At 46.9% G+C, this 278,365-nt stretch overlaps 3 protein-coding genes across 12 annotated transcripts; 1 reads left to right on the top strand and 2 right to left on the bottom strand.

The window, feature by feature from the left end:
• The first annotated feature begins 6,906 nt into the window (after positions 1 to 6,906).
• MAP6 (microtubule associated protein 6) lies at positions 6,907 to 42,571 on the top strand. 2 transcript variants are annotated; one of them, XM_084512299.1, is made up of 4 exons: positions 6,907 to 7,753; positions 28,075 to 28,288; positions 29,446 to 29,642; positions 42,321 to 42,571. In XM_084512299.1, the coding sequence occupies exons 1-4, from the start codon at positions 6,996 to 6,998 to the stop codon at positions 42,388 to 42,390; spliced, it is 1,239 nt and encodes a 412-aa protein (XP_084368425.1). In that variant the 5' UTR covers positions 6,907 to 6,995; the 3' UTR covers positions 42,391 to 42,571. The 2 variants fall into 2 exon arrangements, with proteins under 2 accessions (XP_084368425.1, XP_084368426.1); XM_084512300.1 differs by lacking the exon at positions 42,321 to 42,571 and adding an exon at positions 33,692 to 36,650.
• A 37,081-nt stretch (positions 42,572 to 79,652) lies between these two features.
• Positions 79,653 to 90,190, bottom strand: KLHL35 (kelch like family member 35; the record flags this gene model as incomplete). The annotated part of the gene is made up of 7 exons (XM_084498242.1): positions 79,653 to 83,016; positions 83,814 to 84,002; positions 84,537 to 84,725; positions 85,186 to 85,304; positions 85,897 to 86,081; positions 87,577 to 88,467; positions 89,949 to 90,190. 7 exons carry the CDS (start codon positions 90,188 to 90,190, stop codon positions 82,828 to 82,830), a joined length of 2,004 nt encoding a protein of 667 aa, XP_084354368.1. The 3' UTR covers positions 79,653 to 82,827.
• A 3,703-nt stretch (positions 90,191 to 93,893) lies between these two features.
• Positions 93,894 to 257,020, bottom strand: GDPD5 (glycerophosphodiester phosphodiesterase domain containing 5). 9 transcript variants are annotated; one of them, XM_084494783.1, is made up of 17 exons: positions 255,784 to 256,021; positions 198,187 to 198,361; positions 143,222 to 143,325; positions 136,264 to 136,357; positions 135,726 to 135,785; positions 132,639 to 132,737; positions 131,475 to 131,568; positions 127,681 to 127,826; positions 115,942 to 116,024; positions 113,040 to 113,190; positions 111,276 to 111,494; positions 109,692 to 109,849; positions 107,619 to 107,766; positions 104,575 to 104,657; positions 101,965 to 101,979; positions 97,943 to 98,055; positions 93,894 to 96,634 (listed from the first exon to the last, which is right to left on the bottom strand). In XM_084494783.1, exons 2-17 carry the CDS (start codon positions 198,301 to 198,303, stop codon positions 96,519 to 96,521), a joined length of 1,800 nt encoding a protein of 599 aa, XP_084350909.1. In that variant the 5' UTR covers positions 198,304 to 198,361; positions 255,784 to 256,021; the 3' UTR covers positions 93,894 to 96,518. The 9 variants fall into 9 exon arrangements, with proteins under 9 accessions (XP_084350909.1, XP_084350910.1, XP_084350914.1 ...); XM_084494784.1 differs by lacking the exon at positions 255,784 to 256,021 and adding an exon at positions 251,725 to 251,868; XM_084494788.1 differs by lacking the exons at positions 101,965 to 101,979; positions 255,784 to 256,021 and adding an exon at positions 256,906 to 257,020.
• Between the last annotated feature and the right edge of the window lie 21,345 nt (positions 257,021 to 278,365).

The raw sequence follows: 278,365 nt of genomic DNA, 5'->3' as shown, positions 1-278,365 counted from the left end.
CCTTGAAGCACTCTCCCAACATATAGGAATCATAAACAAAGTTGACAAGGAGAACAAGAACTCCCCCGGCAGATCCTCATTCACAGCAGTTGTGTGTGATTAGAAAATGATTTAAGAAGTGAGACGCCACCAAAAAGTCCTCTGTAAGTGGCCACCTGCTGTGCTGTCATATTCCCTTGTCCCTGGTGGCACTTGCTGGGGACAGGAGCAATTCAGAAGTGTCACTGCTGCAGAGACAGAGGCTGCAAAGCTGTTTGGGTGCCTAGGACAGCCCTGCTGTGGCAGGGACACAGAGGCAGCAGAGCCATAGGGCACAAATAGGGGTAAAGGGAGCTTGCTGCATCTCACTAGGGCAGTGTGGAGCTGAATGCTCTTCTCCGGGGGGGTCGAGGTGTGGTCCAGGTCTAACCTCAGAGCTGGGGTCTCACCAGCTTCAGCCAGCAAAGCTGATGTCTGGGGTCCCTCTGTAAGAGCAAAGAAAGACTCCTAAGGAAGTCTTTTTACAGCCCTGCCTTGTTCTGGTGTTTAATTATTTATTTATTTTCCCATTTTCACTTCTTGACACCTCTTATTGTAGATCTCCTGTGAGCAATGGGCTGAGCTGCCATCTCCTTCCTGGAGATGCTGGTGAGGAGGTCGGTGATCCCCAGGTGCCTTCCTTTGAGATGGTTACTGCTGCTTTTTCATTTTATTTTATTTTATTTTATTTTATTTTATTTTATTTTATTTTATTTTATTTTATTTTATTTTATTTTATTTTATTTTAATTTTATTTTTTATAAAACCATCTACCCCTCCTATAAGGTCTTGCACTAAGCTTTGTTGCCCTGCTCCTACAATGCCATATCATTACTTCTTGGAATTATTGGGGGATATGCGTGTGCATGGGGAGGAAACATGCACAGACAGCATGTGATGAGATGTCAGCCAGTGATCTGAGACAAGAAGCCGAGCCCTCTTCACCGTCAGTTCCAACAGGGAAAAAATTGAAATCTGGGTGAGTTTTCTGACAGCAGAAGCAGCTTCAGACCTGCCCCAGGCTGGACACCAGTAGCTGGAATTCGACTGAAAGTCATCCTGGCTTCATCTGAGGAGAGGATTCACCAAGTCCCCCATTAATCAGCTCCCAAACCATGCCCAGCAGCACTGCATGGGGGTGTCTGGAGCTGTTCCTTACCTCTGCACCAGGAAATGCCAGCACAGACAGGACCCAGGACCACTGCCTGATTTTGGGTGCTACAAAATTTGGGGTTATCTCCATTTTTCACCCCTCCATGGCACCCTTAGTGTCATGCACAGTTTGCTACAGCCCAATGCAGAGTGATGGCCGTGCCCTTGGCCATCCCCAAGCCCTACGTCCCACCACGCAGCAGCACATTTGGCTGTGGCTGTTTCCCAGAAGAGGCTGGGGACGGGGAAAGCTGTCCCTGCTCTCTGCCATGGTGGCTGTGATTTAAATGCAGAGACATTTTTATTTATTTTACTTCCATGCTCTCTGAGAGAGGTTTGTAGCCAGCAACTCAATCGGGCTGATTAGAGCTAATGGATTTTACTTGACGTAAGCGATTAAATTATTTCCATGGCTGATTCCTGAAAGTGAATGAGCAGCCATGCTCCGGGATTTATATATAACTGTATAGTTCACTTCAGGAGACACCAAGCATTTTTTTTTTTCGTTCTGCAGTTCCTTGCTTCATGCAGGTCTGCCTGGTATCTGCAGAGCCTCCTGACGCTGCAAAACCTCCCAGAGCAGCTCTGCCCATGTCTCAGCTTACGAAAAGAAGGAGATGGGTGGTGCATGACTGAGCATTTTCATGTGAGGCGAGCCCAGAAAGAGGTTCAAAATCACCCCAGATGCTGTGCACATGCAAATCCCCAGGTCCCAAAGGGATGCGAGGCGTTGTGCAGAACCCCAGTGAGCAGGCGTGCTGGATGCAGGGCTGGGAACACTGCAGCTGCAAAACAGGAGTTTGTGTGGGCTTGCAGCCACCAGAAGCACACTAATGCATCACCTTGGGCACGGAGCTGCTGCCACATTGGTGCAACTCCTCGAGCTGAGCCAAGCTGGGTTTGGTGCTGCAAATATAGGCATAGACCTGCCTGAAGGCAGACACTGCCCCCAGAGCTGGCAGGGTGAGACTGGGGTGGGAATGGGTCTTAAAAATATTTCTTCCTGCTCCATGATACACTAAAGGCCATTAAGTACACTGATAACCCGTAGTGCAACAAACCCAGCACAGCAGCGTGGATGGAGTTCAGGATGCTTTCCGCAGAGTGTGTTCGCTGCGGGTATCAGATCTCAGCCCAAGATGCATTTTACACCCTAATAAATCACCACGGCAGGCTTCAGGTAAATGGAATTAAAAAGAACGTTTAAAAATAAGCTCATCTTTGAGGTTCAGCAGCCGACAAGCTCGATCCCTTTGCAATCTTGACGACCTTGGGTGGGTTTTCCCATCATAGGGCGATGCTTTTCTACTTTGCCTTGCTGCTGTTCCAATCTATTTCTTTAAAACTACACTGCATCAGCTGCAAAAAGCCTTTTGGCATCGTCCTCTGCAGAAAGCAGTAGGTAAAAAAAAGAGAAAAAAAGCAGGACTTGGGCCAGGCAGTCCAATGCCAGCAGTTTCGGGATAAATCTCCCATCACTGCTGCATGGCCTGGACGAGCCGATGGCTTCATCTTGTGCAAAAGGAAAATGCAGCATAGGGAAAGCTGCTTGCAAAGGTGTCATGGCTCCCTCCTGGGCTTGCCTTTATCATAGTGGGTTTAAGAGGAAAAATCAGACTAAACTGTGATTAGCATTTCTGTTGTGGGTACAAAGGAGCACATACCATGCTTATTATAAATGCAATACACGGGGCATTAAAAAAAAAAATGTGATTCCAACCCGAATGCTGAAGAGCTGCCTAAATATTTAATGACGATCACCTCTTCTAATTGCACCGGTTGCAAAAGCAAGGACGATATAACCCTGGTGGTTAAAGCAATGCTTGTGCATAGACAACTCTATCTGTAAATAATACTGCATTTTTTTTTCAAGGGCAGCTCCTCCATTCAGCCAGCCCTAACAGTGAGGGTTCCGATGCCATCTGTAAAGCAGGTGATCTCTATTTACCTACAGGCAAGAATGAAATTAAGCAAATCACAGCAAAGATGGGAAAATAATAGTAATACTAAAAACAAACCCTCAGGGCCTGAATCAGTAAGGGTTTGCAAAGCGTTGAAGTAAAGAAACAATCCCAGCACGAGTAATCCTGCCTTTCACTGCGCTCCCAGCAGCTGCAGGTGCTGTCTGCTGGGGATCAGCTTTCTGACTGCAATGCACTATTCAGATGTGAGGGTATCAGAGGGGTACGGGGTGGGATTTGGGGTTTTGAGTCCATGCCGGGAATTTGGAGGAGCCATTGGTTGGCCTTGCAGCAAACGTGGTTTTGGAAGGGGTGTTTTGCTTTGGTTTTGCAGCTGTAACACTGCAATGAAACATGGAAAAGTTGTCAGGCAAAAGAAAGTAATTATGTGTGTGTGCATTCATGTGTCTCTGCATACATGTGTGTGTGTGTGTGTGTGTGTGTGTTCAGCTTTATCCATAAAAAAATGACAGGGAGGGGAAATTGGTTCAGCAACCTGCCAATGCAGCTCGTTAAAGATTTGTGCACTTGTGTGCATCTGTATGCACTTATTTGCACGCATGTCTGCACGTGTGTCTTTGAGCACACGTGTATGTGCACATCTGTGTGTGTGCAAGTACCTCCATGTATGTGTGTGTATTTATGTAGGCATGAATGTGCATGTAAGGCATGTGTGCATGCCTACACACGTGTGTGCATGCAAGTATCTGTGTGTGTGTGCATGCGTGTCCATCTATGTGCAAGTAAGTGTGTGCATGTGTCTGTATGTGAGCATGTGTGTATGTCTGAATCCAAATCTGTGTGCAAGCACGTGTGCATGCATCTCTGTGTGCATGCACATGTCTCTGTATGTATGTATTGCATATGTGTTTATCTGTGCCAGTGTGTACGTGACTATCACAGAATCACAGAATCACAGAATTTTCTAGGTTGGAAGAGACCTCAAGGTCATCGAGTCCAACCTCCAACCTAACGCTAACAGCCCTCCACTAAACCATATCCCTAAGCTGTACATCTAAGCGTCTTTTGAAGACTTCCAGGGATGGTGACTCCACCACTTCCCTGGGCAGCCTGTTCCAATGCCTCACAACCCTTTCTGTAAAGAAGTTCTTCCTAACATCTAACCTAAAACTCCCCTGGCTCAACTTAAGCCCATTCCCCCTCGTCCTGTCACCATGCACGTGGGAGAACAGGCCAACCCCCACCTCTCTACAGCCTCCTTTAAGGTATCTGTAAAGAGCAATAAGGTCACCCCTGAGCCTCCTCTTCTCCAGGCTGAACAAGCCCAGCTCCCTCAGCCGCTCCTCGTAGGACTTGTTCTCCAGGCCCCTCACCAGCTTCGTCGCCCTTCTCTGCACCCGCTCAAGCACCTCGATGTCCTTCTTGTAGCGAGGGGCCCAAAACTGAACACAGTACTCGAGGTGCGGCCTCACCAGAGCTGAGTACAGGGGGACGATCACCTCCTTAGCCCTGCTGGTCACGCTGTTCCTAATACAAGCCAGGATGCCGTTGGCCTTCTTGGCCACCTGAGCACACTGCTGGCTCATATTCAGCCGACTGTCCACCATCACTCCCAGGTCCTTCTCTGCCTACTTCTGTGTTCATTCCACCTAAAGTGATATGACAGAAGAGCAGGGTGTGTTTCTGCAGGGAATAAAAGAGATCTCACTGAGAGCAGAAGCACCTTTAGATCTGAGCTAAGTCTTTTTGAATTTTCTTAGACCAAAGACATATACATGGCCTTGCAATAAAGCATGGTTTTGAATAACAAAATGGTTTGGAAACAAAAGATGCGTGTGGATGCATGTGCATATGCTCCTGTTTTCCTGTGTGAGTGCATAAGTGTGCACCTGTGCCTGTCTGTGTGCATATATTATTATGTCTGTGCATATGCATGTGTGCACATATGTGTGCATGCATATGTACATGCGTGTACAAGTGTGTGCCCACATGTGTGTGTATGTGCACATGTGGGTGTGTGCCTGACTGTGCGTGTCGGTGCGTATGTGTGGCTGTATGCGTGTGCAAATGTGTTCATGTTTGCATCCCTGTGTATGTGGGTGCATGTGATTGTGCACTTGAATGAACGTCTTGCATGTGTCTGTGTGCACATGTATCCAAATAAAAGTGTGCATGCATGTGCATGTGTGTATGTAGGTGTGTGTGATTGTGTGCACATTTGTATCCATGTGTTTGCACAAGTATGCGTGCATCTGGTTGATCTGTATACATGTGTGCATACATGTGTGTGCTTCCATATGCAAGTTTGTGTACGCGTGTGCACATATGTGCATGCATGTGGGTGCACAGGTGTATGAACACATGTGTAAGTGTGCACAGGTGTGTTTATGCATGTGTGTACAGACATGAGTGCTGCTGTATATGCATATAGACAGACATGTGCAGTTGTGTGTGCATGCATATATGTGTGCATATGTTTGTAAACACGTGTCTGTGCACGTGTGCATGCATCTGTGTACATGCATGTGCTTGCACATGTGCACGTGTGTACATATGCATTCATTTGCATCCATCTTGCACATGCATGTCTGCATGTGAATATATATGCAAGATTTTGCATATTCCTATCTGTGCCTGTGTTTGTGTGACTGCCCATATGTGCAAATATGAGTGTGTGTGTGCATGAACACAAGAGAGTGCGGGTGTGTGCATGTATGTGTGTGCAATAAGCCTGTGTGTGTGGATGTCTTCCACATATGTATGTCTTTCACGTATGTGTGCAAGTGTGTGTGCCTGCATGTGTGTGTATATGCATGTGGGTATGCATTCATGCACGTGCACATATGGTTGTGCAAATGTGCACACAGGTGTAAGAAGCATACGTGTGCACATTGCATTTGTTTGCATTTTTTGTGTGTGCACATGTTTGCACGTGTATGGGTGCAGGTGTGTGTGCATGTATGTGAGTGTGCATGTGCAAATATATGCATGCACGTCTGTCTTGTCACGCGTCTTGTTCACACGTGTGCCTCTTTGTTGCCTATATGTGTGCATGCATGTGCACAGGAATGAGTGTTCACTTGTATGTGCACATGCGCAGAGCCATGTGCAGGTATCTGTGCATGTGTGAGTGTGCATATGTGTGTAGGGATGTGCATGCACGCATGTGTGCATTTGTGTATGTGTCCTCGTGTGTGTATGTGTTCATGTGTGTGAAAGGGTGTGTGAATGTGTGCGTGTATGTTATGTGTGCACGTGTGTGCATTTGTGTGCACGTGCTTGTGTGTGAAAGTGTGTGCATGTGCGTTAATGCCTGTGCACGTGTGTTCATGTGTGTACATGTCTTTGTGTGTGCACACGTGTGCAAGGGTGCAGGTGTGTTCATGTGCATGAATGTGTTGCATGTCTTCCTTGTGTGATCGTGTGTGTTCGCGTGTGTGCATGTGTGCACGTTTGTTTCTGTGTGCCCGTGTTTGTGCATGCGTTGCATGTGTGTGCACGTGTTCATGCGTGTGCACGTGTGTTCACGCGTGCACACGCGTGTTCCCGTGCACGCACACGTGCATTTCCATGCACACACACCCGCCCATCTCCCTGCACACCCTTACACCCCTCTCCCCCCCACGCTCTCCATTTCTCCCCCCCTCTTGCACACCCGGCCGTGCACGCGCCCCCTCCAGGTGCACGCGAGCAGGTACACCCCTCCCCCTCCCCAAAACCCCTCCCCCTCCCCAAACAGACCCCTCCCTCCCCCCCTTTCCCCCCCCCCTCCCCGCGGGCGGGGCGCGTTGCGCTGCGCTGCGCTGCGCGGTGCCTGCGCTGCGCTGCGCCTCCCCGGGCGCGTCCCCCCTTTTCCTCGTCCCCTCTCCCGGTCCCTTGTCCCCGTCCCCTCCTGCGGCCACCATGGCGTGGCCCTGCATCACCCGCGCCTGCTGCATCGCCCGTTTCTGGAACCAGCTGGACAAGGCGGACATCGCCGTGCCCTTGGTCTTCACCAAATACTCGGAGGCCACCGAGCAGCAGCAGCATCCTCAGCATCCCCAGCACCCCCAGCAGCAGCAGCAGCAGCCCCAGCCCGTGGTCCCCGCTCCCCCCCAGCGCCCCTCGGTCCCCATCGCCACCCAGCCCGGTGCTGATGCTGCTGCTGCTGCGGGAGGAGGAGGTGGGGAAGCGGCTCCCGGCTCGGCACGGCCCGGCCCGGCCCCGCACGCTTCTCCCCCCGCCGATTCGGTGATGCGGCACGACTACAAACCCTGGAAGGTGCAGCGGCCGGAGCCCAGCTGCAAGCCCAAGAGCGAGTATCAGCCTTCGGATGCGCCCTTCGAGAAGGAGACGCAGTACCAGAAGGATTTCCGCGCTTGGCCCATCCCCAAAAGAGGGGATCACCCCTGGATCCCCAAAGCCGGACCCTCGCCGGTCCTCGGTCCGGAGCGAGCATCCCCGGAGAAACCGGCTCTGGAGAAGAGGAGGAAGAAGGAGGAAGACCCCGAAGCCGAGGAAGAGCATCCCAAAGCCGGGGCCGGGAGGGAGAAGGGCCGGCAGAAGGGCGAGGAGCCCGGGGGGCAGCAGGCGGAGGCGGGCAGGGGCAGGGCGGCTGCCGATGCCCTCAACAGGCAGATCAAGGAGGAGGTGGTGGCGGCGGGGGTCAGCTCGTCCTACAGGTGAGACCCCCCCCTTGCCATCCCTGCCCACCCGGTGGGATGGGGGAATGACGCCACGAAGCTTTGCGGGGCCGGATTTTGGGGGTGCCGATGGGGTACGGGTGGGTGCTGTGCAGGGCGGGGGAATGTGCGGGGTCTTTGGGGAGGGGAGGTTCACAGCTCCGGGTGGGGTTGCAGCCCCAATTTGCCACCCTGAAATTCTTAATTCCCGAAATTCCCACTCCTGAAATTCCCATCCCAAATTTCCCACTCCTGAAATTCCCACCCTAAAATTCCCACCCCAAAAAATTCCCACCCACAAAATTCCCACCCCCAAACTCGCCCCCTGCCACCAGCTCGGCTATCACGGGGAGCTTTGGGCCTTTTCACCCCAGCACCCAAATCTCTGCTCGTCCTTCCCCGTGCCCAGAAACCCGCTGTGACCCCACCAGCACCGATCCCACTCCCGATGGGACCGGTGGCATCCCCGAGACAAAGCATCCCAGGGACGCGGCGGGATGCGGGTGACGCGCGTCCTTGGGTGGGGCAGCCTTCGGATGCTGCCATATTTAACGTGCCGTGGGGTGGCACAGCCTCTTATCCCCCCTTTAATCCCCTCCCTGGGTCCGGGTGCCCAGATTTCACCCTAGGAAGGGACCCCCTTTTGGGATCCTCGGCGCCAAACCCCTCTCCGCTTGCGTTTCTGGATGCGTCGGGAATGTAAAACAAAAAGTGGCGGGGCGGCTGCTGCCCTGCCACGGATCTTTGCAACGGCGTTTTGTGTTTTCCAGAGCTTTCTTTGGCAGAGCCCACCGCCGCCGAGAGTGGGGTGGCGATGGCAGAGAGCGGGGCTGGGGGGGGCTGGCTGGGAGCGAAGCCTCACCGCGGTCCTGTCACTTCTCCCCGCGCCTACGTGCGTGCCGTGGTGGGGATGGTGTTAGGAGAAAGCTCGCTTTTCTTCCCTGGGGAGGGTTAGGGAGCAGGCTGTGCATCAAACAGGTAGTAAATCCATGCGGATTTCAAACTCCCTGGCCAGGAAATGGCTCAAACACTGAGATTTGGATTATTTTTGGGGCTGTAGGCTGGGGCCAGGCCTGGCTCTCCCCAGGGATGCTGTGGGCGCAGGTGCATCCAGCTGCTGGCGGTCCTCTGAGACACTAGGGATTTTGGGGTTCTCTGTTTTTGCTAAGGCTAAACCCTTTTGTGGGGAAAAGGGTTTTCCAAGCACGACACGCAGTCCTTTAACCCTGTGATGTTCGACTCGGGGCGTTTTTGTCTGCTCGTCTTACAGGGTGTAGGTTTTTTTCGTGCTGGAAGCTATCCAGGAGCTGGAGAGCTGCTGTGCCGCTCTCTTCCACTGGTGCAAAGGGTAATTAGGGTTATTTCCCCTAAATCTTTGGATGCTGATTTTCCTTCCCCTCCACGCAGCCACTGTCACAGCAGGACAGGCTAGGCTGCATATCCTCCCCTAAAAAAAAGGCTCAGGGCAGTGCAGGTGTTGGACCCAAGGGAATCCTGAAGGCTTCAGCCTTCCCTTTGTTGCTCCTCAGCTTTCAAGACACCCCCAGGGCTTCTCCTTCCCCCCGGCTTCCCCTTTTTTTTCCTTCCTTGCAGCTCATTGCAGGAGGAGTTGTTTGCTCTGCCACTCAGCCCTGGGCCGTAAGCGCCTCTTCATCAATGCATTAGCGATGTTGTGGCTAATTGGTCTCATTTTCTGCTCAATTTAGGCATCTTTTAAGTGTTGCTTATTGGCTGGGTTCTCCTTAAAAGCCAAATTCCCCAAATCCTTGTTACTATTGAGAGCCTTGCTGCTCCCAGGAGCCCCTACGGGGTGAGCCTTGAACCTCTCTAAGGATGGAGACTCCCCAAACCTATTTGGGCAACCTTTTGGGCCACCCGGCAGCCAAAACCATCCCCTAATGACCAGGGAGCAGCAAGGATGGCTAACACGGGGCTTGTCCTCTGTGCCCTTTGCCGTGCTCGTGCGATCACCAGCACGGGGAGCAGGTGGAGATTTCCTTACAGCCCTTTGCCACCGCTGCAGATCAGCGTCATGGGATGCTGGGAAGCAGCTCAGGGGTGGTGAAGCCAAGGAGTGTTTTTCTGATGGTTTTAAAACCACGTCGAAAACACAAATTCCCCATGTTTTTTAGTGTGTGAGCCCAGGAGATTTCAGCAAGGATGGAGCTGCTGTGGTAGGGCTGCACGCATCTGCAGGAGCCTCCACGTGCCCCAGGGATCCTACAGAACAGCAAGGGAAATGCTGGGAGGATGGGCTCAATCCTAAAGGTTTCCATGTGTGGAGTGACTCTTAGGGCAACGAATGGGCTGGAGCCCTTGGGATCAAGGTTTGGAGGTGGTCGAGTTGTGCACGATGGCATCTGCTGGCCAGTTGGTGCCTTATGGCTGCTCCTCTTCTGCAGTGCCCCTGTTTGGTGTCCTGTTTTGTTCCTGAGGTGCTGGAAGCCACCGCTGTGGCCAGTTGTGCCTTGGTGTGATGTGGGTTCCAGCACCGAGGTGCTTCTTGCCCCCAGTTTCCATCCCCAAAACATTGGCCATCCAAGCAATGCTACGGGGACAGTTTGTGTCTCCCTTCACCACCCTCTTCTCTGCTCCTTGTGGTGGCCTGTGGACCTTGAGGGACCACATAAGGACCAGGGCATCCTTCAGCAGCTGGGACAACTAGGGTTAGGTGGCTGATAGGATTTTTAGGTGGACAGATGGGAGCCAGGACCTGGCCTGAGGACAGCTCCTGGAAAGGGGCCCATCCTTGCTGCTGGATCAAGCCCTTTCTTGTTCAGCTGTCTGGTGTCTAGGAGGATCTGGTGGCATAATGATGGGGTTTCATCTGCATTGGGTATAAAGTGGCCCTGGTGACTGCAGTGCTTGAGCTTGGGAGTGGGCTTTGTCCTCTGAGCTCTTCTGGGTGGAGCAAAGCAGGGATGGAGGTGATGGGGATGGAGATGATGGGGATGGAGACAATGGGGTTGGAGATGATGGGGATGAAGACGATGGATATAGAGACGGGGATGGAGACGATGGGGATGGAGATGATGGGGATGAAGATGATGGATATGGATATGATTGGGATGAAGACGATGGGGATGAAGACGATGGGGATGAAGACAACGGGAATGAAGACGATGGGGATGGAGACGATGGGGATGGAGGTGACGGGGAAGAAGACGATGGGAATGAAGATGATTGGGATGGAAATGATGGGGATGGAGATGATGGGGATGAAGATGATGGATATGGAGATGATTGGGATGGAGACGATGGGGATGGAGGTGATGGGGATGAAGACAATGGGAATGAAGACGATTGGGATGGAGACAATTGGGATGGAGATGATTGGGATGGAGACAATGGGGATGGAGACGATGGGGATGGAGGTGATGGGGATGAAGGTGATGGAGATGAATGAACTCCCAGGCTGGAGCTGGCCCTGGGGTTCTGGGAACAGGGCCAGGAGGTGACCAGATGTGCAGACAGTGGTGTTTGCTGGGGAGAGTGCAACGCTTTGAAGTGTGTTTGGCAAAAAAAAAAAGCACAAAGGAATGAAGGTTTCCCATTTTTGTTTGCAAAACGATGGAAAAATGTTAAAGCTAGATGTATTCTGTTTTGTTTTGTTTTCTTCCATCTTGCTTTCTTCTCTTAACTTCTTATTTTCATGAAAAAAAAGAAAAAGATGTAATAGGTAAAGGGAAAATATCACCCCTTTTGCAGAAATGAGAAATATTGCTCCCTTTGTGTTGAAACGAGTAATAAGGCAATGAATTTTCCCCAGAGAAGTGATATTGAGAAACCTCGTTTTCAAGTTCTTCACCAGAAAGATCTCTTTTTTTTTTTTTTTGACCAAAGCAATTATTTTTTTTTTCCTCCAATTTCTTTTCCTATCAGAGGAAATAAAACAAGAGAGACTTCAACGGCCAAATTGGAACTGCCTCTGGTATTAATGAATTGCCTGTTGCTAATGTGCTGCCATTCATCTCAAGCCCTGGAGGTGCTAAGGATGTGGAGCAAAGGGGAGACTGCAGAAGCTGTGGAGATGAATGACTCAGTCCTGGGCACCTGCTGGGTCTTTTTCTGAGAAAGGGGAGATAATTCGGAGAGGGATGGCCACACGGGAGGGCTGGAGCAGGCTGTGTGGGGATGGGGAATCCATTAAGGTAGTAGAAATGTGGAAGGACCTCCCAAGACCATGTTGTCCAAATCCCAGTCTTGAGGAAGGAGATGATGTTTCTAGACCACGCCAGGCTGATTTTTATCCCATCTTTTCTTGAATATCTCCCTTGGAGAACATGCCCTACCTTGGTGAGCTGCTCAGCAATGCTGCTCACACAAGTTTGGTTGGAAATTCACCTTTGTCTTCTGAGATTTCTGATCAGATCCATGGGCTATGTCTACATTAATAAATTAAACAGTGCCAAAACACGTTCCTGGACACAGGGACGTGATCACCCTTCTCCCGTGTGTGTTTCCTAGGCTTAGTGTGGGATGGGGTACGAGCCAAAAACTGCTTCCAACACACAGCTTGGGTGCAACCACCTTGTTTTGGGGGGTTAAAAAGTTTAATCATGTAAAGGCTGTCCCAGTTTTTCCCATTTTTCTGAGCAGTATTTCCCCTGTTTCTGCTCTGTTACATCACCTCTGCAGGGACCTCTCGGCACGTAGGACTGGTTGGGATGCTCTGGACCAGTAAATCAAATCATATGCATGATGTTCGGTCTTTTTCAGTAACACAGGGTGCCACTCTCAGAAATTAGGGGTTTTTACTTGCACGACTCCAGCTTGAACGGTGTGCCAAGCCCCCAGCCTGGTGGTTCGCAGGCATCATCTCATTTCCAGTCTGAGGATGGTGATGGCCATGGTTATGGTTTGTTTTTCTGTTACCACTGGGTTATTTAGTGCTTTTCTTCTCTCTGGGGGTCCCTGCCCAGTGTCCCTTAGTCCATCAGGTTGCTTGGATCTGCAGCTAGCAAGCCAAAGCCTTTTAGATTCTGCTATATTCCCTGAACCAGCCCTTCCCCTCAAACTCTTTCTGAATTAAATCAGCATTTTTAGGTGCAGATGCAGGGTGTTGTTCATGGGTTTGGAGAGGAGATCCCCATCTCCACCTCAACGTTTGTGCTATCAGTCACCACAAGAGAAGCACCTCTTATCACCAGGACATCCACATCATTCTTTTAGGCAGTCCCAGCCACAGAGCTGCCATCCCATAGCAAGAAATCCTGGTGTTTAGTACTATTACCACCTCTTCACCCCATTTCGAACACGGCAGTCAAGGTCAATCCCTTTCTTCCTCCGTGATATCCCCATCCTCCTCCACGTTGGCGCTGCCTACAGCGTTGTGTCATCAGGAGGTCTCATCACTATTGCCCTACTTTTTTTTTTTTCTTTTTTTTTTTTTTGTGCTGAAGTCAACCTTAAAAATGTTAAACACTGCTAACCTCCTTCCAGGCTGCAGCTCAGCCTCCCAGCACTTCGCATTTCCCTCTCCCACTTTCCCTTTCTTTCTGATGTTCACGTTCACGGGCTTAATTAAGAATTTCCCACGTGGCCCAGGATCGAAGCCTTCGGATAGATTTCCACATTCCCTTTGTCTGCTAGGTCGGTTCTTGCAGCAGAGGATGTGCCAGGCACCCCTGCTGCCCTCCCAGCCGTGGCTGTGTCTGATCAGACCACCAGCCTCTCCCGCAGATGCTGCAGGACAGACCCCAATTTCACTCGGCAGCCTCAAGCTGCTGCTGTGAAATAAACAATAAATAAAGCTAAGAGGAGAGGGATCATCTAATTCAGACAGCAGGACTATCCCCGTCCTTCGTTTGCCAGATAAATCACAGAGAGCTGCTGTAAATTTGTCTTCTCTCACATTTAGAGCACGACCTCTGCTTTTCCTGTCTCCTAAAACCTTCGCTTTCTGAGTGCTCCTGCACTCCATCCTACATCAATCTTGCTTTTCTTTGCCCTTAGCTGAACACATTCGTGACTCTCCCTGGTGCTGATAGCTCCAGGTGAGCCTTGTGCGGTGCTGGGCTGAGTTCGGATGGGTTCGGGAAACCCTCAGAGGCTGGAAGTTGGATTTCTGTTGATTTATAACTCAGCGTCCTGAATATCCTTCAGATGTCCTCTTTCTCTGGATGTATTTATACACACACACGTACAGGAGTGTTCAGCAAGGTGCTGCTTTCACCTCTACCTGCTCTCCCCTCCCCGCGTCCAACACTGCAGGTGCTGGGTAGCAAACATGTTTTGCTTTTAATTAATAGCTCCTTTTTTTAAATTAATAGCATCCTTTTGGATGCAGCCCACCTCCTGCACAGCACCATCCCTCCCCATGTCCATCAGCATTCACACGTTTTTCCCCCCAGCCCTGCCAGGTGATATTTGGGGAGCAAATGCAAATTTCAGGCTGGGATGCTCCCTGAGGTCGCTGGCACCATGCTGATGTTGGGCTGCTGCTTTGCTTTTCTGGCTCTTTCATAGGGCTGTGCAGGTGCTTTTCTGCTTATCTTGCTCAAAAGGGGAAAAAAATGAAGGTGTTTAAGGAAGACAGTGGCATTTTGGCGAAGAGCTATATATTAATTGCAAACAGCAGGGCTTCTACTCCTAGAAATCAATAGGGCTCTTCCCCAGAGCATCAGGTTTGCTGCTGGGTCTTAGCTCAGCCCAAAGCCCGGATCAGGCCCCCTTGCTCTCCCCAGAGCCCTGCAGGACCAGCGTGTCCTCTTGCAGATCCCCTCTGCCTGCAGGTTTGGCAGGGAATTCAATCCTCGTGCCCTTGAATTGATGGCTCAGATTTCCTTCTCCACCCTCATCCCAACCCTGCCGCATTTACAAATGATATTCTTCTTGTGGGGGTGCTTTGTGCAAAGGGCTAGCTGTCAATTAAATGATGTTCATATGCAATTAGTCATTAGATGGGCTTTTTCTTCCACTTTGTCCTTTTTCTCCTAATTCCTTCTCATAAATCCAGCTGGGGGGGGTACTGTAGCTGCACAAGTGGAGGGGAAGATGGGCTGAGAGCTCATTTCCCAAATAAAGGGATCGAGCATATTTCTCCTAAGACAAGCAGACACCTTAAGAAGAATGCATTTATGGGAGACAGAACAGTTTGGGTTTAGGCAGAAATCCAGTTAAACCATCTAAAACTTGGCCTTGAAAAGATTGGAGCTGGCCAGGCCAGGATGTTGCAGTGAAAAAATGTCAAATTTAGGGTTATTCCGATATGGGGTGAGGAAGCCCTTTGGGACCAGCCCTGATTGATGAACCTCAGGCTTTTTTTTTGCCTTTTATCATGAAAGTGGCCATGTTTCTGCTCTGGGACAAGCAGCTGTGCCTAAAAAAAATCTGTGCATCATGCTCAGGTGGGCTGGAAACACAGGCAGGGCCCCAAATCCCGACATGTCCCAGTCCCAGATTTGGGAAGCGGTGGGACCCAAGGTTGGTTCATTGCAGAGGCGTTGAAGGAGAAGCTGCAGGTGCCAATTCCCAGCAAAGCGGGGGTCCTTTCCCCAGCCCACGTCCCCTGGTGGGCTGTGGAGCTCCAGCAAGCCAGAGCCTTGGGTGGGAGGTTGCAAAGATGCTCAGTGCCTTGCAGGCTTTTTTTGCAGCTTGAGCAATGCTTTGCTGCCAGTGCAACAGAGCAAGCTCTGTATTAGTGGAGTTATTTCATCTAAGGGGGTGATTAGATGCAAAAGTCTGATTTTTTATTTATTTTTTTCCCATTTCTTGCTGTGTTTGTGGATTTTTGAGCTCTTCCCCAGACCTGTTTGCCACGATTCTCCTTCATGTTTGTCCTGGGTTTGCTAACTAACCTGCTGATGCTTGTCAATGGAGGAAAAGCAGATTTCTCATCTCTGGCCAGCTGTGATTTGCCTCTCCCTGATCACTGCAAGGGCTGGAAACCCACAGAAACCACAGGCACCTCTGGTCTTCCAGTGTCTTTTCAGACACACCTAGCAGCCTTTCAGGGGTGCCATACACATCACCATCTTGTTCACAGCCTGCTGGGGATGTTGTTCCCATGCAGGATCTGGAAATCAGGCTTTTGGCTATGTCACGCTGATGTTTGAAGGTTGGGAAGTCAAACGGGATGATCAGTGAAACCCTAAGGGAGTGATGATGTGGTGCTTCTGCACAGTGCTTCTGGCGTGATGCAAAATAGGAGAAAACATCTGGTTTATATTGTTTTTATGCCATGGAAAGGGCTAGCATGTCTAGAAGTGGTCTGCTTCTGCACAGGCTGCTTTCATATCCTCTTTGCTCCAGGCACTGAAATGCATAGAGGATGCATTTTATTTTAAGTGCTCAACATGCAGGCAAACAGTTCTGGTTGTTTTAACTTGATCCTAGATTTGGATTTCAGCAGAAGGTGAAACGAGGGGAATCACTCTGGCCTTGGTTGTTATGTTCTTCCTCCCTATGGTGTGTTTGGAGACATGGAGACACCCCTCGGGAGGGTGGAGAGGTGCTGCAGGTGTGCCCAGAGCTCATGCAGGAGCAAATGAGCACCCTATGTGGCAAAATCATGCTCAGAAAATGTGAAAGAATGGGAAAATAGTGCATAATTCTCAGCGTAAGACCACATGGAAAGGGAAGATATTTATTTACATCACTGATGTGCAGCACATAGGATAAGGGACACCCGCCACTGAGTCCTTATTTCGCCTCTTGTTTTCCCCTGGCTGGCAACAGCAAACTCATTTTTGGACAGATCTTTGATATTGTTTAGATGATAACAGTTGCTGTGTGTGGGCCTTTGCTATAGTCTGTCATTACCAGTGGGCTAACAGAAAAAAGGCTGGCATGTGTAATGTGCTGCAACCCTGATGCTCTCCTCCTGCTGCGGGAGCGCAGACCTTCTGGGTCGGCTCGCGGCATGGTGAAGGGAAGGGGCTGCTTCATCCCTTCTGAACAGGGTGTAACCAGCCTTAAATAACCCCCAAGCAGCTTAAATTTGCAGTACTGCCTCCCTCCTGCCTTTGTAATCGATTCCTTCTTGCAGTCAGGAGATTCATCCATGTGCTCTTGAGCTGAGGCCATCGCTTGTGCTTGGTGAAATCATTTTGTGTGCTGGAATCGGAGTTCAAAGAGGTCTTGGTGTACTGGAGACAGAGCCTGAAATCAATAGGAGAGGAGAGGGTATGACATAAAGGCAGAAACCAGCAGTAATACTGGTACAGGTGGGAGGAGCTGGTGCCGGAGCAATCCTGCAGGGAATCACAAATTAGATGTCAGTAATGTTATCGCGTTGAAAAATAGCACGCCTAGAAAACAGTAGTAATGATAAAAAAGACTCTTCTTGCAAATAATGTACTGGGCTGTGGATAGAGGAACGTGACGTGTAAGATATAATATCTCCATGTGGGGAAAGTCTTACACAGATTTCAGCTCCGTATTTTGGCAGAGGACACCCATCATATTGGTCAGGAGGGCAGAAAGCATGGAGACTGCAGAAAGCAGGAAAGTCCTGAATTATTTTGGGTAGAAAACAGAGCACCAGAGCAGCAGGTTACTGCCTTTGAGTATACAAAATACAGCCATCTGTTGGGGTGCTTGGACCTGCTGTAATCAGCATCCAGAGGAGCAGGGCTTAAATGCTGAATGCTAAAAACATACTAAGAGATTTGCTGGAGCAAGCCCAAGGTCTGAGAGGTGTTGCACATCTCTGGAGAAGCCAGCAGGACATCTCCACAGTCCATCTCTTGACTCCAGGAAAAAAAAAAAAAAAAGTCATTACCATTCATTCCCTGCATTGATTTTCTGTCTGCAGTGACCTTGGTGCTGCTTGCTTTTTTTTTTATGCTCCCCAGGGCACGGGTTGGATTGAGCAATTATAGTTTTAATAAAAGGTGCCTGGGTGTACACATGATGATATTTGATTCGTATTATCTTGAGGGCTTCTGCTGCTCCTCCACCACTTCCCCACTACCCTCTGTCCTCCCTGCCTTGCTCCTGCTCCTTTACCCCAGGCTGGTGTACAGCTCTTGGAGTCTTGTCCCATGCTGGACCTTGTGTTTCCACAACTAAATAGCCAATAACCCATTAGTGGGCTTGAAACGTGTTGGGTTACATAGCTGGGGATCTGAAGTGAAAAACATTATTGCTCAATGGCAGGGGTTAATACGGGACCATTGCCTCTAGCTGAAAACCGCTGCATGGGGAGAGCCTGCATGGAAAACCACACAATTTCTGCACATGAGAGCATGCCCATGCTAAGCTCCTGGAGATCAATGGAAAAAGCCCTGTAGTTGGGGCAGGATCAGGGTTTGGTCCAACAGAGCGGAAGGAGCATCAATTGTAGGCAGGAATTGGCCTTTTTAACCCAACGTGACAGCTTCTGGGCAGTCATTTTTCCCCACCCTCCTTCGGGCTGATTTTTCTCCTGGCTGGAACGTAAGTTATATGCAATATTTAATTATTAGTTAATATAAACATTTTATGAACTGTTACAAACGGTGAATTATTTATGGGAGGGGAAGGAGTGCTTTTCCCGAGCCTTTCTGCTCTGTCGGATGCAATAAATATCAATCTAGGAGTGTGTTTAAAACGTGCATGCCCTGCCTGCGAGACAAGAGCGGTGCCTTTGTCTCATCTCTCAATTAAGTACCTGCTTAATACGCTTGTCCCTAGCATGTTTTATTTCTCGATTAAGCTTGGAACATCTCCAAAAGAAGAAGTATTTGCAGATCATCTCATTTCCAAACGGGTGTTATTTACCCAATGGATACAAATGGCTCCGAGAGGCTGTAAACATTTGCTGTGTGCACCAGAGTGCTTAGTAATAACCAGTCCCCCTTCCAGTTCTTTGCAGATGAGCTGTAAAACTTGGGCTTTTAATTTATGTTATTCCCCAAATTTACTGCCTGGGAGGGTTTTATTTTTGTATTTGCTTTAGGAGGGGAATTACAGTGCCCGCATCCATGTGCTAGCAGCCAGGTGTCTGGCAGGTAGGGCTGGGATTGCTGATGCTTGCAGACAGCATCTTGTGGGCATGCATGTTTATTCAGTTCCACATTCACAACATCCTTTTTGGCAAGCAGATTTACAGAGGTATTTTTAAGGCTATTCTAGTGGAGCAGGCATAAGGCTGAGCTGCTCTGGGCGCTCTGGACACACAAGCATCAGCCCAGCACCGTGTCAAAGCCCTATTTGCAACCTCCACCAAATGCTCCAGGGAGGTACCAAGAGACCCCAAGACATCAGCACCTTGGGTGATAACATCCCATGGTCTTCCAAAACCATGTCAACACAAAATGCTCATGAAATTGAGAACAGAATCTAAGTCTTCCATTTTCTGGGGGCGTTTCTTTCCAGCCTGTGCATCTCATGGGGCTTTGTTTTCAGCGCACAGCAATCCTAAATGCCCTCCTCTGGCACACGCAGCCGTGTCGTGTTTCATGGTGGAGACGCACACGCCCTGGGATTTTCTTTCATCTCTTCTTGGTTTTAGCTCCCTGGTGTGTGTTGCATCTGGAGATTGAAATTCACGTTTGTGCTTGGCTTTCTCCTCCAAAGGGAGTAAATCCCACACCTCGCCTGCTGCTCCTTGCTGCATGCTGTGCCTCCAGCATGCAGGCACTCTGATTTTGTGGGTCTGTGATGGCAGTGGTGCATTTACACCAGTATTTTGGCATTTACCCCAAAAGTAGTGCTGGCAGTGATGCTTTTCATCTGTCACTGCATGTAAGTGCCTTCGAAGGGAAGACACGACCCATTTTGTCTACACTTTGCCTTCACAGCTTTCTACTCCTTGTGCTGCAAGCACTGGAGAAAGCCTTGAAAGCAAACAATTAATTATAAAATAACCTTTTTCCAGAGCCTGCTTCCTCATCTGAAGCTTTCCCAGCCCTCCTTCCACTCTTTTATTTCATGACAGCTTTTGCCGTACCAGCAATGACCAGTAATTACTTCGTGCACTTACATCGGTCCGTGTTTTAGTTAATTAGGAGGAGATTTTGCAAGGCAGCCATCTGCTCCTCTGCCCTGTGCTGTCTCTTTTCCAGACTCCCCCGAGATGGCTCTGATGGTCCCAGCACTTACGAGTTTGGTGCCACGGGACTCGTGCAGTTGTTTGGGCGCCCGAGCCGTCCCTGCTCCATCATTAGTGACGCCCAAGTGATGCTGATGGTTTCCCAGGCTTGCAGAGGGGTGGTGGGGAAGCAGAGAGCATTTTCTATGCTCATTTTCTACAATTCACCTACTTCTGTGCCACCTGCGAGCAGGGTTAGCTCCTAAGGAAAGATGGGTTGACTTTAAGCAGCGTGGACTGAGTACTGCAAAGTTAAATGTGATGTGCTTTAATGGTACAATATCTCCAGAAATAGGCACCTAATTCTGGTCTCTGTTACACCTGTGCAGCCCCAGGGACTTGTGATGCTGGTTTTGTCATTTTCTACATGGGAATATTGAGCCTTGTCCTCTTCTACTCTTTCCAAATAAACCCACAGCGTCCTAAACCCAGACTAGTCTTTCCATGGTCCTCTTAAAGTCTCTTTTAATTCCCTCATGTACTGGAGTGGGAGCTCTGTACCTTACCATCCAGAGCGTGAAGCACATATACATCAACATTTTGCAGCCCCTGAAGTGAGACTGTATTAAGGGTCAAGATGGGGGAAAATCTGACTCAGCCCTTAACTGCCTTTTTTTTTATCAGCTTAATAATGTTAAAGTCAAGATCCTTTATCAAGACTCAGCTCTCTTCTTTCATCCGTGCCCTTTGCACTCATCTCTATTATGCTTCTGCCAAAATAATAGTTTTAATTTTAACTAAAGTAGCACTCAAAGGGTGCATTGCATGGGAAGGCATAAAATAGAAAGCAGAATTCAGCCCTCTGTCAAAGCCAGCAACTCTCAGGTCACTATGCATGCCAAAAAAAAAAAAAAAAATAATCTTGTAAAGAAATATCACAAACTCAAATACATGAACGAACATTTTCACAGCAAAAATGAGTGACCGGACCCAATGTAGGTTAATCTTGCATTCGTCTGCTCCATGTGTTGCATTGGTGGTAGCTGTGTAGTTGTCACCCAGCACATCACATACAATGTGCTTTCCATGCCTGGCTTTGCCTGCTGGTGTTGTGTGCTTGGGACATGGTGGAAATGCAGCTTATTGAGCTGCAGAACAATTGAGCCTGGCACAAACATCATATTGTACCTCTTCGGGTACAAACATGACTGCTGGATGGAGGAGGTATGGCGTGTCATGGGTTTGAATTCCCTTTCATGTTCTGAGAATATGGTATCATGCATCAAAACCTATATACGTATTTGGTTTATTTATTATTTCTTGTATTTTACTTTGTAGACTAAAATAGGATAAAATCAGTCAATTTTGGAGCCCAAGCATGCGTGCGTGCTTTGCTCTCGCAGATGATATTTTAGCTTGGAGGATCTGAGCTGTGGCAGTAGATCACTTAGGAGGTACCTGGTTGTTCTTACACCCAGGTTTCAGTGCTCTAACAGAAAACAAGAGGCCATTCACGTTGTAGCTTGGCCTCTAAGTTGGGCTGCAGGCTCCTCTGTCTGTTCGGTATCAATGAGACAGATCCATCAGTGTGAGTGGCAATTTGGGCTCTGACCTTCCATCAAGATCTCCATCTGCTCTGCTGGAGTATCAGAGGTAGAGGGGATGGTGTCAGGAGATGCTGGGGTTAGCCTGTGCCCTCAGCTGCCATGGGCAGCAAGGAAGAAATGCATAATATTCAGGATTTTCTTTGCTTTGGACTTTTGGCAGCATGCTACTGCTCTAGCACAGTGCAAGGAAAAACTTCGATGCTGCTTGTTCTTGGCTTGAAATTTGCCATGGAGCTCGGTTCATGGCTCTTCTACTTCTCTAGGGATGTTCAAGGAGACCCCGACCTGAGCTCCTCTTTCCTGGCATGGCCACCCCACAGCTGATTTTGCCCTGTTGCCTCTTAAACATTTTGAAACCAGATGGCTATGTCTTATATGAAAGCCTACACCAGCACTTATAATAACTGACTAACTAGTTCCATAATTTTTCATGTTTTTTTCATCAAGTCCTAGAACACCTGGTGCCCAAACGGCATGTGAAGGGTGTGCAGATAGAGCCGTGTAGTGGCTGCTGCAGCGAGGAGCGCAGAGCAATGCCCCAGCTCGGCAGTGCCGTGGCCAAACAATAGCTGCTATTAAAGCTTCCCCCTGTTCCTCCTTTACCCCCTTCGCCACTGGATTTATTCCTGCTCCCATGTCAGGATGAGCAATTACCCTGTCACGCAGGCTAAAAACGAAATCAGAAAGCAACGCTAATTTTGAGCTGCATTAGAAACGCAGAAAGAAGGGAAGTAATGATTCCCTAAAGGGAGGAGAAGCACAGCCAGATGAATAACATCACCGCAGCAGAAAGCTGGTGCTTCTATTTCATGTCAAACAGCCATTTCCTGACCTTCCTTTGGAGAAACCCATCCTTCCGCATCTGTGGTTCGGATGATAATTTGATAAAAAATCAGACAAAACCTTACCTGTCATCCCCGGCACCACCCGTCTCCATCTTTTGCCTCAAGGGCAAGCCCTGCAGTTCCAATGCAGCTGAACTGCAGCATTGCTAACGCATCCCCAGGCTGGAGAAGGGCCAGGATCTCGGGAATGGGAGCTGGCAAGGAGCTCAAGTAGCTTCACACCAGAGTTTCCAGGAAAAGTCAGGACAAGGGGGCATTTTCCCCATCAGTTGGGGGACCACACGTGGAAAAGGTCTTTGTGAAAACTCCCTCAGAGAACGGGGCTACTTCAGCAACGTGTGTAGAGCACCTGGGAGCAGAGCTGGTGTCAGCAATGCTGATGGGTGATCTCCCCTTTGCCTTGTTCCTATAAGTCCCCGGCCCCTCGGTGATGCCTTTGTATTCTTGCTGCTGGGTTGGGCTGGTTGTGCTACGAGTCTGTGAAATACAATTGCTTCACTTGACCTAAAAAGCTTGGTTTTCCTCAACCTTAGCACATCTTGCTGTGCCAGATTCCCCTCTTAAAAATCACGTTGTTGATTCACTTGCAGCTTTTGCAATGTGGTCTGCCAGGCTCTGATTCAGGAAGTCATTTATGCCCGTATTTGCGTGTAAGGAGCAGCTAAGAGCCATTGTGCATATATTGGAGGGTTTTGCTGAACTGAACCATTTTTAATTCATCCAATTTGTCTTCAGACACTTGAAGTAAGGTGCTGAAAATATCTCTGCACAAGGAGCCTCACTGATACACGTGTCCATGCCTTGGTGGTAGCTGGGACCTTGTGCACATTGTCTTGCGAGGGAGGCACTGCTCTGTTTTTTGCAGCCCCTTCACATCTCCCTGTGGCAGCACTTTTCCCAAACCCCATCTTGCTACAGTCTTGTGTCAAAGCATCCCTGCCACGAGCCGGTTGGTTTGTTTGACCTTGTGGCAAGTTGTACAGTCAGCTGCCCATGTGGAGGGATGAGACACTGCACGAAGGAAGACAACAAAGCCGTATTTTAGACCCTTGGCAAAGTCACTTGTAGCCAAGTGAATGCTGGAGTTGTGCTGAGTTTGGTTACAAACCAGCTTATTAGAAACCCGGTATCATTTTCATATTTTCCTCCTTTTTTTTTTCCATCCTCAGCAGGATGCATGAGCTTGTATAACATCAAGAGAAATTTAGAGAGGCACAAACTGGCAAATCCCCCTAGGGATGCGATTCGCACCAGGAGGGTTCAGGTCTCACTGCTGCTGGGTTTTGCCTCTCTCCAGACCTCTAGGTGGACCTTTCCCTGTTTTTCTTGGCATTTCAGCTCTGGGATGGCCCGTTGTTACCTTCCCTGGAGTCCCCACTCTTTGTTTTGGTGAGCATTTACCCACCAGGAGGTAGAGCTGTAGCTGATGCTGATGGATGTCCTCTAGCTGGCTCGGACTCTGCGTTTTCCATGTCTGCCTTACAACAAGGATTTGGGGGAATGCTGCATGCCTACAACTGGAGTGAAAGTGGGAGTTCACCCATTTTTAGCATACCCAGATCTCTCCACACTGCTCTGTATCCCAGGTGCCGACTGTTCCTCTCATATCTCTCTATCCCGAGGCACGAGAATCCTCTGGGCTGTTAGCACTGGGGCTGGCCTTCAAAATATCTGTTGTTCTCTGAGCTCCTTGGCTCTCTGCAATGTTCGCTGTCGCCTTCAGCCATATATCTATGAGGTTTCAAACATGAGCAATAATCCTGCATCCTTGGAAGGCTGAGCTGCGTGGCCCTTGGGCAATGCAATACCCATGATTTGTAGGCTGCTGATTCAAGCAGCTTTCATAAATGGATTGTAGCACGCTTCTCTTCTGCCAAAAGACTTGACTTCATCCCTTTCAGTACATTAATCATCTCTTGCTTGTAGCCTGCTTCAGTCCGTGCTGAAGCTGCCCTGTTGAAGGCTCAGCGCTTTCCTCTTCTACACCAGGTCTAAACAGGGATGTCCACGGACAACGGTCCCTCCCCAGCCTGCTCACACTCACTCCATTGTGCATTGTCAAAGCTTCAAATTTGTATGTTAATATATTGCATTGTTTTAGCCTTTGTGCACAGCTCATTAGCTACTGGTTTGTCCAGACTGGTTTGCTCTGTGTGTGTATATGAGCATGTGCGTGCATGCATGCATTAGAGGTTGATTATTATTGTTTGAGAAAAAAATAATCTCGGGCACCAGGAGTTTCGTTACACCATTCACAGTCCCAGCGCAGCCTTACAGTAAATTATTGTGTACAAAATAATAGCATGGGCTTTAGAGGATAAAGCTGTCTTTAAGAATCCACAGAAGAGTTGGAGACAGGGCACTTGATGCAGCAGGCAAGGAGTGGGTGTTTCTTGCACTTGCGATGGCAAACTTTGTACATCGGCAAGAGCATTGGGATAGGAGTTGGCTGGAACTGTCCTCATCACCAAAGGTGGGTGGGATGGGAGGTGGGGTGAAATGGCTGAGGTCAGTGTCTTGGGGTGCAGGGGACACACAACATGTCAGAAAGTCAGGAGCAGCAAGAAGTCATCCAGGTCCAGGAATTCGGATTTATTTCTCTAGGAGGCATGAACGTGTTGTGCAGTTTGCTATTGCACCCAGGATCTCAGCACAGAGCAGTAGTCCTTTATTCCTGAAAATGTCTTAGGAGTTGGTCGTGTTTTGGCTCTTGCAACCACTGAACAGACTTATCAGTAAATTGTGGTTGTAGGAGGATACTCAGCCTGGTTATATTGAGTCTGAATGGAATTTTTCCATTCACGTTAAAAAAGTGAACAGCTTTAGGGTCAAAACATGCATGTACTCTTCATACGAGCAATTCTTTGAGAGCAGAATAGGGAAGTCCAATATTTTCTGGCTGATCATGGCCAGAACCAAACAACTGGAGGGAGGCAGGATGTTCCTGCAGTGTGGAATACCTCCTGCATTGGCCCATGGGTTGTAGAGAACAGCTAACTGACTGCTGAAGAGTGGTGGTAGCTATTATCTCAAAAATGTGTTGCTGAAATTTCCATTGGTAAGACTAAATATTCTCATTGTCCATCTAAACAGACACAACTTAATTAAATCTCATTATATGCTGCACTTCAGTGACTGGCAGTGAGTTGCAGACCCTGACCAGGCATTCCCATTGATTTTAGGTTTCCCATTCTTTCATTCCACTTAATATCTCTTTCCCTATGTTAGGAGAAAGAAAGGAGATGGAAAATATATGGGAGTGAATAACAAAATTCTCAAAACCTGCAGTTCCAGAAAGGCAAAATTATTTGAAAATCCCAGAAAAATTCACTACTTAGTTTGGCTAAAATACATATATATATTTCAATTTAGTGGAATATTAATGAGGAATGTGATTTTCTGAAATATTCCTTCTGAAGCAGTTTCAGTTTGCCATTTTGCTTCATAATGGTAGTCAGAGTGTTGTCCTGGACAGAATTAGAAAAAACAGGAAAGAAAACAATTACAGAAATTGAAGAAGAAAGTTAACTTTTGATTTTAGAATGAATGAAACATTTGAGACCAATCATACCATAAAAGATTTTTTTTTTTTTTTTTTTTTTTTTTCCAATGAAAGATCTGTTTTTCTGTGGGGGGAGTTGAATCACGGTTTTCCAGATGAAACTAGAAATGTCCCCTCTGCAGAGAACTCCACCATGAAGTTCCCAGCCTCCCTTTTCTGTGCCCTTCATTATTTCACACGTGCACATCAGGGTGAGGGAATCAGGCTGGGTTTGGTGCCGGTAAAACTGCTCTCAGCAGAACCCATTTAGCATCCTGTGCTGGTTCTGAACAAACATAGCCTCCCCTTGAAGTCCTTTAAAAGCTTTGATGTGGTTAAACCTGGCCCCATCTCCCCCTTCATCCTCCCTTCAGCTCTGCTCTGGCTGCAAGAGATGCAGGCAATGAGTTCCTACATGGCTTTTGGTGAGCATCTCCAGAGAGCTTGGAGCTCACATCAACCTCATGGTTTGCTGCCTATTAATTTGCAAGACTTCCCATCCCATGCATCTTCTGGTCATGTCTGTGGGGTTAAACTCCCATTATCTTCCCTGGGAGTTTTTCCTGCTGAGCTGGGCTTGGAAAGGTCATCTAATGTCTCACAAAGTCTTTTTTTTGTTGTTGAGTTTCATTTCCATTTCCATTTGAGGTCAACGCTGAGTTCCTGATTGATTCTGGTTATAATTTTTAAGGCTGGGACCAGAGCTGGGCAGAAAATCAGGAGACTTGTAGTCTCTATTTCAGCTCAGCTCCTCCATGTCATGCCCAGAGAGCAAGTCTTAAAATCTTCCTCAGGGAAATGAAGAGCCCTGAAAATCTTAAGCTTGGTCACAGCTGGTCCAAGATGGCTCTGGTGGGACTCTACAGGAGCATGGCCCAAGGGATCGGAGTGACAGATAGACGTGGACAAAGAGAATTATTGTACTATGCTGTAGCCTTTAGAAAGCAGTTGAAAATGTACTTATGGGACAATAGTGGATCCTAGGAAGAAGCTTCCTATCTTCTGTGGAGTTTGGGATGGAAATTATCAGTGAGGTTTTCACATCTTTAATCCAGTTCTGTAAAGATGTTTCCTTTTGTCAAGCCTTCCTATGGGAAAGGTATTCCAACAGTGGGCTGCAGAGGGCTGTCTGTGGAGGAACGGGTGACGTGGTGAACACCAGCCAAGGGAATATTTGTGTATTTCCTTCAGTGCACTGCAGTTTTGCAAAGAACAGCATCCTTCAGACAGGCAGTATCCGTGCAAGTATCCGACAAGAGCTTTATTCCTCAAGGAAAAATCACCCGTTTGCAGAGGGCTCCTGTCACCACTTTTAGGATACCTCCTGGAGCTTGTCTTGGAGTCTTAAGGATCTTAACACACTGCCTGGAACCATGTCTGAGCACAAAGTTAGCAACACACGGGGGGTTTTCCATCTCCATTCTTGGATGAATGGCAGTTTTTAGAAAGAAAATGAAATGGGTTGCTTAAAAATCAGAGACGTGTTGGTGCTGTGTTGGGACAACTAAGAAACATGTTGATGCTATGTTGGGAAGAATTAAAAATGCAAGAGAAGGATGGGAACCAGAGTGTGATCCCAGCAGATGCTAAAAATCTTTGAAACATGTTGTTGTTGTTGTTTCAAGCAGTTGCAGCTCTGTCCAAAATAAATGAAGGACTTACTTTTTTTAGTAACTCTGGAATTTGTCTTCATCTCATCCAGAAGAAACCACAGCCCACAATATCTGCTAACCAGTCCATTTCCTCATGTGCTAGGATTTACATCTGAGACAGCTTTATTTTTTATTGCTCTTTTATAGAATTAACAAAAGCTGTTGAGCATAATTTGGTGAAATGTAGATGAAATGGTGTAGATGTGATGTAATTCATTACTTACACTCATGAGGGGTGGCTGTAGGAAGTTTTGTCTCCCTACACTTGTACCTTGCCTAGGGGGAAGCTTGGTGAGAAGTGTGTCCAGGGTTGAGTTACCAACATGCAGCAGAACATGAATTTTGAGGTTGTTTTCTCAGTATTTACTTCCACACTAATGACAAGAATAAGGAACTGTTTACAGGTAGCTTCAGGGCAGAGGTGATGCCAGAAAATCATCAATGGTTTCATCCACGGAAGTAGCTATGGGTTGTCCAGTGCCTGCGACTGGCTGACTTTAACAGATCAGATAGATCAAATTTAATTTGAAGTTTTCCTGATGTATTGATGTGTATAGGATGAGGTTGAAAATGAGCTGTGAGATCCTTTTTTTTTTTTTTGTAAACCTGACTGGATGAGGGCAGAAGCCCTCCCAGTTAGAGCAGTGGGGAGGTTGTTCTCACGTCACCACTATTTTACTTGTTTTAATTCCTGAACCTTTTTCTTTTTTTCATCTTCAGAAATGAGTTCAGACCATGGATAGACGTCAAGCCTGTGAAAGCTATAAAAGCTAAGGCCCAGTACAAGCCGCCGGAGGAGAAAATGACCCACGAAACCAGTTACAGCGCTCAATTCAAGGGGGAAACCAGTAAGCCTGCTCCAGCCGATAACAAATTCCTGGAGCGCAGAAGGATACGCACTCTCTACAGCGAACCTTACAAAGAACCTCCAAAGGTGAGAAACACAGTAGAAGGGTCCCAGGACTATCAATGCTCCTGGTGGGACATGGTCAACGCAGTAAGGCTTGGGCTGAACCTGCCTGTGCTCATTCCCCTTGCGTGGCATCTTCATTTCGGACCAGCGGGTGCATATAGGGTTCCACCTCGCAGTTAGGGTCTAGTGGAAGTTGATGCACTTTGGAGTCAAAATTTCCCTGTGCCAAGCTGTAAAGACGTGAGGCCCAAATGAAGTAGTTTTGCTTTGTCATTTCCCAGGTCTTTAATCTGGTTGGCTTTCTCTTTTCCCCTCTAAAGCTATAGACACACCACATTACAGGAACAACCTGGTAAGATCCAGATCTAGATCTGCAATTAATTCAGAGAGCTCCTCAGGTTTTGACAGCCAGCACTGTTGGCTTTGGTTAGATGGAGGATGTGTCAAGAAGGGCTTGGACTAAAGTCTCATCCAGCCTTTGTGTTCTAGCAGCAACTGAGGATTTGCATATAAATGGAGTCAGTCCATGCAGTATTAAACCTAGGACCATTTGTCATTTTCAGAGCTTGTAACTGCTTAGATTTGTGAGGTCTCAGAGGAATAGCATGGAGGAGCTGAAGGCTTCTGTTCCTCCTTAATTTTGAAGCTGTTCTCCTTACTTTTGGGGCTGTAGAAATGGGGGGGTGCAAGACACCGGTGTAGGGTTTGCTCAGATGCCACTAAGTGCCCTGCACTGAGATGGAGGAATCATGCCCTGCAAGAAAGGCAAAGATTTGTACCTCTCTTCATTCTGAGCATCTTTTCTTGCCTTTGAATCCAGAGAGACAATCCCTCCTAGGCTTGCAAAGCCCCTCCTGAACTCAGAGACAGATGGAGAAATTGATAAAATGTCTGGTAGCATTCACCCCACTCTTTACCCTACTATGCCCCAATTCGGATGCAATGGGCATGGTTCTGCTGGCTTCAGGGACACTGTGACTTGGGGACATCAACACCACGAAAGGAGCTGGCCATTTGCAACTCAGCATGCGCCCAGCTCCTTCGTGGCAGGGCATAGCTGAGTAGATAAGTGATGTTCGTAATATTTCTCATCTAAACTTTGTTTTCCACCTGTCCTTGTGTCTCTCTCCCTCTCTCTCTATGTCTCTGTGTTGTTTTGCGTGTCACCCTCCGTGCAGGTGGAAAAGCCCAGCGTAAAGCCTTCCAAACCAAAAAAGACCACAACAAGCCATAAACCCCTGAAAAAGGCCAAAGACAAGCAGATTGCATCGGGCCGGGCCGCCAAGAAAAAGAGCGCCGAGACCTCCAACACAGCAAAGCCAGAGGACAAGGAGAAAAGTAAAGAGATGAACAATAAACTGGCTGAGGCAAAAGAGTAAATGTCACTGCACTTTCCTTTCTTTCTCTTTTTTCTTTTCCTCCTTTCTTTCTTTTTTTTTTTTTCTTTTTTTTCTTTCCTTTGATTAAATAAAGGCCACAAAATTAATTAGAGGCTTCTAATCTGCTTTTTGTTCTGATTGTATTAGAAGCTTTTCTGTTTTATTTCCGAGGAGGATTAGCGAATCCTTGTTTCTGAGGTCAGGTTGTTCTGCTTTGCCTGCACAACACGGCTCTGCACAGAGTGAGGGCGAGCGCAGGAGGGATGTGGGAATGCACAAGCGGGGTCGTAGGAGATGAAGGGTATGGATCAACTGTGAGTACGTCCAGCAGCCTGTCCCTTTCCTTGGGCTTGGTCCTTCAGTGCTTTGACAGCATGGAAGTGCCCGTCGAGGGGCTGTGCTTGCATCCCACGAGGTCCTTTTTGGGGTAGGTCGTTGTTCAGTCACCTCCCACTGGTGTCAGCAGGCAAAAGCCCTTGGAGAGGATCAGAGGTTCATTTGTGGTGCCGTGGATTTGCCATAAATCTGCTAGAATTGGTGATGTGGCTGAGAGCCATTTCTCCTGGTGAAACCGGTGGGAGTTTTGCTCCAGAAAGCAACGGGGAAGGAGATCCCATTGCAAATAAAGGGCCCGATCCTCCCCCAGCCTAGCTGTGGTTGCACCGGGGCAGCTTCACCCCTCAACACGACTTGAAGGCCTTGATTCAAATTAAGAGGGAGAGAAGGTGCAGAGAGCAGCGAAGACTTCCCAAGAGTGTGGCAGGCCAGACTAGGTTATCAGCAGGTTGTTCTTCCCCGTTGTTTCCCCTAGGATATGCATCTTTTTAGTTGTTCCTGGTTTGTTTTGTATCTTGGTCCGTTTTCTTCACTTCTGGGGTGCCAGTAGACAGCGCTAAATTCCAGAAAAAGGTTTAGTTTGCAGGTGTGGCCTTCCAAGGAGTAGAAAGAAATGAGTCACCAAGGTTGTTTTTGTCAAGGTTGGAGGCTGTTAGCCTCTGTTGTTTTGACTCTACTAGTTGTTGGAGCTCACATTGGCTTGTAAGCATCCTAAGAGGGCCATAACCCAGTTGCTGGGATCCCCAGACTCCCTTCAAGCAAGATCTCGGGTTTTTAATCTTACTGTGCCCAGCAAGACCTATTTGGAAGCTGCAAGAAGAGGGGGACCATTTGTCAGCAAGTATGGACTAGCCCAGCAACTTCACGTTGATGGGACTGGGTGGATTTCCACAAGCTGGAGGGCCAGACTGGCACTAAATACCCCAAAATTAAGGTCATTGAGTCAGAGGGAGCTAGGAGAGGTATGGCCCCAACCCAAATTTACGTGCCTAATTCCTGGGTTGGGTCCTAAATACATCAGGATTAACCCTGATCTGACCAAACAGAGCTGTTAAACTCTGCTGTCACAGTTGTGCAGAATAGATGGAAGTGAAGATGCAGGGTCCTTCTTTGTTTTTGCAGCTCAATATTTCCATCCTAACACACAGTCCAGCTTGAAACTTCGAGAGAGCAGACAATTGGGAAGAACGAAGAGAGAGAAGTAGGGCAGGGAGGCGGTGTAAGAGAAGGGTTTCAACTGTGTTGCTGTGAAGATGTTTGAGTGAGGAAAGTCTCGCTGTTGGGATATTTGAGAGAAGTGAAACTACCTAATAGGAAAAGGGATGGGCTGGGAAGGTGCAGAGTCCCGTTTTTGGAAGCTCACCCCGTTAGGATGGGATCTCTTGGAAACAGGCGTGAGTGGTGGGCTACAAGGCTGAGAGACAGTTTCCAAAGAGGAGGGAAGCTCTGTGGTATACAGATAGTGACATTTGCTGGCCTTAGTGATGAATAAATGCCAAGTTCAGTGTATTGTGTGATGTGTCCTGTTTGCCTTGCGCTAACAGCCTAAAGCTTTGAGTATAAGTAAGTGTAGTGTTCTGAATTCAGTGGTGTATTTCCAAGCTTAGCTGTGTTAGAACTGTGTGCTATGAGCTAGTCAGGTTGTGTATGTGGAAAATATATATTCATATATAGAAATATATATATTTAAACCTCCAATGTTTAGGAGGAAACCAGGGAAATCCTCCAGGAAGTAAAACTGTGGAAATCTTTGCGAATGTAACGCATTTTCGATGTGCATGCTCCATGGAGACGCTGACCTGTCCATAGTGACCATTGCTTTTTCTGAGTGCTCAGAAGCCCCTGCAGCACTGCTCGAGTGCAAAGCTCAGCTCTGTCTCCAGAGCAGCTCGGCGAAAGGCTTGCGCTGAACTCGCGGAGGGGAACGCAGCTCCCAGCTCTTCCCACCCCATCGCACAGGGGGCAGCTGGCCAGAGGAGCCCCAGCTTCCGAGACTCTCTGTGGTTTCTTGGCATTTAGGTGCTTCATCCATCTTCACACTCTTCAATAACGTCCCTTCTTATCTCAGGATATAGCAACAGCCGTGAAGATGACGTGTGGCAGCAGGCAGAAAATGTCAGGAAGGCACGTAGACAGTTGACAACAGCCCAGCACGCTGAGCTCACTGCATACATAGAAAGACCATGCAAAGCCACGCTCCCAGTTATTTTTTGCCCTAAGTTTCACATTCCAAGTGACAGCGCAGTTGCCACCATTTCACCTTGAATTCGGTGGTAATTTAGTCCTTGAATTCAATGGGAACCAAATTTTGGCCAAGGGATGTCAGTAAGAGCCATGCTCCGACCACCTAACCCAAGCGTATCCACAGCCACTCAACATCCCGGTCCTCAGGGTTGCTTCTTCTCCATGAAGAGCACCCATCATGGTGTATAAATTAAATAAGAACAGTGAGTGGTCAGAATGTGGCCTTATATTTCCTTAATACACAAAGATTTTAGAGGTTTCTGACTGCAAAGCTAGACATGAAGGGCTTGCTGGTGGTCAAAGCGCCTTCTTTAGTGGAGTCACCTTCCAAGGGCCATTTATCTGCCTGGTTTGGACGCCTCTCTTTGGGAGGGATGAAGGATCCTTGGAAGGTTTCAATTTTTGCAGAAAGAGCCTGGGAAACCATCAGGGCCTCAACCTTAGAGAGCCACCGAGTAGGGGTGTGAATCCTTCCTTTGCTCCATTGCAGCAGGTCCTCAGCATACATTCGAGCACGTGGTTTAGCATCACATTTAGTGCCGGGAACCGCAGTAGAGTCAGGACTCAGGGTGAAATCCTGCATTGCTCAACCTCCCACAGACTTTCCGCCCATCCGGCCCACTCAGGTTTATCAGAAAGGAGACAAAATCTCTGCCGTTTCAAGTTCACTTTGGACTCTGAGCTTGTCGATCCCACTGGGAAAGAGTGCTCTGCTGTTCTGTGTTTCCAGCTACCACAATGCTGACTCTGTTTCACCGCTAACATGTACTATGTTTTTGCTTTCCTTGTAAAAAGAAAAAAAAAAAGAAAAAAGTAATGTTTTGCTTTCTGCCCTGTGAAAGTTCCTATGCTGTCAGTTGCTTGCTTTCTCATTTTCACTGTATTGTACTGTTTCTCCTTTCTGCAAAATGGTGCTAATTGCTTCCCGAGCTCCTGTTTTCTGACTGCTTTGCACACCGATCACCTGCTTCTTCATTTGCAACGCGTCTGGTGTAAAAACACGGCTCCCATGAATTCCACAAACTCTTGCCTCTTGGAGGCAGATAGGAAGTGTCTAATTAATATTTTGTGGCCTGGGTTTGGTTGCATATCACAAATTGTCTCTTGTAATGTGTTAAGCACACCTCCTCGTGGTGCTTTTTCATTCTTGCTGTTCGTATGAGAATGACACAGACACACACACAGACACACAGACACACACACACAAATTAATGTATAGCCAATTGATTGTGACGTGCTTGTGATCTTTGCTTGCTCAAAGGGTTTTTTCTTTTTCTTTTTCTTTTTTTTTTTTTTTCCAATGATAAATAAATGCTAAAGACAAATACCACCTCCTTGATCTTGTTTTCTCGATAAGAAGCACAGCTAAGTGAAATACACTCCCAACCGTAATCAGGTTTGGATGCCCGCCCTCTATGCCTGCCGTAGGGACACAACTGAGCTGTTGCAGTCTGACTCCCTTTAGGTGCCTGCTGCCCTCAGACTAGCCTGACGCAAGAGCTAAGCGTTTGCAAAAGGTGAAGATGGACAGTGAAGTCATGTGGACGGAGCAGGTAGTTGGCTTTTATTTTATATACGCATACCACGTGTTGAGCAGAGCTTCCCTGCGGTGAGTGCCCGGCACGCCGGCTGCTGCTGCACCTCGCTCGCGTGCACGCTGCAGCGGAGCAGGGAGCAGACACCGGGCTCCTCCGGGAGCTGGAGGGAGGGGAGATGCTGTGACCCCAAGTGATTTATTTACACGCCCTTTCCCAACTGCCTACAGCTCTTGCTTGTGCCCCGAATCTCCTGAAGGACCCACGAGGGGTCCGAGGGCTATAAATCCGTGCCAAAAGGAGGTGGCAGATGCTTGGGTTGAGCACTTCCAATGCGCAGCAAGCCTGGCCAGCTTTGAACAGGCACTTGGCGCTGTGGAAGTGCAAAGCACTGACTCGTGTATCGGTGGGAGTGCTGGCTGTCTGGGAAAATAGTGGTTCAGAACAAAGCAGGGCTGAGGGCACAGCTCGGTTTCAAAACGGTGAACCCTACTCTTAGTTTCATCTCTTTTTTTTTTTTTTTCTTTTACCTGGCCTGTAAGCTCCTACCTGCAATTTTTTATTTTTAACCATGTTTTCTCTTTTAATGGATATTCCAATAACATCCCCACCTACCTGGGAAAAATTGCCCGCTTTGGGGCTGTATCCTGAAATCCCTCCTCCAGCATTGTGCTGCTGCCCTCCATGGAGCACTGACCCTTTTCTGCATTGCCGTTGCTGGGTGGTATTTTTCATCCCTGCCTCGTTTACAGCTCACTTTCTGAACTTATTCCATCTGTGACTACATGCTAACAGCAACGCTGCTTTCTGATGTCCTGCCATATCACTCTGCCTTCCCTCTCCCTTCCCCACCAGCCTCATCCATTCATCCATCACACATAACTACAGGAGTTCTGAAGTGTTTCGGCTGGGCTGTAGCTCCTGGAATTTATCATTTCACCCCTCCACAGCTCATCCTGGAGAAAATGTTCACTCTTAAGAGGCTGGTCATTGATGGGGCTTATCTGTGACAGTCCATGTTGGCTCTCAAAATGTCTCAGAGTGTCCTTCCCCTGCTGCAGCATGGATGTGTGGTCTGGTCCCACCCAGGCAACCACACACAGTGCTGGAAAAAAATCCCCTTGCTGCCCTATTGCTCTCTGAACTTGCTCAACATTGCAAAGCCTGCACACTTGGAGGGGCTTTGATGGTTTTCTAGGAGAAAGTACCTCCTAGATGCTTTTCTAGGAGACAGCAGGGCCAACTGGGCTGAGACCAAGCATTTGGGACCTGGGCTCCCTTTTCTTCAGCCATCACTGTCTGAATCCACTGTTACTGACTAACTCATTAATCTTTGCCAGGTCATTAGTAACAGGCACTGCCCACCCATTCCCAAGGGCCGTTGTGAGAGCGATGTCTCCACAAAGTGTTGGAGCTGAGTTATTAAAAATTAAATGCTTTGTCTTAGAAGGACATTTAGCATAGCTGTGCTGGCTGGGTGTAATCCGGTGATTTCAGATGCATCGTGTGCTCACACACCTGGAAAACTTGTGCAGGGGAGGATGAAGAGGTTGGGGATGAAGAGGTTGGTGCCTGATGCTCTCCATCCCTCCCTTTGTGGGACACTGCCATTCCCAGCATCAGATGGGAGCTTGTGTGGCTTGGGCACGGGATTGAGGTTGAATTCTTGCTGTTCCCAAATCTCTGAGCTTCCTTTGAACACCTCACTGACCATTACCTTACACCCCTGACTGGTAAACCCAGGTCCAAGGATGAACAGTGGTATTACATCAGCTGACATATCAGCCCTTGCACAAATGCAACCTCTTGCTTCTCAGGATCCTTTGGACCTGGGGTTTGTTGTCCTGAGGTGTGCCAGCGCAGGAGAGAAAGGGACCCTTTAGGAAGATGTCCTTGCCATAGCTGGCAGCTCCTGGCATCCAGGGAATAACCATAATTCCCAACAGCAACGCCAATGTGAGCTGAAGAAGAAGAGCTGTGCAGGAAGAAGTGTGAAGACATGACCATGTTCAGCACCACAGACAGAATCTCATGTGCTGTTGCAAAATATCATGATGTGCAGACACCGACTTCATCTCTCCCCATTTCCAGCAGTGTCTCGGTAAGTTTGATCCAGTTGGGGATTTCACAGCCTGCCTCCATTTGCCCTTATCCCCACAAGGTTTCTGGGCTGGGAGTGATTCCAGTAACGCAGCTGAGCCTATTCACAACTCAGATGTCTGCAGTGAGGGATGGCACGGCTCTGAGTACTTCAGGACTGGCTGTTTATTGTGACCTGTGGAGATTGCTTGTAACCAGATTTATTTTCTGTTTCAGGGCGCCTTGGAAACAGCTGCCTGCTGAGGACTGTCATGAGGAGGAGACGTGAGCCCAAGGATGAAAGAAAAGCCTGCTAAAGGATGCAAGGCACCTTTGTGCTGTCTGAAACGCCAGCTTTCCCTGCAGGGAGCCTGCTCCACGGAAATCAGTCGCCAGAAAATGATGGATGAGGAGTAGTGACAGATCCCAGGGATGTGTGAGGGCACTGGGGCATCATAACCATAACCCCCTCCTTCGCTGTCTGCAATTCACTGGTGTGAGAGATGGAAAGGGGGGAAGCTTCTGAACCTCTCCTTGTTGTCATCTCCCCACCTCCCACCCCACCCTAGCCAGAGCCATGTTGCAATCCCCAGCCCTTGAAAAAAAAAAAGAGCTGATTCTTTCCATATATCTGTGAGGAGCATCCTGGCTTGTGTCAGGAGCAGTGGGGCCAGCAGGGCCAGGGAGGTGCTCATCCCCCTGGGCTCTGCTCTGCTGAGGCCGCCCCTCAAGTGCTGGGTTCAGCTTTGGGCCCCTCACTCCCAGAAAGGACATCGAGGCCCTGGAGCGTGGCCAGAGAAGGGCTCCGAAGCTGGGGAAGGGCCTGGGACACAAGTCCTGTGAGGAGCGGCTGAGGGACCTGGGGGGGTTTGGGGTGGGGAAGAGGAGGCTCAGGGCAGAGCTTATTGCTCTCTGCAACTGCCTGAAAGGAAGGGGTGGGGAGCTGGGGGGTGACCTCTGCTCACAGGGAACCAGGGCCAGGAGCAGAGGGAACGGCCTCGAGTTGTGCCAGGGGAGGCTCAGGTTGGCAATGAGGAGACATTTCTGCTCAGCAAGAGCAGTCAGGCCTTGGGACGGGTTGCCCAGGGAGGTGGGGGAGTCCCCGTCCCTGGGGGTGTTCAAGGAGAGGTTGGACGTGGTGCTTGGGGACAGGGCTTGGTGGTGACATTGGTGGTAGGGGAACGGTTGGAGCAGGTGATCCTGGAGGGTTTTTCCCCAGCTCCTTCCCATGCAGTTTCAATGCCCTCAGCACCCCACCAGACCCCGTCCACCCTCCACAACATCTTCCTTCTTACCTTCAAACCCATTTTCCCTCCATCCTCCCTGCCAGCTTCTGTCCCACAGCTGCTTCCCCAAACTTTCACTTTCTCCCACTTCCAGCACCTCCAGTGCATCCCAAATACCCAGCTCTACCAAGGATCTTCCCCTTCCCCTCCCTGAGTTACTGTCTGGTGTCTGGTCTCGTCTCTTGGACTGTAAGCTTTTTTCTTTGCCTGTACTGTGTGGTAGCATTCACTGCTTGGAATAAACAATACCTCACCCTCCGACGGCCCTTTTCTCTCTCTCATTTCTTGGTGTGGCTTCAGTGGCTGTGTCTGCAAGTGCCCGGTGTGTCTGTCCTCGTGGCCAGTCCTGCAGTCGGTCCTGCTACCACAGCTCTGTCTGTAGGCTTTTGGGATGGCTCTGCTCGTCTTTCTGTTCCGTGGTGCCTCTCTTTCTTTTTTTTACAGCCACAGGGGCAAGATTTGTTGTCTAAGTGGGAGCCTGGAGTTTTCAGGCGTTGTCTAAGTGGGAGCCTGGAGTTTTCAGGCGTGGCCGTCTGTCTTTTGCAATTTTGATGTATCTGAGAAGAGCTTGGCCTTTCTCCAGAAATGTCCTGAGATGACAGGTGGTTCAACAAATACATCAACCGAGGAGAACAAGGGAGAAGTCTTGTAGCCCAGGGCAGAAGAAGCTGATGTTAAAAGAAATATATTTCCTACATGTCAGAAGAAGCCAACGTGGAAGAAATTACGTTTCTCGGCGCAATACAGAAAGCAGTGGGCAGAAGTGCATCGCTGGAAAGCCAAGCAGATGCACCTCTCAGGGAGAGACGCAGAAGCTGGCTTAGCAGCAGGGCATGTTTCAGAGATGGATACACAGGAGGCTTCTGGAGGTTCAGAAGATGTCCTGAACATCTTCTTCTTCCATTCCAGGCTTGGACTAAACCTGCCCATGGTCCCTTCTCCCCGTGAGTACAGCAGGGACCCAACTGTGACAAAGTCCCTGGTGGCCCCTTGCTCCCTCCTAGCTCACTGCCAGCCTTCCTTGTCCTAATTTATTGCCTGACAGTGCTGTTTGGTCCATGCTGGCTGGAGGTTTCAGTGCATGTCACCTTGCCAGAAAGCAAAGGAGACTCTTCAAGCTGAGCAGACAGCCAGGCTCACAGTGTGGCCATCAGTCTTTGTTTCATGGGCCAAGACCTAAGTCAAGGCCAAATTGAAGCTGGTTGGGCATGGATGGGAGAAGGATCAAGCAGTGCTTGGTCCCCTGGGCTTCATTCTGTGATGTTCTGCCTGACCTTGGCTGTGCAAGAGCACACAGAAGAGACAAAATGTATGTGGAGGACCAGTCCTCTCTTTGAGAAGCCTGGAGATGCCATCAAGGACAAGTAAGACCTGCAGCTGGGTTGTGCTTGACTTCTCCAGGCTCTAGGGATTTCGGTGGAGATCCTGGGGAGATGCAGTGGGAAAAGGAGATCACTTGGTGTGAGCAATACCTCCCATGTCTGTTCCCTCCTGTTGTGCTTTCATTATGCCTCCTCTTCCTCCAAACTCATACTCTAGGTTCCAAAAGTGAAGAAGTTCTAGAAGAATGTAAAATAGCAGCCAAAATCTCATCTGTCCAATGTTAAGGATTAGATGTTTTTAAAGACCAGATGCGTGAGTGACACTGGCATGTCTAAATTAGATCTAGACCCAGGCTGAAGCAGTTCATTTTCCTGCTGTACCTTGCAGGTTTAGCTCCCACTGCTTGGTGCTGTTGCTTTTTCCAAGGGAAGTGACGGAGACCAGATGCTGAGTACAGCACTAAGGCTTTTTGCCAGGACAAAGAAGACTTGTATTTCGGTCACTGCTATACTGAAAGCAAACTTGGTGCACAAAGTACAATAAAGCATTCAGGAGAAGTGACTGGCCACGTTTTCTAACCTCATTGTTAAAGTGTGTGCCCAGGAATTGATGAGTTTATGTCTTCCAAGAAACATGAACCTGTCACTGCTCTCCTGGGCAAGCCCCAAAACCAAGAGGTTAGTTCCTCCCCAGAGGACAGCCGTCTCCTCACCTGAGTTATCTGGGAAAGAAGAGACAGATTTCTCATGATTCTTTGCAAAAAATATCCCTTTGGTGTCAGACTTCACAGATACATGTGCCTGGAGCTATGTTGCTGTTCCTGAGCCACCACGAGAGGATTCCTTCTACTTCTAGTTGCTCTTGAAAGCATCGTCTGATTTTCCACATGCCTGGAGTTGACTCTGCTTTATGACTCCCAAATAGTTAAACTGCTTTGGATGAAGATAATTTTGCAGAAGAGGATGAACATCACCAGCTCTCTTTTGAAGTGAGGCCACCAAAACTCTCGGAGAAGCAGGGGTGAGCCATGGGCAGGTCCCCCACATCTGTGAAAAATGGGAGGTCTCTACCAGGACCCATCATCGATGGAAGCAAGTCTGGACCCCAAGGCACAAGAGCACAGTCCTTGCACGGGATGTTGCCCATCAGAAGTATCTGGAGGTCCTGGTGTGCTCCCTGCTTTTACACCAGGGCCAGAGAAGAGGAGACCATGCAATATTTGTCTGCGGTGGTCATCCACTGGCTCTTTCCAGACACCAGGTGCTGCCTCTGGGAAATGAACCCCTGCTGAATTTTCTGCATTTCTGTCTCTTGGCCGTAACCTGAGTAATGATCTGTCACCTCCAATCCATCCGTTCTCCATTTCTCACCTTGTCACACCACGTAATTAACCTCTCCGACACAAATGGGTTGCGCCAGGCAATGGCTGGCTGCCGACAGCCCTCATGCGTGCAAAGATCTCCAGCCTATTTGGCTGAGACAAAGACCATTTCTAAATGTTTCTGCCTGTGTGTTAGGACTTGTTATGGTTCAGGATCTGGCTTTTTTTCCTACCCTCTGATTTTCACCCTCCCAGCACGCTCTTCCCAAGGCTGGTACCCAGGGCTGGACCCCATTGTGCAGCCCCACAGAGAGCAGCTGGGGCTTGTGAGAGGCTGTGCAATGCTGCATTGTCCCTGGGTGCCAACGCCTGGGGAAAATAATGCAGTTACCTCCCCCTCTATACTCCTCCCAGCTTAAAACAGGTTCTGAATGAGCTTTACTGGGAAGGACAATTGCACGATTATATGAATTCGATGCAAACAAAGAGGAAGCCAGGGGATGGGGATGGGACGCAGCCTTTTCCTCCTGCAGGAGGCTGGCTCCGAGCCAGCCTGTGCTAAAGAATCACAGAATCACATCTACATGGCTGAAGGAAGCACACACTCATGAGGAAAGGGCCAAGAAATTAAAACAAAGCAGTAGCCACCCTGCAGACATGCACGCTATGCACCAGCCTTCCAGGATGCCTCAACAGAGGCACCGCAGTGAGGCTGCTGGAAAGGGTGAGTTCCCCTGAAAACTCCAGCAGAGTTGGACTCCAAACCCAGGGAAGAGCTGGGATTAGCTTGGCATTGCCCTGCTGCAACCTGGAGCACCACACAGCAGAGAAGACCTGAGCTCAGGCTCTATAGGTGCTGCATCGCCCCATAGCAGATCAGGAACAGATACCTGGTCACTTCCTTGGCTCCTGGAGTACCTGTGGGCAGCTTTCCACCTTCCCAGTGGTGTGTAGGTGTCCTCGGACCTGCTGCCTGCTGGCAAGGACGTGCTGACCTCTCCAGCCTTCTCCAGAGACCAGCAAACAGGTCCTGCCCCAGCAGATGTCCATGCATTGGCATCACGGGGCTGGTTGGACCTGACATGGACAGCTTCCCAAAGAGCTGCCCTGAATTACCCCTCATCCTTTTATTTAGGGTGCTGGGCTCACCCCATTCCCAGTTAGGCAACCAGTAGGTTGGGCGGACTCCTGCACAAGCAGCCCCAAACAGTGAGCACTGGGGACACTGGGGAAAGGCTTTGCCAGCCTCTGCCAACAGCTTCTGGTAATAAATGTAAGCACGAAGGGCAGGACAAGGGTGAGTATTTAAGCAAGAGCTGTCCTCCCGTGGCTCTAAGCATGGTGTTGCCCCACTAACCTCTTGCACAGGGCAGGTTTGTCTCAAGTGTCTTGTTTTCTTCTCCTGTCATTGACCAAGGAGATGGTTATACCGGCTCTTCTCCTGGCCCCGGTGCCAGCCTCGCCTTCCTCTCACGAAGATCCAGGCTGGGGTTTTTCCCTACACAAAGCCAAGGGCAGGCTGGAGGGGACACGGGGGGTCTCCTTAACACGACCACCACACAAAGATCCATTTTAAAGCTGAACACGTTTCTCCTGCTTCTCCATTTTCTTTCTGCAGCCTCACAGATCCCTCTCCATCCATCACACGTCTCGCCTCAGCCCTGGAGATCCTTCTTCTCCTTCCTAATGAAGATGAATTCCCCCATTTCCTACACTTTCCTTCCCCTTGCACCCCCTCCACTCTCTTCCTCCAACAAGCCCTATCCTTCCCTCCAACATCCATCCAGAGACTGTCCCCACAGCATCTACCCTACCTCCAGAGCCTTGTTCCCACCTGCTCCATCCAAGACCACCCCAAACCTACCCTACAGGAGCTGTAGTTTCCTCACGGCATGTGCTGCATAATGCAAACCTGGTGCTCACGTTGATGCTTCTCTGCTGTTTTACCCCAGGGACAGGGCTGGCCCCAGGGATCCTATAACAGATCCTACAATAGATCCTACACCTCGGTGTCACCAGCACCTCCTGGTGTCTCCAGGGGTCACGGAGGTGCTCTTGGATGGGGTTTAGCACATGTTAGCTGGGCTTTCTTTCCTTTTTTTTTTATTTTTTATTTTATTTTTATTTTTTTTTAATGGGCACTGGGCACTTTCTCAGCAGCTCAAGAGCTCCCCTGTGCTATAGGGCTTTCCCCACCTGCCTTGAGGGAAACAAACTGCTTCTTTGTAAGACAATTTTACAGCGAGGTGCTCTTTCGATGCAGGTTATAATCAATTGGCAAGCATTTTTCATAGCTGACCCATGGTTCTGGTCCCAGCTAAGTCAAGGGCTCCAGCCCTACTGATTTTATGGGCATCCATGGGTTTTGGAGCAGCTCCTTGCAGGGACCAGGACCAGGCTCACCAACCATCCCCAGAACATACCAAACACGTGCGGGCTGCATGGGGAGTGCTCTGCAGAGCCAATTCCAGCTCGGGGAGGACATTTCGTCGTGGTGCACCACCCTGTTGCTCTGCCAGCATTGCAATGATGCTCTTTCTCTGCTTGCAGGACCCCTGAAAAAAATCCTGGTGCTACAGACCAAGAACCAAGTACCTTAGTGCAGGACCAATGCACATGAAGCTGAGCACTTTCTTCCGAGCAACGGTTGGAGCAAACGTATAGTCTGCATGAAATGTGTATCGTCTGGCTGGCATATAATAAAGCTGATGATCAGAGTTGAATGATAATTTCTCTTGTCTCCCAAGTACTGAGAAGTTACCAGGATCTGTATAATGCAGTTAGCATGACTGTGCCTTGATTTATTTTCAGTAAAGTCGGAAAAAGAAAATGGGTCCCGTTCTCCCTTTATTCAGTGCTGTGGAATGGCGCTGGTTTCATCGGTCTCTCTCCTTTACACAGGCAACAGGGAATTCAGATTCATGGATGGAAGAACCATACCGGGTTTCAGAGATTATCCTGGAAGCCTAGTTGGCAGGCTCAGCAGGTCTTTTCAAAATCCTTGGAAGCTTTTTAATGCACTGTAAATTCTCAGCCACAGTCAGGAACCCACATTTGGATGCTACCAGGTCAAAAATGTCTTGTGTAGCATCTGGAAGAGCATCTGATCTCCCTACTATTGCATTGTAGCCAAGAACATCTCAGGCCTTTTTTTTTTTTTTTTTTTCTGAGGCTTTTAACATCCAATTTGTTCAATTTGTCATTTATGGCAGATCCTGTACAAGACACCTTGATGGAATTAGAAATCAGAGTTTTTGCTGAAAAACTGTAAAGTACAAACTAGAAATGTAGGATGAATGTTCCTGTTTCATGGGATTAGTAGGTGTGTTGTGCTATAGCTCCTTCTTTTCTGGGTGAGGCTGCCTATGTCCGTATGATTTATGCAGCACATAATGAGAGATGTAGTCCAGCCCAACAGCCCTGCAGATGGCCAAGAGTACGAATCATCCAAACTTTAATAATTACCTCTAGGTTTAGCCTGAGGTGTTGTGACACTTGGAGCAGGGATTTGTTTCACCTTGCCCAAGCACTAGCTTTAAGCAGAAGGATGTTTTCCCTCCCTGAATTGATTACTCAAGGCAGCAGAGGAGGGGAGAGATGGGCAGCTTTCATGGAGCATGGCAGCTCCAAAACCAGAGTTTGGTTTGCGGGGTCCAGTTCATAAGGAAACTGCCGTGGGCTTGGAAAAGTTGTCCAAGTGTTTCAAATTGTAAACACAAGCACCTAGACTTGATACACCTTCTTCTCGTATAGATGTGCTCCTCATATACAGACTCCTGCTGTGCAGGAGTAAATCAAGAGTAATCCCAGCCATGGCTGGATCAGCTGTAGAAGGAGGTATGACTTGTAAATCCAATCAATCTTCTTCACCTGCAGAGCCCCTTTGTCCCTACTGCTGGTCCTTATTCATCTTGTGCCACTGCTGGGACACCCCATGACGGCCAAAATCCCAAGGGTGCCAAAAGCTGCACAGGCATGGGACAAAAAAGCTGGGAGCCACCCAAAAGACCTCAAAAAGTAGTAATAAAAATGCCTCGAGCTCCTGATGATTGTGTTGTGAGTTCTCTTTGGCAACAGGAGGTTGGAAAGATTCCCCTCTTCTCGCTAAAGGGATAAAATACAGAGAAGTATTTGTAGCAACAGGGCTTGTACAAGCCAGGAAGAAACCAGAGTAAATCCAATCACTGAACCATTGCAAAGCACCTCTGAGAAGATGTGAATAGCAACTAATGAAATATTCAGCACAAAGGGAAGTGGATTACATGCCTGTGAATAATTGCACTGAGCGTGTGCCTCGCTTACTAGCTGAAGGGGCCTTGTAACACATGATTAAGTAATTAACTTTTTTTTTGTGTGTGTGTGTATAATTACCATGATTGCACAATTATTAGAGAGGAGCCTGGTCCAAAGCTCCAGCGCCAGACGTCGGTGGCCTGCAGGAAGTTTTGCTCCAGATTCCTGCTGCTGGTGTCCCGGGACAGTGGGACTTCATGGGCATCTGGCTGCTCCTCTCTGATGTCCGAACACTTATTTCTGATTCAGATTCTGAGAAAAAAAAAAAAAAAAAAGAAAAAAAAAATGTCAGCTGAGGATCTTATCTATATGCCATCATTCGCAGTAATCCAGATATCCATGGTGGAAATCAGAATAAGCTTTTTCCCCTGAAGGTATCTGATCATCAGGGAGCAGAGAATTGCAGGGGCAGGAAACCCAACCCCAACATTCACCAAAATGCCCACTTTTTCTGCCTCTTCAGCTCCCTGAAGTGGTTTAGCACATAGTGAGGGCAAGAACACACAGGCACCAAATTTCATTTCTCAAGTGAATGCTGTGAGGAAATGTTTCTGAAGGAGGAAGGTGAGATTTCATGGAAATAGGTTTTGAAATGGCAGCGTTGATTTAAACACTGACCCAAATCAAGGCAGATGTCCACTTTAAAAACATTTATGTAACTCATAAATAACCTTGTTTGTGTGTGTGTGTGTGTGTGTGTGTTTTTCCCAACAAAACTAGGCACAATATTTCAGGCTGACCAAATACAAAGATTTAGGTTTCATCTCATATACAAATGCAATGCAGTGATTTAGCTCGACTGCCCCCCCTCACATCCCAAATTTTTCATTTTGCCACAAGCTGGAATATTAAGAAATGATAACAATTTCTATATTCTGACAGATTCTGTTTTCCATCGCTGATATTTCCCTCCTCTTCCTCCAGGTGACAACTGCTACCCTCAGACTCTTGCTTCCTTTTGCCTCTCTTTCCAACTCACTTTGCATCCCACACATTTCTCCCACTCCACTTCCTCTCCCACTCAAAAATAATCATCATATTGCCCACTTGGTTTATTGTACACCATTTCTTATTGTGCTCCTCTTTTTAGTTGGTGAAGTGTTCAGTGCTGGGAGTTTTCCTCATTTTGGGCTATTCACCACTCTACTCGTCTTTCACTTATCCTGAGGTGTTACTGTAATAGACGTGATTAATAGGAATTATCCTCCCACCAGCAAGACTAATTTTGCATGACTGCTTTCATCCCTGGCGTGCTTGGTACATCCATACAGCCTTGGCTGTGCTTTGTATCAGCAGTGCTGCAGATGTGTAAGGCTGGTGGAGGGGAGGGAAGCCCTCAGGCGAGCAAAGCCAAGGCTAACATAAGAGCAATGCAGGAGACCAGAAATGAGAGCAAGGAAAGGAAAGAAATATTTCCAGATCAGAAATGAAATGAAGTGGAGGGAGATAGAGGCAGGAGGCAAAGTTTTTTGACCCCCAGGACCTGGGTAATAAAACCGAACCATAAAGGACATGACCCCAAGAGAGAAAAAGAAGATAAAAGTGCTCACAAGCGTGCTCCAAACTTGATTTCACCCTTTGCAGGTCTCAGGACGCACAGCTTGGAGGACTTGCACAACATTTCAGAGAAAAGCACGCCCAGGGCTGAGGAGACATACAGAGTTCACAGAAGGCACTGAGGGCATTAACGTGGATTAATGATGCAAAACTCCTAATCTGAAGGGTTATTTCCATGTAATGAAGCGTGGCTGAAGGAGCTGGGAGGTTGGGGGGAGCTGTCAGGCAGATCCATCAAGTACCAGGGCAGAAGCAAGCAGGGATTCAATTGGGATTTCGGGCCAACAGCATCTGTGGTGCAGAGGCTGAAACTATTGGAGCTGCACCTCCTGGATTTGCCCTTCTGATTTATGGGCCAATTCCTCAGGAGGGTGTAAATATCCTCAAATTGACTGTCTGTTTGCTGATTTACACCAGTCAGGGCCTGGCTGAACGTCTAAATCCAACAGCTCTTTCTAATGCTGCAAATAGCATCTTTTACTATAATATTTTGCAACGATTCATAGGTGACACGCTCCCTTGTTTCTTCAAGGCTCTTAAAAATCCTGACCTGAATTATTTAACCTCCATTCACTCTCCCTTTCCTCCATTGTCTTCTCTCTTTTGTTTCCTTTGCCTTGATGTGTTTATCTCCCACTCTGTCATTCCAGTCATTTCATTTCTTCTCCCACCCTCATACATCTTTCATAATTTCCCCCTTTTTGCTCCAGCAAAGGGCAGGTTTTCCTATGTGGTGGCAATCAGCTTTTGTGACATATCTAGGTTACTGTCAGGCCTCCTTCTCTGTGTAAAATGCCTTTCATTTTTTATGAATCTGCTTTAATAATTTATCCCCTATCAATGATGTATAATGAAATCACCATCCTGAAATGGCTTTTCTGTGTTGGGGTAATGGAAGAGGGAGGGGTGGGAGGTGCAATCCCCGGATGGTATTTTGGTGCAAGATAAGCCACAAGTTTCAGTGGAAGAAGAAAGATGAATTAGCTGAGAAAACCCAATAGTTTGGGGTCTTATCACCCTCACCACAGCACGAATTGATGTTGCTGCTACAGATAACTGTGAAGCAAGGCTGGCAGGAGGTGTGTTATTTTTATTAGAAGAGGGAAGTGGATTTCACATTGAATGTCAAGGCTGGTGGCTCCTTCAAACCAAATAATACTGTGGTGTCAGACAAAACTGGAGATGTCTGAATCCAGATAAATGAACCACTGCCCTTTAAAAAGGACAAGGACACGAGTCTGTGATCACAACATGGATTATCTCAGGAGGTGTGTATGAGTTGGAATTGTCTTTTCTGGACCAAAGTCCTATGAACAAAGTTAAAATCTCTGTTGGTCTTCGAAGTACAAATCCCACTCCTTTTGGAGGAGTGTAACTTTAAAGTAAGTTTTAAAATGGTCTTTTTTGAGTGCTTATATGGTGGTTTCCCATTTACAGGGTTTAACTACCTTCACAAGCTGCCCAGTACAACAATAACATGTGTGCAAAGCTCATCCCAGTATTAGACATGAGACATCTTATCCCAAGAAACGCTTTTGGTAATGCTACCTGCAGAAATGCACAGTTGTCCTCCCTCCTGAAAGCAACCAGGCAGTTCAGAAGGGGTGACTAATGGATTTGCTGCTTCTGTTTAGATACACACATATTATTCATAATTACCTCAGTGACATCTTCATTTGTCTTAATTTGTGTGGCATTATGGAAATGATGTGCTGGATTTCCTAGTGAAAAGTGTGAGGAAAAGTTTAAACTGAAGCTGTGCCTCAAAGCATCACCACAAGACTTGGGAAAACCTTGGTGCTCCTTATGCAGCCCCACTCTCCATGTTGCCCATCACTTTTCCCAAGCAGGGTTTGGGTTCAAAGCACTAGAAAGCTTCACAAATGTATAGATATGAAAATATATGCTCTAACTTCAATTAGGATAGCCTTTCGGTTTTGAAGATTGGGTTCAAAGGTTTTGGGGATGGAAGATGGAAAGCCACTTCCCTTCATGATAGGATATTTGTTATATGTTTCTTCGTTCACCCAATTTTCTCTGAAATGGCAGACATCTATCACTAAGGGAGCTATAATGGACAAGAAGGGCGATGCATCTCTTCCAGCCTATATAATCCAGTTGTTCGATGCTGGATTTCTAGCTGCCTGAAATATATCATACCCTTTACTGAAAAACAAAAGAAAAAAAAAAATATATATATATATATAAATTATATATATATCTAAATATGCAATGCTAGCTTTCCAGTGTGGGGAGGGAAAGAAATTTAAAAATCCACCTTTTGTTTATATGCATATGAATTCCCTTACATTCAGTGCATCTAGCTGAATTTTTGATCGAAATGGTGAGTGATGATGGTCCTCATCCACACTCCCCTGAGTGCAGAGCATCTCTCATCTACAACATCCGAGCATCCCACTTTGCATGCTTCAGATGTTGAAGTCACTTCATATTATACATGGTAGAAGTCTCCCCAGCTTTCTCCTGCAGCAAGATAATTTCAGATATACACATGAAGCAAACAACATTGTTGGAGAAAAATCTGTTTCCAAACTTGCCAGATTGGGAAAATTTGTCACAAAGCACCTTTTGATACATTAAGCTGAAAAATGAGGTTTATTATAGCCTGTCTCCAGCAGGACCCATGGTTCTGTTGCTTTCTGATCAGATTCCTGCTGCAGGACATGCTGGCTGGAAGAGCAGGGAAGTGCCAATTTATTATGGACAAACACCCTATCTTAAGGACAGACTGAGCCTGGCCTTAGGACGACACAAAATGAAGCAGGGTTTGATATATTTATCCTCTGAAAGAGAATCCAGACCTTGCACTAGTCCATATTGTCCTGGTTATTCCATTGTCAGGTTATTTTTCAAGTGTTTTTGCTACCTGTCCTCTGATCCAGCTAGAGCTGGCCCTAATAACTCCAGTATACTGGAGAGATGACCAGTTGAATCCAATAGAGAAACTCCATGACTGCCACTGTCCCTAAGGGGACATTGAGGTGGTGTTGCTCCATACTCAAGCTGGTAACCCAGCTTAATTCAAGAGCAATGGTCACAACAGCAAAGCTGTGCTATAGTTTGTCTCCATGAGGGGATTTCCCCTCCAAACAACCTTGGAGCATTTTTTTGTCATTCTGGTCATCCAGAAGACCCCAGTCCTGCAGGTCCTGATGCCCAGCTGGGATCTGCATGGCCCATATGCCTATGTAAATGAATCATAGAATCATTAAGGTTGGAAAAGAGTTCAAAGATCGTCTGGTCCAACCATCCCCCTACCACCAATGTCCCCACCAAGCCCTGTCCCCAAGCACCACGTCCAACCTCTCCTTGAACACCCCCAGGGACGGGGACTCCCCCACCTCCCTGGGCAACCCGTCCCAAGGCCTGACCGCTCTTGCTGAGCAGAAATGTCTCCTCATTTCCCACCTGAACCTCCCCTGGCACAACTCGAGGCCGTTCCCTCTAGTCCTATTACTAGTTGGATGCCACCACCCAGCCTTTGTGTGATTGTTGTGTCCCAGACCAACCATTAAACACAGCAAAAAAAATAGATCTTTGTTTCTTCAAATTGAATTAATGCCAGTTTAATTCCCCAGCTCACCTGTCTGGGCTAGCAGCAGTAAAGGTTCTCCACGCTGCCTGTTCTGTAGTACGAGGCCCATCTGGCAGAAGACGAGGCTGCCTTCGCTTTGTGCAACCAGGCTCAGATTTTGGAACAGTTGCATAAGGAAGAAATGCGACGTGTGGGCGAGAGCACTCGTGGTTTGGCTTTCCAGTCAAGTAAAAATAGGTTAGTGGGTCTGCAGGAGCAGGGAGCTTGGCCACACTTGTCCTGATGATCCCTTTCTGGGCAGGTTCAGAGGCCAAGGTGTTTCAACCCTTCCCAGTTATCCCCTGAAGAGAGCTCAGCATTAATTAACCTGTCTCATCCTGGAGGGCGTCTCATCTTCATCTGATGCACTGGGTGCTGGACAAGTTACCACATACCTCACAGGGCTCTTCTCCATGATGCTTAAAAATGCATTGCTTTATATGTCTGCTAATAAATAGCCCCAATGAATATCTATGTGCTCCTCTTGATGGCAGTGCTTTCCCCTTTCAAAGGATAACACCAGCCCTTTTTCCCCAGAAGATCACAAAACTTGACTGCCCCTGGTGACCTCAAAACCTATTCAGATCCCCTCTTCCCAGGAAATCTCAGGCCACGACTTCCTGCATTTTCCCAGCTTCTGACGTAGCTCCTGGCTTTATTAACACATTTTGGCTGCACGGCCCCAGGCGAGCCAGACTGCTCTGTGTGACTCATCATATTTTTTTGCAGGCTGTCTTTGTGTTGTCTGCGAGTGATTTGATATTTATTTGCAGATCATGGAGGAAAATGTTGAACAGTGTCAAGCCTTGTTGCAGGCGCTGTGGGTCTCTGCAGCCACCAATTTCCAGCCAGGCAGGTCACCCAGTTGGTACCTCCTGGCTGAACTATTGCTACTCAAATTATTGACTATTAATTAACCTCCTTTTGTTGTTGATTACCCAGAGCTATTTGGTCACTGTCACGTCGTGGAAATACAGCATCCAACATATATTCTAAGAGTCTTGATATCTTTATTCAGTGATGGCTCTAACCCCTTGCTAGCATTCCTTCATTCCCATTGAAGCTCCCCTGTGCTATCCCTTCCAGTCATTACATATTTTTCCATGAATCCTTCAGCTTCTATTTTTCATTTTCTGCCCTTCTTTGCCATAGTAGAAGGTGCCCACCATCCTTTTTGGCATTGTTTTTTTGCATTTCTAATTAGGACCACTGAACAGAGAAGGTTTTGACTCTGGGCACTTCTCTTCCATGTTACAAACCAAAACATTTTAGACATCTTACTAGCTCTGGATGGAAAGGTCCTAAATACCAGCCATATTTCCCCAGGCAGAATTTTTCCTCTCTGTTCATCTCATTTACCCTAATTCTCTGTGCAGAGAAAGGCAACATTTCAAACAATTTATTACTAAGCCAAGGCAAATTTTTAGAAATCAGCAGGGTAAATGTGGTGTACTTAATGTGCTTAAAAACACAAGTCACAATCTATAACTCTATAATCTACAGGATCACCCAACAGGGTGTGGTTTGGATTTTGTTTAGTGCTGATGTTAAGCAAGCCAAGGGGATGTTTGTACAGACAGGACTTCATTTTCAGAGGAGCTGATGGCCTCCTGAGATGTTTTCAGCTGACAGCTCTGAGGACCTCATGGGGACATGGGCACATCTGAAACATCAGGCAGCTGAATGAAGGCTGAGCGCTTCAGAAAAAATCACCCTGCCACATTTAATCATGAAAAACAAACACAGGACCAGGGGGTACCAGCTGGTGCCGTCTCCAGTGCTTTCAAGGAGCTCTGTAAAAAGTGCTCTTGGAAATGTACCTTTGCCTTGGGCAGTATATTAAATAGGCAACAGCCCCACTTATGCACAGAGGCTTCCATTTGGAAGTGTGGGACCTAATAATGATGTAAACCACAAGAAATGATGTGTGGTCTCTCTGCCTCTTCCTTCTCTGTGGTTTAGATTATGAGCAGAGATGGGGGCAAGGCTGGTGAAGGAAGAAAGGGAAAAGAGGCTTTTACTGGTGGTCATGGTTTTGGTGGAGGGAAAGGAATATGGTGGCATTGGAACTGATGCCAAGGAATGGCACTGACACCCTTGTCCCCTCCAATTCAGGAAACTTGGGCATTTAAACAAATACCTTGTGTGACAAGAAATGCCAGTGAAGTCTTCCTCCCTCTGTTCACTACCTCGTTATCGACCAGGCACTCATTTTTGTCCTTTCTAAAATTGTCTCAATTAAGGAACAGGAAATGTGGCTTTGACATTTTGTCTTAAAATGTCAGCTGTCTCTTTTGATAATAATTTGGCTTCTTTTCCAAAATCTTCTCTGATCTCAGTCTCTGAGGGTGGCAGCTGATTCCTGAAAGTGCTGGCACAAGCTGAGCCCACCTGGGATGTTTTCAGCACTCCCAGCCTTGAGTCAAGCCAGAAATGCAGAAAAAGGTCCCTTCCTCTGGTTTCTCTGCATTTCCCACTTCCTTTCCAGCACAGTATTTATTTTTGCAGTTCTGTTCTTCCCATTTTAATATATATTTTTTTAAACTCTGAAGAAACACCAATGTCATAAATATGATGCAAAGTATGACCTGGGAGCCAAAACCACCATTACTCTGTTCCTCAGTCTGCCATTCATTTCATACCTGGTCTCAGCCATATTATTTGATGTTTTCATTTGTTTCAGTAGTGATATGAGTAATGATAAATACAGAGCAGACCTAATTCCTTTTTTTTTTTTTCTCTCTCTCTATTGTGCGATGTTGTTATGAGGATTTGTCAATGTTTAAGACTGATAATTATTATGAGTTATTCATGAGAAAACCACAGCATCAGGCTGCCTGAAATCTGTGACAAGATTTCATTTAACATTACAAAAATCAACAACAACAAAAAAATGGATGCAGCTGCAGCAATTAGCATATTAGCAAGTAGCATCAGCTCCCATCAGACTGCTGACAAACAGCCCCTGTTCCATGGGCTTTACCCTTCATGGATGAATCCTACACCCTCTCCCAAAATAAATGGGTTACCACAGGAGAGACCAAGCTGGAACTGATTTTTAAGACTTGGTCCTAGAACACAAAGTCCTTGGAGGCAATGCTGCCCCTGTTCCTTGACTCCTCTGGTTCACAGTCCAGCCTGTGTCAGGTTTAACAAAGGGGTGGACCTCTGAGCCAAGAGGTGAAAGAAGGAAGCCCTCAAACCAATATTGGCCAAATACCTGGGCCATATAAATGCACAGCCCTGGGAGATTCAAGTTGACCCTTGGAGCAGCCCATATTTCTCCACAGAGCCTACAAAATGTAGGCTGTTGCATACCTGAGATACCCCAAATCCAGGAGGACCATTCCCAGTTCAGGATACAAGGCCTAGGTTTTTGGCACCGGCCTGTAGACGAGTCATTCATAGAATCACCAAATCACAGAGGAGGGCCAGGACCTCTGGAGATCTAGTCCAAGCTCCCTGCTCCAAGCAGAGACACCTGAGCTCTTCAGATGAGAGATTTCCCAGTCCCTGAGGCATCTTTGTGGCCCTTAGCTGGCTCAGTCCAGTATCTCCACATCCTTTTGTGCCTCTGGTGCCCCAGACTGGACCCAGCGCTCCAGGGGTGCCCCTCCAGTGATAAGCAGAGGGGAAGGATCCCCTCCCTCAGCCCGCTGGCAGAGCTCTGCCTGATGTCCACAAGGTTCCTCTGCCCACCTCTCCAGCTTGGCCAGACCCCCATGGATGGCAGCAGGTCCATCAACTCTATCACCCACTCCTCCCAGGTTTGCACCACCTGCAGGCTTGCTCTTCCCACCACCCAGGTAATTAGGGCAAAAATTAGGCAGCACTGGTCCCAGTATCGACCCCCAGGGTCAGCTCTAGTGACCGGTTTGGGGCTGGGCACTTAGTTGCTGATACAACCCTTTTTCCCCTTATCCAGTCTGCAATTCACCAGTTTGCCTATAATATTGGAGATTATGGGAGACTGCATCAAAAGCCTTGCTGAAATTGAGATTACCAACGTTCACTGCCTTCTGCTCCTTCAAGTCAGTCATCTCGTCAAAGAAGGCTATCAGTTGGCTAAGCAAGACTTGTAATTCCATGCTAATTACTCCCCATCACCTTCTTGTACTTTATATGCTTTGGAAAGGTTTAGGATTATTCAATCCACCAAGCTGTGCTCCAGAAAGACCAGCCAGCCTGTAGTTCCTCCTTCCTGCCCTTCCTGAAGATTGGAGTGACATTTTCTTTCTTCCAAACCTCAGGAACTTTCCACAGTCACCATGACCTTTCAAAGACAGTCAAGAGTAGCCTTGCTATGATATCAGTCATGCATCCTTTCTTTAGATAACCCTTTGCAACTGAAGCCACTTGCATCTGCCCCTCTCTGCTCCTTTTCCTCCAGTGGGTTCTCCCACTGTGCTCTCACACTGCTCAGCTGGATGGCAAAATGCTTTGCAGCAGCAGAAGTAGGCGAGTTCTTGGTATTAATACTTCAGATGTTTGGTCAGGCCAAAGTAAGGAAAATTGCTGTTATTTCTTTAGCATGCTTGGGCTGATCCCAAGCCACATTACTCATTCTAAACATCATAGCAACTTTTTCTGCATACTTTATTCTGTTCTGACCAAGGTGTGTACACATAGATGTGAAGAAGGCAGAAGTAATTTTCATTTTAGAAATTAAGCTTTACAAAATGTGATTGAGAGATGTCATATTGATTTTTTTTTTCTATGCAGTTAGAGTGTTTCATTTTGAAAACATCAAAACAATGATTTTCCCCTTCTAAAAACCCAACAAACGAAAGCACACACCTTTTGCTTGGCAAAAAGGTGAAAAGTCTCCTTTTTGAGAAAGTCTCCTGCAGTTTTTAATCTGGCTCTGAGAAATCTTGAAAATTGCTGTTTTGTAAGTAAATTTTCTGGCTGAAAAAGTATCACTCAGTGCTCTATGTGATTCAGATGTATTAACATCAGGGTGAAATGTTTTTTTTACTGCTAATATTGACATAAAAAGACACAGCAGGTATTCAGTCATGCATAAGCAGCATGGTGGTAAGCTAAATTAGACCTTCCTCACATATTTGAAGTCTTTTTTTTTTTTTTTAAATTGATCTTACACCTTGTCCACCATCAAAAGAGGTGTTAGGAAGGTGTCCAATAGGGCCCAGTTAGTAGTTAGCTGGGATGATGGAGTCGAACCTTTTTTAGTACAGGTCAAAGGAGCCACAGGCAGAAATGGCAATTTTGGAGGCTGAGGTGGGATATTTGTAATCAGTTTACACCAAGGAGGTGGTGCAGCTCTGGAAAAGGTCGTAAAGGAAGATGATGTCCACCCAGCAATTCCTGGGATTCGGATAGACAGAGACACATCCACCCTGGCCCAGTGTTGGACATGATCCTGCTCCAGGTAGGTGCTGGGCTGGACATGGTCAGAGGTCCCTTGGCCCAGCATCCCCAGTAGCCCTTCATGAGGCTTGGCCCTGCTTTAGGAAACTAGGTCTCCAAATGTCACCTCTGTAAAAGATGAGACAGATACGGCCTGTGCAATTATTGATCAAAATTAAAGCGTGGCGAGAACACTAGAGACAGCCCAGCTCGTCTGTGAAGCGGAACGGGCTGCTCAGCCTTCATCTGTGGCAGATGAGAGCTTCTCTGGCTGCCAGGAGTGAGAGGCAGGATCTGCTGATGCACAGCAGGCAGCTGATTTACTGCAGAAAGCTCCCGGCCCTTAACTCTTCCCTGCCCTCCATGTCCCGTCTTGGGAGCATGGGGCAGGCCAGGGCGCTTGACACAAGGGGCTGCAGGGCTGGACCATGGCTGGTTGACCTGGGCAGGATGGGTGGGTGGGCAGAAGCCAGTGGGATGAGGTACAACATGGCCAAATGCCGGGGCCTGCATTGCTGATTGATGATCTCCTGAACATGAGCCAGCAGGTGGCCAAGAAGGCCAACAGCATCCTGGCTTGTGGCAGGAGCAGTGAGGCCAGCAGGGCCAGGGAGGTGCTCATCGCCCTGGGCTCTGCTCTGCTGAGGCCGCCCCTCGAGTGCTGGGTTCAGCTTTGGGCCCCTCACTCCCAGAAGGACATCGAGGCCCTGGAGCGTGGCCAGAGAAGGGCTCCGAAGCTGGGGAAGGGCCTGGAGTGATGGGCCAGGACTAGGTAGGTTGAAAACTGCACCTCCACAGCTCCTCTGGCTTTGGGGTCACACAGACTCCTACCATTCAGGAGCAGGATCCACCCCAGCATCTAATTTCTCAACTTTTCTACCCAAAACAGGCTCCAGAGGAAGGCTCCCACCCCTAAAGCCAAAGCACTTTTGCAGAGCCCAGCAGCACATCCAGGGCCACACAGCTTTGCAGCCTCAGACCCGTGCAGATGGGTAGGATTCATTCCTGGGGCAGGTTGCTGAAACCAGCAGAAAGCTGAACCAAGCATTTTGGGTATGTCCCCTGTCTAGGCAAAACACAGGAAGAGCTGATCTTCTCTTTCTCCTTTTTTTCCCCTCATTGAAAAATTTCAGTGTGTTTCATTTCTGTTTTGCAGAAGAATTTTCTTTCCATTTGGAGAGCTGGTGTTTATTATTCAAAGCCATCAAATATCCTCTAAAATCACAGCACTCACAAAATGAAAAAGAAGCTATGAGATCATCCAGTCTATTCATTTATGAGATTTATTAACCTCTGGTAGAGACATCTATCACTCATCCCTTTAGGACAAATCTTGAGTTTGTCTTCCCAAATGGATGTTTTCATCTCTCTGGCCTTAATTTGCATCAGCCTTTGGTGCTGACACATTTGCAAACCTGCTACGTGCTCCAGACATGGATGTTTGCACAGAAGGCTGCTCATGTTTTGCTGTTTGTGGTTCCTGCTGAAAGCTGGGGGATGCTGAGGGGCTGAAATAGACACGTCCATGCAATATCTGAGGGATGTCTACATCTGAAAAGCCCCTCTACCCCCTCGTCTCTCCCAGCCACTCAGGGGACCCTAAACTCCCTAAATGAGACCTTCACGTGCACAGCCCCATGCTTTCCTCCTTCCAGGTCACTGCACCATGGTGGTTTAATTGCAGCTGAGCTGCTCTTGTTTTTCTGAGCTCAGTGCAATAACTGTGGGCACTTTGGATGAGGGACAGAAGCCTGCTAGAAGTCAGCTCCTCTAGGGCACAGCGTGCATGCTTTCATCCACACCAAGGGCATCAGGATGGGTGGGAAGAGCACAAAAGCCACCTATTCAGCAGGGGCATGCACAGAGTTACTATTGCACCTGCAGTAGGCACCCTGGCTGCGAAATAATGAAGCAGATCCTCAGGACAGCACACTTATCCTCACTCCATTGGATAATATATTAGACCAACGTCTCCCCGTTATGGCTGGATGCCATTGAGAGTATTTCTACAGCATTTATGTGCTGACACAGAAGGCTGACATGATGAAGAAAAAGAAAGAAAGAAAGAAAGAAAGAAAGAAAGAAAGAAAGAAAGAAAGAAAGAAAGAAAGAAAGAAAGAAAGAAAGAAAGAAAGAAAGAAAGAAAGAAAGAAAGAGAGAAAGAGAGAGAGAAAGAGAGAAAGAGAGAGAGAAAGAGAGAAAGAGAGAGAGAAAGAAAGAGAGAGAGAGAGAAAGAAAGAAAGAAAGAAAGAAAGAAAGAAAGAAAGAAAGAAAGAAAGAAAGAAAGAAAGAAAGAAAGAAAGAAAGAAAGAAAGAAAAAGAAAGAAAGAAAAAAAGAAATGATGATATTCTTCTCAACCTTTCTGTGGTTCTGTGGACATTTCTCACCTGTGACACTTTGAGATGGTGTTAGGGCATCTTGTGCTTTCTGGCTTTTGGAGGAGAATCTTTGGATGCCTCCTAAGATGGGCTGCCCATCAGCATGAACTCAGCTGTGCGCCCTTGCTGTGCAGTTTGTCTTGCGTTTCCACATCAGTGAAGACCTTGAGCTAAATTCAATCACAAGGAAGGCACAGATACAAGGAGCTAAAAAAATGAGCTAATTCAGATTTCTTTTGAAAATTGAATTTCAAAATTTCATGAGATTTCTTTCGCAGAATGGTGGCAGAAAGTTGGTCTTACAGCTGGAGCGAAGAGCAGAGCATTACTGGGGTTTTGCTGAGATTTTTTTATGGCCACAAGGTCACCTATTCTTTCTATGCCTGAACTTGTCCATTTAAGCAGGGCATGCCTCGGGCTGTTCCTGTATCTAAAAATGCAGCAGGACTCATTAATCCTATGTCATGTTCCTAAAAAACACCTTATAAGGATGTGAAAGGGTCTGTAGTTGTTAAATTTGGACCAACACTTGGCTCCCGTGACCACTTTCAGCAATGAGTTCCCTGATGAATTATATCTTCGTTAAAATGCTTCTCTTTTATGCATTTAATGCAGATATCCCAGCCCTTCTGTGAAGAGAGGTGGAAGCCACTTTGTCAGGAGCTCAGGTTCCTTGAACTTGATTTCTGGTTATTCATTTTCCCTATTGGATTCTACAGCGCAAAATCAGCCCCCCTTGTCTGACCACTTCTGATTCCAGCATCCAGCCTCTGGAAATTTATTTCTCTTTTTTTTTTTTTTTTTTTTTTTTTTTCCCTGAAAAGCTGATTTCTGCAGCCAGAAATTCCAGCCAATGCCTTTAGCCCGGTCCCTTCCCGAAAATCTCCCAAACCTGCTGCTTCTCTGCTCAACCAGCCAGCCTGGAGGTTCACTGCGCATGCTGGCTAATTACCTCCCTTCCTGGCTCCCGCGATTGTTTTTCCATGCTAATTAGCCTTCATAAAAGCCATTTCCAGAGCAGTGCACGAAGGCGGTCAGGGAGACCGCATTCGTGGAGTGCAGTTTCCATGGGACCAGCCTGGGGCTGCAGCAGAGGGACTGGACTGGGGTATTTATAATCCCAGCAGTAAACTTTCCCCTACATGCTGGGGAATGTGACAGGCATCCCATTCTCTGTCTCAATCACCACCCAGCACAAGGAAAGGCTCAGAAAAAATCATCTTTAACCTTATTGGGGTGAGCAGCTTGTGCCTCTCAAAGTGATGCACCTTCCCCCTGGATGTTAATGGGGTGAGGAGGGGAGATTTTAAGCCAAGCCCAGTTCTTGGGGCATCACAGCTCTGTGGAGATGCTCAGAACAGCCTTTATTTAGTATTCTTCTGCAGGAGAGAAGAGAAGCAGTGCAGGAGGAGCTATCCTGAAGGGCACACCATGGTCAGCAAGTGAGGAGGATGGATGGCTTCATCACACTGAATTCCCCCACCCTCTGGGGAGGTGATGGAGGAAGGAAACCCCACTGTGCCCTGCAGACCTACAGCCCCCACCTTTGGGCACAGGATCAGCTTGATGCTAAATAGGGATGCTGAAAAATGGGGGGGAGTCTTGATTAGGAACCAGAAAGGAAGTAGGGGTGCCAGGACACTTGGCCAGCTGACCAGGGACTGCAGGAGTCCTAGGCCAAAATTTGCCCCAGCAGACCACAGAACCTATGTGTAAAGTCTAAGAAATTGCTTAGAGGCTAATAAATTTCTTAAACACCAAGCAATCAATGAGGCCTCCTTTCTTTACAACTGCACCAAGGAGGGAAGGGGTTTGTAGGGTCTGGGTTTATCTCACAGCCTGGTGAGGTTGCAGCCTGCTACAGCTGGATGAGAAGAATCACAGCAAGGGTCTGCTCTTAGGACAGGACCCCACGTGTGCCCAGAGCTGTCTAGGAAGGTCCTTATCTCCAGGAAATGTCTTTGTATTCATGGAAAGGGCTTGGGATGAAGAGTCTGAGGTCATCCCAGAGACCCTCCGTATGTCACATGCCTCCAGAGCCTCTTTGAACCAGCTGCAAGAAAAACATCTGGAACCCAGGGCACTCAAGGGGTGCTTAGGACCAGCCCTAAGAGAAGGAAGCAAAAACATGTGTTGTATGGCCATGAGCTGGCTCCTGTGCATTTCTGAAACCATTCACAACAACAAGCTCAATGATAGTCTTATTTGTCCCATTGATTAAAACAGACACTTTGGGGAAAAAAAAAGAAAAAAAGAAAAAAAAAAGTAAAAAAAGACAAAATTTATAAGCCCAGGATTCGGTCCTTGAGCATTCTGATTAAAACATGTTCTGGGTAGACTGTTTCTTAGGGCATTAGGGTTGTGACTCATTTCCTTATTATTGCTCTGATTCACTAATGAATATTTGCGTTCTAATATCTGCCTGGGTTTGTGCTCAGGTTTCCTCTTTGTTTCTCTGCATTGCTGTTTTCAATCCGACTCCAGCTCAGCAGAAAAATCAAATCTGAAATGCTAGCAAACGTCCTCAACTCAATTAAAACTTTGATTTATACGGTGCTTCTGCTTCTTCAAGAAAGGCCATATATTTTCCTGATATTAGGGGGAAATTACTTTGAGCCTATGAGAAAGCCAAGTTCAAGTTATGGTTATTGCATATTTCCATTAGCAAGGCTCACTGCTGCCATGAGATTTTTATTCTGCTCTGCTTGAAGGAAATGTTGAATGAAACCCTGGGATGTTTGGAGACCAAGATGTGCAAAGTTTCGTCCTACCTGACCCCACTATGCTTTTGTGCCTTGGCGCAGCAAGAAACATACATTGTTCCCCTTCAAGGACTTTGTGTATTGCATTTAAACTCTTAGCTGAGATTTCCAGGCCTTCAATCTTTTTTATTTTTCTGTGAGAGTTTCAGCTTGAGCGGTTCACCCATTTCTGAGGATGGGGGCAAGGAGAAGGACATCATCTTACAACACCAACCTCCCTCTCCTGAGCTGCTCCCCTCTCCTTTCCTCCCATGCCAAGCTTTGAAGGTGCAGCTAAAATCTTGGTGCCATTCTCTGCTCATCTCAGGGGAAAAAAAAAAAAAAAAAAAAAAAACTGTCTAATTTTACATGCTTGGGTCAAAACTACAAGTCTTAGTTCAGACTTTTTGCTCAGTGGGAAAATGTAGCTGCTGCTTTCTCCCAAGGTGCCATTTGTGAAGGACATGTCCCACTGACCCCCTGCACAACTCATTCACCTCTGGCCATCACAACCACATCCCTTGGGTATTTCACAGCTCCGATCACTTCCCAGCCACTTTCCAACCCAAAAAGTGTCCAAGCAATTAGGAAATGAACTACACTTTGTATGGAGTTATGAAGGGGGAATAACCAGAATATTCTCCTTTACCAGGAAGCTTATTGCTCTAGAAAAGCACAGCTTTATGGTGATGACTACAAACCAAACAAAACCAAGAAATTAAATTAAGCATAAAGATAATTAAAACAATTCCATGTCAGCTTGCAGGTACTGCTGGCAGCCAGGGCCAGCCCTTGATGATGTCTCTAGACTTGAAAATGGAGCTGTATTTGTGCATGTGCCCTGGGTTTCTGCTCCATGAAACACATTTTCATGGCTTTAAAGCTCATTAGTGGTCCATGAACTCTGGGTCAACATTGGATCAGCACAGCGGAGCCCGTGCTTTACCACCTGAGCCACTTCTGGTCAGATCTGCTCATTTCTGAGGCTAATTTCTTTGCTGATGCCTCAGAACAGAGCCATAAATCACATCCAGAAGCTGTTAAACACAGCTGACGCCTTCACCAGGCCTTCTGCTGACCACAGGCAGCTCTAATGGCCAGGCTGGGGAAGGTTTTTACAGCCAGGATTCTTCCCCCAATTGAAGGACAGACACATTCGGGCTGTGAGCTGCTTCTGGCATGGCAGCAGAAGGAATATAGGAAACCTCCACCCAGCAGAGACTTGGGAGAAAACAAAACCCAGTGCCCAAGCCTTTTCAGAGGAAGCATGTTTCTTACAAAGCAAATAACTGCAGGGTTTGCCCACAACAGCACAGCAGGGATAGCCCGAAGCGAGCTCGATCCTCTGGGAAACTCCAGGTTGGTGGGAGCTGATGGTGTCCTGAGCGTACAGAAAATGAAAAGAGAATGCCAATGTATGCCCTGCAAATAGCCAGCAGTTAGAAAAGTGGGATAAATCTGTCTGAGCAGCTCCCCAGAGGGCCTGTATTTGCAAGGTTTTTCCCTTTACAGGCGCAGCCATGAGAATCCCTGCCCATTCAGGGTGGAAATTCACATAACGAGTCCGCTGTTTTGATTGCGGACCATATGGACCTTTGCAGCTCCATTCCCTAATACAAATCTGTTCGGATTGTCTCAGCTGCTCAAGTATTTGGTCATTTGTGCTGGCACAACTGCCTAATTGTCCTTCTTTGTCACGGCTCTTCTGGATGGGATTGGGTCTCGCCAGCAGCAGCGAGCGAATTTATAAATCAGAGCATCTGCCAGAGGCACGGCCAGATGTTTTCTCATCCCTAACCCAATGGCTGGCTGCGAAATTAAGTCGCAATTCATTCCCATTACAGCATCCCAGCTCCATCTGAGCAGAAGTATGGGGATTTGAATCGAAAGCCCTGGCCCCTAATAAATCCTGCCGTGCGTTGTCAGTCACTTTGCCTCGGTGGCTTCGGCAATTAAACACGCAAATATTGTAGAGCTATTGGACAGGTATTGGAGAGCTATTGGAGAGCTATTGGAGTGCATCTGCAGGCTGCCAAAAGTGAGGTGGGCACGGGGCATGTCCTGGGAGAGGCACCCAGCCCCAGCACCTCTAGTTTGGGCTGCAGGTAAACCACATGTCTGTTATGGAATAGGGCAAGGGCTTAGGTGTGAGTCCTCTTCTTCTTCTTTCTTTATCTTTTCATTGACCTTTTGATTTCCTGGTATTCACACTAAAGCCTTTTCCTTCCTTCAATAATTTTCTATAGTACAAGATACAACTTCTGTCATCTCCTCTTCATCCTTGTTTATGGCTATTTTATACCAGCTTTTCCTTTTCCTTTTCCTTTTCCTTTTCCTTTTCCTTTTCCTTTTCCTTTTCCTTTTCCTTTTCCTTTTCCTTTTCCTTTTCCTTTTCCTTTTCCTTTTCCTTTTCCTTTTCCTTTTCCTTTTCCTTTTCCTTCTTTCCTTTTTCTTTTTCCTTTTCTTTTTCCTTTTTTCTTCATCTTTTTCCTTTTCTCTTTCTTCTTTTTCTTCATCTTTTTCTTCATATTTTCTTCATCTTTTTCTTCATCTTTTTCCTTTTCTTTTTTTTTCTTTATTCTTCATCTTTTCTTTTTTCTTCTTTATCTTTGTATTCATACTTTTCTTCATCTTCTTTTCTTCACCATTTTCTTTTTATTTTTTTTTCCTTTTATTTTTCTCTTATAGTTTTCATCTTTCCTTTTTCAAATGAGGAGAGGTTTTAACCAAGAATTATTTCTTATTTCTTGAATGTGCAAGCTTTTATCATCTTCAGAAATTTTCTCAAAGAGACAGCTCTTTCCTACAATATTCCACACACTTAACTGAAACAATAATATTTCTCTGAAAATCAGCCCTGCATAAACAGTGGCTGCAGATACAGGCACACAAAGGTGAAGCCCCCATGCAGTCCGATGCCAGCTGTGACTTCCCTCAATTTACCCAAATTAAATGTAAGCAAGTTAACATCCCTTGTCCCTGAACTGTCATCAGCTTCCGATCAGTAATTCATCTTCCCCCTCTGTTCCTGTGGCTGAGAGCACAAAGCCTTTTGTGTAAAAAAAGAGCATTGACTCTGATTTCATGAGCTCTACCGATGGCTTCTTACCAGCTCTGTGAGCTAGCCAGCATATGTCTTCCATACTGAAGTCTCTTCTAATATATATATTTTTCTACATACATCATAGAGAAGAGCCTTAAAAAAACTTATTCTGAGCCGCACCTTGATCCAGCAGCCAGCACAGCTTGTAATCCTGATGCTGAGCTTTCCGTACCTCTGAAAAAATCATTATAATTATATGTAATGCACATAATTACTTATATCAGAACTATATATAATTAACTAAGTATATCTCTAATGCTGAATGCCACCACACCACTTCCCTTTGCTCACTGCCACCATCCTGGGAAGGGGATTTGTGTCCTGCTTGTGTCAGTCAGCTCAGCAGGATTCAGGAGGGTGATCAGATCCAAATTAACAGCTGGACCTGATGATCTTAGAGGTCTTTTCCTACCTAAATTATTGAATAATCTGTGATTCTATGAAATTTTCGTCAATTCTTCCAGCTTGCTACCTTGTTTTCTTCTTTCACACATAGGATTGAGAGGATTTAAGAGCTCACTTGGACTCTGTGACTGTAAGCTCCCTTGCAGGAGGTATCATTGCCAGGTGAGAGCTCTTCATTTTTATGTAGTGTAGTTTTGCTCCAAAAGTATTTCCCCAACATCCCAGCCTTGTCTTCTGTGTTGACCTCCTTGCCCAGCCTTGTCAGTATGATTATTCACCTCTGTAGGATGGTGAATCTCTGTTCTTCCTTGGCTTTGCACTACAAAGACATCCCCCAGACACGATTTTTGGCACAGCAAATTTTAACGCGTGTCAGCAACTTTTAATGAATGGCGTTTTAATGTACGGTGTTTTAATGCATTTTTAAATGCTGGTGTGCAATGGGGAAAAGAGCAGCAATCACGGAAATCAAGCTTGGAAGATGCACCACCTGGCCAAGCACATGGAGGTAACCAAATTGGAGAATTCTTCTCCTTCCACTCCAGACTGCTGGCAGAGAATGAACCCACGTCTGCAGAGGTCCTCTCCTTCTCCAGAATGAACCCACTAGCAACAGAAAGGTAAAGCAGATGAAGTAAAAGCAAACAGCTTTGAAAGCATGCTGTCAGCAGTCTGTGTTCCCATCTGTCAATCCATCTGCCCTTCCTCAGAAGCACCCTGCCACCAAACAGCTGCTCCACCAACATCTCTTCCTCAGCAGGGTGCTCTAGGATTCCTGAGTGGATCTGAAACTGCACTGGCCCAGATGTTTATCTGGGATAAAGCTGAGGCTGGATGCTCTGCCCAGGTGTATTTTATTTTAGTGACCTGCAGATCACTAAAATTGAGAGCAATTTGTACCCGGGATGTGGCTTAAATATTTAGGAACCTGCAGGTTAAATCAGTGGTTGGGGGCCGTGGTCTGTTCCCTATTTGCTCCCTAAGCTTTTTGTGCCCTGGTGGAATTCAGATACCTTATGCAAGCTCCAAAATATGTCACAAAATCACAATGAAGGGATCTGGCAATTAAAAAACCTCTGGAGGTCTCTGCGTGGACATGGTCCCAAAATCACCCACATGCCCATCGTGCAAGAAGAAGGCAGTATGTTCTCATCCTGCCCATTCCCAAAACATGCCTCCAATTTATCTAGGCCATGTGGGTGTTCTCAGCCATAGCCAGGGTGTGTATGGTCCATCATCTAACCATCAGGCCGTGCTATAATCTTCTTCTCTCTCGGCCCATATTTAACACACCACAAAAATCCATACACAGGAAAAGGTAAGAGGCTTGGGGGAAATAAAGAGAGAGGAGAACCCAAGAAATGAGAGGACAAAAATTAATAAATCACCGCACCATGAAGGAGGTGGTGATCTGGGCAGCAGAAGAGGCAATGCCTTAGGAAGAGACTGATTAAAGGAATACAAATGAAAACAAAGAAAAGCCAGCCAAGGTTGGGAGAAGGACTGCAGAGAGGCATCTGAGCTGGCTTACATGTGAGAATAAGTCACTGCAGAGCTTTCACGTGAGGTTTCCCTCAGCTGTGCAGGGCAGGATGGTGTGGGGGGCACGGCAGCATCCCAGGGGAATGAGAAAAGTACAGAAGTAAGTATCCCTATTTACAAGCTAACAGGCATTTTCTGCTGGGGAGAAAGATTCAGAAAGAGTGAAAAGATTTGGTTGCCTAAGAAATAGAATTGCTTTCATTTTTAGTTTTATTTTTAGTTTTATTTTTTCTGAAAAGAGAAAACAAGGAGGGGTAGGTGGGGAGAAGAAAATAATTACTGGATTGTAGGTTTCTTCTCTTTGAAGTAACTGCCAATGCTTTCAGGGAATTTCTTCTTCAGGTCCTGAGAAGAAAACCCTTGGAACAAGGGGAGCAGATGCACAACCTCTGCACACACCGTGCAAAATCCCTCTGTGTACTCCATCCTCTCTTACTGCTCCCCCATGCTGCAGTCCCACTTTACTCCACCTCTTCAGCCAGCACAGGTGCAAACACTAATTTGTGTCCTTTATTTCCTCCAGGGATCACTTTTTGGGTACAAGGATCCACTGCAAACACATCCTTTCCTAAAATCTCAAAACTCAGAGAGGTGAGACAACAAAAACCCCAAACACCTTCCGCCTGGATCCCTCTGTAGCATCCTCAGTTGGCACAAATGGGTGTTTGCGGAGGAGGTATCCTCCCACTCCCCACCTCCACGGATTTTTTGCAGCCCCCTGCTTTTCAGGGCTAGGAAATCAGCACGCACAGGGCTAATTAGAAAGCAGAGCTGTTATTATGCAGTGTGCTCAGCACGGCGAGCCGTGCTGATGGAGATGGATGGGTGCCGGTGGCTGGGAGGAGAGCCGAGAGCCCTTTGTCAGGAGCAGATGGCAAGGGGAGGGGAGGACGGGGGAGAGGGGTCTCTCGGGGGAGTAAATCCAGCTCAGGAAAATGTTCATTTTACATGCTGGCCCTCTGTGCAATCGGCCTCTCGCCCCTTAATGACGTGCTTTTGAAAGAGAAGAGTCAATCAGTCGAGGCGTAATAGAGGGATGACTGATGGAAAAAGCTAATGCGGGCGCATTTGTAGCATCCCGGCAAAATAATTTGAGGCTGGAGCAACTCATTTCCTTCCTGGCCACTTGCAGAGGACACCAGAACCCACCCAGTGACACCAGTGAGGGCAACAGCCCCTGGGACAGGGAGGATCCAGGCCAGGCTCCCAAGGGACCGGCACTTGCTTTCCTTTCCAGCCCCACCACAACCCAACAGGGCAACTAAGTGAGCAGAGGGGGACTTGGCTGCTGCCCTATAATTGTGGTTTGGGGGCTGCTGAGCTTTTTTGTAGATGGGGAGGTGAATTGATGTGCCAAATTTGTAGATCTGGGTCTTTGTGAGCCTTATAGCTGGCATTTATTTGATCCCGGTGCTGCTCAGATGTGGTCCTCTGAGCAGGAACCAACACAGGAGGATAAAAGCATTGCAAAGCTTCCTCCCCCATCCAAAAGGAATCCCAATTGTGTTTTTCCCCATGCAATAACACGGTCCTGCTCTTCCCCCAACACAGCAACATGGTTTAGTGCCCAGCCACAGCTCCATCATCACCGTGGATGGAACAGAGGACCAGGGAAAATGTGTCCCCTTGTGACAACAGGCACAGGGACAAAGGCTCAGCATCAGCATCCCCATAAATCATCGTTAGAAAATCCCAGAGGTCAGAGCTGACAATTGATCTTACAGAATGAGACGGGGGGAGGGAGGAAAAAAAATAGCAAGTCAGGGAGATTCATGGGTTTAAGGCTCCTGGACATGGCTGGGCTGGCGTTCTGCTGGAGTGCCGTGATGGGATGTGTGAAGAGCCCCATCAATTTGCTGGTGGATGAGGGCCAGCTCGTAGGTGGTGGTCAGGAGGAAGCAATAAAAGCTAATAGGGAAGTGAGAGAGTTTCTTTCAGTAGTATTCGAAGGCATGAAGGAGAACCAGGTTCCCTTTCATGCTGGGGGCAGCAGGGAGAGTTAGTGCAGTCTAGGGCACCAGGGGGGCACCCTCCTTTAAGGGGTCACAGCCAAGCCATGGTGGCAAAGACATGTTCAAAGCAAAACCCTTAGCACAGTGGTGATTTTGGATTGCTTGAGGTACAGGAATGTGCTGGGAGGGCTTTGCAGAGTGCTCATGGTCTGTTGGGGCTGGCCTTGCCAGCAATGGGTGGTTGGGAGTGATGATGCCATATTCAGCACCCTGATCCCAGCCCTTTTCTTCCAGGAAAAAGGAGAGAGGGAGGAGCTGCAGATGTGTTTGGAGCTTTCACATCATCTCTTCCTTACAAACAGCAACCCAGCAGACACACACGGTGCTGCCCAGCAAAATTTGGCCATGTTTTCTTTCCAAACCTACCCACCAAGGGCTGTGCATGAACACTGCGGTGCAACACACTGCTTAACCCCCTGCTGATGGCTCTGGCTCAGCTGTTTCCATGGCAAGAGACAGTAGGATGCTATTAGGGTCTTTTCCTTCCTAAGCTGATGGGATGCTGATGAAAATAAAGTGGGAAGCAGTGGCAAGGTCCTGAGACAGCTCCCTGCATCAGCCCATCCCATCTCAACCCACAGGGGATTTATTTTACTGTTTTGTTGGGCAATGAATAGTCATTTCTTTTCTAGGTGTTGGAAGCTGCTGTGGCAGTCCCCATTTTGCACTTGGGGACCTGTCTACAGTGAGGCTGAGGGATTTGGCCAGGATGAGGTGGATGGTTTCTTGTGGAGCTGGATGCTGAGGCTCAGCCTGGAAAACCCATGAAGGAGGATGTGCAGAGCCATTTCCACTACCTGGTAATCTGGCTTAAAACACCCTCCAGTGTTTTGGTCCTTGCACAGGCTCTGCTCCAGATCAAGGTTTGCCTAAAAACCCCACCTGTGCTGAAATAAAATGCCCCAAACATATTATTTTCCCCAGCACCCCATCCCAGTCTTCTGTTGTCGATACTGTGGGTTTTCAAGAGAAGAGGGGTAAAGCCAGAACAGTTGCAAATATAAAGATGGATGTGGCAGCAGGGAGAAGGGGACAACACCCTTGCCAGGCAGAGAAAACCCTCCTGGAAAGCCCAGCAGGTGAAGAATTCCCTGACTGGAGCTCCCCAACCCAGGGAATGGTGGTTTTCAGGTGACACCCACTGGTGAGGAGCAGGACTAGCATGCAGACTGAGGTTTCTTGGCCATGCTGCATTGAAGCACCCCTGGAGGTTTCCATTTCAGCAAAATATCCTCAGGAGAGAGCAGATTTAACCAATACATCAAGAGGAATATGCCAAGGAGTGGTTGCACATTTAACTGCAGCCTATGGCTGATCTGGGACCCCCTGTCCCTGCTTTAGAGATGCCCAGAAAGGTTTCACAGTGATTATTTTTTGTATCAGCAGAGCATTTAAAAGATTGGGTCGTGGACAAGGGTCCTGGCACTGTCCAGGTGTGGAAGGTGGTCATATAACACCTCCATATGCAGGGCATAAATCTGGGAAGCCTGCCCCAGAAAACTTATAACCAAACAAAATTTAGAAAGAAAAAGAAAGGAGTGAAAAATGATGTGAAAAAGCATCAGTGGGACGTTTCCAGCAGGAGCATCTGCAGTATGTGAGCATGGGGAAGATTTTATGTGCACTGGAGCCTTGGCTTTCAAAGGTGGTTCCCAGATCAGGTGTAAAGCTGGAGGCAGCTCAGGAGCTTTGCATGGCAGGTTTATAGGGGCTGGCACGATCCTTGGAGAAGGATCCTTGGCTGGTTGGCCAAGGACCAAGGCTTGGGGAGAAGCTTCCTGCATTACCAAGTCCCCATTTCTTCCAGGAGACAGGAAACACCTTCTCCTTCCCCATTTTTTTTTTCCAAACCAGATATTGTTTGAGAAAATCTTCGAGTTTTAGGGTGGAGGAGAGCTAATCTTGCAGCAGATGGCGCTTCTGCCTAGGAGATGGAGCCAGGAATAAAGTACTTGGTCCTCGGAGAGAGGCGGTGGCTCCCAAGCTTTCATCATGTTCATCACCATCAGAGAGGGCAGGTGTAGCCTGAAAACACCCCAAATTCAGCCTTGCTGCCCTAACTTCTCTGTGTATTTGAGAAGGACTTCATGGTTCTCTTTTACCACCTCTTGATGCATTGGAAATACATCGCTCACCCCAAGGAAGAATATTTGCACAAGCAAACCAACCCCTGCTTTGAGATGCTCTTTATGTATATTTATGATGGCTTTTAGGGAAAATAATTAAAATAAATAATAAAATATAAAATAAAATAAAATAAAATAAAATAAAATAAAATAAAATAAAATAAAATAAAATAAAATAAAATAAAATAAAATAATAAAATAAAATAAAATAAAATAAAATAAACACACAAAAAGAACCAAATATCTTCAAACACTTTCTTCATAATGAAATTTTGTGTGGAGAGGAGAGGAGAGGAGAGGAGAGGAGAGGAGAGGAGAGGAGAGGAGAGGAGAGGAGAGGAGAGGAGAGGAGAGGAGAGGAGAGGAGAGGAGAGGAGAGGAGAGGAGAGGAGAGGAGAGGAGAGGAGAGGAGAGGAGAGGAGAGGAGAGGAGAGGAGAGGAGAAGGAAAAAAAAAAACACAGAAGGAAAGCTTTCAATGAAATCAGATATCACATTTGGCTATCTATATCTGGAAGCAGTGTTTTCAGTATTTTAGCCAAATTACTTTATATTGATCCTGTTGTTCTTGATTGTTGTGCGAACAATACAGGAAAATATTTCTGTCAGTCTAAAAATATAAATGGTCTTTCATAGAAAGGTTATGCTTTTATTGGTCTTTTTATTGATTCAATAAAATGGAGGACAAATCTTTCAATTCAAAAGTTCAGCTCTGTTTGCAATTTTTATTTTCATAGAATCATTTAGGTTGGAAAAGACCTCCAAGATCATCTGGTCCAACTGTCCCTCAACCACCAGTATTACCCACTAAATTTTATATCAACTCAGCCCAGAAACATCAAACAACCCCAAAATTTACTCATATTTATACACATACATGCACCTGCTCTCCATCCATGCCAGCTAAGATTTGTAACCTTGCAAGTTTTATCCAACTTCTTGACCTTTTCTTTTTCTTTTTTCTTTTTTTTTTTTTTTCAAAAATCACCATTTTAAGGAGCTGAATGATGCATCAGATAATAGGGATTCGAAGCTGAGATAAAATTAATAAATCAGTTCCATTCCAGCTGTGAGCCTAAGCGCACAGTGAAATAATGAACTGAGAACCTGTCAGATGGCAAGCTCGTTACTTGAGTTATCCGAGTGATCATAATTGCTTGGAGAGAGGGAAAAATAAGGTTTGGGTTTTTTTTGAAGGAGAAGAAGGAAAGGTCAGTCACAAGGTGGAGTTTGCCCCCAACCACATACACATCTGCTTGCACAGCAGGCACTGAAACCAAGCCAAAACCCATCCCTAGCAGCAGATCAGGCTGGGTGTGAATGGCCATGGCCATGCTAATAACCTGCTCCTGTCCACTGCTCCTGCCCCACTGGTGACACATGAAAATTGCAATTTTTGACCTTTTTGCTCTTCCTTGAACACATCTGTATTATAATCACTTTTTTTCCCCTCCTGTAATTGCTGTTCTTTAAAGGTGCAGGCTTGAGAGAGGCAAGATTTATATTAACAGCAAGGTTTTTCTCTTTTCCTGCTTGAACACAGGTTTCTGAATTACTCTGCGTGCCTTTGATCAAAAACACAATCAAATATTTATACAGGGGGAGATCCATCTGTTCAGATGAATTCCCAGCAGGGTAGCTCCATTCCTGCCTTATTACTCACTTCATTTTCCTCACTCGCTCCATTTTTCCTGGAATAAATTGGTTAAAGACTGAGACAGCTGAGGGAGTAAATATTTCTTATTCCTTCTCATGTGCACGCATAGGAGATGAGGTGTTCTCGTTTCATTTGCATATGAATTTATTTAGCGGTGGGTCTGGGGACTGGTCTGAGCACAAAGAGGGGTCCCCAGGCTGGTTTGGCTGTCCCCTCTGGCCGGGCAATGCTCAGCCCCATCAACCCCTTTTTCTGACACTTTCCATGTGTATCAGCTGGAGGAGAAATAAATGTCACGCTGAGATTTCTGCATTTCCATTTTGACCCTACTGACCTTAATGGGAGCAACATTTCTTTCTAATATCTGTGCAATTATGGGGGGGGGGGGGGGGGGGGGGAGGTAGATATGGGATTGGTACCAAGCCTGCGTGCTCCTGGGGGTGGAGAGGATTAACCAACCCTTCGAAGAAAGCCTTTTCAAAGGAGAAAAAACTGCAGCTCCATTGGCGCGGAACGTGTTTAGCCAGTGTGACTAATAAGATTGAAACAAAGGCTGTAAAATGAGGACGGGGCTTCGTATGCATTTGAGAGCTTTTCAGTCCTATGCTACACCTGCAGGTCGGCGCTTTGTCCCCAACACCCTGATGGGCTCTGCTGGGTGCTCCAGGATGGAGCTTGCACATCCTCTTTGGGCGATCCCTTCCATCAATTCTCTCCCAAATTCTTCTCCTCTGAGGCAAAAGCATCCTCTGGCCCCTGCCGGTGTCTCCACAGACAGGCTGAGGTCTCTTGAAAGAGCTGCTTGTCCCCAAATAGACCTTTCCTTAAGGTGCTGTGCTGGTCATACAACTGCTAATAACATAACCAGGTTTAGGCAAATCCATCTGAACACACTTAAAGCAAAAACAAGCCAAGACCCGTGGTAGAGCCTTCCCCAGGAGGTTTCCCCCACCATGGTCTGGTGGAGGGGACAGTCCTGGTGGGACCAGAAATATTGCTGGTGTCAGAGATGAAATAGGGGATGAGGAAGAAGAGCAGGAAAAGAGCCTTCACAATCAATCTTATCTACTGTTAGAGGGATTGACTTTGCAGCCAAAGCCAGCAGCTTTTGGTTGGAAAGCAAATTGTCACCAGGCAAGCAAAGGACAAACTCTTGCCATTTCAGAGCTGGAAAAGCTTCTGACCTGCTCTCAAAAGCTCTTCTGCAGCCAAAACAAACCCAGCCCTGTCCTCTGCCCCAGCAAGCCCCGACGCCTGGATTTATAGGCATAGCTGCCACGACACTAATGAGCTCTGGAGAGCGTCTGCTGCCAGCTTCATTACAGATGGGTGGAAAAAAAGTCATTCTGGGGAATCCCCCAGCTGGACATAAATATTTAGCATGCGATCAGCTGCTCAGTATTCCCCTGACCTGAATAAATCCGTGTTATTTCCACTGCATCCAAATAAAAGGCCCATCATCAGGATCATTCCTCCCTCTTAATCTTTTTTTCAGGGGCTGCTTTATACCCATCTTTGCAGCAGCCACATCCCTCAGTCTCTGGCTGTTTAAGGCCAAACCATCTCTCCAAGGTGAATTCAGCTCAGCCCAACAGGATTTTACAATAATTCATATTGCACGCAACGTAAAGGCTGGGGATGCTCAGCAGCTCACAAGGAGCCTGCTCCTGGGTTTGCGGCAGGGGTTACATGTGCCCTTGGTAATCTCAGCCTTTAAGACCCCACAAACAGATGTTTTGGTTCAGGATAAACATTTCCCTAATCCAGGGTTTCAAGAGCAGTCGGGGATCCAAGCAGATACTGATGCTTTCAGTGTATATTCCCCCAGTATTTTGTAGCTCATGGTTTTCTTGAGCTAGAAATGGTATTGGCATGTTAATTCACCCTATTGTATTTATTTTTCAACAAGCTTTGTCTATTTGCTCTCCTGAGCACGTGCAAATTTTTGGCATCAAAAGCTTCTTGTGGCAATGAGTTCCACCAGATGACAATGTACAAGCATCATCTTCAGCGTGGTGTTAGCTTCCCATCACTAAACACCCTCTAGTTTGTACACTATGAGCATGACCAACTATTCCTTATTTTCTGCCTTTTAACCACTTGTGGCATCTGTTATATTCCTCTTTTCAGGGTTAAAATGTCTTTGCTCATGTAGTGGTGCCTTTCCAGGCTCCCCCAGCCAGTCCGTGGTTTTGCATTGGAGTCATGCAAAGCCTGCTTCAATTCTTTTTGGCCAAGGCATTGCAGACAATGTGAGGGATTGTAACCAGGCAAGCTCGTGTTTGCATGCCAGCAGCAGACTGCAGGAGCTGAAAGACTTGAGGCTGCAAAAGCCCTGGCACGGGCTATGGGAGATGTACATTGAAATCCATGTTCTGCCACTGACTTGCTGGGCAAACAGTGCAGAACAACAGCTCCTGTGATGGAGCCATTAATGGATGATGGATGAGGTGCAGAGGGGCAAAAGCATCCTCAGGGGCTCACCACACTGCCCTCATCATCCTCACTGGACTTCATATGCATCTTTGCAGCACATAAGACCTGCTGCATGTGTATAAAGACAGCTTGTCCCTTCCCTTCCCTTCCCTTCCCTTCCCTTCCCTTCCCTTCCCTTCCCTTCCCTTCCCTTCCCTTCCCTTCCCTTCCCTTCCCTTCCCTTCCCTTCCCTTCCCTTCCCTTCCCTTCCCTTCCCTTCCCTTCCCTTCCCTTCCCTTCCCTTCCCTTCCCTTCCCTTCCCTTCCCTTCCCTTCCCTTCCCTTCCCTTCCCTTCCCTTCCCTTCCCTTCCCTTCCCTTTTTCCTTCCCTTTTTCCTTCCCTTCTCCTTTCCCTTTCCCTGACTCATTATGAAAATAGCATTGATTCAGAGCCATTCTGCAATTTTAGATGCAGGTTTTGATGATACCATATGCATCTTGTTCACAGGAGGGGCTGAAAGAGAGCCTGGCCATGAGGCTGCTGTAGTCAGTAAATCATTATCTCTCCCCAGCATGCTGAATCAGGCCCTAAGAGGAAAAAATTGGAAAGAGGTGAGTCAGTATGGAGAGCTTTGGTACTGTCACTAACACCTCCTGTAATAACTCCTGGAATGTCTTAATTAAAGGAAAAGAGAGAGGGTGCTGTCTCTCAAAAGCACAAATTTTCTCCACTGGTTGTAATCTCTTCTTGAAATGAGAGCTCTAGGAGTATACAGCTTGGGTGAAGGGGGAAAAAATTCTGCTTTGGAGAAAATAGGCTTTGTTGTGCTTATTGGTACGTCGTCTTAAGAGGAGCTTGGTTCAACCTGGGCTGCTTGGTTAAGATGCTCTTAGTCATTGGCTTCTTAAAAGGGAGGAAAGGGAGTGAGACTAGGGAAGAGGTGGGCTTGCTTTCTCTCTATTTATGTTTTAAACCGGATTTGAATGTGATTGCAGCCTGGTTTGCTTCAACACATGCCATAAGCTTTAGATGAGACCCAGATCTCTTACTGCAAAGTGATGTTCTTCCAGGGCCAGAGGGATGGTCCCAAAGTGTATGGCCTCCCACTTCAGAACATCTCTAGCCAACATGAGTACTTGTGCTAAAAGTGGTCCTGCTGCTGAAGAGAAACAGTCATTAGGACCAGGATGCATGGCCAAATGCAGTAATGCTAAGCATCAGATTTGGAATAATTAATTCAATATTTGACTTTTCTTTTTCTTCCTCTAACAAGTTTCCAAAGCTTCACCCCAATAAAGCCCACTCCACCATGAGCTCAGACCTCCCCAGCAAACATCATGTCAAGATCTGACCTCTTCCAGCAAAATGTTGCAAAATCAAATAGGGGATCTCAGAGATCTGGCTGCCAATCTCAGCACCAGAAACTATGAGCTGAAAGAACAAATCAAAGACCTGCAAATCCCAAACAGCTGTTTCAAGACATTGGTGGAAGAGTTGCAGAAGGGAATGAAGAACATCCAAGACACATTGCAACAAAGGGAAGGGAGGCTCAAACTACTAGAACATACAAACAAAACCCCAAAGAATGCCAATAAACGTCTCACCCTGCAAATCAGTGATACAGCCAACTCACTGGCTGTATATGAAGGCTATCAAGCTGTAACAGAGATGCTAAGAAAGAGAAGTGAAGCTCAAAAAATCAAAAATTGTGCTCAGTACCTCAAAGACATATTGGAAAGTGTCCTGCAGCAATATAAGAAAGAGAAGCACCAGACCTCCCAGCTACAGGAGGCACTGGGAGAGCTCTCCAAGATATGGGAGAGCCAGAGAAATGATGGAAAGCAGCTGAAAGGGGAGCTGGAGACAGCAGAGAAGTGCACTTTTCTCTGGAGAAATGACCACACATGCTGGCTCCCTGTGGGCTTACAGTGGCAGGTTAGAGATGGGAACAAGATGATGGGAAGTTCCTTGGAGCCAGCTGGGAAGAGATTATGGCATCAGTTCAAGGACCTCACAAATGTTTTATCTCCTATCCCCTAAATGTTTTCCCTATCCACTAAATGTATTCCCTATCATGGAATTGGCTGCCCAGGGAAGTGGTTGAGTCACCATCCCTGGAGGTCTTCAAGAAATGTGTAGATGTAGAACTTAGAGACATGGTTTAGTGGTGGACTTTAGTACTAGGTTAAAGGTTGGACTAGATGATCTTAGAGATCTTTCCCAACCTGAATGATTCTATGGCTTGGGTTGCATAATTTTGTCAAAGATTGTTCCACTGCTGATAGTTTTCTGCTCATTCTAAGTGACCGCAACATCTGTGTGATTACCTGGAAAAGGTAGTGGTCTCTTGCCAAACTAAATTTGCTGTAGTCCCCTTATTGAGGGGCTAATCCTACCGAGCTTTGTAGTGTAAGCGTTCATCTTAGTTCTACATCTTGCATTTCCTATATTTATTTAAATTTAAAATACAAATAGTTTTAACAAAGCAATCACAATAGACTGCCGAGTAGTTGTCCTTTCAGTTATTTGTTAATGAAACTGCTTGACGAATTTTTGTAGACATCGGAGGGATGATTCTTCTATTTAAAACCATGTTTGATTTTATCTTTGCACATCACCCATCTATTCCAGGAGAAGGTTGTCATTCAGTACTTCTCCAGACCTCTTCCAAAACTGTGAAGAATTCAATTTGATCCAACTGCAGCTTTTTCTTCAGGAAGAAACAAGTTTGATGTGACAGATTTCAGCAGTGTGACTTCAGAGATGGCTAAAGGTGCATCAAGAGAAGGGATATTAAAGTGCTCTACTAGGGTTCAAGACTAAAAGTAGTCACACGCTTGCACCAGCCCATGGCCAGGCTCAGATGACTCTCCCCTGGCTTTAGATAGTCAGCAGAGGAATCTAAAAGCATCACCCAACCTGATATTGACTCCCCTTATATTGAGTTCACCCATGCCTTAAACAGGTGAGGGACTTGAGGGGTGACATTGGTGGTAGGGTGATGGTTGGACCAAGTGATCTTGAAGGCCACTTCCAACCTTGATAATTCTAGGATTTAGGGGCACCTGGTGGCTGTGCAGTGCTGGATCTTCACGTCTCCTGTACCTCCACTACTCAGCCATCACATTTCCCCACCTCACAAGAGTGCTAAAAGCTGCAAATCACTCTGGTATTTCAACACCAGGAGTTATGTGTGGCGAGCCTGATGGACCTACTTAATTCCCGAAGCAACCCCAGCTTGGCTCTTACATACTTTTATCGTACTTTAATAGCCACCTCCATTTCACCCCACATCCTTTCCCCTCCTCATCAGCTTTTGCACCCAGCAGAGCCACCCAAGGAGCTTGCATGGGTAGAACAGGGGCCAGCAGCAGACCACGGGTCCTGCTGCCGATGGGGCTCGCTGCACAGAGGCTCTCAGTCTCCCTTTCGGTGTCTCGGGGGTTCATTGAAAACAGGCTGCGGCCCCAAAGCAGTGATCACAAAGGCAGCTGGCCCCAGCCCAGGCACGCTCTGAATCCCTTTTCTGCAGAGATTAATGGGAACTAACACCGGAGACCCAGCACAGATTGTCAACGGCCAGCGCTTTGCCAAGCCCAGGCTGGATGGGGGCCCAGGTAACCTTCCCATGCAGAGCACTGGGGTACCCTGGGCAAGCTCCAGGGGACCAGTACCACCTTCCTCAGAGATTTACGTGCAGTAATTCCTGACAATGGGTGTCCCTGGGTACAGCCCCAACTCTATTCAGCCCTTCTGTGGAGTTTTGGGGCATGATGCTCATGCCAAGATCACTAAGATGCACATTCCCATCTCTCTCTCTGTAAATGAGCGGTGGGACAATGCTTGCTCCAACCCTGGAATTTGGCTGATGAAGGTTTCCTTCATGTCAACTGCTCTCATTTGTGCTCCAGCTCTTGTGGATGCATTTTTGGGTGCCCTTCTTCCAGCAATACTTTGCTTCATGAATTAACTGACTGCTTTGTGGAAAAACACCAAGTCCCTCACCCTCCTTCCAGGGGAAGTTGCCCTCTTTTTTGTTTCATTTATTCGGGTATAGTCTTAAGATTTTAATCAATTCTTAAATGTCCACAATTGCTAAATCAGTATTTTTCATTTTTTCTCATTAATCCAATACACACACAATGCCAGGGTGTGTAAAACCACCACACAGGGAGGAAATACTTGGAGACCACAAAACTTAGAGAGGATTTAGGTTCTCAGTGCAACACTGTCTTTCTCACAAATAAATATTCAGTTCAGTTTGAAATGTTTAAAACTTTTATGTCATCCAGTTTTGTCTGGCGTTTGCTTGCCTAGGAATATATTTCTTTCCTCTGCTTTGCAATGGTTCTCAGTCTATCTTCTAGTGAAACACAGGGTAAAAAACAACTTACAACCCATAAAATTGCTGCTGCTGCTCAGTACTGAATGCAAGGGTGAGGAAATCCTCTGTCTGCATTCAGACACAAGCTCCCAGGTAAGCCTTTACACCACACGTGTGATGCAGAAGCAGGTAGGAACTAACACATTAAGTCCACAGCTGGACAAGCCCTGCTGTGCCTACTTGCAAAACCCAGCGCTGGCACCCATGAACAGCCGTGGTGAGTCCTAAAAGTAGGGTTCAATTCTTGCCACTGCAATCTGATAAATATCTTATTCCACATGATTTGGGACTCAAAGCCAGGCGCTGGGTCTGAATGATCCTGCTGATGCTACTACCATTATTCACGTTTAATAGGAAACAGATCTGGTTACATCAATAATCTTGCGATAAATGGGATACAGTTCCCCTCCTCCCCTTCTGCCTTGTAGGAATATTTAAAGCTAGAGACACGGCCCCTGAAACTGCTATTATCTCTGCCCACCATTCCCAGCTGCCTATTGTGGCCCTTAATCTGAGTTAATCAGCACTAGCTCATCCTTTCAGATGGGGCTTGCACCCCTGAGCGCTGCTCTCCTGCCCGCAGTGCTATCACCTCCTGCCAGCTGGGCAGCGAAACGCAAAAAAAGGCAGCTTCGGCAGCTCCAGGGGCCGGACCATGGTGATGTCCTGCCACCTTCGTGCTGGGGAGGTGTTTTTGCAGCCCTGTGCATTCACAACAACAATTAGCATATGTGCAAATAAACTAGATTCATTAGGGAGAGCACATGAATAGAACCTGAAGGAGACAAGGAGGAATGGGAGTGAGCAAAACAGCCCAGGCCAGGGGGATGTCATGGGGTGAGGGATACACCTCTGAAAGCCCAGCCTGTGCAAGACAAGCCAAGACTAGGGAAGGAAAGTTTGGGTTAGAGAAAGGTGAAAGGAGGGAGAGAGGAGGACTTCATGGGACAGCAAGCTCAAACTGTCTTTGAGACAAGTGCTATAGTTACTTATATCTGTATAAGTATCTGTATAGTTACTTATACCTGTTCCTCCTTTCTGCTAAATATCCCACACTAAGCCCTCTGTGACTCTCATCCCATTCCTGAATAATTTGGATGGCTCTTCTGCTCCTCGGGATTGTCATGGGCTCCACCAAGTGCAAACTCTGGTTCTTCTCCCACCATCCTTTCTCCATCGCAGTGATGCCCTCCGTGTCATCCTTCTGCTCACAGAAGATGTCATCCTTCTGCTCACATTGCAGTACCACGTCTCTGCTCGTGGTATCACACTGGAAATTATTTCAGCTGCTTGTCCACCCTGCTCACCAAATCCCTCTCTGAAGGCTGCTCCCCAGGATCCTTCTCTAGGTCTGAGTGGTATTTCTGTCTTGCCCAGTTGCATCATGTCTCATTTGCCTTCATGAAGAAAGTATTTTTGGGCTGTGTAACCAAGGCTACCAAGCAGTTCAGCCTCTGTCTTCCAGGTTATTTGTTATTCTTCTGTCCATGTGTGTCACAGACAAATGTTATCAAGCCCCACAGATCTTGCTGTCTACATCCTCCATGTGATTTGTTCACAAAAGCTTTTTCTTCCCTCTGGATCCCCTCCAAAATGCAAACACCCAAAATAACACAACTGCTGAGACAAGCAGCAGGAAAATCAAAAGGATAGGATGAGCTTCCAAGTACTACTTAAAATGATTGAGAGTTGCTGGTTTGGAGTGCAAAAAGTCTTTCTTCATTATCTAAAAGCTTAATTACAGAAAGCTTACAATACTGCATATGCTCTGCAGATGATCGTCTTCTACTTCTTTCCTTTAGAAAGCTCCAACAGTCAGTCTGTGTCTTATTGTAAACACAAGCAAGGCAGTGATTTACACGTGGGTTGGAAAAAGTCTTTTCAGAAGCCGGAGCAGATTGTAGTGGCAGCCAGCTCCATATTTCACACTCTTCTGCCACAGCAAGGAAGAACAAAAATTGGGCAAGACAGCCCATTTTCCAAATTCTCTGAGAATACACTTTCTGTTATGCCAAAATATCAGGGCTTCCCCATCCTTCAGCTGATTTTGAATGATCCTGGCACCTTCTCTACACTGCCTTGGCCATGACCTTAGAGTAATACTTGACCTAGTACTTAGATATTATCCCCTGCAGACCAATATATTGTAATACGTTGAAATTCCTCCCTGCATAGTGAGAATCCAGGCAGAGGCTGGGACACCTCAAGGATAGTGCTCCCAAAGCTCCTCTGATGCTCCATCAACAACGTATTTTTGGAAAACCATGATAAAACATGCACAAATGAAATTCCTGCAGCAAAAGCATTTTGGTGTCAAGGAAAACATTTATTTCTAAGAATAACAAGTTAAATTCCTCCCCCTCCCCTCCCCTGCACGCCCACAGCCCTTACAAAATACAAACACGTTTCAGTGTTACAATGAATATCAGGATCAAGAACAAGGCGAATGTTTTAGTACCTATGCCACAACTTCCACCGCCATGTTACACCTATTGCAACGTATCACACACGTCAAAAGCACATGGGAAAGGTGACCAGAACATCTACTCTTTGGAGTTGCTTATGTCTACGGGACTAAAAGTGTGAAGTATAGCAAGAGACTCCTGGAGGAATTAGGAAAATCAGGAAAGATAGTGGAAAGAGAAGTTGTAAGGAGAGCAACAATTCCGTGGTGCAGCAATGTTGGAGCTTTCCTCACTCATCTTTATTTGCCATTGGAATGAAACCACAAGTTTCTGAACATTGCCCCTCCACTCCCACCCCCACCCCAAAAAAGAAACCCAAACCACACTATCCAGCATGCCAAATCTTCTTCAGTGCAGCTCTCTTGCCAGATGGTTAAAGAAAAAGCCCAATCTTAAGACAAGGAAAATCCAGGTCCATAAGTTTAAGACCCAATATTAGGTCCCCCAAAACAGGGTTACAAAACACAAGCATCAACACGCCTCAGCAAGGCTCTCTCAGGGGTGTTTCAGCCAGGTGTAAAAGTAGGGATGTTTACCCAAAAACTGTAACTAGAAAACTCACTTTCCTATCAAGGCTATTGTTATGTCCAAATACATTACAGTGCTCCTTCCAAGAATGAGCACAAAGATCTGCCAGCAGCCAAACAACCTATTTAGGTTGTGTTTACAACCCTATAAAATAAATACATTGGGCAAGGTATATATTTGTCACTGGGATCAACCCTTCAATAAGGCTGATTCCTTGCACTGCTCAGCATCCTCAGCCTTTGCTCAATAGTGTCCTTGCAAGCTTGGGGTGCAATCCTTTTCTTGAAACACCAGCAGTGGTTTCCAAAGTGCAACTCAAGAGGTGGCCAGTCTGTGGAGAACTATGAATGTCCTTGGCCAGATGAGTGAGGTGGAGACAGAGGGTCCCAATCCATACACTTTGAAGGGCCCCTATACCAAAGCAGTGAATTGCTCAAGGCACAGGGAGCAGTAAGAGAGGCAGAATTGCTGTGGGGAGATGCTCCTGAGGAAATCAGGCTATAGGAAGATAAAGGTCTCCCCATGGGTTGATATGCTTGTGCTTTCTTCTGTGCTAATTTAACTAAATCAATGAAAGGTGGCAGTTCCCAGTGAAATAACCATTCCTATTGAAGGCCCATCTGGGATTTGATTACAAATAAAATTGCCTTTTACCAGCGTGCTTTTCCTTTTCTCTTCTCAGAGGAATAATCTATAACAGCATTGAATCACCTTTATGTTGCTTGAAGGACATATCCTATATATAAAACATCTAACCTATGTGCACAGGCCTTGAGGAGAATTTGAGGCTGAGAACAGATAAATAGTGTACCTTGATGAACAAAACAGCTACCATAGCCCTGAGACTTTTCAGAGGTGACTATGAGGAGGGTAAGGTACATTTTGTGCAATGAAACACCCTGCTCTTCATTTGGACAATGGAAAAAAGTACATTTCCTAATGAAAAGAGGAAATGAGCGTGCTCAGGTTCTAGCCAGTTTGGGTTCTTCAGCAGGAACTTTTTTGCCATGTTTAACAGGTGATCCTGATATCATCATGAAGAAGAGGTGAACCTTCTCAGAACTCAGAGAAGACAGAAGTACTAAAGAGCACCAGAAAAAAAAAAATAATAATAAAAAAATCCAGACTTAAAGGGGAACAAAGCAATTACAGGAGGTTTAAGATCATTAGAAGGCCCTGAAAAGAGGAGTATCTGGGCCAACAGCCATGGCAGTCTCCTCTGCTTCAGGAAGAAGTCATCAGTGGGGTAAGGAAAACAAGGTGCAGAGAGAACAGCAGCCAGCCAGCAGCCTGCTGTAGAGGGGTGCACCCTACAACATACAAGTCACGGGAGTTTTTAAGAGATCCCACTCTACATCTGGCAGCACCTACATCCCTATTGGAACAACGTGGACACCTACGTGGACCCATCAGAAATTGCCAGGTCCAGTTATGGACTAAAGACACCAAAAGTTACGGCTATTCTAACAAATTGAACGTGCTCAAGATCATTTTTAGACCTGAGGCCTACTGGCCTGGTGCTGCACAGTCTGTGCTGTTGAACGCTTGCCCCCCAGGCAGGCTGCACATTTGGGTTCCCAGGGGCCCTGTGTCCAACCTGTTAAATATTGAGTTTATTTTCCTACTTACCAGCGTATTTCAGAGCCAAAAGGAGACAGATACAATTCTGTGGCTACCGTGCTTCAGAACTTCTTGCCTAATTCCTACACATTAGCCTACCTCTGCTCTCTGAAGAAGAAACTCTTGGCTACACAATTCACTGGACAGTCCAACTATGCAACATGAATAAAGAAATACAGCACTCTGTGCTTTCAGGGGATGGACCCTCATACACCATGTGCAGGTTGGAGTCAGAGCTCACCCTATTTAACCAGGCTTTTAGGGATTTAGCAGAGAGATTTTCTTGGGGTATCAACTATGAGGTCTCAGCTCTCCGCTGTAGTAGGGCTGTTCGTGGATGTCAGCGGCCATTTAGGCCAGCACCATGGTTTGACACTTGGCTCTAGAGAGCTAAACGCACAAATATCTGATAGCTTTAGCGAAAGAATTAGATCCTATAATTGTAATTGTGACTGCAACAGCCTCAGGCATCAGAGAGCAGCAACAATACATGTCCTTGCAGGACAGAGAGCCTCTGTTGGCAACATTACAGAAAACCATAATCTACATCCAAGGAAACCTAAAAAAAGAGAAAAATCCAGTAGCTCCAGGGGCTGTAGCGATATTTGAATCCTCCTGTGCAAGGTCTGCAATGCAGCTTTCACACAGCCCTTCACCCTTTCATCCTCTCACCTAGATCAGCAACAAAATCACTGGCATCACCAGGCCTGAAAAAACAAAACAGTGCTCAGGGCCTGGCTGGAGCACATCTTCAGCAGCTTGTATTGCCCTTCCCCGCAGAGAGCTGGGCTGTCTGTCCACACACTGGTGGCCACTGTCTCAAGGGGAGGCTCTGGGTGGGAGAAGGATGCTGCCAAAGCCCCATGGTCATCTGTTCATGCGCTGCAGGATGGTCACGCAGCCGTGATAACTGGTGCAACGCTGCAGTGGTGGCTGCTGCTCCACGCTGCCCGTTGCAGGGTCGAAAGTGAACGCTTTGTCTGTGCCTTCCCCATTCTCATCTCGACCGCCCAGGATGTAAATCTTCCCTCCACACACTGTCAGGCCACAGCTCTCCTGGAAAGCAGAAGGAAAGACTAAGAGTTGAGAAACAGCCCTCCAGCTTTGTGCACCATTTCAATGTGCTCAGCTGCTACCTGCTCTGAAGAAAGGATTGTAAGTCTGTAGGACAAGTGGGGTCTGGCTCCTGCGGTCTTAGGGTTTTAGGCATTTGAAATAACTTGAGCTGGTGACGGGAGCTTTGCTGTTCCTGGCAGCTCCCCAGACTCACAAGGATGATGAAAGTCCAGAGTCACCCACCACGTCTGTGCCAGAGCCACTTGTACAGACACGCCAACAGTGGCATTTTAACTCATATTGAGGTGAGCTGTCCCTCATCATTCCTCTCCACTCGCTGTGTCACGGCTCACATTGCAGTGTGGCCTTGGAGCACAAAAACACTAAACCAGGTGTGATGACGTTAAACCAAGATGCACACCCACAGCTAGTGCGTGTTCAGTCCACACACCAGGTTAGAGCCAGCATAACCCTTCACCCTGTAGCATGCAGTGTGGAGAAAAGATCCTCAACACCCACCTTTTCATCCCATAAATCCTCCCACAGAGCTTTAACAGCTAGTATGGACCCAGCCTCAGCAAAAAAAATTGGGATTTATCTTGGAAACACATCTTCCAAGCAGTCATTGATGGTAAGTACATAATTTGACTTGAAATACAGAGGTCAGTGGGTATGTTCTCATGCTCAATGCCAACCCCCCATTGTATTTTACCTTCAGTCTCAGCAAAGCACAGATGAGTACTTTTGTTCTAGAGAGAAGGAAGGCTCAGGGTTTCTTTCTTAAATCTTTTCCTTACCAGAGGCCCAGGGAGTGTGGCCACTTCTTGCCAGCTGTCTTCCCTTGGATCATAGCTGAAGATTTTACTGAGGAGTCCACCTACGACATAAATGATGTTGTCCAAGCAGACAGCACTGATGCACCTCTGGTAAAAAGGAGTGGGAGACAAAAGCGTCCATTTGTTCTCCTCTGGATCATAGCACTGGACCTGGGAGGAAAAACGCAGCTGTGGGAACACAAATTTACCCCATCTCCCTGCTTGGATAAATCTGATACCCACTAGAAATAAAAGAAAATAGACCCAGAAACACAGAAGTGAGCTTCAACACCCAAAGACCTGTGCAATGATCAAAGGGATGAGGGTTTCTAGTATTCCTTTTTCAGCTGGCTGGGACCTCAGGCAGTGTCTCTGTGGGCCTATGTGTTCAACTCCCAGACAAATTACAAGCCTTTAGGGTGGCTGGTCTTAACCCAAACATTAAACATTCAGGGATTGAGCTGAGTGCCTTTAAAACTCTCAGCTCAGCTCAGGTGTCAACATTCCCTCATGAACCATGATTTTTAGGTCTCTGGCCATCCTTGATGCTCCTTGCAGGCTTTTTTTTCAATCCTCTCTCTCAAAGCACCATGCCTGAAACCAGACAGAAGCTGACCTGAAACCTCCCATGCTTTAGCTTTCCAAAGGCTTATTTTGCACCTCGCAGCCCTGCTTCTACTTCACAGTCATCCTCACCAGCGATACCTTGTCGGTGTTAGCAGTGTCGTCCACAGCGCCGCCCAGCACGTAGAGCTTGTTCAGGCAGGAGACCACAGCCGCCGAGCTCACGGCCTGAGGCAGCGGGGCCAAGGTTGACCAGCTGTTGGAGAAGGTGTCATAGCACTCCACGCTGGAGAGGCGGTAAAAACCATCAAAGCCTCCCACAGCGTAGATCTGCCACAAAAGGAGCAAAGCAAGCTGATTAGAAACTCCCGGAGTCACCTAATGGGCTGCGCTGTCATGGTGTGCACGAGCCGAGGCTAACGCTAGGCCAGAAGGGCAGAGATCCGGCCCTGGCAAAACCTTCTCCTTGAATCCAGTGTCATCACACAGATTGACCAGTTTGAAATACCCAACCCTGCATGGTTTTCACCCAAAAACTCAACACAACCATCTTCAGAAGTCTTCCACCATCCTGTGGTAGATCTTATTGCTGTGGCCTCATTGCTGGCTACCTCAGGTGGCAACACAGCCAAAGACTAATGACACCTTAGTATGTCCTAGTTTTCTCTCATCAAAATCAGCTCCAAATGAGCCAGAAGACAACCAAATACTGACAGTTTCTCATTGTACTTGACAGTGGGAGAAGCGGGGGACTGCGATCTGTAAGGGTTGTTCCCAAATTCAGGCCTACCTTGCCCTGAAGCGTTGCCATTTTGTGCCTCCATCGGCCTTTCTGCAGACACGCGACCTTGATCCAGACGTTCAGCTGGGAGCTCAGCACCCAAACATCATTACTGCTGATGTGTCCCCCTGAAAAACAGGGGTGGAGAGCTGGTGCAATCCCAAAGACAATCCCATCATCTTGTTAAACCACTGCACTATATAGCTCCTCCATGCAATGGAACAATCAAGGCCAAAATATGGCTGTTGGGATATACCCATGTAAACTCAGCATCCCAAGGAAGATACCCTATGCACTTTAAGGCACTTATTACACTACTCCATCCCTTCTACAGAACTCTTCTGATAGGCATTTTATTTTAAATGAAGGACAGGCAGGAGCCCCTGATGTTATAGGTAGTCCTGACAATACGCACCAAAAGCTGCTCATTCCACAGCTGGACACTTTGGGCAGATGCCCCAGTAAGCACGAAAAAAAAAAAAAAAAAAAAAAAAAAAAAAAAAAAAAAAAAGCTTTTTAATAGTGCCATCCTCTCCCAGAGCTGAAATCGGCTCCTTGGGACACCAAAATGCAAACCACCTAAGAGTAAACTTCACTCAGAAGAAATGACTTTGCTATGGAGTCAAAACATGAATGAGTCCCACAAAACAGACATGGAGAGTGGCTGCCCCAGCTGCTTATTGTAAGCAGGAAGGAAGGATCCATTCCAGGGCATCTCACCTGATATGTACACGTCGTTCTTCAGTGTGCAGGCAGCAAATTCTGACTTGGTGTAACCAGGCACGCTGGAGAGGGCTGTCCACTGCCTACTCTTTGGGTGGTAGAGGTCTGTGAAGGGCAGCTTCAGAAGACCTTTCTTGTCGCAGCCGCCAATGATGACAATGACTTCTGCCAGCTCCATGAACCTAGAACATGAAAGACAAGGGTAAGTCCCCTAACCCATTTAGGCTATTTCCTTCATCAGCCACTGATTTTTCTAGGCAAATCATTCTCCTCCCTGCACCTTCCCTCTTACGGGCATGCACAAATTAAAGACATCTCTCAGCTTGGATCCAAAGGGTCCAAATCATGGCATTGCCCCCTGCCCCTCACCCTCTCCCTTCATTACTTCCAAGCTTAATCCTCAACGCACAGCCACAGACGTGCAAAGCTGTTCCTGGCAGCCGGCCCGCCACACGCTCTCTGCCTGGAGAGAGAAGTGTTTCCAGGAAATCTCACTCTCTCCAGCCCCAATAGCAGTGAGCAGACATGAGAGACAGCAGGGGAAGGAAAATCCTGCCAGCTGGTAGGTGGCAAGAGAGGAACAGCTCTGCAGGAGGGGAAGGAGAGGAGGGAGGAGGGTGGAAGGGGATTTGAAGGACTTGGTCCAATCCCCAGCCCTGCCATGGTTTGCACAGCCTGAGACAACTCACTTAAGGCCAAAGCTGTAGAAGGAGGTGAATTAAAATGTAGATGCTGGGGGTGGGATTTATTCCCAGTGAATTTTAATGGTCTGCGTCCTTGAGGAGGTCAGCACAGACTCTGCTATTGAGCAGTCCTTTAGATAACAACCTGTTGTGTCATTCAGCACAAAGAGCCAGCTTCAAGTCTCACACCAGTTTGAAAGGGTTCAAACTAGCTCTTCCACCTGACAGAAACCCTAAATTCCAGGCTGGACCTTCTGAAAGGCGTTGGTTCAAATTGCATCCTTTTGCTCAGGCTTCTCCACTGAGCAGCAAAAAAAACAGCTGGGCTCCTTGAGCCAAAGGGCAGGAGAGCTCAAGAACTTGGTCTCTTCTAGAGAAGAATGGGGAGCCTTGCAAACCACCTGGTTTGATATGGCTACCCACCCCAGAGCAGAGGTCTCCATCGGTGCTCTTACCAAGCACAAGCAGAGGGACCTCTGTGACCACGAAAAAACAGCAGAGGCCTCCTAAATATCTGACCAAATCTAGCAAATCCAAATGCCAAAGTGACAGAAAGGTGCAGATTTCCACACACATCCATCCCAAGGAACTGTTTTTCCTTTTCATCCTCCACTTTACACTGTCAGTTGCCTAGGCCAGGAGTTCTTTATCTTCTTGTTGATCAAAAAATCAAAGGCACGAAAGACAGAATCTGAGGGTACGTAGGTAGCTACCTGGACAGTATATTTTTAAATTTATTTTTTTTATATTGTTTTTGGTTCTGTTTTTGTTTGTTTGTTTGTTTGTTTGTTTTCCAATGGACATTAACTACTGACCTAGCAGCAATGCCTTTGAGCTAGGAGCCATGATGATGCCCAAGAGGCTAGAAGTAATTGGAGGGAAAAAAATAAAATAATAGAAAATAAATCAAAAAATCAGAGAATCCCACCCCACCAGCTTTAAGATCCATGAACTTAGGCCACTCAGGTCTAGGAAACACAACTCTGGGTTTTACCTTCTGGGCCTTGATCTCAAGGAGCTGACCTCATTCCCAAGGATGTAGTACTTGCGGGCTTCGTGCAGTAGAGGAATGCACTCCTTTGAGTCCTGGATGAGTCCGTCCATTTCCACCTTCTCCAGGAAATATGTGGGATCAAGCAGTGGCAGTCGCACATGCTCTAGGAGGTCCTTCAAGGCTCCCTTCCTGGCAGGGACATCATGCCGTACCCAGCGCATGACTGCTTCAAAGACCACTTCCTCCTTGGGCACCACCAGCTGCTCATCAGACAAGTACTCAACCAGCTCCTTCACACCCATCTCTAGGAACTCTTCATGACACGACACCTCCACAAAACACTCCAGCATGAACCTCTTGCTCTTTTCGGTCAGGGAAGTGATGGAGAATGAGTCGGCAAACTTCATGATGCCCAAACAATTGCACGGGTGGAGCTGGCCTTCAAGGAAGGTGATACAAGCATCTCTGAGCTTGGAGATCTGCAGCAAGTCAGACAGTTCCAAGATGCCTTCAACATTGTCTTCCTGAATGACGATGTTCCCCCCATACATGTAGTCAAGAAGGAGAGACATGGTAGAGGCAGAAATCTTCTGGATGTTAATGATATTCTGGTGGCCTTCCTTGAGATTGCCACCAAACATAGCCCGAAAATACGTGCTGTTGGCTGACAACGTAGCACGGTGACAGGGGAATTCTTGCCCATCGATTAATAGCACCACGTCTGTGAAGATGCCGCTCTGCCGGTAGGAGTTTAGCGTCTGGAGGATTTGTTCAGCATGGCAGGACCCACTGCAGAGCTTCATGTGCAGCTTTTCTTTGCTTGGGTCACGCGTTGCATTCTCCAGGCTGCTCGTCCTGTAACTGGACTCTTCCTTCATCATTCGATGCATCCTGATTGGGAAGCAGTGAAGGAAGCAAGAGAATAGCGTGTTCATTAAAACATCTTCCCATGATGTCCAACAACATTGTGGTTTCTGCAGCTTTCTCAGCATCATGGGGAAGTGTAGATTCCATCCAAAAATCTAGAGGGACTACACCCCTTTACCCACATCCATAGCTCATCCTCAGTAACCATTTCCTCCAAAGCACAACACAGAAGTGGGCACTAGGCTATTTCCAACCCAACACCATCCCAGTAGAACAAACTTTCTGTTTTTAGGAGATTTTTTTTTTTCTAAGGCAGTTACTAACAGCTCGGAAAGGGGAGGCTCAGGCTGGGTGTTAGGAACCCAAAAGGAGGTCAGGCACTGGGACAGGCTGCCCAGGGACATGGTCACAGCACTGAGCTGCAAGAGCTCAAGGAGCCAACGTTCTCAGATATAGGGTCTGTTTTTTGGGTGGTCTTGTGTGGAGCCAGGAGTTGGACTCGATGGTCTTTGTGGGTCTCCTCCAACTTAGGATATTTTGTGATTCTATGATTCACCTCTTGAGCTGGGTGCCAGCGAGGGCAGCCAGCTCAGCACTCTTTATCATGGCTTCTATCACGGCCATGCAGGTTTTAGATTGGTTTTCTGAGGCTCTGTAACAGCAAAAAGCACATTTGGGGGGCTCAGACTCTGCTCATAAGTGTTTGGCCCCTTGAACCAGACTCTGGAGCATCTCACCAAGTGCCTCTGGCAGAAGCACAGGTCCCCAGACGGGGTCACAAACTGGCAGACATCAGCTGCTCTGTGGCATCCACCCAGTCCTCAGCAGGACATCTGCACCTCACCTGCACTGAGTGGCCACGTGTAGGACAACCCATCCTCATCCTGAGGATTCCTGCCCCACTACCTTGGTAAAATGTCAACATATCCTCCATGCTTGCGAAAACACACACAAAAACATCTCTACTCCCACCATGGGGTGTTGCAGAGCCCCAAAGAGCAGTGAAGCAGCGTGACGAGCCCTATGTAAATATCTAAGAAACCCTGGGGGAGACAGCGAAGGCTCCAAACATCCCAAATGGCACCGATGGGTGCTCAGGGCTACGCACAGAAGGGAAATGCTGTTAGTTAGTTCAAAGTGATTTAGAGAAGTTACAACAAAGGCAGCTTTCTGGACAGCACAGCGAGCTCCGTGTTCTGCTGGCACTCCAGCCAAGAAGGATAAATAGATTTATCTCCCTGCCTCCCTCCCTAATTCCAAGTTTCCAAGCCCTTGGGATCGCTCACAGCTTACAAAGAGACGTGTCCCCACCCTGGATTAATCCAAATTCCTTTCCCCAGCTCACAGCCCTCCTGTCTACCCAAAATACAAATCCAGCTCCAAGGAGGGACTGAGTTCCCCTACTGCCCACGCGCACTCCTCTCCACATCGCTCTCCATCCGAGCACAGCCCAGCAGCAAGCACTGGGTATTTTGGGGCAAGCTCCCCAGGAAGCCCAACGTTACCTGGCCCACAGGTTGTGTCCTCCAGGTGGGACCTCGTGAAGCCTCAGCGTTCCTCTCGGAGAGCTCCCATCCACGCCGTGGCTCGGCGCGGAGACGGATTCCCTCCGCAAAGCGTGCTCAGCCCTTCTCCAGCAATGCTGGGGGAAGCACAAAAGCCCTGCTTTTATCCTCACTGCTAAAGAGGAGGGGGATAAATCTGCTTTTGTTTCTCCCAAATGACACGCCGGAGAGCTACAGGGCATTAGCCGTGCAGCTGTCAATAACAGGCAGCCAGGGAGGAGCCAAAACCCAGGGAAAGCCCATGGAGGCTCGGGGAAAATATATCACACCAGGGCTGCTTCGGAGGGCCCAGCCATCTGGAGAGCAAATTGGGGTCCAGGTGGAACGATTCATTTGGAGGAGACTCCATCCCGCTGGAAGCCACAATAAAGCTGATAAATAAAATACGGCTCTGCGAGCAAAAAAAAGGCACCCGTAGCAGGAACGGATTGGGGGAGTTAGGAGCGGCAGTGCCCCTCGTTAATGTGGGATAATTAGGTCCATAAGGATGCTGAGGACAGAAGGGGAGGCTTGTCCCAAGAGGCTTTCAGCACGCTCCCCCTCCACCTTAATCCTAGTTGTTGGCTGAATTTGTAAATACTCTCAGCAGGGAGCAAAGCAGCCCTGGGGAGGCCAATATTTGCACCATGAAGTAACCAGCAGCCTGCAGGCTGCCTTCCCTCCCGTGCCCAGCATCACTTTGAACAAGTTGCATTATTTCATAGTAAACAGAAAGGAAATATTAATAACCACCACTCCCTGCACGTTGTTATCCCAGTAAAATCACCTTTCCCTGGAGCACCACCACCACGTGTGCTGGATGGATCCTTTCTGCTCCTCTCCCTTTGCTGGGATGCAAGCTGGCATCCTGCTCGCTCCCAGCATTTGCATATAAATTAGCAGCAACCTGGAAAGGATTGTGGTTTCCCAGCCTGTGCTGTGGGATAAGAAGGTTGGGGAATTTTTGCTCTTGGGACCTTCCACCATGATCAAGTTGGCTGTGCTGGGCCACATCCAGGCACGGATGAAGCTAAAGATGGTTGGGATCTGGGTCATCAGGATGCACAGGCTCTGACCCTGTCCTGTGGGGCACCAAAAACAGATCTCTTGGGGTTTGGATACCCTTCAGTGCGGTTATAAAGCTGCCCATGTCATGCAGCCATACAGCATAAGGATAGCACCCTGTAGCCTGAAAGTGCAGGGGCTGTGAGCTGAGTCCTGCTCCGCCGTAAAGCCACTTCTTCACATTAAAAACACTCAACCCATGGCATGTGGCCCACAGAAGCCATTAGGCACAAAGCTGTGAGCATTAAAAATAAAATAAGTGTTTGTAGGATCAGGAATTTCGCGAAAAGCTCCATGTGAATGCGGAGTGAAAGCTTCCTGCAGGAGGAGCAGAGCGACTGTGTCGGGAGAAGAAAGAAATAGGAAGGAGGAGGGATGCAGCTAAGCTAAGAAGAAAACAAGTAGAAAAGAGTGGGAAAGGCAAGTGGAAAAGTAGGAGACAATTTTGGATAAATCAAGTGAGATGTCTCGATGGAGACAGTCACTTAGGACCTGGTCACACCATGGTCTGTACCTTCCCATTGCACGCCCCAGGGATGAAACGAATCCTACCCAGGACAGCTGTCTGTGTGCTCCAGCTTGCCATGGAGAGAGTCAGAACCCTCCCTTCCTGCTCACAGCTAGTTAGCAGAGGTGAAGGGCAGTCACCAGCATCCAGGAGAAGAGAAAAAGCAGGAGGGAGCCATGCAGGTGAGGGGGGTAGAGCAGTAAGTGAAGAGGAAAGAGGGCTCAGGAGGAAGAGAGGGAGAAAAAAAAAAGTAACTTAAGGGAAGAAAAAAAGAAAGGGAAAGGGAAAGGGAAAGGGAAAGGGAAAGGGAAAGGGAAAGGGAAAGGGAAAGGGAAAGGGAAAGGGAAAGGGAAAGGGAAAGGGAAAGGGAAAGGGAAAGGGAAAGGGAAAGGGAAAGGGAAAGGGAAAGGGAAAGGGAAAGGGAAAGGGAAAGGGAGAAAGAAGAAGAAAGAAGAAGAAAGAAGAAGAAAAAAGAAGGAAGAAGAAGGAAGAAGAAGGAAGAAGAAGGAAGAAGAAGGAAGAAGAAGAAAGAAGAAAAGGGGAAGAAAAAAGAAAGAAGAAAAAGGGAAGAAAAAAGGGGAGGAAAGAGGAAAGAGGAAAGAGGAAAGAGGAAAGAGGAAAGAGGAAAGAAGAGAAAAGAAAAGAAAGAAGAAAGAAGAAAGAAGAAAGAAGAAAGAAGAAAGAAGAAAGAAGAAAGAAGAAAGAAGAAAGAAGAAGAAAGAAGAAAAGAAGAAAGAAGAAAGAAGAAAGGAGAAAGAAGAAAGAAGAAAGAAGAAAGAAGAAAGAAGAAAGAAGAAAGAAGAAAGAAGAAAGAAGAAAAGAAAAGGGGAAGAAAAAAAAAAAGAAGAAAAAGGGAAGAAAAGAAAAAAGAAAGAAGAAGAAAGAAAGAGGAAAGAGGAAAGAGGAAAGAAGGAAGAAGGAAGAAGGAAGAAGGAAGAAGGAAGAAGGAAGAAGAAAGAAGAAAGAAGAAAGAAGACCCTGTGCCACTGCAGCTGCTCACATCACAGCTGGGCTTTTTGTACCCAGTTTGAACCTCACAAACTCTGAGCCACTGCATCCCATGAAGGTTTTAACAGAGATAGAAGAGGTCCTTCTGATTGCAGATACCCATGCAGACCTAGGGCATGGTCACAAGGGTATCGCCTCCCAGACCCCGGGGCTGCAGCTCTACCAGCAAATGTGAAGTGCTGGAATGGTTCCCAGATGCTCTGAGAACTATCCCAGCTGTACCCCTAAGCTCTTACAAACGAGGGCAGTTTTAGGAAGAAAGAGTTAAATAGCACAATGTTGGCTGTCCCAAGCCATTCGGGCTTAGAGCCAGCGCCCAATCCTCAGCTCTTTTGTTTGAATAACAGAGTCCACGACTCTCATTTTTCTTCCTCCAAGGTTTCAGTATCTCTCCGCAGGGTACAGCAGTGACAGCCCCCCATTTTGGATTATTCCATAATGTGGATATCAGTTGTCCACCTGATATATATACCCTGGATACGCCCTGTCCCCTGGGGCTAGTTCATTTTTAACACTCAAATGGTATTCCCCGAGCCAGTCAAATCCTCGACACAGTACTGCCTACCCATCACCAACCAATGAGATAGTGCTGTATTTACTTTAATCCCTTTCATCTATCCCTTAAATGCAGCTATTCATGGCCTGGAGAAAACAGCTGCTTAACAAAGAACAATCCCAGGCTGGCCCAGACGAGATCCCCTCCTAACCCAAAGCACCCTCCGCCGTTTGCAGCTGGGAGCAGATCCGGGGGTTAGGAATAAGAAGGAGAGCAAGCACAAAGCAAGCCTTTCCCTTAACATACGCATTTAGCAAACGACTGCTCAGGGTCTTCTCAAGCTGGATCTTGCATCCGGACTGCTGTGTTTAATAAGTGCTAATGGATGTACGAGCCATTTACTCCTCTTTGAACGTGCTCTTGGTTTTTGGCCTCCACAGCACCCTGGGGCGATGACTTGCATAAAGTTTGTTAGAAATAAATTGCTTCCCGTTCGTTTGGCTGACAACTGCGGCCAGAGCTCTTATATGGGCGCATCATTGTCCCCACACAGCCACAAGCACCAAGCAATTATTCCAGTTATCATTCAAGATTCAGGCCTGCAGAGTCACTTCTTCTCCACTTGCCTGCTTATCAGCTGCTGTCTCATAAAATCTGGATGGGAGAGAGGATGCAGCACAGTTGATCTCAAGAAGGATGGGTCTCCAACCCTCCCCCTGCTCAGACCACAAGGTTCCCCCCACAATGCATAAAAATGCAGAGCCACGGAGATCAACGCAAGAAGAGCAAGGCACCACCATTTTGCAGAACACACGACAGCACTACAGACTGGCAGGGGAATACTGACAGTTTATTTCACAGAGGATCGCAGAGTTCATTTTGGTCTAGCTCTATTTTCATCAAAAAAGTATCATCCTTTAAAAAAAAAAAAAAAAAAAGTAGCAAATCTTCAGGACGATAACGGTAACAGTCAGTGCATCACGCGTAAAGTTCGGGTCTCATCATTAAAAAAATGAATTGTGGAAACAACAACTCTTTGCTGGATTGCTTTTTAACACTTCCAAGCTTTTTAAGCACTTCACCTTTCAATAAAGTCATCTCCAAGGATAAAAACAGAACATGCAGGTGATTATCGACAGGTGCCGAGATTTAACATCTCTCACTTGGCAATGACAATCCACCAGGAATGTTTCAATACAACAACCGCATTAAAGGGAGAAGCAACGTTGTTCTCAAAAGCCTTCAAATCCACCAAAATTTGCAATTCTGGAGGAAAAAAAAAAAAACAAAAAAAACACAACTATGTTTCACAGACTCGAGAGAGTACCATATAGGAGAACAGCATTTGGGGAAGGTAAGAGGGCGCATGGACCATGGGCTTGTTCCACCTACATTCATAAAAAACAGGGTAAATGCAAATAAATTAAACTCAGTTTGTGATGCTTTAGTAGGCATCTCCTAAGCAGCGCAATTCAGATTTTACTTGCATTATAGGAGTATTTTCTTACATTACTTTGACACGCCTTCTTTTCTACAACTAAGATTGCCACTTTCATCCCCATTTCTTACACACTGAACCCAAAACTTTGGTGCTTCAGAACACTACTTCTATAAACTAAAAAAAAAAAAAGTAGTTCAGTACTGCCAAAACAAGAACAAACTGCTCAAAGCTGTTTATTGAGGCTTTTTTTTCCGGCTTTTCTCTTGGCTTTAGGTGTTGAACGTGACGTACATCAGCATCCCCAAACCTCCCTTCTTTTTCTGCAAGGGGACTTCTCCCAGCCGCTGAAGGGCTTTGCAGCCCAGCTCAGCCAGAGCCCAAAGACTGAGCTTTGGCTCCTGTCCCCTCCACGGGAAACGACTTTCATGGTCCTGGCATTTTCAGGGCTTCAAAGGAAGCTCGTGCTCAATGGGATTTCCCACTTTGCACGTTGTGTCGACCGAGATCCAGCGAGGCAGGGAGCGACCCAGCAGCAGAAGGCTGCGGGGACGGAGCCAAGCCCCATTCACATCACCAGCAGCCTTCGGGATGGCTTCAGCTGCCTTGGGAACCAGCTCTGTGTGAACAGCAGTGACCCAAAACCAGGCTCCTCTAGCGAGCTGAGCCTGCCCTTGGGCTGGCTGCGGGCTGTTTCAGGGAGGGGATGAAATGTAACTGCCATCTACTTGGTTTCTGAGCTTTTATTTGCTTAAATCTCTCATCTAGGATTTTGGTTTAAAGCCTTTTCTATTGGAAACACACTGCTGAGAGCTCTCTGTTGTCAGCTTGTCAGCATCTGCTGCTGCAAAAAAAAAAAAACATCACTCCGTTGGAGGACACCAACACGCAGCTTTAGAGATCCTGCTTTTGAAGCAAGGAGGAAAAGTCTCCTTGCAGGAATAAATTACTCTCCTGGGCTGCTTCGCCTTCCAGACTATTTACAACTCCTTCATGCACGGGCATCTGCTTGGCACGGAGGGGCTGACACTGCACCATCACCACCCCTTCTTCCTGTATGGCGAAGCAAGGAGCATCTGCAGACACCACTTGGAGTGGCAGGCACTTTAGCCAGACGTGAGGGGTGATGGTGCCCGTGGCGTTGCTTTTTGCAAGCCATCTGGGCTGCCAACAGAGCCCAACTCATGAAGATAGAAAGAGCAAGGACAAAATCCAAGCATTGCTGCCAGCAGAGGCCAAGCTTCAGCTGCCACACAGGGTTTGCCTTCAGACTACAGCAGAACATCTCAAGGCCATTCTTCGTGAACATCCAGGGTTTTGGGAAGGGGGACAGGATGGGGAGAAGGTGCCCAAGTGACTGAGCCAGTGCAGCTCCTTCCCCAGCTCTGAGCTTCTGCAGGGAAGAGCAGTCTCCTCTCCTAGGAAAGCTTCTCTCCTCCAAACAGTTAAATTAGAGCTAAAACTTCATTGCCCAGGAAGGTGGAGAGGAAAGGGAACAAACAAAAAAAAAAAAAAAAAAAGAAAGAAAGAAAAACAAGGAAAACAGAACAAAAGTGACATTTCACAAGAACTTCACAACATACGGTTTAAACAATTCAGCTACACCGTCGCTGCACCGAGGGAAGGAATGGAGCAGGGTGGGGAGAGCTGTCCCAGCGCCCCCCTGGGACTCAGGCTGTCACATCAAAATTCAAATAACTTCAGCCATAAGGGTAGAGGATTTAATGAACGTGGTATTTCCACTCATGCCCTGGAAAAATTACACCAAAAAAAGACAAAATTCGGATTTTTTTTTTTTTTTTTTTTTTTTTTTTTTTACATATTTACAAAAAACAAAAGCCCCCCCAACCTCGCAACCAGGGAGGTGGAGCAGCCACTGATGGTGGAATGGGAAGGGGCGAGCTGCCCAGCCAGCAGTTCCTTCAAAGTCCCGTCCCATGGCCAGCAGGAGAGTACGGCTCTCGTTGCCGGAGCGAACGTGGGGTTGGCCACCCGTGGGCTTGGGCTGGAAGCCCCTCAGTTCATCCGCAGCTTGGTGTCCCGGTGATCCGTGGGGGTGACCATCTCGTTGGCGTAGCCATTCTCGGAGCAGAGGGACAGCTCGTCCGTGGTCTCCACGCCGTTGTTGATCTCTGGGGAGGGTAAAGAAGGAGAGGGCATCGTCACAGGGGTGCAAAGACCCAGGAGAAAGCTCGTGGTTGAGGGAACAGGCATCGAGCAGCCAGCACATGAGGTCTGTCTGATCCTACAGGGATTTAATCCCTGGCTTTAGTGACATTGCCACCATTTTAAACCAGTTGTGAATACGATCTGCCCCCAAATTTTGGCTCACCTCTAAATTTCAGACCCTGAGTGTCCTGTCAATATCAGAAGCAAAACTGGAACCCCCCATATAAGTGATGCTATGCCACAGACTGAATTACTTGCCTTTGGAGATGAGGATGCAAGATACTCAAACTTAATCCCTACCCCAGCCACTCTTCTAGAACTGGGGAGACTCCAGTAGTCACTGGTTTCACTGGGAAAACCATGCCCCCATCAATGTTCTAATAGTTAAACTCCAACCCTAAGCAAAACCATTTGTTTCAGAGGCACAAATCCTTAACAAGATCCCCTACCTCACAGGGTGGTTTGTATCGAAGACAGTTTACGTCTAGAAAATAGTGGAAATAGTTAATTTTGCTATGACCCACTGCTTTCTCACTCTGGTTTCCCTGGATTTATTCCCCATTTTGACTGTTTCTGGAGGGCAGAATCAGGCTTGCCGTGCCCACAATAAGTTCTTTGAAGCAAGAGTTGTCTTTTTGGCTGTGTGTGTGTACATCCAGGACAATAAACCCTGATCCCTGTTGGAGGTCTCTAGCCCCTGATACGAGGAATGAACACCAACAACAGAGCTCCAGGGGCAATTTATATTCACATCCCTCCTAATGTGAGCTCTCCAGCTTCATGTGCCAACTTTAATCTTTTAAAGCTAAACATTTCTTTCTTTGTACACATTTTTGAGATCTTTCTTGGAGGCTGGATCATTGAGAGGAAGCCAGCATACACTAACACAGAAAGGCTGGGAGGATGACAGGGATCCAGGTCTACCTCAAACTCGTCAACATTATCTGCAGCAACTCACAGCACTGCTTTAATTTACAGTTTTGACACTGTTGGCAATTAAGAGAGGAGATGTGAGACAGCGTAAGACAGCTGCATAGCACAGCTTGGGAAGTTAAAAGCAGGATTTATGAGCAAATCGGTGCTCAGGCCTGGAACATTTTGGGATGGGTGAGGCAGGACCATGTCCCACAAGTGGTTCAGTGCAGCTGGATCGGTCCAGCTGCCCTGTCCCAGCTGTGGGAGATGACACCCATATCAAAACCATCTCTCCTCCAACAGGTAGCAGCTGTAGGATGGAGCAAATAGCTTCGTGCGACCGGCCCCATTCATACCCGAGAAGATCAGCTTCTCCTTCATGATCTTGACATCCCGGCTGGACCGGCGGACAGCAGCACTGAGCATGATCTGCTCCGGGTTGTAGGTCCTGATGCTTCCTAAACGCCACCTGCAAGAGAAGGGGTTATCAGGGGCTGGAGTCCTCAGCCCCAGGAGCGTCCTCTCCAAGCAAGTGGCCACCAACACTGGGGAGACCAAGTCCCAAAGACCCTCATGCCTTCCTGCCCTGGTGCCTACACAACCCCGCATGATAGGAAGATGTTTGGAGATGAGTGTGTTATCTCAGGGAGGGTACAGACATAAAAACTGGTCATCTCTAACCACCTTGAGCATCCTAATTGCATTAATTTCACCGAGGACCACATCAGATACCCAACTGCCCTGTAGGGGTGAACTATTTTGATTCTTAGGGTTGGAAATAGGGAACAGAGACCAAGCCAAGTAAAGAAACCAGAACCTTTTCCTCACTATGTGGCACCCTCACGCTTGTAGGAGAAGAGAGCTCAAAGTCAAATAAACGTCTCAAGCCTGAGACATCACCACAAGATGCTCTGAAGGGAACTCAAAGCAGTCTCAACACAGGTAGCTGTCACAAACAATGCCTCTGATCATAATTTCTCCCACTTGCCTTCCCAAACGCCAGGTCTTTGCTTACAGGCTTTTACCCAAAACGCAGACTTCTTATAAAAACAAAACTTCATGAATACAATGAGGCTGATGGGAACCTGGCTCCCCATTAAAGTCAGCCAGGCTTTTATTCTAATTACTGAATGCATATAAATAAACTGACTGATGCTAGTAATAAGCGATTGCAGCAAGGCCGAGTCATAGGATTTTCCTTTTAAACCTCTTTTTCATCCTGGGAGCTTCCCTGGATCACAGAACCTCAGCTGCAGAGCTGCTGGCATTAAGAGAGAAAGGCAGGCTACTGCAAACAGGGGAAAAGCAGGGCTTGGTGGGCTTTCGTGGCCCCAAACCCACCAATTCTCCCTATCTCCTGCCCAGAGAGGAAGGCTTTCAGTTATTCCCATTCTCCCTGCCAGAACCAGGGATGTAACAAAACTATTTGATGGAAAAACAGCAGAGATTTACGGTGGTTTATGGGGTTTCTGATCTTCTGGCACCATCTAGTGGCTTACCCACTCAGGAGAATGTGATTTTTCTGGTTTGGGGTGACGGCTGCCTTCTCTTAAATGCATAACCTCCTCCCCATTCCGGGGGCAGAAAACCTGAGGAGCACCCCCCAAATCTCAGCCTGACAAAGCAACACCCACAGATGAGGTTCTGCAGCTCTTCCAAACCTAGCTGGTGCTCATTCCCTCTGTTTTCCCTCTTTTTCCCAAATCTCAGCAGGTGACTGTCAGGCTATAACTGAGGTACAGATGAAGGTGGCTGCTGGGATGGCAACACTGCACCACGCACGGGCCCATGGACAGAAGCAACATAGAAGCACGCAGTGGAGAAGACATTAAAGCATTACAAAACTTAAAACATTTTTCTTTTTCATCTAAGCTGAGCTGCTCTTACTTAGAAGATGATCATTTCTGCCCTTAATGTCCCACATAGGCAGATCCTAAAATCAATACGTGCACAGGATCTCACAGGATAAGACATTCCACAATCAAACCAAAACATTGCTGTACGTCTTCTCCATGCCCACAACAGCCTAATGATGAAAATCCTGATGCATTGCATGGCCAAGAGGCACAACCATCTCTTGCCCCCAGATCCTACACATCCCATGGAGGGCATGGGCCATTTTGGGGCCTGGACAGCCCAGCCGCAAAGGGCTGCAGGGTCCTTTTCTGAAACCTCTTGCCAAGAAGAAAGACTACTGCCCTCTGCTCCCCATCTCACGTGGTGGCTGTGGTCAGACCCAGGCCAGCTAAACGTGCGCGAGGGGCCTGCAACTTTTGCAGGAGTGCACTGCTCTGCTTGAATAAGCTAAGAAGGTTTCAAATTGAGTTTTCCATCCATATAACCTCAAGGCTCTGTCAACAAATCTTTCCTCTCTTAGCTCCAAACGGGATATCCCAACTCAGGCTCTCCAACAGCTCTTGCACCACTTCTCTGGGCAATGTCTTTGCAACCTGAGCTGGAACAGAGGGACCCCAGGAATCCCAAGTCCTCACTCCCAAAATCCGAGGGCCTTTTACTGGGCTAGTAGAGGGTGACAGCAGATCCAGCCAGGATTTCTTGGGCATCCAGGTGAGAATTTCAGTGCTGGGTAAGAGGAGCAGCTCACAGCAGGTATGTGTTTTCAAATGGGACCCACCCAAGGCACAACACCAAAACCAGCCCAAATTTGCAGGGGTCATGCAATTACTCTTTTAGCTTCTGCATGGGACCGCTGGCAGCTACAACAGTAAGCCAAGCTTTCAGTAGCCACCCCCATTTTTTAAATACCCTCTTAGCAGAGAAGCCATCGGCATTTAACCATGATGCAACTCCAACTATACCATATGAAACACTTGCTGCTGTGCTCAGTAGAGTTGGGATGCCAGAAAGCTTGTTTAATAGAAAATAACACCTCTCCTACCCCCTTGGACTCTGTTGTGATCGGCCACAGTTAGGACAGCAGTGTGCAAAAAGGGCAGCCCAGAGAGGGGCTCGTTGTGCCAGCCAGACTGCAGGGAGGTCTTGTTCTGGGAGGTTGGCAACAAAGCAGACCAGACGGACACGGGGTGGGAACAGACTAAAAAATACTGGGACAACAACACAGAGACAGCACACAGAGTGTTAGGGCCACCACCGGGGCCGTTGGGTTGGAGGAGAAATGGCAGGGGAAGGAGATGGGAAATGGCAGACTGGGAGGAAAATAGAGGTGATTGGTGCCAAGGTGATAAAATGGAAGGGAGCAAAGAGCCAAGCCAGCCACAACGGCACATCCCCATCCTGCTACAGCTCTTCTCTAAAGCCTGCCCCACTCCTCCATGCCTCTCTCCTCTCCCTACCCCCATGAAAAAAGCAATGGGGAGGTGGCAGGAGGCAAACACCCAACCTCCCTGCACCGCTGGAGGGCTCAGCCTGGCCCCATCTCAGGGAGGTGACGCGAGGACGCAACGCCACAAGTCCAAGGTACCTCGAGGAGCAGGCAATGCTTCCAGCTGGCCAACCCCAAACCCCAAGGCAGTGGGTGGGCAGGGGAAGAGGGGAGGGCTAAGCACACCTAGGGAGTAGCCAGCCCTCAGAAATACAACCCCATGGCACAAAGCGGAAGGAATGGAGAAGGTAACGCGTGAAGAGTTTGGTCCGAGGACGGACGTGGTAAAGGCTTTACTGCAGAAAGGCGGCAGCGCTTCCCTCCAGTGGGATAAAAACTACTGGGGAGAAAACAGCCAATGCAAGGAGAAATCTGGGTGTCCAACTGATGGCACTTCAACATCCCAGGCTCATCCCATTCCTGGCTGCAGCACTATTTTCATTTTCATACTGTATTTCTTCCAGTTTCATAGTGGTGTGGCTGGGAAGAGACTCAATGAGTACAGCAATTGCTGAGCCAAATCTTGTCAGATATTAGCCCTATTCATTCATTGCCAGGGCTGGAGAAGTGATACTTCATATAAAGTTTTATTTTTTCCTCTATAGAGTTGGCCAACCTAGAAGAGGTTTGTCTTAAAAACCTCTGGTAAATGCAGAAAGGAGGGAGATATTTTGCAGTGAGATTAATTCCATGGAGAAAGCACTATCTCCACTGGGAATTTCCCAATTTCAACACACCGCAGGAGCTCAGAATCAGGGTTGTTTTAAAAGGCAGTGACTTGGATCACCGCAACAAAAGGTCAGATTGCCTTCAAAACATCCACCAGCTTCAGCATCAGGCTCCTGTGGTGCTCACGGCTATGGACCATGTTCAGACCCTCCTGGTCCCCCTCTGAAGCCAGATGTTTGAAAGAATCCCAAAAAAGCTGCGCCCCGCACTGTCCTTCTGCAGTGAAGCCGTAGCAGAGAGGGAGAAAGAAAGAGAGAAAGGAAGGTTGAATGAAAAAGAGAAAGAGGAAGAAAGCACCAGAATTACCTGATCATGTGATAGCTGTGAGATGCCAGAATGCAGCAGAGAGAAAGAGGAGGAACATGCACAACAGTCAGAGCAGTAAGAAAATAAACAAGGCAAAGAGGCAAAAGAGATTGGTTAGAAGTCATCACGCTCGGTATTTCCCCCTCTGGAGAGGCTGCCAGGATCCTGTCACCAGAGCTGAAGCTTAAGAGCAGGAGCAACCCCTGCCCGTGGCTACGGAGGAGAGAGAAGCCATGCGGAGAGGAGACGACGAGCACATCGAAGCGGTGCCTCTGTTCCCACCCACCCCCTCGTCCCTCACGTGAAGGAAGCGGCTCCGTTTTGCCCCAAAAAGAGGGCTTCAGAAAACCAAACTAAACCACACCACGACACATTGGAGGCCAAACGTCGAGCCCTGCTTCTTGGAGCTGAGCCACGTCAGCAGGTAGCTGGGCAGTTCTGCTGCAGCTTAGTTTTGGTTTATCCTCCATGCTGCTACCCATTCGTCTGCGTGGTGGAGAAGCCGTGAACAGCAGGGAGATGGGGGTCTCCTAGCCGGGATGCACAAAGCAGGAGCTCTCAAAAGAGCAAGCCTTGCTGTAGAAAATGCAATTTCTGGTACTAGAGTTTCTCCCTGATTCTGCTAACTTGGGGTTGGGCTGTCCCAAGGCAGAGATCCAACAGAATACATTTGACCCTCGCCATATTAATCCTTCCATCCTTTACCCTGCTTCCTCTCACCCTACTCCTTCAAACCATCTCCAAGCTGGGAGAAATTCAACTTGTGAAGAGAGGAAGAGTCCAGATAGTGCAGTGTCCATACAGCTGGGACCTCTGCTCTCCAGGCATGCATCGGCTCACTCTGCTCTGGGACCTACAGCTTACATTCAGCAGTATGACTCAGTCTAATTTCTTCAGCCGTGGCCTTCTGATTCAGAAAGCCTGCTAAAACCAGCTTTGGGAGATGATGCAAAAGACTTCAAGTGTCTTATTGCCTTGGCCTTTGAATTCTGCTCTTGAGAGAGGAGCATTGAGAGACGTCAGACCCTGCCTCCAGACTCCTCACTGCCTTTCTGTAACTGGCAGAGAAATACAGGGCCTGAAGAGTAGGGAAATCTCTTGTAGGAAAATCTCTCATTAAACCAGCTGATGAATCTGAAGGGGGGGAGAAAGCTTCCAGACAACGCAGCCACACTGCCCTTCTGGAGGAAAGGTTTAAATGGCCGCAATTTGAATCACCATCATTCTTAGCAAAATTATAAACACATTGGCAAATCTCATTTGGGTCATTGGTTTCATTAAGTGTTGGTAAATCTAATCGGAGAAGAGGGTTCTGTATCTGTTTCTCATTCTATCTTCCTGTGCTGGAATCGGTGACTGGTCTGGGACTGTGCAAGTCACGAATTTAGAGGGACAATTATCACCAGAGCCGACATATGGCCTGAAGTCAAACCCATAGCAGGTGCTGGCAGGAGCAATAGCCTGCTGTAGCATGGCAAAACTACCCAGGTAATTATCTACCCTGGGGAGGGAAAGGGATTGCTGCAGGCAGATGATCTGGGACGATGCGACAGCAAAATCACCAGCTCATAAGGCTGAAGGAAATGAAATTGCTACTCCTGACACAAAGGCATTTCGGAGCTCAAGAGGGAAGGAAAGCGTAAGCCCCTTGATGTCTCTAGGACAGTAGTTTGTGCATGCTAAAGCAGATGAGATTATAAAGCCGAGGGAAGAGAGGGGTGCAATTTCAAAATGACACATTTTCCCAGGAGAAGGCTGCTGTTCTCGCTGGAGGGAGCACATCTCCCCCCTCCTGAGCTCGCATTTTCCCAGAGAGGGTTATTACACTGTCATCACTGACAGCGAAAATGCCTCCTAGGAGAAAAGGCTCATCACCGGGAGGAGACCGTGGTTTCCTCCCTTATAATCAAGAGGAGGGTAGTTTGGCCAGCTCTGCCATTAGCAAGTTGATTTATCTCCTACTGACTTATCAGTGTCTTAGCTAGCCCTGCTCCTGGGCTCTATGCTCTGAAAACGTTTTGTTTTCAGTGACCTGGGCTGACAAGAGGCTTCTGCCATGCACTCATTGCTCCCCATTTTCTTTGAAAAATGGAAGAATTTTCTCAAAGCATCAGGCTAAGCAACTGATTTGATCTGTTCAGTCATAACAGCTTTGCATCACTTAATACATTGCTTTAAAACGTTTCCATTTCTTCATCAAGTGGAAACCAAATAAATTAAGAAAATCTAAAAAAAGCCTACATTATAAAAACTGTGGAATCTCATAATATTCTCTTTTTTCTTTAAAGCATTTAAATCCATTTCCCCAGAAAACATTTACGGTTTCTCTACCACACGCATTTATGAGAGGAGCGAGGAGTCTGTCACTCCTACTGTGAGATGTCTCACTCTTCTTAAAAACAGTGACTTCACCCAATTCAGTGTCATCGCAGGAGTGGAATGACTTATTGTTTGCAGTCTTTGTAGGAAGTTTCAATAAACAGTTTTCCTGCATTTGCAATCCAAGTGCCTGAGGAGCACTGCAGCCCTCTCTTCCATCTCCACCCCACGCTCTCAATGAAAGCACACTCCACAAATACACGAGAGTTGAGCCATAACAATGCTACTTACTTCTGGAATATAAAAACTCCTACAATTATGATAAATGAAATGAGATCAGAAGTGATCCAGATTAGGCGGTACTCGTCTGGAGGCTGGAAGACAAAAAAAAACAGGAGCACATCTGAAAGTTTGGCATAATCACATGGAGACCACACGTTGCTAAAGTTACCACCAGGGCGGGAAGAAAAGCACAGAGATGAAGGAGTCACGTATAAATCACAAAGTTTATGACATTTCTAATGTTTGCCTATGACCCAAAGTGATGTTATCAGGAAGAATCACAAAAAGGAACAATTTTAATCTCTGCCTCTTTTCACGTGCTGATGTTTTCTCAGAGCTTTGTGGACTGGAGTTGAGTTTCCTATCTCAGCTGTACCCCTAGGTGAGGTAAGAGGCTTTGTGGAAACCCAAGCTCGTGGGAAAACAAAAATTTACACATTGCCTGATTCAGGGTCCATTCTGAGTGCTAATATCAGCTGTTTAGCACAGTCCCTGTACTACCAGCATACATTTCTAATTTTCTGTTCTGTAGGGCACTGGGAGCAATGGCTCCATCTGCTTTTTTTTTTTTTTTCTTCCACTAAGCCACCACCAACAGCCAACAAACTTCTGCTTTGCCAGACCAAGCCTGAACAACATGGCTCCAACCAGGATGCTGGTTTCTTACCAGGCAGATCCATCACAACCATCATTAACACATACAAGTAATGTTTCATTAGAGGAATAAAATACATAATGCAAAAAGAGGAGCTCATGCAACAGTAGGGTGACATGGGCAACACCGATAGGGAGCCATCAGCTCTGCTGCCTCCATCTCCCAGCAGAGAACAACTTGATTTCTGGTCACTACCTCTTTATGTGTCTCGAGTAACCCTGTGAAAATGTACTGCAGAGCTGGCAGGGCAATTCTTTAATTAGCCAAAGCTTCTGATGGAGATTTAATCCTTGTGTTTCCCAGCTTAATTACAGAAAGGTGACATTTGGCAGGGTGTAGACATCGCACGAAGATCTCTCTGTAATGTTACATTTGCTGCATCTGCTAAAACAACAGATGCAAAATTGATATTTCACATTTTCTTGGCAGAAGAATGCCATTAAAATTGTTTTGAAGGAAAACTCAGGAGTCTTCTAGGTTAGAAGAAAACCTACGCATTTAAATTTTTAATTTATCCAAGCAACAGCATTCCACGACTGAAGACACAAACATCAGGTTATTTTGTGGGTCAAAGGTTGGATGATATATCCCAAACAATTTGTAGACATGACTTTCTGGGCGAACTCTAACACCCTATGTTGATGATTTAAAAAGTAAAATAAAAATAAAAATCTGCAATACCTGTAAAGTCCTGCAGAAGGCTCACAGCTAGCAGGATTTGATACCAAAACAAGGTTTTATGAGCAGGTTTATTGAAATTGGAATTTCAATATGGTCAAAAAGAGAAAAGTGGTGTTTTTTGATTTTGTTTGTCTTTTTTTTTTTTTTTTTAATTTACTTACTTTTATTGTTTAAAGATATGCACTCAAGACATGCTCTCACCTCTTTAGAGGGGAGCATGGGCCAGCAGACATCTATCATGCAGAGACAACTCATTGTGCTGCCTCATCCACACTAAGATCTGCTCAGGAATTTTCTGTGTCACCCACAGTTGACAATTTTGGGGCAGGACTCTTCCTTTGGGGTCCATATATTTAATTTTTTTTTAAATAGTCTTTACTCGGCTTAAGACCTATTCCTGAAACCCTCCCATTTGCAACCCTTCAAAATCTTCATCAATTCAGCGTAACCAGCCAGAGGGCAGCTCAAATCTGAGGGAGAATCCCCAAAAAAGCAGGGAGTGCCACCCTACTGGGCACCCACTTTGAGAATATCGAGCTGGGGTCTGAACCCCAGGCTTGAGCTTTTCAAACGCCTCCTCTACAGCATGTCAGAGGATTTAGGGGTAGTATGTGCTCACAGCAGAGGGCTCACTTGGAAATCCAGCAAATGGCAGAGCCCTTTGAGGAGGGCTCCAGCTACACCAGCTGCATTTCATCTCTGACAATGAGGCTTTTGCAGCAAAAAGCTGCCAGTGATGTGCTCACAGCTCCTGCCAGCTGTAGCAGAGGACAGATGTTTGCCGCAGCAGCATTCAGACAATGATAATCTCTTCTTCCAGCAGCCTCAGACTGGTGACCTTTTTCAATTTTCCAGCGCACACCAGTGTGAATTTGTGTAGTCAGACACAAGCAGAAGGTTAAGCTAAGGCTAAGGACACTGTGCACAGATGTTCATAACCTTAAGCTCCTACCTCCCACTAAAGATGTGGATAACTCACTAAAGCCTGTTAACTTCTTCTTGTGCTCATCTTACCTCCCTTTTCCCAAGGGATCTGCCAGAACAGTGGGCAAAACAGCTGTCTCCTGTCCTACCCCCATCAGGATCTGTTATCAAAAAAAGAGCCCCATCGCATGCATGTATGCCTCCATAGCTGAGCTCGTGCTTTGGGAATGTTTTGATGTAGATATTTTCCCTCTGCTCCAGCACAAATATTTCTGTTTGGCTCAGACACCCAAAGTGCCGGCAGAGATTTCAGAGGGTTTGTTGGCTACATGATGGGTATCTGGCAATAGCCAGAGGTAAACCTGTCCACATCTGGTATTAAAAGCAGTGAAAAACCTAGTTCTACATCTTGCCTAAAACACAAAGCCGTGTTTGCTGCTTCTCCTGCATATCTAGCAGCAGGTCTGGATTATTATTTTTTTTCCCATTGGAGGAATATGGAAAAGTTGAGTGGATTAAAGAGGATGTGTGTTGTGTTCTCCAAGGACTCCAAACCCTGCATGGGGAGAAGCGAGGCCACCTGAAGGAAGGAGTTGTGCAAGAGGTGCTTTAATCCTCTCCCTTTGCAGGTCTCAGGCATACAGAGGGTGAAAAACCTCAACAGCACATTGAACCCAAGTAAACCTTCTTGGAGAAACCCCCCGGCTGTATGGATGCTGTGTTTCATGGCCAACCCTCCACGGTGTCCCCTCCCTCCAGAGGCTCCCAGCACCTTCCTGGCCTTTGTGCTTACCATCAGCCAGATGGGAAAAGGCACCTTGCGAAGGATGTGGGAGCTGTCGGAGGTGACCGACTGGACACCAGTGCACCAGAGGATGGAGTACAGCCAGGGCTCGTTCACAGTGTAGAGATTCACACTCAGGTTCGCCGTGGTGTAGTCCCTGCCAGGAGACAGATGGGGCGAGGGGTGAGTCTTGTGAGCATCAGACCCTCAGCTCAAAGAGGAGAGCTCCCACACCAGCTGCTCTGCTGAAATCCAGATTTATTGGGTTAGAAGTGCATGAAATGGGTTTTTAATAGGGCACAGTCGCCTCATAAGCAACCCAAGGGCATTGCAATCGAGTGGTTTGAACTTGAAAGCTTTCTTATCCTCTGCCCAAGGCCACAGCCCCTATCTGCCCAAGGCCACAGCCCATTTCAGACATATCCTCGTGAAAGATGGATGCACCATGTTTCTCTAACCACCACCTCATCATGTTGATGTACAATTAACATCTGGCTCGGATGCCTGTCACGCTTCAAAGGCAATCTACTTAATTAAAAACTGACTGGGTTTGCAGCATCAATTCCTACAGCTCCTATGCCCTTGTTTTGGGGACAGTTGCGAGGTTACAGCTTCCAGTCTCCAGAGGTCATTTTGTGTAAGAGGCTAAAAACTTAAAGCTGGGGTACAGGAGCCATCAGCAGTGAATCAGGAGCTGATATCGGACTCCTTCTACCCCTGCAATTTGCATAAATTGCTGTTTTTCCTTACCCACAAAACAGAAACATCACTAGTCTCCATGGCATGGACAGCACAGAGATTAACTTTTGCAATTTAGTAACTACCAAAGCACTTTGAGGAGGAAAGCAGCTGTACAGAATGTGGACAAAGCAAAGCTCACACGATCAAGCTGCTCTGGAGGCTAAGGAAGTCTCAAGTGTGGTCACAGCAACGTTGAGGTGAGAAGACTGTGCTACACCAGGGCTTTTTGAACCTACTCAGCTTGCACTGCAGGACTTGAGCGGTGTTTGACCAGGCACCACAAAGCTTTTAGGGTTCCAGAAACACTCAGGTGGCAGGTCTGATTTTGGAGACAGCTGAGGCGGGATTGATGAGAGTTTGGGATTTATGAGGTGGGGAAGATGAGAGTTGGCATATGGTCCTCTCCATGAAAAGAAGCAAACAAGTTGGGGAAAAGAGGCAGGAATTATCCTGGAGGTAAAGCACAGACTTGATTTTAAGGTCAGATAGACCAAGTGCTGGCAGCCACAGAAAGATTACACTAAACAGGACCACTAAATAGGACCAGTCTCAAAGACCTGCAGGCTCAATTCTTCCTCCCTACTTCCAGCACCTAACATATAATAAGACAACTCCTTCAAAAATACTTATTTCCTCTGAAAATGCTTCTTTTTTCAAATATTTCTTTGTGAAATAAATTCAAACTCAAAAATAATAAGAAAAAAAAGCTCTACTACAATCTACCCTTTTCTTAGAAAAGGGCCAAGCCACAAGATAAAATTACACGTCTCAAATATATACTTAGGAAGAAGGCTGCACATGGTGTACCACTCTAATTAAATAAGAGAACTGACCAGTCTAAATAGGTGACAAAAAATAACAAATCAGGTGAATTCTCTGTAAGAAAGAAATTTCTAAAAGCAAGTTTAGACGTTGGACTAATCAAAAATTCTGTCATAGCAGCTCCGGAGCAGATTCACAGAAGCAAAGGGCAGCTACTAATGAGGATGAAAATGAAGTGAACACCTTCACTTTTCCCCAAGGATGACAGTGGAATAAGAATCAGACTGTTCATGTATTTGTGTTTCAGAAAGGATCATTGTGCACTTGATCATCATGAGTCAGCTGTGCGATCCTGGGAACGGACTGGTTTGTAGTTAACGGGTAGGGACAAGCTTGCACAGCTCAAGTTTTTAACAGCAAGTCCATCTGAAACAATACCTGTATGCAGACAAGGCCTGGAATTGCCAAGAAAGATGCTGCTGGGCCAGGGATGCGTGCAGGGCACGATGTTAGAAAGGAGCTGTGGACACCCACTGTGGTGCAAACGGGCTGTCAGAGCATCCAAACGGAGGACCGTACCTGACATCCTCGTTCGTGACCTTGGTGTAGCGCAGGTTGAGCCTCACGATGCCTTTCTCTCTCATGCGTTCTGCGTCTAGCTTGAGGCCAGAAGTCTGCTGGAATCCCGGAGCAATCTGCCTGACCAGCTGCCGCTCCGCATCCGGCAGCCACATCACCTGCAGAGGCAGACAGACAGAGGGTGGCTATGGCAAAAATGAGAGGAACACCAGGCAGGGCTGCTGACAGCCAGTTTACACCGAGTCAGAAGCAAAACCACAAGAGACTTTGCTTTATTTGTCATATAAATTGTCTAGAAGACGCGTACAGCTTCCCACATCTCTGTATAAATGCATTTCAGGACAGCTGGCAAGCCCAGAGGACTGGAACATACAGCTTTGGAGGAAAAAAGGGTTGAAGTACAAAGAGATCAAGCCAAGGGCTCATGACTATGGTGTACCCCTAAAAACCTGCCTCCCCTTTTTAGCACAGAGGCTAAAACTGACAGCACAAGACAGGACACACAGGAGAAACCTTCCACGGTCCCATGTTTGAGACCAGTTTCATTCACCCTCGTTTATCAGGACTACATCTATTCCAACCCCCAACCCAGGGCACGATGTAAAGGGGATGCTGGAGCCAAGAAGGACAGTTTTATGGCTCATGCTGTGCCCTACCAGATGATCTCAGGAGCATCACTGGGCATTGCTTTGCTTTAACCCATGCTTAATAACTCACCAGCACTCATTTACTAAAGCATCAGACCAGCAGGAGAATTCGGTTTGCTACTTTTCCTGCTGGACCCGTCATTGCACAAGTCAGCGCTGAACCTGTCTGTACACGTGGGTGCACCTAACTGGCACAGAGGAAATAATCAAGCTACCTCCCTCACCAGCCTCAGGACACAGCTCTGAAGCAGTCCACATCTACCTGGGGGGCTCCTCAATCTCTCTGAGTCCCTGTCTCAACATTTTCCTGCCACTGCAGGGAAAACTAGTTTATTTACATCCAGCAGGAACTTTCCCTGGTTTAATTTACAACCACCACCTCCCATTCTCCAGACATGGAGCTCAGGGAGAAGTTTGGGTCCAACTTCTCAGCAACTTTCTTGATGGTTCTGGAGAGCTGCTAGTAGGCCTTCCCAAAACCTTTTTATTTTTTTTTTCCAGGATGAAGAGATCCAGTTCACTCAGCCCCTACAAAAACATCCAGCCTCCTAGCCAGTCCAGTGGCCTCTGCAGGACAGACCCCAGTTTATCAACATCTTCCTTGTGGAAGCCCCACACTGGACACATGATTTCTGAGTAATGGGAATGATCACATCTCTCCTTCTCCCAGCTATCCTACCAGTAGTACAGCCCAAGATTTTTAAGTCTCCTTGCTACCAGGGCATTTTGCTGCATCATCAGGTACCAGGCTTTTGAAGGTCCATGCTTACCACCATCTCTGGGACCACTGGCCTGGAGGTAATGTCTTCCCCAATACAATTTCCTGGCACCAAATAGAATTACAAAGCATCCAAACGGATCAAATGAGGCACTCAAGGCTGCAGGGAACCCGTAACGAGTACAATTTTGGAACCATCACCAATGTCGCAGTACTCACAGCCTGTTGCCGAATTCCTGACGCCAGGATGGTTTTCAGGGTGATGTTGATGTAAGTGCTGTAGTAGGGATGGGCCGGGGGCAGGTCCCGAAAGTTCAGGATGAGCGAGGTGTTATCCTTGATCACCTCCAGCATATCTGCCAGCTTGCAGACCGACTGGTTGGCAGCTTCCAAGTAGTCAGACCTCGAGAGAGACCCAGCTGTCCAGAAAGGGTCGTTCTGAAAGCAAAGCACATCCCAGCATTACCACCACAAAGCATGGACTCTCCATCTCCAGGAGAAACTCCTTTTCCACCCCACTGTGGCCACAGCAGGGGATGCTGATATCTACACTCAATGCCCATCCTGCTTGAGCATTTCTCTGTGCCTCAGTTTCCCCACCCACAGGTAAGTCACATAGTCTTAATGAAAGCAAGGCAAGCTGGGCATGTCACCCTATTTTTCCTCACCCTACTTTTCCAGGAGAAGAGTAGAGTTTTAGGGCAAGGAGTAAGCTGAAAATGTACTTTCCCACACTGTGTGTTCACCAAAAATCCTTCAGAATCCAAAAATAAAAAGGAGCTCCTTTTTTAAATAACTAAGAGGATCAGAGAGGAGCTATGGGATGTTGGAGAAGATGGATCCTCCTGACGTATGGACATTCAGGAATGATTATGGCTCAAAGGACACCCCTGAAAGCAGCCTTCCAGCTGCTATCTTGGTCCTTCTCATGTGACAAGAGGCATTTTCACAGCGTTGTCACCCCAGCAAGCTTCTGTGAAACAGCACATGCAGATATAACACACAGACACCCCCAACACATCTTCAGACCAGCTCAGATCAGAGCAGCAGTGATGCTACTATGGCTCAGGCTGCCACTGAGCAAGCACTCAGGGAGCTTCAAACAGAGACATGAAACCAGTATCTGAGCTCACATCACTGCAGCAAGCCTTGTCTGAGCTTGCAGAAGCGTGCCAGAGGGCTGCAGCCCTCCTTCCAGACCACAGTTAATGCTCTCCAAGAAGGTTACAGCTGCAGGCTAGAGAAAGAAATCCCACCTGCAAGCTGGCTGCACACCAAAAGGTGGATCAGCCCATCCCACAGCAGTTTCTTCTTTGAGACTTTGAAAGCTGAACGTGCTTTGTTTTGGTTTGGTTTTTTCCCCCAAGAACAACTGTCTCCAAAATCAAATGAAGGAAAAAAGAATGGTATGGCATGCTCTCTTCTGTTTTCCTTATAATCAGATCAGAGATCTTTACGCTCTGTGTGGTATCAACCAGGCATTAGGTTCCCTCCTTCCAAGTGGTGGAAGAGGCACAGAAAGATTATGCAAATTCTCCTCAGCCCCAAAAAGGCTATGAATGCAAAGGGTGGGATGCCAGGCTCTGTGGCTTGCAACATGAACAAGCAGACCAACATCCTAAAATTAACTGCACAAACACCACAGAGGCCTGTTAATATACATATACATATATATGTATAAATATATATATATATATTTATATATATATATAAATATATATATATATATTTATATATATATATATATTTAAATCCACCAAGTGAAAAGATTCCTGGATTTGATAGGGTCAGATTACCTACCAAGATGCTCTAAACAGCAAAGAAAATGACAGCATTAATTTGATGGAGGACAGAATTAAATAGTTCATGGAGATTTGGTTGAGCTGCACTTAAGACCACTCTATCAAGGAGCTGTTCTTCACCTCAAAGTGGGTTTAGGTATGAGCTTCATCCCACAGTTATGACTTCAGGACCCATACCCACCCGTAGGAACCACTCCCCAGCATTGAGCTTTTCCAGGTCAGTCCAGTTGAACATGGAGGCGAGCTCGTAGGCCCTCTCGGGAAATACTTCTTCCACGTTGGTTGTTCTCCTGAGTGTCTTGTCGTGCATCAGAAATGGCACTCCATCGTAGCTGTATGGACAGACAGAGGGCCTTGTTACAGGTGGAGATGAACAACCCTTAAACCATCCTAGAGAAATGCCCATCCCCACACTCCAGCTTCTCCCACAGCTTTGAGGACCACATCAAAGTCATTGTGAAGACCCTGACCAGCTTAACACATCCTCAGCCCCCTCAAAAGCAGTTGAAATGAGATGCAACCAGAGGGGAAAAACAGTTAGATATCTTCTAGATGTTTGCATTAATTCAATTGCTGGCATAACCCCAATCCAGCCCAAGTTTCTCTGACTCAGAAATGTCTAGAGTGCCAGACTCATGTAGCTTGGACAAGAGCAGCCACCCTGAATGCTCAAACTGACCAAAAATGCCTGCAATTTCTGTAGCTACAAAAAATGTCAGTATTCCCATACCCTGTATCCACACATGCACAAGCTATTCTCAAATTCTTAATAGCAGATGATGAGTAAGGCTCTCAGACTACATAGGAACTTAATGTTCATGGGCTTTCAGCATGATTCAAGGGCCCCAAGCTACCAAAATTGCTCTGAAATAACCTTTTCCAATTTGAAATGGGTTTCAGGAATCAGCCAGGCTTGTGTGAGTAGCTAAGTTCAAGCATCTTGAAGAAAGCCCACCTCTTGGAAGAATCTAACCAGCCAAATGCTATTTTAAGCCACCTAGTCATTACAGAAGAGCTGCTCTGGGAAACCTAAAATGCTCTTCAACCTCTTTTTCAGCCCAGTTTTCTGTGTCTGAATCAGTGGTGACACCACCCAGAGCAATAAAGGTTTGGGGGACAGCTGGGGGACAGCTGTCTGCACTCAGATATCAAGATATCTGACTGGCCATGCAGGCTTCTACAACATTTTCCAAAGCAAGATTCCCATCTTCATATTCGGAAAATAAGGTCTGGAAAGGAGACTGAGTTAAACAAAACCCATATGAACTAAGGGACAAGCACTCCCCCAGAGCTATAAGGAGAACAAAAAAAGATTTTGGATGATGGAGCAAATGCTGCCTCAGCTTTCCCATTGCCTGCAGAAGTCCCTTGTCACAAAGGTCACTTGCATCTCATTTGCTATTTCTAGTGTGCATTATGCCAACTGCTTCCCTCCCCCTCTCCACCCAAAGCAACGTGCTGACACAGCACCACCACGCTGCTGCAATCAGAAGGGTTTTTGGTATTTACAGCTAAAAAAAAGATGCTAAGCAACTGCAGAATTAAAAGCATGGAGCGTTTAAGGGAGACAGGAGCTCAAGTATCAATGTCTTACAGCAGAGCATCATCAGACAGGGCTAAGCCTTAAACACAGCGTGGAAATCTGATGGGGTGCTTAACATTCACTCCCTCCTGTCTCTAATCCTTCCACTTATGGAGTTATTCAGTGCCATGCAGGGCTCACCATGAAGTGAGGCACTGGTTTGAAAAAATAATGGAGAGAAACCAGAGCTTTGTAAGAGAGAGAGGAGGAGGTGGGAGATGGGAGGCCCACCAAGCCACAGGCACAAGAAGCATCTTTCAAAGTGATAAGGACAGCAGTATGCTGCAAACCCTTCCCAAAATTGCTGCCAGCTGTCTTGACAGCTCTGGTGTTGGTCTGAAGGTCACTGAGGTCCTCTTTTTATAAAGCAGCTTGGGTCACCTAATGGGCTTCATATAATTGAGCCATTAAGGGCATCATTTAAGCTGTGGGACACTTGGGATGCTCCTCTGGGATGTCTGATGGGTGGCAACGTGGGAAGCTCTTGGAGCTTTTCAAGATCTCTTCCTCCCAGAGTCCAACCTTCTCCTTGGCCAGGGCTAAGGGAAGCAACCTATTTGGCCACCAGATGAATTAAGTGCTCATCTGTGATTCTGGATAGCCAAGCTGTTCTTCCTTCACAACTGTTAACAAAGGAATTTTTGAAGGAACAACTTTATTGTATACATCCCAATTTATCCTTCATCCGTCCACAATGACATTCCACTCCCCAAGGGGAAGAAATTCCTTTAGTTTTCACATCATTTGCTCTCAAACAGTGATGGAAAGTAAGAAAGCACCATGACGATTAAGCTCCAGAAGCCCATCTTCCACCAGACAAAAAGATCTTTCCATCAACATCAACCTTCAAACGAGTCATGAAAAAAAAAAAATCATCTCAGTGTTTCCTTTGTGTTTATTACTGGAACTAAGACAAACTGAGGGATCACCAAGATAAAGCAACACAGTTCCCTTCATGCCGCTTCTACCTTCCTGCACATTTATGTAAAATATACAAGGAAAAAGAGTAATAATACTAGACAACGATCACACTCCTGGCACGAAGCACGGTTCTTGAAATAATCCTCTTTATATGATGTCTAAATTGGCCTTGTCAATTCTGCTCAACATCTGCCTGCAAGGAAAGACTTTGACAGGCGCAGTATGGCCAGGTTCCTCCTTCTCCCAGCACTGTTGTAGGAGGAGAAGGATTTTACTCCTGGGCTGCTAAATTCTTGTGACAGTTTTGCAAGGCTGGTAAAACCCTCCTAAAGACCTGCAGCACGAGGAAGGCAGTTTGGGTCTTCACTCTCTGCACCTCTCCCAGCAGAAGTCACGTTTAAGTGGAACTATTTGTGGTGTCCATGCAGTGTAAGTGGAGACAGCAGGGAGTTATACGATAGATTCACCATTCAATGGGAGAGAGCAGTAACATCCAGACAGCAGATAGAAGAGACCCAAAAGCAGAGTTTGGGCTGTCCACAAAGCATCCATGCTGAGAGCAAGAAACACTGGGGCTTACCTCAGTACGACATCAGCTTGGACTCCATACGTCTTCTGCTCCACTGCCTTCTGGAAGGACATCAGGGTGTTTTCTGGTGCCAACTGGGACAGAAAGAGCAACGAGAGATTAGCAGAAAGTAGGCATGTTTACAAAGCAGCATCAGTAAGGGTGCTGTGAAGAAGGCATAGAAAAATTAGGGAGCCAAAACAACTTTGTTTCACAGACTACATGCTGGCCAGTTATGCTGGAGTACCAGCATCCCCCACACAGAACTGAAGCCTGAGGATGATCCCACTGATGGTCTTTCACACACAGGATGGAGGTTAGTGCAGAGTTATCGTTGCCTACAACGCCAGAAACCCAGTGAGCCCAAGGCTGTCACAAAATTAGTGTATGAGACATTTGCTCACCAGTGTGGTCCCCAGACTGGCTTGTTGAGGGCCCACAAAGTGATTGTTAATCTGATGCTAATTCTCTATCCACGGATAGAGCTACCAAAAACACCTTAATAGTTTTATTCTCCTATTTTTCTATGCAAACAGTGATCACAACGCCCTCATAGAATGACGTAAGTCCATAAACCAATGTATCATCCATACCATGGAGAACAACCAGACCACAGGTTCTGCATACATTTTATTTTCACATATACCCAGTCAATAAAGTAATCTATTGCTAAAACTAAAAATCAGATGATTTCTCTTAATAACAAATTTTCCAGTAAGTTCTTACCAATAATAATACTAAAACAAAATATTAAACCTACAAAATGAGTCCTTTATAGCTATCACAGATACGGACACAAATTGTAGTTCAAATTCCATTGTTTTGAATGAAACAGATGACAGCCGAATTAGGATCTGTTAAAAACAATAAAGTATTTATCTTCATACTGTGTTTTTCTACAAAACCAGTACAGCATAGCTAGCCCAAAAAATGTCCATAAACCAACAAGAGGCAGACCAGAAAAAAAAAAAAAAAAAAAAAAAAAACAACTACAAAGAAAAACCTGACAGGCTGCACTGAAATGTGCACATCACGCACATCAAAATAGCTCTATTTTGAAAAATCATTTTCTTATTTTCCAATTTTGCTTTCAGGTTTAGAGCACCTCTAACATCCTATTTTTCCCCACCCATCCCTGCCACCACCAGGAACAGTAAATTTCCACCAATTTACAAGAGACAATGAGCATTCACAATCCATGTTTTTCAACATTTATTGAGGAATTGGGAAAGATGAATCATTTTATAAATAAAGACCTAAATGCACCACGCAAGTAAATTGCACAATAAACTTCTATTTAAACTTATATATAACATATATAAACATATATAAGGAGCATTCGCCTTCTTGTGAACTGAGCAATTTAAACACCCAGGTCAGCAAAGCTTTGGGGTAAAATAACCTAACCACACACTCTGTTCTGAAACAGGAGCAACACAACCTTTATATAGATACAGCATCTCTCTGCTGAATTCCCCTGGCTCAAACCGCACATCAATATTGGTTCATTTTTCTGTTTGTTCAACAAAAAGCAACACGGAGGCGTGTTATCTTCCCCGAAAAGGCTCCTGATCAATACCTGAGTTGTCTAGGAGAAGGCGAGAGGCATCACCCCCATCACACCCCCTCGCACAGCCCAGTGCTGGGTCACACCAGGTCAGGCTAGGAGAGCTTTTTTCAGCATTTTTGCACGATGCTCAGAGCTGTCAGCAGGGAGCAGCAGCCCCATAAAGATCCCAGCCATGGAAAACCTGCTCCATCTCCTTGGGTTGCTTTGAGCATCTCGGGTTTCGTCCCGAAGTAGCTCGGGTTTCCTCAGGGTGAGCACTGCAAGGTGATCCGCTCGGTGCAGAGCAGTGCTCGATGTTTGCTCTCAGACTGCAGCAGCCACAAGGAAACAAAGCAGGCAGCGTTCAAACCGGAGGCAGCTGAGGAAAAGAAGCTGAAGGGCGATGGGAGACCACCAGCCCAAGTCACGAAGGGTTGATGAGTGGATGCAACCCAAGTCCCAGCTCAGGAGGTGACACCACATCAAGCAGCCACCAAGCCCACGCCCTTCTGAGCATCCTCATCAGGGATGTGAATGTACCGGGAAAAGAAAAGCAAAGAGTACAGAGTTATAAATCATCTCTTGGGCTAAGGGAGACTGGAGAGGACAGGTTGAACTACCTCCACTAAGCAATCGATGTTAAAGCCTTCAACAAGGGTAGGACAAAGAGGAATGACACTGCTGTCACCCCCCTATGCAATTAAGAGCTCACATTGCACAAAGCAGGGCTAAAAAGGGCAAGCAAGCCTGGCCAGAACATATTCTCCCTCTAATAAGACCTGGCCAAGGTCTTATGTCTTAGCTAAACATCAAATTCTGGCACAGCAGTCCTCATGCAGAAAGGACACTGGCTGTTGTTGCCTCTGAAGTGTATTTTGTCTTTTTTTTAGGGCCAGGATCAGTTGGGCACCAGCCCTCCTAGGTTGCAGCTGGCTGGAGACGCAGAGGAAGCTTTAACCTGAATGGTGGGGAAGTCACAGCCTGCACTGCTGGAGGCATTATTGGAAGGAAACCGAGCAAAACAGATCTGAGGAAGCAAGTCAGTACACACAAGCCTTCATCACCCTCCTCATCAGACTGGGGAAACATTAGTTATAGCAGAGCCAAGACTGCATACAGAAGCAATAGATGGGATAGATGAAAGATACATAGAAAAAAAGAAAAAAAAAAAAAAAGAGAGAGAGAAAGAAAAAAAAAAGGCAGTATCTTGGGGATAGGATTTCAGTTTGTCAGCCTCGATAATTTTGGCCACATAAAGATAGCAGTGACATTCATGCATCTTAAAGGCAGTGCTATAAAACAGATTGCAGTGAGCTAAAAACCGAGACTGAGTTTCAAGATTTGGTGCACCATGGCTGTCCCATCCTCAGTGCTCAAAAAGATGCCACAGGTCCTGACCCCACGGAGAGAAGATCCCAGCTCCTGGAGTGGAATATTACACTCCTGCCCCTACAGAGTTTGCAGATCAAACTCTGCTTGTTAAAAGGGACAAAACTTAGCTGAACCCTATCAGGGCTGCATGCAGCTGGTCAGATATGAGGCTCATCCATTCCTTTCCCAGGAACTTGACCCCCAAAGGCAAGTTAGATGAACTCACTAAACTTCATGCTGATTCACGTTGAGTTTTGCAGCTGTGCAGAGGAAGCAGTGCTTGAAATTATTCCACAAACAGGCTGGCACTTCAGATCTGGCCATCAAAATGCACGCTTTGGAGCTGCAACGTCACCTTCATCACGACACCACTAGACGTGAAGAGCGTCATCCTGAAGAGCGTCACAGATGGGTGAACATCCCTGGCTGCTCTGAATCAGCAAGCAGCACGGATGGCAGCAGAAGTGCCCTCCTCAATGCCGTGCCCCATGACAGCAGGTGTTACAGATAGCCTCTGTCACACCACAGTGCTCTTAATCAAGTTCACACTCCCTACAGCGTGAGCTTGTTGTGAACAGGGAGAATCGGTAACAGATATTTCCATCATCCCTGCCTGCACGTCTTTTTCCAAGAAAGATGGAGGTAAAAAAAAAAATATATAAATAAGTCAGACTGTTTAGTACAGAGATGTCTAAATGGGACAATTGCTGGCGCAAGATGTTTTTTGCTTAGTGCTGATTTAGTGTTTTACAGCAAAACTGCAATAAATAAATACATAATCTTTCTGCTTGCATTACCCTCTCTCCCTCCAGTTTGTTTTTTGGCTCTCCTCCTTGTACAACACAGTCAAGTAAATTACATCTAAAACCCAAATCCAGCCACAGCAACTGGACACAATGCGTTTCTTAAGAAGCCAACATTGAAGTGAAGGAAGCCCTGGGGCACGAGGCAATGATTTCACCCCAAAATCCATCCTACAAACCATGCCAACATCCCCTGAAAGCCATGGACAGCCCCCGTGCAAAGTTTCTAAGAGTTTCTTTGCAATTGGTTTGATTGGCTCATCCCTTGCAAAAAAATCAGCCTGCTATTCATATTTTCCTGCTAGGAGACACAGGAGGTAATTTCTAGAAAATTGCCCGTGAGTGAACTTATTTTTGACTATTTTTGTGCTCAGAAGTCAATTGCAAGTGCTTTCAAATGGAGCTCTGAAGTCAGGAGCTTTGGACCTTCCTTAACAAATACTGGGAAAGTATGCTAGGTAACAGCACGGCCAGTTGGACATCACTACATTCCTTTTTTCCTCTAACAGCCAGCTTGCCAGGACTTAAAACATAAGTAAATAAATCACCGTATCATTTGCATGTTAGAGAGGCTAACAAAGAAGCTTGCACCCAAAAATTAAATTTGTTCCAAACCGCACCTGCAGCTACAGCAAGCTTTAAGGATATTTTTCATCCATTTCCATCATTTTAAAATTCATTTTGAATTCTCCCTTCCCTTTCATCTCCTCATAAGCCAATAACTGGACTAAAAAGTAAGGCATGATTACAACAATAGCTGAGAATTGGAGTTTTTCCTGCTATAAAAAGATGCTTTTTGGAAGTTCCCTTTGTGGGACTAAGCCTGGGATCTGTCAGTACTTTGGTTTTCAAGATTAGGTCCCACTATGCCAGCTCACTAGGAAGCAGTAACAATACTGTTTTAAAAATATGCATCTTTAATCCCCAGGAATTCAAGGTATTTTAGAGAACATCCACATCCAACATTTCTGGAAACATCTCAGCTAGACTGAAAAGTAGTGAAGGAGTAAAATAAAGAAAAAAAAAAAAGATTGCCTTGGACAACAGGATAGGATTTTAAGCAAAAAGCCATTAGAGATTTAATTACTAGGCATACAGCAATCATGAGGTCTAATCTTGCATCACATGCTAGCACTGAAGCTTGATTTAATGAAAGACTACCTAATCATATAGAATGGTTTCAATGAACTCAAGCCTTTCTCCAGGCCTGACAGAAGACACAAATTGTGATTGTTGCTATTAGTTGGAGCAGTGAACAGGTTACCTGGCCATATCTAATAGGTGGGGGTGCATAAAGCAGACAGCAAAGATGTACTGATTTCAGCAGCACAAGCAGTACAAACTGAACCATTTCAGTCTGAGCCCTTAAAAACCAAAGCCATCCCAATTAGGTGGCTGCAACGTTTTGGTATCCAAGTCTAAAATGAAAGAAAGGCCCTCCAACACACCTAAAACAAACAAAATATAGCAATAAAAAAAATAATAAAAATCACCAGATCTTCATTAGCTCAACAAGGCTCTCAGTAAGCCACAGTTCCAACCAAAAGTCATAGAATGGATTGGGTTGGAAGGGACCTTAAAGATCACCCAACTCCAAACCCCTGCCATGGGCAAGGATGCCACCCACTAGATCAAGTTGGCCAAGGCACCATCCAACCTGGCCTTGAACACCCCCAGTGATGGAGCAAATCTTCACCATTGGTTTCATCAATAGTTGATATTACAAGATGACAAAAACAGCACCCCAGAAATACCAGTATGTTGGAGGCTTCGCCTTCAGGGGTGATAAAAAACAACACCCCACATGTGCAAGGATGCATTTGCTAGAATTTTCCTGGGACCGCTATGGTGTCCTCCCTGCCAAGGCAAAATATTCCCCTGCAACGCCCCAAAAGGCAGATCCTAAGCACAATTAAACACTGGCTCCCCAAAGCACTATGTCCCAACAATGGGTATTTTTCCATTCTGAACTTGTGCAAAGCTCATGAGTCAGCGCTGCCCAAAAATGCTCTTCCCTGCACCGTGCCTGTGCGCGGCGCCGAGACAGCTGCTGCCTGCCAAGAAGGAAGGAGGTCGACGGCATGCAAGCCCCACGTGCTTCGCAGCACGCAGACAGATGTTGAGACAGTGCTGTCGAGACATGCCGAAAACCAGCTGTCTGGGTGGCTTGCCAAAAGCATTTATTTCCATGCTATTTGTAGCCTCCAGCTCTGAAATCAGGAGCCGTTCTTGCCTCTGACATGCTTGGACAATTTCCACAGGTTTAGCCCCGATTTGTTTTCTTTCTTCTCTTTTGGCCACAGTAATAGAAGGTGAATTTCTAGGCTTCATGCTGTTTCCAAGGAAGACAGATAAAGCTGAAATAAGTTCTTAATGTTATTAATTTTTGGGGTGATTTACTTACAATTTGACATCAAAGATCATCATGATGAGCCTAATTTTTCACCTAAGGAATTAGGAGACCAGGAATTAAGGACTAAATTAGGATTAGGAATTAAGGACTATGCCTAAAATCAAATATCATTCAACATCATGAAGAGCACCTTCTTCGGATCCCAAACCCAAAGACAAATTGCCTCAACTCCCAGCACCATGCAAGAAGAACCATCTGGTAGAATACTTCAAAGGCACAAACAGCAGTAGAAGCTGGTGACCTACTGGATGAAGTTCCTCATTTTCATATTAGAGTTGGTCTGAAGTTTCTACCTCTCACCCTTGTTTCAGCTCATCCTCAGCACGGGCAGAACACTAACCATCAGAAAGAGAAGACAAATCCATTGGCATTGAAGACAGAACACAGCTAGATCGATGAAAGAAGAATAAATCAAGACCAAAGACACCAGATGCCTGTTTATAAAACCATCTGATGTGCTTAACTTATTAACACGAACGAGTTGCAGAGCCCCCATCTCATCATTCAGACCTGGGTGTCAGATAATTCTTGCTCCCATCAGGACAAGACCCTTTTAAACTGATAGACATCAAGTGAGGTCTGGGTGCCCTCAATGCCCAGCACACTGCTGCCAAAATCCTCGTGCTCTCCTGATAGGACTCCAGATGGACAGAAACAGACACAGAGGCTGAATAGTTAACTTCGGAAGAGCCCCTGAAAAGAAACTAATTGATTAAATGCCTGCTAGAAGAAGGGGCTTTTAGTTAGCACCCTGATGGGAAAAGACATTTATCACAGTGAAAAGTGGGGATGACTGGTGACATTTAGGTGATAGAAGGTAGAAGGAATTAGGCAGAAGAGCATTTCTAGTGATGAATTAAAGCACATGGGGGGGAGGAAGGGGAAGGATGATACCAAAGAGACATTGTTTTTGGAGGAGCACCAGGTGTCAGCCATTGTGGGGCCTGTAGCTCTCCTGTACTGCAAAAAGCCACACTTCATCTAGGTACTGATGCCAGGATGCTTTCCAATTTTCTCTCGCTACTTAAAATGCAAGGACATTTCCCTGCACTGGTGTTTTGAGACAATTTATATGAGCCATATGGCCTCTGTTCCTCGCTTTTTTTCCTCCACAGAACAAGGACAACAGTTGAATTGCACTCAGATGCTGCGAATTAACAAAAAACGTTTAACAAAAAACGTTTCTATAAATACATCAACACAAAAAGGAGGACTAAGGAGAATCTCCATCCTTTACTGGATGCAGGGGGAAACTTAGTTACAAGAGATGAGGAAAAGGCGGAGGTGCTCAATGCCTTCTTTGCCTCAGTCTTTAGCGGCAATACCGGATGTTCTCTGGATACCCAGTACCCTGAGCTGGTGGAAGGGGATGGGGAGCAGGATGTGGCCCTCATTATCCATGAAGAACTGGTTGGTGACCTACTACGGCACTTAGATGTGCACAAGTCGATGGGGCCAGATGGGATCCACCCAAGGGTACTGAGGGAACTGGCAGAGGAGCTGGCCAAGCCGCTGTCCATCATTTATCAACAGTCCTGGCTATCGGGGGAGGTCCCAATCGACTGGCGGCTAGCAAACGTGACGCCCATCTACAAGAAGGGCCGGAGGGCAGACCCAGGAAACTACAGGCCTGTCAGTTTGACCTCAGTGCCAGGAAAGCTCATGGAGCAGATCCTCCTGAGAGTCATCATGCAGCACTTGAAGGGGAAGCAGGCGATCAGGCCCAGTCAGCATGGCTTTATGAAAGGCAGGTCATGCCTGACGAACCTGATCTCCTTCTATGACAGAGTGACGCGCTGGGTGGATGAGGGAAAGGCTGTGGATGTGGTCTACCTTGACTTCAGCAAGGCTTTTGACACCGTCTCCCACAGCATTCTCCTCAAGAAACTGGCTGCTCTTGGCTTGGACTGGCGCACGCTTCGTTGGGTTAGAAACTGGCTGGATAGCCGGGCCCAAAGAGTCGTGGTGAATGGAGCCAAGTCCAGTTGGAGGCCAGTCACTAGTGGCGTCCCCCAGGGCTCGGTGCTGGGGCCGGTCCTCTTTAATATCTTCATCGATGATCTGGACGAGGGCATCGAGTGCACCCTCAGTAAGTTCGCAGATGACACCAAGTTAGGTGCGTGTGTCGATCTGCTTGAGGGTAGGAAAGCTCTGCAGGAGGATCTGGATAGGCTGGACCGATGGGCTGAGGTCAACTGCATGAAGTTTAACAAGGCCAAGTGCCGGGTCCTGCACCTGGGGCGCAATAACCCCAAGCAGAGCTACAGGCTGGGAGAGGAATGGTTGGAAAGCTGCCAGGCAGAGAAGGACCTGGGAGTGATGGTGGACAGTCGGCTGAATATGAGCCAGCAGTGTGCTCAGGTGGCCAAGAAGGCCAACGGCATCCTGGCTTGTATTAGGAACAGCGTGACCAGCAGGGCTAGGGAGGTGATCGTCCCCCTGTACTCAGCTCTGGTGAGGCCGCACCTCGAGTACTGTGTTCAGTTTTGGGCCCCTCGCTACAAGAAGGACATCGAGGTGCTTGAGCGGGTGCAGAGAAGGGCGACGAAGCTGGTGAGGGGCCTGGAGAACAAGTCCTACGAGGAGCGGCTGAGGGAGCTGGGCTTGTTCAGCCTGGAGAAGAGGAGGCTCAGGGGTGACCTTATCGCTCTTTTTAGGTACCTCAAGGGAGGCTGTAGCGAGGTGGGGGTTGGCCTGTTCTCCCACGTGCCTGGTGACAGGACGAGGGGGAATGGGCTTAAGTTGAGCCAGGGGAGTTTTAGGTTAGATGTTAGGAAGAACTTCTTTACAGAAAGGGTTGTGAGGCATTGGAACAGGCTGCCCAGGGAAGTGGTGGAGTCACCATCCCTGGAAGTCTTCAAAAGACGCTTAGATGTAGAGCTTAGGGATATGGTTTAGTGGAGGGCTGTTAGCGTTAGGTTGGAGGTTGGACTCGATGACCTTGAGGTCTCTTCCAACCTAGAAAAATTCTGTGAATTACACTCTCAGAAATCCTAAAGAGAGGAAAGAAGAGAGACAGGGTGTGTGCACGCATGGAGGCCAGCAGGCTCTAGAGCACAAGAAATTCATTGCCCCTCTACAAGAAGCAGTCTCCATACACTGATGAGCCAACATGCCAGGTACTGTAGCCCGCAAGAAGCACATATATATGGGTTTTCCTGGGAACTCTCAATTTCACCACCTTTTGACACATATACCACATGCCATCACCCCAACAAATCCTTTATTTAAGGACAGCAAGCATCTTCAGCCATGCCATGGATCCCCTACTCATCAGAACAGCACTCAGCTATGTGCTTCTTTCTAGCAGAAGAGCACTGGTCATGCAAATGCAGCATTTACAGACCCAGTCCTGCCAGACTGGTGAAGCAGCCAGCTATCAGGCTGTACCAGAGAGCACAGCTCCCAGGTCAATTTGTCTTGCTTCAGGAGATTTGAAAGAAGCATTGCATTGCTATTTATCATCTCCAGTCCCACTAGATGCAGTATCACCTCAGGACCCAAACTCCCAGGCTCCAGACTTTTGATCTTGATATTGCCCAAGGGTGGATGTCTGTGTCCCACAGCTCAGACTCTTCTCTCAGCTATTTTCTTCTCTCCAGCTCTGCTTGGCCATCTCTTCAAACACCTACATAGAAAATAGCCCTGTGAAACCCTGACTCTGTCAGCAGAAATGCCTTTTGGCAAGGCTTCAGTATCATGAGCTTCCAAGCAGACATGAAGACTTGCACTATATATCCTAGATGAAGCTTTTCAAAGTCAAGGTGACATTTGATAAAGCGAAAAGCCGGGCACTGATGGAAGTCCAGAAGAACACTTTGACCTCCTCTATCTGGTTTTCATCCTTCTTTTTTGCCATTCAAGGGCACAGCCAGAGCACGCTCCCTACACATATGGCAAAGATAAAAGTTGTGTAAGCCTACTGCCAATGCACAATGAGACATGCAGACTGCTGTTGGAGCTTGGAGCAAGGCTTGATATCCTCTGGTCTTGCTTCTTGCAGGTTTCAGGGCAAACCATCTGCTGGTAGCAGACAACCAGCTCTTTGTATCAGGGAATGGTGAAGGGCTACATCCTGCTGAAAAACACCCGGGCCACAGTTCCATGCGCTGCACCAAGCAGCCTCTATCACTGCTTTTGACCAGTCTTTGAAGCCCTCTTCACCCTAACGTGCAAGAAGCATCTTAGACGTGGTTATTCCATACTGTCAGGACTGTTTGTTGGCTCCAGGGAAGAATATGAAGCAAAGCAAACTACCAAGTCTTTGCTAGGAATCTCGTTCCAGGTAAGGCATGCTGAGTTTTCTGTTAACTAGTTCGATCTGGGGAACAGAAGTGTTTTGTCTGCTGCTGTTTGATGCCTTTAGATGGCTACAGGGGGATGCACAGGCCTAGAAACCCTACAGGAATAAAGTCTAACAAATTTTTGTGGTTTCCTGCCATGCAGGAAGCATGCAGAGACCAGGTTCTCACACAGCCGTCTGGCCTTCAAAGTTGGTACAAACTCAGCAGGACGGGAAAAAAAAAATAAAAAAATCTGTCATGCCCAGAACTTCATTCCATCACCCACAGAAGCAATACAGTTAGAAGAGCGGTGCAAGTTGGCATTTCAAGGGGGTTCTTAAAGAAAGAAATCATTAAAGAGAGAGAACTGTAATGAAATACTTCTGGGTCATGGCAGATGTTAATCTCTCCCAGTGCACTCTTGGATTTGGAGAGGAGCTCAAGCACAATCCAGCTTGTCAAATAGGTTTTGACAACCTGTAGAGATTTTTTTCTTTGTAAGTAGAAAAGCTAGTTAGATGCCTAAAAAGAACATTTGCAAGGCCAGTGACAACACTGCAGTGTGCCATCTTGTACGAGATCAATTAACCAGCAGAGAGAAATGGAGGCCCAGGAGCAGAAGCACACAAATTTCAGACCCAGGCCAGTATATCCAAAAGCCACAGGAGAGTATCATCTAAGCTCAGAGCTGTGCCCACGCCAAAAAGCCCATCTTTAGCCTGGACATGACCAGAAATGTTGGAGAAGAAAGGATTACGACTTTAAGGTCTGCCCAGATATAGGTGGCTGGACTGTTTCATCACCTCCCTCTGTCTCACGATGATCTGCACTGCAAGAACACAGTGCAGTCATGTAGGGTCAAGCACAGCTCCCTTGTTTTTTCGTTTCTGCAGATTACCACATACACAAGGCATCTTGCTGGGAGTTGAATTTAATCATTACTGGTGAGGTCCTGCAAAGGACACAAAGCCCAAGCCTGAAGATCTAAAAATCACAAATTTCTGCTGCAGTTCAAGAGCCAAGCCAGCAGAGGAAAAATAAATAAAATTTAAAAAAATAAACAAACAACACCCAAACAAAGAGAAGAACCAACATACAGAGAAATGCAATGGCACAGAACCCCCTGGACAAGGCAAGCATTACCCTTTGCTTGTAAGCCAGACCATGCCTTGACTCTGGGTTCATGTCCTGCTATACCCACCACAATAATTCTAGCCAGGAGGGCTGCCTCCAAGTAACATATATATTTTCTTGAGAGCAGTCTGGAGACCAACAAGTCCAGTATCATATTTTAGGCAGGCACCACAGCACGACTAATGTGAAGCCACTCACCATTGGTGCTCCACGGTGACCTATGATGGCTGGCTTTGGGCCCAGAGCCTTCTTCTCCATGATGCAAGGGGACGAGATGGTGAGGGGGACGAGGTAAAGTGCAACTACGACCGCAAGGTATGCAGTGAACATCAGCATCTGCGAAGCTGGAGTGGAAAGAGAAAGATGGTGAGGACATTGGTCATGAACTCATCCTACTACAAGAGCGAAGTCAAAAGACCTTCCTCCTCCTCCAGAGGGGAGACCAGTCTGCAGCCACTGCCCCTAGAACAACAGGGTCCTTGTTTAGGGAAAAACATAATATGTTATAAAAGAAAATCTCTTTGGACTAGTCAAGTTCTGTGGGAGGTTTCATTTGGTACCCAATTTTAGGTAGACCTGTGTGGAGCCAGGAGTAGGACTCGATGATCTTTATGGGTCCCTTCCAACTCAGGAGATTCTATGATTCTGTAATTTCAATTTACACTGGAGAAACAAAAATTAAAACTGCTTAAAAGCCCCTGCCATACAGCCCCAAACCTGATTATTTCTAGCCCTACAGGCAGGCCAGCACCAAGTTTTTCCCTGCCTGACAGCAGGAACAGGGCACTTGCTAAATAATAGTAAATATAGTAAATTAATAAATAATAATAAAATAAATAATATGTGCAAGTCGTGGCACCATGGTGCACTTCACATCACTTGGGTTTATACTGATCACCAACATCACCTGTTTCAGCCAGGTTAAAGGCACTTTAACAACTTCTGCCAGCAGAACTGAGTTCATTTGCAGTGATGTTTTACTAATTACGATGGGCACATTTGAATGAATCCCCTGAGTTGTGATGGTGCTGTACTCCCCAGGGTCTCTGCAAGCAGCTGCACTACAGACTTCTCACAGTGCCTGGGAATCTTTCAAAGGTGCTGACAGCACAACACAAGCACCCCTTGTCCACAGCAAATGCATATTCCTTACAAAGAACAGCAGGCACCTTTGAACTCCCCAGATACTTAGATTTAATTGAATACACAGGTATTAAAGCAAAAGTTGCTTTTTGGTTCTCTGTTCTTTTAACATTTTTTTTTTAACTCCTTAAGGCTTTGGAACTTTAGGGAAAGCCTCAAAAAAAAATTAAACATATATTTGTAATGAACACAAGGTAAGAAAAGGTTGTTTTTGTGTTTGTTTTTTTTTTTTTTTTAAGGGGAAGGTCAGCCCAACCCACCTATGGTCCTGACCACAACTGATCTGGTTTCAACACACAAATCAACTTCTTTTTGAGTCTAGCATCTAACAGCCTCGTTCATGCATGTTCCTACAAGCCAGGATGTAACACTAGTAACTTTGCCAGATAATTTTTCCTCCTCTCTCCGGCAGAGATGTCAATCACCCACAGAGCACTCAAGGATCCGAATGGCTTGAGTTACTGGCATCAAAACCACCAGAAGGACATAGGAGGTGATCCCAGTTCCTGTGCACCCTAGGAACACCACACACCAGCCAGGCTTGCTGGCAATTGGGCCGATTTTGAAAAGTCCCAGGCTGTGCAAAGAATCTGGTCCCTTCCTTCATGTCACTGCAGTTTAAGGATTAAGCAGCTCAGATTCAGACCAAAGAAATGCATGGGCTTGAATTATCTCTTGATCATTGCCTGCAGGTTCAAGGAAATGATGCCCCAACATGCATCGTTATAAAAATGATCCATAAAAACTACACCCAACCGTGCATTCAGGGCAATTGAGACAATGCACACACCAAAAAAAAAAAAAAAAAAAAAAAAAAAATTAAATACAAAGTACTTGCTGTTAACATGGGCTGCCCAGGGAAGTGGTTGAGTCACCATCCCTGGAGGTATTTAAAAGACGTTTAGATGTTCAGCTTAGTGATATGGTTTTGTGGAGGACTTGTTAGTGTTAGGTCATGGGTTGGACTAGGTGATCTTGGAGGTCTCTTCCAACCTAAATGATTCTCTGATTCTGTACCTTGGCAATTAGATAGTCTGTTTGGAAGAAGGTCCCCTGGTGACCACCCAAGCTAAGCAAGCAGGACAGATCTCCCATTTTGTGCAACATGAAAGTCCCAATGACAGTTTTTGATGCAAGCCTTCCTTCTCTACTCCTCCTGCTTTGAGCTCACTGTTCTTTATCTGACCTCAGAAACAAGCTTTGAGAACAACCTGCAATCATTTTATTTGTTAAACCACTAGAGTCATTCAAGAAGTATTAATTCTGCAGGTCTGAAAGACACCTAGATGTTAATTTTTTAATTCAGAAGACTAAAAGGGGGGGGGGGGCAATTTACTCAAGGGAAAAAAAAAAAAAAGCCAAATGCCAAAGAGTATCAGATGCCTCAAAGGAAGAACAAGAACATACTGTTGCAGCAATGACTCTAGCTGCACCAATTATTTCCAAAAGGTTATTATTGAGTGAAATACTATTTTCCCATTATAAGGAGCTGTATGTTCTCAGAGATTTCACTTTTTTTTCAACACCACCATGTCAAACATATCTGCACCAAGAAGTATGTGAACTCATTCATATATTTTTCATAAGTAAAATGACCCTGAAAGAAACGGAGAGTTTTAAGAGCCAATGATACAGGTGAGATGCATGGTCTTCTTTCAAAAATTAAAAAAGAAATCAGGAACAGAAGAAGAGAAGCAAAACAGCTTCCTAACCTATATATTAAAATAATTCAGGGAATGCAACTGCAAGAGGAAAGGTATGAAGAATTCAGGAGCATATGCAGTCTCTGCTCTAGGTGCAACCACAAATCCTCCCCCAACTGGCAGCCTAATTACATGCTAGGAAGTATTTAAGAAGAACCAGGTTCAGCTCTTTTGGCATATTTATAAATTAAGGCAGAACAATTCTTTCTTTGAAAGGTCTCTCTGGATATCAAAATCTTTCAATCTCCAGTCACCATCTCCAGACATCACTTCTTCATGCTGAACAGCCACTTCTTGGAAGCCTTTCACAAGTGCTGCCAAATCCTTCCAGGGCTTGTATTTTCCTACAGGTTAAACACCAATTAAAATCATTGTTCTGCAGCTGGCACAAGTGTCTGAGGACATCCACAGACACCCTTAGGAAAAAAAGCCCTGTGGGTACAGAAGGAGCAACTTATTTCCCAAGGAAACCTGAAGGAACAGTCCAGGCTTGGGAGAGCCCCTGGCAATGAGGTGGGGAAGGGGAAATCAGAAGAACTTGTTTCCGTGGACGGGCTCATCAACCAGAAGAGCTGGGTTAAGTGTGACCTTCAACATCTCACATGTTTCAGAAGCACCTAACCACCGGGGAGCAGATCTCTGCTCAGGTAGTGAGGCTTTCAAGCAGCACTTAGAAATGCAGGTAGAATCAGAAAGGTTGGAAAAGACCTTCAAGTTCATCTGGTCCAACCACCCTCCTACCAGTGTCACCCACTAAACAATGTAGAACATTGCACATTATCTGGAGAGGATGCAATTACGTATTGTAATGCGGATTAGGGGAAGTCTAGGTACTTTTATTCATTACATTGTTGAGAATGGTCCTGTCACCTCCAACTGGGCTGTTGTTCCAACACCTAAGCATCAGCTATGGGATCTGGGTGCATTCCCAGACCAGCTTCAGCCTGTTTTCTCTGTAAACATCCACCTCCCCAGCACAGCTGAGCTGGAGGTTGCTTACCTCCTTGGAAGGGAACCTGGAGGGGCCAGCCCTGGCTTCTGCTGGCTGGATTCACCACCATGGTGGCCACCCATCAGCCCCTGACCACCACACAAGCACAGAAGTGGTCTACAGGTTGAAAGAAGAGATGTCCAGCGGGTACTCACTGGCTTTCTCCGTTCGTGCAAACTGCCCAGCTATCAACCACGACAGGGCTGTGACTGCCGCAAGCGCTCCTATGTGCAGGAAAGGGGCTGTGGCCTGCAGGACACGAGAATAGGAGAGAAAAAAAAATCATTAAACATCCCAACACCCTCCAAATTCACTCATCTTGCAGGCTCCATAGGACATCAGACGATTCCATTTTGAGTTGGATTTTGCAATATTTCTGCTTCAGTCTAGTGTATCTGTTTTGGATCTCTTCTTCCAAATCCCACTGTAGCCTTTAGCACTCAAACCACTATGAAGAAAATGGAGGAAAGTTCTAACCCCCATTCTATGGAAACAGCTCACCCCATAATATCTCAAAATATATTTGATATAGGACCCTTAAACACCGCACCATTTTCGGTAAGGCTCTTGGTGCCAACTGAGTTTTAAATTCCTTGTTGTCCAACTGAATGTGTTGGACTGGACTTCGCCATGGAGCATCATCATGAGAGAAAGTTTGAGATAGGCCCTCTGAGTCATGCTTCTGGTCTCCAACTGCCTGCCTATATCTTTAAAAAGCAAGGAAAAAAAGGGAAACACTTCTGAGAAACGTTAGTCACTTGCGTGAAGGCTATTTTTCCCCCCATATTTGCATACTACCAAATAAGAAGCAGTAATCACCAGTAAAACCTCAAGCCTTTCATGGGCAAAATATTTTTCATATAACTTTTTGAGGAAGAGAAAAGAAGGAAGAGAGAGCGAGTCTATCAAGAAATTCATTTCTTAACTATTTTCCTCTAAACAGCCCTGCAGCATACCACAAGTCTTTCTTAAAAAAGGACTCAAGCACAGAAGTTCCATTATTTTTTAGATATATATACACTTATACACAGGGCAAAAATAAATCCGGGGAATACTCCCACGGCACTGGGAACAGCCAGAGACACTCCAGAAGTGGACACCATGCCCTGAGCACTGCTGCCCACACCAAGATCATGGATTTTTCCAAGTGGAATTGCTCTCACCCTCCAGCAGCTCTGAGTCGCCCCCAGCTTCAGAATTTCCCACCTCTAACCCTGCAGCCAAGCCCTGGTTTGATTTTAAAGGAAAGAGCCCAGGGGATGGAAACTAAGTGATCTCTTTTGTCCCCACCCAGAGAAACATCCCTGCACGCAACTTACTTGCAGTGAAATAAATACCATCTCCCATTCGTCGTCCCAAAGCTGTGCTATCGATGACATGGTCACCACGGTAGTTATCAAGGTCGTCATCAGGCCAATCTGCAGCAAATGTGAGAGTATTTACTTACTGGAGCCTTTGCATTGTTATTATAGCAGTTTTACAGATAGAGAAATGGAGAAAGAACTTTTTGCATTTAACAAATGGCAGTTTAAATAGAGAGTGGGCTCTGCCAGAGTCCTGTGGGCCTGTGATGCACCAGTGCTATGGGGGATTGCTGGATTTCACCCAGCTTGCCTCTCCAACAGTTCCTTTCAGGAATAAACCTTGGACACTCCAGGCAGACAACGAAAATTGCCCTTCAGCAAAGGGTGAACGTGCACAGGCAAGGCTGTGCATCCCCATCACCAAGTGGTCATCCCTGCGATGGGTCAGCACAACTTTGTGCATGGATGTGACTTCACTTGGGTTTGAAATGGAAAAAGAGTTGTGTGGTCAGCATCCAAACCACATTGACAGAGCAGGGATAACAGATAATACAGCATGAGAAGAGGCTCTGGATGATGCAGTGGCTGAAATGAGATGGCAGGATGAGCCCCAGTCCATCAGCAACCTCCTCTAGCCCTTCCTGCCATCTCCACGTGGAAACACTCAGAAGTCTGAGAGGAGCCATCAAAAAAGGAAACGTCGCCTCCATTCTGAAGGTAAAAAGTTCACCACAATCTGCCTCAGAAATAACTCCTCCTGTAAAGATCCGAGGGACTAAATCTGGGCTGTCTGTCAAAAAATAGCTCGCCATCCTCCGCCTCTCCGTCTGGTATCTCAGCCTCTGCTGTGCTGCGTGCCTGCTGGATCCAAAGGATGCTGCTGCTCTGCCTCCCCATCCCACACACTGTCTACATCTGAAATCCATGCAGGAGACTCAGGCAGAAAAGGCCAGCTGATACACAGCAATGAATTGGTCATCTAGCTCGTACAGGACATCTCTAGGCTAATTTCAGGTTTTCTTAATATCCTAGACAAATAAACACCCCGCATCCTCAAACATTTACAGAAATCAGCTTGGTACATAAGGACAGGATTTCTCTTAGCAGTTTAGCACTCCTGCCATTCCTCTCCTGGCTTCCCCCAGGGATCTGCCAACGGCACAGCAGATGTCCATGGGACAGCAGTGCTTTACCCTCAGCCTCCACCTTCGGGGGAACACGAGCCAAGCACATGGGGCCACGAGATCTGGCTGCTCTCCACTGAAAAGGGCTCACAAACCAAGACACTGCTTGCAAACCACATACTACCCATCTCTGCGTGTACTTGCCCATTTAAAAGACACTCCCAGCTCCCTATTGAGCCACACTATTTCAAGAGTTCTCATCATTAAGGGCTCCGAGTAACCAAAGCACAAAGCAATGCAAAAACAATTGTATTTTGCCATGGGGCTTACATGTAACAGTCATTCTGCTCCCCCCATCCTGCGGTCAGACCTCTGGGCCCGCTGCCACAGCCTAACACCAGCACACAACACAATCCAATCCACTTTTCATCCATTTTATCCCCCAAAGCTGAACTTCCAACCCAGTGGCAAATAAAAAAAAATCTGCCAACTAGATTTCGCCCACTGGATTTCCTCAGAACACACCAAATTGCCCATGATGTTGCTGCCCTGTGCAGCACAGTGCTGTCAGACCGCAAGTCCATCTCCATTTCATCATCTTCTTCTCCCGTCAGCTCAGATTTATCACTTCTTCCCTGTGCAGCTCCAGCTCATCCTACAATCCTCAGCTCTTTCTGCACAGGAGAAGGTTGGAAGGAATCGTGCTGTCTGCACATATCGGCCTTTCCCACCCGCTTTAATTTGGTTTTGAAGGCATTTCAGCGTGGTTACAGGGAGAATATTAACTTATTCCAGCCTCTTGTCTCTCCCTTCCTGGAAATCTGAATGAAGGTGGTGTGGGGAAGGGAAGAGTGACAGAGCAAGATGTCTTAATTGTTCTGAAAGGTGATTTTTTTCAAAGGGAAGGAAGGGTGGGTTTCTGTAGGCAAGAACTGATGCATCTCCAACACATTCCTCTTCTGGACTTGCTCATCCAAGCCCACCAGCCACCTGGAGCGTGTCTGAAAATACTGTCTCCCCCGATGAGGAAACATATGTTAGACTCAAGGATCAACAACTTATTTTCCAGCACCAGTCAGACGGCCTCCACCCCCTCTTTGCAGCGCATCCTTCCCTCGTCCTGAGGAAGCACCATTTCTATCATTTCTAAATCAATTTAAAAAAATAAAATAAAGAGGGAGGGGATGTCTGTGCTCTCCCTGTCCAAGGAAAAGGTACATCTGCTCATGCTCCGATCCTGCAAGACCTTTCATATGCAGAACTGGTTTCAGGAGGAGCTGCATATTGGCAGATTGAGGACAGGTCCCTTAATTACCTATTAGCAAATTGCCAGTTACAATTTAATCCTGCCAAGCCATTTTCTTTGGCACTGCCTCTCTCTGCAGCTTGCTAGCCACCCTTCCTCTCCCCTTCTGTGTTCCAAACACCAGATCTGTATCTTCTCTTACATTTCTCAGAAATCTTTTTCAAACTGATTTAAATGCAAATTGGGACCTCCTTGGGTTTCAGCAAGCTCCAACCTGCGCATTGTGCACCCCCAGCCCTAACACCTACATCATCTCCAAAGCTGTTCCTCAGTCACTGGCTCCAACCACATCCTGAACAACTTCACATCCACCCAGCCTCTCCTCTGGGGCTGGGTTCAGCACAGAAAGGAACATAAAAGGTTCATAGTAGAGCGCCATAATGAACCAAGACCAAAGCCAGGTTGCCCTAATGAAACAGCTGTTCTCAATCTCCAAAAGCAGGCCCTCCATCAATAGGGACCCCAAATCATTTCCCCAAACATAGAAAAAAATCCTTGTCCCCAGGCTTTAATTGCCACTGCTGCATAATTTTCTCAGTCCTCCAAGATGGGGACAAGCACCACAGACATCTAAAGACTATCATTTTTCCTCAAAACGTGACAGTGAGTATCCCAGTCAGCACCCTTGTCGTTGAGACCCTGCTTGCTTTTGAGCTTGGAAGATCCATTTACCTTGTGAAGCCAGTGCAGGTTCATCTGCTGTCCCACAGCTATGTGACATAGTGCTAGTATCTGGAAAGAAGAACACAAGAGTCAGACACCAGCACGTCAAGGCCATTCAGTGCTGGCACATGCAGGAACACACCACCCACCCCCAAAATAGAGCCAAATGAGCTCGGTCAGAAAGCAGGGTTGGGGTGGGGATGGTTCAGCAGGCAACACCCAGGTCCTCCTAAATGGAAGGGATGGGGATGAAGAGACTTCGACCTCCAAGAGGCATGGAGTTGGAGAGTCTGGTCCATGGGTGCACAGCTCCTGGAAATCCCACATGGGACAAGGCTGCTCCAGGGTGTCTAACTTTGCATTTAATCAGCTGGGGTCAGCGACCACACATTTTTCACTTTGTTTTAGGCAACTGAAGGCTGAGAGAGAGAGGAGAGAGAAATCCCTTCCGAAAGAAAAATTGCTCAAGTTGTAGGTAGGGTAAGAAGCTCATGCCCTTTTTTTAAAAACAAATGCAAAGACCTTCAGCAAATGGTGTTGTACTCACCAATAACACTGTAATGTACGTAAAGCCAGCAGCAGTCGTTACAAGTATTGGAATGGACCAGTCACTCCAATATCCCATTCGGTTATATAAAAACCTGAAAGGTAAATATGAAATAGAGATTAAGGGACTCAACGACATAGAAACTCCACTAGGATTAGAGAAGTCTGTAGAAAATGGGCCTTTCAGCTTCTACTGCACGGATAGGCAGCAAAAAAAGCACAAACCATTCTGAAAAGTAAAACAAAAAAGCAGCTTTTGTGCTTTGATCCCTCATGGGAAATTAACTCTGCAAAGAGGAATCCGACAATTATATCAAACACAGCAACATTGTTACTCTGGGAAAAAAAAGAGAAAAAACAAACATACAGGATGAGTTTTCAGAAAAATATTCCCTATAAACAAGAGAAAAGTATCCTTATATTTGCTGTTGTTTGCCTAAACAATAGGTCCAAAGCTGTCCTGTGTGTTCACAAAGTAATAAACACAATATAGAGATGGTATCAAGGACAGGGGAAGAAAAGACTTGCTGCACTTAACTGTGCTTTGTACTCAAGGCACTAACTCTTTGCAGAGGGATAAGGTGATGGAAGAAATTGGATCTTCTGTATGTATCAGAGACAGTGCCTTTTATTTCAGTGGTCTGGAGAGAAAGTCCAATCCTGCAAGAGTGGAGATGGTCAAGAAGTGAGCTTGGGGCTTCCCAAAATGAGGCTGGAAGAGGATCCACATCCTTCTGATCTTCTCCAACCAACTCAAGGGTCTGTCCACCAAGCCTGAAGGATGCCATGGGGGTTCTTGGCCCAGCGAGTTCCCTTGTCCCAGCCCTTCTGGTTACCTTAAAGCTATGTAAGAGACGAGCCATTCGATGGCTCCATGATCCAATCTTTGCAAGGGGCAGCCACAGGACTGGACCCAGCACTCCAGGTGCAGCCTCAGCAGTGCTGAGCATAGGGGAAGGATCACCTCCCCTTGATCTGCTGGCAATACTTTGCCTCATGCAGCCAAGAATACTGTTAACTTTCTTCACGGCAAGAGCACATGGCTTCCTCGTGTTCATCTTGGTGTCCACCAGGGCTCTTAAATCCTTTTCTGCATCCTACAGGTCTATCTCCAAAGCATTTATCTCCAAAACAGCTTCTCTGGTTCCTCTAGACCATCACTCACAAGCAAATTTCCTTCAGTTCCCCTGAGAACACACAGAAGACTTGCCATCTCACTGAGGTGTAGCAGAACAAAAAACAGAGGCCATATTTTTTTCCAGAACTGCTCTAAAACCAGAGAAGCCCATGCTTGTTCCCTGCCTTAGCTGCTGGAATTGCAGTGCTCAATCCCTACCAGCTCTCTGCTGCTTGGCAGGCTTTGTTCTCCTGCTGAAGCTGATTTTAGTCCTCTTCTCTCCTGCATTCACCCAGGCACCCTCTCTGTTCTCAGTTATCAGGTTTCCTAACCCTAAACTTCAGAGGGCAGATCTGGCTCAGCAGCCTGCCTCTCTCCATCACGTTCACGAAGCCACAGCACAAGAAGAGCTTTGTGAACAGGAGCATCAGGTGAAGCAGTCCATTACTGGCAGCACTGCCAGAGACAGTCCCTTGTGCCCGGCAGTGGGTCTCAAATGTCAAATTTGCATTTAAATAGCAATGCACTTCCCAGTAAAGCTATCCTGGAGATGGACTGGAGAGTCATTAAAGCACATTACAGCAAAACTCAAGACAGACTCAGTCCTGTACTGTCCCTGGCCTAGAAGACTGTCCAGAAAAGCTGATGTAAATACAGCCCCAGGGAACAGCATCCTCCCCAAAATAGAGGTGCCCCTTCATCCCCATCCCTACCTCCCAGACAAAAGCTGGTATAACCAACAGGATTTTGGGGTGCAAAGGCTTTTGAGAACTCTTCAGATCCCCATGCACTACTGATAATACAATTATAGCACATGCATGTTTCCATGGTACTCCAGACACATGCCTACCAAAATTGGTGCTTCTGTCAGTGTCCAAAAGGACCCCCTTCTCCTCCCCGAAAAAAACAGCCAAGATGGCAAAGCAACTGAGACTGAGCTCAAAGAACCTGAGCAGGAGCTGTCAAAAAGCTGAAACGAACACCATAGGGATTAGTTTTATAAAACAGCATCCCCAGAGCTGACGTGACCCTCAGTCTCACGCACTACGGTGTTTAAAAGAGGAGACAGACACCACTGCATGCAGCTTTAGCTATACTTCAGTGAGGCCTGGAGGAAGGAGGCAGAAGAAAACACCCTTAAAAGAGCAGCCATATGAATCACAAAGAACAAAATCTGTGTTTTGGTTTTTTTTTTGTTAGTTTGTTTTGTTTTTTAAATCATGTTTTGGGATGCTTTTGCACGTTTTTCTTGAAGCATCACCTTTTCACCACAGCAGGCCAGACACTTGCAGGATCCTCAGTCTTCCCTTTATTTCGTGCACCAATGTCATCTAGGGCCACCATGGAGTCCTATACATTCAATGGGGCTCCCATTAAAATAAGCAGAGAACATCCCAAAAGTACCCAGGTCCCACTGCACCAGCAGAGAGGCAGCCAAATCCCAGAACACTTCTTGAAACTTCTGAGAGTTCAAGTCTGACCTGAACTAAAGTGTTTTCCAGTGAATTTTTTAGAAAAAGACATCACTAGGCTGACTGGATTTGTGTTAATTACCTCCATGTAAATCCCTGTATTAAGGGATTCCATAACACAGTAGGTACTGGGCTTCCAAAATATGTGAAAACTGAGAGCTCATGAACTGGCCAAGACTTTTTTGTTAGAACAAACTACAAATACTGCGTGTAAGCAGCTCAAAGACTCAACCTCCTCCACAGCCCCCTTCCCATCACTAAAAATTTTGCATCATTCATCAGCCACAAACTCTGGCCTGATGACTTCCCCAGTTCGTTGTATCCAGAAAAAAAAAAACTCCCACAAAGGATCTGCAGAGCAAATCTTTGGGCTAGACAAACACAATCTTTGTTCAGGTTCTGCTCTAGGATTCCAAGAGAAAAATAAAATAAAATAAGGTTCCTGTGCATTCTTTGCTCATGCCAGCACTAGCACTTTCCTTAGCTCAGCTTCAGTACATTTTGAATTTTGCTCTGATGCCCCTTCAAAGTGGCCTTCAGGTCTTCGCTTGATGTGCAAATGACTGTTTTAAAATGCTGTTTCCATGGTAGTCACAAACCAGATGAACCATCTCTAGAACTAAAGAAGGGGAAAAAAATTGCTAAATTTATAGTCTTGCTCTAGAGGAAATACAGCCAGGTTCACAAGTTACAGCACCTTCTGCATCTCTCGTTAATGAAGGTCAAGAGTTTTGTTGCAGTATGTAGGCTTTGACCTTGCACAGATCTGAAGTATAATGCAACAAAATGTTGACACAAAAAAAGGAAATGCCCAAAGCAAAAAAAAAAAAAAAAAAAAAAAAAAAAAGATTTTACTCTCCATTTAAGAGACACAAAGGGCTTTCACTGACAAAGACCTCATTGCATATTCAGGCAGCAAACCTCACAGAAAAAGGTTAAAAGCCTGCAGCAATACATGCCAGGCTATAATTTTACCTTGTCTTTCTCCAAAGCCCATTTCAATCCCAGAATAGTCCCTTAAGTCTCTACAAGCTTAAAGGCCAAGTACACACATTTATGTAGGTAAACCCTACCACTACCACGATTTAATTAAGAGGTCAATTTGGTTTCTACTTAGGCAGGTGCATCCACTGCAGAACCCTGGCTGCGTGGCCTGAACTTCAGGCAGACTTTGCTATGGTCACTTGTAGGTTTCTGCTTCCTCTTAATTCATCCCTATAAACATGTTCAGCAGCATTTAGCAATGCCTTGCACATGTGGGCTAAGAAATGAAGAACTTCTTAATGAATCCAGGTTTCAAGTGTCATTTCAGCCCAACAAACTGAGAGGATAGCACGCTGAGAAGGATGCTGAGGTTATGGAGAACATAAGGTTGTGGGAGCCAACAGGGTACCTCAGTTGTAGGTCAACCCATACATCAGGCTGCGTTAAGAGGAAAGGGATCAGCAGACCATGGAAAGTTGCTCTCCCATCTACTCAACACCGGTGAGGTGCCACCAGCACCACCCTGTCCTGGTTGGGGCCTCCCAGTTCAAGGAGGACGTTGGAGGAGGTCCAACAGAGAGCTACCAAACCAAGGTGGAGAGGCACCTGGGAAACAAGGCTTCCTAGGAAAGCTTGAGGAAGCTGAACTTGTTTAGTCTCACAGAAAAGAGGTTAATAGATGATCTAATTGCTGCCTACGCTGACAGACAGCAGCGAAGATGATGAAACCAATCTCTTTGTGGTGACATTGTCACAATGGGAAACGGCCCTTGGAGGTTTGGGTTGGAAAACCTCCTCACAGCGGGTGGTGTGGAGCTGGAACAAGTCCCAGAGATGGAAGTTTTCATCCTTGGGGTTTCAGAAGGACTTCACAGTCAACCTGGCTTAGTACCGGTGACAGTCCTACTTCAAGGGCTGGCTGGACGTGTTCCTTCACCTGCCATGAGGAGGCAGGCCAAGGAGGCTCAGTGGTATTATCTGTACACAATGTGAGGAAGGACAGCTCATGAGGATGAGCTTCATGAGGCACGACTGAGCTCAGCAGCTCATCACACCAATATGAAGGCAATTTCTTGTCCCAGGGTCTCCATGAAGCCTGTCACCCCCTCAGTGCACTAGACCTTGCACGAGGACTATGTTTGCCCCAAGAGCCCTTCTTATATAATTATAAAAATACATAACTATGAAAAGGATTTTAAGATATTTGAATGCATCCAGAGGAGGGCATGTGATTGAGAAGAGGCTGGGTTGTCCAGTTTGGAGAAAAGGAGGCTGAGAGGTGGCCTCATTGCTCTGTAATTCCCAGAGGAGATGAAGCAGAGAGGGAGGTGCAGGCCTCTGCTCCCTGGTCACCAAGAACAGGACACATGGGAACAGCCCAAAGTTGCACCAGAGAGGGTCAGACTGGATGTATGGAAAAATTTCTTTACCATGAGGGTGGTCAGACAGAGACTTAGGGAGGTGGTTGTTGCCCCAGGCCTGTCAGTGTTTAAAATAATAATGAGGATAATGCCCTCAATAATGTGCTCTAACTTTTGGTTAGCCCTGAAGTGGTCAGGCAGTTGGACTTGATCTTTTAGGTCCTTTCCAGATGAACCATTCTATTCTGTACTAGTCAGGGAGAGTTCATGGCTTGTAAATAGATCATGGAGCAGAGAGGGAGGCAATAGGAATGAGTATCAAAAGAACATTGACCCCAGAAGTGATAGCCATATCCAGTCAGCAACAGGCTCACAGCTCTGCCGGGACCGAAATGGTGCTTTTATCTCTTCTGTGTGTCCCATCTGGCTGGGAACTTTCCCCTAATTACCATCATCTTTTAATGGAGCCCACCCATCTGTGTGGGGAGGGAAGGGGGCAGGCTCAGCCTGCAAGGACCCACAGTGGAAATTGTTTCCTCTCTCCCTGCAACTGACGTAGCTGCAATTAAAACCTCACCCCATGTTACCATCCTCCCCTCCCAGCCTTTCTGCAGCATTTCAGGCTGTTGTTAAGAAACCCTGCTGTTCTCCTCAACCTCCAGTGCCAGCGCATGGAGCAGGGGTCTAATTGGGGTTACAGTGCATGCAAAGCACTGACCCATTTTCAGCACTGAATGACAATGCTTGAACGGACAGATGTAGCCCTGTTATTTGGCATCCAGAGAGACTTTTCCATGGCTCTTGTGCACATTGTTTTTGCTTTTCCAGTGCTGTCAACCCAGAAGTGCTTCCAATACCATGCAACCAGTATGCACAGGGCAAGTAAAATGCACCAAAGCCCAAATACCTCTTTTGTACATGGAGCAGCCTTCCCCATCTCCTCCCGTCCCCACATTAATATTTGGGAACCCAAAACTTTGCAGCACCACAGCTTCATTGTCCACTCACAGCATTTCCAGGGCATTCATCATCTTTACATGATTTTGTAGACCTTTCTCAACTTTGAGTTAAAACTAATTTGGCTTTGTACTAGAGCAGAAAAGGAACGTTCGCATCCTGAAGGTATAAGCTGAAAGGGGACTTGCAAAATAGCCTTAAAAATGAAAAAATAATCAAGCATTTTGTTCATGTTCTTGTTAGAAACAGCAAGAGCAGTAGTGATTGGATTCGGTTCCGAGTGTTGGTCTGAGCAAAGAAAAAACACTCTCCTGGGAGGAGAGAGTTCACATCATTAAGTTAGTAAACATTCTTCCTCACATAACTCTAGTATCTAAAGCAGGCAGTTTATTTAAGAGATCAACTACCCGCTGTGTTTAAAAATTCTGTTTAAATATTATTTTTGACATGAAGATGTTGTCAAAGCAGTTCAGTTAGAACAGAGTCCAAGGTACTATAAAAATGTTTTAGGATGCTGCTGAGATGGTAAAAGAGAGGATGATTTCCAGCACTGAGGGGGAGTTGGCAATACCCCAAACTGCCCAGCACATTCCCGTGGAAAGCTTTACAGCTTCTTCCAACATTGCAAAATTTTCCACACCCGTGTCTGCTTCAGGCTGAATATTTTTTTCATTTATATTTATATTGTGGAAAGTTTTGGCCAGATTGCTCAGCTGCTTCCAAAAAGAGACAATCATAGAAACAAACAAATGAAAGAAATACAAAAGGCTTCTACATGATTTCAGCTCCACTTTGTTTTCTCAAGCTGTTTCAGGGTGCACACCTGCCCCAAGCTCTCACAGCCGAGAAATGGAGATAGGAGAGCACATTACGTCTATCAGCACAGATGGGCAGGAGCAGCTCTCTGCCCTCTCTCTCCACCTCGCTTTCCATTTACTTGTCATTAACAAGTCCATCAGAAGGACCCAAATGCATCCGACCTGGTATTGAAAAAGCCTTTTAGAGGCATACAATAGCAGCCAGATCAGTTAAGGGCTTGCCTCCCCGCAGCAGGGAGGCTGTGCTCACCAGTTGATTTCGTTGTAGTCATTGCGAACTTCCCACCAGAAGTAAAACCAGACCAGGGTCAGGAAGAAGGACAAGGTGAGGATCAGGAACCAGAGGCGCTCCCACTGTGGACAGAAAGAGAAATCACATTAATAGTATTCCGTTTCCACATCTCATCTATAGGCTGTTGGGGTTGGATGGTGTAATTGGGCATCTCCAAGGCAAGGAGCATGAACCTGACTGCAAGAGGCTTTTGGGTTACTTCTAGGTTACAAACTTTATGGGTCAAACACTTGATACAGCTGCCCCAAAAGCCTCAAGTTAATTAGATCAGATCTTTTCCCACTGATTTTGACAGATACCAACAGCCTAACATGCCACGTATTTTGGGGAGCTTGCACAAAGAGGAGGAACTGTGTTAACACAGAGATGTTAGCAATGACAGCTGAAGGCAACACAATGTCAAAAACCACTCAGCTCTGCTAGCTGGGTGAAGATCCCACCTCTTCTTCTCTCTCAGCATCAACAGAGCAGGAGAGGGGAGACAGTAACCTCAACTCCCACCCAGGAAATGGGAGATCTGCCCCTTCTCCCCAGCTCTGGGCAGAGGGTTTGCATCACGTAGGTGAGTGCTGTGCAGGGCTGGGATGGCATTTCTCCTGCACTTGGGGCAGGTGGAACAAGGGAGCCTTTCTGTGTACAGAGATGGGTTTTTTATGTTGGTTAGGGCTGGATGTTTCTGTTTTTTAAGGAAATTGTTTAACTTTTCCATCCACTTGTGAGATATGCAACATGGCATCTTATTCTGCCATCAGTTCAGCCTAAATAACCGAGCAATTATCACACGGTAACGACTCTCCATGACAGGTTAGGGATGATACTGCAATACAGACACACAAACCCTTCCTCTCCTTCCCCCGGGGCACTCATCCTGTAGAGCCAAACCACCCAACCACAACATTTATTCCCACCACCACCACATATGCAAGTCTTTAGCAAATAATAACAGCAGCAGAAGAGACCACACCAGCGCCGGAAGAAAGATGTTTGCACCAATATTGTGTTTTGATAAATGTTCCAAATAGCAACCACCACCCAAAATAAAAAATCCCTAACAGAGCTGTTGAGTACCCCTCTCCAATAGCATGGGTAAAATCCTAAACCACAAGGACATCCATGGAGAGAACAGTGTTGCAAGAAGACTGTCCCTAACCAGCATTGTTTCCATGTGTTCCTTGTTGGTTTTACCCTGCAGGCATTAAATAGTCCACACATGTTTCCGCTTCAAATAGCATCCAGTTTGTTCAGAACAAAACACTGAAATAAATTAGTTATGGAAAAAATTCAAATGAATCCTCTCTTCCCAGAATGAGCGAGAAGGGATGAAAAATTGAAGAAGTGCATGAGCAACTTTACTACTATAATTTCCTTCCAAACCCCGAGCGCACACCATTAATCTCTTTTCAAAATGTCCTTTTCTCTAGTGAACTGTCTCATGGCTTTTCAATTATGCAAAACATAACCAGTATAAACACTGTTTTGGTGATATATAAGAAATCCTACAATTCTCTGCCCTCCCTTTCCATCTTAAGGGCTGAAGCTATTTACTTGACTGTGTTGCCTGTTTCATCATGCATCACCCTGGATACCAGTCTTGTGATACAGTTCTTCCTCGTATGCTCCGTCTTATAAAAAGTGCCAAAAAGAAAGCAATAAAGGGTTGGAATTATTTAACTTTTGCTGTGCCAAAAAAATATGTTTTGTACCAGAAATTTCCAGTTCTTGGCCAGGGATTATGGTTAAAATTTGTCTTCATTTTAGCTGTTTATTACCCAACTTCTATCCAATCTCAGTGACACCAGGTGTCTAATTCCCATTAGGGGCTTTGCATCCCAGAAAAATGGGGTAAAAGGGACGAGAATAAGGTAAGTAGGAACTTCTACAGTGCAACTACTGAGTACAATCAGACCTACATGGCCAAACTACTCTGGCATGAGCTTAGAGACTATCCTCTCCCCACTTCACACACACACCTGCATCTACAGGCACAGGTGGGTTCTCTGAGAGAAAACACTAAAATTGGAATTTGGGCTTTCCACCTCAAAAAACACACCTTTAGCAGCAGGTGCCAGGCTTGGTGTTTGTATCAACAACACACGCCAGCCTTCCCTAGCACCAGAAGCAGCAGTGAGGCTGCAACATCTCTCCATGATGAACCACCTCCACACCCAACCACCACAGCACAGCTGAACCAAGCCTCTCCACCTGAGAAATTGTGGATTAAAAGCCACCCACACAACATCTGGGTTCTGTAAACACCCAACCCAAAACCCTTTCACAGCTCTGCTCCATCCCACCAGAGCTCTCCAGGAGGAAGCGATTCCTTACCCTTTCTGCAGACTGTTTTCCTAGGTGCCTTCTAGTCTGTAGATCTCCAAACCTTCAAATCCCATTTTCCCTGTTGTTTGCTGTGTTCTCCTCCCCTTCTGAGTCTAACACCTCCTTGTACACATGAGTATTGACACTGTTGAATCAATTAACCAGTTTTCCATGGCAAATAAGGTTTAAAGCAACTCAAGTGCTGAGATATCAGTCTATTATATGAATCTGAGTCTTTGCTGGCTCTAAAAACACTACCAAAACCACAGTTGTGGAAAATTATCTACATGTATTAAAGAAAATAAAGTTAAATTGTTCTTTGCTAATACAATTACTACATGTTTTGAAGAAAATGAGTGAAGGTTAGAAAGCAATCCTTGATTTTGCATCAGCATGGCTTCAAAAAAAGAAATAATTTGTCTTTAAAAGGTCTTTATGGGATAACTTTGACCAGTATTCATGCACTGGATGACACTGATCCGATAAACAAGACAAAGAAAACATTTCAGAAGAGGTTTTTTTTTTCCCCTCCTATATATATATACGTGGAATATATATATATGTATATATATATATTATTCATTGACATGCAAGCAGCATAGCTGACGTCAAGCTCTCCAAAAGCTATTTTGGGTCTGTTCCATGATGGTACACCTGCCAGATACACTTGCCTGGCTGATTCTGTGAAAACCCCGTCAGACTCTTTGTAAGTCAAAATACTCTAGCGAGTTAAAGCACAGGCTTGGATGGGTCTTTAGAAGAAGAGAGAACATCTCCCCAGCACCACTAAGGTGATTTAACACCAACTGAACCAGAGCGAGCCTGACCCACGTGCATTGGATGTGGTCTCGGTCCTGCACAACCTCCGTCCAACAGTCCCTCATCCAAATTGCTATACAGGCCCCTACTTTGCAGGCTCCCACGTGCTTTATGGAAGGTTGCAATCTGCTACGTGCAGCAGCTTCTAACCTCTACTGCCAAAAATAAAGCACTTAAAATCATGCCTTCCCCATCACTCAATCACAGCCACGGTAGGTGGAGGAAATGGTGCTACCTCACCTACAGAATTTCAGGCAGAGCCACCACAAGTTTGGAAGGTGCTCAAGAAAAAGATGTCTACATTTTCAGCTCTGTGAGACTTCACAAGTATGACAGAACTGACGTTTTTGGCAGTTCTTGTAGAAAGTGTGCTCCTCCCACCCCTTCCTCATTCCCCTTCCTTTCTCTTCCCACTGGGATACGATGAGTAATTGCTGGTTATCTATAACAGAGCTTTACCACGCTCATCTCACACAGCGCTCAGAATTGTCCTGCTAAGGAACCCAGCTGAGCACATTTGCATTAGCATCCTCTCAGGATGCAGTTTGGAAGCAGCTTGTCCTTTGGTCCTTCTCTTTGTGCTCTGGTTTGGAGCAGAAGGGTTCTGGGTGCAGCTAAACCAGAAGATATTCTCCAGGAGTGAACCCAATGCATCTCTGACACACTCAGTCCACAGGATGAGACTAGAGTAAGTCCTAAGTGACCACATCATCACCTCCTCCTCCTCCAAAAGGCTTTGATCACAGACAGTGAATCTCAGGATGACACTATTTGCTAATGCAGGTACGGCCACGGTGGCTCGTGGAACGAGAAAAACAGAATTTGTCTTATTACACAAAAATGTAATGCTAAATAAAAGGAATAAATGAAAAGTCACCATTTTTTTCTCCAGCTAAGAGGCTGGACAGGCCATGTGCCACGTGCCAGTTAAGCTAAAAAAAGCCAACAGATGCATGGAGTGGACCTTTGCCAGGAGCACACAGCAACATGGCCACAGCCCAAAGAAAGACGGAGAGAATCTCATTTAATATGACAGAAGTGGCTTTGAAGTAAGAATATTTCAAAAATATTAGTGTTTTATCTACATTCTCACTATTTTTGTTCCTCCCAAATGCCCACCCTATGCCAGGTGGGAGTGTGACCAAGTCCAAAGTGATCAGGATGGTAAAAGACAAATTGAAAGAAAGCCACAGAAAGAGCCAGCTCGTGGTTCAGTTGTGAAGTTGGCTTGAGCACTTTATCTTCTCCTGAGCTGTGAGTTTTAATCTAAGTTGTTAGAAACAGCCCTGAGCTTCATACCGCGGTGCACGGAATAGATTCTCCACTTTGGGGATTTCAGGCTTTGGTGAACTGAACCAGCCTCTTCTGCTGCAACTCCCCGACACAGATGAAGGTCACAACTTTATTTACCACCTGGCACCAGCGGAGCAGGAAAGCAGACAGGCTCAGGAAGATTATTTTGATTTCCTACAGGATCTGTAGGAGATGAAATGAAATTCATCTGCACACAAATCCCACCTACCCCTCCTACAGAGTAGACGTAATTTAGTCAAGCCTGCTGTATCAGAAACAATGAGATTTCTCACCCAATTCTACAGCCTGATTATTGCATTCATGCTGGAAGACAACCCTTGGTGTGATATCATTTTTAAACCAAAGAAATTTGTTAAACAACGAAGCCACGATGGTGGTCTTTTGGTTTTTCTTTTGTTTTTTAAAGTTTCTTTAGAGGAGATGCCCTGGCTATCACTAGAAGGTGATCCTCTGCCAAAACTAGCCATGTGCAGAACTAATGCCCATCTGCCACAGCTATTCCCTGCTGAATTACAGGATGAACACATTTCAGTGCTGTGCTGTTCTGGAGATGAAAGAACCATCATGTCCATTTGATAATTTACTTGAAGAACCCTCATCAAGTCTCTAGATCACCAAATTGGCCACTATATTCTCCCCAAGAAAAGCAGATCAGTGCAGTGTAATTATCTGAATAGGGTGTGATTTGGTCTCAGAAAAGCAAGGAAATATTTAAAATATTAAAAGGGTGAGAGCCCAGTGATTGAAAGAAACATGTGTCCTTCTAAGTTTAAATCATTATTATTTTTAAAGCAAGCTAGATCTATCTAAAATATGTCCTAAACCCCCATCTGGAGCACACAGGCAAAACAGTGGGGTACAACGTGTTGCAAGACCACATTAGCTTGCTTATTTACCCCCAGATTTATTCCCAAAGCTCACAGAAATGCCGTGCAATGTTCAAACACAAGCTAAGCTGCTCCCTTCACCCCTCCTTAGCGCTCAGCTGGAGGAAGTCACTGCATTTTCAGAAGGGACACTACACTGTTGGCTTGAGGCCTACTCTGCTAAAGCCAAAAAAAGCCAAGACTGCAGCCAGCTGATTTACTGGCAGCTTACGGATGAAGCCGAGCATAAACAGTTTGCTCCACTGAAGCTGCTGGACTCACCCCGGTCATCACCAAGCCTGCAAAGTTGTCAGAAACTTGTCAGCTCGCCCCATGAAAGCAGCATGGCTTAATGTCCTTGAGATGTGCCTGCACCCCCTGGCATTGGCACAAAACCATGGGAGCCCCTCTAAAAGCAAACCCACCGCCTCCAGCATCCTCCCTAGCAAACAGAAGCAGCGTAGGGTTTCAAAATGAAGGGGAAGGAGAGAAGCCAGCTCCGAACTGTGAGCAGCAAGAGGAAATGCCAGCGCCGGAAGGATTAAGGGCTCCATTCCTCCACGGACAGCTCACAGCAAACAGCCACTCGCTCAGCCAACGTGGGTGAAGTTGGGTCCCTTCCAACCTGCGCGTCCCTCGAAGCCTTCCGGGACAAATGCACTGGGAGCTTGCCCTGATTTGTACTGGGGTAGTTAATTTTAGCAGCTGATGGGTGCAAGCAAGCGTTTTGTGCAGCCCCTGTTTTGATTCACACCTCACCATGAGGATTGTACAGCTCCTTACATCAATCCTTCCCCCGTAGTAGGTTCCAAATGTCCCCCAGAGCAGCCAAAATCACGGTGAGCAAGATTTCACCTACAGGCCTTAAAACAGGGGTGAGGTCAGGGGTTCCTGAGAGTGAGGAGATGCAGAATAAAGCAGATTTTTTTTTTCTTCCTTGATTAAAATCTAATTTTCTTTAAAAGACTAAAAACCAGAGAAACATTTACACCAAAAGCCATTCAGAGGAAAAAATCCTCCACAAACCAGCAGGTTGTTGGGTCAGACGAATGCACCGGGTGGGGTACCATGCTTTGCTTTTTCACAAAACACCGCCAAGCCTTTAATGGAGAAAAAAAGGGCTTGAAACAAGGCAAGAACAGACCAGCGTTCACAACTGAAGCGAGTCTGCTCTCCAGGTGCCTTGGTCTTTTAACAAAGTTCAATAAAGCAGAAAGACAGTTCTTCGAAAGCAGGGCTCAACCAGCAAAATGCAAAAGGAAAAAAAAAAAAAGAGAGAGAGAGAGAAAAACAATACTCTCTATTGATTCCCTTCAGACTCAAAGCTCCCTTACCCCAAAGGGCCTCAAATCAAGAAGGATCATCGCTAGCATTTACAAACCTAAACCGCTGAGAGCAAGAAGAAAAGCCCTTCGCCAGAGATCGCTATGCAGGGACGCAACCTGCACTTGAAAAGCAAAGACAGGAAGGATGGGTAGAGGTTGCTACCAGCCAAAAAAAGACAGCATGACGGCCGGGGGCTGGAGGCCAGCAAAAGGATCAGACAAACCCACTGAAATCAATAGAAAAACTCCAAGTCGCTTCCCTGTGCCCTGGCTTTGAACCAGAACCTTTTATTGCTAGATTCATTATTTCAGGAAGGTGGATAAATTGAGTTTCCTTTCAATTCCACATTCCTCTCTGCCGTTAATTTATATTTCACACCGCACCAGGAAATCTCTCGTCATTAAGTGCTACTGGCAGAGCGGGCGCCTTCCCTGTCTCGCTGCTACTTCAAGCAGAACTGAGGATTATTCTGCCAAAACTGTTCAGAGATCACCTTCCTTCTGTTAAATGCACTTTTTTTTTTCAACCTTCTTCATAAATCCAAACCCCGAGTGCTCCATGGTACCATATTTTGAAAATTCAGTGCAAACCAGAGCACTAAAAACATCTGACTCACCTCTCCGCATGAGCATTAAGTTATAATAAACATTGTGCAGAGCAAACAATCCTAAAGATCAGGCAGAGCAGAAAATTATTTTTTCCATTTCACCTGCTGATAGCATCTGTTTTCTGGTCAGAGGTTTCCGAGACCAGAAAAGTTTCAGCCTATTTCTAACAAATAGAACCAGCTATAGAAAGATGCCGAAGGAAGTCACTCCACACTGAAAAAATAGCAAGTATATTTATGTGTAGATACCCCAAACAAAAATTATTATCTGTGCATATGTGAGGTTATAGTGGTCTCCACGTACAGTCATCCAGAGGTTTGCTCCAAGCAAGGGTTTCAATATAAAATTTCAATCTAAATCTCTAAATTTGCCCTGGAGGAAGGCAGTCCTCTCTGCTGGCTACATACAGAGTCTCTGAGAGCATCCTCTCACTTTTAAAAATTACACCCAGATAGCTTGAATTCCTCCCACCATCCAACTCATTGAGTCACTGTCCCTGGGGGTGTTCAAGGAAAAGTTGGACGTGGTGCTTAGGGACATGGTTTGGTGGGTGACATTGGTGGTAGGGGGGTGGTTGGACCAAATGATCTTGGAGGGCTTTTCTAACCTTAATGATTCTGGGATTCTATGGGTCTCTTTCCATCAAGGCTGATGGAAATACATTTCACCTCCTGTCCCCATGATCTCAGAGGGTTTGCATGATAATTTTGTGCACGAGGGGTGCAAAACAGTCTCAGCCTTCTGTCTGCTCCCTGTGGTGTCTCTGGGAATGCCACCATCCGAACCAGGACCTGGGCACGCCACACAAGGTGGCAGATGCAAGCTGGGGAGCCTCTCCCGGCACAGCTTGTGCTCCCCAGCCAGAAACCAAGCAGTGATCAGAAGGACTGGCTGGCAGCTACAAATGCCCATCACCCGACATGAAGAGGGCTCTTGTTCAAGCCAAAGCGCCCCTGGGAATTCACGGCTTTTGGCCCTCATGCCAGATCCCACCCATTCTGTCTCCTGAGCACAGTAAGCCTCCTGTTCATTCCAAAAATAATATATCAAACTAAAGCAGGAAGGAGCTTTTTGACTTTTTTTCCCCCTCCTTTCTTGGTCAGAAAAATCCCAATTGTCAAAAACTGAAGTCTTTCATAGGAAGCATGCCATTTGAAAGCAAATTCTTGCTGAAGGGCATCTCGGCTGGAGGTTGGAATTTCTGCTCAGAGGAAACCCAGGGCACACCAAGCCCTCCTCCAGCCTGGTAGTGCTTCACTTAGGATGGAGAACAACAGCACAAGCACAAAGAAACCAACCCACACATCTTTCATCACCTCTACCTGTCCAACAATGCTGTTGGAACAGCTGTGGGCTGGGTGATATGGGAAGTTAGAGGGGGAAACACAGAAGCCTGGAGGGGTGATGAGATGAGGAGGAACAGACCTCAGCCTCCCGAAGGCTGCTGTTGTAACTCTAGCCATGAACCTAACTGGCTTTTTATGTGCATCCAGACCCAACCTTGGGTCAAGGTTTAGTTGGCTTCAGTCTTCTCCCCATCAAAGACCACATCCATAACCAGAGCAAGCCATCCAACATCAGTTCTACCCTGCCAGCACTGGGATCTCCAGCCAACAGCTACTCCAGACTACCCGATTGACTTAAGGCACCCTGATCACACCTGATTACTATTCTAAGGACATAACCCAGGAGCAACCAGGGCTTCCCAGCACTGATAAAAGAACATAAAAAAACAAACAAACAAACAAATAAACAAAAAAAAACACAAGAGCAAGCAGTGACTTGAAACAAGTTGCATTAGTACCTCCGCAACTCCATGCAGATTGGATATCCTGATGCCCACTGGTTTCGCTTGAGATACTGGGAGGTTTTCTCCACTGTCCTCAGCCATACTGTTACACATCTAACACTTCTTCTCCCATCACTTGCTTTAAATTCAAGCTTTCACTCCAGAAGAAAGCACCTATGAGTTTAAGTGCAGAGCTTTCAAAAGAGGTAAGCTCTATTAGCAGCAGCAGCCATGTGGCCTGTGGATAAATCTCTTTCTCCATCCCCCTGCCACAAGATATTCATCATTTTCCCACTGGAGGCTTTATTTTCAGAGACATCCAAGAAAAACAGATCTTCATACTTGCAAACGCAGCAAGACTGGGAAGATCTTTTACCTTCCTGCAGTGCACATCATCCTTGTGTCCCTAAATATCCACTGGCCCAGGGCTGCATCTACCTTTAACAAGTGACTAGATTTCACTGAAGGATCGAGGCCACATAGTCCTAAATAATTGCTCTCTACCTCAAGAGCAAACGCAAGAGCCGAACTCAAATTGGAGCACCACCACTACTCACGTGTGATTTCAGGTCATTTAAACCCACTCCCGGGTACAAAGAAGAGTTTACTAATGAGCCTTCACTACACTATTTTCTGACATCTTCAAGAATCAATTTCCTGCAGACATTTATCAGCATTAGCTTAGAGAGGGAAGGAGACAAGCTAACATTTATCCAGTAAATACAAAAGAAAAATTGAAGGCATGGTTCTTCATTTCCGGATTACCCAATTGGACCTCCTTTGCACTAACAAAAGAAAATCATCTTCAAGCAAGTTATTAAATCATCTCTGAAGATGAAAGATGACTACATCTTCCAGCTGCGCCCATTCGAACCAGGAGATGAGAGGAACAAAAGCAAACATCAGCTGAAGGATTTTGTCAGTGAGCAATACTTCAGCTCCTACAGCCAAGTTACAATTTCACAAATAACTTATGGGGTATAAATGCATAGTCCTTACAGCAAAATCATGTACCAGAAACATGGACAGTTCTTCACCCCAGCCAGTTTTGAGCTTATTATCTCTGACCACACTATCCAAGATCAAACTTGGACACTAATGAACATTTAAAGGCAGAATAAGTGAGGGTAAAAGGTGCTCCAAACTCCTGCTGAAAGCAGGGCCAGTGCAGGTCAAGCTGCTCAGTGCAGTGTCCCAGCAAGGTCTGAATGTCTCCAAGGATGACAATTCCCAGACCCTGCTCCAGGGTTTGGCCACCATCATGAGGAGCAGCTTTCACAGCAACTGTAATTTCATAGAATCATGGAATATCCCAAGTTGGGACACATAAAGATCATCGAGTCCAACTTGTGGCACCACAATTTCTCTTGATGCATTTTGCATCCCTTACCTCTTGCCTGGCTCCCTCTCTTTCTCCCTGACCACTCTATAGTTATAACTTCCCCTTCCTTCCCCTTCCGCCACTGCACAACCTTCAGCTTCTCCTTGTAGGTTGCAGGCTCCAGTTTGGTGGCCCCACTTGGCTCACCTGGCTGTTACTGCCTGCCTGGTTTTAGGGAGCCCCAAATCAGACCCAGCGCTCAGATCTCAAACATCAGTAGGGAGGAAAAGCCCATCCCTCGAGCTGCTGGCTGTACTTCCACTACAGCAGGCCAAAATGCAATCAGCTTTCACTGCTCAAAGTGCATCCAGTAGCTGAACCTCGTACTGCAGAGGGATTTAATAAAGGGAGTGCACCTTTCAATCCCAAAGACCCAAAGCATCTCAGTGACCAGATCAATACCTGACTCGTAGATGTTGACCTAAGCAGACCTTACATACCTTGGAAACAGAATCAAGGCGCCTGCTCTTCGATTTCCTCGCCTTAAGAGGCCACAAAGGGATCAGTCTTTCGTCTTTTTGTCAGATTGAAGACTCACTAGCCCAAGAGAGAGCACACAGCAGCGAGCAGGACTACACAATGCATCAGTTGGCTCTCGTAGCACTTTGTAATCTGCCCAAAGGCATCATTATCCCTCCATCTAACAACCAAGACCACAAACACTGAGTACAAAACTCCGCTGCAACACATTCCCCACTTCTTGCTTTACTCTTCATTCTCATCTTCTCCTCTTCTTTGCTTAGTACTTCAGATCTCATACAGTATACAACGTTTTTCCATTTACTACAGCCTTCTCAGGGCAGAAGATGGGCTAAGCAGAAGGAAACGTGTGTCAACATAAATTTGAGTCCATCCAGCCACTTCAGAAGCACTGCAAAGGTTTTGGCCAGTTTACTACTCCTAGTATGCACATGATGGTCTTGCATGAGAGACATCTGCCAGTAATCTCGAAAATGGGCAGGAAAATGAAGAAATTGGATCTGACAAACAATGGGACCAAAGTAAGAAGGAAAAAAATATTCCTACTGTTCTGGCTACTGAGGCTTCGATAGCTAACCCAATGCTTCCGAAAGTCATTGCAAATCTCAGATAGATCTTATTTGATTATTGTAAAGACCAGGCTAATAGCTCTCTGCACACCTTGTTAGAGAAGGCCATGAATGAGATTTCTGAGCTGTGACATGCTCCATTTACAATTCAATTTAGCAGGTCAGAGAAAGTGGCAGAAAACATATTACTGAAATATGGGTTCCTGCTGGGGCTGCCATAATTGAACCAAAGACCAACAGATGCAACAGAAAGAGAGCCAAATCTCTAAAAATAACATTATTACACTTCGCAAAACGCCGCTGCTCCCAGCTTCCAAAAACACAACCAGAAAGGGTAGTCGGGCAGGACTACTAATTCAGAGCTTGCACCTTTGCAAAGCTAAGGAGCAACTGGGCTGTTTTTCTTGCCCAGGCACCCTTCTTTGAAACAAAGGGACGACACTACCTGCGTGTCCTTCTTTCCCCCTGTGCCCTGCCCCCTTTACAGAAGACCATTTTCCCTCTAGGTGCATTTCATTGCACAGAGACAATGTTTAACGGGATCCCAGCAGCTCTCATCAACACAGAAAACACTGGCAAATCCCAATGGCACTGTGATGGGAATTCCTACACCAGAGCAGAGACGATGCACAGCTGGAGACGGTGCTATTAGCGGCCCCAAGGGACATTCAGCAGCAATAATAACGTCCTGGACCAGCTCTGCCTCTTGCAATTACATCCTCCCTCTTTCATTCAGCACAGTAAACTGAACTCCTTAGGGAGACTCTGATTCACGAGGGAACAGGACAGAGCATCAGGAGCTCCCCAGTCTATTCCCTGCAGCATGTTCTCTACCTTCACAGCACCTGCCTCTGGGTTTTTAGCTTAGTACATCTACCCTGGACAACATAACCAGAGACACGCAGTAATTCTAACCACACTGATGGATGGATTCAAGTACTGGGGACTCCAGTGCACTGCAAAACTATTACTGGTGCTAATAATGTTGTAAAGAGAAAGGGAATGGTACATATATTGCATACTTGGAGGCCATGGGAAGGCAGCTCTTTTCTAGTCTAAATAGATCCAGGTCTTTCTGTCTCTACTGATGAGGCTCATCTTAAAAAAAATAAAAATAAAAAAATGTGTATATATATATACATCCCACTGCTCTCCTGCAGACCAAGTGGAGGAAGTTGGAGCCTTGCCGGGAGCGGAGCACCTTGCTGAGCACAGCATCCCTGCTGAGGTCTCATCAGCATCAAACAGCAGGAGGACCGCATCCTCGATGTCTCCTGAGGATGTAACTCCTGCTATCACATCCTAGTCTCATGTTAGTCCTTTTCCCAGACACACAATGTTGTCGACTTGCATTCAGCTTACAGTTCACTTTAATTAAAGCACTGACACCCTGGGGCAATGAGTTTTCAGAATAAAAATACATATACATAAGTTTTTATTATATTTTTTTCTAAAAAAAAAAAAAGGAGGGGGAGATATATGCAAGTTATCTGACAATACAGCCAAATCACTTACATGAGGATAAAGCTCTGCATTAGCCTTTGCTGCTCCTATTTCTGCCCCAGCCTGCTCTGTCCAGCTCAGTCTCATCCCAGGCTCTGACATGCCTCCAGCTCTTTCCTGGGTGGTGTTTATGAGCTTAATAAGTATGGCTTTCATTAGGAACAACAGTGAAGAGAATGAATACTGAATGCATATTTAAAGAGAATTACTGTCATTACTGGAGTGCTCACAGGAATTCTGTTGTAAAATGCTCTGGTTCAGAACAAATAGTTCTCACCCAAAGAGCCTGACACAGATGTCAAGTGGATTCAAGGGTGAAGGATACGACAAGGAGAACAAACAGCCAGTCAACTTATTCCTTGGATAATTTCTTTCCTCTGCCACATCTTGTTCTTTGCAGAAAATCCCTGAAAACCCAGCTGCAGAATACTACTTTGTCGCAATGCTGGGCATAAACGCCTCATGTTTCTTTGCTCTCTGTGGGCGAGAGCATCACCAGCAAGTGATGAAACCCTGCACTGGCAAGGCAATGAGCGACTCTTGACATCAAGAAGAAGTCCACCTCTCCCCTCAAACTGGAAGAGGGTTTATATTCGAGCTGAAAGAAGCCAAAAGAGCAGGACCAGATGTTCACAGAATAACCAAGTTCACCCTGGTGGTGGTGATTCAAGAGGGCTTCTATATTACACCCCAGCTACGACTCTGTATCTGGGAAAATCCTATTGATGCCCTGGGAATGACAGAGACCAGCACATCCCACCTCCACACAAGATGACAGGCTCTGCACGTGATATCTGCCATCCCCAAAGCCCCACTCGTCTCACGTTGCTCATTTTGGTGCGGGTAGGGCCATGCCCATACAAATACAGGAGGAAAAAGCTAAAAATACGAGCATCAGCAAAAGTGGTGCCAAAAGGCAGGCCAGAACATCTCCCTACACAGTTGTCCACATGCTATTTCTCCTGTCCCCATCCACATCAGAAGTAACAGGCAGTGACAGCTCAAAAAGGCATCTGAGGGCAGACTGTCCAGGCATCCCACCCAGTGGGTCAGCTGAACCCCAGCTGAGGAAGCAGCGAGGAAAACTATAAAGCAGTAGATACCCAAACGCCTGCATTATTCAGAAATTCATTGTCTGGAAGGCACAGAAATGCTGATGACATTAAGCTAAAATTATTGGCCAATAAAACCTGCAGAGAAGCTGAGGCTCTGCCTTACGCAAGGCCCCTTTTTCTGTTTTCCATTGGCTCTGACAAATCGCACATCGCTGCTGTTGCAGTTGGGCATTTTCTGTGATGTTCATAATTCTGGCGTAGCAAAGCCAAATTACATAACAGCAGCTCTGCCACGCGTGTCTAGAGGGGAGCCATGAGATTCCCCTGCAGCTATCTCCTTTCAGTACCCATTACCACGACTGAAATGCAGGCAGCCTACTTGCAGACACGAGAGGCAAGTTGTTTCCATCCTGTTTTAAGCAAGAGCCTGTTTGCTCTACGCATGTCAATAAAGGCATCACAACTGCTCGGTGTCCTGGTGCTTTCCAGTGGCAAGCCAGCACATGAACCCTTCTAATCCTGAAATTTCTCATGGAGTTAGCTGAGTAAGAAGCCAAAGAATCATCTGCAGCTAAAGCACAAAGACATGCAAGGGACAGGGGATGTAGTGAGATGAGGTACTGGGCCTCCAGGTAACAGGAGAGGCATTCCTGATTCACCTCCCAAAAACAGAGCAAATTTCACATCTCTGCTGGGATGTCAGATGGAGACAGCCCAGGCACACCGGGAGGACAATCCTTGGAGGGAAGGCTCGGTTCATTTCCTTGCCATAGAATTATCTGCAATTTCAGAGAAGCCATTTTAAACTCTCTCATATTCCCACTCCATAAAAATGGAAATAATTATCCCTCTCATCAAGAGCTGCTCATTGATTAGAGCACTCCAATCCCTCCACTGGAAGGCATTCCAGAAATAGCAAGTCTCTGCAGTGCCACTCTTTCTGGAGCTTGCTGAACTCAAGATTTCTCAAAGCAGCACCAAAGCCAGCCTGATTTTTCCACTGTCCTCTAATAAGCGAGCCTGAACAGAACATTTGGTGGAAGTTTAAAAGAACTCGCCCGGAAAATAACCCAGACAGCTGAAGCTCAGGCTCTCTCCTGGCTCTGCATTGACTGGTTGCAGAAATATGCCACGAATCTTACAGCTTTCCTACAGGACTCTGGACACCTTGCAGGAGTGACCTGCTTTCACAAAATTGCCTTACTCAACAGAAAATAGATATTTCCTGAGTTGCAGATAAAGCCACTGTTCTGGCCACGAAATAGATGGACCAGGCGCACGCTGTGCATGGAAAAACAGTGAGGGGAAGCATGCAGGGAAAAACTTCCTGAAGCATCAGCCTGGGAGTTTGTAGGCAACAAACAACGTGGCTTTTGGCTTCGCATCCCAGACACGTGCTAATAAAAAATATTTCCAAGTACAAGAATAGAACATGACACACACACTGCCCACGGCATCAACAACACCATCCCAAAAGATGCCACCACCCAGAGCCCCTCTCCCGCTGCGGAAGAAACCAAGGCTGTCATTTGCTCCAGCCCCGAATTAGGCACAAGCTGCATTGTAGCAAGGTATAAAGCCTGCATTCAGCTATCCTTCACGAGCTTTCTCATGGAGCAAAGGAATGCCTTTCCTTGACATAGGTCAAGTCACAATCCACCCTCTGTGATAAATAACAGCCCAGTTTGAGCTCTCCCCCGTGCCACCGCAGATTTACCATGTCCAGAGGACTAATATATATATATATATATATATATATTCATTACTCATATCCTCAACCTTCCGCAAGTTTTAAAGTAATTAACTGCTCACAAAGTTGCTTTTATTGGCATAAAAACAGGCTCCTTTAGAAGGAAGCCAAAAATGCCGTAAGCCCCAGGGCGTGACGAATGGCTCAGTAAGCGCAGGATGGGTCTCCTTGGGGGGAACCGCTGGGTTTGCAGCTACGGGAGCACGAGTGCAACGCAGAGACAGCCACAAGGCTCTGCAGGCACCAAATTTTATGGGATGTTCTCCTCCCTCGCTGTGAATCAGAGATGCAGGAGGAGAAGCCAGCCCGCGAAGCTGTGCGAACAGCAGGGGGGAAGGAAGAGGAGGAAATCACAGCAACATCCCACCCCGCAGCTCAGAGCTCGGAAGAGCAGAGTCTTTCGTCTTATAGATAGCTGTACCAGGCAACTTCTCTGCCTGGCATGTCACTAGCATTATTCCTCCCGCTAATTATCACGGGTAAAGTTGTTTCCCCACTGGCTGACGAGTTTCAGCCTGTTTCACATCTGGTATTAGTTTATTTTTTCTCTCACTGGGCATCAAGAGAGATGTGGCCACAATCTGAACCATGGGGACGTGAGCCCAGCCATCCCAGCACAGCCCCACAAAATACCATGGTATGCTGCATCCAGTGCTGGCAGGTGCTTTTACCATGATTAATCTGCAGCAGGTTAGGGTCTGCATGAAAATCCCTAAAGCACAAGGTAACCCTTAAGACAGACTGATATTTTCAACAAGTGTAGATAGTGAATTGCCAGGGCAAGGGACAGCAGGACTCAGTATCTAGAGTTATAAAAGCTCACCTAACGCCTTTGCAGCCAGCAATCCTTCCCACGCTGGCATTAAAATAGTCAAAAGAAGCATTCACTAGGCATCTTCTTAACAGGAACTTCAGTGGAAGCAGCAGGAGAGAAGCAAGGAGGCAAAGCCAATCCAGGAATTAACAGCTCAACACATGGACACCCTCCAAGGTACTTTCCTCTGGTGTAAAAGCCTTGCAGAGAGGCTGAGCAGGCAGCTTGGGCACGCAGGTTGCTACAGGCAGCTTTTCACTTCAGAAAGTTTAAAAGCAGCTCTTCAATCTTTGTTTCTTGTTAGACAACGGAGCAGACCCTTGGCAGAAGGTCAAGATGCTCGTAGGGATGCCGACTGTAATGCTATCAGAAACAACTCTCCTCCTTGAAAAGATCTTGGGCTTGAAGGAGTAGCAAGGAGAGACAAATGCATAGTTGAGAGGGAAAAAAATTGATTTCATGTTAAAACAGCACCTCCCCAAAAGGAGTTTTCCAAACCAGCTCTCTCTGTGCAAGAGTATAATTGCTCGTTCAATAAAAGCCACGGCAGGAAAGGTATCTGCACAGTCACCGAAAAGGCATCTGTCATCTCCCTGGGCTTTGACATCAAAATCATTAAGTAGAAGATTAACTTGTTGAGCTAGACATTTGACGGGAATGGATGGCGTGCAGCAGTTCTGCTTTTATTTGTTAGCTTTTTTTTTTTTTTTTTTTTTTTTTGGGCCCTGAGCTCTTTGGTGTCTCTGGGAGCCACAGCTCCAAGTTTCTCCAGACACACTGGGTCCAGGACACTTTGGTTATGCTCTGCTTACTGCTCCTACCAACAACGCAGCTGAGATGTTGCCTACACAATGCGTGGGACAATGGAAAAGAAAAGCCTGAATTGCAAACCCACCACCGAACACAAGGCTGTCAACTGTCTGCCTGCAGGAAGCCCATCCAAATGCTTCCAGTGACAAAGAAATCTGGATTATCCAAATTACATACAGCACCTCTACTCCTATTTCACTAGCGCTGATGAGACTTTTAAATATAGAATGTGCAAAGCCATATTTCTATTTTTTTGTTGTTGTTGTTGTTTTCTTTTCTTTTTTTTTCTTTTTTAAATACACACGATAAAAATCACTCTTCATCAGTCAGGTTATTAACACCTCCAACCTGCTAAGAAACTGTCACAGGTAGCTCACAAAGGCGCGGAAGGACTCTTTGTTCCTTCCCATCCAAAAATAGGCAAGGATGCTCGGAGGCAGGAGGTGTGCCGCTGCTCAAGTCCACAGGCTCAAGAGGAGACTGTCCTTGGACTTACTGCAGTGCCAAGCATGCTGCAGCTATTGGAAGAGACAAATAAAATGAAAAGCGATCGCTCTAAAGCAATTCACGCACCAAGTGCACGAGCTGAACTCCCTAAGGGACACAATCTTTTGCATTTTCCTGGTGCATTTAATACAGAATTGCTTGCATTTCATTAGGAAACTCAGGGCAAAGAAAAGAACTCGAACTGTGAGCTTTGGTCACAAGCAAGGTGAGCCACAAACCCCAGCTCCTCAATGAGCTCTGCTGTCCAGCAATCACATGCACACGGGCTGTGATTTCCAGTAACTCCTCCTATCCCCAGCCCAGCAAGTGCAGGATTACTCCCCCCCAGTCTCCTCCATTCAGACTCTGCCTGAATTATTCAAGTAAAGGCTCCTCCATCATCTCCCCTGACATCCTAGCCCCAAATGATCTCCATTAGATGCTCAAAAGTTCAGCAATTGCCAGCACCATCCACCCGCACCTGAAAGCCTGAAAGACCGTTGAATTTCCAATTACTGCCTCGTATCACAGGCAGGCATTTCCCAAAGCATTTGCTGGCTGTGGCCAGTAAGCCCTGGGAGTATCACAAAGGACTGAGGGGATAAAAGGATGGAGCCAGTTCCTGCCTGGCATCATAAGTGTTTTTTCCACCAGCAAAAAGAGCATGAATGTTTGATGAGCAAAGCTTCGCTGACGACTCTTAATCCATTAAGGAAACAACATCGGGGCTGATTTCCCCAGCCCAGGACCCCCACGAAAGACCTGCCTAATGCAACGACTGTACCATGCCAGAAAAAAAAGGAAAAGAAAAAAAAAAGAAAGAAAGAAAAAAAGTGTTCATAAATCACATGGCAGCAGCCTGGAAGCAGGCTGTAACCGCAGCCCAAAGTAATTTACAGTTGAGCTTGCAGGAGGTGAGAGACAGGAAAAAGGTGGAACATGACCCCCCAGCCTCAAATTAGGAAGCCACAGGAGAATTGCATGTGGATGTTGGTATTTCCAGCAAGAGAACTGCTGCCAGGGACAGGAGTTAAGACATCCACTTCAGCCAAATCACCCATATAGCAGATTAAATAAGAGCAGATTATTCACACCACGGACTTGGGTTCATCTTAAAGCCCAACAATTTGCTCTGGCTCGACACATCCATACCTGGAACAAGCAATATTGGAATGGAAATATCCTTCTCCATTTGGAAATGCCCAAAGGCATCGGTAATGTGAATGGGAAGCTATGAACCAAATTCACTCACCACTCAGCCCAAAGCCCAGGGGTTCATTCAATTATAAGAACAGAATCAGCCCAAACCAGCTTGGCATTGGAGATGGCTCTGCTCAATGCCGACTCTTTGCAGAAAGTATTTATTTATCCAGCAACTGGGAAGGTGGTGCCCAGGGCTTCCTCCTTACGGGTGCTCACCCTGACACCTTGGGTAACACTTGCAGGTCCAGAAATTTGTGTTCTGCTCAAGAGACAGAGCAAAGCTTTCTCCTCACACATCCACAGCATTATTGTTGGAAGGTCTCCAAGATTCGGACTTCAAGGGAACTGGTAGGTTTATTCCTGTGGCCAATTCTCCTCTCGATGTGCTCAATGCCATCTGCAAAAGCGAGCTATTAGCATGCTGCTGCCACCTCACACAGCAGATGTGGATGCAGAAAACAGCAAAGAGATGCGGTAGCTGCCTGGGGTTGGGCAAGAAGGAATATAAAATAAATGTGTCAGAATCACACGATGGCTTGGAGACAAGGTCTGAAGCCAGAGTTTTCTGCTAGCAGGTATTTAAGAAAATAATTCTCCATCTTATCAAAAGTTTAGGTCCTGTGTCACACAACAAACGCTTTATGCATGTAATAATTGTAATAAACAGCATACACAAATCAGTTGTGAAAGAAAAATGTCTTCACTGCTTTGTCACAGGGCTTGATGTGGTGAAATATAAGGGGATTTCTTGCATTTTCTTGCTTGTAGTGGTGGAGTAGAGCCAAGCATCTTGCTACGCTACCACCTGAAGTCTTCCCTGTGAGGTGGAGTGCTCCTTGTGTGGATTGGGAGAGGCTCAGTATGACCAGCACAGCTTTCTTTTGAGTCTTTGAGCTTTACTTTTTCAACAGAATCTATGTGTACACCTCAAACAACCACTGCCTGGGAGATTTCCTAGGTTAGAGTAGTTAAACACTTGCTTAAAAAAAGAAAAAAAAAAAAAAAAAAAGAATATAAACTGTCCCAGGCTGTCTACAGGAGCTGGGGGTGCCCCAGCCCTGGCAGTGCCCAAGGCCAGGCTGGGTGGGGCTAGGACTTAGGTGGCCTATAAGGTCTCTTCCAACCCAAAATGCTTGGTGATTCTGTGGTACTCCACACAAAGCTTGTTTGCAAGGGCTAAACATCCCCAGTCAGCTTTGAAAGTAACAGGACATGACTTTAGAGCAAGATTCACCCCTTCATTCAACAATATTCAGCCAAACCAGTCCCATTTTCCTTTAATTTAAGGCCATTCGAGGGCTTTATTCCTCACGCATAACGCAGACATCAGGACTGAGCTGGATGGCCAACAAAAGCACCTTGACCACATCCAGGCTTTCAGCTGCTCTTAGAGCTACGCAGTCGGGGTGACCGAAAGCTTTGACCACAGCCCCCATGGAGCACGCAGACTCCTGCCTTATGTCTCTCACGTCACCAAAAATCCCCAGGAGTTTCTTCCACAAAGGTGCTTCCCAGAAACAAGTTCCCATTTAAGCGAGCCTCCTCTTCTCAGCACAGAGAGGTTTTAGGGGCCCATCCTCTCACCACACGGGCAGCCTCATTTCCCCAATCAAGATAAATTAGGCAAGCTATTCATGGGTTGTAGCAATAAATTTAGAACATAGCAGCATGCTGGAAAAACTAGGTACTGCCAAATGGGATAAACCAGCCCATAAAAGCAATTGCATTATAGATGTTATTGAGCTTCCTAAAGAGCTTCTAAATTATTAGGTTTGGCTCGATACGACATCCCTGCCTGCCTTGAGCAACAATATATAGGTTTATTGGATTATAAGTTATGGTCAACCCTAGAAAGGCACAAATTAAAAATCTGCTTTGGGAGCATAATTATCATAACGTCAGGAGGAGTGATATATGGCACCTCTCTTTTATTCTGCAGCATGGAAATTTCTCCAAGAGCAAAGCATCTTTCTCTAAAAGCTAAGGAAATACCCCACAAATGAGAACATTTATGTATTTATGTGGGGAGATACACAGAATTTGGAGGAAAAAGGTCCACTATAATGATAAATCAGGAAGCAGAGACAGCTCAGGCTGAGATCTGGGGATATGGATCTCCACCAGCCCATTTGGCTGGGTGATGGAGAAGGCAGGAGAAGAAACTCCTCCAAACAGCAGGAGTGTGGCCAGATTTCATGAAACACATTAACCTCCCTTGTTACAGCGCAGCTGAAGATGATCTAGTTAAATCAGGAGAAAGCATTTGGCCTTAGGAAATTCTGCTTTTATTGGGTTCTGTGAAGGAGCAAGCCTGTCCCAGTGGGGCACCAGCAAGAATAGGTTCTGAAAGTTGCAGAGGGTTTGTTTGGTTAAAGTCAGTGCCTCTGAGATGTCTATCGAGCCAGAAGAGTTGTGTGGAAGGGAGAGGCAAGCAGTTTCCACCCTTTTCTTCTCTAGGATTGGGCAAGCATACACCAAGACCCTCAGACATTCATGTGGGTGTGTGGTTTCCATTTCTCCTTCCACATCTCCTACTGTAAGAAAAGGAAAGTCCTTGGAAGCATCAATGCTAGAAAATACATTTAAGAGGGAGGAGAAAAAAAAATAAAAATAAGAATAACTAACAGCTAGAGGGATCCCTTGAATCTAAAAACCCACCCCCAAAAAGCAGGGGGCAGAGACACAACTTTATATGTCTTACAAAGACAGAGCAGACATGGGAAAGAGATTTACTGTTTGCTCAGTCCACAACCCAGCTCTCCATCCTCCAGCAGCCCAGTGATTTTACAAGCCCCCCAAAATTCACTTTGTCTCATTTCCCACTCTGTGTGCCTGCTCTCACCCCATTTTGTACTCTGTGACTGCAATTTAATGTAACGTATTCAAGGAAAACAGTTCAGCCTTTTCCAAGGACGAACCATCATCAGATGAGAGTCACAGAAAGGCTGAAGGAATCAACAGGTCTGCATCAGGGTTTGAATAGCAGCCAATAACTAATAAAAATATCTTGGAAACTCCCATATTGACCATCCCATATGTGGAGCAATGCAAGGGAAAACATTGGGCTCTGATCTCCAGCAAGGCAGGCTGGCCTGGAGCAATACCTTCATGATGTTTTGCTTGGACCACGTGCAAGCCCTAGATGTGAACTCTCCCTGCTTTCTGCAGGGGATTTTTCCTCTTTCTCTGTTTCATGTGTGAGAAAGGACATCACGCCTGCCTTCAACCACTGAAGAAATGCTCCTCGACAGCCAAGAGGAAGGTGGTGCTGGCAGTGAGGAAGCCCAGCAAGCCTCCCAAAACACAGCCTGAACCTTTTGCACTTCCTCCCCACCTACAAACAGGGAGGACTGTGCATGCTGAGGGCTTGCGAGGATTCAGCCCCTGCCATGGAGACCAAAAATCTGTATTATTTACAGAGCACAGTAAGCAGATCAGTCCTAGCTTTGGGACCAAGAAAAAACTCCATCAGCCCAAGGGGGTGGAGATAAATTCATATAACAGGTTCACAGAAATTTGTCACATTTTCCCTAAAAAATGACACAAGGAAAGTTCTTCCAGAGCATCTGCAGTTATTAAGTTCACACAAGAGTGCAACCAAGCAAATCTGGGGTGTATCTGTTTTACTTTTGCCCCTACCTGCAGTTCAGAAACAGGGAAACAAAAGGCCAAGCCTTGAATATTTCATGAGTCTACAACTCAGACACCTCTTTGTTGCTTTAAGGCAGGATCCTGTATGAGAGCTCACAAAAAAATGTGCTTCTTGCATCAAGCCCTCACAGGATGCCTACACTTGTTTGGGTCTGAGATTACAGCGATAGATAGACTTCGTAGGCACAGACAAGTCCTTGCATCAAGATAACCCAACCTATTTCATCCTCCCACGAGCCTTCTCAGGTTCTAAGCAGCAGTAACATTCTCAAAACAAGAATGATCTGGATAATTTCGTTTGCAACATTTCCAAAGCTTATCAAAAAGATGCACAGTGGCCCTGAAGTTGTCTTTCAAGCTTAGAGCCCGCAGAGGTGAAGTCTCTATTCACAGACAGCAGATCAATCCTGACACACTCTCTAGACCTTTGAGAAAATTAAAATCATTTTTAAAACCCTGCAAACACTGACATCTGGAATTTTACCGCAACAGGACCCCGAGGAGGATGAATAGCTGCAATTTTGCAGACAGGAATGACACCGCGATGGAGGATTTCTTCACTACTATTTAAAATAATTAGGTTCATATGTACGTAACCCTCCTCCCCCAAATTATATGAAAGCAAATCTACTGTAGAAAGCTATAATAAATATAAAGCAGTAGCCAAACACACAGGAAGCACATGAATTATTTCACAAGCTTTCATCATTGGTGTTAGTGTCCTTACAGAGTAAACATGGCTTAATAATAAAGTCCTCCTTAAGCAAAATTTTGGGATGCCAAGAAAAATAAACCATAATCCTATTTCAAGCCAGTGCTATAATCATAGGCAGAAGTGTTTAAACAAAGCTCAAGAAGTTGATGCATGAATTACTAAGCTCAAAACCTTTTTGTGTGTTTTCTGATTCTGTGAAAAAGAGCATTTCATCATATTCCCATAAGCAAGTCAACGGTCCAAAACTTTGCAGTTTCATTTTGCATCTACATTTGCTCAATGATCTTTTCCCCCGAGCATGTCTACATATTTAGTTTTTCTCCATTTACTAATCCTTTCCTGCTTTTAATTGGTCTCTGGCCACCCAGAAAACAGTGAGCTCTCAGTTTTGGGAGAGGTTGAACCTTCTCTCTATCACATCTCCAGGAGGATGGCACCAGTTCATCCTCTCAACTCTATGCAAAGCAATTCAAAAGGCAAGTTCTATCTCTAGGAATATTACTTCTAGAAGAATGGAATAAACTCAGAGGGGAGGTTAGAAAACAAAATTCCCAAGAATTTCCCAAGAAAATCCCCAAAACCCTTTTTCAAAGCTTCCTAGAGACCCACAGAAAGGGCACTTTAGCACCTTATTTTCTTTTCTCTGAAGTCAAGAGACAAACAATTATTTCACTTTTCCAGAGTTGCCAGAGTGATTCACTATTGCACAAGATAATCAAAAGGCAATGAAAGTATAACAAAGGCAACAAAAAGATAGCTAATCTGTCATTATGAATTGTTAACTAAGCCTCCACTGTTGCTCCCCAACAACGCTCTCTAAAGCCAACTATTTTATTATTTCTTATTTTATTATTTTTTAGCTGCATTTTCCTACTCTACCCAAGACCTGGGGGGAAGCAGACAAAATGCAGGAAGCTACACGCAAGTTAAAATGCTTGCGAGCCGTTTCTTGCCTTTAGCTAATCCACTCAGTTTTGACCCCATGGCTGAATAAAACCAAACAATTTGCGATTAAAATGCAGTATAGTGATTTGCAGTTCCAGGTGCTTTTACCACAGCTGCCTTAATGCATTTGTTAAACTACCACGATCCTGACACAAAAATAGAAAGGATTTTGGTCTTGGTCAGATGGGAAATGCTTAAATTGTTCTATGCAAGTCTTTAATGTCCTTAGAAGGCAGCCTCGTTATTTTAAGTGCCCCTTAATCGAAGTGCTCCAGCAGGCTGGTCATCCATCCTCCAGCTGCAGCATTAAGTGCATGATGACAAATAAAGGGTGCTCCTTTTATCTGGGGACACTCCCAGTTTTGCAAGTATCTTGGTACCTCTCTGATGTCTGAACCATCCCAATTCGACCCAGCATCACGGCAGGATGTACACAAGGGTTTGCCACTGAATTGGAGGCAGGAAAGATTTTTAGAGTGCCCCAATGCCCTTGCAGTACCAGAAATTGATTTCTGCACTAGTCTTTGAAAACCATGTAATCTTGTGCCATGCCAAGGTGAGGAAGTTATATTCCCCTGCTTCCAATCTCACACTTTCTTCTCTTCAGCCCATTGATCTTAGAGCTGGAGTTTGAGAAGAGCTGAATTCATTCACCACTGCTCAACTCATTTGAAAAAAACAACTATGAGTGTCTTTTCCATTGAGAGGTTAATAGAGAAGACAGACCAAACATGACCAAAATCCTGCCCCCACACCCTTTGTAGCTTGCATCTGTGATACCCAAAGGGCAGAAAGGCAAGGTCTGGAGGGAGCAGTAAATACTTAAGCACTTAATAGCAACACCAGCTGAGACAGCATCAGGAAAGGGAGAAACATTTATGTGCAAAAGACAAAAAATGCCAAAACACCAGGACCTTGTCCTTACACACAATACACGTGGATGCATTTATGTTTCTAGAGATGCTCTTTTCTAACCCAAAACTGTTATGCTAAGATACTGAAAATCCAATCACAATGCAGAACTTAATAGTGCTTTTTCAGAATGAGACAGTACACAAAAAGAAGCAAACACAATTTATTTTTTTTTTAGATTTTTGCCTGCATGAATCTGTAAGGGTAAAAGCTGGTTGGGAACCTGTTATCTAGGGTATTTTTACTTCAGGTATTTCTCATAGGCCTTGGAAGATCAGATCCTGTGCATACCAAGGGTGACATCGGATACAGCACCTTTGGAGACATGCAGAAGGCAGGAATGGTCAGAGCTAACAAAGGGCATATAAGCATCAATTCCAAAAGGCATGGCTCCTATCAGATGAGAAAACCTGAAGAGAGGTCCTACACCCTCCTTTAGAGGCCAACACCTCATTCATACTGTCCCACAGAGCAGAGACTACAGAAAAATAGAAGCCTGGTAAAGAAAGAGGAAGAAAGGAATAGGAGAATAAAAGCAGTCTCTAGACCCAACCCCTCAGGGCTATGATGGAGGCAGGTTGGATGCAATGATAAAAGCCTATGTTGAGTGCATTGACTGAAAAGCAGCAGGGCTCTCCCCTTCACAGACAAGAGCTGTGGCAGAACAGGACCTAAAGACAAGAGCTGAGGGTTTACAGAGCTCAGGGGCTGGAGCAGCTCTGCTGTGGGGCCAGGCTGAGAGAGCTGGGGGTGGTGGGCCTGGGGAAGAGAAGGCCCCGGGGGCAGGAAAGCTGGGGAGGGACTCTTGGTCAGGGCTGGGGGGACAGGACGAGGGGCAGCAGCTGGAGCCTGGCAGGGGGGAGGCTTCAGGAAGAAATTGGGAAGAAATTCTGCCCTGTGAGGGCGCTGAGGGCCTGGCCCAGGCTGCCCAGAGGAGCTGGGGGTGCCCCAGCCCTGGCAGTGCCCAAGGCCAGGCTGGGTGGGGCTGGGGACCCTGACCATGACAGGGGGTTAAATTAAATGGGCTTTAAGGTCCCTTCCAACCTAAACCTTTCTGTGATTCTCTGACAGGAGTCCACCTAGCAGCTCAGTGGAGTTAGCTGCACAACACTCATTGGCCTTCTTCCAGAAAAGCTGGAGCTTTAGCTACCAAAACATGACAACCACATGGCTACTGAACATAAGTTTATTTGACACAAGACATGGGATAGACAGGGCCAGGAGATAGAGATGGGGTATATGAGAACATAGAAGAGAGCATTATATACACCCACCACAGGCAGTTACAACACTTGATACCTGCTTACGTAGAGCATGAAAGAGCACAGCTTTTATGCAGCTGATACTGTGCACTGGTCCAAGAGATGTGCTCTGCATGCCATGATCACATTATCTTAGGAAAAAAATGGGACAAAAACCTCTGGTCCTGCCCTTTCAACCCCAAGTCTGAATCAAATGCTGCTATATTTGACAGGCCAGTGAAGTAATTCAGCTTTCTTCCTGCACACGTGATTGCAGAGTCATCATCACCTTCACAGCAAGCAGCAGCAGCTTTAGGTTAAATAAACAACCCAGAACATTTTCAGAGTTGGTTTTGCAGCACCATCCATCCCTGAGAACTACATTCCTGGGGCTCCAGCGCTCTCTAAAAAAAGTAAAACTTAAAAAAAATAATATATGCAGACAACTTTCTTCCTTTAAAAAGGAGATGAAGGTGAAGGAGATGAAGGATTCCCAGCTAGCTCCAGGGAGGTGGGTGGTCACTGTGCAATCCTCTTCTCTCCCATGAAACCAGAACTGGGCTCTTCATCCAGGCATTTGGCTCCAGCCTCCTCCCTGGGCAAAGGCACATATTCAGATGCCCCAGAAACAGGTAACACACTACAACACACTACAATTCCTCTGTATGTGCTCATGAACAGCCATAGGGTATAAAAGACTACATATACTGCAGTCAGTCCCAGACCTGACAAACCTTTTGAAACCCTCCTAGCAGCCTGTAAACCAGCCTGAACCACAGACTGCTCATAGAAAGAAAGCTCAGAGGAACCAGCTAAGATCAGGGCCTCCATTACACAGAGCATCATCATTCCCATCTTTCCTAAAGGACATCTTTTTCTCACCTAGAAACTGACTTTCTAGAGATACCAGGATGGCATTTAATGTATCAGCTTGTCTTGCATCTCTAAGGGTTTTTCTACCTAGAGTAGGGACACAGTTTTGAAGACCATCACTTGCAAAAGTTTGCCTTCAGCTCCATGTCTAGAGATCTTTCCTGATCCCAAATCCCTCTCCTTTTCAAAGCTTTCCTTAAATCTACAGTTTTGTCACTGCCTCTATAGTCTCTTGCCTTCCAGTATGGAGAAAAGGTGATTTTAAAGGTCCAAATAACGTTTGCAAAATTAACTTGATACTCCCCACTCTGCCAGGTGGTCAACCCTGTTTCTACAGGCTTTATATTCCCCATACAAGCATTTCAGCACACGGACCTAGCTCCCCCATCCACCCCTAAACCTCCAAGGCTCTTTTAGCCAGTGCAGCCATCTGAGCATGCCAGATCAGGTGGCTGGTGACATGAGACGCTGAGCACAGCAATGAATTGATTCAGTCTCATGGGTCGCCTGCGTGGCAAGCAAGAGCTCTTCTCAAATGACAGCCATGTGTTCAGGAGGAGGAAAAAGGGGAAATTCCTTTGTGGGTGTTGTTTTGGGGGCGGCATCACAAGGAGGGATGCTCGCACCTTTAGCTACTGCTGCTATAATTAAACATGGGCACAAACAGCAGCTGCACAGATGGGCTGGGAAGTGACGTGGGTGGCAACATTCACTATCACACAGCAGCTGGGCTCGTCACTGACCCAGGGTAACAAAACAGCCCCAATTTGGCACAGCTCCCCCTGACCCCTAGCTCCCTGGCAAGCGTACACCTGGCCAAAGCCAGCCCCTGTATTTTGTGCAATGGAGCGAGGAAAATCTCAATATCCATTCCCCACAACTTCGTTTGTGCAAGAACAAAGGATGCCAAATATACATATGAGAGTCCAACACTGTATTATACTCATCACTTCAGGGCACTTGCACCCTGTGAGCTGTATGTGCTAGATCTCATCTCTCCTCTGGCCTTTTACATGTTTTTATGCTGTTATCATCACCTCCCTTTGCTACGAAAAAGAAGCAGATACACAGGGCACTGCAGATCAGCAGAGAAGAAACCAGAGCTGCAGAGCTCAGGTGGGTTTTAATTTGCTCCAGAGGAGGACACAAACATACACAGAAGAAATAATAGCCTGAAATTATTTTTTTTCTTTTTCTTTTTCCACCAGAAGCTTCCATCCAATTTTAACACCCACTGCCCAGTGATATTGGGGCAGGTTGCTCCTGAAGAATTTGCTCACACACTTTAAGTAAAAAAAATATTAACAACATTTCCTGGCAGCAGGAACACATTCTGCCTGTTTCTGAGAAGTGCCTGAATGCCACCTAGTTCTTTTCTTTATGGATCTCAAAGCAGGGGAAAAACAATCTGTCTGATGTCGTAAAATCAGCACCATCAGGAACAAGAGTACAAGAACTCATTGTCCTCAGCAAGCAGTAGTGAAAAAGATATCTGACTTTTAAAAGAGTTTGCCTTTAGACAGTCTGATATTACTTAGCATGGCAGCTCCTGGGAGAGAGATTTTGGCTGTTTCCTTAGCAGAGGAGGGGACACCACAAGCAAAAAAAATATATATATATATATTAAAAAAATACAGAAAAACAGATACAAACAGAGCAGGGAATGAAAGGAGAAGGTGTGCACTACCTAAATTAAAACCAGAAAGCAAAACATGTAATTTTACTGCCAAAGAAAAGAGTTCATTCACGGCAACATTAAATTGCTAAACAAGTCTGTCTTGGTGGTGTATTGCAGAAGTGGTCACAAGTTGAGGCCTTTTCTTTTCCTCCTGTTATTTTTTCTGACCTCAGATCCTGTGGAGACCTCTAAGGGGTTGTTCCCAGCAGGAGCTCTGCCCTTATTCGTGGCCATCCCTCCAGAGGACACCACTGGGCATCACCCCCAGGCCTGGGAGACCTTTGTCCCTGGACCACGTTCACCCTCCCAGCTTCATCACAGATTCCTGGAGGAGGAAAGTCCAGAAGCTGCTTCAAAAAGCCATTACAGCACATCATTGCTTTCTGCTTGCTACATTAAGCACTTACACACAGCATTACAAGGCACCTTGGCGAAACACTTCAATCAGTTTTAATGATTATAATGGGGGCTTCAGCAGTCATTCCAGCCTCTTCTAGCTCCTTAATAGCTTCAAGCATTGGTTGCAAGTGTTTAAAATATCAGATTTTATTTGTTTCCAAGCCACAGAGGCACTGGACTAATAAGAAGTTGAGTGCTGACCTCTCATAGAGCAGCTTTACTGCTAACCTCTCATAAACCAGTTTATGTGCAAACACCAGCAGTTGTTTCCAAAATTTCCCTCCGGTACAACATCCAGTGCTGCCACTGGGAGTCATTTACAAAGCAAAGGTTGCCAGAAGATAAAGCAATCTGCTCCAAGGACAGCATCGTAAGGGTAAGATGAGCATTCTCATTTGCAGACTAGTTAGAGGGAGTGAAGGGAGGAAAGGAAGAGAGGTCTTCATCTCCAGAGATGCCTGAGTGCTTTACAATATAGCCCTCAATAAGCAGAACGGCTGTGAGTCAGGTTCTGCTGCTGGTCCTGAAAACAAAATGGGTCCAAAAGCATCCTACACACAGCACAGAAGCAAAAGGTCAATGGAAAAGCAACCAGCAACTCGCTCCAGCAGCCCTTGGGGTTGCTGCAAACCACGTCACCCCATCGCCTGTTGACAGGGTGTCACCATCCATCAGGTTTTGTGCTTGCTCAGCATCATTTCGAGGCAGGAGCATCTAACTCGAGGTGAACCCATCCATCACTGCTGCCAGCAGCCACGGAGGCAAACTGCATTCCCTTGGGCAGCCAGTGCACCCGGCTCCAGCAGCTCGCATTATCCACGCCGGCAGCAGCACTTCCAGCAGCTAGTAATGACAAGCTGGAGAACAAGTGATAATTGATAAGGAAGACAACCGAGGAGCACAGGCAGTGAATTATCTCATGAATCACACCTAGACAGAGGGGGCGGAGAACTTTTCTAGACCTTAACCCTGTTGCAAAACGTAATGGTTTAGCTCCAGTTGACTCAGTGCCTTGAAGCATCCCTACAGGTTGATGCAGATGGGGACCAAAAATGTGTCCTGTGTTGGCATAGATGAGAATTCCCTCTTGCCATCAACACACTGATCCCTTTAGTAATGGTCCAAAATTCAAAAAAAATGCCCTTCCAACTTGTTGGAACAAAGAGCTAGAACACAAGGAGTCAAAATTTAAGCAAAAACATGGCAACTGGGTGCAGAATTGGTTAAAAACACTCAGCAAAAAGAATATTTGAACCAAGACGACTGCAGGGAGCCTCAGCCAGAGCCTCCCTTCCAGGCCCTGTTGTATCAGGCAGACAACTGCCACAGATTGGCAATTGAAATGGTAATGAGGACGGGCTCCTGCAATCAGGGACTCTGTAATTTAGACTGGAGGACTTGCATTTTGCCAAAGAGATGAGGAACAGATTAAGAGCATCGCATTCCCCAAGGCTGGTGCGGATTCATGATGGAGTCACAAGGTGCCTTTGCCTCCAGCGAGCATCCACCGCCCAGAGCCCCAAACCAAGCCCGTGCACAAAAACAGCTCGCCCCCAAGCAAGATTCCCAGTCCCTCTCCTTTCCACACAAAGTTTGAGGCTGGCAGGGGACTCTGGAGGTCATCTGGAGCCAGCCCTGCTCCAGCAGGGCCACCTCGAGCAGGGGGCCCAGACCCACATCCAGGCAGCTGCTGGAGATTCCCAAGGAGGAGCCCTCAGCCCCCTTCTGGGCATCCTGAGCAGAGCCTGGCTCCGTCCCCTCATCACCCCCCTAAATGTGTTTCCTGCAAAGCCAGGCTAGAAAAAACAAATTTTGACCAAACTGAAAGAGCACGGGGAAAAAAAAAAAGGACAGATATGGTCACTTCTTCATTCTTCTCCCACAGTAATTGCTGAGGTGCTTCCCGCAGGTCTGCTTTTAAGCAACATGACCAGCACAGAAAAATCTTTATTTCCTAGAGCAGGAAAAAGTGCTTTCTTAAAACTTGCAGAAGTTTCTAGGAAACAGAGAAAGGAATAACTTTAAATAATTTATCCTGGCTACTGCGCGGAGTTCATCTGCTGATCCCTGCATCTGAGCACAGAAACATTCAGCCACTGTTTCCCCGGGGGAGATTTGGTTTCAGGATGAAGAGATCAGGCCTGGAGAACTGCTCCTGCAGATCTCACAGCCCTTTAGGACACCATGCCCCATAAGTAAGTGTTTGTAGACTTTCTGCCACTCCAAATCCACCTGTAGACACTTCGCATGTGCCAGGCAGGTGTTAAGCACTTCCATTACAAGATCTCAGGATGGCAGTTCTTTGGCCACACACCACAGGAGGAGACTGAAAGAATCCTAATAAACTTGTATATATGCAAATATCCAACATAAAAGATTCTACTTAAAATGCTAGAAAAGCAGATAAATCAATACGTGCTGCCTACTAAGGCTTAGATGCATTACATGTATTCCTACCTTATTTCCATTCCTCCCTTATTTCCAAACCTCATTGTGGGTGGCATCGCCCACAGCCACTCTCAACTTCAAGTCACACCCCCTAAATACGGGCAAAAGCACATCTTTTTGGCCAATGCAACATTCATTCCCCAAAGAGTGGTATGAACTTTAACATCATCATGCCTCCAGCACTTTCACCACTCTGGAGATAAATATGGTAAAGCGTTAAATGCTGTTTCCTCGATATCAGATCAGCCCTCCCCCATTAGCAGATGAGGAAGGAAGATTAAATTGCCACCTTGAAAGCCAAAGACAGAATGACTGGCAATAAAAAGGCCAGATCCCGAGCCTGTATTTAATTCACCAACTCCCCACCAGATCTATCATTCAGGGCTTTTATTATCATTATAAAAAGAAACAGACAAAAAAAAAAAACACAGGAAAAGAAATACAGAATATTAAGGCAAGAAGCACAGGCACAGTCCAGGCTGCTTAGAAAGATAAGATGACAAAAAAAAAAAAACCTTAGGAACAAGCACATTTTTTTTTTTCATTCAGTGAGTTTCAGTCCACACACAACAGAACACAATGAAATGCACTGAATCATGGTTTATTAGCATAACGCTCGGCTCTGCCATCATACTCCAGGGCTCACTCAGAAAAGCCGTGCACGAAGCAAGCAGCTCCCTGTGCCCCCAGGAATTAGCAGCTCGTGGAGATTTGGCAATAGGGCCTGAGGAAACACCTTGCAGTCTGGGGTGGGGATGTTCTTGGCAAACCAGCGGAAGAGCTAGCGATAAGCATCAAAGCAAATGCACCATTCTTTATTTTAATGTAGTCAAAAAGCCAGAGCAAAGGGAACAACGAAGAGCAGCAGCTCCCAGTAGTGCTCTGCCTTCCCCACGCAGGAACAAGCCTGGTAAAAAAAAGACTCCCGGGTGGTTTTGTTTCACATCAGTCATTTATTTTCTGAAAGATAACCAGCTCAGACACATCCAGGCATTGGAGAGGTTTGAGTTGAGTGGCACCTCTCTCTCCAGCTCGGCCACCAGCTCTGCTGGCCTGAGGGAGCCCAACACAACCTCGACGAAAACATTGATTTCGGAAAACTGGAGAGCCAAATGAGTTTGCATTTCATATTAATAGATCGACTGTAAAATCAGCTGGTCCCTCACACCTCAGGCTCCATCAGACAAGGCAGATAATGATTTTTCTGCGTGTTTGTAACACACTGGGGAGAGGCTGGTGCAACGTGGTTGCTGTTCAAGGAGCACAGATATCACCAGACTCCATCAGAGGAGCAAGATCTTGGTCATGCAACAGCCTGGAGAGCATACACTGCAAAACACCAGGCACACAGACAGGTCTCAAAGCGCACCAGAAAGTCAAATGCAGAATTTAGGCTGAAAGAAAAAACCAAATGCAGATGTTTGGCTTGACATTATTCAACAACAATGACAGAATACGGGCTGGTGATCATGAGGGTGTTATCCTATACCCAGATCAAACCTTGGTGGGATGAAATCAGGATAAATCCATTGCATCACCTCTACCTACAGCCTAGAAATGGAGGGTGAAGGCAAAGCACTCCTCGCCCCACCTGCTGTGCCATCACTTCATGCACTGGTGGCAGTTGGCATCCCTTCACACCCATGACCCTATTCATAAAAGGGGCCACATAATTGCAGAGCTGAGCTAAATGGCCCAGGCTATACTTCCTACAATGGTCTCTACAAGTTTTGCTGCACAGCCACCACCTGCCTCCCATAGGAGAGGGTGCATCCACCTGGGACATGCCCCTGTACAGCACCACAAAAGATGTGCTTTAGGCTGGAAGTACAACAAAGGACTTTGAAGAAGAGAAAAGGAGGGAAAAACACCTTGAGATCACCCATTTTCTCCTTAATTAAGAACTGTTGCAGACATAAAACCTGTGAAAGCAAGTGCTGGTGCTACACATCAATCTACCCACTGGTTATTCCCACTGAACTCAATTAAAACCTGTAAGCATGGCCAGAGGCTGACTGGTAAGCACTTTATCTAGGACATCCTCTCATGTACCATTTCCTTATATATCAAAGGATGAGTTTGTTAGAGGAGAGAAGGCCGTTGTCCTCATTCATATGAAAGCCCAGCTGGGTGCTCTAGCTGTCATTAAGCTGTAGGGAGGGAATTGCTTGGGAGAACGCCAGCTCAGGCAGACAAACATCCACCCTTTCCCCAGTTGTCTCCCCAGTCGTGGGACGGCTGCACAGCAACAGCAGGCACTTATTTACACAAGAGATGCTTTACTTTGCGGTGTCTGAACATTGCTGGGTTCATAAATTGCAGTTTCTGGACAAGGGCTGAAAGACTGTCTACACCTCTCCCATACAAAACCCTTCCAGACGCCTGGCTGGGAGCAGAGACCCGGGCTGTGAGGTTGGCCAATTTTAGGATGTTACCCAATGCTCTGAGTAACTATTTACGGGGACAGCTTTGAGCTGAGTGTGTCATCTGTCCCAAAGAAATTCATTTTCCAGCTATCCCTCCAGGTTCATCCCAATGAAACCACAGGAGGACGCTGCCCTAAGAGCACACGTTGCTTTAATGGTGTTTTGCTGTCACTTTAGCCCAGGGTGGGCAGGAGAACTATTTTTACTTCATTTTCTCAGCTGCCTTCTTATAAGTGCCAGGCCACCTCCCATTTGATTTAATACATTTGGGGAGCTCTGGCTGTCCCCATCACAAAAATCTCTCATCACAAAGCCAGAAATAAAACTGGAAGTGCTGGCAATCCAAGTTTTCAACAAGTGCTGGTGAAAACTACCCATAACTTCAGAAATACTTTCTCTCAAGCAAATTTCCGTACGCCACAATCACAAGCAGTCCAAGTCAAAGAAAACACAGAAAAATCATTTATAACTCTTATTGAAATAATAATACAAGACAACCACATATGAAACAGGTAACTTTTTCCTCTGGCTCTGACTTAAATAATTGAATGTATAAAATTCCTCTCAGATCTCTGCTTGGAGGCTTATGCATACACAAAGGATGTATTTCACAGACTTATCTGCCACCCATAAACATTGCAGTTTATCATGGAAACAGTGACAGGCTGCTGCAGAGGAGCCAACACTGGAGCTGATGACATTAAACCCAGTGAGAATACCCACTGAATTACAGAGCAGGGAGTTACTCAAAACCCCATCCCAGCCAGCCAGGGAAGATGGGGAAGGAAAAAAAAAAAAAAAGACTATTTCCCAGCTTGGCTGGAAGTTTTAAAGGGATATTGTTGAGATTTAGGCTTATATTCCAGAGTCAGTAATGCAGATTTAAAAAAATAATAATAATCAAAAAATAGAATAACCAAGTTTGTTTGTTTTTGTTTTGAGGGAAATTTTTACTCCAGTAGCAAAATGGGCTGGTCACTCCTGGAGGAGCCAAGCTCCCCACATCACCTGCTAAATTGTGAAGAAACAGTGCCCTTTGATGATTTTTTTTGTGCCAAACATTGCAAAGAGGACCCAGGCATGCAGACAGTGCTTGTCTCTCTTCTTCTGGATGTATTTACACTACCAGCCTCCTGGGAAATATTAGCTACCAAATCCTCCTGCATCATCCAAGCCGTCATGATTATTGACCAGCATTTCCATCAAAAGCAGACCCATAAACACTCAGACACCTCCTCTTGGTGTCTGTGCTGATCGTGCCCTGGCATCCACCTCTGCCACCAGGGCAGAAATCTCATCACATCTTCCACCAAAACAGCCGCATCGCACCAGGCCTGCTATGGCATCCCTAAGGAGCTGGGATGAAAGCAGCAGCAACTTGTGCCACCCAATAAAAAAATAAATAAAAATTAAAGATGTAGACAAGCTGTAGAATATCAGCATGTTACTCCTTTGGTTAAAGGCAGATATGGATTTACTGCTGAGCAATAGAAAAAAAAATAGAAAAAGCATCCAGATCCAAAAGCTCCATCCATTGGGAAAGCTCTTCATGAAATAAACACTTGGGTTTCATTTCCCCTAGTTCACGCATTACAGCACCCACAGCCTAATGTTCTTAACCAATGCTGGCTGTCTCAGAAAACAAAATGATTCATGAACAGCTTGCAGCTTGGCTCTGGGTCAGACATGAACAAACTGCAGTGATTTGGGTGAGTATTTTGGGTGCCCAGCTCATGTTTCTGAGCAACCACGATGCAAAGTAACCCGACCAAGCCATAAATGAACTATGAACTGGAAGTGGGAAGAAAAAGTGTTTTACTCGTTTCAGACCCAATAAAACACATGCTTCCTAAATAAAAATATTGCAAAGCTGGTATTTATCATGGCATCCCTGAGCAAAACTAAACTATATAGAAAAAAGAGTCTTTACAGAGTATCAAGACAACTCCAGCAAAAGTACATGACCCTGAATTTATTTCTACTCCCACAAAAATAAGCTCAGCCTGAGAAGGGCTCAGAGCAGCAGAACAATATCTTAGATTAACAGGTATGTGGAAAAGCCTGTATACCTAAGGGGGTTCCTGCTCCAACCACGCATAAAATTCTCCTGTGTTCAAAGGAAATATGCTCAGAAATTACCCTAATGCCATTTTTTTTACTCTAAGGCAATAGTGCACCCATCCAGAATAATCTCATTAGAAAATGTCCCCACACACACACACACCAGATATTTTCAATTGGAAATGTTTTTTCTGTTCACTTCCCAGGTGAGTTGATAGACATCAGGTCATTAAAATCAAAAAGTGCAGCCAACTACTGGATCAGACGCACATCCTTCCTCACCTCTGTTTTATTTACTTGTCTTTCTACTTGCTTTCCTCTTCCCCAGGCCTTGTCTTGAGGTTTTACAAGTTTCACTGCTTCAGGACAGCAGCCATAAAAGTAACTCAACCTCTTTGGCACAAAATTCAGCCTTTTTTGTTTAGCTAAAGAGTGCTGCAAGGAACAAAAAGGGCTGGGTGGGGAAGAGCCACGAAGAAAAGAAAGACTTCCCACCAGAACTCACCTTCCTATCAGAGTTACAACCCTATAATTTGGCTTCTTTTTGCCAGCTTCCCATGCCTCGGCTACCAAAACTCATGCTATGGACTACCTGGAGCAAGGCTGATGGGCAGCCTGTAGTTACTTCACCTCCTTCATCCTTTTGTCATTCATTAGCTCAAATACCTGGCCATTGGAAAACTTTCTTGTCTTGACACAGATTAGCCAAGTGAATTTCTCATCACCCACATACAAACTTCAATCCTTCTCTTGCTGTATTCTGGGTGTTTTATTTCTGAGGTCCATGGATCTCCAGGTGTGTTTTAATCAGTTTTTTTTTTGAAGGCAGCCAAGCTCAGCTGGATCTGTCCCTCAGGCTGCTCTTAATCCTCATAAAACAAGGGTGCCAGGCAAGTTGCAGCCTCTCTATATTTATTTTTAAAGTGAGATGAACAAGAGAACAAGGATAATCTTCCTGGTAGTAGAGCACTTTTCCCCAGCTCATCCTAGGTCAGACCAAAAGCTCAATCCAATGTCTTGTTCCCTATCACCTCTGCACCCTTATATCCCCCTAAAAAACGGACATCCTCCCACCAACTGCACTGGTCTGCTTCCATCATTACAGGGAACTTAATAGTAGACCATCATCCATGCAGGAGATCAAGGGGTCCCTGGCATGTAGACCTCCTCTACTGGGGTGAAAACACTAGAAAAAGGGCTTACCAAGTGCACAGGCTGCAGCCCCTTGGCCAGCACCTCCTAACGCTCTTGCTGAGGCTCTCTGCACATTTCTACCTCCATTTATTCCTCTCCTTCCCACCCAAGGCCCAGTTTATCTCCTTTTCATCTTCCTCTTGGCCAAATTGACCAGCCAGCACACTGGGAAGAGGAGATGCCCAGAGACCCCAAGGTTCATGTCTCATTCCGTGTATTCATCACTGGGCAGCGTCCGCTACAGTAAGCGCTACAAGCAAGAAGAGATCTTCCAAAGAAGACCCCAATTCAGATACAAGCCAGCTCCTGAATTCCCAGGAATTCCTCAATGATTATTTTTCAGGCCACAAGGCATTTTCTATTTACGATATTTCTGGAGCAAGCTGGTGGCACAAGGTGACTCCAGATGAGCACAAGCAGCTTTATGGATCAACACTATATTATTTTTAATGGAGCGATGTTTTATGGTTTTGCATCCAAAAAGTGCTTGACAAAAGCCAAGAGAGAGAAGGGAGCACAACCAGGATGATCTCCTGCCTCTCTCCAGCATCAATCATTGGACCCTCGCAGAGACAGGATGCTGTGTAAAATGACCTTTGGTCTGACCCAGTTGGCAAGATCTACAAGCTAGCACTTTGCTTGAGGAGACACTGCCCCATCAATACACGGACTCATTAATCCCATGTGATGGGGGATCCAGAGGGCAAAGACATATCTGCTAACAAAAGCCATTGAGCAAGCTAACACACAAAACGCTTTCTCCCCCATCTTTGGGGGCAATCCAGTGACCTGAAAGACTATAATAAGAGATTTAGAGCAGAGAAAACTGAAGTCTCTCTCTTTTAAGGGGAAAAAAATCGATAAGATCAGAGCCCTGCCCAGCCTCCACATGCCAAGTTAACGTGAACAGAGACCGTCTGAAACAGTGGACAGTGACATGTCAGATTTACCAGCGTGAGGTTACAGCTCTGCTTCCCAGAAACAAGGGTGCACTTGTTTCTCTATCTGCCAGACAACGGGACGCTTTGTGCAAGTCAAAGAAATCATGTATTTTTCTAATACTTGACATATGGAAGGGATTTACTTATTTTTGCCTGTAAGAGATTTAAACGGGTTCAGTGCACTGCCAGAGGGGAACCAAATGAAGTCACAAGCTTCAGCAGCAGCTGAGTATCCAAAGCCAGCATCCATCAGGAGAAAGGACAGAAGTTTTCCTTGCAGAATTTTTTTTTTTTTTTTTTTTAACCTCTCAAGGACTGAACATAGAGGAAAAAAAGTCAACCAGCATGGCTATAATATAAGTGCTGGAGTCTGCTCATCACACAGCAGTGCCACATTTACCAAGCACAGATAAAACACGCCAAAGCATAACACAACAGCATCAAGGCAGGTTTCATTTTGCATTGCCCCATTTATCACTCCCTTCTTGCTGAAGGAGCAGCAAACCCTGATGGCAGCAGACAAATGCAATAAAATCACTCGTTCAGACTCGAGCGCATTGCTAATAACCCTTGCAAACACACACACACTAATTCACGTCGACCTCAAGAACAGCAATGAAATGAGATATCCTTTTCAGATATCACTCAGCTAAAAGCTGCACCACCACACCCAGCTCAGCTTCGAGCTCTCGGCCTTCCTGGCAAGGAAAACACCACGACAACACAGTGCAGCTCCCAGCAGCGCGGTTTGCTCAAGCTCTGCAGCGGTTTAGGTGGTTACAAAGTCGGCTTGTTAAGCAAACCCTAAAGCAAGGCATAGCAGCGTGTTCTGAATTAGAGGAACCAGGAGGTGGTTTGTTTTTCCAGAGAGGCCAGCATAGTTGAGTCAAAAAAAAAAAAAAAAAAAAAAAAAAGACAAGAGACAGCAGCTAGCAAGAATGAAAGAATAGCTTTGCGGTGAAACCAGCAGTCTGGGAGAGCGGAAAAGCCAACGCGTGCTCTTCCTCCACCATTAACTGGTGGTGTTCAACATGGTGATGGGGATGATGGCGCTGGAGCCCTGCACGACACCAAAAAAATAAGCATCACCCCAAACATCTTGATCAGGAGAGGGGTTGCTTGCTTCTAGTAGAGAGGAGTGCCCCAGCTTCTCATCATGTTCCTTTGCTAAGCCTCCCAGTGATTTCCTCCGGTTGAGATAAGCAAGTTTTGTGACTTCTGGGAAGCTTGCTTCAGGAAACCACACGAGGAAGTTAAACACAGGTGACTCAATTTTTAAATAGTCAGAATGCTCCAAGTTGCAAAGACTTCAAATAAGACCTTAAGGTGCATCTTGGGAGTCTTTTTTAATTTTATTTTCTCCTTTTCTCTTCCCCCTCACTTATAATTGTCCCAGTAAAAGGGCCTCTTTTGACTGTATTGAAGTCAATTGATTCTCAAGTGCTGGCTGATGTCATGTGCAAAGAAGCACACCGCCAAACAAAGGCTCAGAACCGTGTGTCAAGGAGAACATGACAAATTATGGGTTCAGGCCAGTTCATCAGCTCTTCCCTGTTAACAGCTCTTTGTAGAGGTGACACGAAGGGATAAAAAAATTTTCAAGCTTGAGATGAGCTACAAGTATCAGCCACTAAAAAGCTTATTAAAACCTCCAGCCCTAGACAAGCAGAGTTTCTCCTTGCACATCTCCTACTGTCTCTTCTACCCACCCTTGAAATCACACCTGGGAGCCCAGCAGCAGATCTCCTAGAAACAACCCCTAGAAACAACCAGGAGAAAAAGGTTGAATCTGCATTTAAACAACTCTAAATTCAAGGCTCCTAAGCTTTCAAGAGGAACTCACAAGACAAAGAGGCAGGCAAGTGTAGGTCAACTTCATGGCCAACAGTGAAGAACAGTTATCTACATTTTTAAGCTTTACTAATCGTTTTCTTTTTAAAATAAGCCAACAAGTTAACACAGAGGTCTCCAGCCCATAAAAACACAAGCATTTTTGGCATCCAAGTTGATCACCTCGGTGTTGAGGCCCTCTGGATCCCCATAGAGATGACAGGCAGCCACGTCATCTGCAAAAAGACTTCCTGGCAGACTACAAACCGCCTTGCAATGAGCCTAGACAGATGCCAGGAAAGCCACATCACCACATTTCTTCAAGTTTTTCTCCCCTAACCGCAGCGTGCCATAGAGCTATCTATCAGAAGCCAAACCACCCATATGCATGTGGTCATGGGGCATGGCTTCATTTTTGCCCCCACCTCAATGACTCCTGAAAGCATTGGAAACCTGTGTGCACCGCAGGACACCTGGTCTGGCAGCCACTCTGGATGTTTGCTTAACATCTATTAAGAAAATTCATCTTCTATTAAGAAAAGCTCATAAGAACAATTTCCAAAACTATAATTCCTAACCCATTTGTGCTTCCAAATCTTTGCTGTGAGCTTCCTAGCTTCAGCTGGCCTTTGCTAGTGCTGTCAACCACATTTATGGATGCCAAAACTCTTTGCTTGAGTAGTAAAGCTACCTGGGGAATAGAGACTTCTCTGATGCAGAGCTTTGCTTCTCAAAAAATAATAAAAAATAAAAAATGCTTGCAATCGAGAGGAATACAAGAAAGAAAAAAAAAAAAAGAACAAAAACTGCTGAACTGCTACAGTCTTTTCCTGGTAAAGATGAAGGAAGCCACAGCCGCAACCATCAGAATCAATCCCCTGAACGAGCATCACTGCAATAACCCACATGCTGCAAGAAAGCTTCAGACTTTCAGTTTGTGGTGGCTTTTTAATTTAATGGGACTAGTTTGCAAGCTATGAAGAGCGATTGCCCTGTGGGGAAATATGCTCTATCCGTCCCTCCAGTGCAAAAGCCAGCCATGTGTCTGAAGCGGCGCGCTGTTTGATTTATTAATAAACGGATTGGAAACTCCAGCAAGGAAATTAATCTCAGGCTGTACCTGTTCTGGGATGATGTTGGGGTGAAGGACAGAACCAGGAACTGTGTACAGTTACTCTATACAGAAGCTTGGCCAGACTCCCAGAATAGGAGGCATGAATGTGAACATCTGTATTAAAGGCAGGAAGATATTATGCAAAAGCACTCTGGCTTCCAAGCCTTTCTGTTCCAGAACTTCTAGCAGCCTCTCCTTCCAAATTAGGATGAACAGCTGCAATGTATTTGTCAAGCTAACCTCTGCCCTCAATTTAGAAGCTTTTTACATCACAAAATAAAACACATACATTTTGAAAACCAAAGGGACTATTAAATCATCCAGCTTGACTTCTGTACAAGAAATGCCACTGAATGTCACCCCCTTACTGGGGTACTGAGCTATAGTTAAACGTGGTTTCTAGGCACACTTTCCAGAAAGAGACCCAATGGTTTTGGAGACTGAGAATCCTAAAGAGCAGTAGAGAAGGGAAAAACAGATCCATGTAACCCACTTGTGCAAAGAATTGTTAGTCTGTTCAAGCAAAATCATCGATAGATGCAAATGAAGATGGTTACATGGACTTTAAACTATCCCTTCAATACTTAAGGTCACAGAGGACATCACTTTCAACTTAAAATATGGTGACCCACTCTCCAAAATATCAGGCCAAACACAATATGGGATAATGCTGATTTGTAAAATATCAACACCATTGAAAAGCATTCATAGCACCAGAACCTACAAGTTTGTCCGCCATTGGACTGTAGCACGACGCAATTACCACTCATCATCTTTAGAGACAGCAAGATGTTCTTCATTTAGAGCCACATACATAACTTTGGAGGAGAGCTACAGGCTCAACTGCCAAGAAATTTAATTTTCAGAAAAGTCAGCTTAGAAGAAAGCAGCACAGCGGGATTTTTCAGCATGACCTTCAAAAAAGAAAAAAAAAAGTGCCAGGTTGGGGAAGTTTTCCAGGAAACCACAAGATCTTTCATCAGGAGGTTTCCTAGACCCAGATTACAACTTCTGGTCTAAACCAGAGACCACTGAGACGCACCAGTCCTTATGCTGGACAAGAGGAAGAAAATCCAATTACTATTTGGGCATAGCATTTGGAGTGGCTGGATACACATCCACCAGATGCTATCTGAGCTCACATTCATGGGCCACGTGGCAAGTCAGAAAAAAGGTTTCTTAGCTGCAGGCTCCCCAGTGGGAGAGCAATTCATTGCTCCACTCTTCCCAGATGCTCATTTTCAGCATCTGTAGGAACTCAGTAGCTCCAAAACCTGCCCTCACTGCCAAGATTTCTGAGCAAAGCTTATTGCACAGCTCCATCCCTCACACCTTTACAGTTCTGCAGAAGGATGTGGTTTTTTGCCTTGCCATTTTTAGCCAAAAAACCTTTGTATATAAAATCCCACCATGTTCTGCAAAAGAGCAAGTGCTTAAAGGACAAAAGAGAAGAGAGCAGTGGTATAATCCTCCTTTTTCCCAGTTGTACAGACATTTCTCACCCTTCAAAAGCAACTACCTATGTCACTGAAAACCTACTCTTTTCAAGTCTTTTATTCTCAATTCTGAATTAATCCAATACCAAAAGGATGGGGTTGAAGGACAGCATGTGACTTTTGGGGCAGAGGAATTAGGTGAAATAAAGAAATACTAGGCAGGTTCATCTCTGTGAAGTCTGCAGCAAACATCTGAATCCTCAGCACAAGCAGCTCTATACTGAGCAGTGCAGGGCTTCCAAAATGTTTTCACACAGCAAGCATCCAAGATGGGTTTCTCTCAAATGATGCAGGACACGTGAGCATCTCTCCCAGCCCAAGCCTCATCTCCTCCCTCCAGTTCTCCCTTTTCACACCCCCAAGCATCTGGGAGCCCATCACTATGCTTAAAGCCTTCCCATCCCAATCTTGGCTAGGTGCTCCACCATATTCCCTTCCCACAGCAACAACCTGTACATGAGTTTGTGCCCCAACATCTGCACAGCATCTCCCACCCATCCCAGCCGGCAAGAATCAGGCCCTTCGTCACTGTGTCTGCCCTCCTGCTGGTGAAGTACCCTCAAAGCCACACATCTCCATCTCCCTTGGATGCCGATAGACCTCTCTAAGAAGAGCTGTAGGGGCAGGACACCATCATCTTGGACCATTTGTGCTCCATCCATGGCTTCATGGGAAGTTCAACCCCTCCAACTCAATGATCTCTTTAATCTCTTTACTTTCTTGTTTCCCTTCCCTGAAGGCTGCTATCCATAGCCACTTAAAACACCAACAAGAGCAGTGCCAAGCTTAAATTGCTCTTATAAATATCTAATCTGCTGCTGAAAATGAAGAGAGGACCCCAGCAGGAGGCTGTTTGCAAAGGACATCTCACCAGCAATCCCCAGGGGAACGCAGCAGCCTTAGTTCCCAAAGGTGTTTTGGCACCATCACCCCTGGGAATCAGGGAAAGGTTTTGCAAGAGTAGACTTGGACCAGTAGACCAGTGAATTCAAACCCCAAAGTAAAAATAAATCACTGGAGTTCATCTGATAGGCAGCAGGGACACCCTGGTTCTCTCTGAATCAGGATAAGTGAAGGCTCCTTTGGAGAAGGACCCTGCTTTGTCACCACCCTTTGCTGGATCAGAGAGGGTTTCACACACCAAAACAGGTCAACCTTCCGTGATTTTAATATCACCTCACTTCTAGCATTTGCTGTATTTATGGGAAAGGACAAAATATTCAAGTAAATAGCATGACATTGAATTAACCTGTGTTAGAGCCACTGCCACTGCTAAAGCTTGCCCTGGTTTCCATTGCTTGTTTTGAAAAACGATGTTTTTCAGTTCAATCTAAAATACCAACCTCTAGCACTGGCAGAAAGAAAATACACTGCCAAGAAAGAAAATATATTTATTTGTTTTGGAAAGCAAGCAGAAAAATGACATCCTTTTTCCCCCTTTTAGAAAACATTTGGTAAATATTTCACCTTCCTCCCTGCAAGTGCTGGAATTCCCCAGTCCCTCCACAAGTGCTGTACTGGGAAAGTGAAGTATTTGCTTATGTAAAGAAAAATTGACAAAGCAAAGCAGTGCATGCATTTAAGGGAATCAACACGCCATCCTTTGGCCTCTTTAGTTTCAATGACAAAGCTCAAGTGAGCTGAATTCCCACAGCCTGGTGGAAATGCTAAGGCATTAGCTCAATAACAAAATCTGCTGGGTGAAATCCACCACACTTTGGGATGCTTTTGCTGCTGCAGCTGGGGGACGTTCTCCCCTACGTGGTGATGGGTTAAACCCCATGCTGGTTGAGCATCCAAACCCTATCTCTAACCCAGCATCTTTCAAATCAGTGAAGATTTGGCAGGAGTGGCTGCACACCACTGCCTCTGGACTGGAAGGACATAACTGTCCCCAAGTCCCTGGGGAAAATACCCTGGCAAAACCCAAACTTTATAGCCACCAGCTCTTATTAGCAAAGCACAGGGTCAGATCTAAGGGACCACGACCCAAAGATCCCCCTTCCCCATCTCTTTTTCCAAGCATCTCCACCTGCCTCCCTCTCCTCTTTCTCCAGATGCAGCTCCAGCTCAGCACTGGCCGTTTACAGCCTGAAACACGTTTTGCAGATGCTCTGCAGTAAAAAACCTTTGACACCTATAAAGCATTATAAATCACAGGGCATGTTAATCACCCGGTCTGAGCCCATAATCCGAACCCAGGCGCGCAGTCAATGGGTTTTGCAGACTCCCTCCCACCGGCATTCTGCCTACATGGGGAATAAGCCAGAGATTTAGCATTAGTCAAACATCCTCACCCTGACAGCGTGAGGCTGCACCAGGCAGCAAGTCAAACCCTGCGGCTTTCCTGGGGCTTGGGATTTCTCATCCTTCAAACGAGCATTACAGGAGTAGGAAACATCCTTCACACGGAGCAAGCAGGAAGGAATTCAGAGAGGCCACAAGATCTGCAGTCAGCGGTGACTTTGCATTGAAGAACAGCTCAGGGGGCAAACCAAATCCATTAAGGCTGGAAGTTCAGCTATTTAATGGACTGCTGTTTGAAGCACAGCCCAGAAGCCTGGACTTTTGGTCAAGCAATCATGAACACATCAGCTTTCCGGGCTTGTAAAGCCATGGTAAGATCTAGACATGACCAGCAATGGTCTTCTGCAGACTCACTTGTCTAAGCAGGCAATGGTTTCGGCATCAGCCTTGCCCTGTGGCAGGTTCATCCCTGCCTCAGACATCCAGAAGCTGAGATTGTAGGTCTCTGTGATAAGCAAGCTCCAGGTTAAGACCAGTTTCTGAGATACAGTTTGCCTCTAGGACATCTCTGCTCTGTGCCAGTCTTCCGTAGGACTTCTGCCCAGACTAAGAGACATTCTGCTCATTCATGAAGGAAATTTCTACTACTGATGAAGCTCTTAATGTTGTTAGGATTCATCCTCTGAAGTACATCACGGAACAGGAAAACATTTGAACAATCTCAACATTCCCAGGAGAACCACCTGCAGCCCTAGGAGAGGTTTAGCACCTCTCCCTGACTCCTGGGCATCTCTCAGACCCAAAAGGAAGATTTTATGGGTGAGTGATGCCATAAAAACAGATAGCACAATTACTACAAGGCAGCCACAACAACAAAGGGAGTCCAGTAAAACCTGCAGCAGGAGCTGGAGGCACTGGACCCTGTGATGTGGGCTGGGTGATGTGTCTGCATGCAGCTGTGAGCATCTCAAACCTCATCCCTCCCCAAACCTCTTCCTTGTGTCATCTCATAGCCTCCCTTTCCAATGAAGGGCTCAAAAGGTAGATTTAAAAAGATGTTGTCAGGGATTTACCCATCACTTAAACAAGGTAGCATTGCTTTTGATTGCAAGCATTGGTTAAAATTAAGTAAATCAAATACTTAGTCCAACAATTGGGTTTTTCTGCATTTTTTCCTGAATTTAGCCCAATCACTCCAACATCACCCAATAAATCCAGTCGTGGAGATCCAGCTCTGGATCACTGGTCACGTCCCACCACAGAAGCCAGCATCTGATGCCTTAGAGCCAACCACAAAGCAAACAGGCTTCAAAGAGCATCTTTCATGAAAAGCTCCCGTATCTTCAGGTCTGCAGTCACGAACATTAACAAACTGAAATTGCATTGAAAAGAGTGAATTCACCCTTCCTGTAATTGCAGTTTTCAGCAAAGCAAGCAATTTTTGTGGGCTAACCAGTGACCTTTGGCCATTGGGGGATTAACACCAAAGACCCTGCAAAGTTCCAGCTCCAAACCCTCCAGTCATACAGGTGTATCACGCTAGCGTGGCTCAGATCATCTGTTCAAGTCATTTAACAGCTCTTACCAAGCGGGAATTACAAGAGTATTTCACTCCGAAGTGAATTAATGCACGTATCACGGACACGGCACAGCAATCCATTATGTCGATGGATCGCAGCTCTGCATTCTTCTCACAGCTTCATCTTTTTCCAAAAGGAAAAAAAAAAAGCCACGAGAAGCCTCAGCTCGAAGACGCGTGATGTTTTTAAGCCATCTTGAATTATTACCATTTTACTCAAAGGGAATAAATTGTAACAGCAAACACCCAATTTATTAGGAATGGTTTGATAACTAATTTATATCATACTGCAGCTACATGAGCAGCCCTAGATACTTTGAAGTTAGGGAGAGACATTGTAAGTCTGTCTTCTTCCCCCCGTATCTGCACATTTCAGACACCTTACATGTATTTAACCAGAGGGTTAGGAGATGCGTGCCATCAAAACACCGTATCGAGGACAGCAGTGGTGCACCTCCTCCAACAACACCGCTGATTTCTGGTGAGCATGTTCAGCTGCCCCATGGGCCATAACAAACCCATTGCCTTTCCCTCGCACACCACGCACCAACCAAGGCATTTGCACAAAGCATTTATTTAAATCATAAGGGGCAGTCTGCTTTCTAATCTGTTACAGCAGCTCTCTGCTTTTTCTTGCTAAATGAGCACTGCTGAAGTTAAAAGGATGCAGGGAGATGCATCTGGCTCTGGGCATTTCTGCTTTTCCCCACTGCTCTCTCAAGTACCCCAGCAGTCCCAATTTCTTTGCTTTGACCACAACAGGAGAGCACATACCCATAGAGGAAGATGCTTTGATAGCTCGGCAGCATCCAATGCGTGCCCTAACGCTACCTACAGCATTTATTAGCACTAATTAGACCAGCGTTGTCACCCCCTGTAATGCAGCATCAGTTTCATGAGCAGAGACTGGGGTAGCTCTGCTCCTCACCAGGTTTGTTCCTAAAGTGTTGCCTGCCCATATAATGACTGCCCTCTGCCATCATTTGTTGGCTGGTAAGAAGGGGTAGAAGGATGCATCAGCTCACATATATTCTGCCCTTGGCATGTATATATCTGGTCAACAGGTGATACAGAGCACTTTGGAATTTTCTAGACTTTAAAAAGAAAAAAAAATGCTAAGGAAAAGGTGTGTTCAGCAAGCCTGGTCTGTAGTATCCCAGCTGGGACACACTGTGTTAGGAGGATGTAGACGCATCGAGATTTTCCTCCAAGTACCAAAATCTGGATGATTGTCATGGAAACACCAGCACAGTCAAACATCCAAGGAGGAATTCAGAGAAAAATCTTGAAGGAAACAATCAGGATGAAAACATCTCAAATGAAACCAGAGCACCCAAAGTCATTTTTCTTGCTGTTTTGGCACCAAACACAGCTTCCAAGTCTCCAATCAGCTTTCCTAGCACATAGCACAACACGATGGGCTGCAGCTTCTTCCTGTCCCTTCCAACATCTGACCCTGGAAACCCACAGCAAACTCCAGCCCCTCTCTCCAGAAGCTCACTCCAGTAACAGGTCAGAAATCAGGGTCCTCACAGCCAACCGTGAGCCTTTAATTCCTCCTTCTGCTGTGCTTATCCTCAAGAGCTCCAAGGCATCGATGCTACCTGCTCTCGGCCTTTTTTCTCCCCAAGCTGAGCACAGCAAGCTTGAAGTCATCATGTCTTGAGTACTTCCTAGCAAAGACTTGGCTAAACCCCGTGATAATATGTAATGGATTCCCTGGGAAGCACAGGCAGCCTACTCCTCTCTGGAAACCATAGACAAGAGGTTTGGAGGGGAGAGTAGAAGAGTTATCTCCTCTAGCTGCTGCTGGAATAAAGACAGAACATGGAGATTTCTTGAATATCAGAAAAAATGAGAAATCCCCTTTTGTCCCAGCTTGCCTGGGAATATTTAAGAGGGATTTTCTAAACCCTTTACCCCTATACTTTTTCCTCGCTTTTCTTTCTTCCTCTCTCCCACCTCAACTTCCCAAAGCCTCCTTTTCCTGCACAGAGAGCATATGGCCACCAGTCCTTGGATTTACTAGTCTCTACATACTACGTGCACACCAACTATTGAGCTCTGTTTTAAGCTGTTAATTCAAGGTTGCTTTTCACTACCATCCAGGATGAAAACTTGGGGCAAGATAAAGGTCCATCCCTACAATCTTCTTTAAGGTTGATATTCTATGTTTCTGGAGATTCCTTGCCAACTTTGAGACTTTCTGGTATACCTTAAGTGGATAAACAACCTACCAATGCTCAGTAATGCTGAGCTCACCTTCCCAAATCACATTTTAAGGCAACACAATGTGTGCAGTGGCTTCAAGAAGGACAGAAGCAGCATCATCTGCTACACCCCCCTCAAAAAGGCACGAGAGCAAGCAGGAGAGAGGGAGGAAAAATGGGCTCCAGCAATGTAATTATTCACCCAGATAATTAGTACAACGCATAAAGAAAAAACAGTTGGAAGGAGCACATCTGGCAGCTATAACGAGGAAATGCCACAATCCGAATAAAACCCTGGAGGCCCATAACATTGGAAAAGTCACAAGGCACCTTTGTGTATCCGAGGGGGGCTGGTCTGGCTGTTTATCACAGGGAGCTTGCACATGGATCGCTTCAAAGTTTCTGAATAAAGTAGTAATGACAAAGTATTAGAAATTTTCAAACCGTTGCTCTAAGAGCTACTCAATCACCCCTAAAAACATCAGCCTTGCCCGTGGGTCACTTGTTACACAGAGCACGAAGCCACAGGCAGCCAAGTTATAGTCACAGCAAACAACCCTGAGCCACCAAGCTTTCTGCAGTTCCCAAGGCATTGCAGATCCTGTGCTCAGCTTCTCCCCTCAAAACCGACAGGAAAAACCCAGCACCACCAGGCAGCCCCTAACCATATTCACGGGACCTGATGAGATTTCAGAAGTGTCCATGTTAGTGTGACTCCTGGGATTCAAAATTCATCCATTCTGGCCACCACCAAGTCATCACAGATTAGCTTTGATTTCTGTGCTTCAGTTTATGCTATTACAGAACAAAAAAGCAAGCGTGTAGAGGGGCTAGTGATGCTTCACCCTGCACAATAAATGTGGGAGGGCTGAAAGCTTTGGCATTCCACCCAAAGATTAGCAATTCCAGCCATTAACACTGGACCACGGGGTGGAGGATGAAACCAGAAGGGTTACTGTGCAAGAACCATCCACGTTGGGAAATTCTCCCTTCCCTCCCACTTGGACATGCCCATCTTCTGCAGAAGCCTCAGGTCAGGGAGCTTGAGGCACTCGAAGCCCTGTGAAATTTTTATTGCACTTAATCAGAGCAGCCCCAGGTGTTCCTAACACTTCTCAGTATTTTGCCCAGCACAGGTATAAAAGCCTGCTAGTTGAGAGGGACAGGGGACAGAGCAACACTCCTGGCTCAAGGTGTTTCCAAAGAGCCTCTAATATCATAACCTGACAGCTCCTGAGCTCCACGGACCGTGAAGCATCTGCTGCTGGGTGTAGAGGAGCTGATGCATGCCAAGGCATTGCTCAGGGCTTGACAGCTCCTCACTGATGGGAGCAGCATGCCTACAAAGCAGCAGCGATGAGGAAACGTCTCCGCTGTTACTGACATTACTGAAGATGTCAGAAGAGGATGGAGGCAGAAAGGAAAGCATTGCAGCAGACACTGCAAAAAGCCACTTTAAATAACTTGCTTCTGTGCTACACTGAAAGATGAGGGGTTTTGTTTTGTTGTTTTGTAATAAATTCTGAACAAGTAATTTTTTTAGGACAACAAAAACCTTACTGTTATGCCTAAAAATCCAACCTTAGGGACCCATGTTTCATTGACCATCAGTCCTGACTGCCTCGAAGGCTTGCAAAGTAATCCACTCCTACACTTGGATTTGCACCTCATTAGCTCCAGTTTCACCGTCTTTCCAGGTTCTTAATGAGAACGGGGTTTATTAGACACTCAGGTTAACACCTCTAGGATTTGGGCATTCAGATTGCAAGTTTCTGAAAGGGATTTCGTCGCTAACACTGCTCTTTTCACTCACAACATCCCAGGGGTGTTCACAAGAGTAACGGGAGGTAAAAAAGATGGTACAAGTCCCATGAAGGGCACTATTCACACAGTAGATGAAGAGACCTCCATTTAAATAGATTGTAAATGATACTGAAGAACAGAAAGCACAGAAATCCTGCAATTTCAGTCATCTGGGATCCAAAGCTGCCAATTTGGGTTTCAGTCCCAGGAGATAGCCCTTCCTTCTGTAGGCAATCAAACCAGGCACCTAGCCTTGCCTCTTTTTCCTCTCCAAAACTGCCAAGAAGATGGTATATGCACCAAAATAGGACAAGATGGAAAGTTTCAGTAGCAATGGGGGACACAAGAAGAGATCCCCATTACATTTTGTTCACCTCCACTTGTATCTCAGAAGGGTTGATGGCTGAGAAGCATGGTTATCAATCAAACCTGTCACCAAGTAGAGAAGTCCTTTGCAAATAGCTATATTATTTTATCCCCTTTGACAGCAAATTAAATAGAACTGCAAAACTCTCAAGACTTCAATATTTAGTAACCACTAAAAACAGCCAGCCAAAGAACATAGCTACTTCTCGTTGCTGGATAGATTAAAAATTATCAGTGCAATTTTCTTCTGCAGAACGTCTCTTCCCCCAGTCCTGCCCAGGATGATTTCCCAGGTGTGGTATTTGCTGTGTACAAACAACATGGCTTTGGAATCAATTAAAAAAGAACAAAACCAGCTGATAAATCTAACTTCATGTTTATACAACACAACCCATCAATATCTCCCATGTGGATACCGATCCTGCAAGAGCTCTGGGTGGATTTTAAAAGATGCTGCAGCCAGCTCTGGACTCTTCCTTGGAAGCAAGAGCTGTTCTGGTGGTGTAATACCCAGCAGCAGGTCATTTCAGGTGAAGTACACAAGCTGCACATGGAGCATTGTGTTTATACACAGCAATTAGCTGTGCCGCTCTGTGTGTTTAATTGCTGGCAATCTATCAACAGGATCATGCTGTCCAGGAGCTACCTTGGAAGTTGCCATCTGAACTTTGGACCTTTTAAAGCACGCCTGGCCACTACAAGCCAAAGCTTATTTATCCACATTTTCTGCCTTCAGGGAGGTAGAGCACTGTTAAGAAGATGCACTGATTTCCTAAAGACTTCATTGGTTGAATAACCATTGAACAAGCTGTAGTTAGAGCAGAAATCGCTCCTTCACAGCAGCTACAGAGATTATCATGGTCTGAACTTCAGGAAGATGATTTTTCTTTTACATACCTTTCACTAAAAAAGAAAAAAAAAAAAAAAAAAAGGAAAGGAGACCTTGCCAGTAAATCTGAAGCCACGCAACAGAAGAAGAGATTTTACAGCTGTTTAAACTCAATTTAAAAAGGAGACCAAGTGTGCAGGTTGCTTTCAGCCCCCCTCCTGCACTCTCAAAAGGAGAAATGAAGAGTATAGGGGTGGGATCAGGAAAGCTGAGGCACGTTCTTCCTTCTGAGGGCACTGAGGCCCTGGCCCAGGCTGCCCAGAGGAGCTGGGGGTGCCCCAGCCCTGGCAGTACCCAAGGCCAGGCTGGATGGGGCTGGGGGCAGCCTGGGTGATCCTTAGGGCCCCTTCCAACCGAAGCCATTCTAGGAAGGCAAGAGATAATCACAATTCCAGCACGCAGTCTCCCAAAACAAACTTGGGATTCAAGCTTACAATTAAAATCCTCATTTTCATGCAAATTTGCGTTTCATGGGAAGCCTGAGCTGCATAAAATTGGAGGAAGAGGAGCAGAATCATTAAAACTCTGGCTGCTGAGCAGCAGCACTATTCAGAAAACAGACGTTCGTGATCATCACATTTCAAGGATGCTCTTTGCAAGGCTGGGTCATAGCCCACTGTTAAGTGAAAGCTTTCCATTCTAGAAAACTTGATCTTTTGAATAGAAAGCAATGCAGGGTACATCACAGCCATCTAAGATAAATTGCTCTCTAATTATCAGAAAGCAAAGCACATATTCAAAACATATAGATGTAACATATACACACCTTATTTTTCCCTTCTCAGGTAGCTCTAGATTTTTGCAAGACCTCCCAAAGCATGGAATATATATATATATATTAATATATATAACAGAAACTACACTTACAAAGGTTTATTACACTGCAGTTGGTTCTACCCTGGGTTTGCAGTGACTGAGTTACTATAGGGATGGATACAAGGTAACAGCATAGCTCTTGTCATCAATATGCCACTGCCTTTGTGCAAAGCAAATAGGCACTTAAGTTATGGTATGATATTTTCCTAGCTAATCTCTCGCAGATACAGCCAAATACCATGTCAGTATTCACACACATGCAAATAGACCACTCCAGAGGACAACCAGCTTTCATTTGCACTTTTTTTTTTTTTTTTACCCTCACCCCATAGTGCTACAACTGTTTATCTCAGCACCTGACTACCTGAGAGGCAGTTTATTGACAGCAAGATGGGGACAGATTCTTCACACCTTGGTTTTTCATAGTCAGGAGCTAATTTTAGACCTTCTCTTGCTCACACAAAAGATAAGCTTTCTCCATTTGTGCCTTTGAAGTGGAAGTTGAGACCCCATGTAGGTTTAAAACAGGCTCAGAGACCAGCCAAGGTACCTTTAAACACAACAAATTCTTATCCGGCACCAGAAAAACAACTGAAATTCCAAGTAGCGTTGGAAAGCTGCCACTTATATTTTCAGGTAAAAGAAAAATCAGTGCAATTGGAGCCGGATTTCAATGAGAAGTTATGCCAATGACGGTTTTTCCTATGGATTTTTAGCTCAGATACATATGTTCTGGTTCATAAGACGTAAGGAATAAGGCATTTTGAGTATTTAAATTAGTACACGCATGCATGCCAAGACATTACATCCCACTGTTTTCCTGACCAAGTCTTCAAAACCCAACTACACCCTCCGCTGCGGATGTGCCTGGGTGTTTGCTCAAAGGAAACTTGCTGCTGGCTCAGAAAAAACAGTCACTGAGAATAAGCTGGCCAGACAGAGAGGAGGGAAAACAGCACAAACACTTCTACTCTGCAAAAGGAAATTTGTTTTACACTGCACAAACACAAGCCATGACTTCTCAATTCACATGGGAGCTCCCAGCCAAGCTGCGCCACCAACAATTGATGCGATTCAGAATCCGGAGGACTCTGGCATGGGATCCGCTGCCCAGAAGTGTTTTCTCCTTAACAGTCTCTTTTCCAGAGAGGCACTCCATAGCTTGAAAGATTCCTGGTTATAGACTTAAAAGTGAAACAGCAAGCTGTCACCAGAGCAAAACTGAGCCCTCAGAAAGCAATGAAAGTGTCTCCTGGGAGCACTGCCAGAGCAAGTGAGATTTAAGTTTTGCTTTGTGATTTTTTTTCTCCTTCTTCTTTAAGTAATAAACACACACACACAAAAGACAACACGAGCACGGAAGAGCAGTAATTTCATCTTTTGGGTAATAGTTGTTGTACACACGACAGCTTTGAAGCTTTGACAGCAGTTTTTTCATCCTCCTCACTGCAAACACAGCGGGTCCTAGGGACCCATCTCCCAGCCCCAAATGACCAGGGGCACATGAGTCTGGCCCCAGCTGCCTGGATTTCCTCTGCCAGACGGAATATAAGCTGCATTTGTGCAGGGGAGGGAACAGTCACTTCTAACAGCTCCTCTGTTCATCCCCAGCTGGTTCTCACCTCCCGCTGCCTTCACCTACCTACAAAGGTATTTCCACGTGTACAAAGCAATGCAGGTTCCACATATTTGGCCAAAGATGGAGCAAACACACAAATGACAGAGGAGTAAGGAGAAAACAAAACTCTCCCCAGCACCAAAAGGGAAAATAAGGACAGATTTAACCAGACCCATACCACTCAACCCCACTGAGCACCAAGACCAACAACCCATGCCCGTCTCTTATATCACCCACAGGCCGAGGACTTCTCCCAGATGCAATTTATAAAAAAAAAAAAAAAAAAAAAAAAACACATACAAAATAAGCACCCAGCATTTTCAACCAGCATCTCCCTCGCATTCAAAGCTCTTGGGCTGGGTTTTCACGGTTCGCTACCCACCTTGGTGGTGTCATCGTGCGAGCGCTGGTACCGTTTCCAGCGGCAGCCATAGATCCCCGTCAGACAGGACAAGCATAGCTGCGGCTCGTAGTACTGCAGCGGCTGGTGTTTAACCATGCTCCTTCCAGCCCCTCAGGAATGGGGTATCAGAAATCCATCAGGTCCTGGGAGCGCCCTTCAGCAAGAGGAAAAAAAAAAAAGATAGAGGTGGGAAGGAAGTTAGAGGTGCCAAGTGATGTTTTAATACTTTAACAAGCAATTTAATAATTAACCATGTCCTCTGGCTATTGAGAGAGAAGAAATGATAATCAGATCTATTCCCAGCCCTGCTAATGTCTCCAGCTTGTTACTCAACAAGACTGAGGAGTTTAATTAGTCTGCAAGTTTTATTTCCTCGCGCTGTTTCTCCCACACCACTGAAGAGGAATGCATTCATGGGAGCTACCGGTGAGAGAAGCCACACAAGGACAAGAGCAAGAGATAGACTGCTTGCTGCCCAATGATTAGATTCATAGAAATGATTGAAATGTAAAGAACCGTACCCTCTGCAAGCACAGCCTTAAAATTGATTCAGAGACCTCTGCAAAGCTGAAACCCTGCCAAGCTAAATCAGTTTACGGTGAGCATCCTACGGAGGCTGCAAAACAGTCCCAGGCAAGGAGCTAACACTTCCGTGCAGGCTGCAAAGAGGCAGATATTACCCCCCTACCTTTACAGCAAACATTCACCAGGATGCAGAGCTCGGTGCAGCCTTCCCCCAGCACGGTTCCCTCTCTACCAAGCAGCATCCACTCCCAAAGGACCAGCCGGACTCTGAGGCTCAGTTTGCCATGCGTGGGAACACCACTGCTTGAAGGGAAAGTACTCTGCTCTATCGATTACAGGCTCCGTGCGTCACAGGGCTTTTCTTTTTTTTTTTTTTTCATTATTACATACTTAGTAGCTTTGCTTTTATCTCCGGTGAGATTCATATCAAGAACAGACCGAGTCACCGTACATTCTTACTAATTCATAGAGTAAACGTTCGGGGATGGGAACCTCAGAGCAAACGCTCGCCAGTCTCGTGGCGTCACATCGCCCTTTCGGCTGTGCTCGCTCCCACCAGGGGTTTTCCAGTTTCCTCGTGCACAAGCACACACCCACAGCCCACACGCTGCTGTCTCCTGGATAATCAGTGCTGTTTGAGTGATGCTCAAGGGCCATTGAGCTTGCAAAGTGTTCTGCTACCTTTCCAGAGTGCACACAGTATGTGGGCAGTAAGCAAATTGCACTTTCTATAGGGTAACCACTTCATGGCTATGTACGTAGGATGCCCAGTGCTCAGGTCTTGCAAAAAGCTGCTACAGCTTTGAGCAGCAACATCCTCACTGACAGCAAAGCCTGACATGGCTTGAAAAAAGTATCTTAGCCATCTGAAAACCCTTCATTGCCATGTCCTATGGAGGGAAGCCTCAAAGAACTAGGCTGACCCCCTATTTTTCATTTTAGCCACATCCCCTGAGTTCATCCCCTCAGGATGGACACAGGATGGAGGCACAAGCACATCCAGTCTGAAACCAGAGCTATTTGCTGATCACATCGCCTCTGCTCTCTCCCAACTCATCTGCCCCAAGCTCTGTGCCCCCACAACCCCATGGCCTCGTGCCCGAGGTCACCTCCCCACCTGCACTTTATCTTTTCTCATGCTGTTTATAAAACCCAGCATTAGTTACTGCACAAGTTGCCTCTTCCCTTCCCTCAGCTGCTGTCTGCTTTGGTTTGTCCCTAACCAGACCTTCCCAGGCTGCCTTCCCCACGTGCCAGCAGCACACCGCAGGCAGAAACAACTGTCAGCTGGAATAGGACATGAGAAGCTTGATGCTATTTAAGGGACTTGGACAAAGCCACGATGTCTGCCCTGAAGATCCTGAACAGCAAGTGATGTCAAGATGCAGGACACAAGCAGGATTTAAAAATCATGCTCAGTCTAACAACCCCACCACCAAGCCACATATCAGCGTCCTGAAGACCACGGTTGTTATGAGAAAGCCTTCATGAACTGACTTCAAAAGGACAGCATCTCTCCCCATTTCCACCTCTTCTTTATTTAGTGATGAGGACAAACAGACCCTCTCCGTCGTCAAGAGCTTTGACCAGGTGTTTTATTTGCTGGCTTACAGGAATCACATTGCAAACTCAACCAGGAGTGCTACGCTTGAGCATTTCATCACCCCACTCTTCTCGGCAGCCACTAGCTCTTGTCCAGCCCAGACACCTGGAGAAGTGGTGCCATACAGCAGAGTGCCAAAGCTGGCAAGGCTGACTTTTCAAAAAAAAAAAAAAAAAACCCAATTCATCCAAAATGCCAAGAAGCTGTGAACAGAAAGTGCCTACAGCAGTAATAAAACCCATATTCTGTGCAAGTCTTGGATCCACCGGTCCTTTAGGGAAGTTACAGCTACAGCATTTATGAATGAAGCTACATGAAGCTTCATTTGCTTTATAATTCAAAGTTTTACAGACTTAGCATCATTACAGCACGATGATGTACCTGGGGTTTCCAGAGACAAGAGCTACATCCATCCATATGTCCTTACGTACCAAAAGAGATCACAATCTAAATGGATGGCAACAAGGGAAAAAAAGGATAGAAAGCAAGAGAAGATGACAGTCAGTGCTGCTGTTTGACAGGGGTGGGCTATAGATAGTCAAAGAGTAAACCAAGGCAAGGGACTACTCGTAAACTTCCAGAAGTCTTCTAGGACAGGTCTGAGACACAGATTGCATGTTCATCCTCTCCCAAAATAATAACTAAATAGAAGTCTATCTGGGAATGCAACTTGGACCCCAGACTCTCATAAACACAGGGGAGGGGGAAGCATGGGAAGCTTGAATAAAGCTTCAGTCTAACATTTTCAGGTACACAAAGAACTTTCATCTCAGGGCTACCACAAGGATCCCTGAATCAAGCAGTTCAAGACCCACACACACCTCCTCATGATGGCTTATCCAGCAAAGCCAACAGTTAAAGGCATGAGCTTTCACCATGGTAAGCTGCACATCCACAGCTAGAGGTATCAGAGCCTTTTCAAATAGCATTGCATCGCTTTAATAAGGTACAAGTGCACTTCACGGGTGAAGACGGACCAGCAATTGACTCTTCTTCCTAAAGAAAAACCCTCACCAGCAGCCAGAGGAGATGCAAACTGTTCAAGTTTAATGTCCAGTTCTGACAAGCATCCACCAGCCTCCCACAGCAGCATCTAAGCCAACATCCCCCAGACTCCTGACACAGTTTTGGAGGGTTTGAGTGCTTTCGGTGTAAAAGGGCAGCCAAAAAAAGCACATCTGTTGATCAATACCATCACCAGAAGGCACCTCTGGAAGGTTTTATAAAACTTGCAAGGCAAAATATAGCTGAGAAGGCTCCGTGCCCCACCAAGTGAAGCTGTTGCCCTCATCCTCTTGCTGAACCACTACAGGGACACACGCTATAGGACCCCATAGATTTTGGGTGCAGCAGCTCTTTCATCCATTTCAGACTGCCTTCCATAAGAGAAGTCAGAAGCCCAAAGAAGAAATCCAACATAAGTTTAGAAAAAGACATTCCTGAACATAGCAACTTGAGCACCTTTGCCTTGAACTACACAAGGCACAGCCTACAGGCCTAAAATCATCCCCTCTTCTCCATCAACGTCATTAGGAGATGCACAGAAGTCCCACGCAGAAAGGAAAATAAACAACACAGCACCCATCCTCCCCACCACACCTACACAGACCAGGAGGTATGGGAACAGACTGAAGCACAACAAGCACGATGCTGGTGCTCAGGACAAACCACGGATAAAGTTGCCAAACTGATACCAGAGCTCCTTGCTCGGCTGAGATCATGGACTGCATACTTACTTCTGCCTCCAGAAACGGATTTAAGGGAGAAAAACAGAAAGTCCGCACCTTACAATCAGTGTTCCCATGACATCTACAGCTTTGAGGTGGAGAAAGCAGGCTATGAATGATTCAAACCTCTGCTGGTTAGCGTTACGTACAGAAATGAAAACAGGAAGCAAGACAACATACATTAATTATTCAAATCCAGCAACACACACCAGAAGGAGAAAAAAAAAAATAAAATAAAGCAAACGCACATAGCTCATCCTCCTTGATTTTAAAGATGCATCAGCTGCCAATAGCTACAAACATCTTAGGTCTGAATAACCAAGTTTGGAAGCCGGCTTGTCCCAAAAGGGGGAGCAGGGAAGAATCCATCTGAAAATACAGTAGGAGCATTTTCTGAAGGCTCCGGGATGCCTAATTAGCACACACTGCATTCCTGAGGTCCTGGGCTGTGGGTATCCGTTACAGCCCGCGACACATTATTCCTTTCCAAACAGCTTTGGAACAAAAAAAACCGGCAAGAGAATCCAAGTTGCAAATTTAAAAGGGAAGCTCTCTGGGGAGATTTGGCCTAAAAATTTGGATTTTTTTTTTCCTGTATGAGTTAACTCCTCCATCGCTGTAGCCTTAAAAGCCTGGAGTTGGGAGAGAACAGAGCAAACAGGACTGATCATTAATCATCATTAAACCATCTCAATGTAATCATTTTAGCAAAGGGAAGAGCAGCAGCACAAATCCTTCAGTGCACTGAGTAAATAATGTGAATGAAGCCTTGGAGTATCAGGTTTAGTAGCACCTAGCCCTCTCGCAAGGCTTGGTACAGCCCAAGCCCTCCCCTGTAATCCCTCTCCACTTTTTTTATTTAATCAATCCAGTTTCACCCAGGTCAGGCTGATCTCATCCAGCACCTTGGGACAAATCTTTTAATAGCCCAGAGACCAGCAGCTTACTGCACATCCAGCAGCATTATCGGCATTACTATTCTGAATGCCTACATGGTTTGGCCAGGATGATTTGGGGAAAGAGTCGAGAGCAAGGTGCTGCTGCCTGCCTTACCTTGACCTCCTACCTCCAGCCTTCTCCCAGATCCCCTGGGCTGGTACAGTGCAGTATGTGACTTCTTGCTCAAGCCTGCCAAGGATGCTGAAACTGCCTCGGCACAGAAAGAAAACAGAGCTGAGGATGTTCTGATGGAAATTCGTGAATCCTGAAGTCTAGGGAGAAGCTAGAGTATGAAAACCCAAACAATCAGGGAGAGCAGGAGCATTGTGGTCTTCCACAACATCTCCACCCATCAAGACGTGGCTGGAAGGACGTAGCAAGTGGAAAACAGTCTCTGTGAGGTTTGAAGAGGAGGATCCCATAGTTTCAGAGAGGCAGGTTTGTTGGGAGAGTGATGGGGACAGAAGAGAAATGCCATGGTCACCACAGCCTCAGTGTGCTTCCACCACACCCAACGATGCCCAAGGCCAGCACAGCAGGGGGATGAGCAAAACCAGAGCAGGCCCCAAGCACATGAAGTGCAATCTCCCAAAATTCAGGCCTGAGCAAACTTTCCCCGCTTGCGGTTGAAATAAATGCCGAAAACACAGGCTCCAGTGGTATCTGAGATATTTTCTTAACCAACCCATTTTAAAAGGGCTTTGGCATATCCTACCGCTTTCCACATTAAAAGTGTTTTTCCTCACATTGGTGACTCATGGGATCACTGTTTATCAAGAATCTCTGTCAAATTTCAACATCTCCATCTCTTATTAAAGCTTCTATCAAGCTGGTTATGCTTAAAACCTTGTTAAGCAAGTAATTACCTATTCCAAACACATGAGAACATTACTGATAACCAATTATCCATATTGATATTCTTGGAAGCCTTCAGGTCAATTGTTTCCTTAATTACACTGGAAAATCCTGATTTTCTTAAAATACTTTCTCAATAAAAGAAGTTAATCTCTTCAAGAGCAAGCCCTCCAGTTCTACACGCAAAAGAAATCCTTTTTGCCTGGCCAGGACTGAAGTGGTTTAAAGCTTTTAAAGGAACTGATCTAAATCCTTGTGACTTTCACGGTTTTCATAGCAATCTTTCTTCTTTAACATGCTGAGCTCATCCAAAACAAAGTAATGCAATTTCATTTTCCCCAGCTTGGAAGACAGGAATGGAAGAGGGACAATATCCCCATCTGTTTAATAATAGAACAGCTCCTATAGAAGGGATGTTTGCTACAAGAGGAGATCTATATGCACACGCTGAGCAGTACTTTCCACATTTTCTTGGCTCATGCCCAGAACATCTCTGCTCACAAGACCAAGATTTAATTTCGAGGCAGGAACAGCAAGAGAAGAGAACCTCAAAGCCATGAGCAGCTTCAATCACTGAGATGCTGCCTCTTGTGACATAGTTCCTTGTGCCCTTGATGGTGGTGGAGGGTGCCCAAGGAGCAGAAGTGGTGACCCCTCAATTCCTGAAGCCTTCTTGATGAGCCAGTGGGGTTTTTCTTTCCAGTATCTTGTTATTCCCTGCTCTGGAAATCAGGTCAGGTTAGAGGTCTCCTACCTTTTTTTCCCCCCAGTGACAAGCACCCAATTTTATCCAGGCAACACAGAAGAGTCCCAGCACAAGGAAAAGCATCAGATGTGTTAAAGTGCCTGTCGCCACCAAGATTTTTCCCTAGCAAATAAACAATTAAAAAAAACGATAATCTGAATCCATTCATTGCTGCGTATGTGCAACAAATAACTGTTCCAGTGACAAAAAATATGGAGGGGAAAACTAAAGTTAAGAAGAGGCCTACAGGGGTTGATTTATCAGAGAACTCTTACGAAGAGAAAGAGCACTGTTTCCCTGATGCCTGGTGATGCCAAAAACCCTACGACTACATCCTAGCCCAGGCAGACACCCTGCAGAGCCACTTTGATTCACAAAGCATTGAGTGATGACCCAAATAGGCAGGAGCTGTCTGACGTGTAGCCCCTATGGGTCTGACCTCTTGTTTATTGTTCTTAATTTTTTTTTTAAAAATTAACACTTTGAAACTAGGGCAGCTTGTAGTTCGGGGGTTGTACACTTCCAGTTAATGAGAATTCAGACTTCAAAAGATAAACACTTCAAAGGAATTACAAAAGAAGAACTTTTACTTTAATCTCACTAAATAAATAAGCGCGGCACATGCTAACGCCCTCTGCAATCTAGCTTCTCAAACATTTTCCACAAACTAAAGGCATGTCGGGTGCCCAGCATTTTAAAGGGCTTGAAGAAGCGGAACAGGACACCGGAAAAACCTGTACACACTTCTTACAGAGCAATAACCAAACAGCATCTCTGCTTTCTGCATGAGCTTGAGCCTTCACAACAAAACCTTGCAGGTCAAGACACCAGTGCAGCTCTGAAAGCCCAACACTTGCTACAGTCAAATCCATCGAGTAGACTCAGTTGTCTCCCTTCTTCCAAAGTTCAGGAGCAAACTGCACCAGTTTCATAGAGTCCTGCCCTAATCCTGCCAGATTATGGCTCCGCAATAATCCCAGGCACCTGCTATGACATCTAAAACCAAAAGCCTACTCCTTTGTCTTGGTCCACATGGAATGGACAAAGCACAGACCAACCACCTTCAATAAACTTGGTTTCTTCTTGGAAAAATGTGGAGACCCAGCTGGAGACAGATTAGAGTTGACAGATGCCTACAAGGATCTCCATGGGCTGTTCCCATCTGATTTTTAAGTGACTATTTACTGGAAACCAGAACAACCAGCTGAAATGGGTTCTGGTCCACATGCAGAAGTCCAAAGGCCACCAGAAGTCAGACCAACAAAGCAGGGAGGACACCCCACACGTTTACTCGTGTTGCTGTCTGGTCAAAGTAGACCAAAAGGATTTCTGCACAAGAGATATTTAATAGTTGGAAGCAACAAAGGCACTCCAGTCTATGAAATAGCAGGTGATAAACAAGGGACTTGCTGGTCCTTTCTTGTGCCAAAGTGTGTCTGGCAACGAGTGTGAAAAGTTTGTTATTTTGGGGGCTGGTGGAGAGATGGGCAACAACAACAGCCAATGCCTCATCAATTGCTCACATCTATTTTTTCTTTTCTTTTAGAAGTAGCAAAGAAGTTTTAAGCAGCCCAAGAGATGTAAAACCTGATTCGCCCTGGCAGAGAAACTATATAGGCCACTGAAAATACAGGTGGCTGGGGCGAGTTGGAAGTACCCAAAAAAGTTAAGAAAATGCATAAAGTGCCATAGCTGGTATGGTAGAGGTCTACTTCCACTTCTGAGTGTATGTCATAGGGAAAGCCCAAGTTGGGCCGCTCACAGACGTGCCTCCTGTGCTTCAATGGAAAGGCTGGCAACTGCTGAACAAGGCAGGATGCCGTTTGGCAGGCACAAAAACATTATTCCACTGCTGGAACATAAATGTTAAGCTCATTTTTAAGCAAGGCTGAAAGAGACTTTTAAAAAAGGGTAGGAAGATTAATAAAGGAAATATCAGCAGTACCTGAATTCCCATTCCAAGGAGTTAATTAGCTCTATAAGCACATTTCTTTTATATAGTGCTTTCTGGCTAAGAGCTAAGGCTCTAAGTGCTGCACCAGGGTCACTTACCCAATTAGAAATACAAACAGTTTCACATGGAAAGCCACAGCAGCCAAACCACTGTGCAATCTTTACACTGGGAGAGAGGATAGCCCCATCCTTCTGAGCCAGCATTTGGTAGGCACACGCTAATTTCCAAGCCAAAAAAAAAAAAAATGCCAGGAAGCCAACAGATTTCAGCAGTGCACCAGAACATGATGATGGGTTGAAAGTGATGAGGGCATCCCCAGTCTCCTGGGCTGTGAGACCCTGAACCAGATCAGCCAGAAGGAGATCCATCCCTGAAGGTGTTCAAGACCAGGTTGGATGAAGCCCTGGGCAGCCTGATGTCATGGGAGGCATCCCTGCACATGGAACCAGATGATCTTTAAGGTCTCTTCCAACCCAAACCATTCTAGGATCCCAGTCACTTTTATAGAGTTATCCTGCATTTAAATAGTATTTAAGGGAGCCAGCATTTGGAAAGAGAGAGGGCAGCCTCCAGGACGCCAGCAGGAGTTTCCACGTTACACCAGCCAACTTTTTACGCCATTGCTGGTAAACAGTGGAGAGCTCAAAGCGGAAGAACCTCTGGGTTACATCCTTTCCCAACCACAGATAAGTTGGGGACACAATTTTCAGAAGGCACAGGTTCTCTAGTACATGTCTGTCTCAGATCATTGTCTCTGCGAGAGAGGAAGATGTGTGGGTCACACAAAAAGCCACCAAATCCCATCACCGTGGAGCAGTGCCTCGGCACCATGCCTGGTGGAGCCACCTTGGGACAGCAAGCCAGAAATGTCCAGACTAGCACCACAAGAGCACAGCAGACCAACAGTTAATAAAACCCAAAAAACAGCTCAACAGTAAACTGGGGTGGAAAAAGGGAAGGACCCAGACAGCACCAGGAGCGGCTGTTGATCTTGGCAGAAGGGGTGGAAGAAGCGGTAGCTGAGTCACAGAAGAAGTCAGGCCACAAAGTGCCAAGCAGGTCTGGGGGAAGCTGGATGGGGAGGGAGGCTGCATCTTGTCCGGTGCATCCCACGTTCAACCTCTTTTTGCCTACAAACATCTACTAGTGTGCACTGTGATGCCAGCAGAGTCTGGGAGATGAAACCACATCAGTGGAGACAGCCAAGGAGGAAAGGAAAGTCACCAGTGGGAGAAAATACTAGGACCAAGGAAACACAGCTAGATGCTGAAGAATATCTGAGAGTTCCTCCGGTTGTTTTTAAATGAAATCTCTTGATTCCTCAATAAATTTTAAAAAGATTGCTCAATAAATTTTAAAAAGATTGCACAGCTTTTCCTTTCCGCATACCCCAAGAGCTCTGCCATCTCTGCCAAGATGGAGAACAAACGTTTATATCGAGCCTTATCCAGGCTCAGCATGTGTTTTTGCTGAGGAACTAAAGGGAAACAGAAGTGTTTTTGAACATGCACACCCTGCCATGCAGTTTCCTTTAAAGACAAGCTTCTCCCCCCCTCCCTGATTACCCTTTCCTACCCACACCCCGAAGGGTTCACCATAACCACACGTGAATTGCATTAGCGGGCCCTCCGAGGGGCAGTTTTCATCTCTTCTGGAAGGTGTTAGCAACTAGAGCAGAAGTCGGTCCAACACGTTGCTACAGAGGGCTTGTCATCTGCTTTCCCCAAGACGTGTTCCCTGCTGCACTGCTGAAAGTTTGGTTCACGCCAGCAGGAAGAGAGGAGAATTGCACGAACCACGCCAACAGCGCTCATCTGAGAAGGAGCAAAATGCCTCCACACCCACAGCACACACTTTAATTGAAACAGTAAGTTGAGGGGAAAAAAAAAAAGCAAGATTTATTTTACAATCAATACCGTGCATGTCTGCTGCGCAACTGCTATCCAGAGAATTAAGCGCGAATGTCCCTGACTTAATGAGAGGTGGAAAGTCCTAGTTAAATGGATTACAAGCTCTTTATTTCCTGTGATTGATTCCTTCCATGCGGCTGCAAGAAACGTTCTTCAAAACTGTTCTTACACAGTAGAGAAGCTAAACTGGGGGGCAGTAGGCTCGTTCCCCATGTACCAACCGCTCCTTCCCTCCCAGGTAAGGCTCCTGCCCACAGCCAACGTGCACAGCTCTGCACCAAAACACCCTCTCTGACCATACTGAGACCCACACACACAAGATCTTCTCCTCTGCTTCTTCCAAGACGTTGTTATTTCCCCTTCCATTCCCAAAGCAAACATTCACTGCTCCATCGCGGTTTTCTGCTCCTCTGTAGCTCCCTTGTCCTAAAAGCCAGATACTGTTTTGGCTTCCTACACCGAGAGGGCATAAATTAACTTGATAAGGCTCTAATTGAACAGCAAGCTTCTTCCCACTATAAACACCCTGCGTATCCCGTGGCCAAAGTAATCAAAAAAAAAAAAAAAGATAGCAGGATCTGGTGACATGAGAGACATGAGGAAGCCAACCCCATCTCTGAGATTTTGGAGTTTCTGACTCCAGCACTTTTTCCTTTCCTTTCCATTGTTCAAAATCAGTCCAGCTGCCACCAAGACAGACCACTGGAACCCTCGAAAGTATTTCCAGGCATTCATTTTTGGATAGAGCACTCAAAAAAAAAAACTGATGAAGCCCAGGAGATAACCAAAAATGGCCAGCCTCCATCAGTAGATGGATATAGAAGAACTGTTCGTGTCTCTATTTCTCTCTCCCTGTCTACATTAAAGTGCTGAGCAAAACCAATAGTGTCATTGCACATAACAAGAGTTGAAGAACGCATAGCAACGCCAGAAGTGACATAAGCACAAAAAGTGGCTCAAAAGGTTCATGGAAGATGCACGCAAAGTGTCTCAAACCTGGAGATATGACCGATGACTCAGGAAGACTTGTGATGCTACAGGTATCTCTGGAAGGTTGCAAAAACTCCATCCTTGGAGATTTTTTTATTTATTTATTTATTTATTTTTTTAAGACCTGGATGGGAAAAGCCTGGTCCAAGCTCACATTAACCCTGCTTTGAACAGGGTGAGATGCAGCAGAGCCCTCCAATGGTCTCTTCCCACCCCAGTGGGCTGATGGAGCAATGAAGAAATGAAACATTAAGCACCAGCCCCACAGGAGCCCCAGCTTCCAGAAGAACACACACACAGGTTTTTCAAGTGGAAACCTCCTAAAAAGCGACTCCATTTTACCACCACAATCCCTTTGTGCCAAGCTGTCAGAGCAGACTCGCACAATTGGCACTTTCCACTTCATCACCTCCACTACAGCTTTTAGATCACTCAAAAAAAAAAAAAAAAAAAAACTTAAGACAATCAAAGACAAGATCGGGAATTATACTCACACCCCCTCCTCCAGCTATTTCACAGCAGATGCTTTGACTTCTGGAGAGGAAGGGCTCAACTCCTGCTCACCCCTCTCCTGTTCCAGAGATGCTCAGAGGTTTGTCTCGCGTTCCTAAAGCCTCCTTCCAGTTGTGGCTGAATTCTTTCCAGTCCTGTATAAATCAGTCTCTGTTCAATGCAAGGAGGCAGACGCGACAGTTTCCCTCCCAGAGGATTTACAAGCTCGATCCAGGCACCGCGCAGTGAATGAAAATGGCATCCAGGGAAACAAGCAGGCAAGGAAAGACAGGTGACAAGCACCAGATCATACAGTCACTCGTTCCAGGTAAATACTTGTCTTGACTGCTGATGTGTGTACTCAAAACCCAGGAGCTGATCTTTAGGAAGACATGAATAAGGACAAAGTGATTTTACTCTGTTTGCAGCCGCATAAATCTTTCAGGGGAAGGGAATTTTCTCGTTTCACTGAGCAAGTGGTTGCAAAGTTCCCCCAATGTGTTCTGCTTCCAGAAGAGCATCTCAAAACGCCAGGCAAGGTCATTGCGACGGCGGCATCAGAAGTGACACAGCAAGGGAAGAGGAGAGAGGGTGAAGCCAGAAAGGGAACCACCCCTCCAGATCCACAGGGTGACTCCCAGAGCAAACAGAGGAGACTCATTTCCAAGCTGTGCCTGGAGAGTCCTGTTAATAAAAATAAAAACCAGAACTCCCTCTGACCATTGCATCAGCTGCTATCTTATTTTCCTTATGGAAGGGAAAAGTCATGAGGGATTCATAAACTCATTTACTGATGCAAATCCAAGACCTATCAGTCCAAGGGCTTTCAAACATTTTGCTTTCAAATGTTTTTGAGGACTTTTAGCACAACGAGCATTAACCCAGCCTATTCCAGAGCCATCCCCAGCATTAATGATGCTCTTCCAGACATTTACCAGTGGCACCACCACTCAGCATGCTATGAACAGTGACGAGCAGAGTGGCAGAGCCAAATTAGTTAATTATTACAGTGGAAGAATGACATCTGCAGCAAGCGGCCTTTGCAGCAGGACAGCCACCTTTCCTCCACCCCTGGTGAAACCCTAAGCAAAACTAAATAGACCTATTTGGGTGGACAATAAATCACTGATAATAGGGGCATCCTATAATTCATGGAGCGTCAAGCACTGCTGCCCATCCTTACAGCTATTTCCACCTTTCCCTCTCATCCTTCACAATGAGAAGATGATTGATGGCAGTCAGGCAAAGATACCTGGAGCAAACTGGTGAGGTTACAGCAGGCTTTGGAGATGTCACACAAAGTTCTCCATCGAATGTGCCTCAAAGCATCAATGTCCACATCGGTCACTGCTTACGAGCCTCATGCTGCAGAGAACGTGGTCTTGAGGCAAGACCCCAAGGGGTCCATCAATGCACAGTTATGTAGTTTGGTGGGAATTGCTTCCAGCCCAGAGCAGCTTAGCCAAACATCTGCAGCAGCTAAGCAGCAAGTCCCACAGGAGCCCAGAGGCCAGGACGCAACAGCACCAGTATTTTTCTTCCCTTCCCCATGAAGCACTGAGCTTTCTAGGAAAAAGCCTCAAAGAGAAAGAGAGAAAGCTGATTGTTCTTCGTAGCCCTGTGACAATGCAGTAGGTGAGGGGAAAAACAACCGCAGACTTTTACCGGGGCAGAGAGCTCAGAACCACAGACTAAAGATCAGTTATGCAAGCATGCAGTCATCGCTAATAAGCCTGACCGGAGGGAAATGTGCTCATTCAACAAGATGACCTTTCCTTCCCTACCAAGAAAGGCATGGATGTCACCGCAGGGATGACACAGACACCACCTAAAGCAGACCTTTCAGCACCAGGCAAGCAAAAAAGCTTCCTGGAAGTCTTTTGATGAGCCATCCTTATGCAAGCATCAAGAAAAGCAGAAACACTTGGTAGTCTGCAAGGCTGAAGCACCTACCTGGGAGCATCATGCACCTCACACCTGGAACATGGACCAAAAAGCAGCTGCATTCCAGGAAAATGGAGGAGGACTTCCTGGCACACAGATCTCCCACAGAAAAGCATCTTTTTCTTTTAATTGTCCATCCTGGGTTTACTTATTAAGAGGTTCCCATGAAAATTAGCCCATGTAGCTTGAAAGGGCAGGTCAGCTGCACGCAAACAGTTTCCAGGATTAAATGGTTTTCTTTCAGCCTGGTTCACTTTCTAGCAGAGCCCATTTGGGGTTTTCATCTTTAAGAACCTGTCTAGATAAGAACATTGAGGAAAGCTACCATCCACAGAAAACAAGCAGATTTCCTTGCGCTAGCCAAGAGCTAAAAATATCTTTATTTTCAGCTTATTTTTCTAAGAAAACTCCGTCTGCTTGCATAAGTCTCTCTGATCACGTACTCTTCTCTGCTCTCCACTACCCTTCCCTCCCCAAGCATCAATGCCCTGGGGCCTCAGCCTCTTCCAAGGCAGAGCAGTTGTGCACTGACAAGCTCTCCAAAAGATGCTGCTGGGTGGAAAAGCATCGCAGGAGCCCCCCAGGGGAAGAGCTGTCCCAGTCCAGCCCACTAGCCCAGATTACTCCACACGTACAGCTGGAGACATGAAAGGATGGAAGTGGGAAGATTAAACACTTGAAATAAGTCCCAAAGAAACAGATTTCATTTGCTCTTAGGTCTTCTTTTTTTTTTTTGTTAAATGGAAAAACTTTGAAAACAGCTCACGTTAAATAACTTGCTGGATGAAGGACCAAGCCAGTATCTGCTACCTCTTGAAAATACTTAAAAGGTCTTGGAAAAAAAAAAAAAAAAAAAAAAAAAAAGCTGGCTTATTAACCAAATTAAGAGAAAGTACCAAGTACCTAACAAAGCACCTCTGCAAGTACAAACCCCGTGAGAAAAATTCAGGTTTAGGCTTTACGAGCACTAGAAACAAAACAGAAAGGACCATCAGCTAGCAGTATTTTGTTATTGGAATGGTTCTTACACAATCCTAAAACTCAAGGGCAAGACTTACCCTTCCCTGGATGAGCACACCTGAGTTCAGCACCACCAGTAGACTGGATAAACCAGAAGACTTAATCCTAAAGGAAAAGAACTGGCCAAAAACGGGGAAAAAAAAGAAAAAGGGACTGCTACAGAATGCTGCATTTCTTAGCTGGGTAACTGGTCAGACTGCAGAAGAGAGGAGGAAGGTGGAACTGGGAAATAAACTGGACCAAGGTACAAACGATGGTTGGTTATATAGTAATAGGAAGCAGGCAATCCCTATGCAGCAAGGAAGAGCAGTAGTAATCCCAGCTTGCTTCAGGCCACAAATGTGAAGATGAGCAGCAGGGAAACCCAAAGATTGCATTTAGCAAGAATCGGTTTATTCAGATTTGCACAAGGCTGCAATACAAAAACCCCTGCATTAACAGGGTAAAGAACTACCTGAGGAGCAGGAAAAAGGTATATATGTATATTCAACAAGAAAAATACTTTAAGGCCATGGTACCAAGTTCATAAAAATCTCCGTCAAGCACTCTAAGCCAAGAAACCTTCCTCTCAGGTTATTCAGGGATAAGAAACATCTTGAAAGTTCAGGAAAAGGGCTGACCTAGGAGGAGTTCATAGGGCCTAGCATAGCTACCCCATTTATAAAAGTGACCGGGGTCCTGCTACGACTCAAGGATTCATCAAAAGCACAAGGCAGAAGGCACCTGCATAGCATAACGACTTAGGTTAACCTACCATCCATGAGAAATAAAAGACGTGAAAAAACATACTTCATGCTTTTATTTCAAAAAAATGGCAGTCCATTTTTTTCTCCTTAAGAACCATTTTCAACTAAAAACCAGGAACCTGACATAGGTGCTCCCTCTGCTTCATCGCCGCAAGACTTTCTTCACCTCCAATTTCCCCTCCGTCTGTGAGATGTAAGCATTATGGTCTAGCTAAGGCATAGGAGATTTAGCTTCCACACCACTTGCTAGAATTAGAAAACGATTTTCCCAAACAGGATACAACTTATAAACTGAGCCAGGTACCTTTACATCAAGATGCAGCCCAGCTGATGTGTGACAGCAGCTCTGTATGGCTCACGGTTGATTTGACAGTATCTGAATTTCTGTCGATCTAGCAGACCTCCAACAGGTCCTTTTTTATTCCCGGTAGCCTGATCCTATTTTTGGATTCTGTGGGCTTATCAGCAATATGTTTGTCTATTTTTTCCATCTCTGCTACCTCTTAAGCTGGTTCAAGAACAGTTATGCAAGAGTCCCTCTGGTTACAATGGAAAGGAGACACTTTCTTCTCTGACCTGAATTCTGGCAGTATTAGCACATCTTCCACATCTCTCAGCCACAGCCTTCCTCATTTTAGAGGTGTAAATCAAATCAATCAGCTGCCCAAAACTCAAATATTTTAGGCATTAGAACACAGAGCACTTTCTTAACCAGAAAGTGATTATTTCTCTTTACAAGTCCCTGCGTGGAGTGACTGAGACTCTGTGCCTGAAGAAGTTTTCACTTTTCTGATATGGTCAGCTCACAGCTCAACTATTACGTAAACATGGATCTGGAAGCTCTTAAGCCAAGAAAGCTGGGGAAGAACAAATACTGCAGCTTCAAGCCACTAAGAAGCTTATCAAGAAGTCTAAGAAAGGATGAGACAGAAGACTGCATCATTCACAAAAGAGTCATTCTAATGTCTGCACCCAGCAGAGCTAAAAGGAGTTACTTTTGTTGGTTTTAATCAGCCCACAGGCATCAAGTGAGACACATGAAGGAAACTTCTATTTCTTACTGCTCTCTCCAGGTGAACAAGTCGTTTCACTACTGTTATTTGAAAGCAGACCAGAAGAAATCTGGATTAATAATTGGTAGAAGTCACCTCCTTTCCTAACCAATTCAATGGGGAACCCTATTTTTTCATGTTGTGAACTTAAAAAAAAAAAAAAAAAAAAAAAAAGCAGCAGACTTAAACCCCTTGGGTCCACATTTTTCCTGCATCACACAGTTCCTGCTCCTCTAGCAATGCTCTTGCAGTCAGCCTCTGCATCCTGCAACATCACACCAGGCTCTGCCAAACCACGAGGTTCAGCTGTAAGGTTTTATTTGATCAGCTTGCTTTACAGATGACCTCAGAGCTGACCTGAGAAGGAGATTTGACTAGGTGACCTCATGAGCTCCCTCCACAGAGGGCTTACATTTTTCCTAGTCTTCCTTCTGTCACTGATGTGCCTGATTTATGCACTGATTTATCTCACCAGTCAAGGGAAAACATGGCTCTGTTCTGCAGTAAACACAGCTAGACCCTGTTGTCCATCATACCAGTGGGACCAGTATTGCCAATACTGGACAATCTCATTGTCTCCTGTTAAGAACAATGGTGAATGAGCCAGGTCCATCCACTGAGAAATGCACCACAAAGTACTACAAGAAAACTGAGAAAAGCAAGCAGAACAGACTATTGCTAACAGCCACAGTAAAAGCAAGTCTTTTCAAAATCTTGGAAGCACAAGAAGTGTTGTATTTCATCCACAGCCTCACGTTAATTCTTCTGCCGCACATCAAGGCGCTATGGAAAAGCATATAAGACACAGCACATGCTTCCTGATAGCCAGCTGCCAAGCAGCTATTCCACCAGGCTCAGGTCTCCAGCAGCAGCTTCCACACAGGAACGAGGTTTGCAGGGAGAAGTTTTGGTGTCTGCCTCCTTGGATAGGGAGAGCACAATGCAGTGACCAAGGAAAAAATGACCACTACTCACACTGTACTCAGAAGCGACTTGGAAAGAGGGAGTTAGAAACATTGAGTGTTTTCCCCTCTTTCTTCCCTCTCTCAATGGATGTTTCCATTAGAGAAACAAAGTGCCTGACCAAGTTTTAAAACAGTCTGAGGTTTGCAGCCAACAACAGACTCCAAAAGAGTCTGGTCAGGATGGAAACTTTTTTCCAGCATAAACCCCCTCAAGCTAATAATGTTGGCCAAATCACTGTAAATCACCATCTTCTCTTTAATCCTTGCTATTAACTTTTAGCTTTCTAAGCAATTTCACGTATTCCAGAAAGCTGGGGTTTTGGATTGTGCTGCTTTCCAAGAATATCCATTTCTCTTTAGCAGCATAGCAATTGCAAGCTATTGAGTAGGCTGTGAGACTTAAAGCCCTAACCCCTTACCTCACATCTTCCTCAGTACTATTTAAGAAAGGCTGACAACATTCTCACTGCAGAAAACACTGCCCCAATAATTAGTAAAACATGGTAAATTTTAACTTGAATAACTTGAACGTTATGCATTTTGTAATGGAATTGTTGTTCAATCTTCTGCCAAGCCCCCAACAATTCCACATTTCTTCCTTTTTTTGTTCTTTTGAGTATGGACTGAAGCCTGTTCAAACTTTTTTTTTTTTTTTGTAAACAGCTGATACCACCTGCTTCCAGCAGCAGGGAGGAAAGCAGAGCATCACACACCTGTTTCTATTCCTGGGACATTATGCAAGCATCTTCTTCACACGCCACCCACACTTTGGTCCTCAATCTGTTTGGCTTCACAGCATCCCTCTCAAGTGAAAACATGGAGGCAGCTCCCCGTCTCGTCTAGCTCTGTCTTTCGTCAGGCTGTTCGTGTTTCATTTCACAGCTTAATAAGGTTTGTTCCCTTTGCTGGTGAAATCTTTGCTACCCATCGTTTGCTCAGCCCACAGGTTTGAACCCAGCATATGCAGCTTGCTCGGCACACCCCAGCTCACAAGTCCTCTCCACAACAGGTGGCTCAGCTTTTACAGGAACATAAGTGTGACTTCTCTTAAATCTTCTTTCAGCTCAAAGTATGCATTTTAAACAGAGCATCCTGAAGTCTATGGGTTTTCTGTCAACTAAGCTTAGATGTCAAAGCTGTCATTATTCAAACTCTCAACAGAAAGCCCTGACTATTTACTATAATAGATATACAAGTTTGACAAGCCCAACCCTGATACTTGACCACCATACACAAGGAAATGACCACAGACATAAATGCATTATAGAAAATAGTGGAAAGGGGTGGAGACAGCTATTCTTTGGTGACAGGATGCTCAGTAAGGGAAGCACCTTTCCCTAGCACAGGTTCCTTCCTATTAGGCTTCAAGAAGTTTTTCATGCTCTTGGAAGTCACTTTCTATGACATTCTAAGTTCATTCTTGTCCAAAACACTTCAACCACATGGCCCAAGATAATCCCACTGACAGTTTAGACATGGCTGCAAAGAGCTCCATGTGGTCCACAGCCTACAAGAACCACTGTCTCTACCTTTATCTATAGAGAAGTTTCCAAATCTATAGAGAAGTTTCCAAAATATAAGGCTGCATGACTTTTAGATGGGAAAAAAAAAAAAGTGGTTGTGCCACTAAGCTCACATTACCATATTTAGGCAAGTAGGATGGAGGGGAACATAGCATATTTCAGAAAACCCTTCATACAGGACAAGGGTTTTGCTTTCTTCCAGAGTGAGACCAAAAGCATTAAGATGACTCCCAGTTGGGGAACCCCAACCCTGTGCCACCAGCTTTCACAAGATCCCTTATTCAGAAACTTCAGGAGCTAGACATGATAAAGAGTAAGTACTGGGATCTCCCAGGCTTGTTGGAGAAAGATGGAAATGCTTCACTGATTGTTATCACAAATAACTCCCACCAGCTTATCTTACTGTCCCAAAAGACCTCTTCTGCAGAGCAAATGATGTCTCAAAACATCCATCCTGGGGCAGCCCAGTGAAAGTCTTACAGAAAATCTTGAGGGTATTATACACAGCACCTTATTTCTTTGCTGTCGAAATACAGGGAGAAGAATGGAGATTTGGGGATTTGATATAGATGGATAAATATTTTCACAAGGTTTTGCAAGGAGGGAGCTAAGAGGCTACAAATACTCATCTCACAAGGGCCAATATCCTTGGTCTTCAGCGCTTCCTCCTGCTTCCAACATTAGCTTAGGATGAGCAAAACATGCAACAGTGACATCCTCCAGAGCATCAGCTCTAACCCCCTACCAGGATCTGTGGGAGTCACTGGAGGAAGGAGCAGAGCACACTGGGGAGATCAGAGAACAAGCACAGCAAATCACTCGGTTTTTCATTAGAGCCAGAGAGTATAAGAGCACAATCTCATGCTTGCCACAATCTTTGAGGTTGCAGAAACAGCTTAGACCCACCAGTACATTGGTTTTCCCCGTTTCTTCTCCCACTCAAGCTATCAAGGGGAAATTACTGAAACAAAGCCCTAGAAGGAAGAGGGTCTGGTGTGCTCAGGAGCACCTAAAATGCACCAGGGAGATCCAAGCAGGGTGGCCAGCTTCCTTTACAGCCCCACCTCAAAAGGGCATTGAGACAGCACACTACAAGTTATTTCTTACCCTCAGCTTGTAATATTTTGGGTCTACCCTATTCTGTGGCAGGTTTCATAAGAAACTTGTATCTAGGTTGCCCAGACTTTCCCTGCACTCTAGGAACAAACCATGCGTGATGAGGTGACCTTCTAAGCACTAGAAGGAGCAGAAGGAGCCTGATTTTTTTCAGGAGAGTTCAGCAGGTGGCATGCATAGATTTAAAGCCTGTCAGGTATCATTGCTGAAGGCTGCAAGGCCAACAGGATCATCTGTTTTATCCCAAAATAAAAACAGCCTTCTAAAGCTGACCACCAATACAGGAGGAAAAAGGAGGTACGGGATCAGCTCCAGCAGATCTAGGAAAAAAATAAAAATCACAGGCAGAGCAGAAGCAACAAGAAAGAGCTTTTAAGAGGACAGTCAATATTCTTGGCAAGAAGTTTGAGATTCACAGGGTGGGTTTTTTTGCTGCGTGGTCATGCTTTGTTACAAACACTCCTTCCCAAGGAGGCTGAAGCCCTGCACTTCCAAACACAGTTGTCAGCAGCTTACAGAGCAAATATTCTCCAGGGCAGTCTCGCACTACTGACTTCATATTTTCACATTAGAAGCCATAAGCTGTATTCAAGATAGACTCCATCTTTGTATTAAAGCAAAAACTCAAGGCTGTCGTAAGTTATAATGCAGTTTATTAGCTGAAAAGTATTTCCAGCTGCAGTTATTGCCTACTAGAAGCGGAACTGGCACCCATTCATCATCTTACTCCTTATGAAAGGAGGCTGCACAGGCAAGGCAAAGCTAATCACCAATTTCTTGCTGAAATCAGGTCCCACAGGTAGAGTCACAGAATCACAAAAATTTTTGAGTTGGATGGGATCTTAAAGATCATCCCATGGGCAGGGGACATGCCCTCACAGCATAGGGTGACTCCATCCAGCCTGGCCTTGGGCACTGCCAGGGCTGGGACACCCCCAGCTCCTCTGGGCAGCCTGGGCCAGGCCCTCAACAGGCAGAATTTCTTCCCAAGGCCTCTCCTAGACTCCAGATCTCTCAGACAAAGATTTATGCATGGATCTAGTAGCCATTTGGCTATTCTTTGCAGCAATCTGGGTGCTACTGAGCACAGCTAGAGCACGTTATTCACTAGGACACTTGCCCAGAGTACAAATACCAGCTGGGCATCAGCAGCTGAACAGAGAAAGGTGAGACGTTCAAGAGTTCAGATTAAAAATAGCTTCTTCAAACAATACCTGGAGGTGGAAAGAAGGTGAGAGGCAACAACACAGAGCAGAAAAGGCTTTATAGCGACAAAGATGCTGGGCAAAGAGTTATAAGACTGTCACAACACTTGTGTGACTGCAGCATCATCCAGGGGATGGAGCCACATCCCACAGTGGCAAAAGCACCATTTTTTATTTTTTTGCAAAAAGCAACATTTTTTGCATGCTTTTTGCAAAAAGCAACAATTTCCCCTTTGCTTGCTGGGAACAGGAATACACGACAGATGAAGTGTATTACAGCCCTGAAACCAGGTTACCTTAAAAGCCCATATAAACAGCAACAGTTGAGTGCCCTGGGTGGGGAGGATTAGCTAGATTTGTGCACACACACAGGATGCATTTCATCTCGGGGGTATTTTCAAACAGAAAGACAATAATGCCTTTTTGCAACACCTCTCCTCCCCAGATGATCTTTTATACACCCACGTGTTGCACAAGCCTGAAAAGAGGTTCTCAGCATGCAGACGCGAGGCTTTTAAGAGAAGACAGCACAATTAAAAACCTAGTACCTGAAGGGAACAATGGGACATCCACATGGATTAATGCGGGCAGAGGGCTGGATGGCAGGTACAAGAACAAAACATCAGGAGATGCTTCCATTGCAATTATCTCAATCCCCAAACCTACTCTTAAATTACATTCTTCCAGTGCTTTAAGAAATACTCAGACCATCTTATATTTACTTTTAAGCAGCCTTTCTATTACCAGTGTTTGAGCACGCAAAGCCCCAAGGAAGGAGATCAAGCAGCAGGGCAGGATGGGGAAAACTTCAGCTCCCAAAAGGTGATTCCTGCACAGAGAACTCAATGCTGCTGACACTTTGGGGGCAGATAAACATTATCAGAGGAGCCACAGACAGGAATAAGTGTGACTGCCTGCTCCTTTCACAGGCCTTAGATGCGTTCAGGTTGCAGTTTCACTAGAGCAAAGCGGATACGCCTGATAAACCACCCCGAAGCTTCCTTGGAAAAAGAAAATGAGTCACTTCTGGCTAGATGCATGCACACACTACTCCAAAAAAAAATAAAAAGAGGCAAAAGATCAGTGAAGTATTGACCCTGCTCAAAAACAAACTGAAAGTCCTTTGAAACAAGGATCACATTTGCTTTAACGTAGTTTCTCTCTATTGCTTTTACCCACATGCTTGCCTTCAGACCACACAGCAATTTGCTTTATAGTTCACACTGGCAGAAAGAAAAAAAACAAGCAGGCCTCCAGAGCATCTAACCACAAAAACCCTCAGCAAAAAGTCACCTACACTGTGAAAGACAGTCCAGAATTGTGCAGCAGGTTTTTCTTTCCATCACATGCTGAATCTACGGGTTGAAACCCTCCCCTACAAAAAGTCACCGATCTGGGCACCCGATTTCAGGAAGTTTTGTTGCATTCCTCTTTTAGTCAGATTACTGAAAAACCCGACAGAGATGCTGAATCACCCAGGAAACACAGTCTGCTTTTGAACTGGGGACGAGAAACAGCAACAAGAGCTAAAAATCCTAAAAGGGATGCCCCTGTCCCTAAAACTAGGGAGACAAATTGTCACCATGCTATGAGCAGCAGCTCAGGGAGAACAGCCAGTTTCTGCAAATCTCTGGAGTAAGAGAAGGGATAAAAAGGAGATGAATTGTGACACTTTGGACCTTAAAGCCTGCAGGTTCACACAAGGATGGTGCCCCCATGCAGCCTACCAGCTAATCCCACTCTCCTGTCCCACCCTCTGCAAGACCTCATTTGACACACTTGCATTTCAGGAGCATCAAAGCTTTCTCTTGCAATGAGCAAAATCACAATGAAATGCTTCAAGTGCCCTGCAGCCCTTCAGCAGTGTTCAGGTGCTTGTCTGGTTGCCACAAGCCTGCTATGCTCCATCTCCCTCTCTTCTCCCCCACCAGGACCATGCAAACCACCACCAGAGCCCACAGAAGTGCTGAAAAGAAATCTCACCATCACGTTTGCAGCACGGATGATTTCATCCCAATTACTTGCTCTTGTCATGCAAAACAAAACCTACAAGAGAAGGTTTAAATCCTGACCAAGAAAAAAACACAACCACCAACATGAAGACACTGCTCCAGGCAATCATTTCAGATTTTACATGCTGGGATCAGCCTTTGAGTCTGAGGAGGTTCCCAGAAGTGCTCTCAGAGGGCAGACAGACATTAAAGCACAATTATACATCTGAATTTATGTCTTCACCCTCTGATTCAGGGCAGCCCAAGGAACACGCACATACAGGAACAGCTTGTTTAAAAAAAGAGGACCTGGAAAAAAGTGTGCATGTTATGCCGAGAAGCCGGGCAAAGAATGCAAATTCTGACCTACTTCTCCCTCCTTGCTGGAGAGGCAGCTGCTATTGCTGCTCTGCAAGCACGAGAGACGAGCAGGAGCCCTGCCAAAACTGCTGCAGCGATGCCTCTTCCAGACGCAGGCTGCACCGTGCCAAGCTCCTTGCAAAGCCAGGGAATCGTCCTTCTGCCTGGACATCGAGATCACAACCGCCTGGTCCAGCAGTCAATGAAGTCAGGGTGGACAGAGGTCACTGAAGGGCCTGGATTCATTTTTTAGGCCTGCATCCAACTCTTTTGCTAGTGCCTTCCTTAGCTCTGCTTCAGGGGTGAGGAAGAGCAGCGTCCTCCAGGTAGATGAGAGGCCAGGTGCCTTCATAAAGCTTCTCCCCAACCAACCTCCAAGAGGAGAAGGACATAGCCATTAAGGTGATGGACACATTGTCTTGACTACAACCCCAACTGAACACCCACAAAGTCTTCCCAGGATCCACATGAGTCATCCATGCTCCTCATGCAACGGGAGAGAGATGCAAGGAAAATTCCAGAGAGAAGGAACATGGGGAGTTTCACCCAGCAACTCTTCCACGGAAGGAAGTTTCCCACTTATTACACAAGCTGAGGCTCTCAAACTAGATCTTGGTGCTGGATTATCTACCTGAGAGCCACCAAACCGCAGGTGAAGCAGAACCAGTAGCATTTAGGCAAGATTCACCCTACCATACTCATCATCTCAGGAGGATTACTTTTCTCATGTACTTGCAAAAACACAGCAGCCTGTTTTGGAGGGTCATGAGAAGCTTTCCTCCCAAGCTATCCCACGCTCCTTCCTGCAGGAGAAAGCCTTTCAGAGGAAGAAATTCACCTTATCTCACACGGATGTGCACTGATAGGGTTAGCCATTGGCTTGGGTTCGATGAGTCACAGAGACGCGTCATTGCAAAGTATTTTCATTAAGGCAGCAAACTGTTTCAGCACAAGGTGATGCAAAAATAAACGCAACCAAGAAGCAAGAGCTATCCCTTTTACATCAACGATCCAGCTCCTTTTAGTCACCTCTTGCTTCATCCAGGGCACAGGATGCAGCTGGCATTTACAGGACACCTTGCACAGCACGAGGTGCCTGGTGCCAAAAAAAAAAAAAAAAATCAGGTAGAAGTTACTGCATGTTCCCAGCTTATTGCAGCCAGCTGAAAAGAAATCAGGACAAGCAGAGCAGCACTGAGAGCAGTTTTCAAATAGCTCCAAGTCTCAGCCCGTTTCCAACGCCAGCATAAAGGCACAGGGTGCACACAGAGGGTGGAAGTTACCTGGCAAATTTCAAGAGATGGGAACGTGAATGGCACTGACCGTCCCACACCCCAGCAGGAGACACAAGCATCCAGCAAACACTGGTTTCTCATCAGTTCCTGCAAATCCTACCATATATTACACACATTAAGCTCTTAATACAGCCTAAGGTGTATTATTCACCATCTCTCAAGTCTTATGGTTAGCATAAGTGCTGTTACAGGGAGATCCATAAAACCCTAGCTGTACTGGCCAGCAGTTGCCATTTCTGGCCAAAGCCTCCTGCAAACCCTGATTATAGAGAAGGCTTTGTTCAACCTCCCTGCTTCCTTTCCCTCGGGAAGCCTATATGTCAGAAGACCAATAAATGCTGGCAATTTATTACGTGGAAAGACAGTCATGCAGCTAAAAGAGAGAGAGAACCGAGAGCTGAGCTGGGTTTATGATTGAAACAGCCACAGAGCCCTGCGGTGGCAAGTCAGATTTGTTGACTCTGCTTATGCACACACAGATATCTGGGGGTGAAGGGACATAAAGTAGAGGAGGATTATCGGCTTCACAGGAGAAGTTGGACAGAAAGACGTAGTTCAGCCTTAAAGACCATTCGGGGACTGTGTTGGAAGAAAATAGAGGAAAAAAACACAATTTACCAGGAATCAGATAGTTCCCATTTAAAGAGGCTGTTTGTCAGTGTTGATTAAGGAAGGATTGTTTTTATCCTGAAGGACAGCAGGTCAATCTCCACAGCCCTAAGAGCTCTCACACCTCATTACTGTGATGCCACTACCCCAGGCACTAGAAGCACCTCCAATGTAATTGTGGTGTTTAAATAAAAGAGACGCAGGCTGTATTTGGGGTATTTCTGGTCACCCAGGCACCCAAGTGCTCATTACCACCTATGCAGACACCTTATGTACTACTTTCAAAACAACTGATCATTTCTCTGGCCTCTTCCCAAGGGACTGGGGCATTCAAACACCACTTGGATAATTTGCTTTCCCAAGCCCTTTCTGCTGGGCTGCAGTCAGGGCAGGCATAGAAGTGCTCCTGCATTTCAGCGTACCAAGCAGAAAAGCTTTCTCCACCTTCGTGGGATGTGGCTTACAAAGATCTCCCTCTCCCACCCTACAGAAGAAGGAGCTGGGATGTTAAGAAAAGCAATTTATCCTTCTCACCAAAAGCAACAAACAGCCCCAGGACTGAGACCAGTACCTGGGACATGCAATAGATGTTTAAATGTGTTGCCTTCCTCCCATGTCCTGCTGTAAGCACCCTACCTTGTCCACCAAGAGCATTTCTATTCAAACCAAGAGGAAGAGAGCTCTCACCTCTTTAGTTTTATTTAATGCAGAGTGGCAGAAGCATACCTTAAAGGTTTTTTATTATTATTATTTTATTTCTTTTTTTTACCTTGTAACAAAAGCAGCTGCTTTTGTTACAAAGACACACCAGCACATCCATCCAAAACCAGCAGTGAGGCAGACGAACCTGAGTTCATGCAGATCCTGCTCCTCATTCTTCTTCGTCCTTTGAGGAACACAGCAAAATGTTCCCCTAGGAGAGGCACAGCAATTTTTTTGTTGTGTGCAGGAAATCACACGTACAAGCTGTGCCACTTGCTGAACGAAGCAGAGCTGATGGCTTGGGTCACTCTGCTCTGTTCTTGTTTAATCTTTTCTCCAAAACTGAAGGCTCGCGGGTTTTTAATGAAGGCAGAAATTCTCAGGTTTCTGTAGACCTCAGACAGAAGATTTCAGAAAGTGCCGACAACCACACGCCAAGTTCAACAGAGGAGAGGTAGGTGGTAAAAATCTGAGCTAAGAGCTCATCCCAATCTGTCCCAAAGTGCCGGGCACTTGCTTAACATCACTCCATCTTTCTCCCAGCAACTCAACACAGAACTAAACAGCTTCTCAGCCATCCTCCTAATTCTCCATGAGGGAACTGAGAACCTGTCCTGGCCTTTTCCAGAGAACCTTTGCTAATGCAGATGGGCTCATGCACTAATGCACATGGGCTACCTTTAGGGCATCATCCCCAAAACACCACCACAAACTATCACCAACCCATGCTAGAGGTGCTCTGTACTATTTTCAGTGGGGAGAGTCACATCCTCCCTTTCCCTGGAGCAGGACTTCAATGGTTTCAACACTGTCCTAGTGAACAGCATCTGGACCAGATTTTTCTTCCTCACCACTGTGGGAAGCAAAAGACATCAGCCCTTTCCTTTTTTTTTTTTTTTTTTATTTTTTAAAGGAGAGGTGACCATGTAAGCCAGCTTCCTAGCATATTTGGATAAATGTTAATTAACGGCACCTCTACTCTTACAGCCCTGGCTGTTTTTAAAGTCTCAACCACAATTTTTAACAAGGAGAAGGTCACATCTGTGTCTGCTAGGAAAGCTGTATTTTGTTCCTCACCACCTCTATGGAGCCTTTTTAGATGCAGAATTAAATCTTTCTTTATACACAGCTTAGAGCAAGATGAGAGAGAGTATGAATTTCTCTTCACCTCCAAGGCAAGTTAATACCGATCAATCAAAAGGAGCAAGCAAGTCATACAAAATAGGGTTTAAAACTTTATAGGAAAGTCATTGTCACAGCAGAAAAGACAGACCAGCTGCTAAGAGAGTAGCATTTAATCATGCCAGGGATTCACGGAGCCCAGGGAAATCTCAAGTCCACCTTCTGCAGTGGACACACCGGGAGAGGAGACCTCAGGTCACCCTCCCCATTTCCTGGCTTCCTACGGCTGTCTCCATCCTTTTGTGAGGGACGGAAATTGCATCCTCTAAAATTGGCATTAAACCAAGGAAAACCAACTGATTGTCTTTATTTTCCTCCTCGCCTTAATGAGAATGGCATTCACCAAGAGACAGGGGGAAGGGGAAGGAAAGAAAAAAAATCATTACACACATTTCCTGCTTTGCAAGGTTAATTGCTCCAGCAAGCTATTAGCATATTTCAGAACACAGTTATCTGCCAAATATTAGATTTTCAGTTACGCTGAACAGTAATTAAGATACTCAAGTCTCCACGAGTCAAAGAGGTGGTTGTGCTACCCACCAAGGTCTCAACCTGGCTTCCCACAAGCAGCTCCAATGCATCAGCTCACACAAAAATGCTGTGTTCAAGGCTCTGCCCTCACCAAGTTTTATTGAATCCGCCCCACAGGTTCACGTGTTAAAAGAAAAAAACTTTCCTTCCAAAAAAGGAGGAAGAAATTAAAGTCAAAGCACTGATTCATAAAGAGGGGATGATTTATACACTGCAAACTCATGCTGGAAGGGGTAGGAGGATGAATTAGCAGACGGTCCAAGCTGACACATCTTTGTTATTAGCCTCCTGTCATCCCTGGGACAGGGATCCAACTGCAACGGAGAGTGCAACACCAATCCAGCGTCTCCGGGTCTGCCAGTCCCGGTGATTAACTGCACAGACGTTAATTACAGGATGTAAACAGTGCCCTCGCCTGACCCATAACTTGACGTCAGGCATTTAGAGCCCAGCTGGTGCTCTGGGGAGCTGGTCAGCTGCACGGCGCGGTCACACACGTGCCACCTCTTGCCAAGCAAGTGCAGCTTCTTCCCACCAGCCTCCCAGTCTGGGGCTGCAGATGACATCGAGCATTGCACCCACCTTTACTTTGCACCCTATTTCTACCCCCACCTTTTCCATTCCCAGAAATAAAGCTCCTCAATGCTGAGAGCTTCTACCACAAAGAACAGAGCAGAACAATCACATCAGCCCAAGCATACACCTGGAGAAAGACCGATTACCACTTGGCACCCCTGGGCCAACACCAGCCCATGGCATCCACAGAGACCAGGGATTAACTCACCAGCACTACAGCAAAATCCATAAACACCTCCAAAATTTCCTCTGGCACAGTCCCCACTGCTGTCACAGTGATTTTTAGCAACGAAGGACTCGCTAGGCAATGACCAGCAAGGACTGCCACTGTGCCACCAGAGACAGACAACGGCTGGCATCTTAATACGTGTCACCGTGACCTTCTGCAGCTCCAGCCACAAATATGAAGGCATAACAAGATAACAGGAGTGCAAGTGCAACTAGGAATAAAGCAGTTTTAAGCAGCTCTGATGAATATTCATTAAATTTTCTTTGCTGCAATCTTCCAAGCATTTTTTGTGTCCGAATGCCTGGGAGAGGGAAAGAGCTGATCCCACCAGCCAAGGAGATGCCTGACTCTGCTAGTTAATAAAGCAGCTCAGCAGACAAACATGCTCTGAGCCTTTGCACCAAAGGAAAGGCAGAAACAAACACTCTTCCATCTCCCAGAAAGTCTTCCTTTGCATTAGCTTTCCTCCCAGTATTTCTGTAGGCCACTTCTAAAACATCTGAAAAGCCCCATTTTGTGCTAAATCCATATCCAGAAGGCACCAACGCTGAAAGATCACATGAAGCAGAGTCAGGATTCCCACACTGCCTTTGAACTATAAGCACTTAAATGAGCAGACAACTTGAAATAAATGGAGTGAGCTGATGTTCATGTGAATTCAACACCAGCTGCTGGTTCTGGGGACTTGCTTTTAGAAGTGTGGTGCTGGATACTGACCACCAGTTCTCAAAAAAAAAAAAAATGAAATAACTATGTACAGCACTTCCAAGCACCAATTTTGTGTGTGGTTATGTATGCACGTGCAATCCTCTCATGTTACATGAGAAAACTGTTTCTGTACCTCCATCCAACCACCCCTGCAAGACCAGGACTCCTGCTCATCTCACAGGGATCATTGTGGAGAAGCACACAGGACCAGCAGCCTGTTCCTGCCCAAACAAACAGGGCTCCTGCATCCTACAGCAGCCTAGAAGACAAGATGTTCAGTTGTGGCCCCCAGGCACAGACTCATTTTCCCCTGTGAGGTCCCAGGGACCAGGCTGCACATACCAAACCACTGTCACCCATACCAAAGGGGTGGGAAAGACACATGGAATGAGATTTGTAACAGCACAAGCCACGTTCATTGTTGCTTCCAGCTTCCTTGCCTGTATTTAATCCGTCCTTCCCTTCCAAAAGCTCCTCCAATAGTTCAAAAAAATGTATTTTCCTGCTTATTTCCCTTCACATACATCACAGCGTGAAACACAAGCTAATAAGCTCCCTCAGGCCAAACGTGACAGGCACAGATAAGGTCAGTCTGGTGCTTATCTCCCACAAAGCTGCCTATTATTAGCAAAACAGGCTTGACTCAAACAAACAGTGCATTAGTGCAGATCAGCCAGAGCAACGCAGACAGCTGGGCCATGCCATTGCTGTCACCTCAAAGGCACCCAGTGCAACGCAGGAGGCAAGCAGAGAGCTAGGATGGCTTCACTTTGCAATGAAGGAGCCTTTGCATTAGTTATCCCTTTGCACTACAGCCCTTGAAGCACAAGGGGCAGTTCTCTAGCATTTAGTTTGGAGCAGAAAACTTAAAATAATAGTAATAATCATAAAGGAATTTCAGAGCAATTTTCAGCTCAGGAGAAACTTCCATTTTCTCTCTACACTTGTGCAGGCAGCCTCATTCATCCGCCTCTAATCTCTGCTCAGACACACTCTGACAACAATTTTAAATAAGTATAGGGATTAAAGGGGTGATACAGACTGCCAAGGTCAGGATGAATGGGAGGTGAAGCCATCCTTGCAGCTGTAGCGTGGACCTGCCCTGTCCACACCATTCTGGGTCCCTGTCCAAAGGACCACAAGGCAAAAGTCATCCCTGACATTCTGCATCACCAGGAGTGATGGCCACCAAGTAGCCCACCTGCAAAACTTCTTGGCACAAAACACTGCAAAAAACAAGTTTATAGATTTCCAAGGGGGATACTCTTAAAAAAACACCCCACCAAGGCCTACAGTTTTTAAGAAGGCATTACAACATGTCTTTAAATTATTACACAGCTAATACAGGATGTCTCCAAGCAACAAGCTTGGAAAAGCATATCTGATGACAATGCCTTTAAGCTTCAGCTCTGTCCCTCTACTCTTTTCTATGCCTCTGGATCAGCTTTGCATTGAAGACTTTCCAGAAGTACCTTCCCTGTGGCCCAAACCCTGCGGTAATTCAGCTGAGAAAAAAAAAAGGACACAAGAAGAGCAAACAACTTGTGCAGAGTCAGCAGTGTATTCCAGTGCCTAAATCAACTGACTTGTTTTCTTTTGAGGAATTGGAAAGGAAGGAAGCAGATCAGCACTTCAGAAAAACACTACTACAGCTGTATCCGTGGAGCATTTCTGATTCAAAACAGGCTCCAGCAGTCTCAGGGCTGCTGCAGATTACACGGGACCTGTCTTGGAGACTTATTTGACGCTTCTGGATAGACTTGCACCAAAGCAGAGCTGTATGGAAAAGTACCTGAGATGGTCTCTACAGGACTTCTCTCTAAACGTCTGCCCTCCAGCAAGGGATATCACAGAAAATAAATTATCTCAGCCCACCTCCCAGAATGAATCATCCAAGAAGTGTTCTGACCTCAGTTTCTCCAGCCTGGTGGGCACCAGGTTAACATTTTGGTGTTTGGACCTCTGTTAAAGGGAAAACATGCTGCATTATGCTATTTGTGTGTACTGTATTCAGTTTTGGGCCCTTCAGTAAAAGGAGGACATTGAGGCCCTGAAGCACATCCAGAGAAAGGCTCCGAAGCTGGGGAAGGGCCTGGGACACAAGTCCTGTGAGGAGCGGCTGAGGGACCTGGCGGGGTTTGGGCTGGAGAAGAGGAGGCTCAGGGCAGAGCTTATTGCTCTCTGCAACTGCCTGAAAGGAAGGGGTGGGGAGCTGGGGGGCGGCCTCTGCTCACAGGGAAGCAGGGCCAGGAGCAGAGGGAACGGCCTCGAGTTGTGCCAGGGGAGGCTCAGGTTGGCAATGAGGAGACATTTCTGCTCAGCAAGAGCGGTCAGGCCTTGGGACGGGTTGCCCAGGGAGGTGGGGGAGTCCCCGTCCCTGGGGGTGTTCAAGGAGAGGTTGGACGTGGTGCTTGGGGTGGCCCTGCTGGAGCAGGGTGGGAGCAGCTCACCCAGGGGTGCCCCCAGCCTCAACCTCTCTGGGATTTTGTGAAGTTTATGCAGGAAATGGCAAATTTGTTTATATCCTAATTGCTCCTCACTTTGTGATTTATTTTTTATTTTTTAGTTTACAGAAGAGATCAGAAGAGCCTAGATAAACTCAGTCCTCCCAATACCATGCACACAACCTGAGCTAACTGCGTTGCTCAGCATCTCTGGGGTGAAGTGACAGGAACTGCACCAGCATGCCCTCTGCGTTACCGCAATGCCCAAATGAGCTCTCCGTACAAGAGAACAGTCCTCTGTGCAATCACTCGTCCCCATGAGACAGCATTAAACAGTTTTGACTATGTCTATTTAAACACTGTCTAAAAATACATCTGGCTTTTGACCACTGCAGATGCAGGTATAGCCTCACTGACTGTGGTAGGGCAAGGACGGATGCTAAACTACAGCTTAGACTGCACTGTTTCAGGGACTTATCTGCCAAGTCAGCAAACATTTCCAAGCAATTCTCAGGCAATAATTTCAGAGGATCGCCTGCAGTTCCTAATCTCCATATACCTTGATAAGGCCAGGAAAAGGTTTGGGGTTTTTGTTTGTTTTTAAAGAGGAGCATAGATTAAATAAAGAGGAAGAACAAGAGGAATAACGAACAGTCCAGAGGAGAAGCCAAAGTGAGAATCTGCACCAATTTCAGGCCTTTAAAACACTGGTCTCCATTCCTGCATGTGTGGGAAGGCAGTCATCTGGCACATCATAGTACCCACGGCCAGTTCAGCAAACAAAAAAGAAAAATCCACCTTGGCCTGAACAAGTGTTAGATTTCTCATCAGTATTCCTACAGCTGTGGAAAGGCTGTGGATGTGGTCTACCTTGACTTCAGCAAGGCTTTTGACACCGTCTCCCACAGCATTCTCCTCAAGAAACTGGCTGCTCTTGGCTTGGACTGGCGCACGCTTCGTTGGGTTAGAAACTGGCTGGATAGCCGGGCCCAAAGAGTCGTGGTGAATGGAGCCAAGTCCAGTTGGAGGCCAGTCACTAGTGGCGTCCCCCAGGGCTCGGTGCTGGGGCCGGTCCTCTTTAATATCTTCATCGATGATCTGGACGAGGGCATCGAGTGCACCCTCAGTAAGTTCGCAGATGACACCAAGTTAGGTGCGTGTGTCGATCTGCTTGAGGGTAGGAAAGCTCTGCAGGAGGATCTGGATAGGCTGCACCGATGGGCTGAGGTCAACTGCATGAAGTTTAACAAGGCCAAGTGCCGGGTCCTGCACCTGGGGCGCAATAACCCCAAGCAGAGCTACAGGCTGGGAGAGGAATGGTTGGAAAGCTGCCAGGCAGAGAAGGACCTGGGAGTGATGGTGGACAGTCGGCTGAATATGAGCCAGCAGTGTGCTCAGGTGGCCAAGAAGGCCAACGGCATCCTGGCTTGTATTAGGAACAGCGTGACCAGCAGGGCTAGGGAGGTGATCGTCCCCCTGTACTCAGCTCTGGTGAGGCCGCACCTCGAGTACTGTGTTCAGTTTTGGGCCCCTCGCTACAAGAAGGACATCGAGGTGCTTGAGCGGGTGCAGAGAAGGGCGACGAAGCTGGTGAGGGGCCTGGAGAACAAGTCCTACGAGGAGCGGCTGAGGGAGCTGGGCTTGTTCAGCCTGGAGAAGAGGAGGCTCAGGGGTGACCTTATTGCTCTTTACAGATACCTTAAAGGAGGCTGTAGAGAGGTGGGGGTTGGCCTGTTCTCCCACGTGCCTGGTGACAGGACGAGGGGGAATGGGCTTAAGTTGAGCCAGGGGAGTTTTAGGTTAGATGTTAGGAAGAACTTCTTTACAGAAAGGGTTGTGAGGCATTGGAACAGGCTGCCCAGGGAAGTGGTGGAGTCACCATCCCTGGAAGTCTTCAAAAGACGCTTAGATGTAGAGCTTAGGGATATGGTTTAGTGGAGGGCTGTTAGCGTTAGGTTGGAGGTTGGACTCGATGACCTTGAGGTCTCTTCCAACCTAGAAATTCTGTGATTCTGTGAGCTACTGCAGATTTAGACTATTATTTCTGTGGACAAGACATCTGCTGGGGGGCAATTTCTGGATTTCAGATCTACCCACTGGACACTACTAGACGTAGAATAAGGTGTTAAATTCTCAGATTTGGCTGATTATTTGTTACAGCTCTACTACAGACCTCACATGTTCTGGAATGGAAATCTATTGTCAGATCCAAGCTAGATACAAACAAATTCCAAAAAACAAATTGGCCTCATTCCCCACGTTACTGTATGAAATGTTTTCCTTAGAGGATCACACTCCTGCAGAACAATCCAGCTACGCAAGCCTCCGCTGCAGAAAGCCCCCAGTTTAAGTCAACACAAATTTGAGCTTTCCAAGAGAAGCTTCTATCCAAAGCCATCATTATGGCTATGATGAATCCCATGGAGACAAGTTTCTGCAGCAGAGCTGAACTAAATCACCTCCATGCACCTTCCCTGCCCTGTGGAGGGAAAGAGTCGCTGCTGAAGCATTTCAGCCACAGGATGGACAGCAGCCATCTGAGTTTCCATCCCAGCCCACCAGATAACTTCATATCCAGTTATGCCAAGTGGAAAGTTTTCAGATGCTCATCAGCTTTGTACTCCAGGGAGACAACACCCTCTCCTCCTCTACACGAGGAATTTATTTTTAAGCAGGGAAGTGCAGACATGCTCTTGCTTTTCAGTTTCTTTTTCCTCCTAAATTCCAACCTCAAGGCTCCCATTTGCCAGAAAAAAAAAAAAAAGTGTTTATACATCAACTTGCCAGAACGTGTCTCGTAGCTGTAGCATTTTATTGCTGCTCTGCAAACTGAGGAATGAGAGCAGAAAGCAAGCTAGGGGGATTGCACAAGGTCAAGGGATCCTGGTCCAAAAATCTAAGCACAAAGGACAGACCAGCACCACCCCAGAATCCCAGGACAGACCTTGGATACCAATAGAGCCATTTAAACCCAACTACATCATTTCATCACATACAAGTTGAAGCTGAAAGGGTTAGGATCATGTCTGTCCATAAAAAATAATGACATACTCTATGCAAGAAGGTACCGGTCATCATTGCCCAAGGGAACAAGTTTTGTAGGCAAGGTTTTAAATATCCACCAAGGGTTTTCTCCGAGCTTCTTGCCTATTCTCAAATTACAGCTTTCCATTAGAGCATCTCACACAGGCTCAGGCTGTTAATAACAGTGTTTACAGTGGGCGTTGGCCTTATCAACAGGATGAATGTGCTCTGGCTGCATGCCCCATCCCACTACAGCATGATATAATCCCTTAAAAACATTATCAAGAACTGCTGTTGTTTAATTAGAGCACGTGATTTCCACCTAACAGGAGTGGGCAAAGCCCACGAGTTTGCTGCTGCCTTTCCTAGCTCACTCCATGAGCTAAGCAACACAAAGCCTATCATGAAACATTCACACCAGCCACCTTTCCTCTTCCTCCCCAGCATAAATCACCAACAGCTCCCTGCAGGAAGCTCTTCTGATAAGAATTGCCAGGTCTTTTCAGCATTTATCTGCTCTGCCACGGAGTCTAGAGAACATTTTCAAAAAGAGAAGTAGGTCAAATTTAAGTAACTGCATAATCAGGTGGTTACTTATGTCCTTAAGCCTGCAGCATCCAAGGGCTTATCATTTCTGCATACGGCACTCCACAAATTGCTCAGCTCCAACCTATTGCACCCATGGTGAAGGCTTAGTGAATTGATGAGCATCTTCCCTCATGCTGCTCTATCAAGGCTTGATTTATGACAGCTTGTCTTTGGAAATGCTCGTGGAGAACAAATCCAGTCTTATGAGTAATATTCAAGGCAAGTCTACTAGCTTTGGTATAGTGGATGGCACAGGGGATTGAGATACCTCCGAAATAAGGATTCTCATGGCTTTAGTGTATCATGAAATTATTCACAAAATCCTGTCTGGTCTGAGATGAGCACCATCTCCACTATATTCTTCTTCCCCTGCACCAAAGAGGTAGGCATCCATCTCCATTTAGCCACGTGGCAAATAGGTGATCAAGACCCACTGCCTAGTTTGTCCTCTCCTCCTCTGAGCACACCTTGGTGTGGTCCAAGAAGAGAGGATGCAAGGCCTGAGAGGAGGAACCAAGGGATTCTCAGGCATTGCAGAAGCAAAAATAAAAGTTAAGTTGAAAATAAAAATTTAAAGACTGCAGATCACAAGGGTTTCCCCCAAAATGAGTGTATTTGAAAGGCTTTAAGAACAGGCTGACCACAAAAAGACCAGGTTTCATGGACCCTGTGATGGGGATCCAGACAAAAATTACACAGGAATAAGTGGGACCTGAGCAGGAGCAAGAAAAGCAAACCAGAGACTGAAGCTGAGCCCATACATCATCATCGGAGCGCTTCCCACGATGGAGAGGAAGAGGAATGAAAAGAGTCAGCTGCACAGGGAACAATTGCTCCAAGGAAGAGGAAACAACATTGTTTGAGAGATTTAACCAAAAGCCATATAAACCAATCCCCAAACCCCACCTCTCAAGAAAAAAAAAAAAAAAAAGAGAAAGAAAAACAAAAGGAAAACCCTATGTGCTTTGGGAAGGCTTAGCACCACCTTGATGTTGCCTGCCTGCTCTGAGCCAGAAGGGAAGAGAAACAGCTTTGTTTGATTTTTCCAGGTGGTGTTACCAGCCCTTTTCCCCAGGAAGGAAGCCTTCCACATTCCCCTTCCCCCAAAATTCACCAAGGCTGAGATCGACTCCTTATTCCACCTCCCCCAGTAAAACAGGCCAAAGGACAGCAGGACCACACATTTATTACACTGCTTTGAGAGCTCCCACAAGTCCTCACGGCACAAGAAAGTGGCAGCAAAATGCAGCAGCTCACCCACAGGTCACAAATTCAAATCCAGCCCAGGTTTCCAGGGCACCTGCAGGCTTTTCAGCTTTCATGGGCAAGCCTACAGACTCAACACAGCTCTCAGATGTAGACATTTCCCTTTTTCCCCTTTCATTGAGCAGAGTTGAGGGCATCATCTCCCTCTTTCCAGCAGGGAAGACCCCCTGAGGATGCTTGCATAAGCAGGAGAAATGTGGCCGTGCACATTCCATTTAGCAATGGTAAAATTCATTGCTTCCCCCCTGAGTTAATTCCAAGTCTCCCCGCCGTAACATGATCACAGCTGAATTTTATTCCACTTAAGCCTTCCCAAAATACCTGTGGGTCCTTTGAGGTAGTTTTATTTCTCATCAAAAGCTTTGCAGAAATTAAATCCTATTAGCACACAACAATCATGCAATAACCATACTTTTCTTTTTTTTTTTTTGCCGACACTGTCTCAAAAGCCTTAGCATACCTCCTCCTTCAAACAGGAGAAGTTCAAGAAATGTTTGAAGCCTCAAAGCACTTTCCTGTGCACAGCATTTAGTGCTAATCCCACCAAAGCCACCCTGTCCTTCACCACTAACACCAGTAACAACCCACTGTTGGATCTCAGCCCTGTGCCACCCCAGCCTCCAGGAGCTCACTATGCAAGACCCTTCCTGGCCCCACAAAGTACAGGTCATGGCACACAACTGAATTATCTTATCTCTATCTGAACTAACACCTTTAACTGATTATTAATCAGGTTCCCTGATGACTGGCAGAAGCAAAGCAGTTGCATGCTTGGAGGTTCTTGGAGCATTTAAGGTAAATTTTTCCCCCCCATCTGCTTTTTTAGTGCTAAAAACATCATGGTTTTGCACCTCTTCCCAAAGGAAACTGGACACATCTGCTAATCATTCACATGTCCCGCTATCTTTAACCTTTTTCCTACAAATCCCTCTGCATTATTCCACACTACCGCTACAATATCAGGTCAGACACCACTCCTTCCTCTGCGAGATCTTACAAGTTCCTATAGATGCTATGGAAATGAGCTTTCCACCAAGCAGAGGACAGGACACAGGCAAGGGACAAGCCAAATGATCTTGTAGGCTGTCTTGGCAGCATCCAGGAGAGGGAGAAGTCTGAATCACAGTGCCTGGAAGACCCTTGAGATGTCACCCAACTTGATTCCCCCTATCCAGAGGTGGATTTGTCAGCCTTGCACAAAGCCTTGTCCAAATGGATCCCAAGACCTCCAGCATCATCCTACAGCCCTGCCCCAGCACAGCACTACCAATGGAAAGAGATCCTGCTGGTAAGCTTAAATCATCTTCCCTAAGCCAAGATAAATTTCTTCCTCCTGTTTTCCCAAGTTCTTGAAGATTTCAACCTAAAACTGAAAGTACACAAGGCTTGTAGACAACAATTGTATTTCCTTTCAGTCTGTTTGTTCCCTCAGCCAGTTATCAGCCATGTTATCACATCCTCCTAAATTTCCCCCCTAGGTAATCCCTGTTTTGCTGTGCTACTCACTGATCCTCGGAGACCAAACAGCGCTCAGCCAGGACCCAGGACCAAAAAATCTGCTTCCACATCCCTTTGCCTGATTTCCTTCCATTTTCTCTTAAACCAGTGGCTGCCACCCAGCCGTCTGTGGTGTTTCATGTGCATCAGGACAGGAGGAAGGTGCTCTGGCACACCTGGGTTTCATCCCCAAAGGTAAGAGGAGCAACAAAACCACTCACCTTTAGAAAAAGGTCTTCAAATCTCCCACGTGGCTTGATATTAAGCTGCTCTGAGTCCTGGGGTTTACAGCCAGATCTCACCCCAGTTACCAACAAGCAGATGGGTTATAAAATACTCCTGCACTGCACAACTGGGATGTGGTTCTCCAAAACCCACCCCTCCAGGACTTCTGCAGCACAGGTGCCTTCTGGAAGAACTCTGGAGTTCTGCTATAGCAACCAGCTTCCCATACACACACAAGCACTCCACGGGTCTCAAGTTAGAGAGACTTATAAAGTTTGAAAGACAGTCAAATTTCTGACATTTTTAACTTTTCCTGATCGGTAGCTTTTCAATCAGCATCTCCACAGAGGCAGACGCTGGTCTCTAAGGAACGCTTTCAACCCAAACGCTAAGGGAAGAAGCATGCAATTCAGCCCTGACATCTGCTTTCCAAGGCCATTTTCTTGTCTGAAAGCTTGCAGGATAAAAAAAAAAAAAAAAAATCCCTATTTAGCACAAGAGGAAGTCTTGCAGTAACTCCAGGAGACAAAAGTTTTTAAAAGGCATATAATTTTGTCCATTTTCTGTCCCCATCCAGTACATCTTTCTAGGTTTCATTAAGCCCACTACAAATTTACTTTTTTTTTTCCCCCCCAATGGAAGTACAGATGCCGTTTGATCTAACAATTAGGATCACATTTCCTTCCTCCAAAGCAAAAGGCAAACATTAGCAAGGGCTGCTGAGGTTAAAGTTTAATTATTGCTTAGGAGAGGCCCAAACTCGCTGAGGCAAGAGACAGGGGGGTTAAATAAGTTAGTTGCAATGTATTAAGGGGCATTTAAGAGAGCTGTGTGTTGTAGCAATGGTCAAGTCTTGCCTTTATTTCACCTCCTCTAGCTTTTGACCTGGCCAACAAGCCAGGCATAGACAGGCAGGAGCATCCACGTGTGCTGCTGAAAGCTGTACTGCAGTATCATTACTCGATCCGATACCCCAGGACACCCCAAAAAGGCTCTTGAGATATTTACGCCCTATTTAAGGGAGAGCAGGGATGGCTAAGGAAACAATCCCATCCCCAGCTCAGTAAAACCAGATGATAAATAAAAGCTTTGGCAACAGACAACAGGCTCAAGGCAGGCAAGTTTTGGAGCTTTTTTTTTTTCTGGCATATAAGCGACACCAGAGGCTGAAGACCAGGACAAACATTCAATCCAATGCCTTCAGAGAAGTCTTTGCTAGCAAAAAGGACAGCTGCAACTTGCTGTCTCCTTCCCTGCCAAGCATTAGGGTAGTTCCCCAGTTTGGTTTTCCATTTTTGGGGGATGACAGGTGATTGCATAGCTGTTAACTAGCCCTATAAATATAGCTGGAGGCCTCATCAAGCCACTAAAACAAAGCTGGTGAACAACTCTACCCGACAAATCAGGGGAGCCATCCTGAAAGCACATTCAGCCTTTCCATAGGTTTGTGGAATGACCACAGCAGCTCTTCAAAGATTTAAGTAGCAGCCTGTGTAGTCCTGGAGCTACAGAAACCTGAACGTACCAGGAGACCCACAGCACTCCCAGGGTCCTGCATCTCTCCCCAGAGAATAAAAAGCTAATGTAGAAGCTGCCTTTGGAAGGCTCTTTGGTCTGCAGCACCAGGCAGCTTTTCTGGGTCCATGGCAGAGCCAAGAGGATGGCTTGCAACTATCCATGGCCCAAAGCACTGTGCACCTTCATCCTGGCACAAAGCTGAGATCCATGAAGGCTGCTTGCCCTGGGCACGAGAGTGCTCTGCAAAGTCTACATCAGGCCCTTCTGCAAGATTAACTTCAGTGCATGAAGCACTGAAAAGGAGAGAAGGGAAATTAGAGGAGACTGCTCACAGCTGGCTGAGCACCCCAGCAGGTCCCCATCCAAAAGGCCTGCCAGCAAGGAGAGCACCAAACTATTTGGGGGAAAAAAAGAAAAAAGCAGGTAAGCCACATGAAATTTGTTCCATTTCTGTGCTCATTCCCAACTACATAGCTGGCCTAGTGTTGGAGGTGACCATCAAGAGCTGCAGAGGAAAAGAAAAGGACTCGAAGCTCTTACCTGTTAGGTCCTCACCCCACTCTAGTGTGACATCCCTTCTCCAAGAGACTCCTTCAGCTATGGGATCTGCCACCAGGCTGCAATCAAGAGGATGCTTTACAATGCCCCACTTAACACCTTCCCAAGCAGAGACCTGTGCAAAGAGACAAGTGCAGTTTCCTCCTGGTGGCCAAGCTTCTGGAGCATGGAAATAATCAGCGTGCACACCAGGCACCGCTCTCCAAGCTTAAATTCCTCCTTGTCAGCATCCAGGCTGTGGCAGCGCTGCACCTTTCCGCTTCCTCTGCATTGAAATTAAGTTATTCCAGGCTGCTGATTGACACCAAGTCAAACTCCATCTGTTTCCACCCAGATAAAGATTCCTCCGAGGTCGCTCTGCTAAGTACCTGTGACTTTGCTGCCCTGCGCAGGGAGCAGAGGGGTGCGCGGTGCCAAAATTAGCACCCGGGTTTGCTGAGGGTTTATTCCAGTCCAGATGCAAGGTAAAAGTCTTTGTGCTATTTAAGCGCCCTGATCGATGCAGCAAGCTCAGTGCTATGCACAGTGTCAATAAATGGGAGTTTTACAGTCACTGCCAACGGGCTAGAGAGGAAAATGTAAACACTGCAAGGGAAAAAGCAGGAGGGAGCATTGCTGAAGCCCTTTTTGCTACACTGAAGGTTCACAAGTGAGGTCCATCACCAAAAACTCCCACACATAAAATGAAACGCAGAGGTGGGAGCTTTGTGTTTAAATTTTAACTACTTCTAAGAAAAATTAAAACCTTCCTAGCAGCGCTACAGTGCACAGAGAGTACCCAGGACAGGACAACTGGCAAAAGCCACAGCAGCATTGACCTTCATGCCCCACAAAAAAAAAAAAGAAATGATTATAAAACTGAAACACCACAGCCTTTGAAGCATAGGATGCATGCAAACATCAGAAAACAGGAGGGGCAGAGAAAGGTAAACTGCAAGAAAGCAGGTACGCAGGCAGGAAATAAGAGGTGTGATTTTCTTTGACGTTATAATTACGAGTGATCGGGCTCTTGGGTGACAAATGCATTTGAGCTTTATAAATAGAGGCAGCCAAACCAAGCTTTCCCCATTGCCAAAACCAGCACCAGGAGGCCAGTGACTTGCTGTAGAGTCGTTGCCCTGAGTGACAGCTTGGATGCAGCTCAACCCTGTCACTGCTGCAGCCAGCGGGCAGGAACAGGGTCAGCAAGACCAGCACGCTCACCAGCATCTCCTGAAGCCCTGCTCAGCCAGGTGTTGCACGGGAAGCTTTGTGGCACACGTGGTTCTCTCAAGGCACTGAGATGTCTAACCATGCTTTCAGCAGCCACCTGGATTAAGTATCCACCTGATTTTGCTCTGCAAGCAGACTCGCAAGCATTTTGGGAGAGAAGATGGACATCTTTGCACAGTAAAGCCCTTCCTGCAGTAGGGCATCGAGCTCCTTCTCCAAGTGCTGTAGGATCAAGGGAAAACAAGAAGGAACGAGGCCTGAATGATTGCCTGGGCAGCCTGCACATGTCTGGGCACCACGCGGAGCTCTGAAGCCACCAGCTGATGGGCATCCCATGCCACGTCAGGAGCAGTTTCGGACCCACATGCCCAAGCCATGCTGCGTACGACCCAGTGGCAGCCTCCAGACGGGTCCCAAATGACCCTGAATAAGCACCACTGCTGCACCTAGCAAGAAAAAATTTCCATGAAGCAGCTTGCCTTGCTCTCCCCTCCACGTGTAATGGCCACTAAGCCACCACAGCTGCATTTTATAGAAGAGACTGGAAGTTCCTCTGCAGCTACTCATCAAGTGCTCACAGGAACGCACACCTAAATATGGGCACCAAAATACTTGCTCAGCAAGGGTTGGCAGAAGCAAAGCATCCTGCCTCACACCGCAAGGGGCGGCCAATCTCATTAAAGGTCAGGCTCTTGCCATACCAGCACTGCAAGTTCCTATATTGCCAGAAAGCCACAAGTTTGAGTAAGGTTTGAGTAACACACAAAGCTCCCCACACCTAACAGTGCACAGACCACACCGCTGTCCCTCACAGTCACTGACTTTCCAGCAAAAACTCAGGTTACAGGGAAACCTTTTGGATGATGACATCTCAGAGCAGATTTAGACCAAGCATTTTCGGGACTGAATACTTCCTCAGCAGCCCCACCTGCCCATTAGCTTGTGCTGTGCCACGGGAGGCTCGCCAATTTATCAGCCCCACTAAGCAAAAATTGGGCTTGACAAGGTTGGCAAGGACATGGAGCAGCCTCAAACTCTGTCTTGATTAAAACAATATTCACTTTTTTCAAAAAACAAAACAGCCCCATGTCACTGCCACAGCAGCAGGAAGGTTTTCCCATTACCACCTTCACACCCCACTGGCTCCAGAGATGCTCCACAAACTCAGCCCATGGGCACACTTGGGATGAAGACACCAGAGCCCCTCACCAAGCACCAGCCCCCACAGAGTTCCCAGCTCTTTTTGGCAGGTTGCATCCAACACTGCAAGGAGTTGTGGTGTTGAGCTACCATCCATCGCTGGGCAGAAATCACAAGTGCTCATCATTTGGCTACGCACTAGACAAAGACCATTAGGAAGGAAAGGTGAAGGAGGAGAATTGTTGCAGGTTCTCTTTTCTTATCCCTATAGTCCCCCAGTGTCTCTGCATCACTGCTCACATGGAAGAATGCCATTACGCTGAGCTTAAAATACCAGAGCAAAGCCTAGCTCCTCAGCTTGGGAGCCAGGCACAGAGCTCAGCCTCCAACACAGCACTTTCTGCACCCTCTCCCATTTCTGCTCTCACCACTCCCCCAAAAATCCCATCCTTTGGGCACGTTACATCGCCTTCGTGCATGCCCCATCTATCCCAGCCCATCACCAAGATGAATCTCCACCAAGTCACCTTGCTCCCTGCTGATGCCATCCCAGTCCTCCCGTGGCCTGGAACCATCACCTTCAAGCTCTCCATGGCAGATTTTGCCCATTGCAAGAGGAATACAGACCTACAGGGTGCACACAAAGCATCTGGGGACAGGGATCGAAGGATGAGGCTTTTAATCCCAGTTTCACCACAAGCTTAACAGTAGTAGCTCAGGTAGGTTTGGTTTTGAGCATCTCACCCTCAACAGAGAAAGCAGGGTGCATGTAATTTTGGGTGGCATCTACCTACACCAGTGGTGCATCTGAAGTGCTGCCCACCCAGCAAGCTCCCTCCCTCTGGCCAGACAGCTAAAATACTCTCAACACACCACTGGGGCTGTATTTCCATTTGTTACAGCAGGAATCCAAAAAGTTGAGTTCACCAGCTCTAACCACCAGCATCACTGCAGGAACAGGCCGAGCAGCCCACCTAAGGGAGGCATTTTCCAGGAATGAGGCTTTTCTTGACATGCGACAGCTCAACAGCTTCTTGTGCCACATCTCTGTGTGAGCATGGAAAATTGGTGCAGAAATACTCCTGCAATAACAGGGATCCTGCAGGTGGCTTGTACAGGCTGCTAACATCAAACTTCAAAGTGGCAAATATTGAGCAAAAACACAGTGACCCCCCAAAAAACAATTATCAGAGAAAAACGTGGCTCACACCAGGTTTTCTGGTATCCCTCCCATCCCAGGGGATGGCCAGAGCTGGTGGTAAGTGTACTTGGAAGCAGACACCTGACATTAAACAACTCATTTTTGAACCCAAACTCTTCTCCAGAGCAGTCACAAAGTACAGTCAGCCCAAGATCAGCACCAAGGAAGCTGGATTTGTGAGAAGATAACACAAGGAGGGAAAAACTTACATATCTACCTGCCTTTCTATGGTATCCAAGTCTTCACATCCTCATACTGCCCCACCACCCATCCTCAAGGAGTGCTGTGTCCTCAGCTGACATTTTTCTCCTTGACCAAAGCCACTGAGAATACATGCATAGAGCAGGCAAATGAGCCCCAGACATCACCCAATGCTTCAGGCATCCTCCCTTCATCACCGCAACATCAACCCCAGGCTTCATTACACATCACAGCATCCAAGGACACGTATCCAAGCATTTCTCACGTTAAAATGCAGGATGAATGACTCTGCTTCAGCTCTCCCAGGCTGAAACAGGAGGCAGATGGCACGCACAAGACCCAATGCCTCTTCTCCCTGGGTAATCACTTTCAGATGCCTTCATCTTGCTGGGTAGGAAGGACTCAGAGTTCTCCAGTTCCTCTGAGCAAACATCCCTCTTGAGGCCAAGGGAGAAGAAAAGCTTCCAGACCACCAGCTAGCCAAGGACAGAACTGCTCCCAGTGATCTCAGGAAGGTCAAAGCAAACACTTGCCATGAATCTCAGGACAATTACTTACTCATAACATCCCACAAAGCCCCGTTCCCAGCTTACACCATTCTTCAGTCATCTGTAATAGAAAATAATTGGCCACAGGATAGCGTTGGTAGGAAGAAAGAAGCACGTTCCCTGTCCCCATCTCTCGCGTGGGTTGAGGAAACCACACAAGGAGCATCAGGCACTCTTTGGGAAGGTCAGAGACTGATACAACCACAGGACTGCAGTAGAGCTAGTCTTATAGAATAACACCATGGAAATAAAAACATCCCCAAAACATTCCCCTTCTTTCCATGGGAAGATTAGTGTTGAGGGTCACTGTGTTTTAAGCTTAAGAAAATCCCATTGAAGGGATTTTAACCCCCCCAGGGAATAAATACATTAACACCCACAGCAGTAATCCCCAACACTTCGTTGTACTACTTATGCAGAGCAGGCATCATCTCCCCTGGAAGGGGAGAAAATCCAAGCTCAGGCATGAAGGATGAAGGACCTTCATCTGCAGAAGCAAGACCCTCAATGGTTTTTAGTCCCAACAGTCCTAAGCTTTCTGTCCAAGCCCACAGGGCTCTGTGTTTGCAGCAAAGAGCCTGAAACACGTTGTTTGCACTTCACTCTGTCCCCAGATCATCTCCACTGCTTCCCACAAGAGATGTCATGCCAGTGCTTTCAGTGTCCTCATCACACAGCAAGGTTTTTCCTGAAGGAGATGCTGGACTGGAGCAGTACGATATTAGTGTTCATGCTGCCTGTGCCATCTGTACTGGAACTGCAGAGCAGAAAGTTGTATTTTAATTTTTTTTTCAGGTGGTGAAGGGAAAAAATAAAATCAAGACCAAGCCATTTTTGTGGAGAGGTGCATTCAGACAAGTCCTGCTCATCCTACCCAGCAAATTCTGCTGTTTTGCAAAATAACTTCCAGAAAATAAAATTTCTTAAGCAGGTATTATCAAAAGACATCAACTCAAGCAGGCCTCCAGCACCTGAGAGCTGCAGGGTGGCCATAGCACACAGGTCTTCACAAAACCCATGCCACTAGGGCACCGAGATCTTTCAGCCCTATAAACCCCCCCACATTTTTTGGTTCCACAGAAGGAAATGACCAACCCTACTTTGGCCATCATTTACAACATTAAAAGAGGCTAGAGGATCCAACTCTGTAGCTGCTTTAAATGCTAGAACAGGAAAACGATTTAAATAAAGCCCTTGTATTTCATGGCAAGGAAAGGATTTATTACCACTGGGACACAACATTTTCCCCATGTGCAGGTAGTTGCTGCCTTCCCAAGTCTCCCACCTGGCAGCGAGCCTTGGGGAGAATCCAGACACCTCAGCAATCCCCTCGTATCCACTCACCAAGCATCCACAGCACAATTTATTTGGAAGCTCAGCCACTTGCAGCCGTATTTATTTCTTTTTAATACCGGCTGCATTGCCTCAGCCCAGTGCTTCCCCTCAGCAGCTCTGCCATTTAGCAGGCATTAAACTTGATGGTGCATGAGACATAACAGGGTTTTACTCACACCCCTGTAAAAGAGCTGGCTCGGTAGAACTGACAGCCACAAGTGTTTGAGGCAGTATTTATCTCATACCTTTCCTTCCAGAAAAAAGCCAACCCTTTGCAACCAAACATATGGGAACTGTCACCCCCAAAAAAATAAATTAAAAAAAGGTGAGTTTGGGAGCAGAACATCACATCAGCCTCAGGCAAAGCTGAACCACAGCGATATGTTTAAGGGTAGGCAGCTAAAATTAGCGGTGGCAGAGCTGAGCCATGTGCAAGGAGGGTGTAAAGTCCTGATTTTTGGTCAAGCACTTGGGTATTCTCCAGAAACAGCAACCCTCAGACAAGGGCTTTCCTCTCCAGTACACATTCCTCCTGGGACTCCACAAGCCTTTAAGTAGTTATCTTCTGGAGCTTTATAAGGTGTTGGAGGAAAAAAAATAAAGAATAAAGACCACCACATGAACACAAAGTTGTGCTGAGATCCAAATCTGATGCCAGCACGTGGAAGGTTTGAGGGTGACGGTACACAACCTAGACACTAAGCTGTTTGCTGCCTCCTATCACCACTTATCTTCTTTTCCTTCTAGACCTAACCCCCAAACTCCACCGTGGTTTTGTTTCATTTCCAACTTGAAGCAGAGAATCACCTCTAGAAGTATGAAATGGTCAGGGTTTCCAGTTTGCAGCTTCCAAGGTAGAAGATGAGCCTGTGGTCACTGCAACCACCTTCCCTCAACGCAAAATGCTGTTTGCATGTTCCATCTGCTCCATTTAAGCAAGAGAAATTTCACAGGAGATGCTGCCTTAAACACAAGGTCTTTGAGATGTAATAAGTGCCAATTCAGTTCTTTATCCCCAGCTTTATAACATTTTGAGTCAGTTCTGATGTAACTGTTAGTGCATTAATCCTGGTAGAAAGCAGATGGTTTCTCTGTCTGGTACTGGACTTGGATAGCCCCAGGAACTCACATTTCCACTTATTTTAACTCTGGCCTTTTTTTTTTTTCGTTTTTGATTATGTTGCTAACACAACACTGAGTTAGGAACAGTGGATGCCGTGTTAAATCCTGTTAGCTGATTACACAGCTGAGCAGCAGCAAGTGTTTGCTGAAACACTGAACCCAACTGCCCGATTTGGGAAGCCGACGGTCACACTGACCTTGTGTGTAACAGCAACACAGCGTTTGCTCCCGGTTTTGTCTGAATGCCATCTCCTCCAGCAGCTCAGACTATCTGCAGCACCTCCAGGGCTGACATTCCTTGAGCAAGCACCCAAAATCCTAGAGCACGGCTTCATAGAAAGCACGAGTACTTCTGCCACCAGAAATATTTGGCTATCTGCTTCCGACCTCCAGGCTCCATCACTCCCCGGGAAGGAGTTTTGGGGAGGATGGAGATGAAAGGTCTCATTTCCTCGTGCCAAAAGGGAAAAAGGATATTTCTGAACACTTCTGATTGCACCACTCCCCTGTACAGCAAATATCACATCTCCCTCCTCAGGAGTTTAGCCCAGAATTAATTCATATTTTTAGAGAGAAGCCATGGGCACCCGCACTCTGGAGAAGGCCACAAGTTGCAAATCCCAAGAGAATGGAGAAGTCTGCGTACAGATGGAGACAGCTGCCCAAATCAGGACAAGACCTGCCCGTGCTCAGACTTCAGCCCCTCCACTCATCTTGGTACATCTGGGCAGCACATGGGAATTAAGTGCTTCCAAATCAAGGTGGGAACCAGGTAATTCCTGGTCTCCATCCACACCACTGTACCCTTTCAGCCCAGGTTTTCACCATGCCTGCAGGTGCCCTAAAAGAGCATCAAGTCAAATCAGAAGATTTGTCCTCTCTGCACTGGCATTCGAGTCACACAAAAGCACCAGGAGATCTTTCTCCAAGCACAGAGCAGCCCAGCAAGATGCAGGAGGAGGAGGAGGAGGATCCCTTGATTTAATTCAAGCCCACACTGTGACCAGCTACCACCTTCCTCAATCAGCAGCCAGCTCCTTACACGCACAAACCTGCAGGGCTGTAACCAGCTGGCTGCAGGCAAGCCAAACCCTTGGCTACTTCACAAGCCTCATTCCCCAGATCATTCCCTGCCTTTAAAAAAAAAAAATAAAGCACATTTGAGCAGGACTTACAGAGCAGCAGTACTTCAGTGCAATTCCTCATTGAGCATTTCTCCTAAAGGACCCGAAACACCCACCTCTCCCGAGCCTGGCTGATCCGTAAAGTTTTAATAGGGTTGATAAGCTCCCGGCTGGAACAGCTCTTGCGCACAGCAAGTTTTATCTGCTGCAGAGCACACTTGTTGCCGAGCCTCTTATCGCCACTGCAAATATCAGCAGAGATAGAGAGCAGCACGTAGTGCCCATGGAGGGAAGCTGCAGAAATGCAAGCGGACACGTTATTTTTTTGACAGTTTTCCCCAAGTTCGTGACCTCGGTGGCTCGCTGCTCCTCACCCCAGGTACCCCCAAGCTCCGCAGCAAAGTCATCAACATCCAGACCACAAGGAGAAGAGCAGGACAGCCTCCAGCCCTTAAGCCAGCAGTCCAGATCCATCTCTCCAAGGAACCCTCAGCTGAGCTGCAAATTTCAGGGAAATAAGGAAAAAAATACAATATTTTCCTTATGCCTGGAGGGAAGAAGCCAAGAGAACTTAAGCAATGGTCTCGTGGCTCTAATACACCACTCACCACTACCAGATTATTGCCCCAGAAGCTTGGATTTAAGGACTGTAATGATATAAGGGTTTTTAGCATCATAAGCTGACACTTTTAGAAATAAAGGACCCCCTGGTCTAAGCTCGTTCTGCTCTTCGAAGGGGATCTGTAACTCTTCACATCCCTACAAGGCAGGACTTCAGGTTACAGCTTCACAGTCAAGCTGCCAGGCTCCATTCCTGCTAACTAATCACATTCCCACTGCAATACAACGGCATTTAGCACATCGAGATAAAGCCACAAGGGGTTTTCAGGCCAGCAGGAGCCTTTACCTTCAGGTCACCGGCTCAAACCCAGCCTTGTTATTATCCAGCCGACCTCTGTCCACTCCTCCCACCGCATCCCAGCACAGCACAGCCCGTTCTCCAGCCCAGGAATTTACCACCCCACACCAGGTGACAGAGGGGCAGGTCACCAGCATCATTAAAGCTTCCCAGCATCATTTTTCAGCCATGCAGCTTGATATCAGCATGCACCAAAGCTTTCCCAGCCTGTGAGATGCGTTGCAGCAGGCAAGTTTTTGCAACAGCCCCCCAGAAGCAGGGGCATATTTCCAATCAGCAACTTTTGGTGGAGATAGATTTGCATCGCAACCCAGGACAAGAGCAAACCAAACAGGTTTGGAGGGCTGGAAACCCAAAACCTGTAGGAATCAACCTTGCATTCAAGATCGAACCCAAAAGTGGAGCAATCAGCTTTGTTTTCAAGAGCTTCCTCCCCACATTCTTCTTCCAGGGGAAAGAAATGGGTACGCTCAGGCTTTATCTGGATACCTAGGTGGGTGCATTTCTTCAAGAGCTCTGGCAGATCCTAGCTGGAGGCCATGTAATTTCATCTTCCCTGGGGATAAAAGAGGCACAGAAAGGCTCCTGCTTCCCCCAGATGCCAGCAGGGTGCTCTGCCCCGACCCCACAACAACCTGTGTGGGGTCAGTCCTCATCGAGCCACAGCAGACAGTAGTGTTAGCTCCTGCTATTTCTCCTTGCCTATGAAACTGGTCGTTTCACTGCTTCCTTGTGGTCTTCACTGCCCCAAAAATACCCATCTTGGCCACCCCCTAACCAAGCACTAAGCATGTCCCCAAATGCCACAGGTGCCAGCAGACGTGGTGGCATCTGCAGCACAGCCTCCCACCCTGGTGGTACCGCTCACCTTCTCCCCAGCACCCTCTAATTTAAAAAGGGAGAGCAATTTTCCAGGCTAAAAGTTGTTGATGGAGCTTGGGTTGCCAGATACATGCACCTTGGTACAGACTGCTCGCAGCTTCCAGCTTGCTTTACTTAAAGACTTTCCACTTAGAAGCAGAAGGAAAAAAGGTTGGTAGATGCTAAAGCCTAGCAGGCATAAGCAAGGAGCTCTGGAAGGGTTATTTTAAAGGGCTGCCAAGCCAGGTGTTACAATCCCAGAATTATTAAGGCTATAAAAGCCCTCCAAGATCATCTGGTCCAACCACCTCCTACCACCAATGTCACCACAAAACCCTGTCCCCAAGCACCACGTCCAACCTCTCCTTGAACACCCCCAGGGACGGGGACTCCCCCACCTCCCTGGGCAACCCATTCCAAGGCCTGACCACTCTTTCTGAGAAGAAATACCTCCTAATTTGTTGTGTTGACCCCACTGATAACATCAAGGAAGCCCAGCAGGTTCCTGCCTCCAGCAACGCTCCTGTGACAGCAGGAGAGATGCTCACCTCCCCAGGGAGGGCTTTCAGGAAGGATTTGGCACAAAAGCCAAAGACCCTCTTGCAAAGATCCCCTTCCAGCTCCAGTTCTGAGCTCATTAAATCAATTGCGATCACACCAACTCAGAAATAGAAATTAAAATGCCTGTACTGATAGCAGCTTTTTCAGCTTCACCCAACTAGTCACCCCATGCAAGGCCAGGACCAGAGCTGAAACCCCAGCACATTGCAGGGCTGATAGGTGCAGCCACAAGGACGGACACTTCCTTGGGTGCTGGCCTTCAACTCCACCCTCCTGCCCGTGTTTTCAGGGACAGCAGCTCCCTTGCTATCACCACACGAGCAGATTTATTCCTCTTTGCAAAACAAAACTGCGTACGGAGGCCCCGCACAGTTTGTTTCAGCAACACACGTCTATGCAGCGGCGTGACCTTGCGAGGCACAAAGACTTCCCTGACAGCTTAAGAGACACCAGAACACACTTTACTCCCACCACATTAACATTTTAACATACACAGCTGGCTTGCCCACGAGCACACCGCATTCCTTTAACGTACAGCTCTCAGAGCAAGAGCCCCGGGATGCAAACAAGAAACATCCTCGCGCAGAGGGGGCGGATTAGGAAACACTCGTGATAAAGGGAAGCGTCTCCAGCCAAGCTGTAAACCTTGCACTTTAAATCAGGCTTTTAATGAAGATGGCAAGCGCTCTGCATCAGTGATTCATTCAGAGCGAAGGATGAGTTTTAGCTGCTTTGTTTTAACGCTGATGCTGTCTCCAGGCTTGGGGCGGGAGGAAAAGCAGTAGAAAGGAAGCAGAACTGCAAAAAGCTCGCAGGCTGTCAGACACCAGCAGCTTTCCAAGTTAACGCCAAAGCCCAAGCAGGGGGTAACTCACCCCAAAACATGGAGCCACCCTCCCCTGTGCATTTACAGAGCACATCTTGAGCATTTCAGGAGTCCACAGGATTGTGAACATGGGGAAAGTGTTAAATACGTATTTTTAAATACATATTTTTGGTAAGCTTTTCGATACCTCAGTAGAAGCTGGAAAGCAAGGCTTTCAAGTTCAGCGTGGCAAGCGCAGAGCAATCCTTTGCGATAAACACAATTTGCATGTTAACAGGAACAGGGCTAAAAATAGCAGTTTTGAGAAGCCGAAGGTCTCACCTCACCTCTCTGCTCGATGAATCACAGGGCTCCCAACAACCCCGAACCCACACACGGGTTACAAGGAGCACTCAGCCCTTGTTACAGCACACAGCTCCAAGCCATGGAAGGAGAAATCCCAACCCAAAAAAACTCCAGAGGAGGTTTGAGCAGCTGTTTAAAGTCTCATTGAGGAGATGCATGGATAACGAGCAGGCAGAGTGACACCATAATTCCCACCCTACCTGCAAATGCAATCACTGCTCCGCCAGGTGAATGCCTACAAAGCATCACCGACTTGACAGCCTCAAGAAACTTTTCTACCCTGGGCTTCTGCCTCCAAGAAAGCAGTCGGGTAAGAGAGAAACAGGTTTTGTACACTCCTTGCCTCCCCCACAGAGCCTTCCTTGTCTCCAAAGAGCCAGAGGTCAAAGGGTTGGATGAGTCCTTCCGACACCAACAGCTGAGACACGCAGGAAATATTTTAATCCCAAGGAAAGCATTAATTACCCCTTGTTAAAAAAAAGAAAAACAAACAAAATCCACCCAAGTTTCACAGCAAGACTTCGCCTTGGTAAATCCCTGTAAACAAGCCTAAGCCCTTGGTATCCATCCCAAAGCCAGGGCGTTTGGGCAGAGTTTGGGCACTGGTGACACACACGGGGCACCTCAGAAGGGCCAAGCCTGCCCCTTAGCACCACGCTTCCACCCTCACTGCAGGACAGCGAGCCCAGACACAGCCCCAAATCCCCTCCGAGCTCTTTCAGGGAGTGCTCCAGGATCACATCAGCTTCCCAGCAGCCTCGCTCGGCCCTCGGTGCATCACCCTGATGGCCCACAGCCTTTGGGCACCGCGTCCCAACCAGTAACCACATTTCTCTCACTGACTCCCGCTCCAAAAAATTTAATCTTGTATTTTTCTAATGTAATTCTGACTTGACCAGTGACTTGATTTGAGACTGAAGCAATACAATTTATGATGAGGTGACTGTCAACACAAGAGGTTCATCAATACAAGGCAAGTGGCTCAAGATCCACTCTATTAGAGCAGCTCAAACACTCAGACACCAAAGCATACAATCAGTCCATTACGCCTTTTTTAATGCCACATCCAAAATACCTGTTAAAGGAAACACTGGTTCTCACCTTGTGCTATTTCAATCAGATGCAAGATTCTTTCCCTGAGCAACCTGTGCATGTGTGAGCCCAAAGCTCAGCACAGCTAAAAACCAGCGCTCAGACAGAACATTTCTGCACCCTGCATCTGACCTCAGGCTGGGGGAGGAAAGTTTCACTTCATCTCGCCATGGGGGAAGGGAAACCCATGGAGTGGCTATCTTATAATTATAAAAGAGATTGTACAAGTTACAATGGCTAACAGAAACTGCAGGGATTTAAAAGAGAGAAACGAGGATTTAAACATTTGAAAAGGCAAACTTGCTTTAAAGGCAAAGCTGGAAGATAAAAGCTGTGTGAACACAGCACCACATGGTAAAACTGAAAGTGAAAGAGGCTCTTTTAAGCATTCCTGGAAGAAAAAAACACAAACTTACAGTCCATCACATCCAACTCCTCCAGGATGCAGCAGCTCAGACCCTGAGCACCGCATGAGGCTTTACTGAGAGCCCGGCTCCGAGCAGCACGGAGGACACAGTGGTTGGAGAGCAGGAGGATTTGATTTTGTCATGGCTCAGGAATTACATCAAAACCAGCACAAGCTATTTCCCAGGAAGAGATTCACCACCAGCAGGACTGCACACAGATAGGGGAAGGAGCTAGTGCCCAGATTTGTGCATCATCTGGGGCGAGGCACAGCTTGCCTCTCTCCTACCCCCATCCCACCCTTCATCCGTGGGAAGAAAAAAAGAAAAAATTCTTTTAAAAAGAGCCCATTTCAGCAATACCTGGCGCAAGAGCCACAAAAACCAGCGCCAAAAACACATTCGCAAGAGGAACGTTTCTCATCAAGCTGATCCTGCCCAAAGGCCAGACAGGCAAAAAGAGACAGAGCTCAATCAAGACGGGTAATGGATTCAGTATGTGCAAACACGCCGTGTGGCGTGATAGACCCAAGCACGGGAAGATTTCCCACTGCCACCCAAGAAGGTCCTTGTTTGAACACCCTTCGGGGGAACACGCCGTACCTTGAACCCCTCTCTTGGCAGAGGCGTTACACAAATATTTAATTACGTACAAAAATAAGGCTTTCGGGGGGTTATTGAGCAAGAGAGGCTATTTAAGCAAGCGTTCAGGCAGTTGTCCTGCCAGTATCTGTGGGTATTTTTGGAGGAAGTGGGGAGAACTCGGCGGTTAGCTACAGAGGAAAAAGCAGCAAAGCCAAACGCCAGCCTGCAGCTTTTTCTTTTTTTTTTTTCCTTTTTTTTTTTTTTTTTTTTTTTGAAAGCAGAGCCATGCATTAAAGTCACTGCACCTAATCACTGTTTATAGACGGGCTGGCAAGCAAAAGCAACGGCTATAAACAATCCTTTAAATCCCTTTTCCCCGCATCATGCACGGAATATGCCTGCAAAGGTCTGGTAAACACCGTCAGCGCCCTGCTGCGCACAGAGCATAGCTGGAAGGGAAATGATTTGTAGGGGAATGGGGCACTGGGATCCCACAAGGGGACTGGGGATGGCACCCTAGGGACCCTCCCGGAGCCCTAGGTGGGTGAAAAGGGGGCACCTCCGCGCAGGGCTGGGGGACAGCATCAGCTCGCTGGTGTCACACTGCCCTCTTCTGAGCAGCAGGCACTGCTCAGCTCCATGCCCAGCTCTGTGCGGTGTCCCCGGGGAGCTACAGCCCTGGGTGACACCCTGGGACCTCAATCCTAAGTAACAAAAGCACAAGGAGAAGCCAAGAGGCACCACTCACCCTGGAAGTGCCCTGGTTGGCATCGCAGAGCCCAAACCAGCCCCAGCCTCCTCATGCAGCACCAGCAGTACTTGTTGTGATGCCACCAGTAGAACCAGGACCTCCCCCAGCCCCATTTGGTCTCCTTGAGGTTTAATTCCCACCTGGTGCAGCCTCTTTATGGCAGCAGCCAAGTGGTGGCCAGGTGGATCCCATTGCTTCATCTCCCTACCAGCAAAAAGGTGCAAAGCATCTCGTTACAGCACTTTTGGGCAGGAGCACGGCCCCTTTGGGGATATTTTCTCATGGAAAAGCTGTTTCAAAGCAGCATCACCCCTCAGGGAAAGTGTGCTACTACACCCCGTGTTTGCAGGAGTCCTAAACATCCATCCACGTCCAACCCCAAAACTCTTCGCGTTGGCTAAACCCAAGCCACGACGCACAAGCCCACAGCTGCACCGCAGCAATGCCGTGAGTATTTCAAAGTGCAACCATCTCCTTTTATCTTCGCCCTCAGACAGACTTAAAAGCCAGCTAAAGGACAATATCCCCTGCAGGTGCGTCTTTTAAAAGGGCACCCAGGTCTGACTTCCACCACCTGCCAGCACCGAAACACCTCGAAGCAAACAAGAAGGGGGAAGGAGCCATTCCTTGCCAAGATCTTGACCTCAACTTAAAATATCATTTTATTGTAATGCACACTTAACACAACCACAAAAGCACCCAATACATACTGATTTTTGCATTGGGCAGAGTGAAACACTACAATAATATTCATGCAGTTATTTACGATGAAATTTACCCAGCATTTTATGGATAAAGGTGCAAGAAGCACCCCCCGGCCCCGCAGATGTCTCGGTATCTTGCTACAACCTTCCTGGCTCATAACAGCGATTTGTTGCCTTGCTAAAAACTCAACCTTTTATCATTAATTCCCAGTCAGCAGCTTCTGAATCTACAGCCTGACACCGACTAAATTGATCGGAGCCGAACTCATTTTCTTTGCTCGTTGTCGAGGCACAAGACAAACATCAGTCATGCTTCGCCTTCAAGTGGAGAATTCATTGCAGGGAGGAGCGTAACGTGCAGAACATGCTTATTTAATAGAAAAAAAAAAAAAAAAAAAGTACAGCTTGACAGAGACACCCACTCCAAAATTAACTCTGCCTCGAAGCAGAGCTTATTTTTGCTGCCGAAGCCGTACCTGGTGCATCATGGAGCAGCTGGGTGCTGCCGAATATCGGCTTGGAGACGCATCAGGTCTCAGCGAGGGGAATACAGGTTAAAATAGCAACTTTTAAGGATGCACCATGTGGACAAAGGGTGTGCAGTGCATTGACGGACTGCTTCCCGCAGCAATCTGACAGCCCACGAACGTGGAGGTGCCGGGTGAATGGCAAGGCAAGGAGCCCGCTGACTCCAGCTTTGCCCCAGCCACACCTGCCAAGAGCAAGCTGGCGATTTAGGAGAGGGAGAGCAGGTAGATGGCATTCAGTGCAGGATCCAAACCCAAAAAAAAGCTCTTTAAGAAGCAGCCCTGGTGCTACTTTTGCTCACTAACAAGCAATGCTTTGAATTTCCCAGAGGAGAAGGCAGAATCCACCCGGCGTGGTGGGGTTCCCCGTGCCCCGCGTAACTTCCTAACACAAAAAGCCCTGGAGGGGGGCTCACCGAGCGAGCACTCCTTTTCCTTCACACGGGGACAAAGAGCCAGCAAAGAGAACCATAATTATTATTATTTTTTTAATCTCACATGCAGCGTTGTTATGTTCATGTACCAGTTATCCCTTCCCAGCCCCAAAATCAACCTTAAAACCGCACAATTACAAGTAATAATAGTAGCTGTGCAAGCCCACCCCAAAAAAACAAATCCTTGTGAGTTAGAAGAAACCTTTAAAAAAAAAAAAGTGCTTTTTGTTGTTTTCTTTCTGGCTGAAGAATCCCCATTTCCATCTGGCCAGGGCGAAATTTAGCAGCTTCCACACCGGGAATTGCTACAACAGACCTTTTCCAGAGGCGAGCTCACATTTCCACTGCGACTCAACTCCTCAACGCCCAGTTTTCTAGGCAGCGAACGCACAGGACTAGCGAGAGAGCTTCCATAAAACAGGGACGGGATTTTTTTCCCTCTCCCCTTTTCCAGGCGAGCTGTCATAAAACCCGTTGGGGATTTTGCTTTCTCAGGATTTTACGGCACCGGACAAGCCCAGAGTGAAGCCCCGGGGCTGTGGGACACGGCGGGTGGCGTTATTTTGTGAGCGGTGGATAAAAATGAAGAGTTACCTGTAAAACAAGTATGGCCTAAAGGAGACCGAGGGGGTGGCTGGATCCACACCCTAGAAGCTGGGGGGGTCCCGGGGAGCCGAGGGGGCACCCGGGCACCCATCCCAGGTGGGTGCCCACCCACGTCCCCCACCGCACGACAGCTCCCATCGACTCCCAACTTTGCTTGGGATGCTCCCAGCCAGGTGAGGTAAATATTTATTTACTTTTTTTTTTTTTTTTTTTTGGGGGGGGGGAGCGCAGAGGGTAAGGAAGCGCATTTTGGGCGAAAAAAATGCCTTTTGCCAACCCCGCAGCACCTTTTGGGTGTCAAAAGCTGTGTATTGGCCAAACCCCAACACCCCTCCAGGCTCAGCATCACCCCCCCGGGCACACCCTGCACTCCCGGGGCCGGTCCCAAGGCTTTGGGGGGGGGATACAAAAAGCCCCCCAAACCCCCCCAACACCTCCCCAGTCCAACCAGTCCAACCCTTTACCTGCTGCCACTGGGAAATCCTCCGTGTCGCCAAGGTGGGGTGGGATGGGGGGGGACACGGCCCCTGCCAGCGATGTCCCCCCGCTGTCCCCTTGCAGCGCGGGGGCTGGGGACAGCGCAGGGTCGGCAGGAGGGAGGTGGCACCGTCTTGTCCCTTTCCCCGTCCCTGTCCCTGTCCCCGTCCCCGCAGCCCGGCGCGGCTCGGCTCGGCTCCGCCGCCCGCTCCCGGGAGCGGGGCGGGGGCTGGGGGCGGGCGAGCTCCGCCCCAGACAGCGGCAGGAGGAGGAAGAAGAAGAGGAGGAGGAGGAGGAGGAAGGCTGCGCCCGAAAGCTGCCAGCCCCTTCTTAGTAGGGGTGCCCCTATGGGGATGCGGCCGGCTGCAAGCATCGGGGTACCCACAGGGTACCCCCCAAGGTGCCCCCAGGGTGCAGGTTTGGGGCTTCCCCTATGGCCCTGAGACCCCCGAGGGGTTGGGGAAGCTTTGGGATGCTTGATCCCAAAGGGATTTTGGCAGTGATGAACCCAAAAAAAAGCCTCACCACATAGCACTGAGTCCCCCCCCTTCTTCTCCTGGCCAAGCCAGCCTTCCTCCACCCCCATCTTCCTCTGAAGCAGGAGGTCTGGAAATCGTCCGCCCCGGGAGCGATGTGCACACACACGCACGCATGCAGGGTGCAGCAAAAATAAAATCTTTTCCTTGGAAACCTCAGCAAACGAGAGCAGAAATCCAGCCCTGCGCGCCCCGGGTCGCAGTTAACTGGGCACCAGTAAATCCCCGTTTGGCAGCAGGGAGCGGAGTGGCCGTAAGGGAAAACACTTCTAAGGGAAAGGAAGAAAAAAAATCTGTTTCTGGGATATTTATATCCAAGGCGATTGCATCCCAAAGCCTGCTCAGGGGGACGCTTTGCGCAACAGGGGGTTCCCATCCCAGCTGATGGAAGCAGAAAGGGAGCAGAGGAAAAGGGTCAGGCATGGATTTAGGGGTTGCAGCCTGCTGACATCTCCTCCTCCTCTAATTGTGCCCTTTCCAACCCAACAATTATTTATTTTTTCCATCCTTTTCCATCTTGGTCTTCCCCTGCTCTCCCAAGCGTGCACCACAGAGGGGTCCCCAGGACCTCACCTGCAAGCTCTGGGGGTCCCGGCACAGGAGGTGCACGTGGTAGCAGTTTGGGGAAAAGATGAGTGTTTTGATGAGTGTTTTGCTCTGCCTACACCACGCTCGGGATTTGTTTCCTGCACGCTGTGACAGCAGGGATGAATCAGAGCAGCCGGGGCTTGCTCCGAGCTGCCGGGTGCTGAGACCTGCTGAACTTTGTCCCCAGCGTCAGGTTTTAATGCAAGATGGAAAACACCTGAAAGCAGCAGGTCCCTTTTTTTTTTTTTTTTCTGCAAATTGGCTGTTTTTCACCCTTTTGGCCCATGCTTTGAGCCAGTCCCAGAGCTGTGTATGGTGCAAAAGGAGGAGACGTGCTGCCAAAACAACACGCGAGGTGACAGACACCAGGCTCCTCTACTGGCACGGGCAAAGCCGACAGCTCACAAGCAGCTTTTCCCAAAAAAAACAAGCTCAGAAACAACCAAAAAGGCTGCACCTTCTGGGAGGGAAACCTCATGTGGAGGAGAACACAGAAGGGAAAAAATCAGCCCCTAAAACCTGATCCAGAAAGACAATGGCTGGCCACAGCAGGATAGGAGCGGGCTGGCGTTGCATCTGGGAGCGCCTTGCAAACGCCTTTCCCTTCCTCTCCTTCAGCTCTGCGGTTATCTTAAATCCTGGCGAAAATGCATCCCATGTGGGCACTTTATTCGCCCGCTTGCTGGCTGCTTTGAGGAGCTCGGGGATGTTTTTTCATGTGTTTTTTTTTCCCCTTGTGCAGGGCGATGGGGGACAGGCGCAGGTATTCGGAGGCACATAGCAGAGCCGTGACCGCAGCTCCTTGCGACTCTGCCAGGCTCTAAACAACCAGGATTACATTTTGCATGCTTGGGTGTCTGCCTAGGGATGGTCTCCTTGTAATTTCAGCAGAAATAGCTCAACCATTTGCAAGATTCGGGGAAAACTATTTTCTTTTTTGGCGCTGCGGGGAAAATATTCGTATAACTCTTGAGGTTCCAGAAACTGCAGCTGCTCCCAGCGTCAGCCAGTAACTTGCTTTTTCCCGTCCCCGGGAACACTTGCTGAGTGAAATACCTCTGAAAAGAACTGCAGTTTGCACATTTTCAGGATTTTTTCTCCAACGTTGCCAGTTGAACCCGACGCGGACGCCGGGGAGCACGCTGGGCTGGGCAAGGCTCCCTTTTCCAAGCAGCTGTGAAGGGAGGAATGAAGAGCAGCAAGCCCGGCCTCCCCCCAGCAAGCACGTCCAATGTCCAAACCTTCATGGATTGACCAAGGGAAGGAAATTTTTTATAGATTTTAGACCTCTTCTAGGAAAGTTTTGGAGTGGGAAAATGTTTTCTGGTTTGAATGTTCCCGATCCCCTTTAGAGCCTGGAGTGCTGGGAGTATTTTAAATATCTCCTTTCGGCATGGCTGGGACTCTGCTGTACTCCTTCCTCACCGTGTAACCCCAGCGATGCTCATTTCAGGATTTTACCTATAAAACCTCATTAAAGCCCTCTTGCACCCCAGTGCTGCATTAAGACCCAGCGAGACCCCGATGCTCGGAGCCAGGGGCAAGTTTCAGTGGGCACATTTCTCACCTCATCCCATAAGAGTTTTGCTATCTGCTTATGGAAAAGGATCAATTTTTGTGCCCCGTCCCTTCCTAGTAAGTCAGAGTATTTTGGGGTGTTGTCTTTTTGTGTTTTCTGCAGTGCTCAGAGGTGGGAAGGTGACCACAGGAAGGTTTGGGGAACAAGACCAGGTGTATGGTGAGCAGCACAAAGAAAACACAGAAATCAGAGAGCATCGCCTTAAAATAAAGTGGCTGCCACTTTCCTTTTGGGGGACAAGACCCCCAAAACAGCCACATGTATGTGCCGTATGCAGTCCGTACCCTGCTGCTGTTGGATTCCTCCAGTCGGATTTGGGGACAGAGCAAGGAACAGCTCAGAAATTCATGATGGCACTGATGTCCCATTGGGTTGGAGACCCCAATGTTCCATTGGGATAGAGACCCCAAGTGTCCCATTGGGATGGAGACCCCGATGTCCCCTTGGGATGGAGACTCCAAATGTCCTGTTGGGATGGAGACCCCAAATATCCCATTGGGATTGAGACCCTGATGTCCCATTGGATTGGAGACCCCAAACGTCCCATTGGGATGGACACCATTGAGCAAGGGCTGGATGTTAGCGTTGCCATTTCCATTTTGCAGAAGAAAAAAAACAAGGCATGAAAGAAGCAAGGCCAAGCTCATCCCAAAGCCTCCTGCCAACGCCACGCTGCACACGTCTGTCTGTCTGTCTGTCTGTCTGCCCGTCCGTGCGTGGCAGCAGAGCTGGTGGGAGGCAGACCCCACCACGGCGTGCCCCAGCATCCGACCAGCCCCGGGCGAGGGGAAGGAAGCGTGGCAAGGGACATGCTATTGTTCTGCTCCTGCCAATGCTCGGGGAACGCAGGACAAACAGGAGGGAGAGCTGCGTTTTCCTGTGTTTGTACTGCAAATATTTTCATTAAGGCGCTTTTTCTTAATTCTTTCTCCCGGCCTTTTTGCCTCTAATAAGGGCAAGGAGAGTTCTGACTGCTGGCATCCCCTCAGGTCCCATTATTTCCCCATAATAACAGCCGCAGGGAGAACTTGTGGAGCTATTTTGCTGTTACAAACCCTGCATTTCCACCTCTCCTTCACCCTTTTCTCTCCTCACTCCACCCCCACGAGCCCGCACCAGGCACCCAGCCCTGCAACGGGGGCAGAGATGGGTCTGGGAGCCCTGAATTGCTCATGGGCTGAGAGCATGTGAATGTTTGATGTTACCCAGCAACTGGAGGCGAAGATATCGCGTGCCCGCTCAGCCAGGAAACACTTTGCCTGTTTGCACAATAGCTGTGTTTGCCTGCTCTGTGGCGGGTTAACCCCGAGCCCTTTCAGGAGGAGATAAGGTGAGGATGCTTAAATAAGAGGAAAGCCAATTGCATGGATTATTGCTGCGGGTAAATCGGGTCCCAAACACCCTGTCTCCCCTCATTACTGCATGGAGAAGAACCCGTGGCCATGCAGATGGCCCAAGAGCCATGCAATAAATGGGATAACGTTGGCCTGGCATCGTCTGGGGGAGAGGATTGCAGCCAGAACAAAATGCTTTGTGGCACGTCATCGGCACAAATTTAGCCCTGAGCACATCTTCACATAGACCAGAGGCTGCGAGTCAGCAACAAAGCTTCAGTAGGGATGATAAATGAGCATGTTAGGGAAAAACAACCATGAAAAGTGATGAACAGAGGCAGAAGTCACCCCCTTGGACATCTATATCTTACTTTAGATGCTCCTGCTCTGTATTTAAATACGTATTGGTTTTATAAATAAATGCAGAGTGTGACATCGGGTGCACAATCAGGTCAGTACCCAAGGCAGTTCCCCTCCTTTCCCCTCTGAAAGGTGCAGTCGAGCCCCAAAGCAGGTGAGCAGAGTATTCCTGAGCAAAGGTTAACCAGCCCTTTATCACAGATGTTTTATCGCAGCCCCATCTGTCCTCCCTGCCACCGTCTTCCAAATCGATGCCTAGGGAGCAAAGTGTGAACTCTCCCAGCAAGCGGCTCTAAGCGCACTATTGAGGAGGTTTTGGGCCTTTTTGGAGTCATTCACCAGCATCTTGCTCGCTGTCTGGTGGTTCCCTGAGTGAAGGCAGCTTCGGGGAGGAAAATCGAGGGCTAACAAAATAATTTCAAGCCTGCAACTCCCTTTTTTTGAGATGTGCATTTAGCTGTAGGTGGGAATAGCTGTCCACCCACCGCCAGACTGCGTGGAGGTTCCTTGTGAGAACCTCAGGGCAGGTGGGTGAAGCTGTCCCTGAACTAATTACTCTAATTACATGTTTAACAGCATTCTCCAGATCCTAGACGTGGTCCTGTTAATAAAAAAATGTGGCTGAAACGGCGAGGAAAGAATTACATTTTTCACCTTGTGAAGCACTTTTCCCCTGCCCATGTGGGAAGCAGCTTTACCAAAGATGCCCCAGGTGTCATCTGGTCTGAAAAGGATGAGGATGAGGACAAGGACAAGGATGAGGATGAGGATGAAATTGAGGATGAGGATGAGGATGAAGGCCAAACCTCGCTTGCATTAAAATCTAGGCGGGTTTTGCTGCAGGAGCTCCCATCCCAGCCATCCCCATGGGGGGCAGCGGGTTACAGCTGGCTCCAGATACCTCGTTACACCTGGTTTCAGATAAGATTTCCCTTATCAGAAGCATTAATCGGAGGCTTTCGGTGATGCCTTTGTTCTGTGCCCGCTCAGCAATGAGCACGGGGAGGCCGGGGCTCACAGCTCACACCCCTGGTGCCAGCACAGAAATCCCTTTATCGACAAAAGCCCTCACCGACACGGCTCCCTCCAGGAGGACTTTCACCTGCTCCAGCCCGTGCAAGGCTTTAACCTCATTAATTTGGCTCCGGAGGCGACGTTTATATAAAAGCAGAGATAGACACACAATCAAACCCTTCATGGATTACGGTTAATATTAAACAACCCCTCGGGGCGATATCCCTCTGCTTCTCCAGACCGAGGGGAACCTGCAGCATTCTTCTCATAGCTCCTTTGCAGGTCGCTGAAATAAAACCTGGGCGGCACAGAGCCGACCTGTGTCCCCAAACAAAGCAGCTCTTATCCGGCCAGGCAGAGAGGGAACGTGGCTTTGCTGATCGTCTCCATCCCGGTTTTTCCTCGGGTGGAGACGCCGGGCTCCGAGGACTGCGTTGGGTGACCCTATAACGGGGGCTTTATACGATGAAAGGCCCCTCACAGATGTCGGCGGCGGGGCGTGTTGGCACAAACAATGCCGAAATTGAACCGCGGCGGTTCAAAACCTCATTGTCTGGGATGCACTACGTGAACCCTTTTCCCCCCTTTTCTCATAAAGAAGCGGTGTTATTTTCTCCCTGCTGCAACATAAGGTAGTTTCTCTATAATGCTGCTCCGGCCTTTCATACAAATTTAATCAGTAAATTGCTTTTTTTTGATGGATGAAATAGGAACAAGGGGGGTGTTTCCTACGATTTCACTTGTCCGAGCTTCGGTGTGCTACGTGCAACACGCTGCTAAAACCACGTGGGGGTTTTGGGGCGTATTTGGCCCATCAGGACCTTAATGGCAGTGGAAAGTGGAGTCCTCCTTGCAGAAGTGCCTGGCCACTGGCTCACGGGGAGGATTTTAAGCAGAATGGGGCTTTTGGCTTCCACCTCTTCCTGGCCACCAGCAGGAAAAAAGATCCCAGGGGACTGGAGGCACTGGTTGGGCCAGGATTCATTACAAGGACTCCTTTGTCCCTGGGTTCCAGGGCAGGACAGAGCCCAAGGGAGCTTCAGCAATTATCCTACGAATCCCAAAGGATGCAGGATGGGCAGGGCTGCCTGTGGTCAGGGCAGGGTTGGGCACAGCAGCGTCAGAGCATCCCACGGTCCTGGTGAGGGAGCCGCTGCCCTCTGGATGGATTTTGCCAGCCCCAAAGCTGGGAGGTTTTTGCCTTCGTCCCCTGGACTGCAAAATCCGTCCTCCTCTTCCCCAGGCAGCTCATGATGGGTTGCATGGAGAAGAGAAGAGAAAACTGCTTTGATCCCAGTAGATATTAAAATAATTCAGGGGAACTGTGATCCACGCAGCACATTGTCCTCTGGGGACAAGCAGGAGGGCATTGGAGGCAAGACCTGCCATCACTTGGGCAAATGAGCCCAAACCATCTCCCAGGCAAGCTTTGGCCTCACCCAAAAATGGCTTGGCCATGTAAAAATCCTCCCTTCGAGCCAGGAGTTAAAATCCCCAAAAGCGCTCATTTTGACCCATTTCATGCCTAATTAGCCCTGTGCCTCATTCTTAGCAAAGGGTGGATCCCAGCTCAGGTCCTGCTGGTGGCCCCAGCAGCACGGAGAACCTGCTGGTCTCGTCTGGCCTCCAAGCTCCTGCTCCACCTGCCGAGACCAGTCCTGGGAGGAAGGCTCCCATCCTCCTCACCCGCTGGGAGCATGGAGAAATGCGCTCAGCCTCCGCTGCCGTCCTCCTGGGGCCAGACCTGCCCCTCTTTGTCTGGTTTCATCTCGAGCTTCCCCTCCTCTTCCCGGTCCGGGAGGCTTTTTTCCTGTTTTCCCATGCTGTAACCTCACTTTTTATTTAAGTAGAAATGGTCACGTTTTAGGAACAGGCACCACAGGGAGTTACCAGCGACCCTACACCACGGGGGCACGGCTGCAAACGCCCCCACGTCCACCAACACAGCTCCTCTCCCCCGGGCACATTTCCCCTCCTGGATCACGGAGAGGCCACGAAACATTTATTTTGAACATTTTGTAGTGTTTGGGGTGGAAAGGTTACAAAGAAAACTCTTCCCCTATTTACGCTAGAGACACCAGCAGCCACAGACCCGCTGTGCGGGGCAGCGCTCTCGTAATAAAGAGAGCAAATATTATGTTGTGCAGGGCTAACGAGCTCCTGCTTTGTGATGCTGGGCCCATCCAGGGAGAGAAACCTCCTTAAATACTTGGGATTCCTCCGACAGGGATGACAGGAATAATATTTGGGAGAGGAACACACCCCGCATAACTGCATCTGTGTGCGGGGTGGAAAGGAGCCGGCATCTCCCGGCCACAGATGGTTCCCATCAAGAGGAATTTTTTCCTCTTGTTAATCCCAAAACAAGCCCGAGATATATTTTTATTTCGGAGTTAAGCAAAGAAAAAAAAAAAAAAAAAAGAAACTCCAGCATGACCCCTTGTTTTTCTGGCCTCGCTCCCTGCTTGGCCTCTGCTCTGAGCGAGCACAGAAAATTCATTTCGTGTTAGGGGCAGGCCCTGACAGGGACCCCGAGCCTGAAAACTCCTGGGTGGTTCCTCCAGCTCCTCTTGACCTGGAAATTTATCCTATTAAGGCTGGAAGAGGGGGGTGAAAATCCAGAGCCAGCGCTGCCTCGCTCCATTTCTGGTCTTAGCCAGAAGAGGGAACCTGTAAGAAAAAATTGAACGTCGCCGACAGCAGAAACGTCAAACCTAAATCTCTTTTTGGGATTTGTGCCCCTGCTGTATGTCCATGCCCTGCCTGTGGCCTGTTTTTTCAGGAGGAGGATGGGGGAAGAGACAGCAAGGAGGTTAAATCTGAAATAGGATGAGGGGAGGAAGACCTTGTGGAGGAAGATCTGGCAGTGCCGTGGTGCAGACAAGCTCCAACCCCAGCTGCAGAGGGGAAGGTCCCCACGTCCTCCTGAACCTGCTGCCATCCTCGGGGCTCATTCTTCCCCCATTTCATATCCAAAAGGGAAGAGAGAGGAACTCAAGGGCTTCATAAAAATATCTAGGTAAGAAAAAAAAATCCAGGTATCCATAAAAATATCCAGGACTTCATGAGGGTGGTGAGGAGCAGCCCTACAACCAGCAAGTGCCCGCAAGGAGGGGACCTGGGGATGTGTGTTCAGCACTGCCTGGGGCACTCGGAGCTGTTCCCTGAGGGACTGATCATTTTGGGGTGTCTGTAGGGTTTGGGGTGCCACAGCTGGGGTTTTGGGGGGGAATCAGGGCCAGGCACCAACCTCCCTTCATGGGGTGAAGCAACCCTAGGAGGTGGCGATGTGCCCTTGATTACCCAAGGGGGGCATTAAGAAAAATAGGTCATTAACAGGACCCCACAAAGGGGGTCATTAATAGGAATTCATCTTCGGTTGGCTCTTCAACCCAGGATATTTACACCACCACTCCTGATGAAGGTGGACGGCCTCCTCTTCCTCACCGCCCTTCCTCGCCCCGCGGTGACTCAGCACGCCCAAAGGCTGACTCAGCACAACCTCCCAACAGCATCAGGCTCCTCAATTTTTTCTGAGACAGGAAAATTCTCCTCCTGCCCTCTCCTGGGCCACGGGGACACATCAGGGGGCAACGAGGACATGAAGGAGGAGTGGAGGAGCCGGGACGGGATGGGACAGCGCAAGGGATCTTCTGGATGGGGATGTATGGAGATAAGGTGATCTGGTCTAGGAGATAAGGTGATGTGGTCTGGAAGATAAGGTGACCAGGTCTGGACCTGCCCTCCTGTAGGTGCCCTTCAGGACGAGCAGAATTGCCAAGAGAAAGGTTTTCAGAGAAGATTTTGCAGAGTTGAGGAAGGGGATGGGTAAAGCCAGGGCTGGTGCCTTACTTCGGGGTGTTTGAAGGGTGGTGGTATGGATCTTGTGGGGTTAGGGAGCTCGGCTGCATGAATTATGGGTCTCTGCACAGACAGCAGGAGACAATTTGTGCAGGCAAGGATAAAAATAAGCATTTTCTGCAGCAAACCATGTGGATTCTCTGGTGTCTCATAAGGGTTGTGCTCACATCCAAGCCCAACAGGACGTTTATCTCCTCTCTCTCCCTGCTCCATGCCACAACGCCTGGAGACTTCTACTGCCCAAAGGTCGTGTCTGAAATTGGCCACAGGCTCCAGAAGTGGTTGGATGGGAGAAAGATGCCAAAATTAAGCCCACCTCAGCTTATTTTCCCTGCGCAGGAGAGGCAGCAAGGCTGCGCGATGCAGCACCGATGCCTGTCGCTGGCCACGGAAGATTACAGGCTCATCCCGAACAGAAGGATTGTAGGAGTCAATCCCACTTAAGCCTTTCTATTTAAAGGAATAAACTACCCAGGAAAAACAGCCTAAGATTAGAAACTTGCAGGATTTCCTCAGATTCCAGCCATTGGCCAGAGATTCAGCCCAGGGGATGGTTTATTTTTCTCCCGGTGCACGAAGCCTGCACCCCAGTGGAGCTAAGCACGGATTACGTTCTGCAGCTCCATCGCAGAGCCAAAGCCCACGCCGAAAGCTGGTTTAATGCTGCTCCCTCTCTGCCTAAGCCCTCCCTGGCATTGCCTGGGTGAAAAATAATTCTTCAGGCAGGAGCGTGTTGGCTTTGCTGGAGAGGCACGAGCAGGGGATGCTTCCTGCAAAGTGCATGCAAGGGTTTAGTGCACGAAAGGAGACTTGTATAGGAGCACCTTTCATAAAATTTGGTGTTAAATGGGGTGGGAAGCAGAAAATAAATGCTGCAGCGTGGTTAATTCCCAAGGCCAGCACAAACACAGGGAGGTGGGTGGCGGGTTTTGCTTGATCTCGAGGCACAACGTCACGAAAATAAATGGAGAAAGAGATGTTAGAGGAAAAAAAAAGACATGGGGAAGAAGGAGTGGGTCACTGCAGGGGTTTGGTGTGGATCCAGACATTACTTTGCTGTGATGCTGGTCCCACAAAGCATTGACCACCAAGGATGCTCCCAGACCTGCCAGCACAGGCAGCTGTGGAGCAGGACACATCAAGGAGGATTTAGTTAAAAAATCCTATACTTTGTGCCCTACTGGCTGGAAATTGGGCATTTTGGGGGGATCCGGGATGAATTCCTGCCTCTACTGCTCCTCCTCAACCTGGGAGGAACTTAAACCTAAAAGGATCTCCCCTTATTTCGGAGCAAAAAAGAAACAAAGCCACCTCATGGAAATTTACTGAAACACGGTGAGCACCATGCAGGCTCACAGCCGTGCATGCAAAGTTAAGTTCAACCAAGTTGCATGTTCTGGAGAAACCTATTTTGGCCAAAAAAAAATCACCGAGCCAACAACAAACCCAGCCATGTTAGCAGCTCACCCTCAAAGGAAATATGCCGAGCCTGAAACTTGGCTGGATTTGACGATCTTGAAGCTCTCTTCCAACTTAGATGAGTCTGTGGGAGATCTTGGAGAGCTGAAGGTGGGAGGAAAGGGATCCAGAGGTTGATCATGCCTGGGACGTGCCTGGCTTGATGCTCGAGGGATGCCTTCACCAGGAGCCACCTCCACACGAAGCCGCCCGTGGCTGCTGCGAGCCTGAGCTCTGTCGAAATCATTGCCCTGTGTTGAAACAGCCCAAAACTCAGGGCCTTCCACGATTTCATCAGATGTTTTCCCTGAGCTTCCTTGAGGGCTCAGCAGGAATTTGGGCACCTGGGCGCAGTCCCCGGTTGCACCAGGGCATTCAGCCTCACCCAGAGCCTGCTGAGCTCCTCCTTAGTGGAGGCCCAGAAGATCCTTGATGTTTTGACCAGCACCTTGTGACTCTCAGAGCCTTCCTCCTGCCTCACCATCACCCAAACCACACCAAATCCCATCAAAGCTGCTTCAATCACTCTTTTCTCCCCCCTGTGTTTATTGCCCCGGACCCCCTACGGACTTACAGACAGCGATGTGTCATCCTCTGCTTCCCCAGACTAAACAAACCCTGCTCACCCGGAATCCCAAAGCCTTCCAAAAACCACCGAGCCTTGCCCCAGGCAGGCCCAGCTCCGTCTTTATCAGCCACGTGCTTTAAAACCTCCAGCAATGGGGACTGCAAGCCCTCTCCAGCCTCCTCTCCCCACATCCCTGTGATTTTCCCCCCGTGTCTGACCATAGCAGTGACATCTGTGACATTTCCTCCTCTCTACCATAGCCAGGGAGTTTACTCCTTCCTTATTTGTACTATTTTTTTTCTAGGAATTTGAAGTTTGTCTCATGTCTCCGCTTCTGGCAAAACAAACAAAGAGAAAAAAAAAAAAAATTAATTCTCTGTCTTTCCCCCAGGACTTGCATTTTCCTGACTGCACCAGGCTGTGTACAGCCCAGCAGCAGGGCTGTTTGCAGGACACGTCCCAGGACATCCTGACCCTTTTTGCCTCGTATTTATCATGGGATAATCCAACGTCCCCTCCCCAAACCTGCCCCGTCTTGAAGAACCCAGCACTGCTCAGCAGCTCCCGTTCCAGGCTTGGATTTCTCTTGATCCAAACTGCAGGAGCTGTACCAGGCAGCTCGAGTTCGATGCAATCAGTATTTCCCCATCTCCTTTGTAGCAGTTTTGGAGTTTAAGGCTGCTGTGGGCCAGCTCAGCACGGATTCAGCCCAAACCAAACCCTCCTCCCATGGCTCTGACCTCAAGCAGCTATAAGGTGAGCACAGGAGAGCGCCTGCTCGGTGCTCCCTGGGCTTGTTTTTAATGCAAGTTGGGCATTTCTTGGCTGGAAGAGCTCTAGGTTCAGCACCCTGTGTGTAAACCAGCATCTGATCCAATTAGGAATGTAAACTCAGATGTGGATCCAGTGCCAAAATCAAATCCCTGCCTTGCTCACACGGGCTGACCCGTCACAGAGATGGAAATGTAGGCACTGCAGCTTGATTTCTGCCCACATTTGGGGGCTTGAACCCACCTCTGGTTTAAAAACACACATAGCTAAGGGAATATCCCCAGCAGCATCAGTCTGGGCTAAGAAACAGGGTGTCTTGCACCAAGGGAAGCAACAGAGCAAGGCAGAAAGCAGCATTTCTATTACAATGATACTAAGGCACACTTGGAATCGAGTTTGATTTCAGAGCAGAAAAAAAAAAAAAAAAAAAAAAGTAAATAAATCAGGCAGCCTGCACTGCCCAGACCCCATAGGCTGCCACAAAAAGGGAGTTTTCGCTAAACCTTTTTAGAAAAACTCAATTTGTGATGCTAGAGGTGCTTGCAGAGCCAAAAGCAGAGCGAGGGACGAGCTGCCTGCATGGTGGCAGCTCCTCTAGGACAGCAGGAGGAGGCGCAGCAGGCTTTAACAATCTTCCATCCCCTCTCCATCGGGACAGAAAAAGTGGGAATTCAGTGCAGAAGAGGGCAGCTGGGTTCGGGAAGGGGCTGCAGGGATGGCAGAGGTGTGCCCCCAGCTTTTCCTTCACCCTTTTGGCAGAGCACAACAGCTCGCCTCCCCCCCCAGCTGACGCAGATCGAACGTCGCTGGAAAATAAATTCCTTTACCGAGCACGCCGGGATGGATCAGCTGACGGGGTTTGCCTCGGTAAATCTCGTGGTCACACAGCCCTAAATGTGCAGCGGTGGCTGTCTAAGCCTTTCCATTTATAGGACAGGCGGGAGCCGAGGGGATGGAAATAAAGTGTTGGCAAGCAAAAGGCCGCGGGGTCCTGGAGGCAGCTCCCCAGGGACGCGGGGTTTTGGCTGCAGAAATTTGCAGGGTGGGAAGGCAGCGTGTGCCCAGGCATGAAACAAAGCTGATTGAATCCCCTGCATGTGTTTGATTCATTTTTGGCTCCAAGGTCTGGGGCAGGGCTCTGGGAAGAGGGAGAAAAACGCTGGGGCTGTGCCTGCCCCAAATGCCCGCTGAGCTGGGGCATCTCTTCCAGGCTGGGCTGCAGTGTTAAATAAAGTGGTTCCAGGAGGGATAATAGAAGGGTAAAACCACCTCCCCGGAGCATCCTGGCTCACCTTGCCTGCCCCACATCTCCTTGCCCAGCAGCAGAAACCCAGCTCCGGGACAAATCACGGCTTCCTCCAAGGCAGGGCGCAGCCCTCGCTCCCCCTGGGCGAGCTGCCGTGCCCTAATAAAGCAGATTTTCCCTCGAAAGCAAGACCCTGAGCTGCTTCTCCTCGGGAACCTGGCCTTTTGGTGAACTGTGTCAGTAAATAGCTCATGCCTCCAATTCCTCTTTCATTCAGCTGATCCCTGCAGGAAGCACCACGTCCGTAAGAAGGGAGCACATGAGGCACCCAGAGCTGCGTGCAGAGGCACTCGGCTGCCCCATAAATCACCTGCAGACAGGCTGTGCTAATTACAACAGGCTCTAATTGCTCTGCCTTTGTTATATATGGAGCAAAACTTATTGCTTTAGCCGGTTGTTCTCGTGCAGGCAGCTGTTAGAGCAGGTCTGAGCGACTCCGCAGGGGGGTTCCCACCCTCTAGCGACTGCAAAGTCCATGCAGAATCTGCCCTATTGATGATATTTAATTTAAAATGTCTGTTCCCTGAGCATGAGATGTTTCATGGCAGATCTGTAGGGCTTTTTGTCGGGTTGGTTGATAGTTTTTTGCTGGCGGTGGCGATGACACCGGTGAGGCCATCAGCTCCCATCACACACCCAGGGCTTGCTGGTCTCCAGCCAGATCGGATCAAAGTAATTAAAGAAAAAGAAAAAAAAAAAAAAAAAAAACACTTTCCTAAAAACCAATCCCCCTTTTTGGTCGATTTTTGATCTGGGATTGCAGCTCTGGACTAAGCCCAGGGACAAAGCAGTGCAGAGCAGACGCTGCCTGTGCCATTATCCACGCACCCCCTGAGCCACTGCTGCCATGGGATGCAGGGGGACGCAGCCTTTCCTTCTCCCCTGCACCCCTCAGAGATGTTTTGAGCTCCCTGCTGGGTGCTGAGGGGTTTTGCTGGCTTTTGGCAGGATGTAACCCTGTAGGATCCCACCATGGGGCCGCCCCAGGCTCCTTGGGGGGCTCCTCGCCCAGCTCCTCCTCCAGCTCCATCCACGTTTTGTTCCCCCAGTCTGAAGAAGCCCCTCCAAATCCCTCCTGCTGCAAGGTTTTTCCTGCACAACCCGCTGCTCCCTGCCTATTTTTCCCCTCCCCGAGGATGAAATGGTGCTGAGCATCCTCTGAGCGGTCGGGATTTGGGCAGGGTGAAGAGCAGAAGGAGAAGGACTCCCCCTCGCTGCCCTCCAGCGGAACAGCAGCGTTGGCCAAAGCCTTGACAACTGAACCCAAAAAAGATGCGTGGCATCTCCTGGCGTGCCGCTCGGCGCCCGTTTGATGCTGCACGACCTGGGATCCAGCAGGGTATAGGAGCACCCATACTATCGTCTCTTCCTTTCTCGTGTTTGCTCTAATAAATTTCATCTTAAATGATATTTTGCAAGTTTTGAGCGATTTTCGTACCCAGGACAGAAGGGGAGTGCAGGAGCCGAGGGCATCATTTCCAGCCGTGCTCACCTCTGCTAGGCGCTGGGCAGAAATTACCCTATCCCATGGAAATCTGCCCCATTAGCCCCAAAATTACCTGATGTTATAACCAGGGGTATTGCAGCTGGGGGGATACCCCCTGCTCACCACTCGGGGGGGCTCCAGGACTTCTCCTCCAGCATCCTCCAGCCTCCTCCAGCATCCTCCAGCATCCTCCAGCATCCTTCAGCATCCCTGGTACTACCAGCAGCTCCTGCTGGGACCCCAGGGATGCCGAAACCTCTTCACCACCAAACCCCGCAGGCATTTTCAGAGCCGTGCGAGGAGCAAGGAGATGGACAGACTTCGGGGAGAGGCTGGAAAGGATGAGGCCAAAATGAGGATGCTCCTCTGCATAGGAGAAGCATCTGCAGCAAGAGCAATGCGGTGTTTAAGTGGCTACAGCACCCATCGCAGGGAAAAAGGAGCCCAAGAGGCAGCCTGGAATCTCCTCCAGCCCTGTCTCCTCCTCTTTACTATTTTTAAATCTATTTCCGCTCGTCTCTCCCTCCTCGCTATGCTTCACTGACACTAATAGCCCGGAAAGTCCCCCGAAATATAATTGTTCTCTCATGTGTCAGCCCTGCGGGGATCAGAGGGAGCTCGGAGACAGCAGTGCAGGACCTTGTGCCGTTTCTTGTGGTTTTCTGGCACTTTTTGAAGCATGGGAAGCTGTTGTCCATCACCATGCACAGCCAGAAGTGTGTCTCCAGGGCAGGATCTGGGGCGTGGGATTGGGGCTGGGACAGGGAATGTCAGCCCTGGAGGCTGGGGGAGGCTTTTGCCTCGATCTCACCCAAAAGGACACAGAGGAGGTGACATCAGGGGCACAATTTTCTGTGTATCTGAAGCAAGAGCATCAAGATCCTTCAGCTAACGGGAAAACGTGGGTCATGGGGCCCTACAAAACCTGCTGGAGAAGCAGCGAGCTCTCCTTGCTTCTCCAAAACCCCATGCCATGGGGTTTTTGGGGTGTCCCCCAGCCAACCCGCCCCTTCCCAGCACTCCCATCCCCAGCCCTTCCTGCACACCCTGCACACTCTGGGATGTCCCCAGTGCAGGGTTATGGGGTGAGCAGATGAAGGAGAGGACTCGTTACACATCCCACGTTTTATGAACTTGCAGGGCCAATTATCCTATTAGCTGGAATTAGGGAGAAAACTCTCGTTAAATCGTTAATTCACCAGGGCATGCGCTGTCACAGTGACCAAAGGCATTTCTAGTCTGGGGGAGTGTTTAAAAAAAAAAAAAGATAAAATGGGGATAATAACCCAAGCAGTTTGTTTCAATGGTTTTTTAATTTATTTTTCTTTGTCTGATAATTATATTTAAGGCTCCATTTAGCCCCTTTTTAGTGTAGAAGAATGGTGAAATAAAAGAGAAACCATGTTGCATTCAAATTAAGTGCAGTGGATTTCCCTTTGGGCTAGCAAATTGCCTCTTCTGACTTTATTTGTCCCAAATGAATGATGAATTCCATCTCCTGGAGCGACCCTTTGTAAAAAATCACCATTCCTCCGCCAAATTGTGTCCGTAACATCAGAGAGGGTTTGCCCAGCTCCACCACCACCACCACCACCAGAGAGCCATTTCTGGCAGGCAATTCCTCCCAGCATGGACACAGAGCTGCATGAGCATCATCCTACCTTGATTTATCTTACCTTGATTTATCTTACCATGATTCATCTTGCCTTGATTTGTCTTACCTTGATTTATCTAACCTTGATTTATCTAACCTTGATTCATCTTACCTTGATTTATCTTACCTTCATTCATCTTACCTTGATTTCTCTTATCTTGATTTATCTTATTTTCATTCCTCTTACTTTCATTCATCTTACCTTGATTTACCTTACCTTGACTCATCTCACCTTCCTACCCCTTCCTACCACCACCACCAACGGGATTCTCCACCAAATCAGCTCGCAAGCTGCTTCTCCCTGGACAGGACGTGGTGTGAACATGAGAAAATGTGGAGGGAGGTTAGGAGTGAGGCAGAGGGCAGCCCCACCAGGTTAGGAGAGATGGACGTGGACTCCTGGATGGACTCCTGGAGGCTCTGTAGGGATGGGGGAATCACATCCCTCTCCAGGCCTTGCCCTTCTCCAAATATACAAAGCTCCTGGGCTTCAGACATCCAGGATGCAAAATCACAGAGGAAATACACAATCCAGCCTGCAGGTGGACTAGCAGCTGGAGAGGAAGCCTAGAAAGAGGCTCTACACACTCCTTGAAACAAAACCTCATCGCAGCCTCCATGCAGCCGCAAGGAGGCACAATGTCCATAGAAATGTTTTGGTTTTTTTCTCTATTCCTGGCATTGCTTCCAGCTGGAGAAGGGGGAAAGGACAAAACAAGCAAACAAAAAAACAGTTCAAGAGTTAAGAAATAAAACGGAGAGGAAGGGATGCTGATGGGCAATTCCTGAAAAAATAAAAATAATGTGAAACCAGACCTGGAAAACGAGCCCTTGGAGGGCAGTCACGAGTCCGGGTGATGAGGAGACACCAAAACTTCTGCATTTGACCCCAAGCCTTCGTTAGGTGGGACTAGGTAGAGCAGACTTCTGTCCAGGGCTTTCTCATAATCGGGCAATGTACAAATTGCAGATTTTGCACTATTTTGCACATCCAGCATGGCTCTGGAAGCTGCACTCAAATACGCAGCTGGGTATTACCCTACCCGACAGATACCTGTGAGGCTGGGAGCTCAGGCTTTGAGCATTTCCCTTTAAATAAAGCGCAGCCCATGTTTCGTGGCCTGAACTATTCAAAGCTCGGGAGCTGCCGTTCATTCCTCGCTGCTTCTTCTCTATGTTCGGGCAGCGAGTGAGCCTGAAATAAATCCCAGCTGGATGGGGCCGTGCCAGGACCGCGGAGGAGCGGAGGAGGGCGGCTCTGAGAGGCTTCGATTCAAGGCTCTTTTAACCACATCGTCACCTTCAGACTCAAAGCAGGAGGAATTATAGGGAGATACGAGCCCTGTCCTCGGTCTGACAGAGGCCAGAAGTGCTGATGATTTTGAAGGACTGAATCCAAGCTGTGCAAGGCTGGTAAGCTTCCCTCAGAGGTAATCAGGAGCGAAACAACGGGCCCCATTCATCGCCTCCCCCTACACCACCTCTCGCCCCGCCTGCCCACCCACCTCTGCCCCGTGCCGAACAAGAGACCTTGTGTGCAAAGCCCAAATTCCCAAATTCACCTCCTCCGGGCTTCGAAACAGCTCGTTGAGCCATGGGTGAGATGTAAAAAAGGTTTCATTTGCTGTGCGTTGGCTGAGAGCACGGACTGGGCTGCTCCTGGACAGCCCCAAAAGTGGAGATGCAAAGAGGGAATTTGTCCAAGCTGCTTGTCCGAGCAGTAATGGGGCTCTGTGACTCCCTGTGTGGTGCTCAGCATCATTTTGGGAGGGGATGCAGCACAAACCAGTAAAACCAGTGCAGGACTCACAGTGCAGGACACCTGGCTTCTCACTCTAGCCCCAGACTTGTTACCCGTGCCTCGGTTTCCCCAGCTCTTAAGCCAGGAAAATTGGCCTTGCTCAGCTTGACAAAACTTTTGGAAATCAGCACAAGCAAATCTTCCAGTGTGATGAGTCAGGATGCTCCTGGGGAGGCTCGGTTTGCAGCTGCTGAGCCCTGCATGGCCGGGGCCATCTCCCACCAAACATCTTTGGGGCTGTCCCTTTTCCAGGACCCTTTCTTTCTGCGGCAGCGCAGCCCCAGATTTCCAAATATCTGCCTATTTTGTGAGTTTCTGGACCCAATTCGGTCGCAGGGTCACCATCTTCTTGCTAACACTTGCGTGAGCAGCACAGGAGTCACAGCTCCGTCTCCATCAGCACGCTGTGAATGAAAGAGAGAAAAGCCAGGGTATTATTTGCCTGCAGTGGCCAAATTGCTGTCGGTGCCCACAGCAGCTAATTGAGCTCCAGGAGGAGCCAAAAGGCACTTGCACCAGGTCCCATCAAGGCTCCTGGTGCCACGGGAGCTGAGCACAACTCGGCCACGTGTGCAGCAAAAGCCTTGCAAGATTTGCTGCGTCCAGTGGCTTTCTGCAAAGGGAGAAGCAAAGAAGAAAGATCTGCAGGAGCTGGATGCATTTTTTTGTGTCCTTTTAGTAAAGGTTTCAGGCTGTTGGGTTTAACTCTGATCTGGGAAGAAGAAAAAGCTTTCCTGGATGATCGACAACTCCTCTCTGCGAGATATAAAAGAAGGAAAATTGAAATCTAGCAGTGGTTTTTGCTGCTAAATTTAGAAGTCTCCCTGACGCATGAATGTGGCTCTGCACCACCGGCAGCGCAAAGCCCGGAGCTCTGGCGGGACGCAGACCTGACCCTGGAAAAGTCTTTAACGGGTCGGTGCAGCCCCTGAACATCTGGAGTAAAATGCCAGCAGCCCCTGCGAAGGATTATGCTCGCAGACAGCGCTCTGCAAGAATGCAGCGGGGTTGCATCATGTGGGCTCCTTGACATTTCCAGAAATCCTGCCTGCCGCCACTTTTCTGCCAGCTTTTCACTCCAGATCCACACAGTAGCTGGAAAATGCTCCTTGCAATTCTGTGCTGGCGTATTTTAAACGGGGGTATTTAGGCTAGATATAGTTTGTGGGGCTTGTATCAGGAACAGTGTGACCAGCAGGGCTAGGGAAGTGATCGTCCCCCTGTACTCAGCTCTGGTGAGGCCGCACCTCGAGTACTGTGTTCAGTTTTGGGCCCCTCGCTACAAGAAGGACATCGAGGTGCTCGAGCGGGTGCAGAGAAGGGCGATGAAGCTGGTGAGGGGCCTGGAGAACAAGTCCTACGAGGAGCGGCTGAGGGAGCTGGGCTTGTTCAGCCTGGAGAAGAGGAGGCTCAGGGGCGACCTTATCGCTCTCTATGGGTACCTCAAAGGAGGCTGTAGCGAGGTGGGGGTTGGCCTGTTCTCCCACGTGCCTGGGGACAGGACGAGGGGGAATGGGCTTAAGCTGAGCCAGGGGAGTTTTAGGTTAGATGTTAGGAAGAACTTCTTTACTGAAAGGGTTGTGAGGCACTGGAACAGGCTGCCCAGGGAAGTGGTGGAGTCACCATCCCTGGAAGTCTTCAAAAGACGCTTAGATGTAGAGCTTAGGGATATGGTTTAGTGGGGACTGCTAGCGTTAGGTCAGAGGTTGGACTCGATGATCTTGAGGTCTCTTCCAACCTAGAAATTCTGTGATTCTGTGATTCTGTGGTTCTGTGATTCTGTTTGGTGCATAGGGATATATAAAAGATGCCCCTTTTTGATAAGGGTCCTGAATGGAGAAACTATATCCTGGGATACAGGAAAGTTTGGACAGAGAGAAATGATGGTTAAATATTTTGAACGTTATGTGAAGTTATCAATCAGACGCCACACGATGACATAAAAAAAAAAAAAAATTATTAAAGTTGCAAAAAGCACTATAAAGCTTGGGTCATGCTCCCTGGCCGAATTTGGGCCCAATCCCACATTTACGTGAAGGGACCTGGCTGATGTGACATTGGATGTGGGTGCATGGTGTTATCCTAAGCAAAGAACCCCTAAAGAATGAAGCCCCTTCTCCTCTTCTATCTCTCTGGGCAGCTTTTCTGTTGTCTGTGAGAGTGGAAAAGATGAAGAGGCTGCCAAGACCCCTTCCTAAGCATCCCTTTGCTTATATATCCGCAGCACGTGGGCGATGAGCTATGTACGTGCCGTTTGCTCCTGCTGGACCGCTGCCCGGAGCAGGGGCTGCCGAGCCCAGCGTGGCTTTCCTTGAATTCATCTCTCCCCTCCTCCCTTCCTGCCTTCACCCGCTGCTCCGAGCACCCCCAAAATCCCCAACGCAATGAAAACGCCGATCCCGGGGTGTCCTGCGTTCACCCCCATCCCATCACCAGCAAACCCCACTTCTAACAACCACGCCACTTCGAGGGACACCAAGAAGGTTGCTGGGGCCTGAGCCAGCCTGGATTTGTCACAGTGACACACGCAGTTGTGCAAATGGTGCGCCCACGCGCGTGCACACGCGTGCACGGGCTGCGCCCGCCCCATTGCCTGTCCCAGTGCTGTGCTGGAAGGAGAAGATTGGCTGGCGGAGGATTTCTCTCCAAGCAGGGTCAGCTTTAGGGGCGTTTCTGCTCCCTCAGCTGGCTCCGGAATAAACGGTTTCCTTTTACATCCCATTTCCTTCGAAGGGGCCCAAAACTGTGCGGCGCTGCAGGGGGGTGGAATGTGGGTCTGCGCCTCCTCTCAGCTCTCTGACAGCTTCAACATGACTTAAAGGAGAGGCACCGAGCTCCAAGCTCCACGTTCCTTCTGGAAAACCAGAAAAAAAAAAACAGCCAGGACGAGATGAAGAAGAGCTGCAGTGGATGGGAACGCAGCTTTTTACGAGACACCAGAGATTCCACCCCCGGGAGCTGCCCTCGCTTCATGCCCTGCTCTCAGCAGACTGACCTCCCCAGTCCCAGACCTTCACATTTTGGAATAAAGGGTCAAAAACTGGAGGGGGCACATTCCCTGCCTCTAAGGAGGACAAGGACCAGGTGCTGGGAATGGGGAAACTGAGGCCGCGGCACCCCAAAGCACTGGGCTCACCCTGCCCTTGAGGTGGCCCTGGCATACATGGGGCTGACGTGGCTGAAAAATTAATTGTTTTCTTGCTCTTTTGGATAACTTCTGGGAGGATCCAGATGGTCCCGTTCACTGCAAGGCAGGGGGAGGGATGAGGAGCACAAACACTCATCCAGCCAGCCTGGAAAGGGAAAGGGAATCCTCTTGGCCTTGCCACAGCCCTAAATCAGATCTCCTGCACCAGTGTAGAAAAACCATGGGACCCCACAGCCATGGGTGTTCCTAGGGAAGGCAAACTCCATCCCTGAGCTTTGGCAACCCACAAAGACCCCCTATTTTTTGTTCTTTTCCCCATTGTGCAGGACACAGGGGTGCACCAGCTGACCTGCCCCTACCCACGTGGGACCTGCGCCGAGGCCAAATTGTTGCCCTCCTTTCCACACGAGAGCACCCGAGGAATTTCCCCCTGTCCTCACTGGGTTGGCAGGGGACCCTGTGGATTTTGACCTTTTCTCTGGAGTATTAAACAGGGATTACGAAGCGGGATCAAGGGAGTCTCTCTCCTCTCTGCCCTGCGGGAAAGCAGCAGCTGGGGGCCTGTGTGCACCACGACATTCCTGCAATGCAGAATTATTTCCTCCAGGGCAATTGGGGTTGTTTTCTTCCTTGTTCCCCATCACATTTGCTGAAGGAGTGAAAGCTGATCACTGAAAATGTGCACCCATGGCCAAAACTTGCACTTTTAGGGCACGTAAACCCACCCCGGCACTTCCCAAGAGGCAGCACCCCCTCGTTGGAGGCATGGCAGGGTTAGTGGGGATGAGTTTGGCTTGTCGCTGCTACAAACCAGGCGGGCCAGGGCACACATCCACGGGACGCTCAGCTTTCAGCTTCACTGCCATCCTTTGTGTGCTGTCTGCTCACACAAAGCCGGTCCCGTCCAGCCCCAGCCAAGCTGGGAGCTGGGCACGGCTGCGAGCCAGGAGGGAGGAAAAGGGCTACGAGGCTGCAGCGGCCGTGGCTGCTGCCTGGCTCCATCCAAAAGATTTGCTCTGGCTTGGGAGGGCTTTGTTCTGGCCTGCCAGGGCAGGAAAGCTGGGGAGGGACTCTTGGTCAGGGCTGGGGGGACAGGACGAGGGGC

This window comes from Aythya ferina (genome assembly GCF_964211825.1).
Source record: "Aythya ferina genome assembly, chromosome: 1".
In the NCBI taxonomy this organism is placed as follows: Eukaryota; Metazoa; Chordata; class Aves; order Anseriformes; family Anatidae; genus Aythya; species Aythya ferina.
This window is presented reverse-complemented; position numbering and strand designations above follow the sequence as displayed.

Coding starts and splice junctions, on each gene's coding strand:
- MAP6 (XM_084512299.1), top strand. CDS start 6,996: ATGGCGTGGCCCTGCATCACCCGCGCCTGCTGCATCGCCCGTTTCTGG. Junction 7,754..28,074: donor GGGGTCAGCTCGTCCTACAG/GTGAGACCCCCC, acceptor TTTCATCTTCAG/AAATGAGTTCAGACCATGGA. Junction 28,289..29,445: donor CTTACAAAGAACCTCCAAAG/GTGAGAAACACA, acceptor CCCTCCGTGCAG/GTGGAAAAGCCCAGCGTAAA.
- GDPD5 (XM_084494783.1), bottom strand. CDS start 198,303: ATGGTTAAACACCAGCCGCTGCAGTACTACGAGCCGCAGCTATGCTTG. Junction 136,358..143,221: donor GACTACAACGAAATCAACTG/GTGAGCACAGCC, acceptor TTTACCTTTCAG/GTTTTTATATAACCGAATGG. Junction 132,738..135,725: donor ACCTGCACTGGCTTCACAAG/GTAAATGGATCT, acceptor CATTTGCTGCAG/ATTGGCCTGATGACGACCTT.